Source organism: Canis lupus, chromosome 6 (genome assembly GCF_048164855.1).
Source record: "Canis lupus baileyi chromosome 6, mCanLup2.hap1, whole genome shotgun sequence".
Lineage (NCBI taxonomy): Eukaryota > Metazoa > Chordata > Mammalia > Carnivora > Canidae > Canis > Canis lupus.
This window is the reverse complement of record NC_132843.1, coordinates 80,700,817-80,977,427: the sequence shown is the minus strand read 5'-3', so window position 1 is coordinate 80,977,427 and position 276,611 is coordinate 80,700,817. Positions and strand designations below refer to the sequence as shown.

The following is a 276,611-nucleotide window of genomic DNA, read 5'->3' as shown; positions in this document are numbered from 1 at the left end:
CAGCCCAAGATCATCTGGATGAAAAACAACATGGACATCCAGGGTGACCCCAAATACCGTGCCCTCTCGGAGCAAGGCGTCTGCACTCTGGAGATCCGTAAGCCCAGCCCCTTTGATTCGGGCGTCTACACCTGCAAGGCCATCAATGTGCTAGGGGAGGCGTCTGTGGACTGCCGGCTGGAGGTCAAAGGTAAAGGTAAGAAGAAAGTCCTTCCCCAGGGGTGGTCCCTTAATAGAGGCCACCTCCTCTCCTGCTGGGCACGACGAGCCTGGGTGCCTGCAATCGAGGCAAGACAATGGGACAGCAAAGACAGAGAGGGCCAGCTGGCAGAAGGATTTCCCAAGCGGGAGGACGGCCCCACGTGGGTGAAGGAGGTAGCTGAGTCTGCCACTTGGGCTGCTTGGAGCCCCTCTCCTCCCATGACCCCCAGCTTGGGCTTGGGTCCCCCACTCTGACTGTGGCATCTCTTCCAGCGTCAGCCACACACTGAGGAGCGACAGGAGGCTGCGATGAGGACGGTAAATGGTTGGACCCTCTGCCTCGGGGTGTGCAGAGCCCAGAACAGGGGTGGGGGGTACAGGGGAAGGTGGTAGTCGCCCATGGAGACAAACCCGCAGTCCCGGGCTGGGTGCGCATAGGACAGGCGTCCAGGCCTGGCTCTGAGTGCCCCCGGCCAGGGCATTCCCTTGGCTCCCCTTGTCAGCAAAGTGGGAACAAGGACCTGAGTCCCCCCCACCCCAAGGTGGTTGGGAGGCTCTGGACCAGTTGGGAGGCCTCCCGGAGCCGCGGTGGCCTTGTGTGCATAGGACAGGGGGCCTGGGAAGGACGGGGGGCTGCGTCCCTCTGCCCCGGCTCATGTCTTCAGCAGGGCGGTGGGGCCCAGGGCTGCCCAGCACCAGGCTCATGCAGCATGTTCTCTGGCAGGTGCTGCAGACTTGGGGAGCCGGGGCCCGCCAGGCTCAGGATCATGCCCCAGAGCCCAGTTTCCATGGTGACGGCTGATGGCTTTGCCCCCAATACCTGCCTAGCCTCTTCCCCCCCAGAGGCTGGAGCCCAGAAGCCAGGGTAGGCCTGGCAGGGCCAAGGCCAGGCTCCCTGGGCGTGAGGGGCCCGGAAGGTGCAAAGACTGGGGTGCCCTGCAGAGTCGCGCTCTGGGTGAGAGCCACTCAAATAAAGGTGTGTGGTGTTACCGTGTGGGGCCTCCGTGACAGTGAGCACCCCGGCGATGGGAGGCGCCGTGTCACCGTGAGCGGGGTGAATGCGTCAGCTGAGGGGGTCTCCACACATGACACCTGGAGGAACGTGCTGGTGGGAGGGACTCCGGATGCCACGGGGCTCTCCAGATGTGAGATTTTTTAGGATCGTGCCTTCATGTTCAGGGTGTGCTCGGCCGAGAGCATAACTATAGGAACAGACGCACTGCTCTGGAACCCTCCTTGTTCTGACGCGTCCCCGCTTCCCCCCGCCCCGACCCCCGCATTGCTCCCCTCAGCCGACGGCGGTGCAGGTGGGGAGTCAAGGGTGAGCGCTCCGTCAAGACCCACAGTCTTTTATTAGAAGGTGGCCCCCCTGGGAGCCAGGGAAGAGCCTACCTCTGAGAAAGGGAAGGGTCTGGAATCCAGGCCTAGAGCTGCTGTTCACACTCCGAACCCCGCCCCCACCCCCTGGACAAGGGCCCCGGGCCCTGAGCTTGGCAGAGGGCGGACCCTTCCCTGGATGCGCTAAAGCCCATCTAGACCGTGCAGAGCCCCAAAGGCCCTGGAAACTGCTAAGTGCCAGGGGTCCTGAGGGTATTTAAATGCCAGCAAGACCTTCCTGCCTCAGCCTCAGGCGGTGCAGCCTGTGCCAAGTCACACCGGGAGCGCCCACGGGCAGCGCTCGCAAGGCCGGAGGCTGCGCCCCCCTGTCCCCGGCCCAGAAGCAGCAGCCAGTGTCACTTAGGAGAGTGCAGGCATCCTCTAGGGCTAATGGGGCGGTAGCCCAGGTGGCCCCTCACAGCCCCGCTGCTCCCGCTCCTGGGGGGCTCGGCTGAGCCGGCGCGGGGCTGCCACCTGGTGGCTGTGTGTGGCAGGCCCTTCGACAGGGGCCAGGGGCTGGTGGAGGATCAAGTAAAGGTTGGGAATGATTTCTGGACCCGCTCTTCCCGCCCATCCCAAGTGCAAACCCGGTTGCCCTGGGGCAAGAGGGGCAGGCCCCCGGCACCCAGCGTGGCTAGGAGCTCAGGGTCCCGGGAGGCAGGGGCTGAGGACCCCTGATTCCTGCCCAGGGGCTCTCCCACCTTCTACAGAACAGGAGAGGAAGCAAGACCTTGATGTCCAGCTTCTCTCCATCCCCTGCATCTCGGAGGGGACCTCCCCCGTCCTCGGGCTCTGTTCCAGGGCTTCAGCAGCAGCACCAGCGACAAGCGGGCTCCCTGACCTCCACGGGAGCCCAAGCTTGCCTTCCGGGCCCACGGGACCCCCGCAGCCCCAGTGTCCCCAGGTCCGTCTGGCCTGAAGCACCGGGCTGCCCGTGGGCCGGTCACACAGCTGGGGAGGCTCGAGCCACTTTCTCCGTCTCCTCAGGGCACCCGGTTCCTTCGCCGTGGGCCGTCCTCCCAAACCTCCTCTAGGACCCAAGGTGCAGGCGCCCACACCCCGCAGCCCAGCCGGGAGGGCTCAGGAGTGGGTCAGTGGGGGGGTGGGCCGGGGCGGAGACGCCCCCGACGTGGGCAGGCGGGAGAAGGTGGCGTCTAGTCGTGGGGCGCCTCCTCTGGGGGGTCCTCGTCGACGGGGGGCGTGGGCTGGCAGCGGAAGTGGTCATTCCAGATCTTAAGGAAGGTGACCCGGAACTTCTGGATGCGGAAGGCGTAGACGATGGGGTTCATGGCCGAGTTGCCGTGCGTGAGGAAGATGGCGATGTACATGAGGATGCTGGGCTTCCGGCAGGAGGGGCAGAAGAGGGTGATGCAGTTGAGGATGTGCAAGGGCAGCCAGCTGAGGGCGAAGAGGAAGAGGATGAGGGCCAGCGACTTGGCGATCTTCAGCTCCTTCCCGTAGTACTTCTGCGGGTCGCCAGAGGAGGCCGACACCTTCTTGCCGAGCTGCCTCCGGATCAGATAGAAGACCTCCAGGTAGATGAGGACCATGAGCAGCAGCGGGGGCAGCACCCACACGAAGAAGTTGAAGTAGACCATGTACTCCATGCTGATGACCTTCTCGAACTCGCATTTGATCACGGGCTCGCCGCCGCTGCCGTTGGCCGCCCAGGCCCGCTGCGCCTCCCCCAGCCTGTTCCAGCCGAACAGCGGGGTCAGGCCCACCACGAAGGACAGGATCCAGCAGCCGGCGATGGCCACCGCCGCCCTCCGCGGAGTCACCACCGTCTTGTACCTGGGGGGAGGGCATAGCGTGAGTCCCCACCCCAGGCTCCACCGGCCCGGGCTCTCCAGGCGGGGCTGTCCCACTGGGGCTGAGAGCGGGACGCAGGGCTCGGGCAGAGGTCGAGGCCAGGAGCTGAGATCTGGGCCAGGCGGGCGGGCGGGAACCTGCTCGGCGGGAACATCGGACGGACTAAAACTCAAGACAGAACCATCACAGAAGGTAGCCCAGGACCGCCCCCGAGGAGCTCCCAGACCAGCGCAGTAAACCCCCGGCGCTCACCCCGACACGCAAGGTCATGTCACGCTGCGGCAGCAGCTCCTGGGACGAGGGGAAGCTTCGGCGATGGCGCCCGCGACAGCACTTGGCTGTGCTTCCTCGTCTACACTGGCAAAGCCAGCCAGTGAGGACTGCGCGCTCTTCCCCGGAGACCAGATGGCCCTGCACGCCTCCCCCCTGCGCTCTGACCCAGGCCCTGCCAGCGCCCCTACTCCCCTTCCCCTTCCAATCACTGCCCAGTGCTCATCTCCAGGGGGGCCGGAGCTCCCCAAGCTAACAGGGTTACCTCGGGAAGGAGAACCGACGTTCACGCAGCATCTGCTACAAGCAGGGCCCTTGCATGGACGCGTGCATGGGTGAGTCCACTCAGCCAAACCCAACGCTGGCGCCCTCCGTGCGGGGCGCTGAGGGAGGGAGGGCCCGGCCCTCTGCGCTCACATTTTGGACAAAGAGAGAGACAACACGGACATAAACACACAAGACGGCTACGGCTGTCATTGTCCCTTGAGGGAATGAACAGGTCAGTCCAGGGGATCCCCCTGCCCAGGCCTCCTCCGGTCATGACACTCAGAAAATGGAACCGCATGGCTGATACAGAAGACAGACAAGGCTGCCCGCGGGCGGCGACTGTGCCCCCCCAGGGCGGAGGGCGCCAACGTCCTGGGGGCTCCCCACTTCCCTTTACAGCAGCAGGCAGCTCGTCCTCCGCCCAGAGGCCGCCTTGGACCGGGGGTTGGGGCCCGGGGCCGCCCACTCTGCGCCCAGGAGGCACCGCGGGCCCAGTCGTTATTTTCCAGGGCAGCTCCTGAGATGGACAGGGAGCCCTCCTGAGCGTGTGAAGAGCCCCCGAGACCCAGGAGGCCTCGCTCCGACTCCTGTGCCTGCAGAATTTGTGGCTTTCCTCTCCACAGGGATGAGATACTTAAGGCCCTTCTCACCTGGACCCTTTCCCCCTGGGAAGGTTTTGCAGGTATGGGCAGGGGAACGGCTTGGGGGATGGGAGAAAGCAGCCCCCTCGCCCCATCTAGGGAGCAAGAACTAGGAGGGACCTTCGGAACCTCTTTTCCAATGTCCTCATCATTCCAGTGGGGACAAGGAGGAACCTAGATGACTCCAGCACCTCAGTGTGGCGCCTCCTCACCCATTCTGCGATCATAGGGTCCTTGTGTCCCCAAAGCACCAGTTCCCTTGTACCTCTTTAACTTTTCTTACACACAATCTTTATTATCTTGTAACTGAAGCCCTTCCTGCCTCTTGGATCCCCAGTGGGATGGAGAGCCTGGTGCACACCCGGGGAGCCAGAGGTTAGAAGGTGCAACTACTACATCAATCAACTCTTGCTCTGTAAAATGAGGCAGTGAATCCCGCTTCAGAAAGTAGGACTAGGGCAGCCCTGGTGGCTCAGCGGTTTAGAGCCACCTTCGGCTCAGGGTGTGATCCTGGGGTCCTAGGATCGAGTCCCACATCGGGCTCCCTGCATGGAGCCTGCTTCTCCCTCTGCCTGTGTCTCTGCCTCTCTCTCTCTCTGTCTCTCATGAATAAATAAATAAAATCTTAAAAAAAAAAAGAAAGTAGGACCAGATGAGACAACCTAAGTGAAAGAGTCTGTAAACACCCCACCCATGTGCTTGTGCCTGAGCTCCTCCCCTCCAAGCCCCTAGTAACACTCACACTTGGAACACCTGCGGTATCTCTAGATGCTCAGCAAACACGGTAACGTCTCTGCAAATATCTGGCTCGGGACTTGTTACTGATCTCAAAGTGCTCCCCACACATTCTGTGGTGAAAGATGCTCTAGGCGCATCTATGGAGCAAGAGCAAAGGAGCAGAGATGATTCTGCGGAGAGAGAAGGCTGAGGGACGCCGTCAGGAGGCTGCGGTCGGGAGGTGGGCTTCCCGGGTGAGCCTCAGCAGCACCTAATAGGGCTGCAGCTGCAGGAGGAAGGATGCAAGCCAGGCACCTGCCCGCACCCCCCCATTGCAGGCCGGGCACCTACCTGCACCCCCCATGGCAGGCCAGGCACCTGCCTGCACCCCCATCATGGCTCATTGCACGTTTGATTTGTATCACGTTTGCCATTGACACAGCCCTTTGTACTCGTGCCTCAGGTCATTGCTGGAACCACCCTGTGACACAGCATACAACGGGATTACCGTTTCACAGATTAGGAACCCCAGGCCCAGAAATGGCCAATAACTTACCCGGGTCTCCTGACTCCACGGACAGCTCTCCTCCCAGGCATCAGGCTCACTGAGGTCACTTAGATATGGGATGATGGGCAGATTGGGAACGTCCCTTTCCTAAGAGCTTTAAAATGGGAACATCTGGACCCTGTTCACAGAGGGTACGCCCAGAGATAGGGGGGTGGACAAGGGGACCTCGCGCTGCCGCCAGCCTGAGGCCTGGGGGTGGGGGAAGCAGTGATGACCCACTGAGAGAAGTGGGTCCCAACGGTGACCCAGGTGCGAGAGAGGGGAGAGGCAGCTTCTCATTAGAGAGGCGCCCCCTCCCCTCCCCCTCCCCCTTCCTGATGGCCTTGGAGCCCCAGGGTTAAAGCTTTCCTGGGGCTCCTCCAGGGCCAGGTCCCAGCAGACCTGCAGCTGAGGGTATCAGTTCTCATCTGTTTTTCTTGCTATTTTCTCCATGGTGGGAAAGGGCTGGACTCAGGACCTTGGCTGAGGTGGGGCAGGCTCCCACAGGAAGGGCAGTGGAGAGGGCCCAGGGCCGAGGAGAAGCTCACCTCTCCCCACACGTGGGAAAGCGAGGCAGAGGCTGCAGGTCCTGGGTGCACACAGGGGAGAGCATGTTGAACGCATCTCCAGTGCTTGGGCTGCCCCTCCCGACTTGGGGTCTGGGGCCTCACCACCCCGGGACTGTGTTGGGAACTAGAGATGGCTGTGCCCGGGAGCGTGCAGTCTCAGGGAGACAAAGGCAGGCGAGCAAAAGAACGGAGACACTGAAGCCCCAATGGGGCCTTGTCCTCAGGCAAGCAGGGCGGGCAGGGCCTTAAGGATGTCATCGAAGGAACCAGCCCCATCACCTCCCATATCTTCCTCACAGTGCTTACAATCCCACCACTGGTGAGACGCTCCTTTGGGTTAAGAATTGGCCCCTCTGTGTGTGTGTGTGCATTTTAAAATATTTTATTTATTTATTCATGAGACACACAGAGAGGCAGAGACACAGGCAGAGGGAGAAGCAGGCTCCCTGCGGGGAGCCTGATGTGGGACTCGATCCTGGGACCCCGGGGTCACGCCCTGAGCCAGAGGCAGATGCTCCACTGCGGAGACACTGGGCGTCCCTCTGTGTTATTTTTAAAAGCCAAGACAGTACTAACTCCAGAGTATGAGTTAGTTTATTAGCCAGCACCACGCTGATGATGGTGACAACATGAAGACTGTCCCTGGAGCAGTGGGGGCGACAGCGAGAGCTTGGAGAAAGGAGTGGAAGGGCGTTCGGGTCACTGAGCACTGGCCTGGCTGAGTGGGAAGGTATCTCCCATCACAGATGCTGCCAGAGTAAGAGTGGTTCAGAGGTGGATACGGTGGGGTTGGGAGGTCTACAAATCCCACACCCAACAGGACACCCAACAGGCAGAGGACACCGTTGCCACACCCTTGCACCCTGGCAGGGCTGCCACACAGAAGAGGGAGGTTCTGAAGGCAAAGGTAGAGGGGACATTGAAAAAAAAACAGCTAACAGGGGCATCTGGGAGGCTCAGTCGGTTGAGTGCCTGACTCTTGGTTTTAGCTCAGGTCATGATCTCAGGGTCGTGAGATCAATCCCTGCATCAGGCTCTGCACTCAGCAGGAAGTCTGCTTGGGATTCTCTCCCTGCGTCCCCTCCCCTTATTCATGTGCTCTCTCTTTCTCTCATATAAATAAATAAATCTTCAAACAAAAAAGAAAAATAAAAGCTAATTGATCACTAATCATGATAACAACAATGCTAATAAGAGCTAACATTTATTAATACTTTCCCCGGGCCCAGCACTGACTATAGAGAGCCCCATGGGTTGGGTATTATTATGATCATTATTTTCATTTTCTAATTACAGTAACTGAGACTCAGATTATGAGACCTCCCCAGTCCCTTCGCCAGAAACAGGCAGAGAAAGAATTTCTAAGCTTCAGATCTTTCCAAGTCCAAAGCCCAAGCTGGACCTAGCTCTGGCCCTGCTGTAGGATGGGTGTAGGGGGTTTGGAGGGTGGAGCCTCAGGCTGGAAGGGAGCCATGGTGAGCTCCAGGCAAGCTCCTGGATCCAGCAGTTCTGAGGACGCCACTAGACCAGCCTGGGAGCCTCCATCCACCCCCCAGTCTGACCTCTTCGTGCCCCAGACCGGTCTGTTCCTGAGCTGCCTAGCTGATTAGTGGTGGGTGTTGGGGCAACTTAGCAAACAAGGTACTTCCCTTTGATTCATTAAGCAGATATTCACCGAACACCTTTAGGTGCCGGGTACCAAGTGGTAAAGGTCAGGCTCAGAAATATGAAGAGGGCAGGCTCTCATGAAAGGAACTTTCTAGAGGCAGGGGAACAGGAAATAGATGTATGAACAAATAAACAGATCATTTCAGAGAGTGGGATCAATGGGACACCCCGAGAGAGTGAGTAGCTGGTGGGCAGGGGGGCCTCCCCAGGGAGGACACGCTGAGCTGGGCCCTAAATGATCACCAAGAGCCACTCAGGCCAAGATGGGGCTGGCGGGTGTGGGGAGGGGGAGAGCCTTCCAGGCAGAGGGGACAGCCAGTGAGGGAGCTGTGGCCAGAGGGCAAGGACGGAGAAGCTGGTGAGGCCGGCAAGGTAGGGCAGTCGGTCACAGCCAGCGTCAGGGACAGCCACCCGGGGCTGGGAGAGCCACAGTCGAGGTTCTGGGGCGCATCCTAACTGCAGGGAAGCCACTGTGAGCAAAGGAGCAAGAGTCTCCAATTTTTGTTCTTAGAAGCCAACTCAGATGACCCTGTGGAGAATGTGTTACAGCAGGGAAGGCAAAGGAGCCTCAGGCAAGGCCCGAGGGGGCGCGCTCTCGCTGGCACTGCAGTGGGGGCACGTGGGACGACGCGGATGGCTTTGAGGCACGTTTGGGGATGAAGCCAACAGGACCTGCTGCTGACTCCGGCTGTCCAGGTGACCCAGAGAATCAGGATGATGCTTGGATTTCGATCCGGGCCACCGCGCAGAAGGAGATGCCATTTCCTGAGTCTCCCCAGCCCGTGTCCCCCTCCCCAACCCAGGGGCCCCTCCCCTTACTCTGAACCCCACTCCCCTTGCCCGTGAGGTCCACACCACAATGCTGGACCCTCACTTGTGTCCACCTGGGGGCCTTTGCACTTCCTGCTCATCTCCCCTCACTCAGATCTCAGATCCGATGTCACCTCCTCTGAGAAGCTTCCCCGACCACCCCGCGAAAACAGCCCCTATCGCTCTGGACCTCTTGCCATGCTTAATTTTCCTGATAGAGCGTCTCACTTCCTGTCTCTCTCATTCTCTCTCCATATATATATGCATTTATCTTCTATTTCTCTCCAGCAGAATGTAAGGTCCATTTAGGACAGGCCCGTACTTCGCAGGTTCACCACGGCAGCCCCAGGCCCTGGAGCCGTGGTCCATCACTATTTGCTGAGCACATGAGTACATACGTGTAAAAATAGGAAGGTGAATCCGTACACCCACTTATTCAATCACTTATAGTTTATTCAGCAATAAATAAAACTGAATCAGAGATAAATAAAAATGTGATTTACGATCGACTGAGAACCTACCATGTGAGTACATCTCGGGGAACCAGAAATAAAGATGAAATGTAGCTGCTCAGTCAGAGAGGTCAGAGGAGAAAGGTACTGCCGTGGCGGAAGCAATTACGGTGTCCTGAATGCGGGAAATCGTTCCCCGTCGCGCTGGGAGCTGTGGGGAGTGCACTGCTGACCTGGGTAACTGCTGGCACCCTGCTTAGGTCCTGCGACACGAGACCACTCTGACGATGGCCGCTTACGAGACGTACGAGCAAGTGGCACCAGGTCGCCAGCCTGTCCCCAACATGTCCACAGCAGCACAGGCCCTGGCGCGGCCCCTGCACACTGTGACCCCACAGAGGCTCCCCGGCCAGAACTGGCTTCCCTGGAGTCTTCGGCCTGCAGCCCAGAGAAGCTGTGTCTGCATCTCAGGTTAAGTCTTGGGGGGGAACCATGAGTGCACGTGGGCTCCCTGTTGGTCCCACGCCTCATAAGCAGGCCCATTTCACAGACACGATCACCTCCAGTCGGAGGCCCTGGCTGTGCGTGGAGAGTGGCCTCTCCCTGCCCACGGCCTCGGAGAGGGGCTCTTCCTGGACACGCCTGGGGGACTGACTTAGGCTGACTCTGGGAACATGAACAGAAAGCTTCCTACGAGCAGGAAAGGCTCAGCACGTCAGCAGGTGATGAACAGACCCTGGGACACAGGCAGGACAGAAGCACTGGACAGAGGAAAGAGGAGGGGAGGGCATAGGGCCCTAGAGAACTCTCTTGGGTGGACAGGGCACTGCCAGGCTGAGGAAGGCAGCCGCTCCATCACTGCACGAACAAGACTGGAGTGTGCTGGTCCTGAAGCCGGATCTCCTCAGCCTCCACCCCCCCACCCCCGCCCACCGCCCACCGCCCTGCTCCTAGCAGCCGAGCTGAGTCCTGCAGGCCCGGTCAGTGGGGCCAGAGGACAGAGAGGAAAGCCAGGCTACTTCCAGCCCTCTCCCTGTGCCTCAGGCAGCGGCCACATCCCCTTGCTGGCTTCATCTCTAGCCGGCAGGGCCCTGGGCTCCAGCCCCGCGCTCCAGGACTGCCTCCCCCCATCACCCAGGCCCAGGGCTACCCTCCGGACCCCTCGCTATCACATCGGCCCCTCAGATCCTTCATCGCCTGCATGACCAGTTCCCCTGCCGTAAGCACCTCAGTGATTTCTGAGTTCGGGTCAGACCCCAACGGCCCGGGAGCAGAACAGTGAGCACAGAGAACCCCTGGCCGGGGCCTGAGAAAACCGACCAGATTCCTAACAAACCCGTGTTGACCCAGAAGGAGAGAGAGGCCACGTGGGTGGTGTGGAAAAGGCTGAACGCGGCTGTCGGAGACGGAGATGAGGTGTCCTGTGAACCACTGCGACCGGCCGGGCCCTCAGGCCTCGCTGGCCCCAGGGCCTGGTCTCGGGCCCTGCAGTTTGCAGAGTCGGGGACGAATTCCCCACCCTCTGTCTCCCCTTCCTGCCTCCCTTTGTATCAAGGATCTTGGCCCCTTGCAGCTGGAAACTTGGATCCGGAGACCAGGGAAGTAAGGCTTTCAGGCTATTAAACTACTTCCTGCAGAGAAATTCTTCCTCCCAAAGGAGAACAGGAAATCAGATACAATCAGAGGCACTGGGCGGGCTCCCGGGGCCAAACATTTAACAGTAACGTTGCCCAGGGGAGTCTGGCTCAGGGGCATGGGGAGGGGCCGGGATGTCTGCATCCTAATCATCCTGCCTTGCGTCTAGCTCATCTCGCCTATGACCCTGTGGCATCAGCCACCACCTCCAGGGCCAGGGTCACTCTCCCTGACACTGGGGTCCCCCAAGGCTGCAGGGAGGAGGCGCAGATGCTCTGAGCTCCTTGAAAGAAAAGAGCCGATAAACTGATTAGGTTATCAGTGTAAATGGGCCCGGGAAACTGCTCCTGGTCACTTGCTGGAGACAAATAACTCCACGGCCTGGTGGGGAGACCAGGGAGTGCCTGCCTGTGACTGTCCCACAATCTCGCCTCCCCTCCCTGCTGCCCATCCAGAGCCTCCTCCCCCGTCCGGCAGTGAGCAGAAAAAGGCAGAGCTCCTGTCCCAAGGGAACCTTCTGTCCGACAGGTGGGCACAGCGCTTGCCCCAAGGGAGCACCGGGCGTGACGAGATGCACGAAGCCCAGACGCACAGGCTGCAGGGGGACCTGGCAGGGCCAGTCTGCCACGGGCCTGCATGCCTTGCGGCCAAGCTCTCTTCTCTCTGGTGTGTCCTATCCTCACAAAGAGGGACCTGGATTTGCTCAGGGCGCACAAGGGGCTGCAGCGGGCAGGGTTCTCAGACATCGGGGAGGCACGTTTTCCAACGATCTGCTTACCGTCCCCCATCCTTCCCCCAGCATGTCCCCACACGGCCACCCAGGGGCTGCCCTGAAACGATGCCCTGGGTGGTTCCGAGATGCAGCCCCTCCCCCTCAATCTGAAGCAACCCTCCGACTCCCAGGGAGGAGGTGTTCCTGGAGGACGAGGGTGTCTGGCCGGATCCCTAAACTGGGGAGACTGGGCCCAGACCTCAATGTCCCTGCTACTTCCTGCCCTGAGACTTGATCCCCTTCTGCTCTCAGGTAAGGCCAAGGCAGCAAAAGCTCCGAGGCCAAAGGGCCCCACCTGCTTGGGCGACTTCCTGACTCATCCAGTGGGTGGGACGGAAAAACCCATCCTGTCTGCGTAGGGATTTAATGACCTGTGAGTGGCTGGCGCAGCGAGGCCTCACCATGATGACCATGGTCGTAAAGGGGCCAAATTCCTTTTCCACTGAAGTGGAAAGAGCTGCCTCTGGGGAAGGGAGCTGATCGGGTTGTTCCCACAGGCCCCTGTGGCCTCTGCAGACAGTGGCCACGTACACGTACAAGAGGCGGCCAAGGAGCCTGCGGTCTCGCTGGCACATCGGCAGGGCCAGGGCGGGAGGGTCCTGGGAACATCTGCGCCTCCCTAGGCCCAAGAGCACAGAGAGGCCCATGCTGCCCGTCGAAGGGTGCCTGCCTGCATGGCAGCAACATCAGGACCCCAGAGACGGAGGGCCGTCCCTCGGAGTACGGCCTCCAAAGCGGCGTGGGTCGGGAGACCCGGGTTCCCGTCTGGGCTCCGCTGGGAGTGAGCTGGTCTGGGTGAGGCCCTTCCCCTTGGGGGCGTCGTGTTCTCATGGAGGTGATGTGGGGCTACACCGGACGACTCCCCAGCCCTGCGGGTCGCGTTCCCCTCTTCTGGAATGTATCTGGCCATTCCATAGGGAGAACTGAGCCTGGCGCTAATGGGAAGGAGGCAGCACCCCCGAGGACCAGTTTGTGGGGGAGGGGCCCAGGGGCTGTGGCTGTGAAGCGCCCACAGTTCCCCCGAAGGAGTCCCTCCCCTAAGGGTTCACTCTCTAGGGAAGACCAGGGTGTCGAGGAGCAGAGGCATGCCATGGGGTCACCGGAGCTCCAGCCGGGCTCTACAGTTAAGAGCTGGTGGCCCTGAGCGAGACACGACCCCCGGGGCCCGGCTCCGTCCTCACGCAGCACAGCGGCTGGAGGCGCGCCCGGCAGGCTCCCCTGGCCCTGGAGCTGGTGCTCGGCGGCACCGACCGCACCCGCGCGGCCTTCCCGGCCTTCCCGCCTCGACGGAGAGCGGGGTGGCTCCCAAAGGGGAACGGAACAGGCTGCAGGCCCGCGGATAAAACAGTTACTTGTCTGACTTTGGAAGACCCGTCACACGGCTCTAGTTTCTATTTTGCAGCCAGCTCTCCCACCTACCTCGACCTGGGTGCCAACTAGCACGTGTTCCCCGGCCAAGGGGCGTGGGAGCGAGCTCAGCCCATACGGGGGCCCCCGGGAAGGCGCCTCCCGGCTGGGTCCAGGGCCTCGCCTGGGGCAAGTGGCCGGTGTGGGGGCTGGAGGCAGGGGACGCTGAGCCAAGCCCCTTCCCCTGCCCTCATGCCCGAAAGAAAGCCTGTTTCCGACAAGCTTTCTTGTCGGATGTGTTTCCCGTGGGGAGAGCCCACGCCAGTGGGGAGCAGCCTGGGAGCCCCAGGAGGCGGTGCCCCTTCCAGCGCTCCCCTGGCGAGGAGGATGGGGAGGACGGGATGCTCTCCCTGCTCTCCCGGGGAGGCAGCCCTTCCCACAGGGCTCGGGTTCTTTCCCCTTTTCTGCTGCCTGGGCCTTTGGGGCTTCCTAAAGTTACACCCTCTCCCTAGAAGATGTGACAGATGGCAGGATATGGAGGACAGACAGGACACGGAGGGTCGCCCACCATGGAAATCTCTCCCCACCCTGCCCTCAGGCCTCCTCTCTGGCTGCTCCTGCTTTGCTGTCTGAGGCTGCCTGGGTCCCCCAGGCTGCCTTACACCCAAGGTGGTGCTGCTCTCGGGACCTGGAAGGGGCTACATGCTGCCCGGCCCTGGCCTCTGTCCACAGGGACCCACAGCAAGGACTGCAGCGCCCCCGGGGCTGCTCCCCATGTCCCCTCTGCTGCTGGTGTGTGTCACTGCGCCCACACATTCACCCAGCCACACGCGGCTGAGTCCCAGGCTGGGCCCCAGTCCTGCCTGGTCAGCCCAGGCGGCAGCACACGGATCCCTGAGCGCGGCTGCTGGGCCCCGGCTGCTGGGCCCCGGCATCGGCCCTGGTCGCCCCCTCCCTCTGCCACAGCCTGGGAATGAGTTGGGGGGCAGGGGGAGGGCCTGACCCGGTGGAAGCCTCGCTGGGCAGGGAAGGGAGGCAGGGAGGGCCCAGATTCCTGTCTCATGGGGCGGGAGGCAGAATGGACCTCCGGGGTCACCGCTGGAGGCCGATGCCCTCCTCCGCCCCATGCAGGACACTAAGTGGAACTCGTCGTTTTGCTCTGGACCATGGAACCCCGAGAACAGGAACCAGCTGTGCCCCCAGCAGCTGCCACAGCACCTGGCGCACAGCCGGCACCCAGTAATATTCGGGGAAGGAAAATGGATGCATGTGAAATGCTCAGTTAGAACCAGGGTGAGGCGTCTGCCTTCAGCTCAGGGCATGATCTCAGGGCCCTGGGGAGAGCCCCACACGGGACGCCCGGACGCCGCTGGGCGAGGACTGAGCCGCTCCCACTCCCCCCACTTACACGCGCGTTCTCTCTCCCTCTGTCATAAATAAAATATTAAAAAAGAAAACCAGAGAAGGCAGAAAAAGAGGGGCAGGAGGAGGGAATAAGGAATAATCCAGGGAACAGAGAGCCGTCGCAAGCACTGTAGACAGCAAGCGGATGACATCAATAATCACTTTAAATGTGGATAAAGTCGGGGCAGGTCAGGGGCCAGCCTGAGCTCCCCACCCTCCCCGCAACCTCTCCGCACCCTCCCTCCTGACGGGCACACGTAGACCAGGTGCCTCAGACAGCAGGACAGCATCCACGGGACCGCAGGTCCACTTAGTCCCCGCGCCCTCGTCTCCCCCCCCCCTCCCCGCGCCTGCATCCCTGCACGGCTGCACCTAAGCCACTTAATGAGGTAGTTCTAGCAAGAGTCCAGCCACACTTCCTCCTGCTGCGAGACCGGTGCCCCCTCCCCCTCTTCCTCCCCCTCCCCTCCTTCCTCCCCCTCCTCCCTGCCCCGGTGGAGGACTGAACAGCCTGTTCTCTCTTCTGCTGGGAGCTGGCCGGCACCATCGTGTGCACCAGGAGGCCAAGGCCCCTGAGCCGCTGGCAGCGCCCCAGTGCCAGGCGGGCGAGGCAGCTTCTGAGGGCTGATCGATCCGCTCATTTTCAGTCATCCCACTTGTGCAAAGCCCTGTAAATCACTCACGTCTGCCGCGACCCTGGAGGGGAACCGCACATTATGATGCGTGTGGGGGAGGAGGAAGCTTATTAAATCAAAGCCTGTTTTTTTCTCCATCTACCATTCACGAAAACTTCAAAGTGCCGAGCTCAGAGCTGGAAAATGAAAATGCAGGGAGCTGGCGGTAATGGGCCTTGGGGACGCAGCCAGGCAAGAAGCCGGCAGAACACGCACTGCAGCCCCTGCAGCCCGGGGCGTGAGGGAGGCGGTTCCCTGACACCCACGCCAACCATCTGGGCCATTCAGAAGGCCGCCTTCACATCTGAGCCTTGCAGAAGCCCAAGCACCCACACCTGTCCCTCCTCTGGCCCCCACGCCACTCCTTACACCTCGGACGGGTCGCACCATGGGCCAGAAGCTCGGGCAGCACAGCACGAACAGGCCCTTGACAGGCATGTGGGGCCGTAGGGGGCCTGGCTTCCAACGGACTCTGACGTGCTGTGTCAGCAACCTGCACGGCCCTGCAGCGTCTGGATTTCCGCGTCTGTAAAATGGAGCTGAGGTCTGCGCAGCCCAGGCCCCAGGGTGTCCCTTGACACCACCTGGCACAGAGTTTGGCACACCCTCTGGTTCCCTCTCTCCTCAGTCATCCCAGGAGAAGAGTGATTTGCCCAAGGTCACAGAGCTGCTGGCCGGAACTTGACTGGCAACGCGGGCTGGCGGCCTCCGAGGGCCGTGTTGCGTGTCTCCCACACTGATGTTCCCAGGACGCCTGAGCACAGGACCACGGGCTTCCAGTCCTCGTGTCCTGTAGTGTCGGAGCTGCTCAGACTAGAGAGTGCGTGTGAGCTGGGGCCAGCGGCACTCGGCACAACATCTGGCACAAAGGTCGCCCTCTTCGCCCTTGTTTGGGAAGGAGGCTGACGGAGGAGCCCAGAAAAAGGCAAGGAGGCATTGTCTCGGATCCTACAGGAAACAGGAACACGAGTCCCCGCCAGTCCATCCATGGCAAATCCACTTGCAGGACATGTTTCTCTTAATGGACGGCTAGGTCCGCCACGCAGAGAGAGAAAAGGCCAGGAGCCAGCCCTGGAGAAGGAGGGGGGAGAGGCTCTGCATCTGGGCAACAGGGTAACGACACAGCCCAGCACAGGCACAAAGCTCTCTGGCCAGCGGCCCACTTGCTGCAAACATCCGCTCGCCAGGCAAACAAAGGGCAGAGTGTTGCCATTTTGCAGACTGGAAAACTGAGGCCCAGGAAGGCTCAGCGAGTGCCCTAAACCACAGCCTGGCTGGTGAGCGTCAGAGCCGGCACTGAACAGGCTCCTCTGACTCCGGCCAGAGGAGTTTGTAGGATGCACTCCTGCGGGTTGGCAGAGAAGGTCCTTTGAGCCCCTCGGTGCCCAGCCCAGGATCCAGCCCAGGCCTCCTGGGGGGGCCTCTCTAGCCCATCTCCGCCACTCTCACCTCCGTGGACCTCGTGGGATCATTTCTGCTACCGTAACGCTGCCAACACCTCCGGATTTAGCTTCCCTGGGCTTGTGCGTGGAGCAGCTGAGCAAATGAGCACAACCTGGGTCCTGAGAGGAAGTAGGCAAGGCCCCGAGGAAACCAGGCGGCAGGCCAGGCCCCGGCCCCCCTGCAGCCGCTGCCCCAGGAATCCCAGCCGTCCTAGCTCTGCCTACATGGATGTATCTCACAGTCTGCAGGATCTTGCTCTGTGTCCCTCTGGGCCTAGAAGCTCCCTGAGGACGGGCTCTGTGTGCGCAGCCTGGAAGCCCAGGGACGCGGCGCAGGGGCGGGGGTTTCCCCAGTGGCATCTGCTTTGCTACCTGGCAGGCACCTCGCTCCAGTCCGAGTGTGGCTACTTGAGCCGGGTGACAGTTTCCCGGTGACTTATCCCCTGGTACCCTGTTGTCCTATGTGTGAAATGACACTGAGCTCAGCCTCACGGAAAACCACATAAGCTGCTGAGGGAGGCACCAGCGTGCAGGCGCCGCGTCCTCCGCCCCCCACACAGGCCCACGGCCTACTGGGGCCCCCAGGGAGCCTGAGCAGGTGGGGGGGGGCAGGCACTGGTGCCAGAACAGAACACTGCTCACCTGGGGCTGCGCCCTCCCAGCCTGCCTCGGCCGCTTCCCCAGGCCCGGCTCTGAGGCCTCCTGGGGAGGACGACTTGTCCTCGACCACAGCAGAGACAAAGACACACGCACACCCCACACCCCGTTATCCACCTGCCTTCCTCCCTCCCAGCAGCGGGCAGGAAAGGGGCCAGACGAGCCCGTGACCAAGCAGGGAGCTGGTGTGCTTACCCGCTCATCCTCAGTACGACGATGGACATACTCGACGGAGATCGGACCAGGGGCACCAGCGTGCCAGCCCAGCTGCCGATGCGCTCGGGGCTCTACGCCCCCAGACCCACGTGCACCCCTCAGGGCGGGTAGGGGACAGGAGTGCTCCCCAGCAAGGAGGACGCGGTCCCGCGGGCGAGGCAGGTGGCTGGGCCCTGAGGGGTCCCTCCCGGTGCCCGGCACCCTCGCCCCGTCGGCACTGGCCAGTGGGGACATCCCGGCTCCGCAGCCTCCCCGGAGGGAGGAGGCCCCTGCCTCCTTCATCCTCACAGGAGCTTCGCCTGAACTGTTTGTCCTTCAGGTGTGGCCTGCGGAGCTCAGGCCGGGCCACGACCTCACAGGCATAGTGAAGCCCGGGGAGGCCCCACCTCGCTGAGTGACCCCGGCAGGGCCTGGAGGCCCCGGGCCCCCCCGCTCCCCCTGCCCACCTACCCACAGGTGGCTGCCGGTTCCTTCCCCACGGCCCTGACGGTGCTGGCAGGTGGTGGCACCGCAACACGCCCCGGAGCCAAGTGGCTTCCTCCCTGACTGTCAGCCCCGAAGGCAGCTGGCTCCTCTGCCGGCGCAGCAGGGTCCCCCGAGAGCGGGTGCGGAGCTGCGGCCCCAGGGTGGAGGGGCTCAGCTCTCTCGGATGCCAGCCCCCCGCCACCGGAACAGGAGTGTGCAGCTCGGAGGGAGCCAGGCCAGGGTCCAGACACCGGAATCTCCCCCGCCGCTGACCTCCCGGGAATGTTTTCACGAAATAACCCTCACGCTTCAGTGCCTGCCATCCCTATGGGGTGAGTGCGACAGATCCCACGGACTCCTGACTGGGCTCAGCAGTTTAGCGCTGCCTTCAGCCCAGGGTGTGACCCCAGAGTCCTGGGATCGAGTCCCACGTCGGGCTCCCTGCGTGGAGCCTGCTTCTCCCTCTGCCTGTGTCTCTGCCTCTCTTTCTCTCTCTGTGTCTCTCATGAATAAATAAAAAAAATCTTAAAAAAAAAAAAAAGTCTGAGGTAGAGGAGCTTTTTTTGCAGACAGATCTTACCCCTCGTGCCCCCGAGAGAACCATTGCCCGGTGAGTTCCCACTCCAGCCGGCGGGTGTGCATCAAAGCTCCTGGTTCTGCTGGGACAGGAAAAGGAGGGCCCGAAGCAGCGCTCACCATGCTGTGGTCAGGGCCGCCCCCGCGGTGGAGACGGGAGGATCGGAAACCAGTGACCTCCGAGGTCAGGCTGCACGGTGACCGCCGTGAGGCCTGGCCACTGGCGTCTGTGCCGAGCCTGCAAACTGCCCTGCGGAGCGTTCTCTGCCGCACGAGGCTAAAGGAGCCGGCCTCTTTGTGGAAGGACAGACAGGGCTTCTGGGCCCAGGCGCCGGAGGCCCAGGTGGGGCTCCCCATGCTGCCTGCCCTGCCCATCAGGGCGGGGCCACAGCTGGCACCTGCTAACCTCATGCCCGGCCATCCTCTCTGCTGCCTCGGCTGAACCTGCGCGGCTCAGTGCCCCACAGTGGCTCGGGGGAGGGGAGGTGGGGAGGCTGTTGTTGGGGGGACAGCCGCTCTGGAGGGGTGATGGGATCCAGGCGGCTCCGGAGGCCCACGGAGAGTCCCGGGGCAGAGCCGCCCGAGGGACCCTGAGGATGCACAGATGCGGGGGCCCAGCTGTCCCAGAAGCCACTGTGTCTCGTTCTGGATGGAGCCTGGCAGGAAGGAAGAACCCCTCTGCTGCTCCTTCTGGAAGCTTTAGGAGGCCCAAGCCGCCTGTCCTTCCTGCTGTGCTTCCAGCCCAAGAGACCCAACAAGGGCCTCCCAAGGAGTGAGGCGAGAAGACAGTCGGCGGTGGAGCCAGAGGCACCGGGAGGCTCGCTGGACATTTGAGCGGCCCCATCCTGGGCTACGGGGGGCGGGAAGGGGCCCACCTGCCGACCTCATGAAGGCACGGAGGAGGGGAGCCAGCAAGAGACAGAAACCCGGAGGGCTCGCTGTCGCACCAGCCCCACTCGGGCCTCTGAGCCTTGCTCCACTTTCTCCCTTCCCCACCACCAGCTACCCAGTGGCGCCAACCAACCTGACCCCTTCCCCTACTCTGCACCCCCAGCCTCTACTGGGGGTCTAACCCTAACTCCCTCCAGGTCTCTCCATCTCCACCGCCTCCCAAGCCCCCGGCCGCCCCCAGCCCCGCGGACAGCCGTGACCTCCTACAGTCTCCTGCGCCCCCCAGGCAGGGCGACCTTGTACATCAATGTTGCCGAGTACGTGGAGTTCTTCCGACAAACCACCCTTGCACACGTGCAGTGACCCTATTTGGTGGTGGTGTATTAATTTTTTTATCTACCACCGGGTTTGATTTGCTAATATTTCATTGACAAATTCTGACCTTTGAAAAATGTGATTTAGATGATGTCACCCCCTGCTTAAAGCGCTCAGAGGCCTCAAAGCACACTTGGAATACAATCCAAACTCTTGACCGTGGACCACAAGGCCTACAAGGCCCCACCTAAGTCTTCAGGTGCCTTCAGGTCTGCATGGACACTGACTCAGGGTGTGGAGAAGAGCGGGGCGGCTTCCCCCCTTGAATTCTCCTCCAGGTGACCGTGGCTACCTGCTCGCTTACCTGTGTGCCGGCTCTCTCCCTCCACCTGTCCCTGAGCTCCGGGAACGGGCCCCCCCTTTGGCCGTGGCCGTGACGAGAGACACCGAGTGACAGGCACGGAATCCGGAACTTGTGGATGAATCCAGAATGACCCCTCCACGGTCGGCACGCCTGCACGGGCGCAGCTGAGCACGGCTGCTTGGAGCTCATCACCATGAACCCCAGGCGAGCCGGTAGCGCTGCCCCCAGAGACGCTGGACCTCCCGAGCATGACTGCACCCTCGCCACCCTCGCCACCCTCGCCATCCTCCCTCCCCGGGGGTGACCTCGCTCCCCACCTCCCTGAGAAAGCTGAGACACTCGGAGGACAATTCCACCTGCCGGAGGACAATTCCACCTGCCCGCACCCACGCACTCACCCCTCCTGCCTGAAAGCCGCGCGCCAGGCCAGGCCCTCTGAGTGTGGCCGACCCGGCGGGCCCTGGGGCTCCAGCGCAGGTCTGGCACTCACTCTGGGACCATTAGCTGTGGGCACACAAACATGCTAACATCCCTCCACAACGCAAAACAAAATCTCTTGTTCCCGCTTCTGACAGCTTCTGCCCCATCGCTCTGTCCCCTTCATAACAAAATTCTTCAAAGAGTAGCCCATGCCCACTGGCGTCAAGTCCTTCCTCTCTTCTCCAGAGCTTTCTCAGTCAGGCTCCCTGCTCCACCCCACTGGCACTGTTCCTGCTAAATCCTGGTCTTTCTCAGTTCTCAGCCCTCCCCCGCCTCGCTCCACCCCTCCTTCCCCTCCACACCTTGCAAAGCTCTGCTGCCTGGAGCCACACTTACTTGGGGCTCCAGGTGTTCCTCCTACATCCACGCTGTCTCTTCCCCTCTGACCTTTCAGTGCTCTGTGTCCTCTTTAGCTGTATTTTTTGCTCTTGGAGACCTCATCAAGGCTCCTCAGTGATTTAGACCTGATCAGCACACAATGGCTCTCCCTAACCCTATTCCCAGTCCACATGTCTCCTGAAATCCATCCCTGCGTATCCATCCAACCGCCCGCTCAACATCACAGAGGTATTGGACAGATACCCCAAACTCAACGTGTCTAAATCTGAACTCCATTGCTCACAAAACCTGTACCACCCGCAGTCTTTCCCACCTCGGATAATGCCAGCTCCACCCCGCCAGTTGCTTCGGACTGAAATTCTGGTCACGCTTGACTCTTCTTTCTCTCACATCCCACATCCAATCCATAAGCAAATTCCTTGGCTCTTTCTTCAAAATTCACCCGGAATTTTAACAAATCATCGTACATTCATGCGATGGAATTCTAGCAATGAGGGAAAAAAAACCACAAGCCAACCAACAAACAAAAAAATCCTACCGTTTCCCTCAATAAGAGGGATGAGTCTCAGACATAACTTTAAGCTTCAAAAGACAGATACAAAAAAAAAACTTACACTTGATTCCCTTTACAAAAGTTCAAGAACAGGCAAAAATCAGTCTATGCGGATGAAGGTCAGAGAGTAATGGTGACCTTTCAGAGGGCAAGGGAGGGACACAAGGGAACCTTCGAGAGAGCTGAACAAGTTCCAAATACTGATCTGGGAGATGGTTGCATGTAAGAATTTATGGAGCAATATGCTTAAATTCATGCATTTCACTATATAAGCATTTTACCTCAATAAAAAGTAAAATTTGAAAATACACGCCCAGAATTAGCCACTTCTCCCCACCAGCTCTGTGCCATTCTGACTCTGGCCACCGCCCTCTTCCCTCCCTCATGTGGTGGCCGCAGTAGCGAACTGTCCCTGCCTGCCCCTCAGTGCCCTCTCAATACAGCAGCGGAGTGAGCCTTTAAAGTCTAAGCCATATTGAACACCAATAAAAAATAAATTTATTAATAAATAAATAAATAAATAAATAAATAAATAAATAAAGTCTAAGCCAAATCATGCAGCTTCTGTGCTGTAAACCCTGCAAGGGCTCCCCATTTACCTCAGGGTAAAGCTGTCCTTGCAGCAGCCTCCAAGCCAGCAGGTCACTGTGTTTCCGCTCCAGGTCTCTCCGGGTCTCCGACCAGTCTCCAGCTTGATCACTCCACCCCCGCGGCACAGACCCCAACCCTTTAAGGTACACTCCTTCCTCCGGACCTTTACTCTCCCTATTTCCTCTGTGTGAAAGTTGTAATATCTGCCCGGCGTAGTCCCTCTCCTCTAAGGTTTTGCTCAAATGGCACCTCCCCAGGGGGCCTCAGCGATACCCCATTTACAGCTGCAGCCCTCTGCCCCCACCGGGCACCTCAGTTCCGCTGAGCCTGCTCCTTACCTTCTCCCGAGGGCACGTGCTACCTCCTAGCACTCCGCATCCTAGGTATTGTGCTAATTTATTATTTAGCATCTGTCCTCCAAACCGGTCAGCATGCAGACTCCGGGGGGTCTTTGTTCTGTTAACGAGCGTACCCCAGGTATGATAACAGATAACAATGCCTGGCGGTAGGAAGCATTCCGCAGTATAGATCTATCCATATCAGGGCCCTGGGTGAGAATGAGAAAGGGTAACAGTTGTGCTCTCTGGAAGGACAGAAGTTCTGGCCGGAAGAGTGTCCCGAAGGACCTCTCCCACGTGAGCTGGGCAGCAAGGAGCGGGTGTGGAATAGGGTCCAGCTTCCCCCCAAGCACTGCAAGGTGTCAGGGGCCAGTCTCCTGACACCCCCGCTCCCACCCCAGGCAGGTTGGGAGTTTGTGCTTGGCCACCTGGGTCTGTAGGAATCCACCATCTCAACAGGTGCTAAGGGAGAGAGCAGAGCAGCCTGCTCACCTTTGTATCTGCAGGTGTAAGCCGTGCAAAGTGCCTGCGAAGTGGCAGGTGCAGAAGTCAGTTTATGAAATACATCTACGGAAGCCCCCATGTCCCTGACCTTATTATGCCTCTACCCCCGCCAGGGATAAAACTCCCAGGGCAAGGAGCTATGCAGGGGAAGGTGTCTCATCTCTTCTTTTGGGGCAGGGAAGGCCTTTGCCAGCTGCCTCCACCTCCTTGCCTGCCCCCAAGCCAGCATTTCCAAGGGGATGTGGGTGCCAACTTGCACCACCCACCTGCCTCCTCCTCCTCTCCCATCCCACCATGACCCACCAGCCTTTTCTTTGTTCTACAGCAGCTGGCAGCCTCCTCTGGGCTTGAGTTTGGGAGGCTGAGGCTCAAGAGGCAATTCACGTGGCCCATGGAACCATGTGCTTGTCCTGCCAAGTGGGGCCAACTAGAAAGTGCTGCACTCCAAGCCTCCTCCCACCCCCCACCCCGGGACTGCTCTCCTCACCAAGAGGCAAAGAAACAGAACTTCCAGGCCTCCGGAAATAGAGACTAGGCCATGAGGGGGAGTCTCAGGCAGGCAGTCCTGCCCTGCCTGGCCCCGAAGGGCAAAGGGGCAGAGGAGTACCAGGCGCGCCTCCGGGGACCTGCAGTGTCATCAAGCTGGGCAGGAGGAGTGGGCAGAGCTGGAGTAGAGAGAGACGGGAAATATTTAACCTCATTTAAAAATCCTGACGGGCGGAAGCTGTGCTGTATACCAGGACACGCACCCAGGGGTCCAGGCCGGGCCCCGACCCCACAAACAACGTGAATTGTGCGTATCACTGTCGTGTTCATCGTAATCATACCAAATTGGTAACAATCCAAACAGCCGAAAATATAAGAATGAATACGTGAAACATGAAATTCATTTATTCAAGAAATGTTTCCAGCAGGCCTACTCGGTGCCAGGCACAGGGGATACGTGGGTACGTACACGGATGTTCCTGCCCCTGATCATGTTTAGCAAAGCTCAGAAAAACAGTGGCACCATGAGGGGTTGCGAAGAAGTAGATGCCACCTGAGTACCTAACAGAGGTTAGCCTGGTCCAGGGGGAGGGGGTCAGAGGAGTCCTCCCGGGCCAGAGGCTGTTTTAGCTCAGACCCAGAAATGAACAAAAAGGCAATCCAACATTTTACCCTCATAAAATTCTTACAAAATCATCCTTATTGACATAGGGAAATACTTATGATACGGTAAGTAAATAAAGTGGGCTATAAAGCCACACTTGCTCTCCGCCACGTAAAAATCATATTGATGTCTCTGTATATTTAGAGATACGGATATATATAGAGACACACGTGGGAAAAGTCTCTGGAACACCAGAATGTGAACACCAGTCATCTGTAGGCGGGAGATTTACTGGGGACTTTATCGTCTTTATTCTTCCCTGTGTTTCTCAACATTTTCACCACGAGCACCGATTGCTTCCACGCTCAGAAATAAATACCACCTGCCGGGGCACGGCCTCCAGGCTTCGGGCCCATGAGCCTCGGTGGGGTTTCTCCAGAGCTTGCACCCGGGCACCTGGGCGGCTTGCTCCTGAAGACGACACAGCCTCCTGGAGGCCGGCAGGGAGCTTTCTTTCACCCTTGAAACGCATCCAGGTTTCTCTGGGCTAGAATCTAGGCCCCCTCCCTCAGCGGCTCCGAGCATAAGCCACCTGGAGGCTAGCCCCAAGTCAAAGACATTTCCCTTTTCATCTCAAAGTGACGTGTCTTCACTGTCTGCCTTGAGGCCGCAGCTGGTCTGCTGACTTACCTGGCTCGCTGCACACTCTGTGCTGCTCCCCGAGGACCCGAAGGCCCAGGGCTCCTCGCGCCCAAGCCTTTTACATCAGAGGTTGCGGGCGAGAGTCAGGATTGGGCAGAGGGAAGAGCTCGTAGCCGAGCCCTGGGCCCCGGTTTCCCCCTCTGCAAGAGTGAGGAAGTCAAGCTTCAGGGCTCCTCTCCCCGCAGCTGCTCTGGGCCTGTGACTCACCCACCCCTAGGGGAGCTGCAGACAGACGACCACCCCTGAGAGCAGATGGCATCACAGAGGACAAGGTTCTGGGGCCCCGGAGGCCACAGCCGGTCACCTGGTCAACTGCTGGGGTACAAGCCCAGGAGACACTCGGGTAATCAAAAAGGATCCCGGCTCACCAGGGTGGGAAGAGCTCATCTGACTTCCAACAGCAAGCACGTCCTCATCTACCAGGTTTGTCCCCTGGCCCAGCATGCTGGCCTCCGACACTCCCCGCTGTGCTCCAGTCCGAAGCCCCGCTGGGCAGGCGTCCAGCTGAGCACAGAGGCAGGGCTGCCAGGCGCTCCCCTGCCCACTGGCGCGAAGGTGAGTGGGTCTAAGAGGGAGGCGCCCGGCGCAGCGAGCAAAATACCAAAGCCATTGGCAAAGATCAGAGGAGAAAAGTCACCCCACTGACAGCCTTGAGGAAACTCCTCCATAAATCCCACAGCTTCTTGGGGGCAGATTCCAACACATATGGGCTCCCTGGTGCAAGACATCTGTTAGGCCTGGATCCAAGGCCTCTCTCTGCTCCTGACACGATGTTTGTCTGGGCAAATCACTGAACCTCCCTGGCCCCCAGACTTCAGCTTACCTACACAAGTGTCCACGGAATGGGTCTAGCAAAACCGTCCACTAGTGAGAGGTGAGGAACAGTAAATGCATTGAAGCACGTAAAACAACGAAAACCAAAAACCAAAAAAGCATGTAGCATCATGCCAAGCTCAGAATGACTAGGAGCTAGAAAACACACCCCAGCACAACCTTCCCAGGGTCTCAACACCACGTCAGCAGGAGCCACGATGCGAAGAACCACAGTGTTAGAGCCGAAGGGAAGCTCGGGGCCTCAGCTCGAGTCCCTTCATCTAACTGGTGAAGTGGGGGTGGAGCTCAGAGAAGGTGCCCAGTTTTGCCAAGGATGCACAGCTAGGTAGTAACGGAGCAAGGCCCCAACTCGAGGTTTCTGGCTCCCAGATGCCCACCACCCCGTCACAGCACCCCAACCTCCCCGGCCGCAGAGAGCCCTTGCTCGGCTTCCCCTCCCGCAGAGAGGGCTTTGGCCAGGGACCCCCTGCTGGCACCTTGCCCCATAACCAGCCCCCTGGAGCCACCCGGGAACTCAGGGTGCGGGGTGGTGGGTGAACGGAGACTCTAGGAGATTCCCTAGAAGTAAGAGCTCAGGGGAACAGGGTATGGATTACCAGGCCTGCGGCGCGATGCAAATAAGATGCAAAACACATGGAAATGGCCACAGGTTATGGATGAATCAACAATTTGAGTTCTTTCTGTCTTTTTTTCTTTCTCTTTCTTGTAACTGGATCATACTATGTGATGTGAACCATTTTTCTCTCTTGGCTTTCTGCCAAATGGAATGAAATACGATTTGTGGTGGACTGAGCACTGCATGCTTTGCTTAGTGAGGGGCCCGAGCCCGCTCCTGTCACCCTGCTGCCCCACACATGCCTCACCCCCTCCCTGAGTGCAGCGCATCTGCATCCGGTTGGCCTGTCAGGGCAGTAAGCCAAGGGCAGGGGGACCTCGGCTGAGAGATACTCCCCCAGACCCAGCAGCTCGCTGACCAGGGCTGCGGCTCCCCCTGCAAGGGGACGTGGCAGAGACGGGCCAGGGCCCGGAGTGGCCATCACGGCAGACCAGCCTCCAGGACCCTGGCTTTGGAGACAGGCCCCAGCCCCATTTCTACTGCGGAGAAGACTTCTCCACGGGGCAGGACACCCCCAGGTGCTGTTGGGGTGCGGCTCCCAAGGAATCGTGCGAGCTGCTGGGGCAGCTGTGGTCAGATCCCTGAAGGAGAATGCAGAGGAGGTCTAGTTCCCAGCAAGAAGGTTAGAGGTCAGACACCCGGAAGGCCTGCCGGAGGCTCAACCCTGTGAGCTCTGCAGACGCATCCAACACAATGGACGTTTACTGACTATCCGCCGTGTGCCAGACACTGAGCTAGGCATTCTGGAGAGACTTGGCAGAAAGGGGCCGCGTGCAGTCGCTGCCTGGGTCACTGCCTTGAACACGCTGACAATCCACCAGGGAAGGAAAAACATGTATAAATATAACCCGACAGTATTTTGAAACCTCCCTGGGGATGCAGCGTGTGTTCGTGGGGCGGGGGGGGGGGGGGGGGGGGGGGCGGCATGTGTGTGGGTGTGTGAGAGCACGAGCGTGCACTGGGTGGGGTGCCAGGGCTTGCTCATTCAGACCCACTTTGAGCCATACGGTAATACTGCTGATAAAGCTACGGACACAAACATACCACGTACGGCCTGCAGGTGATACTACGTGCATTTTGTAGCCCTAAGGGTTTTCTATATAGGAGTTCATTGTATTTCTCCATTCATTTGAGGAGGAAGGTCCTATTATTAATTTTCCCTTTTATAGATGAGGAAATTGAAGGTTCACAAGATGAAGAAGTGACTTTCCCAAGGTCACACAGCTAGGACTTCACAGTTAGGATTCGAACCCAGGCCTGGACTCTATGCATTCGCCTGCCCCGGCCCGCAGAAGGCAGCTGGTCGGGGCGCCTGGTGCCTCAGTCAGTTAAGCGTCTGCTTTCGGCCCAGGTCATGATCCTGGGGGCCTGGGGTGGAGCCCGGCATCGGCTCCCTGCTCAGCGGGGGTTCGCTTCTCGCTCTGCCCCTCGCCCACTCGTGCTCTCTCTCTCTCAAATAAACAAAATCTTAAAAAAAAAATAGAGATAATAATATTAAAAGGAGAAGAAGGAGGAAGAGAAGGAGAAGAGAGGAAAGCTCCTCAAGACCCCAGCTCCTGGAGGCTGGAGCCAGGAGCAGCCACAGCTGCCCCGGGGGAGGTGGAGCCTGCGGTTCCTGCCCGCACAGCCCCCGCCCGTCCCCATGGGGCGAGTGGAGCACATTCTGAGGCCCGCAACCTCTGTCACTTAGGACCAGGCCTCTGGCTCACCTTGGCACCCGCTGAGCCACACAATTTCTGGAGCGGCCCTCCTACCTCTGCAGACCTGCGGGAGTTTCCTAACGTGGCAACACTTGGTTCTAATGGACAGGCTTGGAGGCCCAGCCCGCTCTAATGGGCTGAGACCAGCTTCCTCCGCCCCAGCCGCCTGCGACTAATGGTGGCAGCGAGGCCCCTCCTCCACCTCCACCCCCACCCCGTCCCCGCAGCACTCTTCACCCACCTGCCCTGGGAAGCTGGCGTTGCTGTGGGAGGCCGGGCACGGGCACAGGCATGACGGTGCCCGGGCAGGGGGCTCGGGAAGGAAGGGAGGTGGGCAGTGGAATCTAGGCTGCGCTCCCACCTGCTTCGGGAGACCCTCTGGATCTTTCCCAACTTTCTCCTTTAGCAGCTCCTACTCCACCTCCCTCAGAGGATCATGGAGGACACAGGGAAGACGTGCTGCACGAAGAAAAGCTTGGAAAAGGTAAACGTGCACAAATGTACTGCAAACGGGAGAGCCGTGGGCGCCGCAGCCTTCCCCGGGCAAGCTGCCAAGCGAGGCCAGAGGCCCCGTGTCCCAGATCTGGAAGCTGCTCTGGAAGGCGGGTGCCAGACAAGGCCAGAGCTCCCTGGTAGAAGGGGAATCTGCTGGTGACAGGACTTGGAGGGGGCAAGCACGCCTCACAAGAGCAAGAGCGTCCCAGCAGGACCAGCGCTGGCAGCGCGCCCAGGCATTCACTGGCACTCGGTGGCCCAGGCACTGCCTGGTGACGACATTACGGCCTGGCAGGCCCCGGCGTGGACCGGACACCCGCATGAGGACCGCCACCCTGGTGCTGCCTGGACCCGGCGTAAGCACCTCTGCTGGGACCGGCATAGACGCACACAGTTTAGCCAGAGAACAGGGCCTGCGTCGCCCCCCCGCCCCCCCCCCCGGCCTGGTGCAGAGATCCCGTAAGTGGACGCTGGGCAGAGGTAATCAGACGCCGGGGCTCAAGGGGACAGCCCCGGAGGGTGGAGCTGGCGGCCAGGGCCACAGAGAACAGGAGCCACCAGTGCGTTCAGGACGCCTGCTGGGATCTGCCGGAGAAGCAGCGCTGGGCGTCGTGGGCCACCTAGGTCATCCTCACCCCTCAGGCAGTCGGCTCCGCCCCTTCCACCTCCCTGGGGCCAGTGGGGCTCCGTTTACCCCTTTCTGCGCAAACCCTCCAGGCAGCCTGGCCTTCCCCGGCTGTATCGGAACAGCCACAGCTCCAGCTCTGGGGGCCCGGGCACCACCAGGTTCACGTTCCTCCAGCCGCCCAGCCCCCCGCAGCTTCAACTGCCGCTCAGCTCAGCTCACTGCTCCCGGGGAGAGCGGGGGACAGAGGGCAGAGCCAGGGCTGGGGCACAATCTGGCTTTCGCGGGGTCTGTTGCTCTACCTGTCATCCTCTCTAGGTGCACCCCGGCCGGGGGTGCAGGGTGGGGCGCAGCGGGTATCTTGGGCTGCTCTGGACTCACCGGAGTGGGATCTTGACGCGGAGGTAGCGGTCCACGGCAATCGCCAGCAGGGCCAGGATGGAGCTCTGGGTGAGGATGAGGACAGGGCAGGCGACCATGAGGCAGGTGTGGAAGTAGGTCCTTGGCCCGATATTGATGAGGATGGCCAGCGGGATGACCAGGGCGCCCACCGCCACGTCAGCCACCGCCAGCGACACGATGAAGCAGAAGGTGGCATCCCGCAGCGCCTGGTTCACCTTCACTGCCCAGATCACCAGCACGTTCCCGGGCACAGAGACCAGGGCGATGAGCACCTCGATGCCAATGTAGGCGGCCTGGAAGGCCGAGATGGCGGGCGGCATGGCAGGCGCGGGCCGGGCACATCAGCAGGTGGGCGCGGAGGGTTCGGGGACAGGTACCTGTGGTGGGAAGCCCGGGGTGGGGAGGCCTGCCTGGGGGGAGTCCAGGCCGCTCCGAGATCCCGCGCGCCCTGCAGCTGCACCCCACTGCGCCCTAGAGCCTGCCGGGGCTGGCGGGTACCCTGGCCCTTCCTCCGCCTAATCTTTGTCCCCTCCCCTTATCATCCCCGGAGGTTCCATTCAACAACTTAAAATAGCAGTGCTCGCTGCTCCGCCTTATCAGGTGCGCAGCGCCCCAGGCCACACCCCGCCAGGGGTCCCCGGGCCGGCTCCGCCCTCTCCCTCACCGGCCGCAGGGCGCTCACCCTCGGCCGCTGGACACCGGGGTCCGCGGGCGCCGCCCCAGTTCCGGCACCTGGATGCGCACGGGGCTGCGGGGGGCGGGGGCCGGCCGGGCAGGGCTGCGGGGGGCGGGGGCCGGCAGGGCAGGGCAGGGCACCGGCGCTCACCGGCCCCGGCTCCCGCCGCAGCTCCCGGCCTTCGAGCCGTCACATGGTCGCGGAGGCTCAGCCCCGGGCGCCTTTAAAGACGTAGCGCCCGGGTCACCCGGGCCGGGCAGGCGGCCGGCGGCGGGCTCCCCCGACCCTCCCCGCATCCCGCGCCCGCCGCCCCGCACCCCTGCGCCCCCGCCCCACAGCCCTGCGGCCCCCGCCCCACAGCCCTGCGCCCCCGGCCCCTGCGCCCTGAGGCCCCCAACCCTGCGGCCCCCCGCAGCCCTGCGCCCTGCGGCCCCCAACCCTGCGCCCCCGCCCCACAGCCCTGCGCCCCCCGCCCCTGTGCCCTGCGCCGCCCGTTCCTGTGCCCCCTGCCCCGCAGCCCTGCGCCCCCCGCCCCGCAGCCCCGCGCCCCCGCCCCGCAGCCCTGCAACCCCCGCCCCGCAACCTTGCGCCCCCCAACCCTGCGCCCCCCGCAGCCCTGCGCCCCCCGCCCCGCAGCCCCCTACGGTCCCGCCGCAGGGACCCTCTCGGCCCGGGCTCTCCCCGCCCCCGCCCGCCCCGAGGGGCACTCCGGTGCCCCCTCCACCCTCCCCTGCTCCCCCCACCGGCGGCAGCCGCGGCGACCCGAGGCACAGACTTACCCAAGGTCACGCGGGCGGGCAGGGCTCCGAGCACCTGCGCCGTGGCCCAGCGCCCTCCCGGCCCGACGCCTCCGCGCCGCCCTCCGGGGATGCCCGCCGCGCGCCGCCGCCTGTCGGGCCCCGGGACGAGCCGAGCCGCGGGCCTGGCCTCCGGCGCCTCCGTCGCCCCCGCGGGAGCCGAGTGACGAGCGGTTGCGCGCCCCGGTAGGGCGGGGGGAGGCGGGGGCGGCGGCACCGCGGCCCCTCCCTCCTCGCCGCGCCTCCTCCCCCACCCCCTCCTCCAGACAAAGGAAGTGATTCTGGGGAGAAGCGCCGGCCCCGAGCTCCGGGCGGGGTGGTGGATGCCCCCGGGGAGGACGGGAACCTCCCGCGCCCCCAGCCCCGGCCCGGCCCCCGCGCCCCCAGGCGACCCCGGCCCGGAGCCCCCAGCCCCCAGCACAGGGCTGCAGGCTCCAGGCTCCGGCCTAAGCCACCACATCCCTCCCGCGTCCCCGCCGTCCTTCGTCCTTCGGGGCTGCTCGCTGGCCCCCAGCAAGGTCCGCTGCACGGATGGGCCTCGGGGAAGTGACCGATCTTCCCAAGAGGATCTCAGCCGCTGTCACCCCCTCCCGTGCCCCCTTCCTGCCTCCCCGCCCTCTCCATGGCCCAGCACCTAAGCCCAGGGGAACCCAGCCCAAGACTCGGGACGGAGGGGGCTTCCAAGACATCACAGAGCAGGTCTTAAGGGGACCAGAGGAAGAAAGCAGGCTCCTGACTCCCGACACAGTGCTCTCCACACTGCCCCATCCTGGCCTCTCTTGGCTGCCTCCTGCTGCAGGTGCCATCTAGGTGGCCCACTGGTGCCTCACCCAGAACCTGGTGCCTTGCAGAGACCCTGGCCTGAGAAACCCTTGTTGGTGGATATTGGAAATGGGTCTGGGAGGGCAAAGAGAACCAGTGTCACCGGACCACACCCAGGCCCCAGAGGGCACTGCCCCCTTGCTGGGTCTTGGGAGGAGGGTGAGCGAGCGTGTAGCTTCGGCTGGCGGGAAGGGGGGCACCGAAGCACAGGAGTGATGGGCTGGGGCAGGACGCCCAGCAGCGGGAGGAGAAGGTCAGATGGGGTTGATCCTGGGGGAGGAGGAGGAAGAAACCCAGGACAGGGCAAGATAGCTTCCTAAAATTGCAGTGTCCTTGGAGTCCAGCTGGAGAAATGGGGAGGGGGGCACTCTCCTTGACCGCTGTCCCTCCACACCCCTGCGTGGACTGCGTGGAGGTTAAGACTTCCCTAACACCCCCAGTGATGCTTGCCCCCCAAGCCCCACGCCAACCTGTGGGTCTATCCCCACCTGCCTTGGACCCTGGCCTTGACCCAAGTTCTTCTGGGGTCAAGGTTTTCTTCTGATTTCTCACTCAGCCCCCCGATTTTCACTCATGTAGCTGATGACAGAAAGAGCCAGGAAGCCCCCGGCAGGTCTAGCTTGGGGCGGAGGCAGGTGGTGGTGGTGGAGGCAGAGGGGTGGTGACTGCATCACCCTATGTCACCTTCCAGCATCTTCAGCTGCAGAGGACACCTGAGCCCACCCCCAACTCCTCTAACTGTGGGTGGTTGACGTTTAGTGGATACGTTTGCGCAATACCTGTACATCATTTGTTTTTCCTCGGTTCTGGGTAAAATGAACTAAAACCCTCTTCCCTCTCTCCCTTCCTCCCTCAACCTCTGCTTGTTCCCAGGGCCAGGCCTCCTGGGGGATTAGACTGGCCTGTCTGAAAACAGAGCTGGCCCAGTCAGGGTCCCTCCCAGAGTATCCTGGAAAACACACCATCTCCTCAAGTCTTTGGCAGGTCAGTGGTGAACACAATGCTCCTGGGTGACAGAGCCATTCGGTGCAGTGAGAAGAGCACTTGATCAAGAGTTGGAAGAGCTGGAAGCTGACTCACTGGATGGGGGTCCAAGCAAATCTCTTCTCCTCCCTGGGTGCCCGTTTACCCATCGGTCAGCTTAGCCGATTGACATCTTTCGTCCTCTCCTGCTCCAACAGCTGGTAAGTCCGTTCCAAGGTAGGAAACATGGAGACCACGGGTTCTGGGTCTTCCTACCTGGAAACCTTCTGAGTCCTGGCTGCCCCACGTAGGACAGACTCCAGGACGGAGTGGAGGAGAGCTCTGTGGTGGGGGAAGGGGGACGTCGGGTCTATAGTGGGAAGAAGACAACATGGGAAGGTGTGGGCAGAGCAGAGGGAACAAGATACGGAGAGTTTGCACCGAGCCAAAAACTCTGGCTTTCGAAGTCTGTCCGGGACCCCTAACTAGAGGACCCCCAAGGGTCCACTCCTGCTCTGCAGACCATGAGCCTCCATGCTTTCCCCCGCCTGGAACAGCCGAGTCTTGGTTTCCTCATCCATAAATGGGTGTGGGAACTGCACCTCGCCTCGTCGTTGTGAGGCCTTGAGCCGACTTGCGGGGTGTGGGTGGGATTTTATCCACAAGGCAAGTGGGCGGCACCAGGCAGGTGGACTCGGCTCCACGCGGCCAGTCATGCTGATCCCACAGGTTCCAGAGCTGGGGACACTCACGGAGTCCTTACCCAGCGAAAGCTTCTCTCTGGCCTGTGGCTCTGGGGGCAGGAGAATAAGATCTCAGTCCCCCTAGGGCTTTGCCCCTTCACCTCTGGTCCCACTTCTTTGCTTCTGGAGCCCCACCCTGGGCTGCTCGGGGCCTCCCACTCCTGCAGTCTCTGTGCTGCCAGCAGGGGTGTAGGGGGAAGAGAGGGGGCTGAAGTGGGAGCACCACTGAGGGCAACCCTGCATGCCCTCCTTGCTAGAGTCCTCCCAGCAAGAGAAGCCACTGCTGAGCACGCCTTCCTCCGGGTACCGGTGGGGAGGGTGTAGCCAGGCCAGGCCAGCTAGCGGCCCCACCCAAGAGCCTGCGGGAGTGGACAAGGTTATGAGCTTGGCCTCTTTCCCTTTCCAGCGGGCGGGAGGCTATCTGGTCCCTGGGTGTCTTTCGGCGTTGTTCTGGGCGGTGTGTGTCCAAGGAGGGGGAGGAGGGCTGCGCCAGGGCCTCAGGTGGGAGGAGAAGCCCCGCTCCCCCTGCCCCCGCTCCGGGGAGCGCACCTCCAGGCCCCTGCAGTGACTTCCTCCGCCTTCAGGTCTGGACTCCAGGTCTCTCTGCCTCCTCGTCCCCTATCCCCTCTCCGGCACCCAGGTCAGAGGCTCCTGAGGAGGAGACGCCAGGGAAGGAGCGCAGAGTGGCCTGTGTGCTCCCCGCGTGTCCTCCCACCGCTGAGGGCAGGGGAGGCATGGGCCGGGCCGGGCAGCCAGTGCGAGTTCCCGAAGGAGGCCGCCCCTCGGCTTCTGTCCCAGCCCCGGTGCCCCTGCGTGCATCCACTCCTCCTTCTGTCCTGTTCAACAAGCATTTATCAGATCCCTTTTTGGATCAGACAGTGAGCCGAGCACCGGGGACAGAGAGAGAAGAAAACCAGTCTCCCCCCATAGTTTCAGAAAGCGCTCCAGTCAGGCAGAGGAGTGGGAGGTCTTTCCAGCCTCAGTCTACCCCACCTTCCTCTTGCTGAATTTCAGGAGGGATGAAGAAGCCTGATGCCAGAGCTGCAGGCTGGCCAAGCCCTCTCACCAGTGGGCAGGCAGGGCGCGGGCTGTGGGCGAGGCTTTCGGGGCTTGAGCTCTGGGACCCCCGGGGTGGGAAGGAGCCACCCCGCGTCAGCTAGAGCGCTGACCTCCCGTGTGGGTTCCTGGTGTGAGGCTTTATGTCAAGGTAAGAGTTTATTAGTTCTGTGCCTTTAAATACTAGAAAATCTGAACGTCAACCCAACCTCATCATTGTGTACAAAGGAAACCGAGACCCAGAGGAGCAGTGAACTTGGTCAGACCCACCCACGAGATGGGGGAGAGCCCGGTACCACGGGGGAGATGGCCACAAGTGAGCCACACTCTGGCCTGGGTCCGCGGACCCCTTTGAGCACCAGCCCTTTAAACCCGCCGGGCTCTCAGCCTCACCTGCTCATCGGGAGGGAGGAGGCCCAGACGCAGCCGAGCGGCATCCGGTGGACCACGACGCCACGCCACGGTGATAGAGGTGTGGCAGCGGCACGGCAAGTTAACATCTGTGAACACGCACATTATGTTCCACGCGGAGCGGCCCCTCTAATACTCACCGCACGCCCGGCAGAGAGCAACGCCACAGTCAGCGGCACCCGGGAGGTCAGAGGGAACCGCCTGGCAGGGCCGGTACTGACCCAGATGCGGAGCCCTGTGCTCATGCAGGGGCACGGGAGGGTCAGGGTGATGGGAGTCGCTGCACCCGTTGATCTGGAAGCGGTTCTTGGAGGAGAGAATCCCCAGCAGCCTCATGGATGCATTTGCTGGCTCTACCGGTATGTGTCGGAGACTTACCATGAGACGGCGCCAGTCCGAGGTGCCCTCCGAGTGCTTGCAGCGTGGGACCCAGAGGCCTGGGTCAGGCCTGCTTAGAATCAGCTGAAGCTCCAAGGGATATGTTCCGGGACCTCCCTGGGCCTGCCCGGCCCGGGTTGGGTCTTGGAGGAGGAGCAGGGTGCTCTGTGTTTGTGGAGAAGTTCTGGTGGCATGGAGGAGGGGTTTCTGGGCAAGAGCGGGGCCTTGGCCAGGGCACCGACCTCAGGCTGGGCAGCAGGGTGACGGCTGGGGGCCATGCTGCTGGTGGCCTCCCGGGGGAGGCTGAGAAGACTCGAGTGGGCCATGCATCTAGTTAAACCCAGAAGGCCTCAGCCTCAGCCCCGGCTCCACCCCGTAGCACCAGGTGAACCCAAGCACTCACCACATCTCTCCAAGCCTCAGTCTTTTTTTCCATAAAAGAGGAATAATTACATTGCCTGTTTTTTGTTTGTTTGTTTGTTTGTTTGTTTGTAAGTGCTTTTCAGGTTGTAAATCACTGGGCGAATATCATGATCTCCTCTATGGGAGACGGGAAGCCTCTGGGCCTTTTTGAGCAGGAGGCCGAAGAATCTGAAAGATGCTTTGGAAAGATCATTCTGTGACCCTGTGCAGAGCGGGCTGGAGGAGCGAGAGGTAAAACAGGAAGACCTGTCCTGGCCACAGAAGATTAGAAGCCACCATAAGAGGAAATGGTGGGAACAGAGAAAATAGACAAGAGAGATGTCACATGGGACCCCCCAGGGCTCCTTGGCCAGTCACGCAGAGCAGCCAGGGAGAATGGAGAGGCGCTGACTCGGATCCCCAACTTGGGCTCCTGGGGGGTCCTGGCCACTGTCAGGCGGACACGACACAGGAGAGGCAAGTTTCGGGGACTGAGCAAGGAGGACAGGTTGGGTGGGATGTGCGTAAGGGGACATCCAGGAGCAAGGGCCAGCAGGCTTGTGCAAGTGGCCAAGGAGGCAGTCACAGCTCCAGCTGGGTCATCTCATGAGGCAGAGGTCAAAGCCCTGGGAGAGATGAGGTCGCTCGGGGAAGCATGCAGAAGGAAAAATGGAGGGGAACAGCCAGAGGGGGAGCGGGCTAGCAGGTGTTTCAGGAAGAAGGGTGCTGAGTGCCTCAGGATCCCAGGGGGGAAGTGGTAGGATGCGGTGACAGAAGGGGAGGAGCGGGAGTAGAGGCCCCATCTGTCTCCAGGGTTAACGCTGGCGGGGGGGGGCCTCAGGGAAGGGAATAAAAGCTGGACAGTTGGCGGCGGGAGACTGGGGTCGAGAAGAGGCTGGTTTCAGGCGGGGAGATCTGAGCATGCTCACAGCCGAGGGAGCGAAGCAGGGGCAAGGAGAGGTGAATCAGAGGGAAGAGCAACTGAGAACAGACCCTGCTTGTCAAGGACCCTAAGTGGTTGATGACAGCCGGCTGGGCACGGCGGGTGCTCACAGCCCTGGGAGTGCTAGTTCTCCAGCATCTCCCCCGGAGCACCCCCCTGCCCGGCGCTGCCCCACCCCCACCGCGCCCAGCAGACACGTGCCAGCAGTTTGCCCGCCACATTGCACACCAATTAAAGAATCAGCCTTGTCCAGGCACCAGCATCTCCTCATCTGGCAGCGGGTGGCCCAGCCCCGCCCCTGACCCTAGCCCACAGGGCGCCAGCCACGGACTGCTTGGCTTCTCCGGCCCGATTGCAGCCAGAGTGGTACCTCTGGGCAGCCCACCTGCCCCCCTACACCACCTGGAGACGCCGAGTGGGCTCCATCACTTAACAGACTCAATAGAGCTCCCTGCCCAGCCACCCCATCCTGACCAAGACAGGCTCCCCACCTTCCCGGACTCCCCAGACACCATCTGCAGGATGCAAGGGCCGGGATCCCCTGCTTCCTCTCCCTGCAGTGGGCAGAAGGGTAAATCAAGGCAGGGGAGCTCCCGTGGCTGTCGGAGGTCAGGCAGGGTGGCATCCGGACTCCCTAGAGCTTCCCTATTCCTTCCCACACATCAAACAGTGCCCTCGCACCTCAGGAAGGAGAAGGAGGCCCGTTACCTCTGTATGTTCTCAGAGGGAGAAGAAGGCCCTGAAGATCGGGGGAGAGAGGGAAGGAGGAGCACAAGTAGCATTTCTAGATTAAACTCAGGACACCCAGAGACATTTTTAAAGAGCTTTATTGGTGTGTAGTTTACACATCATGAAGTTCACCCATTTGAAGTGTAACACTCCATGATTTTTCAGCATAATTAACAGAATTGTGCGGCCATCCCCATAATTTAATTTTGGAACATTTTCATCACCCTCACTCCCTGAGCCCTCTCCAGTCCTACGCAGACCCAGCAGCCACTCCTCTGCTTGCCGTCCCTGTGGATGCTCCTGCCCTGGACCTTCCACGTGGATGGAACCATGCCCTGGGGGCCCGGGCACTGGCTTCTTCCACTTGGTGTGACGTTTTCCAAGTCCCTCTCTATCGGACGTGTCCGTACCTCATTCTTTTTCAGGACTGAGTAATATTCCATCTCGTGCCTGTACCACGTTGTATTTACCCATTCGTCAGTTGATGGACGTTCGGGTGGTTTCCACTTTCAGGCTCCTATAAATAATGCTGCTATGAAATTGGTGTATGAGTTTTTGTGTGAACATATGTTTTCACTTGTTCTGGGTAGATACGGACAGAAGGAGGGGCAGGACCACAGGCCTGGGCCTTTGTCACGTCCATCCCAGGTATTGTCACGCTGCCTGGTGCAGAAGCTCTTCTGATCCTGTTCAACAGGTTAAATCACAGGCGAGAGAGGCCTGGAACCACCACGAGTTGGAACTGGGGCAGGAGCTCAGGCCTCCTATTCCCAGTCCAGGGTTCTTCATGATGAGCTGTGGTCCACGCGGGGGAACAAAACATCTGGCATTTGAAAAGCCGCATAACCCTCGTCACGCTGAAGTCCTCATTGGGTGCTTCGGGGACCGTGTCCTGGGTGAGGAGCAGACTGAAGCTGAGGCTTCGTGGAGGGGGCGAGGTGGAAAGGCCTCTCTCCTGCACCCCAGTGACCCCTGGGAGCTGTCGCCAAGCCTGGCCCAGGCTCCCACTGCGACCGGCTGACAGCAGCGGGCCTGGCGGGGACGGAGCCAGGAGCCCGCCCGAGGCACGACTCGGTCACACGGCAGCATCCGGGCTGCTCCGCGCTCTTGGGGAAAGAACAGACAGAGCCCTCTGAAAACCTCAGGCTCGGCCACGGATTCGGGGTTCAGCTCCTTCTCTGGGCCGCAGTCTTACCCTGATGTTAGGCGGGACTGAATGCTCGGCGGGTTATTCCACTCATGGCTGCCCTGAACCCGAGGTCCTGTCACCAGAGAGCCCTGGGTGTGAGGTCGCAGGCTTTGCACAGTGCATGTTCCTCGAGTCAGGGTGGGAAGGGGCTGTGGCCTGGGCGCCTTGCCCCCGCGGCCTCACCCCAAAGTCCCGAGTTCCAGGCGGGAGGACCTAGCGGGACCTGCAGCAGGTGCCCACTGACCCCAGGAGCTGCCCGCTGTGGCTCCCCCTTATCCCCCCTGTGTCCTGTCGTGTGTCCCCACCGTGTCCCCCCCGTGTCCCCCCGTGTCCCCCCGTGTCACCCCCGTGTGTCCCCCCGCGTCCTCCTGTGTCCCCCCCGTGTCCCCCCGTCTCCCCCCGAGTGGGCGGCACAGGGTCCCCGCGGCCCACGCCTCCACCCCAACCGCTTGGGTGCTGCCCCAGGGCAGGGGTGCGGCCCGGCGGAGGCCGCGGGGGGCTGCGGGGCTCAGGGACCTCAGGGCGGGGCGCCCGGCGCTGCTGGAAGTCGCTTGGCCCCAGGGCTCCGCGGACGCGGGAGGGGCCGGCATTTCCGTGACTGGGCCCGGCTGGGGGTGCGGGGGACCCGCCGGGAGCTCCGCCGCTGCCCAGGCCTCGGGCTCCCCCTGCTGGCGGGACGGCGGCCGGGGCGCGGGGTGGGGGGAGGGGGGAGGGGGAGGGGGCGGGGAGCGCGGGGAGTGGGGGAAGAGGGGTGGGGAGAGGGGCGGGGGGTGCGGGGCGGAACCCCCTCCCCAGACGCCCCTCCCCGGCTCGGCCCCCCAACTTCCGGGTCCCCTCCCCGGATGCCCTGACCAGCTCGCCGCCTAACACCGGATCGACCCCCTTCCCTCGGGCGCCCCCCCACCCAGTCCTCCCCCCTCCCCCCCTCCCCTGCTCCGGGCTGGGTTCCCGAGGGAGGAGGAGCCGTATGTGGGCGCAGGGTCGGGGGCCTGGCAGGTGCACTGCGCCAGGCGGCAGGTGAGCCGATCCCCCGCCCCAGCGCACCAGGGAGCCCGGGGGTGGGGGCTGCGGAGGCCGTGGACCCGCCTCGCGATGCGCGACCCAAGGCGCTCGGTGCCCTTCGGTGCCCTTCGTTCCAGCCCGAGTCTCCTAAACCAGCCCAAAGGGATAGGGGTGGGCGCCCCTGGGCGCTCCTATTCGGAAAAACCCCTCCAGAGAAAAAGATTTTTGGCTTCCTTGACTTGCCCCCGACTTCCCCGACCTCCTCTAACTGCTGGCAGTTCTGCTAATACAGGCGCATGGGCCTCTCCTGCTCCTGGAAGTGGGGGCAGCGGGCCTCAGCGGCGCTCGTGGCCCATCCAGTCCTCCTCAAAGGTTATGACAGCCTGGTCACTTGTGTCAAACAAATTTGACATCCTTAGTGTCTGGCTTTGAGCCCATTACTTAACCAAGAAGCCTCACTTTTCTCACCTGTAAAATGGAAGTTACAGGGCTTTCCGAGTGGGCTGCTGGAAGGGCACCGTGATAAATCATAAAGTCAATAGCAGGGGGCACCTGGGTGGCTCAGGGTGTGATCCCGGGGTCCTGGGATCGAGTCCCACCTCCACTCCCCACAGGGAGAATCAGCGGCACTGTGCATACAGTAGGTATTCCGTAAATGTTGCGAGCAGTTATCACTACCTCCACAGTTCTCTTAACCTCTCCCAGTCTCTCACTTAACTAAAGAGAAACGGGGAGGCTGCAGCAGGCAGGTGGGAGTTCTGGGCGGAACAGTGAGGACTGTACTGTCCTGCGTCAGTGACTTCCCAACTGGTCACCTTCTCGTGCTCCGACCCCCTGTCTGAGGGGAGGGGTGGCAGCTGCTTCCCTCCCCTGCCAGGCCTGACCCAGCCGAAGGCCTGGCACAGCTGCTGGAATGGCCCAAATGCCTCGGGTTTAGGGCTAGGTAGAGGACAGCTGGGGGGGGGCAGGAAAGGAGCAGCACATCCCCCCCCTTGCTGTGTCCACTCAGTCTGCTGCTGCCTAAGACTTTCAGGTCAGCCTGGGACCTCTGACCTCCCTCCGGGGCCATCTCCCAATGGACAGCGGGGGTGGGGGGCAGGCGGGAGGAAGTCTCCCTCTTCCCCGCCTCCCCTCTGCCCTGAAGCCACCCGCTGCCCACCCCCAGGCCCCTGCTCCCCTCCCGCCCACGTGCTGCCCAGCTGTCCCTGGCCGTGAGCTGGACACCCCGCCTGCCTGCGCCACTCATGAATCGCCAGCATTCACACTCTGGCCCCAGAGCCTCCACCTGTTCCCCTCGGTCTGAGCAGCAAGGCTGTGCGGCCCCATCTGTTGTCCTCCATCCAGGGTTCAGTGCAAGAGACTAAACTTCAAAACCCTTAGCTTCCACCTGCCAGGCTGGGGGTGGGGAGGCCTGGCTGACGGCGGGGACGATTCGGGGCCATGCCCACGTCCTGGGAGAGCGGCCCTGCTCCCCCTACCCCCGGGCCAGGCAGCACCGCCTGAAACAACAACCCACGTACCTGGGGAAACGGCAAAAGCCCACTCTTCCCAACAGGACATTTGCAGGTTTAGCAGCCTTGTCTTACTAGTTTCATTTCTTCCCCGACAGCGCCCGGGTCGGGGCCAGTCTGCGTTCAATGCAAACATACAGACACAGCAGTGGCAACCTTCGTTTGATTAATTTTTTGTTATACAAGCAATGGGTGAATACATTTTCCTTGATTCAAATAAAAAATGAAACCACTACCACTCAGATTCCAATTCCCTTTGACGGGTCCCCAGATCCACAGCCTACCTCCTAAACAGAGAGGTGACCACGGTTCCCGGCCAGTCTGTACATATGCCTAATAAGATAACGGGTACTATCATGTGGGTTCAGGTTTTGCTGTTATTTTTTATGTAAATTGTAACTACAAGTATCCTGCAACTAAATTCACTAAAAAACACAGAAAGTGTCTCCCCTTCCTAAGCAGATACCTACCGAGATCCACGGCAGCCTCCTTCAGGGGTACGTAGTGTTCTGAGCGTGGACATATCGTGCTTTTCTTAGCTGTTTCCCTATCGACTGACACTTAGATCGCCTCTATTCTTCTTCCATTACAAACATGGGGACGAGCCTTCTTTCATAAACTGCTTAATTCTTTCTTCCTACCCCTTGTGGGCATGAAGGGTTACTATTTCCACTGTTTTGGGGGCACAAAAATACCAGAAGTGACCTTAGGAGCATTTTAAAACCAAACCAATCTGTAATAATTTTTTTCTTCCAAAATCCTGGGTCCCCTAAGATGATTTCCATACCCGCTTGGGGGCAAATTACTGTTCTAGGAGACGGCTGTGGTCCAGGAGAGAGAAGGAGACATCAGAGAGAGCAAAGAGACGAGCAGTGAGGACAAGGGACCAGGGGGGAACAAGAAACAGAAGGGAAAGGGTCTGCGGATTACAGCCATCTCTGCAGCCGGGAAGCCTGGGACCGTCCAGCAGGAAGGAAACAGTTAAGTAAAACTGGGCATATCTAGTCTGCGGAATATTATGCAACCATTAAAATGATAATTATGGAGATGATGCAGGAGCATGGAAAATGCTTCTGATATTAAGTTAAAAAGCAGACTACAAAATTAAAGCTGCATTATGATTACAACTCTACAAAATGATACAAAGATGGGGAGGGAAGCTAGACGAATGAAAACAATCAGATTGGTTGTGGTAGCAGAATTGTGGGTGCACTGTTATTACCACTTATTGCCACTACCATTGTGGTAATATTGTTTTGTGCAATATATGATTGATTAACGCTAGATAGCAGCAAGAAGAAGGAAGGCAAGGAAAACGAATAAGAGAGGAGACGAAGAAGAAGAAGAAGAAGAAGAAGAAGAAGAAGAAGAAGAAGAAGAAGAAGAAGGAGGAGGAGGAGGAGGAGGAGGAGGAGGAGGAGGAGGAGGAGGAGGAGGAGGAGGAGGGGGAGGAGGGAGGGAGGAGGGGGGAGGAGGAGGGGGAGGAGGAGGGGGGAGGGGGAGAAGGAGGAGGGAGCACAGCACAGATGGAGAGATGACAGGAGGCTGGAAGAGAAGCCCATGGACCACCGTTAGCAGCCGTGTCGGCCACAGAACTGACTCAGGCTCTTCCTCCAGGGTCTTTGGACTGAAAACAGGTGGTGATTATTTTGTTTTGTTTTTAAGATTTTATTTATTTATTTGAATGAGAGAGAGAGAGAGGATGGGTGGGGGAGGAGCAGAGGGAGAGGCAGGCTCCCCGCTGAGCAGGGAGCCCCATGCGGGGCTCAATCCCAGGACCCCGGGATCATGACCCAAGCCTAAGGCAGACGCTGAGCGGACTGAGCCACCCAGGGGTCCCTGAATGCCATTTCCACCGTACATAGCAGATACCCACCTTCCTCCCGCTGCCTGCCAGTATCTTTTAAAGCTTCCCCAGGAGTTAGAGATACCAAGCTCCAAAGTTTAAGGGACTCAGAGTCTAGCAGGTAGGGAGAGAGCAGGCATGGATATGTGAGCAACGACAATCAACAAATGTTCGACCAGAGGTCTAATCCTCTGAAGCTGGAGGTTCCAAGGTCCCAGAAATCCTCATGAGCTGGGCATCTCAAAGGATGGGCAGGAGGTTGGCAGGTGGAGAAAAGGGGGAGCATCCTAGGTAGAAGGCACTTGTGCCAAGGCACCGGCGCCCACATTACAGTGTTTAATCAAAACAATAGCACGCTCTAAATTGTGTGTTGGAGAGATGACCCTTGAGACGATGGGGAAAGTGGTGAGAGTAAGTGGAGAGGAGGAACATCAGTTGGGAGGTTACCTGAAGAGTTCTGATGGGAAAGAGCAGGACCCTCCGTGGGGGCAGTTAATGGGGTGAGGACAGAGGGATTAAGTCAATAAATCCTTATGTAGAAATGATAGAACATTGTTCGTTCGTGCAGTGAACATCTTTTGAGGGTCTGCCATGGCACCGAGCCTTCAGCGATGGAAGACGGTCTCTGTCCTAAGAGGGGAAGACGGAGAGGGAGACAGATGGTTCCAGATGGATGTGAAAAGTGCTGCAATAGAGAGAAGCCAGTGAGGGAGAGAGCATGAGGGGCGGGGAGCAGATGGGAGGTGGGAAGGCAGGGAGGTCCTTCTAGGTCCCCGCCTCGGAGGTTGGGTGGACAGTGGAGCCGCCGCCTGTGTCCGGAAGCGCAGGGCAAGGGTGGGTCTGCAGGCAGATGATGGCTGTGACTTGGGCCTCTCGCTCTTGCTTTGCTCCTACCCATCATGAAGAGCCAAATGTGGCTTATGCTGCCTGTTGCCTCCCCAGTTGAATGAATCACATGGAAAGCACCTAGAATAGTTCCTGGCACAGAGTTGAGCACCCAATGCACGCTCACTTAAAGAAAACAAGCAAGAAGTGCAGAGACTTAAAGCAAGATTCACACTTACCAGACTAGGCTCTCTCCAGGGGGCCAGGAAAGGACTTGAGGCCCCTGGTCCCGCAGAGCAGTGCTCCAGAGACTTCTGATGAGACCAGCCCTCAACCTCCCAAGAGGAGTGTGACGGTAAACATGCAAAAGCAGAGTTCACTGCGGGTGGACGAGGCTCACAAACGAAGGAAGATGGGGGCAGGAGGGTGTCGGCAGCCTATCCCAGTGAAAGGACTGTGCATGGCCTCGTTCCTTTGAGGAATATGGATCGTGCACTTTGCAAATCGCATTCGTGGCATGATTCCATGGAGCAAGTCACCAAAAATGTGAATTTTCTTTCTTTATGGGCTTCTGTTGGTTTATTGGAAGTTTGGAAGAAGATGAAGCAGAGTATGGAGACACAGTTTATGTTGATGCTGTTGGGTGATGACGTCATGGAAACTTGTCGAGAAGTTTACTGAACTGCTTTCTCACCACAGGGAATTAAAAGGCTTTGAAGGACCCAACTCCTCAGACCTCGGGCGGCTCACGTCTTAGTAATGTGACAAGACGTATAAACACTCATCTTGAAAGTAAAACACTGCTGATGCATTGGGTGGAGGACGTGCTCACACTGAACTTGAGCTGGACCCACGGACAAAGTGGGGAATCTGTTGGAATCTGCCCGATACAGTGAAACCACCAGTGGTGAAGAAATGCGGGGCCATCGGGGCGCCTGGGGGCTCAGCAGTGTCGGCCTTCGGCTCAGGTCCTCATCCTGGGTCCCGGGGTGGAGCCCTGTGTCGGGCTCCCTGCCCGGTGGGGCATCTGCGTCTCCCCCTGCTTGTGCGCCCTCTCTCTCTCTCTCTCAAATAAATAAAATAAGATCTTTTGGGGGAAAAAAAGGGCAGCCTGGGTGGCTCACGGTTTAGCGCCACCTTCAGCCCAGGGCCTGATCCTGGAGCCCCGGGATCGAGTTCCGTGTCGGGCTCCCTGCATGGAGCCTGCTTCTTCCTCTGCCTGTGTCTCTGCCTCTCTCTCTCTCTCTCTCTGTGTCTCTCATGAATAAATAAATAAAATCTTAAGAAGAAGAAATGCAATGCTATCTGATGGGCAAGAAATCCCATTTTAGGAGAAATTCTTGGATTTTGATAAGAATGAATTTTGCTTTAAGTTTCAGCATTTTTACCTTTTTAAAGCTAACGTCTTTTGAGTGCTTAATATGTTCTGGGTGCTATTCTTGGCATCTTCTGTGCACTTATTCATATAGGCTGCAAAACACAGCTGTGGGGGTAGTTCCTAGTGGTATTCTCATTTCACAATAATGAAACAGAGACTCAGGGTAAGAAGCAAAATCCACTTAAAAGTGGAGGAGCCTGGACTCTGACCCTGGCAGTCTGACCTCAGCGTTCTTGACCGCTTTTCATAAACTTGAGGATGGATCCTAATCATAGAGCATCAGCCATATCAATGGGGCTTCATCTCCAGGGAACTTTTATGATGGAAGTGAATTATGCTCACCAAGAAGACTTACTTTTCCTAGGATTTTAGAATGCACTAGGTAAGGTGCCTATTGTGTGGCCTAACTCTAGGCGATGTTTGGGTCTATTTCCTTCTTTTCATAGAACAACTGAGACTAACACTGAGGACTGCCACTAGGGATGTACATCCGGGGGCTGTGTTGACACCTGCCTCACCAAAGGACACTCCACTGCTCCCTTTGTTAAACACTTGTCCTCATGGACTTCACTGATATTCTCAAAACTGACCCACATCTAGGGTAGGTACCCAGGAGGGCACTGCTGGGTAAACCATGTTAATTCGATTTGTACTGCTTTTGTGCTGCTGTTAAAAATCCATACATTTGTTCAACTAGCTTCACGATTGTTATTAATTTCTAAAAGTGGTGGATTTCAGGTTCTTGAGTATAGATAGCAGAGGAGCTTACTGATTGATCCCCTCACTAAAGACAACTAAAAATACTGGACAAAATAATTGAAATCTTTTTACTCTTTGCCTCATCTGCTGTGAGAATGAAGACCATTCTCAGCAATCAGACTGTTGACATTCCAGGAAATGTTGACGTGACCCTAAAGGGACAAGCTGTTACTGTGAAGGACCCCAGGGGAACCCTGCAAGGGGACTACAATCACATCGATGTAGAACTCAGTATCCTTGGAAAGAAAAAGAAGAGGCTCCGAGCTGACGAATGGTGGGATCTAGAAAAGAAATTCAACTCTCTGTAGTCACGCACAGGATGTGATCAAGGGTGTCACACTGGACTTCCATTGCAGGATGAGGTCCGGGTATGCTCACTTCCCCAACAAGATTGTTATTCAGGAGAATGGTTCCCTGGTTGAAATCTGAAATTTTGTGGGTGAAAAATATATTCACAGAGTTTGGATTAGGCCAGGTGTTGCTTGTTCAGTATCTCAAGCCTAGAAAGATGAGTTAATTCTTGTAGGAATGACGTTGAACTTGTATCAAACTCAGCTATTTTGATTCAGCAAGCAACGACAGTTAAAAGCAAGGATATCAGAACATTTTTGGGTGATATCTATGTTTCTGAGCAGGTTGATGAATAAGATGTAAGTTGTCCGGCTACAGAAACAGCAAAATGCCAGGTGACTTTTCAGACTTACCTGTGGTATTTTAAAGGTGCAATAAAAGCCATATTGACTTGGGGCTTTTTCTTAAACCAAACCAAACCACCCAACCAAATAGACAAGCAAAAACACCTCTTTTTAAATGCATCAATTGACTGGAAAAGAATGAAATTTGGAGGCCAAAAGTCGTGAAAACAGGAGCCAGAGAGAATCCTCACACTGATGTCAACATGTACAATGAGATTTAACTTTCACAAACCTCACAAGGCATTGGAAGGCTTGCTAAAGGTGAGGAGTCTAATAGGAGGCTGCAGTCCCAGCATAAACTTGTGAACCTGGAACCCAAAAGCTACAATTTATTATTAGGGTGAATTCAAAATAAATCCATGCTCTACCTACTTGCACTAAACAGAAGGGAGAAAAGCATCTCTCAAGAATGAATAACTACCTGCTAGCCATTGTGCAGAGTTGCTGCCCAAATTCACACTACCTAGGTGGCCCAAATAGTCAAAACCAAGAATTTTCTTTTTTGCAATCCCGAGCTGCCAGTGCCCTCAGGAGCCTAGCAGTAACAAAGGAAAAACAGTCCTGGAAGAAAACACCTTCAACCCAGGTGTCGGAGAATTTCCACGGGCATAGTTCTAAGAAACATGAGCTGACAGTAAAAACAAATCACAAAACACAAGGAAACAAGACCCCATGAGTGAGGTTACACAAGAGAAAAAAAAAAAAAAACACAGTGGTTCACAGTCCAGGGCAATTTTGCCCTGCAGGGGTATTTTTGTTTGTCATAACTGGAAAGGGAGAAACGTGTGCTACTGGATCTAGTGTGTAGAGACACCAGGGATGCTATTAAACATCCTAAAATGCACAGGACAGCTTCCTACAATAAAGATTCATCTATCCCATAATGTCAATAGGGTCAAAGTTGAGAAGACCTGAGACAGCAGAATCAAACCTGCAAAGCTTCTGTTTTGGAATGATCAGAAATAGTACATGCAATAAATAAAGGTGCAGTCTTGAAGAAATTTAACATATGAGTAAAGAGCAATGGGTTGTATTGTCAAGCAGATTTGAAGAAAAACCAAAAAAAAAAAAAAAAAAAGAATTAAGCAAAACAACTGAAATTTAGAAATTAGTAGGACAACCATCTTTGGAAAATAGCTTTGAATTATCTAGCAGAATTGAAGATATACATAGTCTGTGACCCAACAGGTTTATTCCTTTTGTTTTGTTTTGTTTTGTTTTAACAAGTTTATTCCTAATGCACAGCCTGGAGACACCCATGCCCATGTGCTCCAACATACATATACACTGATGTATGCATATACATGTACAAATATATTTACAGTGTTCATAGCAGCATTGTTCAAAGTGGTTCCTCCTCAGAAAGGGAAAAAGCTAAAGCAACAAAATATAATGAAAATGTATAATATACTCATACAAAAGACTATCTCACAGCAGTGAAAGTAAACGAATCATTGGTACAAACATGGGTTAGCTTTCAAACAGCATGTTGAAGGAAAGAAGCAAAACTCCCAATATATACAGATTATCAGGTTAGAAGAGAACAGACAAAAATGGACAGAGCTAATGGAACTATAAAGAGAAGCAAAGACATTAATTACATCGAGGTCAGAGTGGTAGTTATCTCTGGTGGAGGAAGGAGTTAGAGATCATGAAAGGACACATGAGGGTTTCGGGACTATTGGTAATGTTATACTTCTAGGGTGATTACTTGGAATTTGTTTTATAATTAATTGTTAAGATACGTGTTTAATTTGTTCACACTTTTCTGAATTGTGTTGTATTTTCCCAATTAAAAAAAAAGTTTTAAAAATGAAATGGCAGGTTTAATAGCAAATTAGACAAAGCTGAAGTGAGAATAATTGTACTGGAAGACAGATCTGAAGAAATTATCCAGATTGCAGTTCAGAGAACAAAGAGATGGAAAGTATGACAGAAAAATTAAACTGGAATTGTGGAAGACATGAGAGAGAGAAGGAACAGACAATATTTGAAGAGTTAATGGTTGACATCTTCTTAAAGAATAGATAACTGATGACTGTCCACTATATTGGAAAGCCCAGCTAATCACAAGCAATAGAAATAGAAGGTAATCCACATCTAGGCCACATCACAGTGAAATTATCAGAATCTCTCAATTTTTTTAATTCAAAAGAAAGAGAAGATATTAAAAGCAATCAGAAAGAAAAGATACATAATCTGCAAGTAAAGGACAATTAGACTGACTGCTTTTTCATCAATAGTGAAAGCCAGAGGACAGTAGAGTTATATCCTTAATACGCTTTTTAAATTTTTCATCCTAAAATTATTATTCTTAATGAAAATACCATCTGTGAAAGAAATATAAAAATATTTAATAATTTATGGATTAAATAATGAATTATAATGGAAATTTAAAATATTTAGAAAAGTTTTAAAACAAAAACACTACATGTCAAATTTGTTAAATATAATTAAAGTGGTACTTTAGAAGGAAATAATAATCTCAAACACTTTCATTAGAAAATAAAAAGATTGAAAACTGGGGGTACCTGGGTAACGCAGTCAATTAAACATCCAACTTGGTGTTGGCTCAGGTGGTGATCTCAGGGTGGTGCTCAGGGCAGAGTCTGCTTAAGTTTCTCTCTCCCTCTGCCTCTCCACCCCCTGCTATCTCATCCTTTCCCTCTCTAAAATAAATAAATATATCTTTAAAGAAAAAGATTAAAAATTAATGTATTAGCTATTTAACTTCAGAAATTTAATAAATAACAATAGATTAAACTCAAAGAAAGTAGAAGGAAGAAAATAATAAAGATAAGAACCAGAATTAATAAAATAGAAAACAGAGAGGATCAATAATGCCAAAAGTTAGCTTTTTGGAAAAGCCTAATACAATTGATAAAACTCTGGCAAGAATGAATGAGTAAAAAAGAAAAGACATGACACAAAAAAATGAAGAATGAAAAGGGAGACAAAATTACATTGCTACAAGGATTTTAAAAAGAGAGTAAGATGATATTAAGAAAACTTCTATGTGTAAAATTTTAGAACTTTAGATGAAATGGAAAAATTTCTAGGAAAATATAATTTACCAAAACTAACTGAAGAAAAAAATCTGAAGTCTTGTAACCAATAAGAAAATTGAATCAGTAGTTCTACCAAAAATTCAAGAAATAATTCCATCTTACAAAAACTTTTCTAGAAATATAAAAAAGGGGGAAATCCCCATATCATTTTACTTAACATAACCTTAACACCAAAACCAGATCAAAAAAAGTATGAGGACAAAATTTTATAGGCCATTTTTCTCATGAATATCTAGGCAAAATCTAAACAAAATATTAGCAAATCAAGTCAGGTATGCCAACATATAGAAATATACTACATCTTGAACAAGGGTTTATTCTGGGGATGAAAGGTGTTCTATCATTTAAAAAAAAACATTTAATGTAATTAAACACATTAACAGATTAAAGGCGATAAGTCATCTCACTTGCTACTACAAATTTTTGATTAAATATCTGTTCATCATGAAAACTTAGCAAACTAGAAGCAGAAGGAAATTGATAAAAGAGAGCCTTTAAAAACTCCCAGCAGGGCAGCCTGGGGGGCTCAGCGGTTTAGCGCTGCCTTCAGCCCAGGGTGTGATCCTGGAGACCTGGGATCGAGTCCCACGTCGGGTTCCTTGCATGGAGCCTGCTTCTCCCTCCGCCTGTGTCTCTGCCCGCCCCCTCTCTCTGTGTCTCTCATGAATAAATAAATAAAATCTTAAAAAAAAAACTCACAGCAAACACTATACATAATGGCGAATCCTTGAAATATTTCCTACAAGATCTGAACAAGAAGAGAATATACATTATCATCTGGAAGTTCTAAGCAAGACACAGAAAGTGGGAAAGGAGAAAAAGAAAGGAGGGGGAAAGTTATAAGAACTGCTAAGGGAGAATCAAAATTGTTATTTTTCACAGATGATAAGATTATCCAAATCCTAAAGAATCCACAAATAAGTAATTAGAACAAACTGAAGCATTTTGCAAGGTCACTGACCAAAAATATCAATATACAAAAATCAATTTCACTTAATTTTATTTCCAAGAACCAGCAAAAACAGATAGAGGACACAGCTTTTAGAACTGTGGTCATTCAAAATAACAGCAAAATATAAAGTCACTGGGAATATATCTAAGAGAAGATTGCAAGTTTTTTATGAAGAAACATTTAAAACTTTATTTAAAAACATTAAACGGGAATTGTTATTTCATGTAACAGTTGTGCAAAACACACTACATATCAAGTGCTTCTAATGATTTACAATTGTTAACCTACTAATTTCTCAAAACGATCCCCATGAGAGAGACGTCATTATGATAATCATTGCATTTACAGGTGAGGAAACTAGAAACTACCACAAAATGGCAAATCGTGAGCGAGAGAGCTGGGATTTGGACCCAGGCAGTTTAGCCATAGAATGCATGCTCTGAACCTATTACTTTGCCTTTCTTGATGAATTAAATAAATGGACAGAGGCATCTTATTTATAGTTTGGAATACACAAAATTATAAAGACGTCAGTTCTCTCCAAAGTTATAAAGATGCCAATTCTCTGTGAAATTAATTGATCGTTTCAATGCAATTCCAATTAAAATCCCAAGAGATGCCACAGTGGTCCAGGGGTGGTATCTGTCAGGATTTTGAGGTCCACTTGCAATTCCTGAGGCAAATCACAGCTCTAATGTGACCCATGTAGACGGCAAGACTGGGCTGCCCCATTTATTAAACACCTACGATGTTCTAGTCACTGCTCTAGAAACTGGGATTAGGGGAGAACAAGATAGACATGGTCCCTGCTCTTGTTGAGTTTTTAATCTAGGGGGGATTTTTGCTTCTACCTATAAAAACATGACTGGTATCAGATTATCCCTCGCACCGAGAACTTTAAAAGCTTTGTAAAACTGTTTGAAGGCATGATGGGCGGCAGCCATCCTGGGTGAAGGGCCGCAGTCCAAAGCGAAGGGAAATGTGCTCAGCTGATCCCAACATTTTAAAGATAATCTTCCATCAAGTAATTTGTCTCAATTGTTCATATGTAAGGCAGTGCCTCGAGGAACCAAGTAGAAATTTTGGCAAGGCAATGCTATGGCTCAGAAGAGACAAATTAGAGTTTGGGGCTCCAGGCTTTCAATTTAGCCGCTGGAAGAACTTATATCCTAGAAGTAAGGGGAACATGGAAACAGACAAGCCTCAATTGAATCACGTTAATTTGATCATAATCTATCTGCCTGCCAGAAGAAAATTGAATCCTTATTTGGAGGAAGTTAACATCATCTAGAGCTTCTACATTTTATCAGAAACAATATCTAGCAATCAATCAAAAATTGTCAACACCAGAGATTGAAAGCCAAGGGGGGGGGGGGGAAGGCCCTTATCTCCAAGAAGAAAACCCAGCCCCGTAGGTGATTCAGATTAGTTATTTACCAGATTTAGGTTAACATATTCAAGAAAATACAGTAAAAGATAGTATATTTCAGCAGAGGACTAGAATCTTGAAAGATTCTCTTCTCTTGAAGAGAGCCTAGGACTGAAAAATAGGATAACATAATTAACAACAAACAATTATTTGCTGGGCCTAACAACAGAATAGACTAAGCAAAAGAAAGGATCGGTAAACTGGAAGATGGATCAATAGAAACAAATCAGATTAAAGTCAAAAATCACTCTCCCAGGAAGGTGGAAAATGTGTAAGACACACAATATATGGTTAAAACCCCAACATATATGTAACTGGTGTGCCAGAGAAGAGAGAAGAAAGGTAAGATAGACGCAGTATTTGAAAAGATACTTCAAATATAAGTGTTCTGGGGCGCATGGGTGGCTCAGCGGTTGAGCATCTGCCTTCAGCTCAGGTCATGATCTCAGAGTCCTGGGATGGAGCCCCACATCGGGGTCCCTGCTCAGTGGGGAGCCTATTACTCCCTCTCCCTCTGCTCCTCCCCCTGCTCATTCTCTCTCTATGTCTCTGCCCTCCCCCTCTCAAATAAATTTAAAAAATCTTAAAAACAAACAAACAAACAAACAAACATAAGCATTCCAAATCCTAGAATATTCCAAAATAGTAGAGGAGGTGTGGGGGGGTATGGGTGAAACTGGTGAAGGGGATTAAGAGCATACTTACTGGGACACCTGGGAGGCTCAGGGCATGACTCGGGTCCTGGGATCGAGTCCTGCATTGGGGTCCCCACAGGGAGCCTGCTTCTCCCTCTGCCTGTGTCTCTGCCTCTCTCTCTCTCTATGTCTATCCTGAATAAATAATAAATAAAATCTTTTAAAAAAAAAGCACTCTTACTGTGATGAGCACAGGATAATACATAGAATTGTCGAATCACTGTATTGTACACATAAAATTAATATAACACTGCACGTTAACTCTACCTGAATAAGATACACATACACACACAGGGGGAAAAAAGAAATGAAGAAAAAAACAAAGCAGTAACAACAACAACGGAAGTGGAGCCATAGACTCAAGAATATCCATCCCCTTCCCCTGCAACAAGAAACCCATAAATACACCATAGTACAAAACAAAGAGAAAATCTTAAAAGCAGACAGAGTAAAAAGATTCTTTGTTGCCAAGGAGGTAATACAATCAGCAAACGCTTCAACAGAAACAGTGAAAGCCAGGAAACAATGGAGCAAACTTCTAAAGTGCTAAAAACAACTGCAGGTTTAGGATTTATAAAGAGCAAAAGGAACTTGGGAGTGACATCAGCAAGACGGCAGAGTAGGGGACAGCAGGCTTTGTTCCCCACAAAAAAACGACACACAGCTATCCTCAAGCAGAAACAGCCCTGGGAGGGCTCAGAGGTCCAATAAGAACCTACAGAAACGCCATGGAGCAAACATGGAAAATACCCACGGAGAAAGACGGCTGGGGACACTGGCTTGGCTACGACGTCTGAGGTGGCTGGGAACAGACACCAAGTGGGGTCTATGAGTGTCGGCCACGTGGCCGTGCCATCAGGGTCCCCAAGGGCTGCCCTGTGGGGACAGCAACAGCCTCACACCACGTACCAGACTCAGTTCTGACATGGAGGCCTAAGTGTGGAAGGTCAAGCAAAGCCACTTCTGGAGGAAAACAGGGAAAAGTATTTTCATGACCTTGTAATAGATTTCTTAAACAGGAACAAAAATTCTTTTTTTTTTTTAAGACTTTATTTATTTATTCATGGGAGACCCAGAGAGAGGCAGAGACACAGGCAGGAGGAGAAGCAGGCTCCCTGCAGGGAGCCCGACGTGGGACTCGATCCCGGGACCCCGGGGTCACGCCCTGGGCCAGAGGCAGACGCTCAACCGCTGAGCCCCCCAGGGATCCCAGGAACAAAAATTCTTAAGTCTAAAGGAAAAGAGGCAAAATGACATCTTAAGAGTGAAAAGGAAACCAGAGCGGGAGAGGATACCTGTCATTTTCCTCTCTGGCAAACAACTGCTATCAAGAAACGAGGGGCACTGGGGTGCCTCATTCGGTTAAGTGTCTGAGTCTTGCTCCGGTATTGATCTCAGGGCTTACGAGGTCACGCCCATGTTGGGCTCTGTGCTGGGCAGGGAGCCTATTCATTAAAAAATATAATATATATGAGAAAAGTCCTACAATCAGTAAGAAAATAATAAACAACCTAATAGAAAAATGGACAAGGCACTTGATCTGGAATTTCACAAAAGAAGAAATACGAATGATCAATAGATACCTGAAAAAATGTTCAACTTTATTAGTCATTAAGGATGTGCAAACTTTATTTTTAAAGATTTTATTTTATTATTACTATTTTTTAAAATTTATTTATGACTGACACAATGAGAGAGAGAGACAGAGAGAGAGAGAGAGAGAGAGGCAGAGACACAGGCAAAGGGAGAAGCAGGCTCCATGCAGGGAACCCGACGTGGGACTCGATCCCGGGACCCCGGGGTCACACCCTGGGCTGAAGGCGGCGCTAAACTGCTGAGCCACCCAGGGATCCCCCAGATTTTATTTATTTATTTGACAGAGAGAGAGAGAGAGAGAGAGAGAGAGACCCAGAGGGCATGGCGGGGTGGGGGTAGCCACAGGCCCCCTTGGAGCCCAGATGCCTGCCGCGGCCTCCGTCCCAGGCCCGGGGTCATGCCCCGAGCCGAGGCAGCTGCTTTGCCCCCTGGGCCTCCAGGTGCCCGAGAGATGCCATCATCGTCCCTCCCGAGAAACAAACCAAATTGTTAAGTCTGACACGATCAGGCCTCGGGGCGGGTAGATCGGTGCAGTCACCTTCAGCGACAGGCTTGACGTCAGGGAACCAAGTGAAGATGCCGGGGCCGCGGGGCAGCAGGTGCACCTGCGTGTGCACCCCCGGGCCGCGGGGCAGGGATGACCCTCCAGCCCGAGGACCCTCCCCACCAGCAGTCGGACCAGGACGCGAAGGACCCCACGGCCCCCAGGGATGGGCCTCAGACGCCACGGGCCAGACGTTCAGAGACACGGGGACGAAGCCTCGGGTCACTTCGGGAGAGAAGCGTGACGCAGCCTGAAGGAAGGCAAGGAAATCAGAGGCGCAGGCTTCATGACCAGGGTCACCTGAGCTCAGGGGTGGAAGGCTGAGGCCGGGGGTCAGCTGGGGGCAGCTGAGGGTCAGCCGGGGGCACTGTGGCCCGCAGCCCACAGAGGCCCTGAGCGCCTGCTGCACTTCATGGTCGCACCCTATGACTTGCAAACACCACTTTCTATTCAGTAAAATCTGACACATTTAAACCTCTCGTGTGTCACAGGCTCGGGGACTTCTGGGGGCCGCCCCAGCCCAAGGATCGAGGAGAGGCCACTGAGGGGCTCCCTACCCCCAGCCACAGCCCAACGGCGGCGGCGGCGGCGAGGGTCCCCCAGCACAGCTGCATTCCCGGCCCGGACGCCCACGGCCACCCCCTGCAGAGGACCTCCTCCTCACAGTCCCCGAGGACACCCACCCTCCTACTCTGCTCCCGCGGGCAGACGGCAGGCTGTCAGGTGTCCTTTCCGAGGAGGCGCCGCCCTCAGGAACTCACCCAACCCAATGGCCCCCCAGGGACTCCGTCTCCAGAGACCGTCCCTCGGGTTTTAGGGCCTCAACATCCCAGTCCGGGGGCGCACGACGGTCCCGTCTGTAGCAGAGCCGGCCGGACCGGCTGGCAGCCGCCTTCAGCTCATTGTCATCACTCCCGGCTCGGCCCGGCAGGTGGGGCGGCGCCGGCCCACAGGACTCACGCGCTGTGGGGGGGCAGCAGGGAGAAGGCAGGAAGGGCCCAGGTCCTCCCCTCAGTTCCCCCAATGGGACTGCGGGCTCTTAGCCCTGGGGGCTCCGAGGGCCACCGCGTCTGAGCCCCGGGGCTGCTGGCGGGCACCTGCTCCAAGGCCCAGCCGGTTCCAGCGCCCGCGCCGTCGCCCAGTCGCCCGGCCCTGCCCAGCCACGGCGTACGGGGGACACGGTGCTTCTGTGCCATTGCTTTCGGGGGGCATTTCCTGCCAAAAGAACCGCTCCCCGAGACCCCCTCGGCATGTGCGGGGATGCGGCGTCCGCACACGGGCTTGGGAAGAGCTGCACGTTCTAAAGCAGAGAAAATAGAAATCCTGCCAGAAGCAGCTGAAGACAGGTAGGGATGGAGACGGGGACCTAGGAAGCTTCTGCTCTCGGCCTCAGAATCGGGGTTTCGTAGGACAGATGGCCGGGGCTTATTCACAACCCGCAACGGGCAGAGCCGACCCGGGGAAGCCAGGGCCATGGCTGAAATGCACGGGGCAGGTAAGGATCGGAACCTCCCGAGGGCTCCCAGGACGCTGGTTGTTGTCCGTGCGTCCGTGTGTCCCGGGAGGCCGTGGAACCCCAGCCCCAGCCCCCAGCAGGCGGGACATGCCCCAGAGAAGCGCTGCTCTCAGGAATCCTGATAGTCCCACTAGCAACAGTAGTAAGTAGTAACCAACTCATATGCAGCCGACTGCAGGTGGGTTCTAAGCGCATTATTCTGCCCATTTTCCAGGTGAGAAGGCCGAGGCTTGGTGAGGATAAGTGACCAACCGAAGGCCTCAGGACTGCAAGTGTTGAAGCTCTCCGCCGGGCGCCCCTGCTGCGTGCGAGGGAGGGGAGGTCGGGGTCTAGACACCTTCCACGGTCACATGGGTCCTAACCCACCCGAAGAGGCAAGATCAGCAGCGGTGGAAATGTGGACCAGGACCTCCGATGGGCTGGAGGGGAGAGTGGCCGGCAGAGCCGGGGGGAGGCCCTGGAGGACGTGTGCTCCCATGCGTGTACATGACGCACGTGCGCCCACGTGCACCCAGGTGATCCCCAGCGGCAGGCGGCAAAGTCACAGGGAGCACGAGCGTGCAGGTGGCTCTGGGGGCAAGGCCGGCAGGCTGCTGGAGTCCCGCGCTGCCCACTCCCGGGGCTACGGGCGCCGGGCCGGGCGTGTCACGTGGGGTGGGATGCTCCTAAATTCAGGACTCTGGGAGCGAGGCTGTCCCTCTCCGAACAAGCAAAGCCCCAGGCAGCTCAGAGCAGCTCGCCGCTTCCTAACAGCCCTTTTGAAAAGGTCCCGGGGTCTAGAGTCCTTGACAGTCCCAGGCCCGTCTCCATGACATCCTCGCTCGCCCCGCTGGGTCCCACCAGCATCCAAAGGGCCTGGAATTCTCCCCGGTCACAGAGTGGAGGCCGTGAAGCTCAGGTGAGCCCAGAGAAGGAAAAATGGCCCAAACCCTCCTTCTGTGCCACAGAGGGGACAGGCTTTGATGACATGGGCTCCCTTGCTCAGCTCAGGTAACCAGGAAGTGTGTAGTGGGCATGTGCACATGCACTTGCTAAGTACCTGCTATATACCCACTGCAGACTTGCTCAGCAGGGCTAGGCCCTGAGACGAGGGAGTAGACATCAGTGAAGGACCCTGGCACCCACTTCGGGGTCGGCCAGCCTCGGCTCTAATCCTGCCTCCACCTTCCAGTTGTGCTGGTAACAAATTCCGTGACCATGGCTCCCACCCAGTCTGAAAACTGCAGAAATACCACTTACTTCATGGAATTATCGTAGGGACCAAAGAGTTTGTGTGTATGAAGCACTTTTCGCCGTGCCTGGTGGACAGGAAAGCCCTAGCTGACGACGGCCCAGGAATGGTCGCCACATCACCCCGAGCCGCTCCTGCTCTGGAGCCGGGGTGCTTGCCCTGGTCAGCCCGTGCCTAGCAGGTGACGTGAGACGGAGAAGGCAGCTGCCCCTGGGTTGGGGAATCCCAGGGAACGGGGCTGCCTACCCCTGGCCCCGGACGCCTGAGAGCTCACTGGCCAACAAAGGGAACAGGCTCTTTCAAAACCTGGTTATGGCGAAAATAGATGGGGACCAGCTGCTGGAGCCTGGGGAAGCCAGAGCCAGCGTTGGGAAGGCAGTGCTCCTGAAGACGGGGTGGGGGCCCGGCCCGCCCACCCCCCCCAGGGCCTCAACCTCCCCATCTATAAATGCAGAAGAGCAAACCATAGGCTGACAGGAGCCAAGGCTGAAAATCTGAGGTCAGGGCCCTGAGGCCACGGAGGCGGAGCCAAGGTGGAGAGAGGGTGCGGGGCAGGCGAGTTAGTGACCCCTCCATGTGCGCAGCTGCGAGGCTTGGCACGTTAGGAATGAAAACGGCCCCCGGAGGAAAAGGCCCTGGGCCTTGGAGGCAAGTCCACCGCCCCCCCCCCCCCACCCCTAGGCAGCCGTCCCCACGGGGTGGGGAAGCAGGGCCAGCACGCAGGCCCCGGGGCCCCAGGCGGAAGGCCGAGTTCCCACAGCCCGCTATTCGGGGAACGCGGCAGATGGACCTGCCCCAACTCCAGGGAAACATTTGGTTCCTCGTTTCACACCAACTCACTGGAGAAGGATGGTGAGGGGGGCCCAGGGAGAGACTAAGCAGGAGAGGAGGGCAGGGAGGGGCTGGGGAGCCGAGCCAGGGCACCCAGCCCGGACTTCCTGAGCTCCTTTCAGAGGCCTTGAGCAGCAGGTGACAAAATGCCACGGCTGGAGGGGACCCTCTGGAAGCCTGAGTCGGATCTCCCTGTTTTACTGAGGGGGAAACTGAGGCCCCTGGAGAAGTCAGCATAGCACAGTGGAAAGGAACTATGGAGTCAGAGACAGGGACTCATCATTTAAAAGCTGTGTAATGAATAAAATCTGTAAAAAAAAAAAAAAGTGGGGGCCCCAGCGGGCTCAGCGGTTGAGCGTCTGCCTCTGACTCAGGGTGTGACCCCAGGGTCCTAGGATCGAGTCCCGCATCGGGCTCCCTGCATGGAGCCTGCTTCTCCCTCTGCCTGGGTCTCTGCCTCTCTCTGTGTGTGTCTCTCAGGAATAAATAAATAAATAAAGTCTTTTTTTTTATTTTAAAAAGAAAAAATAAATAAAAACAAGCTGTGTCGTGATTCGATGAAGGCTCCTTAATTTCTCTGAGCTTCACGTTTCCCCTTTGTGAAACGGGGACCCTGCCTTCACCCCACGTACTTGTGAGAGAAGCGTGGGGCAATGCTCTCGGTAGAGACTCTGCGAAGATCGGCTTCGGCTCTCGGGGCCACACGGGAGTCCGGAGCGGAACTAGGAGCAGGACACAGTCGTGCCGGCTGCCGGCCCAGTGAGGTGCCGCGCGTTCCTCACCCCGGCGCGGAGACTCAAAGACGAGACAAGCCCATGATGCGCCATTAAGGGTGGGGAAGGGACGTCAGAAGGGATCTTCTCATGGCCAAAGCATGGGAATGTATCACCACGGGTTCCATTCTGGGAGCTTATTTAAGTGTGTGCCTGGAATGGATTAAAGGCTGGGAGGGAACCAAATGTCATCCCAATGACCCGTTCAGCCCGCGGATGCTGGGATCCAACTGGCCAGACGCATGGCTGCTTGTACCAACCCCTGACCCTCGCCCCCAAAAGAAACAAATATTCATTCATTCAGCAAACACTGAGCATGTGATCCGCCGGGAGAAACAGGTTTTCTAATTAGCCTTGTGTCGTGAAAAAACAGCTTCGGAGATATTAAATGAGTTAAAGGTCACACAACTAGCAAGTGGCAGAGCCGGACTCAGTGTCACCTCATGTGTTTACTCCGTGCCGTCTGCACCTCCCGATGGAGAGAAAGGGGTAAGGCTGGGCAGCAGGCGATGTCCCCCGTGGTGGACAGAGACAGAGGGCTTGGGACAAGGTTGGGCTGGCCCCTTCCTGAGGAAAGAAGTAGCCCTCGGAGGCCGTCTTGAGACCTCATTCCTGGAGCCACCGAGCTCTCTCTGGGTGCCGCCTCGCCCTGGGCAGGAATCTGTCTACATGGGTCCCTTAATGGGGCCTCTCCCTGCAACATCCTCAACCTCCGGGAGCTCGCCTGGGCTGCCACACTCATGTCCCCATCCTGAGTCCAGAGGGACAGGCAGAGAAGGAAATTCAGAGCCTGAGGACGCAGACACAGTCCCCGGCTAATGGGAGCCCTCGGGGAGCCCCTCACTTGTTAGGGAAGATGCACCTCTCTCCCCAGCGAGCTCCCAGGATGACAGAGTGATGGAAAACGACGACAACGACAACGGCACTACTGCTGCTCTCAGGGAGTTCCCAGTCCGATGGAGGAGACAAGGACAGAAGGCCAATTCAATAATGATAACGGAGCCAAGTTTGTTGAGTAGATACTAAATACGAACCCATTTAATCTATACAACAGTTCCACGAAACAGGTCCTACTTTTTACCCTTTTAAAGAATTAAAGGTCACACAGCTCGAAAGTGACAATGCCAGGATTGAAATCCAGGCAGTCTGGCTCAAGGGTCTTTCAAGTAAAAGACCAAGAAAAAGCAAGCCACTGAGCAGTGCTCGGCAGGCTGGGAAACGTTGACAACTGTGGATTCCAGGTGCCGGGCGCCCATGGGTCTGGCCTGAGAAGGCTGTCTAAGGGGCATGGTGTCTTGGGTCTTGCTTGGAACTAAGGGCCCAGGGACAAGGTTCCAGAAAGGCCTGAAGCAGAGAGCAGGATGGAGGAGCCAGGATGGGGGCAAGAGAAGAGGAAGCCCTGGAGGAGGGAGACCAGGAGCACCCGCAGACGGCCAGCGGACCCGCCGTGAAGAGAGCTGGCCGCGGGCAGAGGAGCCCCAGAGCGGAGGGAGATCTGGGCAGAGAGCACAGGAGACATCCAACCTGAAGCCTTCCAAGGGAAGGTTCTGCAGCACCAAACGGGGGGGTGGGGGGGGGGTGGAGCCTGGGCAGGGGCGCTGGGGAGGAGACCAGGAGCCCAGCCACACTCTCCCCCACCCCAGGCCCAGCGGGGCTCTCCTCGGCTGCGGAATAACTGATCATGAGCTGGGCTTTGGCCCGAGCCGGCTCCAAGCTCCTGGTCCTGGCATTACGACTTCCCAGCTGCCTACCCTCTCCGGGCTCTGCATCCTCATCTGAAAAATGGTGATAACAGTGATTATCATGTGGGGATTACTGTGAGGATTCAGTGGGATACAGTTTATCTAGAAAGGGCTCGATAGGTAATGATCCAGGGGTTATTTAAAAGTTTAATTTCCAAACATTGGGGGATTTTCTAGAAATTTCTGTCATTGGCTTCCAACGTAATGCCATTGTGGCCAGAGCACATGCTCTTTGTTATCAGTACTTGTAATCTATTGAGACTTTCAGCGGCTCAGCACATGGTCTGCCTCACTCGGGGCTCCGCGTGCTGCTTATTGTTACAAACGTCAGCTGGAAAATCGATAGAATGAGCAAAGTCTTCTGTTTCCATATTGATTTTCCCTACTTGTTCTCTGAATTACTGACGGAGGATTGTTGAGATCTCTAACTAGGGCACCTGGGTGGCCCAGCCCGTTAACCATCCAGCTCTTGATTTCGGCTCAGCTCTTGATCTCAGGGTTGTGAGTTTTGGCCTCACATTGTGCTCCATGCTGGGCATGGAGTCTGCTTAAAAAACAAAAATTTCTGAAAAACTGAAATCTCTAACTAAAATTTTGGATTTATCTGGTTTTCCTTTCAGTTTTGTCATTTTTTTCCTTCATCTATTTTGAAGGTCTATTATTCGGTGCATAGATATTCAAAAATTAATATCTTCTTGATGAATTGATCCCTTGATGTAGGGTGTCTCTTTATCCCGAGTTATATTTCTTGTTCTGAAATCTTCTTTTTCTTATGATACTAATACAGCCACTCCACACTTCTTTTCTTTTTTGTTAAGATGTTTAAGTAATCTCTACACCCAACATGGGGCTCAAACTCACCCCAACTGGCTGAGCCACCCAGGCACTCCGACATTTCTTGTGATTACTGTCTGCATGGGATGTATTTTTCCAACATTTTACTCTCAACCTAACTATCTTTACACATTAAGTTCATTTCCTGAACTTAATAGCCTATAGTTGGATATCACTGTTTATCCAGTCATACTACTTACATGTAATGCAGTTATAGTTGGGAGTAAATCTACCATCTTGCAAACTGCTTTCAATTTGTCCCATCAGTTATCCGTTTTTTTGTCTCCTTTCTTGTCTTCTTCTAGATTAACTGAGTATTTTTCAATATTCCCATTTATCTCTGGTATTGACTTATTAGCTGTAGGTCTACATTTTATTTTTTAGAAGTTCCTCTAGTGTTAACAATATGCATCTTTAACTTCTCAGTCTACCCTCAAATAATTTAAACTACTCCACATATAATGTAGAAACCTTATAACGGTATAATTCTACTTCCCACCTCCCATTCTCTGTGCTGTTGTTCTCGTACATTCTACTCTTATATACCCTACGACACATGGTCACTATTTTTGCCTTAAATAGGCAACTATCATTTAAAGAAATTTTTAAATGAGGGGGTGGAGTGGAATCCTTTTCGTACCCGCATGTTCAGCACCCCTGATGCCCTTTGTTCTTTTATGGAGATTCAAGTTTCCATCCTGTATCATTTTCCTTCACCTAAAGTACTTCCTTTAACATTTATTATAGTGACTCTTTCCCGGTGATAAATTCTGCCGGCTGTTCTCTGTCTGAAAAAGTGTTTACTTCACTTTCATTCTTGAAAGATATTTTTATTAGGTATAGAAGACTTGGTTTATAGTTTTTCTTTTAGCACTTTAAAGATGCTACTCTTTTTTTAAAAGATTTTATTCATTTGGCACAGAGAGAGAGAGAGCACACACGAGAGAGAGACTGCGCGAGAGAGCACGAGCAGAGGGAGGGGCAGAGGCAGAGGGAAAAGCAGACCCCCCCTCTGAGCAGGGAGCCCAATGCAAGGCTCGACCCCAGGACCCTGGGATCATGACCTGAGCCGAAGGCAGACGCTTACCCAACGGAGCCCCCCAGGCACCCCTAAAGATGCTGTTCTATTGTCTCCTGGACTTCATAGTATCTGATGATAAATCAGTATTTTTTTTTTTTTAGCTTGATTCTCTTTTTCTCTGTCTGCTTCTAAAATTTTCTCTTTACCACTGGTTTTTGGAAATTTGATCATGATGTGTCTTGGTGTGGTTTTCCTTGTTTATGCTTTTAACGATAAATGATTTGGATCTATGAGTTTATAGTTTTCATCAAATTTGGAAAACTTAGGACCATTATTTCTTCCAACATTTTTTCTGCCCCATTTCTCGGACTTTAATTATAGGTATGTAAATCCACTTAATATTGTCCCATGAGTCAATGAAACTTTTTTATATATTATTTTCTCTATGTTTCATTTTGAATATTTCTATTGCTTTGTATTCAGATTTGGTGAATTTTTTTTGGCAATGTCTAATTTGCTGTTAATATGTAATATACTGAATATTTGTGTTCCCCCCAAATTCATATTTGAAGCCCTTGCCCCCAATGTGATGGTATTTGGAGATGAGGCCTTGGGGAGGTAATTAGGGCATGAAGGTGAGAGCCTTGTCTGATGGAATTAGTGACCCTTTTAAGAAGACACACCAGAGAGCTTGCTATCTCTCTCTGTACACGCGCACTGAAGAAAGGCTGTGTGAGTACACAGCAAGAAGGCAGCCGTTTGCAAACCAGGAAGAGAGCTCTCACCAGGACCCAACCTGTTGGCATCCTGATCTCAGACTTCCAGCTTCCAGAACTGTGAGAAAATAAATTTCTGCTGTTTAAGACATCCTGTCTGTAGTATTTTGTTGTGGGCAACAAAAGCAGACTAATACATAATCCTATTCAATGAAATTGTAATTCCTTTTTGTATCTTCTAATGCTCTCTTCATTATGTTCATGTTTTCCTTTAAATCCTTAAACATATTGAGCATATTTATAATAGCTCTTTCAATGGCCCTGCCTGCTAATTCTATCTTCTCTATCACTTATTCATGAGAGAGAGAGAAAGAGAGAGAGAAAACATGTGCACACAGGGGAGGGGCAGAGAAAGATAATCTTCAAGCAGACCCCGGTTGAGCAAGGAGACCAACCCAGGGCTCGATCTCACAAAATCTGAGATCATGACCTGAGCCAAAATCAAGAGTCATACATTCAACTGACTGAGCCACCCAGGCGCCCCTCTATCTTCCCTACCATTTCTGAATCCATTTCAATAGACTGATTTTTCTCTGTTTGTGGGTCACAGTGAAATAAAGTCTTTAGAGAAGACGAGAGTAATGGGGGCAATAGCACAGGGAGAGTTCCCAAGTTCCTACAGTTAACAGGTGGCAAAACTACTTGCTGTTGGCAGGGAAGACATTATTCATCACTCCCATCTAAAAGATAGAAAAATAAAGCCCAGGACAAGGAAGAGATTTGCCTGAAACCACACATCTTGGGACTTGGCGGAAGAGATCCTAACCCTATGCCCAACCACCTGACTTTCTATCTCAGGAGGCTCCCTTTGTATCAGTCTAGAGCCTGGGCCACTCCTATAGAAACATAGGAAAAGCTGGATGTCTGAGTTCCGAGAGGGGAATGCAGGGAGGGTCTTCCAGCACATTCTGGGAAAGGGTGGCTGCTGGGAGAGGTATTGGGGAGGAGAAGACAGAGCCAGGAGAAAAGCAAAGGCATCTCCACCCAGGCAGCAGCTGCTCCCAAATATGTCACAACTTGTCAAAGAGGCAGAAATAGAAGCTGTCCATGGAGTGGAAGGGGGTGGGGCAGCTTCTGAACCCACAGGGAGGGCCGAAGGCTTCTGAACCCACATGGAGGGCAGGATGGGGGGTGCTAGAGGGTAGGGGCTAGGAGGGGGGTAAGTCTGAGGGCAAGTGTGACAAATACATGCCAGGTAGTTCTAGAGAAACTGAAATGAGTCCAGAGGACCATGTGGTCACCTTTCAGTGAGATGAAGTCTGGGAGCAGCCGTGGATATGGGAAAAGGACAGACAGATTCCAGGAAACCTGCCCTTTCTAATCCTACAAGTCCATTCTTTAGGACCGGGCCTGGTCCAAAAACAACTCTCCGAACAGTCCTACTCTGACCCTATGAGCACTTCCTCCAGACCCACATGCTGAGTCAGAAAAGGAATGTTACCCCTCAAAGGGCCATTTGGATCATTCAGATCAGCATCTTGATTTGCAAACGGGGAAACTGAGACACGACAGCCACATGCCCCGACTCCTCATCCAGGGTTCCTTCTTCCACTTGCCCTTAACTTCCTCACAGTATTTGTTTTAATCCACAGCTGAGGGCACAGCTCACACAGGAATATGGATTACTCATAACAAATCTTCACCCATATTTCCAAAGGCCCCCGGGTTCACACGGCCACACACTCTGCTGAAACCTGGTCTGGTTATTTTTAAACTGAGCTCCAAGCTTTGCGTCCACCAATCGCCTCCCCGTGACCCCCCACCCCCTGGGGACCCACTCCCTTCCGCCTCCAGGCCCACACCTTCCCCCACCCCAAAGCCAGAGATTCTTGATGAATGAGCCTGGCTCTGAGCTCCAGATTCCAGGCAGGGACGGATTTCCCAGTGGTTATCTGATGCTCAGTCCTCAGTGGAAACAATGTGTGGCCTCCGGAGGCCTAGGCCCCCTGCACCTCACCTCTCAGCTGGGGCTCCCATCTGCCTCGAGATCTCTCCTCCTGTCTCAAACCCCTAGACTTCCTCGTCTCCTTGGCCCAGTGACTCCACGTCTCCATGACTCTCCGCTCAAAGCCTAGAGCACCTCCAGTCCCCCCACAGCCTCCCGCCTGGAAAGCACGTGCTCCCATGAAGCGTGTTCCTCATGTGTCAGCCTCACGGAGGGAGAGGAGACACCTGGATTCGGCCCCAAGGCTTAAAGTCAGGCAGTGCAAGAGCCAACCCCCTTCCCACCTCTGACACCAGTGCTCCGTGCCCCTGGGGTAAATCGCATGCTCGGACTCTGGGCCGCAGTCTCCCGGTGTGTAGAGGGAAGGTGGACCAGTAACCCTTGGGCTGCCCCCCAGCTCTGACATCCTCCGGTCCTGTGATGGGCCCTCACCCTGCTGCCAGGCTACTGCTCCCCAAATCCTCAAATAAGCTGATTTGTTCGCCACATGCACATGCGTCTAGGTCCTTGACACGTGCACACATTGCTGCCACCCAAGCCCCACCTAGTTCTCATCTACAACACCCAGAGACCCAGGATAAGAAAACAAAAGGTGGGGCCTGTGTGGAGAACCCAGAGGCCCGCACCCTTTCCAGACTGTTCTTTTTGCTTCTCCATTGCCAGACACTTGAGACTCCAGACGGGGAAACTTGCTTTGATGTTGGCCAAGTGACGTGGTGGCCCGGGTCAGCCCACCTGTGAGGTGGCAGAACAGGAAAAGACTAGGAGTCAGGGAGGAGGGCTGGGTGTGTAGCCAAGGTGGAAGGAAGGGCAGACCAGGCAGCGAAGGGGGTTTGGGGCATTTTGAAACCCAAGGACCGCCATGCAAATGAGCTCAGCCCAGCATGCGAATGGACCAAATGGAGTGGAGACGGAGCAGCCAGCGGGGCTGGAGCACAACCGGGCAAGGGCTTCCTCTGGAGGGAGCAGGACGGCTAGGGGAGGCTCAGGTCCGGCAGGGGCCCCGTGTGCCCAAGCCGGCAGGGGTGGGGATTAGGGCCCGACGCCCCGCTGTCAGGTTAGAGCTGATGGATCACGGCTGGTGGCGGAGCACAAAGGCTGTTCTGTGCTTGGCACCAATGTGTTCCCATCCATCAGAGGGCAGCCTGCGTGGGGCGGACGACTGTGCAGGGGAGGGAGGCCAAAGCCCTAGGCGCCCTGCGCTGCGCTGCGCTTCAGCCAGGAAAGAGGAACACGGCCGGTGGAGGAGCAAGCCCCCCACGAGGGCTTCGAGGTCAGGGATGCCCTCCCTCCTGGGAGGCTCCATGCCCCACAGCTGCGCCCGGATGCAGGCCTCGGGCCACTCACTCGGACAGAGATACACAAACACATGGACGGACGGGGATTTCATGAAACCCAGACACGTGAGATGGCCCCAGCCTCCCAGCCCTGCCCTCAGCTTTCTTTCGAAGCGAACATTACACACGCACGAGGCCACACTCACAGCCCGGCCTGATGGCAGGAGGACTGGACCCAACCCCAGGGACTGGCAGGGAGGGGCTCCTGGGAAACTGGGTCTACCCGGGAAGGAGGAGGCCGACAAATGCTTTCTCAGGGTTACGTCTGGGTTACGGTAGGGTGCCCTCGCATTACCGCGATGACAGTGAGTGTCTTCCCATCACGCTCCGCCGCTCGCCGCGCCACACCCCTGCCAGCTGACGTGCACCCTCCTGGCGGCGCCCAGCCTCCCGCTGACCGGGCTGCTCCGACCCTCGCCCCGGGATGAGGGCAGCGAGCTCTCTGTGCAGCGTCAAGCCCCGCCGAGCCCGGTGGGCCCCCTCCCACCTTCACAGACCCGTCGGGACCCCGGGCCGTCCAAACCCTCTCCCTGAGCCCCCGCCCCTCCGCTCCCTCCCCCGAAATCCCACCTGCTGTCCAGCCTGGCTGCCCGCTCCCCTGCAAGCCTCCGCCTTCCACAGAGACCCCGACTTCGGCAGTTATGACTTTCTCGACTGAAGCGCCCGGTTGGCGAGCCCACTCGTTTGTCATCGATCCCGGCCCCCATGCTTCCTGCTGCGTTAAAACAGCTCCCTCTTACACTGCGATTCACCATCCGCGTGTCGGAGTCCACGCTCGCCAACTAGAGAGTAAAGATCCTAGAAATCACAAGCCCAGCTTCCCTGCTTCCTTTTTTAGAGGGTGCGAACGCACCGCCGAGGGGCAAGGCAGATTGTATCCCAGAAGCACGAAACGATGCAATGTGTCCGTTTCCATAGTAACTTCAACATCCCTTCTTCTCTCGGGGCTCATAGGGATGGAGTGTAAACTGAGGCAAGGTTTTTCTTTTTCCCTTGCTTGGCGGGATGCGTGTTAGAAACAGCAATCCTCCTTCAGCCCAGCTGGCCAAAGTGTGGTTGGAACCCAGAGCCCCCGAGCGGCCGCCCTGGGAAGGCCAAGAACCCAGTGAAGACCTCCCCGATCCCCCTTCAACATGCATGGGGGTTTGCAGTGCCCAGTGGCAGCCCCGCCTCATCTCTGTTCCCTGCCCCAGACAGACGCCAGCCTTTTCCTGGCTCCTCACCATGGACCGTGAGCGGCAGGGAAGCCGGGTCCCTCGGGCTCCACTGGGTCCCACCTCCCCCGGGGGGTCGTCTCTGAGTCCCCAGCGCCATTCCTCCTCCCCGTACTGTCCTTACCCTGGTTGGAACTTCTAGCCTCAATCTCAGATGTCAAGTGGAGGGGGGATCAGACTTAGTTCAAGAGTTTCTAGGGAAAAGAGTGGGACCAAAGAATGAAGAAGGGGGCACATTGCCGCCCAAAACCCAAAAGGCCGCCCTGTGCCAGAGGGACAGACGGGGAAGACAGGGTTCACTCGGTGGGGAGGGGGCGGGGTAGCCTGTAAGTCCTGATGTTGCTTTGCCCCCCACCAGCCGCGTGGAAGGGAAGCCCCTAAGGTCCCCGCCCAAACACCGGGGAGTCCTTCCTGCCTCCACTTCCGCCCTCGCCGGAGACCTGAGGTTGTTAGATGTCCAGGCCGCTTTGGAAACCCACTTGCGTCTGCGGGTTCCCTCTAATCCCTGGACACCGAGCCCCCCGAGCCCCAAATCTGAAGCCCTCTCCTGCTGCTGACTGCTGGGGCCTGGGCCAGGGCTGTGCCCGCTGACTCCTCAGGCCCCCTCCAGCCGACCCCGTGCCCCTTGTGCCCTCCCCTTGCCCCCACCCCACTTCTCTGGGGCTGGCAGGGACGGGGCAGGCGGGCCGCCCAGCCCCGAGTAATTGAAAGGAGCAGATGAGAGGGGAGCGTGTGTCCTCCCCCACCTCCCCTGCCTCCTGGGGGCCGCAGAGAAATGAAAACTAATCGAATTACAGCAACGGCCTCCCTCCCGGTGCACAGGAGCCGCCCGGGCCGGGGCAGGCGGGCTGGCCGGGCGGGGGCTGGGGAGAGGGCAGGGGAATCACATCTAATCCACTGTAAACGTCTTGATGTGCAGCAACAGCTTAGGGGGGGCTCAGGTTTCTGCGGCATCGGCTATATTTATCTCTGGTTCCATGCCAGCGGGGAGGGTTTAAATGGCACCCAGCAGTTGGCGTGAGGGGCTGTAGGAGCTTGGGGGCCGGTGGCAGGAGCAGGTCCTTTCCGACCCCATGGAGCTCTATGAGACGTCCCCCTACTTCTACCAGGAGCCCCACTTCTATGACGGGGAGAGCTACCTGCCAGTCCACCTGCAGGCCTTCGAGCCGCCGGGCTACGAGCGGACTGAGCTCAGCCTGAGCCCCGAGGCCCGGGGGCCCCTCGAAGACAAGGGGTTGGGGACCCCCGAGCACTGCCTGGGCCAGTGCCTGCCGTGGGCGTGCAAGGTGTGTAAGAGGAAGTCGGTGTCGGTGGACCGGCGGCGCGCGGCCACGCTGAGGGAAAAGCGCAGGCTCAAGAAAGTGAACGAGGCCTTCGAGGCCCTGAAGAGGAGCACCCTGCTCAACCCCAACCAGCGGCTGCCCAAGGTGGAGATCCTGCGCAGCGCCATCCAGTACATCGAGCGCCTGCAGGCCCTGCTCAGCTCCCTCAACCAGGAGGAGCGGGACCTCCGCTACCGGGGCGGGGGCGGGCCCCAGCCGGGGGTGAGTGGCTGCTGGTCCCTCGCAGCTGCCCCGGGGGGGTGGGAGGCCGGTGCCCGCGCGGGGCCGGGGGGGGGGGGCGATGCTGCAGCAGGCGCCGGGGGGGCCTAGACACGGCGGGGGCCCCTCGGCAGAGCCGGGCTGCCCAGCTAACCCGTGTCCCTTTGTCCTTCAGGCCAAGCTGGGGGCGGCGGGGGGACCTGGAGGCGGGGGGGGGGGGCGGGCGTCAGGAGGGAGGCGAGGGTGAGTCCGGAGCCGGCCTGGGTGGGGGCGAGGGTGAAGGGGGCGTGTGGCCCAGCGCCCCGCTTGCTGCAGCCGCGTCCCTCACCTCTGAGGCTCCGGAAAACCAGGGACCCCTTCGGCTGGGTGGCCTGGGAGGACAGGGCCACGGCCAGAGACGGGGGGCAGGAAAGGCCCGGAGGCAGGGGGCGTGTGGCCAGCGGGGGCACAGTCTCCGACGAGGCCCTGGGGCCCACCCCCCACCCCGCGGCGGCGACAGAGGGACGGAGGGACGCCAGCAGTGGCCGCGCTCTGACCTCGGGCTTCGCGTCCTGCAGGTGCCCAGTGACTGCAGCTCCCACAGTGCCTCCTGCAGCCCCGAGTGGGGCAGCACCCTGGAGTTCGGCCCCAGCCCCGGGGGTGAGTGAGCCCCGCACCCCTCAGCCCAGGCCTCTCCCTGCCGAGGCTGCCTCCCGAGGCCCAGGAGCCGGGGAGCCGGGGAGCAGGCCAGGCCTCCTGCCCCTCCGCGCCCGGCGGTCCCCAGGGTGCACAGGCGGCTCCACTCACACCAGCGGGGAGGTCACGGGCGGGGGAGGGGGGTTGGGTGCTCAGCAGGCACACGGACGTACACGCACACCCGCACCCCCTCCCTGCAGGCCCGGGAAAGGCAGGGCCTGGGGAGCAGGAGCCCCGGCTCCCACCCAGCCACCATCCTGGAGCACCCATGCCACTCCGAGGGCCCCGTCACCCCCGGGTAACACCCTCCCGTCTCCCCGCAGACCACTTGCTCGCCACCGACCCCTCGGACGCCCACAACCTGCACTCTCTCACGTCCATCGTGGACAGCATCACGGTGGAAGACGTCTCTGCGGCCTTTCCGGATGAAGCCATGCCCAACTGAGGGTGCCCGTGAGCGTCCCCCCCTACCCCCCGCTGGCCGCAGACGCCTTCCTAAGCCGGGCTGTCCTGATGCCAGAGAGCCAGCCCGGGGCTGCCAAGCGCCAGTCTCCCCCCCCCATCCATATAAGGCCAAGTCACCGTCCCCCCAGAGGGGTGGCCGCTCTCCCAGCTGACTCCTGAGGGCAAGGAGCAGCCTGTCTCCAGGGAGATAAGCAGGGACCAGAGGGCCCCTCGTGTGCCCCGTGTGTGCCCCAGGTCAGGGGCCAGACTCAGGAGCTCCCCTTTGTTCCTGATGCTCCACCTCCTCCCTCGATAGAGACTGCGAGAGGCGAGCTGGTCCTGACCAGGACGAGCTGTGCGCCTCCCGCGCTTGTCCCTCCCGATGCCAGCGGCTGGGCTGGGCCTGCCCTGCACTGGGAGACAAGGGAGGGGGACGATCCTGCTCCTGGGTCCCGGGGGGGTGGGGTGGGGCAAGCTTTGCAGTGAATCCTGGGAAACTTCCAGTGGTTTCATGTCTTGTGTTTGCGATGCTGCCATCTGACCAAGGTCTCCTGCGTACGAGTTGCCAGGGACAGGCAGGGAGGGGGGCAGGGGTCTTGGGTGATTTCCTTTCTTAACTAAGCATCGTGTGGTTTTGACATTGTTTTGTAATTTTTTTTGCTAACTTATTTGGATTTCTTTTTTAAAAAATGAATAAAGACTGGGTGCTAGGAGAGCGTCCTGTGTTGATGTCGGGGGGTGGTGCCCGCCAGCCCGGCCGTTCCCCTCGATGGTGTAGACACAGCCCCAGGGTGGGGAACTCCCAGGGCCTGCACCTGGTGGGGCTCTGAGAGCAGCTGAGGCAGCACTTTGCTGGTCCCACCAGCTGCTGGGAGCCCGGCTCCTTACAAAGGCCACTGGGTGTGGCCCACGGGGTGGGTGAAGGCCAGACCCATGGACGCCTCGAGACCTGGAGAAGGGCCCGGCCGGCACTGGGGGCCCCCCTGGTTCGTGGACACTAGACCGTAGACCGTGCACCGGGTATATGAGCTCCACCTTAAACCCCAGGACCCGTTCCCTTCCACCCATGGGCATGCCCTGTGCCCAGCTCTCATCCCACAGCCAGCTTGCAGAGTGATGGATGGGAATTTGTGGGTCTCCCGTCCCTCACCCCTGCCTCTCCTCTGGCCTGAGGGTCCAGGAGCCCTGCAGGGGGGAGGTGAATAGGTCGGTGTGATTGATTGGGGTCAGACGCCGTCACGTCCGTGCAGGCCACCCAGTCTTTCCTCTCTGCATCCTGCCAGGCCCCTGCCCACGGCTGGAGGATGGACGCGGTCATGGGTGCAGGGGCAGGGCCCCAAAGGACAGTCAAAGGGAGGGAGGCTGGGCTTGTGTTCATGCGCCGCTTCCTTCCAATGACTGGCCGAAGGGAGGAGGTGGGGGAGGGCGGGGAGTGAGAATACAAGCTGAGGCTGAATGGACTGCGCACGTCTATGAAAGTCTTACTAACTCCAACTGCTTTAGGCTGAATTTGTCTGATTTATTGCAAATTATAAGTTTGAGAATCATTAAGGAGTCTGGGGATCCAGAGCGTGACACGGTCCGGCCCCCACTCAATTCTTCGGGGCCCCCGATGGTGGACGGGAGCCAGTTTTACCTCCCGCCGGGCCCCCGAACCCGGGCCTCTGTGCGTCCATCAACCAGCCGGGCCCTGTGCGTCCATCTGCCCCATGGTGGGAGCTTCTCCTTGAGCTTGTGTCATTGGGTTTACAGTCCCCCGTCTTCTTGGAAGGACAGGAGGACACCCGCGTCCTGTGCACGATGGAGCACCCTGGCTCGCTGCCCTCGGAGCCGAGCAGAGCCGCGAGCTGGTGCAGATCACATTCACCCCCCAATGGCTGCTGCCAACACTGCATGTGCCACGGGCCCGGCTCCCCTCAAGCTCCCCTCCGCTGCCCTGGCATCTGCCCAGCTCCTGGGGGGATACGATCCCTCCGCCTGCCGTGCCCTGGTTCTCACCGGAGGGCTCGGGGGAGCCCAGGACCCGCGTGTCCTCTCCACCACGCAGCTGATAGGCTCGGGAGCCTGGGCCTGCTTCTCCCGTTGATGGTTCTTGTTGCGTCAAGTGGAAACGAGGGCTCATACTCCTCCTCGGTAAGCGCGGGCCGTCCTCAGCGTGGCCCTCAGGTCCACGGTCCCCGACCATTGGCGGGGGAGGGAGGCGACTGTCTACCCATTTCTTCTTATTTCTCCTTTGGCCTTTAAGTCTGTAAGCGGCAAAATAAATAGATAAATAAATAAATTAATTAATTAATTAATTAATTAATTAATTTTTTAAAAAGTCTGTAAGCCGCCCACCAGAGCGACAAGTTGCTGGCACCTCACAGGTGTGACCGGCAAATTGGCCACACGGAAGCCTACCCTCATTCATTGTTTGCACAGAATAAATTGTCACCAACGCCCTGGGCCTTTCCTAAAATGAACGCTTTAGGCTTCACAATTAAATTACAGGTACTAAGACTCCAATTAATGAATAATGAGCAGTTGTTCTTCAGGGAAATTAGCTTCAATCCGGTCTCCAAGGGAAGCGCCGGCGATTAAATCGAGCCAGGTTAACCCGGTGTTACCTGGTGCGGGACTTCAGGGAATCCGCTAGAACGAAAAGCGAGGAAGTCCAGTGTCGCGCGTGAACAGGACGCTCGTCCCGAGTGACGGCAGCGCACCTCCCAGGCCATTTTTTTCTTCGGCTTCTATTCGTTGCTTGTTTTTTTTTTTTTTTTATAAATTATTTTTTATCGGTGTTCAATTTGCCAACATATCGCATAACACCCAGTGCTCATCCCATCAAGTGCCTCCCGTCAGTGCCCGTCACCCAGTCACCTCCACCCCACCCCCGCCCACCTCCCCTTCCACCCCCCGCCCACCTCCCCTTCCACCCCCCCTAGTTCGATTCCCAGAGTTAGGGGTCTCTCATGTCCTGTCTCCTGACTTCTAAGCTCATCTATTGGACAAACGGGAAAATCTTTTCAGTGCGGCTAGTGCAGCGGTAGCTGGACCACCGATGGGGCGGTGAGGGGACAATGGAGGGCGAGGAGAGGCCCCCCCCTCAAATCGGGTATCTGTGCAGGGATGAGACCCCATCACCAACGTCCCATCCCTTGGACTTGCCCGATGTCCAGCTGCTGGGCTCCAGGCTCAAGCTGAGGCACCGGAGCCCCTGAAGGACCGAAGGCTCTGGGGTCAGCTGGGGTCTCGGCTGAGGACTCACAGTCCAGGCCCGGGTGGGAACCCCAGGTCTCCGCCCCATGGCACGTCTGGCCGGGCCTCACCCCTCAGCCTCAGACAACGGCCAGACAAGACCCTTTGCCTCTCGTTCTGCTCAGAACATCCCTAAGGGAGGCAAAGGGAAGCGATCTAGGAGAGAAACCTAGGATCTGTCTTTCCTACAAATGTGGATGGAGCATGATGTTGGGGGTCTCCCCTAAAGTTCAGCGACTCCCATTTGTACATAAGCTTATCCCTTCCCCATTCCCCATCCCAGTGGATGGCAACACTGGGAAACGGTTTTCAATCCCAAAAAAAAGTTTTTCTGGATCCTTCCGGATCCCGTCTTGTAGCTCATCACCGAGCCTGGTCACTTCCACCTTTGGTCACCGGGCGGGTGGGAGCCCCCCAGAGGCTCGGAGGCACTAGGCTGCACCTTCCCGCTCGGTGCCCTTCCAGGCTCGCAGGTGCCTGTGTGGCCGCCGCCAGCACCAGAGCTGTGGACCCCACATCCTGTACCTCCAGTGTTGGGGGCACTGGTCGCCTTGGAAAGGATACGGTTTGTTAAGCTGCCCTCCAGGAGGCCGCGGTTTAAGTGAGCAGAGGAAACCGAGTCCGAGGATCACAGGAGCCAAGTACCACGGGAGTGTGGGTCCGGGGGGGCAGCTGGGGGCTCGCGCTCACTCGGGAGAGGAGCAGCCGCCCCCGCAGGCAGTCCTGGCGTCAGGGAGGACAAGCCTCGCAGTCGCAGCCGAAGACCTGGCTCTGGAACCTGCATGTCTCCAACCAGCCGTGTACACTTGGCCTCACGACTCGCGTCCCGCAAGCTAAGGGGAGAACACGTCAAGGGCCGCGAGTGTTGCCCAAGCCGACGCGTCGAGCGCTTCAAGCGTGCCCGGTGCCCAGTAGTTCCTTGTGACTTCTGCTTTACAAAATAATAACCCTCGTGACACTCGTGAGATAAGGCTCATTCGTTTGCTCACTCACGTGTGTCCACCCAGGGACCTGGAGACCAACACGACAGACCCAAGGGGCTTCCTCACAAGCAGAAAGGGCACCTGGCACGGGAGGGTGCAGGTCCCAGGGAGCAGTCGCCGCTTATCTACTTCTGCGGGGAGGCTGGGCATGCCTCCCAGGTGATGCTCCAGATGGGTCTGGAAGGTTCGCGGCTGCAAAGGCAAGAGGTACCCTTCTGCCTCCTGGGGATGGGACTAGCCACCTCATTGAGCCCAGGGGACTGAGACGGGCGAGGGGCACCGGGGCCAAGTCTCGGGGGAGGAGGGCCTGTGTTCGCGGGCGCCGGGGCTGCTACAGTGAGAGCGAGGGGCCATCTGAGCCGATGCCCAGGGAGCCTCGGGGAGGCCATGGGGAGGGCGGAGCTGGGCCAGGCCCCAGAAAGGAAGAAGGGAATACAGGAAGCCCGGCTCCGGGGCTCCTCCTCCTTTTCCTTGACTCCCTTGGCACAAGCAACCCGAACACCAATCCTCCTCCATCCCCTGGTCCTGTAAGTAAACCGGCTGCTGTGCTCCTTCTGAACCCTAAACCCGGGTGTTTGCTTCCCAGAGGAGAGCAGCCCTTCCCACCGTGGAAGAGGCTGGACTCTAAAGTTAAAAAAAAAAGAAAGAAAGAAAGAAAGAAAAAAAGGCCCAGAGCCGTGTGTAGGTTGTTTTAAAACCAGGTTGTTTATTGGTACGTACACAGCCACGCTCACACTCACACCCCACACCCCAGCCCTGGCGCGCGGAGCCAGTACAGTACTGAGAAGGGGACCAGCATGACACGGGGCTGGCGATGGGGGTTCGGGTCACTGGCGAGTCTCCAAGTAAAAACTACGTGGACTGTGGGGTGAGGGGCACACCAAGCTGCAGCCTCCCATCGCAGCACACATGGGTTCTCCCGACCGCCACCGCCCTGCGGCCCCTCCCAAGGCGCCCTGAAAGGACCCAGGCACGTGGCCGACCATGATGGGGCCGGGGCCAAGGCCAAGCGTGCCAGAGAAGCTGGGACTGGATCTCCCACTCGGCCCATCAAGTGTCCCTGCTGCAGCTAGGCGTCCCTGTGGCCCCCACCCCCACAGTCTCAGGAGCCTCACATCCACCACCCAGGGAGGGGCCTTCTCTCTCCATCCACCACGTTCTCTGCTCGAGAATGAGCAGCTGCACTTGCAACAGCCTGAGGGGCAGGGAGGGCGAGGACGGGGAGGGTAGCCCGCTCTGCCCCACCCCGGGGCCACCCCTCCTCTACTGAGAAGGAGCAGGGGGCTCTGCGCCCTGGCACTGCCCCGGCTCTGCACGCCTCTGGCCAGGGGGCTCTGGCCCACCCTCCCACCTGCTAGCCAAGCCCCTGCTCGAACCCAAGTCGATCGGGTTGCACACCAGCTGCTCGGCCGCCTGGAAGACGGCGCGGCCCTGGCACCTCCCCAGGAAGCACGCTCCAGCCCCTTTCCTCTCCTCTCGCTCGGATGAAGCCCTGGGTCCCATCAGCTCCCCCCAAACCTGGGTCCCAAACACTTCCAGGCATTCTAGCAAGATGAGGAGGTGGGGAAGGAAGAGGGGTTTCTTGGGCGTGACGTTCCGAGCACGCTGGGACCTGGACCCCCAGCCCTGGACACTACCGTGCTGCTGGGGAAAGCAATGAAAAGGACGGGAGTTGGGGGGGGGTCTCAGGAATTTCTGGAGGAGGCAGTCCCTGCCCCCAAAGAGCCCTGAATGAGGGGTGGGTGATTTAGGGCCAGGTGGGAGAGCGACGGCCTGGAGCAACTGGGCTTCCTGGACCTGGGCTAGGGCTCGCTGAATGGGACGCCTGGCCTCCTCCCGAGAGACCAGGGGAACAGAGCCTCAGGCCACCTCTCCCAGGCCTGGTTCAAGGTCAACGTAGATTTTTAGGGTCTGGGTTACTAAAGGGGCGGACAGTAGGGGCGGGAACTGGGAGCAAAGTAGGCTCTGTGGGGTAGCTCTCTTGCCCCAGAGCCAAGCCCCCACGCAAGCCCAAGCCCCAGCCCCACCCCAAGCGGCAGCTCCACCTGCCGGTCCCCTGGCATCTGGGCCTGAGGCGGACACAGGCCACCGGCTCGCCCTCCAGCGGGCGGGCGGCACCTCTCACTGGGCGGCAGGCCTCACGGGTTTCCCATCCTTAACCCTGGCTCAGAACTCAGGGCCCCATTTCTCTCCGGTTCGTCCCCAGGTCACGTTGGGGATGGATCCTGGGCATGCGCCTGGAGTCCCCGCTTAGCCTTCCTGCCCCAGCCTCACCGTCCTTCCGCAGCCCCTCCCAGCCGGGCCCCAGGGAGGTCCTGGAGCCAGGAGCTGTCCTGTGGACAGACGGGGAAGGCCGGGAGCGCCAGAACCGGGGGTCCCGCAGCTGTGACGTGCCTGGGACCCGAAGGCCCCAGAGCCTGAGCAAGGCAGCGCCTGGAGGGCCGTCCCCGGGCCTGCCACAGGTCCCGGTCTCCGGTGGGGTCGCAGTTCAGGCCAGCCTAGGCCCAGAGGGAGGGTGAGGTCACGCCCGCCCCAGGCCGCTGCGTCCTGCGCCTTTTGCAGAAATCCCCAGCAGGGACGAGCCGGACGCCAGCCACGGACACCAGCCACGGCCACGAGAGACTTACGGAGGGCCCACGGGGGGACTCGGGGTGGGAGGCCAAGGGGGTCCAGGGTGTTCTGAGATCCAGGGCCGCTGGAGTCACGGAGACTGGGGGCCGCGGCAGGGCTGGAACGGTGGGAGGGCCGGGCCAGCTGGGCCTGGGGACCCCAGCGGGGACAGGCCGAGACCATGGCTAGTCCCGGAAGGCGGAGAGCATGTGACCGTAGAGATAGTGGGAGCGAGCTGAGAGAAAGAGAGAGAGAGATAGAGAGAGAGGCATTGCGTGGTGAGCGGAGCCTCCTCCCAGGCGCAGGTGCACGTGCCCAGCTTGCAAGCAGGTGCCAGGCGGGGGCGGCGACAGCGAGTGGGGACGTGAGGGGGGCAGGCTGCACGTGGTGGGGAGATTGCGGGGGAAGCAGCAGCGAGCAGGGGCCGGCGGGGAAGGGGGCGGCGGCGTGTGGCCCGGGCTGCCCACTTACCCCACGCCTCGGGCACACCCCGCGGGGGCTGGGGCGGGAGGGGGGGGTCAGCAGGAGTAGGTCCGGACCGTGGAGGCCTCCAGCCTTGGCGCCCCCACCGTCCCGGCTGGGAGAACACAGAGCGGCGGTTAGTGGGCGCACTCGGGGTCGGGGTGGGGTCCGGGGTGGGGTTGAGGTCGGGGTAGGGGTCAAGGTTGGGGTGGGTGTCGGGTCAGGGTCAGGTGGGGGTCGGGGGCGTGGTGGGGTTCAGGATGGGGGTCGGGTTGGGGTCCGGGGTGGGGTCGGGGTGGGGTTCAGGGTGGGGTCAGGGTCCGGGGTGGGGTTGCAGTCGGGGTGGGGGCCGGGGTGGGGGGTCAGGGTCGGGTGGGGCCCACCCGCCGGCCCGGGGGCAGCGTTAGTGCAGTGGCGCCCGCAGGCCCCAAGGCCCATCACTCACCCTCGGGCGTGACCTTGGGAGGCGGCGCGGCGGGGGGCTGCAGGGGCCCCAGGGTGGCCACGCGGAAAGCGGCGGGGAGCGTCTCTGCCGAGGCGCCGAGCAGGCCATGCGGCTCTCGCGGCCTGAAGCGCTTCCTCCAGGACGGTGCTCGGCGGAACACCTTGTCGTCGCCCTATCGGGACACGGGGGCTCAGTCCCCGCCCACGCCCCTGCAGGGTCTGTAGGATGAAGTCGTGGCCCAGGTGGGGGTCCCCGCCGCCCGGGGATGCCCCCCCCCCACTGCAGCTGCCCTGCTGCCCCGCGACCCCAGGCCCAGGCCCCGGGCGCCCACCGCTGTCTGACCAGCCAGCTCGGGTGAGTTAAGGGGCCGCTCTGAGCCTCCCCATGAAGTGGCTTTTCTCTACCGCTTCCCCCGCCCCTTCCCGGGCTGCCCGGCCTCAGAGGACCAGGTGAGAGCACCTGTGAGGGGTCAGGTGCGAGGCCGTGGGACCAGGCTCGTCCAGAGGGAGAAGAGGTGTGCAGCCCTCTGCCGCCTGCCAGCGCCTCTGAACCATCTGCCAAAGGGCACCCAGAGCCCTGGCCTGCGGGATGGCCCTGTGCACGGCCCCCTCCCGCCCTGCAGAGCCCTGTGCATGGCCCCCTCCCCACCCTGCAGAGCCCTATGCACAGCCCCTTCCCCCCCCTTTTGCATGGCCACCTCCCCACCCTCTGCACGGCTCCCTCCCGCCCTGCAGAGCCCACTCCCACCCTGCTTGGCAGCCGTGCCTCATCTCCCCATGCCCCGACCCCAATGGAGACCCACCCGTGTTCTCAGAACCGGCGCAGGCAGAGAGCTGCCAGAGGTGCAAGGGCCCCGCAGCCCGGCCCAGTCCCAAGGCCAAAGGCCCCTATGACTCCTGGCACCAGGTACGGCACGCACCGCACCGTAGCGTCGTGTTTTCCTGTGCTTAGGTTATTTCCCTGAGCTTTCTCTCCACGTCCCTCCACCCCACTCCCTCAACTCTCCCGCTGACTTTCAAATTCTGTGCTCCACAGGACCGAGACCAGGATCTTTTTTGTTCCGACCGACATATCCCCAGCCCCCAAGGTAGTGCTTAAGGACACTGTAGGGCTCAATAAATGGCCGTTGAAGGAATGGATGTCAGCTGGTTTCCCCCGCAGGCTTCCCATCCATGAGTTCATCAGGAACTTTCCTCGTTTCTTTTGCTCCAGGATCCTGCCCTCAACCCAAACCAGACTGTTGTCCCTTCCTCTCTCCCTCCCTGCTCCCCCCCATTTCCACCTTCAGCCGACCCTATCACTTGTCCCCTACCACACGTTCATTCTGTTCCCCTCCTCTTCTCCCTCAAGTCCTACTGTGCAAGCCTTCGGGGCCTTGAAGCCGGAGAGGGGAAACTGAGAACCAGGACTGAAAGAGGAGGCAGCTGGAGTCAGCTCACAGTTGCTGATGCTGTGCTAGACGGCCAGACAGGAAGCATCTCCCCGGAGCTCTGACCCGCACTGTGCCCACCATCACCAAACCCCACCTCGTTCCCAGAACCTGGCCTTTCCACTGTGAGCTTCCTGCAAGAACCAGTCCTCTGCAGCCCGCACCTCGCTGTATCCCGGAAGTCCGCTGTGCTGCCAAGATGACATCATCGATGACATCATCACCTCAGTAACCCCACCCCAGGGTCCAAAGCCTGAGAGGCTGGCTAGCCCTGTGCACTCCGAGGGGACAGCAGGGTGTCGAGGAGAGAACAGGAACCAGAGGCGGTTCTGTTCCGTCCCTGCTCTGCCGCACATCAGCCTGTGGTACATGCAAGTCCCCTGTGGGCTTAGTCCCTCATCAGCCCGTCAGGTGGGATCATGACCTGGTCCACGTGATGTGTAAAGGGACGTCGGCCACCACTCTACCCCATGCCTGGGCCAATGCCTGGCCCTGAGAGGGCCTTCGAAGAATATTTTTGTAAGGATTGAAGAGATACGTAGATTTCTAATTAGAAAGCACCACGCTAAGATCCATGGGAGTCATTTTTCTAAGCAGCATCAAGAAAACCAAGCTCCTAGGTGTGGGGGCGAGTGAGAGGAGGGTCCACATGGCAGGGGCCCTGGGGAAATCCAGACCTCTGAGAGCGGGGGCAGCCGGTACGGCCACGCTCATGCACGCACGTATATCGCATGTGTGTGTGAAGATCACAGTCTAAATTTCAAGGTACCTCTGAAGAAAACACCCCTCCACGAATTCTGTGTGTTCCCGCGTGTGTCTGGTCTGCTGAAGCAGAACGGCCGGTGCACGGAGGGGCACGTTAGCCCTGTTAAGCCTGGCTAAGAAAGACTAACAGGTCGGTAGCACTGACGGTGTCCCCCAAGCAGGCCCCAAAGTCCAAACAGCGGCGCTGGGCGGGGCAGGGTGTGCAGAAAGGGAAGCTACATAGACCACGGAGATCAGAAGAAACAGACCTGATTGAAGCTGGAGATGCTAAAAATAAATAATCTGGGCTCTTTTTTGACTTGTTTGGAGCCCAGGCGGCCAGCGCTGACCTGATACGCAAAGGTAGACGAGGCTGGTGATGGGAAAGTGAGAAGGGAGCGGAGGGAGGGAGCAGAGGGAGGAGGGCCGAGGAAAGGGCTGCATCCTCGGGCGACAGGCCCAGGGCCTCCCGGGTCCTCCTGGACACAGAGCAGCCTAAACTCAGGGAAAGGCCCCCGAAACCCAGGGGGAAAGGCTGGTTTTTCGTTGACCAGGGGGTCAGGAGAGGAGAACCTTAACGTGGCTTGAAGCTAACTCAAGAGTAGAACCAGGGAGGAAGCCGCGCGCTGCTCATGCATCTGAGCCACGTGCCCCGGTGCGAGCAGGCAGGCCGGTCACTGCAGGGCCTCGGCCAGATGCCACCCCGTGAGCCAGCACGCTCCCACAGCATGGGCATCCTGATAAGCAGGCTGGAGCTGTGCAGTGCCAAGAGCACTGAGACATGGGGTCGGAAATTAAGAAAAAGGCGTGATCTCAAAGCGGTGGCCTCTGTGGGGCACCCGTGACCCTGCGTGCCTAGGAGGGCGGCGGGGCACAGAGTTGGAAGACGCCAGACGCGTGACCCACAGGAGCCTTTGGTTTTTGTGCGAGCAGTTTCATGAGACGTCCCTAGGCCTATTGCCAGGCCTGCCCCTGCGCCTCCCCACCATCATCCCAATTCCCCCCAGCTTCCTCCCTTCGGCCACCGATCTTTGGCCCAAGGAAAGCACAGCTCAGGAATTTCAACCCAACGAACCACCAATGCCCAAACCCCAAGGGCCCCTAATTCACAGCCAAGGACTCACATCATCCAGCTTCCGGTCTGTGCCCAAGGCCAACAGGTTGTTGAACTCTCGTTCCATCACCTGGCGTGCCTGGAGTCCATGGATGCAGAGACGGAGAGATGAGAGGGGTAGAGTTAGTGACCTCTCTGCCAGGCTGCTCCTGTTTCCTCGAGGCCCAAGGGCAGAGATGGAGCTTTCGGTGCATTTAACCCGCAAGCCCCAACGCTGCTCCTTCAGGCAAACCTCAGTGTCCTCTTAGAAGTGGACCTGTCAGCCTTAGGACTCTTTCCTGTGGGGCCCATTAGAAAACTGTAACTTTGCACAAAGTCAGACCACAGAATACGTTTGCACAGGTCACTTACGGGGGGAAAACCCTACATTCTGTGTATATGGGAAAAATCATGCGTCACTACCCTTCTGGAGGGTAAGTGAGCATGGAGACCATGGAAAATAAGGACTTAGTGTATTTAGATGAAAGAAACCTATTTCATAAGGCTCCACATCACAAATTTAAATCAGGAGGATGGCGCAGTCCTACGGCCTGTGGCTCCTGGGCGGACTCGTGCCTATAGGCCTTGACCAAACCTTCCAGGAGCCTAAGTCAGCAGGAGATTTGGGAAACGTCAGAAACAACAAAGTTTTGTAAACGGCCACCAGATACTCTCAACCACAGTTGGTGAAGAATTCCACACCGGGTCGGCTCCCGCCGCCCCTAACAGCTGCGCTAAATGGACCAGGCAGGAAAACCGGAAGGTTCGCAAGCGCCGGAGGGGCCTCCTGCTGCTCTGCAGAGGCGCGGACACGTGTGGACAGGAGACCGACGCTGGAGAAGAACAAGCCCATTTCTGGGTGGAAAACGTTAACCACGGAGCCTCGCAGGAACTGTCAGCATCGAGAAGGTGATTCTCATGAGTGATGCAAGAGGAGGAGCATCGTCCACTTCCAGGCATCCAGATGACACTGCTCCTCCGGTGACCGTCCCCCAAAGCTGTGGGGCGGGCGAGCACGTGCGGGGGAACTGGGGGATCTCAGCTTTGCTTAGGGAATTGAGGATCCATGTTCACTCTGCAGGTCAGCGGGGGGCCCACCGGGCCCGTGTGCCGCCCCGCACCCCCAAAGTACCAGCACGCCCCCAGGTTATGGGCCGACACAGCCTACCCTCACGCAGGCCGAGACACATCTGCTCTCGGAATAGCTTTTGTGGCTCTAGCGGCTGAATTTCAAGAGACCTGACAGCTGCAAACAGTCCAGACGAGGGCGGCTAAACCGATCAGGGCAGGAGGCGCGTCTATATGAGGAAAGCCTAAAAGAATTAGGACCACTCCGTCTGGAGCCCCAAAGGCCTGGGCTCCGCGCAACACAATCAGAGGCGGTGAAATGACAAGAGGTGAGGCCGGGTCAACCCCAATCAGTGTGGAGGAGGCCTGGACGGCGGGAGCCGGCACGACAGGAGGGGCTCCGGGCAACAGGTAGCACTTCCAGCGTCCGCCACCCACAGGAAGTTCAAGAGGCCAAATGTGTAAATTAGCCCAAGGGAGCTCAGGTAGTCCTGGACGACAGCTCCGCAGTGATTATGAAATGGGATTCAAGGAGACATCTCGTCTTCTCAGCTGTGGCAGGGACACAAAGCCCTGGCCCGGGGAGGCTCTGGGCTGTGGCATCTGGTGCAGTGAGCTCTCTCCACCCGCGGGGCCCAGAGGCCTGTCCTTCAGGCGGGGACAGAGGAGACGGCGGGCTCTCGGGTCCCCTCGGGCCCCAGGGCTAGTCCTCCTCTAAGAGCAGTCAGGTCAGAAAAGCAGAGCAAGGAAAGGTCGCCGCAGCGGTCAAAGGTGAAGGTGGGGCTTGTAGAGGGTGAGGGTGCCCACGGCAGCGTGGTCTGGGTGCCTGCCCGTCACGTGTGAAGGACACTTGCTTCCTAGGCGGCTTGGGGGTTCGAGGACATCGTGTCCCCCCGACACAGGCTCTAGCACAGTCCCCCCAACAAATCCCTAGCCTGTGTGTGTGAGCGGGAGGGGGAGAGGGCGGGAGAGTGGGGCGGGGGGACGGGACAGGGCTGCCCACCTGGGTGTTCTGCGTGGGGATCTGCAGGACCAGGGCCAGCGTGTTGTGGTCGAAGTTCTCGTCCAGGGCCAGCAGGGCTCCGTGCACGCCGCTCTCCTGCAGGTTTCCTGCGTAATCCCGGAGCCCAATGGACTGCACCCAGTGCACCACCTGGTCGTTGGTCCAGACGAGCACGTCTGCAGGGCACGGCAAGCAAGGGGCAGGAAGAGGCAACAGGTTCGGCCTGCAGAAGCGGGGCTCCCCGCGCCCAGTGCTCCAGTCCACCCGCTTCCCGTGTCCTCTCCCTCCTCCCCGGCACCCGGGCTCCTGAAGAAGCAGCCCCAGCACCCTCCACCCCTGCCAGCCTCCAGGACTCCAGGCCAGGTGGCTCTCGGCTTCCCCCGGAGCCCCTGCGGGGGCCGCCTCCTGCCCCTAGGCTGGCACCATCCCCTTCTTTCTCCACCTCCAAAGAGTCTTCTCAGACTTGTCTCCTTACTGCTCAGTGCCGCCCACATCACCAAGCCGCACGACCACCTTCCCACACCCGTCTACAGGACCGGCCTGGGGGTTCACTGTGCTGGTCCAGCCGGTGGCCACTGGCGGGCGGGGTGGGGGGTGCAGCTGACTGGGCAGGAACTGTTTCTTCTCCACCAGATGGCAACACCCTTCGGGCACAGACCATGTCCCTAGGTCTGGAGCTTCCCTGAGACACGGAATGCCTCCCCCGCCCGCCACTCACGCGGGGCAGGGGACGGTGAGGCAGGGGCCTGCCCCCCAAGGCTGCCCCCATGCTGGGCTGGACAAGCTTACCCTTGATCTCATGCTGGCTTTCCTCCCGTCGTCTCTCTAGCTCCTTCCGGTCGTAATTGAGCCTCTTCAGACACATGATGCCGTACTGAAGACTGGTCCTGCAGGCACACAGCCCTGAGCAGAGCCTCAGTGGGGCCACGTCCCTGTCCTCTGCCCCACGTCCAGCGCCAGCCACAACATGTCCAGGCCCATGTCTCCCGGCACACGCTGCACCCCAGCCCACCCCTGCGCCTCCTCCTCCAGGGGCATGCATGGGATTTGGTCCAAGGCTCCTTCCCCTCCACTGCCCACCCCATGTCCTCCCTCTAGGCCGGGTATGGGTCTGATTGTTGGAAGGACAGTTCTCTGAATGAAGCAACATCCCCCCCACTCTTTAGGCACTAGAATGATGCTACAGGTATCTGACTCATAACGATATGATGCTACAGAAAGAGCCCCACAGATATTTCTTTGATTCCCCATTTCACTCAGAGTCCTCACAATGACCTATGTAGGCTACATGATTTGCCTTTGTACACTGACTCCTGTCTGCCTGCAGCACTCCTTCCCCAATCCGTTGCATGACTCACCCCTGTCTCCTTTATGTCTCTCCTTAAATGTCATCTTCTCAATTCATTGGTCACCTTGTCCACCTGATTTAAAGCTGCAATGTCACCCTCATCACCGCAGCCCATATGGCTCATCCCCTTTACCTTGGTCTCATTTTTTCCCCTGGCACTTTTTATCTATTAATATATTAATAGATACATTAATATATCTATTAATATATATATACACACACGATAGATGGATGGGTGGGTGGATGGATGGATGGATAGATCAATAGATAGATGGATGAATGGATGGATGGATGGATCAATAGATGGATGGATGAACGGATGGATGGATGAACAGATGGATGGGTGGATGGAAGGATGGATGGATAGATCAATGGATGGATGGATGGATGCATGGATGCATGGATGGATCAATAGATGGATGGATGAACGGATGGATGGATGGATGGGTGGATGGAAGGATGGATGGATAGATCAATGGATGGATGGATGGATGGATGGATGGACAGATGGATGGATGAACGAATGGATGGATGGATGAACGGATGGATGGATCAATAGATGGATGGATAAATGGGTAGATGGATAGATCGATGGATGGATGGGTGGATGGAAGGATGGATGGATAGATCAATAGATGGATGGATGGATGGATGGATGGATGGATGGATGGATGGATGAATGAATGGATGGATGGATGAACGGATGGATGGATCAATGGATGGATAAATGGGTAGATGGATAGATCGATGGATTGATAGATGAATGGATAGATGGAAGGATGGATGGATAGATGGATGGATGGATGGATGATAGATGAATGGATAGATGGATGGATATATGGATGGATAGATGGAAGGACGGATGGATGGATGGATGGATAGATGAATGGATAGATGGAAGGATGGATGAATGGATAGATGGAAAGACGGATAGATGGAAGGGTAGATGAATGGATGGATGGATGGATGGATGGATAGATGAATGGACAGATGGAAGGATGGATGGATGGATGGATAGATGGAAGGACGGATATATGGATGGATAGATGAATGGATGGATGAATGGATGGATGAATGGATGGATGGATGGATGGATAGATGAATGGATAGATGGAAGGACGGATGGATGGATGGATAGATGGAAGGATGGATGGATGGATGGATAATGGATGGATGGATGGATGATGGATGGATGGATCAACAGATGGATGGATGGATCAATCGATCAATTGATCAATCCCAGTTAGAGTGGAAACTCCATGAGGGCAACTTTGTTTTGTTCACTGATAAATCTCAAACCCCGGGGAGGGTGCCTGGCACATAGTAAATGCTGTGAATGTTTACTGCATGAAATGAGCTGGTTCACAGAAAGTACTAAAAGAACCTAAACAGTACCGGATAGAGTAAGCGCTCAATAAATAACAACTGCGCCAGGCCAAGAACCCCAGAATCTGTAGGTCGAAGGGGCCGCACAGGCCAGCAGTCCAAGCTCCAGTCTCATTCGGGCCTCACCTGGGTCGCGTCCTACTGAGGAGTGTAAACGCCTGTGCCCAGCACCTCAGTGACAGGGAGCCCAGCACCTGTCAGGCAGCTCGCCCACCTCCGCTGCAGTGCTCGTCCCTGCCCTGGACACTGCTGGTCATTCAGCCTCTGGGGTTGTCATCCATCAAGTGGAGGACAGTCATTCCTCCCCAGCTCTATGGTGGAGGCCGCAGCAGCCTCATGAAGTCAAATCGTGCAGCCTGCTCCCCCCACCCCAGCACCGCCCCAGCCTGGCTGCCTAGAACAAGCCCTCGGGGCTCAGAGGCATCACTTCCAGGAACTCTACTGGCTCAAGGCAACCAGTGGTGGCTCGGGCGGGTCCACGCAGGCCCCTGGGGGGGGCAGGATCACGTGCCTCCTGACCGGAAATGCCGTCTGTGTGCCTCCGCTCTCACTTGCTATAATTTTCTGTCCAATTCCTAGGACTTTCAAAGCGTTTGCGTAGCACAGTGAAAACGTAGAGTCAGATCCACTGGGGTCTGAATGGCCTCAGAGCCGGGAGCCGGGCCCTCCCCTCCCGCAGAGCAGCGGTGGGCATGACAGGGGAGCAGCACGGAGCAGCGCGGCCTCGTGCCTGGAGGACGGGGCACCCAGCTGCAGCACCACTTCGGGGGATAGTGCTGATCCCTGTGTGTGCCGGGCCTCCCTCAAAACAGCCAAACTCTCCAAACTCTAGGAGAGCTGCTCCACAGGACGCTGCGGCCTGGGGCGCCCGGGGGCTCAGCGGTCGGGTGTCTGTCTTCGGCTCAGGGCGTGACCCCGGGGTCCCGGGATTGAGTCCTGCATGGGGCTCCCCGCAGGAGCCTGCTTCTCCCTCTGCCTGTGTCTCTGCCTGTGTCTCTGCCTCTCTCTGTGTCTCTCATGAATAAATAAATTTTAAAAATCTTTTTTAAAAAAGAGAACACTATGCTCCAAGGAAAAAAGCTCCAAGAGAGAAGGGTGCGGGCCCCATTCTGCAACCACCTGGCTGAGTGAGCGGGTCACGCTTGATCTCTATTGGGCTTGTTTCCCTCACTAAAAGGAGAGTTCTCAAATATCTTTTTTTTTTTTTTGATCATTAACATTATGACTTAAAAGAATTTTTAAAGACACTAGAGCATGCCTGTGAAACGCTACATGGCATAAGAGCAGGTTATAGGTAGTCGAGGTGAGGAACACGGAGATGCTTCAGGAACCCCGAAGACCTCAAGACGGAGCCGACCTGGAACCGCGCGTGGAGGCTGAGGTGCTCCGGGGGCCTTCCCAGCCCCGCAGGCCAGCGGCCGTGTGTCTGCAGCCCCATCAGCCATTGGGGAGGGGACAGGTGCAGCCTCCAGGGCACAGACGGAACACCCCCCCACCCCCCCGCTACGGCCTCTCAACAGATCTTCTCGTTGTTTTTAAAGAGAAGCCAGACATCCAGAACATCGTGTAAAATGTCCCAGTGTTAAAATACTGGTAAGTGACTTCACGATCTTTAAAATACCGAGTCGGCCAAACGACACGACCTGGGCCCACGTCTGCCCACGGGCGGCCAGCTGGGGAGACCTCGGCAGCGGGGACAGAGCCGGAGGGTAACCCGCCCCCAAGGGCCCCAGACCCGGGCGCAGGCAGGACAAGGGCCCGGAAAGGCCCTTCCCCTCAACTGGGATAGACGGGGAACCCAGGCGGGGCCGCGGCTCCAGGCCGAGAGCGCCCGGGCCCGGAGAAGGTCCGCAGGCCCGAAGGCAGGGAACGACATGGGGCTGGGGGAATCTCCCGGAAAGCGAAGCCGCGGAAGCGACTTCCCGGGCGCGAAGGGCGGGAGGCCAGAGGCCCGGGTCCTCCCGCGGGCGGCAGGACGGGACGCGCGTCCGGCCTCGGCCAGGGGAGACCTGTGGGCCCCCAGAGGCGCCTGCGTCCCCGCAGCCCGACCCTGGCCGCAGCCCCGCTCACCTGTGGAAGCTGTCCACCATCTTCAGGTGGACCCGCAGGTCCTTCTTGGTGAGGTGGTCCAGCATGCGGGCATCCACCAGGCACTCCATGAAGTAGCTGCGGTACTGGGGGAGCCCCAGGCTGGGGAGCCACTCGTTCCCAATCCACTCGTGGTTCATGTCCCCGTAGGCCAGGGTCTGCAGGGACAGGGACGGCCGGATGGGAGAGGCAGCCGGCGCCCGAGTGGGGACAGACCCCACTCCGTCCTCCGTGGCGGCCTACTTCCCACTAAGAAGCTGGGAGTGATGGCAGCTGCGGGTGCCAAGTGGGACTTTCTAAGGTCTCAGAATGATACGGGTCCACCCACGGGTCACTTGTCTGCACTAATGAGCAGAAGCAAGATCCCCTGAAGCCCTTCCTGGCGACTCGGGGCCGCACCTGCGGTGTCGGTGGCACACTGACCCGACCTAAGCCCTGGACCCTGGGTACAGGCTGCGTCCACAGGACCGGCCCCCTGCAGCCCCGAGCGGGACATGCTGACTCGAGAGCCACGGCGACGCCCGGCGCCCGGACTCTAGGGCCGCTGTCCGTCCGGGGCGCCCTGGGTCCCCTGCACGCACCCCACGGCCCGGCCTCCCACTGCCGGCAGCGGGGGCTTCTCTGGCCGCCCAGCTCCAGGAAGGTGGGAGGAGCCCCCCCATCACTGCCTCCTCACCCTTCCTCATTTTGCTTTAGATTGGAAAACCTCTTTTTACTTTTTTGGAATGAAACCATCATACAAATAAAAATGAGCGTAGCCTGTGCTCGTTATCCAGCACAAAAGTGACGTTACCGCCGATGGACAGCGACCACGCCAGGCGTCCCACGGCTGCGCCCACCCGCTGCCCCTCTGGAGGTAACTGCTAGGCTCACTTTGCTATCACGTCCCTGCTGGAGAAAAATGTTCTTACGGTTTCTGTGGTCACTGATGTATGTTCCTCTAAAAACAGATATTAAGGTTCTTGTGTTTGAGCTTTGCTATAAAATCCTATGAATCTTTTGGGCTTGGGTTCTGCACTTGACGTGACATGTCCTGTGCTGCAGGCTTCATGGGGTGAGGATGCGGACTCTCGTGCCCAGGGCCTGGCCAGGTCACCCTGTGAGGACTCCTAGGGCCACGTGTGTGCTCGCATCTAGTGCTCGCCTCTGCCGGACCCAAGGGAGGGCCGCGGTTTGTCACTTCTGCGCCCGGAGACCCAGAGGGCCTGGTCCCCGGAGGTAGCTCAGCAGGCGTCTGCCTGTGAGCAAAGGGGCCTCAGCAGGCTCGGCTGGGGAAGGGGGGTCGGCACCCCCAGGAAGGGGGGGAGGCCAGTGCCCGGGCACGGCCCTCCAGGGACGTAAAGAGACGGGGACACCGGCAGGCCCGCGGGGCAGAGAGCCGGGCACGCGGGGTCTTACCTGAGCCCAGCTGCCTTCCTCACTGTCCTGCAGGGATGAGCGCAGCGTGTCGGGGAAACAGGCAAAGTCAAGACCCCTGGGAGCATCCACCCCGGGCCCAACCCAAGGAGGGAGCAGACACCCAGGGGCCGGGAGGGTGGCACGGGGCAGCTTGTTGGGACACAAGGGAGCAACTGCGCGGGCGCCAGACACACGCTCCCACGTGCCCCGCAGGCTCTTCCGCTCCCCGGCCCCGGGTTCAAGCCCGAGGCAGGGACCCTGTGGCTTCTGGCCGCGACACCTGCCCCCCGCAGCGCAGCAGGGACCGATGCCCTGCACACTCTCCCATCCACCTCTTTCCCAGCCCCCAGCACCTGATGACAGGACCCGACACGCACGAGGCACCAACCTCACGCTAGGCCATCTGCGCCCCCCACCGCCACAACCGTCCCCTCCTCCTTGCGGCCGTCATCAGCCCCAAGCCCAGGCCCAAGGCCCAGGGCCAGACTCACTGTCTTGGTGGGTGTCGCCAGAGTCTCCATCTCTTCGTGGGTGACCCAGACATTCCCAGAAGACTGCAGGCAGAGAGGAAGCCTAGCTGGGCCTGCGTGCGGGTCTCCAGACGCCCTTGGGGCCAGGAAGCCCGAGCACGAGGACAAACGTCCCCCCCCCGGGTGTCCCCCAGGCCCGGCCCTGAGCCCGCACTGTCAGCCTGAGCAGCTCCCGGGATCACCGGGAGATGCTCAGCAAATGTTTTCTGGACGAACATGAATGGAGAGTGTGGGTCTGGAACACGGGCTGGTCCCGGTCAGAGACGGGTGGCACTGCGAGCTGCCACCCCGAGGGTCCGCACCCTGTGGACGGCCTGCACGGCCAGGAGCAAGGTCACAAACGCCCCTGCCTGCCTGCCTCCGATCGACACAGAGCCCCCGGAGCCCTCCCGCCCAGAGCTCTGCAGGCAGCTGGGCCCACGGGCAGTACGTGGAGGAACTAGGCTGCTGAGCCCCCCCGGAAGCCACGTCCTGGGGACAGGGGGTCCTCCGAGGGGCGGGAAGGGCAGGAATCAAGCCTGCCATCGTCCCATCACTGGACGGTCTCCCCGGCGCCCGGGCGTCCTGGTGGGGGGCCACTCACGGTCCGGGAGGTGGGCGGGGCGGACGGGCTGGTCAGCGACACCATCTCCTGGATGGCCAGCCGGAGCTTGAGGCGGTGCAGGGCGTTGCTGATGCCGATCTCACGCTGGATCTCCGTGTCCGACAGGGCCGACATGATGGCGCCACTCTTGACGTTGGCCCGGCAGGCGGCCACGTACCAGGCAGGCATCCCCACCCAGAGCTGCAGGCACAGGCACGGAGCAGGTCCAGCCCCTTCCCCCGACCTGGGCCCCGCCGCCAGGAGCCTGGCGCATCCGTGGCCTCGCGAGCAAGCAGAGCAGAAGAATCAGACACGTGGAGTGACTGTCACCAGATGCGTCTCTTTCCCGTTTTACGGATGGAAAATCTGAGGCCCGAGAACATGCGGGGATCCCAGACCACGCGGTGCCTCACTCCTGGGGCCGCCAGAGGGGGCGCGTGGCTCGGGATGCCGCGTCCCTGACCCACGCCAAGCTCCGGGGGGCATCGGCTCCACCTCCCAAGTGCCCCGTCCCTGCCCCTGCGGAGGAAGGGCGCCCGGCCCCGGAGACACCGGCTGAGAGTGCCCGCCCCCCCACGGGCCCAGGGGACCCCTCAGGCCTACCTCCAGCCAGGAGACCACAGTGGGGCCGTCCCACTGGGCGAAGGGCATTCCCTTCCTGCGAGCATCCTCAAGCAGCTGGTGTCTGGTGGGAAGAGGAACAGACTCACTGCTGTCCCCCTGGCCCAGCCCCGCTGACCACCCCCCCAGCCCCGCGCCACCCCTGCTGCTCGCCTGGAGCACTAGGGTGCCCGTCCTGCCCCCAGCCTCCCCCCGGCTCATCCTGACAACCACCTCACCGTCCCCGCCGGTCCCGTGTGGCCAGCAACCCCCTTCAGAAGGGCTTGGGCCTGACTCCGGCTGCCGAGCTCGGGCCCAGCACTGAGGGACAGGCCACGGGCCCCGGCTGCCCCCCAGCCCCGGCTGCCCTGGCTGCCCCCCTGGCTGCCCCCCAGCCCCGGCTGCCCCGGTGGCCCCGGCCACCCCCAGCTCTTACTTCTTCTTCAGCCGCCGGTCCTTCTCTGCCTGGGTCCCCAGCTTGGCAGGCACCATGGGCTCCTGCAGACCAAGCTCGGAGTCTGTCAGCATGACTGGAAGGGGACAGACGGCATGTGAGCTTGGCCCCCCCACCCCCTTGGCCCGGGCCTGAGCTGGGCAGTGGAGGCTCCTCGGTGCTCGAGAGCCCGGGAGGCCTGACGGGACCACCTGCTGCCCCGGGGCCTGCACTCTGTCCCTACACCCAGCAGCCCCACCACGGCCTCCAAAGGTCCCCGTCCAGCCCCCCACCGCCTCCGGGGTCCTCCTCCTCCTCGGCCTCCTCGGCCCAGAGAGGCTCCCCGGAGCCTCAGCCCTGCAGTTGTGCCCCAGCCAGACGGACCGAGGCGGTGCCCCCACAGCAGCAGAAGCCCACGCAGGGCATGGCCCTGCTCCCAAGCGAGTCCAAGGGAACCCAGAGAGCCCAGTGTGAACGGGCCCCAGGCCGGAGCGGATGACCCGACCTGACCGGGGGAGAAACACGGGCACCCGAGACCACTGCCCCTCAGCCTTCCTCACTTGCAGGCCCGCAAGGGGCAACCCTCCAGGCTCTGTCTCCTCCTATCAAGGGTCGCTGAACAGACGCCAACCCCGCAGTGTTCGCGCAAGGGTCACAGGGGAGAACGCACCAAGTTTCAGTTGCTCCGCACAGCGCACACGGCAGTGGGTGTGGGCGACCCAGACACCACGTGAGATGCCGTCTAAGGGTTGGTGTGGGGAGCGGAGGCCCTCCCACGGCACGGCTGCCCACAGGCCACCCTCCTGGGCTCCCTCCCCACCCCCTGCACCCCTGCGGGCTGGGGCAGGATGCCCTACCTCCTTCCTAGCAGAGGACAGGTGCCTAACCCCCTCTTCCTCTCCTCCTTCCCTCCCCCTCGTCCTCCACTAGTGGCAGGAAGGCCTGATTACACCTTTGGGTTTAAAGGTTCCTCCCTGTAGCTGATTAGCTGCCCCCCCGCCCCCCGTCCGGCAGGCACTTGCCCTGCTCCAGCTGCCCTGGGGGACATGTCGTGGCCCCTCAGACCTGCCCCAGCCAGGGGTCCGCAGCCACCTCTGCCCCCCCAGCCCCCCCTCTCCGTACGAAGCCCCTGCACCCAGCACCTGCCTCCCTGGGGCCTGCAGTCCCTATGCCCGTCCCTATGGGGCGGCCTCCTACATCACCCTCCAGCAGCAGCCCAGCTGCGGCCGAGCAGAGGAAGCCGCCCTGGCTTTCCTAGCACCGCAGGGCTGAGCTCTAGCCAGACGCCCCCCAGCTCCCGGCTCCCAGCGCAAGGTTTTAGGGCCATCGCTTTGCTTGCTGCGAGGCACCACGCTCCCCGAAGGAAGGCCCCGCTCTGACCCCAGTGTGTACAGCAGCTGCTCACTAAGGGTCTGACTGGATAGAGGAGGGAAAGTGGGATGGAGAGGAACATGGGCCTGGGGAAGGCGGGGCAGAGGCCAGTACCTACTGCACGCCGACCCGTGCCAAGTGCACAGAACTTTCTATCCGCACAGGAGTGAGTGCCAGGCCTGCCCGGGTGCTCATGCCGCCCACAGGACGTCTACGGAGCCACGGGCCCAGGACACGTTGCGTCCCGGAGGCCAGTCCTAGTCGGGAGCGGACGGTCCTCGAGGAAGAACCGGGAAGGTCCTCCCCAAGGTCCCGAGCACAGAAAACCTCCACGCAGCCTGGAAGCTCCGAGGCCCCCGCCTGTGGCCCGCCGCCTCCAGGGAGCCCCCCGAGCTGAATCTGCCCGACGGCCGCTGCCACCCGCAGGCCCACGAGCCAGGGTCCCAGGACGCCCTCCCGCCCCAGCCCGCTGCGGGCGCCCGCTGGCTGGGGGAGGACAGACACCGTGGCCCGTGGCTCCGTCCCGGCTCAGCTGGATGAGCCGGCCCTTCTCTTTCTTCCCGAACAGGCGGCCGATGGACGACTTGATGCCCTTGCGCTTGGCGCCCTTGTGCAAGGAGTCCTGGCTGCTGTTGCTGCTGCTGGGGTTGCTGCCCTGATCCTCCAAAGCACTGAGGACGACAGCCACGGGGAGAAACACGCTTTCACTATCACGGGCAGGGGGCCAGGCCTCAGGGAGCCCTCACAGTAAGTGGGGGCAGGGTGGGCGCGAGCAGGCGAGCCAGGACACAGGGCGCGTCCTTCAAATAGAGGCGGGGCGGGGGGTTCAGATGCCTGGACGGGGGAGACTCGGCCCTGCAGAGGCAGGGGAGGGGCGCGGCGACCCTGGGGTCCGCGGACTTGGGCACGTACCTCCTGCCTTCTTCCTGGCTCAGGGCTGGATGGCCAAGTTTCTCTAGCCGCAGCGTCCTGGGTGAGGAAGGAGGAGAAGTCTCACATTTTATGGTGGCTTTATCCTCTCGGTTCTCTTCCCGAGACACTGGCGACTGAACAGACAGTGGAGCCGTCAGGGAATAGAGGGAGAGACCTGGGGCCTGCCTACCCAGCCCAGACGAGGCAGAGGAGCCTGGAGAAGCGCGGCGGGAAAGGGGGGCCTCTCTGAGCCACACCGGACTTGGGGCCCAGGGGAGGGAGGCCAAAGGGGATGGCCTGGGGGGGCGACCCCGTGAGGACCCGGCTCGGCTGGGTGGCACTCACCAGCAGCTTCCTCCTATGTTTTCTTAAGTCACTGGGCTGGAAGAGAGAGGGGAGGGGATGCTCAGACTCACCCTCTGGGTCCCGAGAGCCAACCCAAGGGGGGCCCGGGGTCCTAGGAGGCGAACATAGGGGTCAGTGCCTCCCACAGGCCTGGAGACAACCCCACAGCGGAGAAGAGCTAGCCCGGAGACCGAAGCCAGGGCCACCTCTGGACGAGAGGGGCACGTCTGGGCCGGCCACGAGTCTCGTGAGCACTCTGCACCTACGTGAGACGAGGCTGAGGACGTGTGGCAGGCCCTCCATGACCCTAGGGGGGTCCCCACACACTGGGTCGGCACACATCGCAGGAAGAGGACGCCGGGCCCCCCAAGGACGGAGCCCAGCAGGCCCGAGAGCCCCCGGGCTGCTCACCCACCGCCCCAGGGCGCTCACCAGGGTCATGACCCCCATGCGGTCCAGGTCCTGGGCAGCACTGCGGGAGGCCAGCTTGGGTGTGGAGCGGCCACTGAGTGGAGGGGACGCGCTGGCCAGGGACAGGGCGGTCAGTGAGGTGGGGATGGAGCCACGCTTGCGCAGCTGAGTCAGGTTGAGGGCCTCCACGCTGCCGCTGCTCACTCGAGTCTCAATCTCCTCGGCACGCAACTCCGTGGACTCCTTCTCCTCCTGGATCATCCTGGGAGGAAGGCGAAAGCAGGCCTTGCGTGGGCCCCAGCGAGGCCTGCGCCATGCTCCCCACCTGGGCCCCAGGCGCTGCTCCCCCTGCAGCTCACAACACGTCTCGTCCCTTCCTCCTTAGCTGACCTTGTCGACCACAGCTCCCCAGTCCAACAGACGCCGTCGCCGGGAAAAAGGCCCTGAGCCGGTGGGACACAAACCATCCCGGACGGCAGGACTCGACCTACCAGAGTACACGGGCAGCCCCAAGTTGGCTTAGGGGCCTCAGTTTCCCCCGTACCTGATGTTCCCAAACGCACGTCCTTTAACTGACACCGTCCCCTGATGGAGGTTGTTCCACAGAGAAACGAGAAAACCCACGATAACCCTGCAGGGGCTGGGGTGGGAGGGGACCCGGGAGACACGCGTGCGCACACCCTCACACATGCACACGCGTGTGCGCCGACTGGGAGCGAGACCCGAGGGCGCTAGAAGGCCCTTCCCCTGTGGCCCGGGGGCGTGCAGGGGCCACGAGGGCCCTTGGTGCTTTCCTTTGCAGAACACAAGTCGGCAGCCCTACGTGCGAACTCTCCCGCTGGCGCCCTCGTGTGTGTGTGTGTGTGTGTGTGCGCGCGCGTGTCAGGGAGGGAGGCCTCCTTTCCAGCGGGTCTGAGAGACCCAGAAGTGGGGGAACCATGGAGGCCGTGGCCCTCGGCACCGTAAAGCCTGGTGCGGCCAGGCTCAGGTGTGGCCTGGCGGCAGGTCACACGCATCTAAGCGTCCCCAGGGGCAGCTGCAGCCCAGGTGGGCGTCCCCTTCCCCGCCTGCGAGCCTCGCCAGGATGAGGGACACTGCAGAACGGGAGCCCGGCTCTCTGCCTCCGCCCCGGCCACACCACCCAGCTGCCCGGGTTCTGGTCCCTTCCCCGGGAAGCAGGAGCAGCGCTGCCTCCCCGAGACGTACGGCCGAGCGGAACACCCGCAAAGCCCTCCCGCGACTGGGCCTCGGCGGCGGGGGCAATGGGCTCAGGGCCCCAGTGTCAGGCCCACAGGGTCAGCCGAGGTCGCACCCTCCCGCCCGGCGCCCGGGCCCAGACGGAGCACTCGGAGGTGCGGCTGCGAGACCACGCGTCCTGGGAGCCCGCTTCCAAGGGGCCGCCCCTGCCCCACCTGATCTCTTCGTTGATGGCGTCCAGCTGCTCCTGCAGCATCATGGCCAGGGTCTGCGCATCCGAGTGGCCGCCGGGGGAGGCAACGTCCACGGAGCCCACCAGGCCCCCGGGCTCGTCCTCATCCACGTCGGAGATCTCGGGGTCACTGTCAAAGACCGGGGCGGCGGCAGGCAGTGGGGACGGCTCCCAGTCCTTAGCGAATGAGGGGACAAGAGTCATAATAAGACCCCAGACAGCCCAGAAGCAGGACCGCCCCCATCTCAGCCGCACTGGCCTCTCCCAAGGACCCTCGCCAAGCGCAGGGTCCCGGGCCCGCCTCAGGCCTCAGGCCTCAGAACCTGCACTGTAACAAGTGTCCAGGGGACCTGGTAGCACAGCTCAAGGAGTCGGGTAGCAGAATGGTTAGGGACATGTCCCAGGGAGAGGCGGCCTTGCTGGGAAACCTGACCAGTAGCTGCACCACCGTCGTAAAGTTGCTTGACCTCTCTGTGCCTCAGTTCCCTCATCTGTGGAACGGGGACAGTAATGGTGCCTGCCCATGTCGTAGGTGACGGTGAGAGCAGAGCGGGGACACGCATGGAAGCACCTAGCACGGGGTGTGGCCCACAGTGGGCACTCCGTAAAGGCCACCCCTTCTGTGCATACAGAGTGACTATGGGGCTCCAGGGCCCGAGGGAAGCCGAGTGGTCCTGTCTGTCTGCGTCTCCACCGCAGGACCCCGCGGTCAGCCCTCTGGGGTGGTGGCCGCTCGGAAGGCACCCGACAAACCTCTCCAGCCCACAAAAGCAGGGAAGAGGAGAGAGCACAAATGTGGGCCATGCGCCAGGAGGGCAGGGGGCGGGCCTGGGATAGCGAGGTGCCCTAAGCCATCCTCCGGCTCCCACAGCCCCGAGCCCGGCAGGCACGTCTCCAGCTCCTGGGCTCCTGCTGCATTCTTAGCAACGGAGAGAGCTGAGGGCGAGGGGACAGCGAGATGAAAGGACGCCTCCCCCGGACCCTGCGGGGCCTTAAGGAAGGCGGGGCCTGGCTTCAGGGCAGGGTGTGGGACGCAGGGGCCCTTCCCTGCCTGCATCTCCCCCCGCTGCCCGCGCCCACCCACCCACCCACCCACCCCGGGCCAGTCTCAGCAGGAACACAAGGCTGCTTCTCGGAAAGCTTCAGGTGCCATCCCCAGGGCCTCGTGACCCGCCATCCCTCCCTCCCTCCTCCCCACCCCATAAACCACAGCTTTTGCTCCAGGAAGCTTGCCAAGTCCACCTCAGCCCTGCATCTCCCACCCTGACCACCAGAAACACGCCTGCACGCCGGGCACACGTGCACCGGCCTCAGCAGGGCCGCGGGGACCAGCCGGCCACCAGCCCCGCCACTTGCCCACCAGGAGGCCGAGGTGAGGGGCACAGCTGTTGCAGCTAACAATGGCCCCAACCCCAGGGCTGCAGCTGTTGTCCACACGCGGGGACTGGAGGGGGAGGATTTGTGCCGCACGCCAGCCGTCTGTGAAACCGGAGCCAGGCACGCGGCCGGACTGACCCCAAGCTCCCTGGGGAGAACCCTCCACACTCACCCCCCACCCTCACCTTGGCAGACTCCTCCCGCAGGGCCGAGTAGCGGCGGTGCAGGCCTGAGGGCGCGTGGGGGGCTGTGCCGAGGGAGAAGCGCACATCCGCTGCACTGCCTGAGCGCGACCTGGGGGGGGGAGAGCAGCCCTGAGGCTGAGGCCCCGGGCGCAGCCACCAGGCCCAAGAGTTGAGGGATCTCAGCTTGGCGGAGAGAAGCCTCAGCTGGCAGAGGGCTACTGTGATGGCTTAAGGGCCGCCGTGTGAACAGGAGATGCAATTTAGCCTCTGGTGCCCCAGGGATCAGAACGATCCAGAAAGTTCTAGGGAAGCAGCTTCCATCTAACGTAAGCAGCACCTTCGGATGGCAAGATTTGGCTCAGGATGCAACTGGTGGCTTCAAAAAAAGCTGAGCTCTCCATTAAAGGGGCACTCGGGCCAAGGGCTTGTGGCCCTGAGAGACTAGAAGGGAGGGTCTCTAAAGATCCTTTTTTTTTTTTAGCTCTGAGGGTCTTTGTTTCTTTGTCTTCTCCCCGGCGACCGCCCGTGGGCTCCCCCATAATCCTGGCCAAAATGAACCCAGGCCGCTCCCCATCCCCCGGAGGCTTCAAGAGGCCCTGTTCTATCAGGGATGTGGGCCGGATGCCCCCTGGGGTGAGGTTTCAGAATCCCAGTAATGTCTGGGATGCCTTCCCTCCTGGACTTCTTCCCCATGCCTTCGCCTTCCGAGTTTGGGGTGTGAGGGGGCCTGAGGGGCCCGGGGCCCGGGGACAGGGCAAGCCTATGGTGCATTGCATGAGGTAGCTGCAGGGAAGAGGGGGGCGTTACTGCTCATCCCCCCTTCTGTCCTGCACCTCAGCCCCAACTCCGTGATGGGTCCAGTATTCCTATGGCCAAAGCCAAGAATCCTCAACCACCAAGGAAAGCAAGCAGTGCAAATAGCTTGGTGTTCCTGAGTCATGAGGCTTATTCACTGGGGTGGGTGGGGGGGTCTCTTCTGAGAAACCTACAGGAAGGAAGAAGTCAGAGGAACCCCAACTCCCACTCCCTGCCTCCGTTGCCTGCTTCTCCCCACCGTCTCCCATACAGTAGCTCCTGATGAAGCGGAAGACGGTACTCACGTCTCTACCACCCAGACGCCCACAGGCTGCTCTTCCTCCAGGTCATCGTCCCTTTCCCTAATCCAAGCCCTGCGTCTCCACGTTTCCTTGAACCCCTCCAGGGAAGCTGATCCCTATTGCCCTGACACAGCAAGAGCATCACTCAAGGGACCTCAAAGACGCTCTTCTGTGAGACCGTGGTTTGGAGAGAAAACAGCCAGGAGCCCGGAACCTTGAGTGGCATCTACTAGCAGCATCCTCCATCCTCACCCTGCCACTCTGGGCGGAGAAGTAGCGGCGGGATTGGGGTCTCAGTTCAATGTCAATCGCTTCACAACATGTAGAGAAAAATCCAGAAGTTCCCCAAAACATGGATCTAATTTAAAAAATACCACTCACCATCTCTTAAAATGCTCTCAGAAAAGGGGATGTCACAACCACAACATGGCACCTCAGCGTCCAACAGTAGGGAAGTTCTGGATGCCTCACTTCCGTCCCTCGTGCTGCCCTTTGCCCACTGCCAGCTATCTGAACCTCGGTGGCCTGAACACTCAAACAACAATCCTCCAGAGCCCTAAAGACGGTGTCTCCAAAGAACTAGAATGAGCCACACACTGTCCGTGAGCGGGTCCTACAGGACACAGGTGAGCACGTCCCCCGCAGACCCATCGAGGGCATCTCCCGTGGCACTGGGGCGGGAGCATCCTGCCTCTCCTTGCCTCCCAGCAGCCTCTGCTCAGAGGCCTGGCGCCCCTTCCAGGCTGCCCAAGTGAGCTAGGTGACCTCGACCACGTTCTTGGGGTCTCGGTGTCCCACCCTAGATAGGAGGAGGACCCTGAGGTCCTGGGCGGTCTTTTGGTGGGAGGAAGCCTCCTTCCTCAGGGTCCGGGCAGGACCCCATCCCAGCACGCCCAGCCTCCCGCGCTCCAGTACCTGGAGTGGACGCCATCCACAAACGGCCCCCCTCGACCCTTCAGCTGGTCCACCTCTTGGCGCAGCTTCTCAATCTCTTCAGACAGGCGGCCCTGTGCCAGGCAGACCCGGGGTGGGGGTGGGGCCAGGGAGGGGCGGAGAGGGGAGAGAGGGACAAAAGGACAGCAGAGTTGGGGGGAAGCAGAATGTACTGCGAAGTCCAAAGCCAGGGGCCCCGGCCAGGCCCACAGATGACACCAAGAGAAGAGGTCCGACTGGAAAGCGAGCAGAAGGGTGGGCAGGGGCGGCAGAGGGGCAGGGCCAGGGGAGGGTCTGTCTAGGGCAGGCTTCTAGCGGAGCAGAGCTGCTGAGCCCTGGCCCCCCGATGCGCGGCAGCGGCACAGACGCGGCTGAGGCAGGGCCAGGGACGGTCCTCCCGGCTCAGGGACTCCTGCGTCACCTGGAGCGAGGCCCCACCAGATCCGGGCCCTGCCTCTCCGCCCGCCCTATGCCCTACGCCTAGGGCCTCCGCCGCGTCTTCACCCTGGGTGGCGAGGCGTCCGCCGCGACGGGCTCTAGCGAGGATCCGCGAAATAACGTCTGCGCAGCCCGGCGCCGCCCGCATTCCTTCCTCACCAAGCCCGGCCCGCCCAGGCCGCCCGCAGCGGTACCTTGTGATGGTGCTGCTCCTCGATCTGCCGCTGGGAGCTCTCCAGCTCCTGGATCAGCGTGTTCTGGGGGGACAGCCGGGAGCTGGGGATCCACCGCCGCCCCTCCTGCCCCTCCTGCCCCTGCCTCCCCAGCTCTGCCCACCGGGCCTATGTCCAGGACACGCCCCGCCCCTGACACCCCAACTGCTCCCCTCGGCCCGCCCACCGAGACCTGTGACCCCGACCCCGACCCCATCACACCTTCTCCTCCAGGGCCGCCATTCGCTCCTTGAGGTGCAGCTGCAGCCGCTCGTTGGACTCGCTGAGCAGCCTGTCCACGGTGTCCGACAGCCGCTTGTTGTGGTCCTCGTTCATCTTCTCCCGCTGGCGCACCTGCAGAGCCAGCACCCCTGCTCCCAGGTCACCCCGGGGCCGCCCATCCCCGCGCCTTGCCCGGCGCCAGCCCACTCACCCGACCCCTACTGGTAGGCCCAGAGCCCCTCGCTCCGGCTCCCGGACCACCTCCTCTGGCCCCTCCATGGCTCTGTCCCCACCCAGGCCCCATCCCCCCAGCGCCCACTCTTCTTAGGCCTATCCACATGCCATCTGGGGAGGCTCCCTGGGGAGCCCAGCCCGGTGCCCTCACCCTCGCCAGCTCCTGGTTCTTCTCCTCCAGTTGACCCTCCAGCTGTCGCAGATGCTCCTCAATGTTGCCGTGCCTTTCTTCAGCCTGGAAGCAGGCATGGGTCAGTGCAGCCGTACATGCTCGGCCCTCCTGCTCAGGGCCCGCATCCCACACACCCTCAGCCAGGGTACTCTCCGGGACGGGGCCTCTCACCTGGAAGCACAACTGCCACCACCACTGCCCTTCTTCCCAAGCAATATCCACACCCTGACTGTTGTTTCCCCAACCCTTTCTTCCTGCTCCGAGCCTGCAGCTGGTGGTCCAAACTACCCCACACTTCCAGAAAAAAACTCTACTTCAAAGCATGAGCTACTGTAAATCTCCTTTATGCCTCCAGGTAGATGGATGGACCTGCACTTAAGGGCAGAGATGCAAGCCAGACTTTCTGGGTTCAAATCCTGGCTCCCTCTCTTCTCAGGCACGTGGTGATGGGCAAGTTATTGGACCCCTATGTGACTGAATCTCCTAGACTATAAAGATGGATGATAACAGCACCCATAAAGTGCATTAACCTAACACCAACCCATAACCCTAACTACTAAACCTAACCCTAACCCTAACCCCTAACCAATAACCCATAATCCCAATACGTAACCCTAACCACAACCTGAACCATAACCACTAATTCCTAACCCTAATCCCTAACCTTAAACCTAATCCTAACTCTAATCACTAATCCTAAACCTAACCCCAACCCCTAACCCTAAAAAACCCAACCCTAATTCCAACCCCTAATCCCTAACCCTTAACCACAACCTTAACCCCAACCCTAATCCCACACCCAACCCTAACGTCTAACGCTAACACTAAACTTAACCACAATCCAACCCTAACCCCTAAGCCTAACCCTAACACCAACCCCAACACTAACCACAAACCCCTAATCCTAACCCCTAACCCTAACCCCTAATCCTAACTCTAACCCTAACCCATACCATAACCCCTAACCCTTAACCATAACCATGACCCCAAACCATACCTCCTTCCCTAACCAGAAACCTAAACCCTAACCCTGAATATCTAAACCCTAACCCCTAACTCCAACCCCAACCCTTAATCGTAACCCCTAATACCTAACATCTAACCCTAAGCCCTAACTCTAAATACTAACTTTAACCTTAACCTCAATTCCAACCCTAACCGCTAACTCTACGCCAAATACCTAACCCCTAACCCTAAACCTAAACCCTAACATTAACTCTTACCCCAAAGCCAACCCTAACCAAACCCTAACCCCTAACCTAACCCCAACCTAACCCATAAACCCTAACCCTAACCCTTGGCCCTTAACCCTAACCATAACGCCAACACCAACCCAACCCTAATCCCTAGCTCAACCCTAACCCCTAACCCCAACACCAACCCTAACCTTAACCCCAAACCCAACCTTAACCCTAACCCCTAACCTCAAAACGTAATCCCTAACCCTAGCCCAAACCCTAACCCCTAACCCTAATCCTACCTCAACCCTAACCCCAACCCTAAACTGTAACCTCAAACCTAAACTGTAACTTCAAACCAACCCCAACCCGAACTCTAACCCCAACCCCTAATCCTAACCCCTAACCCCAACCCCAATCCGTAACATCAACCCCAACCCCAACACTAACCCCTAATCCAAACCCCAACCCCAACCCCTAAATACTAATCTAAGCTCCAAACCAAACCCTAACCTCTAATCCCAACCCCAACCCTAACCCCAAACCCCTAAACCTAGCCCCAACCCTAACCCTAACCCCTAATCCCAACCTGAGGCCTAATTCTAACCACTAACCCCAACCCCTAACCCTTACCCCAGCCCCAACCTTAACCCTAACCCCTAATCCCAACCCCAAGCCTAACCCTAATCCCTAACCCCAACCCCTAAATCCTAATCCTAGCTCCAAGCTAAATCCTAACCCCTAATTCCAACCCCAACGCTAACACTAACCCCTAACCCCAACCCTAACCCCTAATCCCAACCCCAAACCCAACCCTAACCCCTAACACTAACTCCTAATACCTAACCCCTAACCCTAATCCCTAACCCTAAACTTGAACCCTAACACTAACCCTTACCCTAACCCAACCCTAACACCTAACCCCTAGCCCCTAACCCTAACCACAACGCCAACCCCAACACTAATCCCTAACCCCAACACTAACCCCAATGCCAACCCTAATCCCTAACCCTAAACACAACCCAAACCCTAACCCCTAACCCCCCAATCCCTAACCTCAACCCCAAACCCAACCCCAACACTAATCCCTAACCTCAAACCAACCCCAACCCCAAAACTAACCCCAACCCGTAATCCCCAACCCCAACCCTAACCCCTAATCCCAACCGCAACTGCAACCCTAACCCCAACCCCTAATCCTAGCCCCAACCCTACCCTAACCCCTAATCCCAACACCAAACCTAACCCTAACATGAACCCCTAACTCTAGCCCCAACCCTAACCGTAAACCCTAATCCCAACACTAAGCATAACCCCTAATCCTAACCCTACCCTAACCCTAACCCCAACCCCTAACCCTAGCCCCTACCCTAACCCCTAACTCCTAACCCCAACCCAAATCCCTAATCTCAACCCCAAACCTAACCCCTAACCCCAATCCTAACCCCCAACCCCTAACCCTAGCTCCAACCCTAACCCCTAATCCCGACCCTAACCTCAACCCAACCCTAACCCTAACCCTAACCCACTGAACACTGTGAGGACTAGTGAGACCATCCACGCCGACAGGTCCGCTGCCACACGCAGCACACGCTAGCCGGGCTGTCACCCCCCAGGTGGGTGGGCTCCCTCCAGGCCTGCGTCCGCTGACGAGACTGTCACACATCCAGCAGTCGGGAAACCCTCCCTAGAGCCGCCCCGCTGTGACTCGTGTGAACCTATTAATCACGTCAGTCCATCCCTTCCTGTCCCTCTGGGGACATGCTAAGCTGCCGTCCCAGCACCCCAACCTGGTCCCCTACGTCCTTAAACCCAGATCCCTAGGAGCTAGCACGCAGGCCAACCCGACGTCACAGAGGTGATGCCACGAGGACGGCCCCAACGCCTCATCAGGAGGGGCACGACTTCCCGGGTGGCGGGGACAGTCGGGGGCCCCCAGGCTCCAGAGGCCCCGGGGCCTGATGCTCACACAACACGGACGTCCTTCTCTCCCTGGCTGGGTGGAGGCGGCCCCGAGCGAGGTCCCCGGAAAGCGTCAACCTGCTGCGAACACCCCTAAGTCCTCTGGAACCCCTGCTGCCGGCCTGCGCCCGTGCGTCGACCCCACTCCTCCAGACCCGAGGGCGGTTCCAGCCCGGACGCCTCCCAGTAACTGTTACACCCCGTCGGGCACAACCCAGGCCCTGCACCGACCCTAAAGCTGCAGGCCTCAAGCGATCGAGCTTGATCCCTAGATCCGGAAGGGCCCAGCTGCAGGACGCCGGCGACGCTCAGCCTATGCCCCCTGCACCCACGCTGCTCACCGCTCCTCTCGGATCTCCTCGTTCCGGGGACGACGTCCTCATCTTCCACCCAGGCCCCCAACAAAGGCAAGCTGACGCAGCGCTCTGCGCCCCCGGGGTCTCACCCATGTCTCCCAGGGTTCCTGGGCCCTTCCCAGGGACGGTCGCTCCCGGGGGTGAGGAGGGCAGGGATCACAGGCGCATCCCGGAGTCACGCAGTGCGAGGCGCCTTCCTGGCTCCCAGCCCGAGTGCCTCCCACGCTCTGCGCCTCCTGCGCGCGCCGGGGGGCTCAGGAGGCGGCCACGGGCGGGCCGGGCCCACTTGCCTTGGTGAGGGCCGCGATCCTCTGCGCCAGCTCGGCCTCCACCTCGGGCAGCGTCTCCGCCTTGCGCATCGTCTGCTGCAGCTTCTGCTCCGCCACCTCCAGCAGCTCCTGCAGGTGCCGGGCCTTCTCCTCACACTAGCACCGTGGGTGGGGGGGGTCAACAGGGAGCGCCCAGGCTCAGGAGAGAGCAGGTGACCGGCCGGAGGAGCCGGGAGGCGGGGGGGAGGGGGGACGAGGACAACCTGGCTCTGGGCTGCTCCCCACGCGAGGACGGCCTCCCCCCTCCCAAGGCGGGGCCCCAGGGGCTCTGGGCCAAAGGGGGGGGGCTACCTGGCGGTGCAGGGACTCCTTGTTGGCCAGCTCATTCTCCAGCTTGTCGTTGAGGTCGTGGATGGACGTGGCCTCACGCTGAGCAGCCAGGTAGCGCTTCTCTAGTGTCGTGATCCTCTCCTCCATGTCGTCCTTCTGGGCCAGGGCCTGGGGTAGGAGCGGAGGGGACGGGCCAGGGGCCATCAGCGTCCCCCGTGCCCCCCGCCAGGGCCTGAGCTCGACCCGGCCCTCTCGCTACTCCTCCCCACAGTGGCCCCAGCAGGCCGCCCCGGCCTGGCCCTCGCTGCACACCCAGGGCACGCAAGCAGCCCCCCCGCCCAGCGCCGGCGCAGCAGATGGGGCCGGGCCGGGGGGCCTCCTCTCACCTCCCGGAGGTCCCGCTGATGCTTGCTGCTCTGCTCCTCTGACCTGATGAGGTCCCGGCGCGCGGTGCCCAGGTCCTCCTCCAGCTCGGCCACCGACGCCGTCAGGCTGACCAGCCGCTCCCGAGCCTGGCTCAGCTCAAAGTTCTGCTTCTCCAGGAGCTCCTGCAGCTCCTCCACCCGGCCCGCGTCGTCCTCCAGGGACGGTGAGCCATCAGTCAGTCGTCGGGCTCCCGGCCCGCCCGGGGCCGGCACCCCCAGAGCACATCCCAGCTGTGCCCCCAGGGGCCCCAGGAGCTCACCCCATACACTGACCAAACACTTTTGCTCCCCTGTGTCTCTTTTGAAAGGACTTTCCGGTTCCACCTGCTGTCTGAGAATCCCGTAACCCAGGAAGGGGCAGCACTAGGGGAACAAAGGCTCAGGCGCAGGAGGGACCTTGCCCGACACCCACACACAGGCAGGTGGCACCTGACCGTCCAAGTGGACAACGTAGAGGTGCCCGGCTGCGTGTCGGGCACACGACAGAAAAACCCACAGATTTGTTCGCAGGCGGCGTGGGGGAAGAAGGAAAGAGCGATGGGAATATTGGAGACAGCCCCAGATGTCATTCCAGCACTTGCTCTCCTGAACCCAGGCCGGCAGGGCCCTGACGTCCCGTCTGGGGGCGGCCCCCCACCCCCACATGGTTCCCCAGGACCCACCTTCCACAGCCGCTTGGGTCCCAGCTCCACGGTCCCCTCCTCTTCTGTCGCTCCATCCCGAACCCCTGCCCCCTGCTGCAGGGCAGACACCTGTAGGGTGCAGCCCCCGGGGCAGTGAGTCACAGAGAAGGCGACTCCCTGCGCCCCCGCCCGTCCCAGCCGCACTGGCCAGCCGGCCCGGCCCCGCCCCCACAGCGGGGAGCCCAACGCACAACAGACGGCAGAGCAGCGGGGACTGCAGCGTCCAGGCGGAGGGGGCGCAGGCCACTTACCTGCTGGTGGGCACCTGCCAGCTGCTCTTCCAAGGTGGTCACACGCTCCAGGGCCGCTCGGAGCCGCTCCCGCACCTGTCCACGGAGGGGGAGACGGAGAGGACACGGGGCCCCAGGGACTCGTGCCCATGGAGCCTGGGCCCCACGCACAGCCTGGGGCAGGAGGCGGCCGAGAGCACCTCCCCGAGGGCCTGGCAGTGAGGCCACTGGGAGGAGAGGGCAGCTGTCCCCTGCACACAGGCCGAGGAACACGCAGAGGGGACCCCCGGAGGGAGGCCCCGGGGAGGCAAGGCTGGCCGGGGCCGGGCCAGCTACCTTCTCGTCCAGGGCCTTGTGGTGCTCGAACAGCGACTTGAGGGCCTTCAGCACCTCCACCTCACTGGAGACCCCTGACGGCGACTGGGCCTGGCGCTTCACCACGGTCATGCGCAGCGACCGCTCGTGGCGTGACACCAGGCACTCCAGATGCTCCAGGAGTAACTGGCAGGGGCAGGGGCAGCGCAAGGGGAGGGCGGTGAGCCGGTGCCCGGGGGCCAGAAGGGGGGCCAAGGACCACTGGGGGGGGACAGCAGGACACCCGTGCCGCCCTGGTCTCCACCCCAGGGCCCCGACCTCCCAGGGCCACCCCCCCAAGACAGGAGGAGGTCAGCAGCGGGCAGGAGATGCCTGGCCCTGGCCTAGCCACCCCCGTGGTCGGCGGGGCTCAGCCCCCACACACAGCAGGTCACCCGCTTACCCTGGTGTTATTCCGCTCTGCCTTCAGCTCTGAGATCTCTTCCTCCCTTTCTAGAAGCTGCTCCCGACACATGCTCAGCTCCCGGGTCAAGGTGGCAAATTCCTGCAAGCCCCCAAGGCCCCTGAGTGCTCAGGGGCTTTCCCCTGAGCTGCCTCCTGCTTGCCCCCATCGCTGATGGGCTCTTCGCACCCACCCCTTGCTTGGGGCAGCTGCCCCCAGGAAAGCCCCCAGGCATCCTCACTGCAGAGCGTCCCGGGGGCGGGGGCCACATCATGGGGGACCGCGGGGTCCCCCACGAACTCCACGTATGTGTTAGGGTGCGAGGGGACGAGGTGGAAACAGGAGCCAGAGAGTCCCCGAATCCGCTCTGCAGCCCCTGCCTCCTCCAGCCGCAGTAGGGCCTGATTACGTCGTCTCCCCGGCATCCCGAGGACCCACCAAGGCCTGGAGACCCAGAGGGGAGTCTCCCCTCCCGTGTGGCTGGGTGAGGTCCCGACAGAGACCCATGGGTGCTGCACAAGGAAGAGAGCGGGCTTCGAGGCGAGGGCCCCGGGGAGCTGCCTTGCACGCCCTCCCCAGGGCTCTACAGCTACGGGGCCAGTGGGCGAGGGAAGGGCCCACGTGTGTGCATGTGCGTGTGCGTAGGTGTGTGAGAGAGAGAGAGCAAGGCGGCCGGGAGACCTGGCCGGAGGCCCCAGGCTCTAGCACACGTCGCAGGGATCCCCGCCACGGTCCAGGGCCCCCGCTCCGGCCTCGCCCAGCGCCACGCTCGGGGTCCCCCCTCCGGGAGCCCTGCTCCCAGCACGTCAGGCCCGCACACGCCGAGGCGCTCTCGCGGCCCAGCTTGTCTGGGTCGGGACACGCATCCTGAGGGGGAGGCTGGCCCCGCGCTCCCAGGCCCCTCGCACCCTCCTGGCTGACGCAGACATCATCCCGCCCCGGAGTTTTCCGAGAGCTGGGCCATGCTCTGCGGGCGCCCAGGGCCTGGAGTGGCCCTACCCTGAGGTCTCCTGCACACGCGGCGACTCGGGACGGGAGGAGGCATCCCCGAGCCACCCACACGGGGCCTCAGCAGGCAGGGCTGTGGGAAGGGCCGCGGGAGCCCGAGGGCAGAGCGGGAGAAGCCTGGCCTGTCAAGGCAATGGCCAGGGGTGGCCAACACCTCACACCCTAGGAACCCAGGCCTGGCCCCACGGCTGTTCCACGCCTCAGTTTACACGCACAGCAAGCTCACACACACACTTACGTCCAGAGACAGGACTCGCAAGCCCCCAGCCCCATGCCACCCCCCAGGGACCCATGTTCTCTCCCTCAACACCCTGGGCTCCCACCCCAGGACACCCGCCTCCTCCGCGACCCCAGCCCATCTGACACCTGCTGCCAGGACCACCTCCTGAGGCGTGACACCGTCTACAACGCCGACTACAAACTTCTTGTCCTGGTTTTCAGATTTCCCTCTCATGGTTTCTTTGCACACACCCTAAGATCCGGGCAGCCCGGTCACCCACTGGGTGCAGCCCTCCACCAGCCTTCCTGGTTCCGCACCTCTCCCGTCCCCCCGGAGGGCCCAGCCCTCGGTCAGCCCCTGATGAGATCACGCCTACGTTTCAAAGCCCGTGTCGGGGGGATGCACGTCCTTGGGGCCTTCGCAGACCCCCGGGGGAAGCCTGCCTCCCCCGCTAACGCCGGCTGGGACGGAGCTGGAGAGCCCCAGCCTAGGAGCCGGTCTGCGGCCACCAACACTGTGAGCGTGGTCATGTCCCAGGCCCCGCGCTGGGCCCTGGGGACACAGTGACAACACAGACACAGCCCCTGCCTTCCTGAGGCTCCCAGGATGGGCCTGCATCAAACCCCAGCCACGTCCCATCAACCCTGCGACCTCGGACAAGCGGCCCAGCCTCCTTGAAGCTCCGTCTCCACCTGGAAGCTACAAGGACAGGCCTCCCAGCAGCGAGCAGCACAGGTTGGGCAGCGACTCTTACCCCGGGGTCGGTCCTCCAGTCCCCCTCCTGCCTCGTCGGTGAGCCCCAGGGCAGGACTGGCTCCTCCAACCCCCGGCCGCCCCGTCCTCCCTCCACCAGGACCCCGTGCCCCCCAGGAGGCATCCCAAGGCCCTGCCACCACCTCGTCTGAGCCCTGCGCCCACCCGGCTCCACCGTCACTCTTGTCCCCACACGTGGGGGAGGGCGTGGAGCTGAGTCTGCAGCGGGGGTTGCTCAGGGGGCCGCCCCAGGCCCCCCACCCCTGCACATGCAGGCCGGGCACCGGGCTCATCTCAAGCTTCACTGTTATCGTGTGTAAAACAGAGAGGACGGACGTAGCAGGCGCTACCCAGGTTGGAGCTGCAAGCACAAGGCGAGGCCGCAGCGCGCTGACCCTGGGGCTCAAGGTCCCCGGCTTGTGGGTCCAGCCCTGCCTAGCATTTGCTACGCGACGCCTCATGTGTTCCACGGGTGCAGTGAGGGGTGGACCAGGTGATCCGTCTGCAGCCGGGCTCTTCCCCGGGGCGCGGCGCCTTCCAGCCTTGGGCGCCACCTGCTGGCCGCGCGGGCTCCCTGCGGCGGGCGGCCGGGCCCGGGGTCCAGGGGAAGCCAAGTCCGGCTGAGGATGGGGTGCCAGGTGCACAGGGACAGGGTTCCGTGGAGGGTCACGCAGGAAAATTACATTTATTGATATGCAAATAGATGCAGATGATGGAAAGCCCAGAGCGGCGGCTCCAGGGCTGGGGGGAGCCAGGTGAGACGGAGGGGCACACCTGGCCTTACCTGGGGGAGGGCGGAGTTGAGGTGGCGCTGCAGCTGGTCCCGCTCGTGCAGGGCGTCCTGCAGCCGGCTCTGCGTGGCAGCCAAGGTCTCCTGACTCTCCCGGAGGGACTCCAGCAACTTCTCCCGCTCATCCAGCATGTTCACCATCAGCTGCTCGAAGTTGGCGTCAGCATCGGCGCCATGGGGGGGACCCAGGGGGTCCCCCTCGTTGATTGTGGGCATGACCTCGCACATGGCGGGCTGGGGGGCCGGGCCTTCTCAGCGTCGGGGGACAGGGGAGGAGTTCACGGGGCTGGCACCTCCAGGGGGACCTGGTGCATGGGTCTCGGAGCGGGCGCCAGGCAAGTGGACGGGTGGGCAGGGGCCTCGCCCATGGCATCAGTCGCTCTGGCTTTGAAAGGGGCCTGGCGCCGGGCGCGCCCCTGTGCACAGGAGCCACAGGGCCTGGCCTAACCTCTCAGGGCTGGGGCTGGGTGCCCGGGGTCCCCAGACGAGCGGGCAGCAGCCGAGCGTGGCCATGACGGGCAGCGAGCACAGGCCTGGGAGAGGGCCCGTCGCTTAGGCGGAGCGTCGGAGCCTGGCAGCGTCCCAGCTGGGCCCAGCGACACCCATGGCTCCCGGAGAGCGGCCTGCGGGAGAAGAGGTGGCCGTGAGGACGGCGTGGGGGCGGGCTGGGGGGCGGGGGGCAGCAGGACACAGGGTGCCTCTTCCCCAGGCTCGCTCACTCAGTGCTCCCAGGGCGCGCCCCGTCCTCTGCCTCAGCTCCCCGCCCCCGCTGTCAGGAGCGGCGCAGTGGACTGGCTCCCCACCCACGTGGCTCCCCGGCCAAATATAGAAATGATTCAGGCAGTGGCAGGGGAACAGGCAGCAGGCTGCCCAGAGTCCTCCCGAGACGACGGGGATGCTGTGCCCCCAGCCATCCTCCCCGCACCAGGCCGGGGGAAGCCAGACGCATGCAGGGTTCCCAGGGACGCACACACGCAGACTCCTGGGCCCCCAGCCTGCCCACTGACACGGCCTGGTCCCTGGGAAGGGCTGGGCGGGCCCTGGGGTGGCAGGAGCCCTGACCGACTCCACACCTGTCATGCAGAGGCTCCCGGCTTCCCCATGCCCGACACCTGGCGGGGAGGGGGGGGCCGGCTTCCACTCGGAATTCACGGCCTGCCTCCCGGTGCTGGAGCAGGAGCCGAGTGACCTGAAGGAACCAGGGCGGGAAGGGCGGGGGGTCACTCTCCTGCTGCGGGCAGGCCCCTCGTCCACCTGGGGAACTGCCAGGGCAGGCCCAGCTGGGCGGGCAGCACGTGCACCTTGACTGCGCACAGGGAAGCCCCGGGGCGGGGACAGGACGGGGTGCGGAGCGTGCAGCTGGGGACTGCTCCCGCTGCCCTGAGCCTCTGACTCCCTGCCCACCCTGGGAGGCCACCACGGTAATCAGGCGTCACAGCTCCTGCTGCCTGAGAGATGGAGTGAGGCAGGGGCACCGCAGCGCACTCCCGGGAGATGCTCCACGAACGGTGCTCTCCGACCTTCTACCACTTGGGAGACACAGGGACAGCGTCTCGTCCACCCCTCGGGCAACAGGCAGACTCCGATGGGCAGGGAGAGGACAGGAGGTGTCAGACCCCACGTGGGAAGCGGGACACCCACCGCTGGGCCCCCTGCACTGTACTCAGGATCTGGACAGAAATGAGGACAGCAGGGGAGGCTGGGGAGGAAGGTGGACCTGGACTGGGCACCTGGCAAGGGAGCCCAGGAGTTGTGGGGTACGTGGGCAGGCCCATACCCGTACAAGCAGACACGGAGACAGGCGGCCTGGGACGTACACAGTGGCCACACACACGCCCCAGACACAGACTGACACAGACACTAACCCAGGGGATCCGTTCTCATGCTAGGCAGCCACCGTGGAGGGTTAGGGCCCCGAGAGTCAGGACTGTCACGGATCCAGTGCTGGGAACAGCAGCCCCTCCCCCTCCCCTTTCCCCCCTCCACGAACTGATGAGAGAGCGGGAGTGAAGGGCAAGCGGAGGAAGGGCCGCTTGGGGGAGAATCTGTCCTTCAAGGAAGAGCCCCGGGAGCTCAGGAGTCCAGGCAGGGGTCAGCGTCGGCCCAAGGGTCCCTAGGTGTCCTGCCGGGTGGTGGAGACCAGGGAGCTGGGACCTGGGACCTCTAGGCCGCCTCCGAGCAGGTAGGTGACCTCGGTCTTGTTGCCACTCCGGGAAGCTCTGCTGTGAGGACCCCCACCCCTTCTGCGGCCTCCAGGGACCGCAGAGAACAGCCTGGAAAGGCAGGCAGCCCCGCGGGCCTGCAGGGGCAGGGTCAGCCCTGGAGGTGGTTGTGGTCATGGTCCTGGTCGTGGTCTCCCCTCCTCGAATCCTCTGGTAGTCCTGGCGGCCGAGAAGCTGGCGGCCACGGGCTCTTTTGCAGCCTCCCCCCAACCGGGTGCCAGGTGAGCCCCGCAACCCCTCGGGAAACGGGCCATGGCGGCAGGTGGAGCCCAGAGGGCGATGCCAGGCAGATGCCCCAAGACCCCGGCCAGTGGTCGGCGCAGCACCGAGAGCACAGGGACCCTCTGGGGCTGCCATGCGGGGACGCCCGGGCCTCTGGCTCCAGGGCCGTGGGAATCGCGTGATTGTCATCGCAGCCCAACAGGAGCATCCTCGACTCCTGCACAATTTCTAAGTGTCACTCACACGTCCTGATTCGGAGGCGCCAGCTACCAGCCCCCAAGTGAGCATGTGAGGGGCTTCACCCGGGAGGAGTGTGGGCAGGCTGTGAAAGGGGGGGGGGCACCCCAGAGCAGGTGCGAGGGTGAGTGTGCGTGTGCGCGTGGCAGGGGGGGCAGACCCGTATCGCTAAACACACAAGGGCAAACCTGCGGCCTCTCTGGCTTCCCAGAAGTCACCCCCATCTCTTCCCAACAGACAAGAGGGCTGTGCACTTGGGTCTGCTGCTCTGGCCACACACGCGCACACGCACACACATGCACACATGCACACCGCGCTACCTGGCTCCCCGCAGCCCCACCAGATGGCAGGCAGGCCCCGCCACGCTGAGGGAGCCTGTCGAGGGCAAAGCTGGCAGCCCTGTGGAGGCCACAGAGCCAGGGCCGAGTCTGCGGGCTGTGCTCAAGTGAGCGGGCGTGGGCGAGGCACACAGGTGCCTCAGGGTGCAAGCCCCCTCTCCCCCGAGCAAAGAGGTGAGAGGGCATGGCCATGCCCCCGGCAGACTGGAGGGCGGGAGGGAGGTGGGCCTCCAGGAAAACGCGCCAGGCCTGAGCACGGCCCTGATTTCCCAGTGTCCACCCCGCGCCAGGCGCCGTGGGTCGATGCTCACAGTTCCCGCGCCGCAGATGGGAGGATGGGGCCCCAGAGTCAGGCCCCGCGTCTACACGGCTGCTCTGGGGAAGAACCAGGATTCCACCCCAGTCTGTCTGGCGCCAAGGAGGCACGGGGGTGGAAGAAGGGGAGGAGAGGAGAGAGCACGGCTCCCCCATGATTTCTCGCCGCATCCCGGGGCACACGAGGGGCCTCCCACACCCGCGCCCGCCGGGAAGCCTCTGCACCGCGGCCGCCACACTCTCCGCTGGGTGACCCACACCCACAGCCCCGTCCACCACCCTCTGAATCTCTCCCACCCCCTCCCCCAGGGGCCCCAAACCGAGCTGTGAGCAACCCCCGGGGCCTGCCCACCCCCCCACATTCCCACTCAGCTCCCTAACCCCGACCATCCCCCAGGGCAGTGAAGTCCAGCTGCCCACCTCTCCTTCCCTCCAGCCCAGAAGCTTCCCCTCCTCTCCCCTCCCTCGCCCTGTTCAGCCCACCATCCCAAAAGCCTTGCCCTCACTCCTCCTCTCCTCCAAGAGCCCGCGGAGCCCCCCCACTCCTGCACACCGTCACGTTCCCAGGCTGACCCACTGCTCACGAGCTTCTAGCATCTCACCCAGCCTGCCTCAGTCTCCCCTTCGTGTCTAAGGAGCCCATCTCGCCCCTGGAGCCTTTTCTGAGCCCTCGTGGATTAGATGGGGCCTTCCACAGGCCCAGCATGGCCCTTTACCTCTCTATGTGACACGTCGTCTCATCCGAAGACTCTGGGCCGAGAACCATCTCCTACTTACCGCTGGACGCGCGCACACGGGCCCTAACATACGTGGAACTGAAGAGACACGTGACGGGATCGCTCTGGGCAGACCCTCCCCGACCAAATTCAAAGAAGAGGAACTCCGAAACAGTACAGACTGGCTCGAGGCCTGGGAATATGTTCATTTATCTGGAACTCTGAATTTTTTTTTTAAGATTTTAACCCACCCATTCACAAGAGCCCCAGAGAGAGAGGCAGAGACACAGGCCGAGGGAGAAGCAGGCTCCCTGCGGGGGGCCCGAAGCGGGACTCAATCCCGGGGCCGAGGGCAGACCTCACCTGCTGAGCCCCGGGCGCCCCGTGCCCTCTGAAAGGTAAAGCTTCTTGAGAGCAAGACGGGGGCCGTGCCCTGCAAGGCCGACTCTGGGGCTGATGGGTCTGAACGCCGGCTCCTCCGCTCACCACTCGGGTGACTCGGCAAAGACTTGATCTCAGAGCCTCAGTTCCTCACCTGTGAAGCGGGGAGGGTAGTGACGCGCACCACAGGCCGCTGGTTTGGGGAGTTAGTGCCCCCAGGGCTGAGATCTTGATGGGCGCCACGGCGACTCCTGGGGCCTAGGCCCCTAAAGCACCCAAGGCCGGGCCCGCTCTAAGCAAAGTGAAAATCCGTATTAGCTACGGGAAGCCATTCCCAGGAAAAACTCTTGGAAAAGCTCTCCGACGGCTTCTTACAGCTGCACAAATCCCCTCAAAAGCACCCAGTCCGGGCCCCTAACAGACCATCCGTGAGACTCTGTCTCTCTGGGCTCCAGGTTCCCAAATCTGGAACATGAAGATGGTCACACACACGCGCGCTGGTGAGCTTGCAGGTTCATGAGGGTCAAAGGGGATGAGACACACCGACCTGGGAAGTAGAAAACGCTACCGGGTACCGGTGGGTGCCACCGCCACCGACCCTCCACCCCTGACGCCAGGTGTGGTCCCGCGGACACGGAGCGGAGGTCTCTAGGCAGCAGGTTCCCCTGGGCGCACTCCTGTGAGGCCCACTGCCCGGCTGCACCCCAAGAAGTTAGGTTGGGGCCACTGCTTCCCGAGACTTGGCATCTCACCGGGGTGAGCCCACATGGTACAGCCCAAGCCAGGCCCTTCTTAAGAATGATGGAGGCGCTGTTAACAACCCCCAGGGCGCAGGGGTAAACTGAGCCACCACCCCCCCACCCCCGCTGCACCCCTGGCCACGGGGTGAGCTCAGTGCTAACATCAAAGGCTAGCGGGGAAAGGGGGGCTAGGAGTCTCTTCTTCTAAATACGTCCTCTTCTAAAATGCCCCAAAGTACAGCCACCACAACTACCTCTTGGAATGAAGACCGGATTTGCAGACTGAGAGGGTCCGTGAGGGGCTGCCTGGGGACAAGGACTCGGCACGGAGGAGAGGACACTGCAGAGGGCTCGAAACTCCCTTTTCTTAATTTAATCCCATCTGTTCCAAATCTTCCTGGGACCCTGGGGGGCTCAGCAGTTGAGCGTCTGCCTCAGGCCCAGGGAGTGACCCCGGGGTCCTGGGATCGAGTCCTGCGTCCTGCATCGGGCTCCCTGCATGGAGCCTGCTTCTCCCTCGGCCTGTGTCTCTGCCTCTCTCTCTGTATCTCACATGAATAAATACATAAAATCTTAAAAAAAGAAGTTCAGAAGTCTCTGCGTGAGGAAACCAGCCCAAAGATCGGGAGCTGTCATGCAGCAAAAGAGAACTGCCCGGGGGGATGAGGAACATGAGAGGGAAGTGCTGTCCGGTGCCTGAGTACTCAGAACTGCATCACCAAGTATGTGTGTGTCCGTGGTCACAAAAGGTGTGTGTGTGGGGGGGAGGGTGATGAAAGAGAGAGAATGTGGGGGCACGTGTGCATCCATGCAACAGCGTGTAAGAGCACAGTCATGGGAGGGTGTGGCGTGATGGACGGCCCTGCGAGGTGCGTGTGTGTAAGAGTGTGGCCATGAGAACAGGTCCTGGGACCGTGTGCACGAGGCAGTGCGTGGTATGTGTAACGGGGGTAAACTACACACAACGCGGAGACAGACTGTGCGTCATCGTCGTATGTCACGAGCTCGGGACATATGACTGGTCGCGACGATGTGTCGTGAGTGTGTGGTCAGGTAAGCATGTGCCCCTAGAGCCAGGAAACCACGTATGCTCAGAAGGGCATGTGGGCTCCTGACCGCTCACGCGTGTGCATGTGTCCTGCAAGCACACACCTGGTCATGAAGCAGTGTGAGCGCGTGCGTGGTCTTGATCCTGTGTGAGGATGTGAGACGGAGACGAGGGAGGGACAGCGATGATAATGAAAGAATGAAAATCCCATTTGTTCCAGGCGCTCTGCCCCAAGCAAGGGGCAGGGCTCTGGGGCACTCGCAGGTGGCCCGGGGTGAGCGGAGGCCGAGGAGCTGCACGTGGCCCACCCTGCTACGCCCTCCACCCATCAGAGCTGCGCTGCACGGCTTCCCACGCCCCGGGCTCCGCGTGCCTTAGAGATGGTGGGGCTCCCCCAGGGTCTCCCAGAAGGTCGCTCCTCCCGAAACAGCCCAGGCCAAGGTCCTTGCCTGGTCGCCCCAAGCGTCCACTCTCAGCATCCTTCTCCAAGCTGGGCAACGGTGAGTCCTGTTCTGTAGCGGCCGCCAGGGTCCCCTACCATCCACGGCCTCCCCCACCCCACCCCTTCCCTAGAACCTCCGAGGTCCCACAAGGCGTGCGACGGCCTTCCACGCCTCCCCCTGACAGCTCAGTCTGTAAGACTGTCCTTCAGGAACAGGAGCTCACCCCAACAGAGGAAGCCCTCATTGTCCCAAGGAAACGTCTTCTTAAACTGAATGGAAGCCTGTCTCCCCTTTGAAATGACAGTTACCAATCTGATGAAAGTGGCCATGGACTCACATGAGCCACATATTTACGAGAATTCAACTATCTCGAGTGAGCAAAATAAGCAGTAACAGCCTCTGACGCAAACCAGCTATTTCACCTGACGCTTAACTACAAAATTACATTGTACAGCACGTATTCTTTTTAAGATCACTGTACACGTTATACGATTAACATAGAGCGTATATAACGTCTACTCTGTACACGAACATTGCTCAGCATTAGAAACCTAAACCCAGGGCAGCCCGGGGGGCCCGGCGGTTTAGTGCCGCCTTCGGTCCAGGGCATGACCCCAGGGTCCCGGGATCGAGTCCCGCGTCGGGCTCCCTGCGTGGAGCCTGCTTCTCTCTCTGCCTGTGTCTCTGCCTCTCTCTGTGTGTCTCTCATGAATAAATAAATAAAATCTTAAAAAAAAAGAAAAGAAAAGAAAAGAAAAGAAAAGAAAAGAAAAGAAAAGAAAAGAAAAGAAAAGAAACCTAAGCCCATACACCATGCTTTATGGGAGATTCGGGGATTTTCACTTCATCTACCACCTGCGGAGACGTAACGCCACTGTGTTGGGTCCCCAGAGGCTTCTCTGCCCCGGGTTGAATATTTCTAGTTGCAAGGAGGCCCTGCTTCACTGAACCCAGGGAATCAAACAGACCTCTTGGATCCAATCCAACAATTACTTATTGAGTAGATTTCCACGAATCCAATGTTGAGCCAGGCGTCGTCATGGATACGAGAGGCACGTAAGACAGCTGTCAGCCCTCAAAGCGTTTCCAGTCTACTTGCCACTCGGAGTGGCACCCCCGACCCACAGCCTCACTGTCCGCGATCTCAGTCCCCCGCGGTCACACTGATGGGAGCACACGGTCCTCCCTCTGATGCGTCATCAGAAGATCACTGGGAGCCGAACGCCGCGTCACAAAGCCCGTGTCATTCGGTCACTTCATCTCATCACGCAGCCATTTTATCATCTTGCATCATGACAAGGGTGAGCACAGTGAGGTGTTTAGAGAGAGCACGTTCCCACAGCCGTCATTACGGTATATTGTTATATTGTCCTATCTTCGCGTCACTGCTGCTAACCTCTTACCATCTAAATCATCACCGGTGTGTGGCCCGGGAAGAAAACAGAACATCCAGGTCCACGGTGTGTGTGGTTCAGGCACCCGCCGAGGGTGGGACTGTGTCCCCCGCGGAAAGGGGGGCCTCTGTACACACAGGGGGTCCGGAAGCAACAGGGAGCAGCACGGGACTAAACATCCTCCCGCACGGCCTGGCAGCGGCTAGGAGCACCACCCGGAGCACCACTGACTGCATGAACGGGCGCGTTTCTCCCCCAGCTCCCAGAACCAGGGAGCCCCAGCCAAGGCCGCGCCCCGCAGGAGGCAGCCGCTGTGTGGGAGCCACTTCCCTGGAGGGGGTGTGCGGCCCCGGGGCCTGAGAACCGAGCAACAAGCTGCGCAGCAAGGGGCGGCCGGCCTGGGGCACCCCCGATGAGAGGTGGGCAGGCGGCCCCGGCCCTGGAGCGGCAGGCCGTGCTAGCCACCGCCACCCCCCACTCGTGGCATTGTCAGGTCCCGCGGGCCGTCCCAGCACAGCGAGGCCCGAGGGTCCCCTGAAAGCCGCCCCCTGCACCACGGCCCGCCCAGTACTTCCTGCCCCACTGGCCACCAAAGCGCCCGGCTCCCGCAAGCCAGCACCGTATGCCCTCCAGAGCTAATTATAGGGCAGAGCTAGCGGGCCAGAGGGGAGACAGATGGCGGCCTGGCAAGCCTGCGGTACACCACCCCACCCCTCCCTTGACCTCCAGCGCCTCTCCTGATCCCATACCTGGGACCTCGACTCTGAGGCTGCTCTCGCTCCGCTCCTGCTCCCTACCTGCGCCTCTCCGGGCCACACGTGCCACGGGCAACTCCGTGCCAGTCCGAAGCCACACCCGGCTTCCACAGCACCCATCCAAGGGCCTAGAGCCCCAGGCGATAGTGTCCCTGGCAGTAAAAGGCCTCAGCTAGTACCTCTGCATCCTAAAGACCCTTGGCCCCCAGCTCCCTGGCCCTACTGAGCCTTCACCGCTGACTCCCCCTCTGCTCCCCAGCTCTCACCCTGCCATTCTCAGAGGCTCAGAAAGGACCCACTGGAATCCCTGATGACTCCTGCCGACTCTAAAATTCCGGCAATCAACTCAGAAGAGGCTCAGGAGCCTGGCTGCCTGCCCTGCCCTGCCCTGCCCCTCCCACCCCTCCCCACCACCCAACTGCCAGGCCTCTTATACTCCACGGTTCTGACATCACGACAGACACGTCCGCACACGCCCAGATACCCCTGGACAAGATTCCCCTCCACACCCCCATCCCCCACAGCCTTCCATCCTCCGGGGAGGGCATCTCCCACCATGCCGGGTGTCCAGTACTGGCCCCCAGTACTCATCGTGCTATTGAGCATCTCATGATTTTGAGATGCTGTTTATCTTGGACAAGATATCTCGGACAAAATCCGAGAAAAGAGCCAAGGGAAAGCATGCAAACTGTTCCTTTAGCTAAGGCAGCTTTTCCTGGGGCTACCTGGCCAGTTAACAGTGGTGGGGGGAGGGAGGACTGGAATCCAGTTCAGGCGGCTGTTTGAAGGCATGGGGACAGGGCTCTGCTTTTTTATGATCTAAGAGCAATGTACCAAATTGGGGGGGGGGGGGGGGGCAGGGGCTGTTAAGGGAATGCCTCCTGTGTGGGCCTTTTCAGCTGCTCCGTGGCCCAGAACTGCCTCCAGAAGACGCAGCACACAGCACAGAGCTGGGCATAGAGTAGGAGCCCAGCACATGTTTCCTGGGTGTTGCACATAGTACTAGGCACCGGCTCCAGCACCCCTGGGAGGATTGCGGGAAGTCCCGGGAACCAGCTCCTGGAGGGGCCCCTGGAGCTCCCAGCAGGAGGGGGTCTCCGCGCTGAGCACACGTCCCTCTCGGGGGTACTTACCAGCGAGCCTCTCCTCCAAGGTGACATCAGCGCCCAGGGGCACCTCGTCCCGCATCCCTCCTCCACCCACACTACATCTCCGGTCCCGCAGCCCGACCTGTCTTCTCAGCCGGCAGCAGCCCCGCAGCGTCCCCGCCGGAGGTCGCCCCGGCTCCCCGCCCCCGGGGCCAGGCTCCGCGCCCGCCCTGCGTTCCGGGGCGCCCACTCTCCCCGCCCCCGGCCGACCTCGGCCCCCCCGCCCCGGGCCCCCGCACAGCCGCGAGCAGGGCGGGCGGCGCCAAGGCCCCGGGAGCGCGGAGCCCCGGCACCTCGGGCGCCCCCGGAGCGCGGCGGGCCCGCAGCGAGAGGTGCCGCTTCCCGACCCGGGCGACACGCGGCCGCGGGCCGTCCACCTGCTCCGGGGGCTCGCGACCCCGGCCGTCCCCCCGGGCTGCTCCGCCCCAGCCTCGCCCCAAGGGCACGGGGCACCGCAAAGGCCGGCGCGGGGCGGCGGGGGCGGCGGGGGCGGCGGGGGCGGCGGCAGCTCCGCCAGCGGGGGCGGCCTCGCGGGGCGCGCGAGACGGACCCTCCCCGACTGGGGCGGGCGGGGCATCGTCGCCCACCGGGCGCGGCCGCTCACCTGCCTGCAGTCCCGGAGGCCGGCGGCGCAGCCCCGAGCGGGAGGAGCCGCCCCCGGCCCGCCGAGCCGCCGCGTCCCGGAGCGAGCCGAGCCGGCGCCGAGGCAGCTGCAGCTCCGCCGGCGCCGAGGCCCCGCCCCGCCCCCAGGGCCTGGCCCCACCCCCGGGGCGGAGCCTGCGCGCTCCCCGAGGCCCCGCCCCGCCCCCAGGGCCTGCCCCACCCCCGGGGCGGAGCCTGCGCGCTCCCCGAGGCCCCGCCCCGCCCCGCCCGGCACGTGACCGCAGCCCCGCGGCGCCCGCGCCATCTTGGCCGCGCCTGGGGAGCCGCCCCGCCCGCCCCGCCCGCCCCGCCCGCGCCGCGCCGCGTCGCGTCGCCGCAGCTGCTCCTTGCGGCGTGGACACCCGCCCTGCGCCCTCGGGGCCCTGGCAGCCGGCGGCACCCGGCGGCACCCGCGCCGCGCTCCTGGAACACGCGCCCCCCGTGGCCGCAGGTCGCCCCGCATCGCGCCGTCCGCGGCCGGAACGCAGGGTCCCCTCAGGCCGCCTCAGGCCGCGACGAGCCGGGGGCGCCGCTCCGACGCCAGGAGCCCGCGCACGCCCCGCGTCCCCCGCGGCCTCCCCCTGCTTCCCCCGCGCGGTCCGCACCTGGCGCGTCTCCGGGAGAAGGCGGGGCGGTCCGAGACGTTGTCATCTAGGAGGAGGTGAGAAATGAGGCTAAATTTGTGTCGTTCCGTCTGTCCGGCCCCGAGAGCAAAATCAAGAGGTGTATTTTCAAAGTGAAAATCACAAAGCAGTTCTCACAAAGGAGCCCAGGAAGTCCCAGCCCTTCTCCGGGGACGTGGGGTCGGGTTCTTCCAGAGGAGACCCTGGGGCCCGCCCCCCGCCCGGTCGCTCACACACCAGCCCTCCGGGGAAGGCCGCGGAGCCGTCGCGCCACCAGCGGTCACCGCTGAGGAGACGCCTGACACTATCTAGAATCATAAAGTTTCAGATAAAAACTTGGAGGCTGAGTCAGAACACAATCATTAAGCCAAATTCGTTTCACTCCCCTTTTAAAGGCCCCTCCCAAGTCGGGGGACACGACGACGACGACGACGACGACGACGACGGTGACGACACACGATCCACCAGGGATTCCCTTCTGCTTCGTGGCACCTTTGGTCAGGGGAGCTAGAACTCCGTCCTCTGCCTCAATGAAGCAACTTGTGATTGAGGCAGGTGCTTCTTTAAGGCGCTCACTGTCCTTGGGTCCGTTTTATCATTTAGGCGCCCAAACTCTGATTTTCACTGACCCAGGCCTTCCGTGAGAAGAGCTTTCAGTACCCCCCCCCCCACCTCAGGATAAGGTAACGTTTCACTGTTAGCAGCAGTATGAAGCAGATGCTTCCTAACAATATTCTTTAAATAGCAGAGGCTAGGGACGACGGTTTAGGAAAAAACCATAATAATTTAACAGTTTGGTTTGTGATCATAACTGCCCCCACAAGATTTTCGTGGTTTAAGAATATTATCGTCATGCCCATCTCATGGCACCATCCAGCTAATTTCCAGCTCACTGGCTAATGCGGAGGGCTGAGAAGGGAAGACAAGTAGCAAGGTTATCTGTTAACAAAAACAAAATCAAACCAAAATCCCACCCCTGATGCTCTTCTCAGAGTACACCAGGGACAGAAAGTCCTCTGACTAATAGGACATTAGCATTTCTGCAGGAATGAAGAGGTCAGGCTTCTGGAGGCACAGAGGATGATGGGCCACACAGGGCAGAGCAGACAAAGGTCACTAAATGTTTATAGTTCAGGAGACTGGTTTCAACACTGGATACATTTTTCTTAAACGACCTTCAGCATATAAATGCCTTTCTAACAACTCAATGAAAATACCATTATCCTTCTTATCCTTCCTGCTTTTCTTGGTTAGTTTTACAATTTATTTAGAAACACGTATTTCAAAGACTCTTTGATCAATCTCCTATACCTTTCAGGCTGATTAGGGACAAGGTACAGACCACAAATTTTTACTTTGTGTACACTCTGCCTTCCCTTTTTGCCACCGTCTACCACAAGGAATGAACCTGAACTTTTTAACTCTGGTACAGCAAGAAGACCTGGCTGCATAGCCTTGGGTAAATCACTCATGCAGTTCTCTCAACCACAGAATGGGAATACTGTCACCTACCTTGCAGGATCACGAGAATTAAAGATACTATGTAAAGTTCCTAGTAAAGTACCAAAGGCACAAAGCCATCAATCACCACCATCAAGCCTCATGCAAAAACTACCTAAAATCAAAACTCGGCAGAAAAATATTTACGCAATAAACATCCAAAAAATATGTTTAAAGAAAGATACACAAGTCAATCTTATAAGATTCTGAAAACCCTGTCACCTGCTTTATTTCTGGAGAAAGGTAAAGGGAGAAGAGAAAATATTCACTTGAATTTGAGGGGCAGCTTAATGGGAAGTAACAATAGCAACAATTTTAGGCCTTGAAGCCTCCTCTCTGATCACAAGGGAATGCTGAAACTTCCCTGTTTGGAGATTGAAGGGTTTAATTTTTCCCTAGAGCAAGATCATCCATTTTTGCTGGGATAAAAGAATAAAGAACAACAAACTCAATAGCACCAAATGGGGTTTTAACACAGAAAATAGGGCCAGGTTTTTCCTTTCAAATGCAAATTTTTACATTACAATATGTTTATAAATCATAGTTGTTTTTCCTCTTGATTCAATCCTTCTCCTTCCCCTAATAGGAGCCCCAGGAACCAGAGGAGCATGTGCATTACTAACCAGATAAACAATCCAGACACCCCTTCCAAACTGGCATCTGATTACTAATGGACTGGCCTAGCTCAGCGCTGCCCTCAGGGACAGGAAGCAGTAACTATGCTCTCAGGGAGAACGGATACTGAGGATGCCACCAGTCAAAGAGCCGAACGCTGTGCACTGGGTCCAGGATGACTTGCACACCCTGTTCACTGCGCAGTTTCCGACCACCATGGACAGGAGAATCTTGGAACACCAGTCTCACTCGATGATGCCGCATGTCCGTGCTCACATTGATAGTAAACTAGGAGGGAAGAGCAAATTCAGCACCCAAATTAAACAACCCTGTTTTCCCATGGTTCATTCTGAAATAAAGACAGTCTAGACAAAATTTAGCTAGGCCCTAGCTAGGCCACAAAATGAAATTCTTCATATTTAAACTATGGTAAAGAAAGCCTCTCAAATGACTGAATAAATTAGGATACATGCACTTAGACTAGCACTGAAACCAATTTTTAAAAACTGTGTTAGAACTATACGAACTGATTTGAAGAGGTTCTGAGGAGATATTGTTGAGCAAGTCAAAAAAGATGCATGACACATACATCTGATCACATTTTTGGTAAAATAAACCACAAAATCTCTAAATCTGTTTATATACACACTAGTTTGAACAGGACTGTATGAGTATCAAGTACACAGAAAATGAATATATAACTAGGTCATTAATGTGACTTAATCTAGAGGGAGGGGACAGGTGCCTCACAACCAATACAGCATATATGATATAATCTCAATTATATACATTTATTTAAGAGATTAGGCGTATACAAATACATAACAGATATGTTAAAAAAAAAAAGTTCCCAAAAGGTTAGTAGTTAGAGAAGAATAAACGTATTTATGTATTATTTTTTACTAATGTATTTATGTATTATTTACATTCTAATGTATTTATGTATTATTTACATTCTTTACATGAAGTATTATTTATTTTACCATTAAAAAAAAGAATAAAACTATTTTCAGTATAGAAGAAGGAATTCCATGTATCTCTGAACATAAGGCTAAAGGACAGAGAAGATAAATTACATGAACTCTCTCAAGTTCTCAATTCAGTTGAGAATTTTAAAAACCTGGAAAATGTGCCAGAGACATATTTGTTATTTACTACTCTAATTCTTAGCTAAAGCTTGAATAGTCACCATCACATAAGGGACAGAGCTGGTGACCCTACATTTCAGTATTCCATTTATGACACTGCAAGCGTGCCTCAATGTCCCGACATACAGTGCTCATTTATAAGCCTCATTGTTATCTCTGAAAGGATAATGTTTCTCAAATATTAGTGATCATGACACAGAAGACATAAAAATATTCCCTTTACTATAAGAAAAAAACAAGTATTCTCGGATATAATTAACTTCTCCATAAATCTGTTCCTAATACACAAGTCTGCTTTCAGACTCTTAAAAAAATTATTCTTCAAGATCTCTTCCTCAATGGTTAAATTACAAATTTCTTTAAAAACCTAGGTATAGGGGATCCCTGGGTGGCTCAGCGGTTTGGCACCTGCCTTCGGCCCAGAGCATAATCCTGGAGTCCCGGATCGAGTCCCGCATCAGGCTCCCTGCATGGAGCCTGCTTCTCCTTCTGCCTGTGTCTCTGCCTCTCTCTGTGTCTCTCATGAATAAATAAATAAATAAAAACTTTAAAGAAAATAAAAATAAAAACCTAGGTATAGGTTTAGGTATAGGTTTTAGGTATAGGTATAGTGAGAGTCTATGAGAGAGAGAAGGATGACATTCCGTCTCCACTTACCAGGGTAAATATCATTCCCATGACAATTGGAATAAAGATGAAGTTGAGGGTGGTGACCTGTAAGAGGCAGCAGTCCTGGTCTGGGTTGGTATGAACATCTTCATACTGAATGGGAGGCTGCAAGCCTCCCATACATTTGCTCTTTAATCTAGGGGACTGAAGCAAACAGAATTACTCTAATGGCTTAGAGGAAATGCTGATGACTCTGGGACTTCAGCGAAAATCCTATGGCTCTCTTTACATACATATTGCATATTGGTTTCTACAGAGATCAAGGAAAACCTGCCCTCTGAAAGAAGAGGAGACACATTTGGATGAGCAACATGGCAGTGGGTATACGCTTCACTTAGACGGTATTTCCTGCCACCTGGCAAGAAATGGAAACTTAAGAGTTCTGTCAGAGGCTCGCCAATGTTTCAAAGATTGCATATTCCTCATGACTCGTCAGACTCCAAAGAACATCTGCTGCACAAAAGGGATAGAAGCAGACGTGGCCATCTAATTCTAGGCACCATAAATAAAGGAACCACAAGTCTCAAACCTAAAGGAAAGCTGAGCATTCACCTTCCTACAGTTAATTCTGGTCTCAGCTTGGACACCGCTGAGACCGCTCTGCAGCCCCTTCCCAGAAAGGTCCTATGGTGGACTTTCCATCAACATCTAATGGGTATCACAGTTTGAACACATCTTATTAATATCAAATGACTGGAAGCCAAAATTCTTCCCTAAAACCATGTTTATGAAAAACCAATGGAAAAATATGATTTACTTTCATTATAAACTTATCTGTAACTCACCAGCCATCAAGTGAGGGATAACTGATCATATTTGTAATGTGTCTCCTCAGTGAGATACTAAGAAGGGGAGACAGAAGAAGACATGAGGCTGCTGAGGAGAAGTAAAGGCAAAGTAGATCCTCACACTGGCCAAGATCTCGGGTACAGTCCAAGCAAGAAGCAGAAAGAGATTACTATCTATTCTTCTTATAAATAGCCTCTTGCAGTTAGTGCCTTTCCTCATGACTTCCCCAAACGGCCTGAAGTGTAAAACCACATAAATTACTGCTGTTTACAAATACATGTGCTTTGAAAAACAAAAAATTACAGGCAAATAACCTCAGTACATGGTTATAACACGTTTTTCCCTTTTTCCCACCTTTAGGTAATCAACTACACAGAAGGTTACTAAAATAATGCAATAAACTCCCATATGCCCTCTACCATTAGATATTTCACCATATTTGCTTCCTCTCCTCTCACCTCTCATGTTATGTATAAAACGGTGGAGGAGGGCAGCCCGAGTGGCTCAGCAGTTTAGCACCTGCCTTCATCCCAGGGCGTGACCCTGGAGACCCCGGATCGAGTCCCACGTCGGGCTCCCTGCATGGAGCCTGCTTCTCCCTCTGCCTGTGCCTCTGCCTCTCTCTCTGTCTCCTCTCTGTGTATTCTCATGAATAAATAATAAAATCTTTTAAAAAATAAAATAAAACAATAAAATAAAACGGTGGAGGGGACAAAGCCATCTGAAAGTAGCACTCACGCAGGACCCTTACTTGGCACGAATAGACACTTATATAGAACCAGAGTATCATCATCACATCTGAGAAATTAATGATAATTTCACATCATCTAACATTTATAGCATACTCAAATCTCTCCAATTGTCCCAAGTGTCTATTAGAGCTGTTTGCTCCCTGATTCAGTACCCACTCGAGGTTTACTCTTTACATTCAGCTATTATACTGCCATGACTTTTTCATTACTTTTTTTTTAATAGTTTATTTACTTATTTGACAGAGAGAGAGAGGGAAAGAGCTCAAGCAGGGGACAGGAGGAGCAGCAAAGGGAAAGGAAAAAGTAGACTCCCCGCGGAGCAGGGAGCCCGATGTGGGGCTCCATCCCAGGACCCTGGGATCATGACCTGAGCTGATGGCAGACGCTCAACCACTGAGCTACCCAGGTGCCCCTGCCATGTCTCTTTCACGTAGAATAGTTCTTCTTCCTTTTCTTTTCACAACATTATTGTAAATTTTGATGGGTACTATTGATTTTAATAAGGCAATTTTATACCTAGTGAAATTTATTAGAACATACCACCTAAAAAACAAAGAGAAGATACAACTACATACCTGTTTTTTGAACTTAAAGTTGAATTCCCACATTGGTTCCTGTCTGTTCCCAACAATCTTTCTGCACCAGAAAAGTAAGCACTGTAAGAAAATAAAAATAAATAATAAATAAATAATAAAAGATAGAAAAGGAAAAAATCCAAATAAAGTATCAAAAAATAATCAGCAAAAACCTGTCTGACAGCTCCAAAGCCAGCCACAGTCCCAATGCTGAGATTTTACTTTGGCACAGAGAACCCCCCGCCCCCCAGTTTGACACTGGTGCAACATGAAAAGAGCCAGTCCCAAGGCCATTCAGTAAAGAGAAGAGGGACCAATATAAGTCAACCTCAGATGCTGTAGAGGGCAACCCCCACTGTTCTCATCTTTAAAGACAGAAACATGGTCTCCAGAGACTGGGACATTCTCTGATTCAGCAAGCTACTCCTCTATATAAAAATATAAGGGCAGCTATTAGCCACCAGGCAAGATGATAACAAAGCCGTAAGGCAGGCAGAGATGGCCGGCCCTGAATAGGAGCAAGCCACTCAGGACCACCTGGGAGCAGAGAGCCGGTGTGAAAATGACAGAGCTGGGCTGAATCCAGTCTAGAGTAAGCCCCTCCAGGAAAGTCAGGCTACAGCTAGGGTTAACACAAGAAGTTAAGTACCTCCCAGGGGACAAGGGGTGGGTCGTCCGCCGTGCCAGCTGTCCTGCCCTTCAGACATGCCCTGTACGTCCTGCTGTTCCATCAAAAATAATGGGCTTGGCTTTAAGGGGCAAACACTTCTGCTGCCATCACAGCGGCTCCAGTGTCCCATACAAGCTATGCTATTGAAAAGAGAGAGAGGGAGAATCAAATACGAAAAGCTGGAGTCCAGGAACGTGGGACAACTTCCTTTAGGTGTGCTGCCAACTCCCTGAATGCCATGCTATTATGGTTATACACGTGGCAAGGCCATGCATGGGACACCTGTCACTGCAGGTCCCAATCTTCTTCAGAGATCTCTAACAACAAGGCACAAAAGCAGCAGCCAGGTGGCCTAGGCTTACTGTTTGGATTAACATCTCAGTTATCACCACCTTGGCTTTTTATAATCTTCTTTCAAAAAATTAATATACAGTGGTAAGAATATTAGACACAGGTATTTTCGATTTAGGCAGTAGCACTTGCATTGCGCACTGGAGCCGCTAGGATGTGTCAAGCATGAGGAGTTTGTCCAACGCTGCTCTACGCCCAGCAACTGATTCACACCTGGCATGGTTAGCTTTGGGATGATCTCCACCTTGTCACAGTTGGTCTGATACTATCAAATGTTTCTGGGGGAGGGAAACTGCAAGTGCGAGATGATACACCGTCCACTCGTGTTACTAGAAGCAGCAGCTGCTGGTGAAATTCTACTCGCCCCGCATTCTCCTCCACCCTAAAGCCACCAGCTAGTGTGATGTTAAATTGAGCTCAGCCTAGGGCCCTGACCATCTCAGTTTGCAACTCTCAAAGGAACCTCGATAATCTTGAAACCAAGAGTACCCTTTCGATCGATATGTGCCAGGTGGAATATTATCACAGTGGAGCTAAACTAGGGGAGAAGCTTCATTACGGAACACACAAAAACAAAATAGGAGAGAACAGAAAGCGGGATCCCTGGGTGGCCTAGCGGTTTGGCGCCTGCCTTCGGCCCAGGGCGCGATCCTGGAGACCCGGGATCGAATCCCACATCGGGCTCCCGGTGCATGGAGCCTGCTTCTCCCTCTGCCTGTGAATCTGCCTCTCTCTCTCTCTGTGACTATCATAAATAAATAAAAGAAAAAAAATATTTAAAAAAAAAAAAAAAAAGGAGAGAACAGAAAGTGCTACAGAACACTAGATTTGGGGTAGGAACAGAGTAATAAAAATTACCCACCAACTTGAAAGATACAAAATTCAGACACTGGTATTAGTTGAAGGAGAAATAGGCTGAGACATCAACTTGCCTAAGTCATCCTATCTGTTGTACTGGTGTAGCTTGGCAAAGGTGGGTTCCCTGGATGTTTCATTATGGAGAAAAAGGGAGAAAGGGCCAAAGGCTAACAGATCTGTTTACAAATCAAAAGAATGCCGAACACCTGAATACAGTGTATGAATATAAACTACTAGGGCCACCCCAAGATATAAGAAATAGCCTAGGACACAGGAAGAATTTTAGAGAGCTAAAGTCTATGGGTAGGAATACCTTATAGTCTCTGAAATGACCTAGCCGAGAGCTTGGCAATAGTGGGCAATTAGCATATGTTAAAAGTCCACACAAAAATCTTTTAAGGAGGTCAATAAGAAGAAAGAATCCCAGATATCAAGGTCACATTAGGAAAAGAAAATACTAAGGTGTTCATGCTATATCTTTGCATCATGATTTACAGCATCTTGTAAGAATTATGGTTTACATCTACCATTCGAGTTGTGCTCTTCCTAACCCAAACCATCAAAATCATCTAAAATGGTCCAATGTACAATGCATGAGAACATATTAAAGAGAATAAAGAATATGCTAAAAGCACAAGAAAGCTATAAAGATAAGAGGAACCAGCCCAGCAGAGCAGGAATGTCTTAGAGAAGTGAAACCTTTGAGTCCTGAAAGTTTGTATTAGACCTCTAACAGCCTGGGACATATAGCCCTAGCCCTCCCCATCAAGGAAGCTGGAGACAAGCCATATTAAGAGGCCCACCATAAGAGTCCCCTAGTTAGCCCCCAACAATAATCCTCACTTACTTTGGAATTCTTTAATGTGCTGGGAGTGCTTTCTGGAATGGCTGGATTCTTGGAGATTCGAGCAGCAAAGGGCTCATACATATGGTATAGAGATCGGATCACACACGCCCGGAGACAGCGCAGCTTCTCCATTGATTCTGGTCGCAGGCGCAAAGGCAGAGAGGCATCCAGCGTGTAGTGCCTGAAACATGACACATTACTCCTACCAATATGCGACCTGTCTCTCCTGCTCTAGGTCAGTCTCCTAGGACTCTCTGTATGAACTTAATTATACTATTCTGCTGCCCAGCAGTTAGCTTGTCCAGTGTTCCCTCATACACACACGCACGCACGCAAGCACACATCACTACCTTCATTTCTTGGCTACTTTTGCTTCTTTGCTATGCAAAACCCAATTCACATATACCTTATAATCCTCCACTCCATCCATGTTAAAATTCTAAATCCTATTTTACTCTAAAAAATGACACCAGTACAATATACTTCAGTTGTTCAAAAGGAATGTATACTGAAGAGCCACCAGGTTGTCCCATCATAGGTCTCAGCAAATTCTGTACACCCTTCTACCCCAACATCCCTTCCCACAACACCCCTACTGACAGTTTATAATCTTCATTACACTTCCACACCCGGTATCAAAAGCCAGTTGTCTTACTAATCCTGTCATTTACTCACTACTACAACTATGCATAGGGAAGCATGAGTGCAAAAACTATGATACTTCCAGATAACCACCCAACTAAGAAACAGCTAATTCAGTTAGAAAGGAAAAAAGATAGGCATCTGCAGCTTTTGAAAATTCTAGCTAAGATAAACTTCTGAAGACAAGTCAAACCATTCTTTTTAAGACTTGATGTAAGACTTTTTGCTGAAAGTGGACACTGAATGAGGGGAGGGGGCAACCAAAGGAAAGACAATTATCTGGAGAAATTAATAATACCAATTTTAAAGTAGAGAGGGGCTCAAGGAATCCAAAGCCAGGCTCATGCCCAGGCATGGAGTAGAGAAAATGAAAAGAGGTCACTGTCCAGGAAGTAGCTCCAAATCACAAACAGCAATGAAATCAGCTACACAGATAATAGAGTAAGTTTCTGAGGTCGCACCTTCGGTACAACCTGGTCCAAAAGGCAGCAGTGCAAGTGACAGTCCAGGCATTCTTACAAATCAGGGAAAAATTCACAATGTCTTCAGGACGGATATAGGAGGCCAGTAATAGCCAAATATCCATAGGATACTCTTCTCCTCCAGCTCCGTCCAGGTCTTCTGAAACAGAAAAAAGAGCTATGACCTCTGACCTTCGATTATGCACATATCTAAAGATCCCCAATCCTTTCAATTCTCCCAGGGCTTGCAGAGTTTAAAATAGGTCCAACGAAGCCTCTCAGACTAATCATTTCCTGCTTATTCTAGCTACTGGAAATGTTTGCTTCCTGTTGCCCAAGTGACTGGGTCTCATTCTTAAGCCCTTTCTTTAACAACTATTCACATACTATGTATTTGCTATTTGAAGTTTTCAAAGTTTTTCAAAGTTTTACACGTTATATCATTCTACTCTAATAATTCGTCAACAGATACAAGGAAAATATTACTGAGCCCATTTTACTAGTCAGAAGACATAATCTTACCACTAGTTACAGTAAACACCCAGGTTTCTATTCCAAATTCTAACTTTGCACTATAAACTCTGCCCCTGATTTCCCCCTCGTGATCCCCTTCCACCAAACATTTTCTTCAGTTCAATCATTTAAAACAACTGATTTTAAAATGATATGAGGAAACCCCAAAGTGCAAGCTCAATAAGTAAGTTACAGTATATTTTCATTACTCAATAAATGCCAGTAGGCATGTTCCTCTCCTTCTAGTTCCTCATTTCATTGCCAGCCACGGTGTTCACTACTCAAAGATGCCCTGTGACAATGCATCCCCACCTCATTCTCCTTCACACTTCGTTAAGTACATTTAGGTGTCTCAGGTCCAAGTAAAAACTCACATTCCATAAGGACACTTGCATTCGGGCAAACCTTACCCCTAACCTGTAATTCAGACCTAGTCACAGAACTAACAAAAAGCCAGCTTTCTTCTTTCTGTTTCTTTCCAAAAAGACCCTACACTACCTCTCCAAAGCTGCCTCTACCTTTTGAGCTAACTGCTTCCTGCGGCAGTATGACTCAATTGCGTTACTGCAGTGGGTTCTTCATACCAGAGACCAGTACCTCTAAAACATCCTCTTCTCTGGTTCCTAATCTTTCCTGTAGATTCCAGTGATCACTGAAGGCTCAGTCCTACCATGTTTAGACCCCATCTTCTCCCACATTAACTCTCTATCACAATTTCTGAGACCCATCAGGATGTTTACTGCTATTTAAAATGCTATTTAAAAATGCTGTCTTTAGGGACAAAGCTCAGTAATTACTGACAAGGAATTGTTAGTGTTTTAAACATCATTATTAAGAAACTTCAAAACGTAGGAAATAGAATTAGTAAAGGAAAAGTTCACAGAGATAAGCCATGAAAGACAGAATAAACTTTGATAGTTACGAGCAAAAGTATTCCAAGTGAAATCTAACATGAAGCCCAGATACTTAGAAAAACAAAACACATGTGACGGCAATAAAGACAAGTCTAACAGGATTTTGATGCTATCAAGAAATTATTGTAAACATTTTTAGACATGATTAATTTCCGTTAGAGTATTTGTCTTTTGGAGGGAACTACCAAAACATTTAGAGATGATAACACAATACCTGGAAATTGTTACAGAATAAAGCACAGTATATGCGTTGGGGTGAGTAATAGTAGTTGAAACAAAAATGGACATGAGTTGGTGTTAATGCTGCATAAGAGCTAGATGGGATTCCTTATACTATCCTCTCTTCTTCTGTATTTGTTTCATTAAAAATAAGCTAAAAGAAAGAAGGAGGGGGGAGGAGGGAGACCAGTCTGACTAGAAGGAACCTAATCAGAGCAAAGCAGAGCAAGCACCTAAAGGATGAATTATAGTTAAAAGTCTGTAAGCCACAAATCATATAGCTGGTAAGTGACTAATATCCTGAATATAAAAAGAATTCTCACAACTCAGTAATAAAAAGACAACCCAACTTAAAAAATGGGCAAAGGATTTGAATAGACATTTCTCTGAAGAAGACATACAAATGGGCAATAAGCACCTACCCATGAAAAGATGGCTCAACATCATTAGCAAAATGCAAATGCAAATCAAAACCATGAGATACCACTTGACATCCACTAAGATGGCTGTGATTTAAAAAGTCAGAAAAAAAAAAAAAAAAAAAGTCAGAAAATAAAAAGTGTTGGTGACAATGTAGAAAAACTGGACCTCTTCCATACACTGCTGGTGGGAATGCAAAATGGAAACCTCAAAAAACACACAGGCGGGGCACCTGGGTTGCTCAGTTAAACAAGTGTGTGCCTTTGGCTCAGGTCATGATCCCAGGGTCCTGGGACTGAGCCTCCTGTTGGAGGCTGAACAGAGAGTCTCTCCCTCTGCCCCTCCCCCTGGCTCATGCTCTCTCACACATGCTCTAATAAATAAATAAAACATTTTTTTGAAAAAACCACACTGGCAATTATTCAAAAAGTTAGTTATCATGTGATTCAGCAATTTCACTCATACCCAACAGAAATGAAAATATATGTCCATGCAAAAACTTGTCCAAGAGTGTTCACAGCAGCATTATCAAAATAGCCAACTGAAAAAACTGAAGGACTGATACATCCTACAAAATGGGTGAACCTGAAAACATGCCAAGTGAAAAAAGCTAGACACAAAAGACTGCATGTTATATGAGTCTAATTATATGCAATGTCCAGAACAGGCAAATCCATAGGGACACAATGTGGTGTCTGCAGGGTGGGCTGTAGGGCAGTGGGAGGGTTGGGAGGGAATGGGGAATAATGCTAATAAGTCTGGGGTGATAAAAATGGTCTAAATTTAGATCACGATGATAGCTGCACAACTATGTAAACCTACTAAAACCACTGAACTGTACACTCTAAAAAAGTGAATTTTGTGTCCATAAACGTGTTTTAGAAGTCTATAAGGTGTTCTATGGAGTGTGCCCCAACACAAAATAGAGCATGTTGAATCTCTAATAGCATGGTGACGATGAGTAGGGATTTCAAGAAAGAATTTAAGGAACAAAGAAGTGTGAGGAACATCAGTATTAATTTTGGTCTTCTGGAAAAGAATGGTATCAATGACAGTAATTGGCATAACTGCAAACTGTTAATTGACTCTTAAGTACAGGTAAAAGTTCTGGTAGAGCTGAAACCAAAAATATACGTATAATTTATTACTTTAGCATCCCCTAAGTCTAGGTGATCACTGGAACCACTTTAGCTTTAAGAATGGCTATTCTGGGGGCACCTCGTGGCTCATTTGGTCCACCTTCACCTCAGGTCATGATCCCAGTGTCTTGAGGTCAAGCCCCAGGTCAGGCTCTCTCCTCAGTGGGGGGCCTGCTTCTCCCTCTGTCTACTGCCCCCTCACTTGTGCTAAGAAAGAAAAGAATAAAAAAGAGAAGAGAAGAGAAGAAAAAAAAGAAAAGGAAAGAAAAGAAAAGAGAAAAAGCTTCTGGTTGCAACCCAAAAAGTCTGATTCACTAAGTATAGAGCAAACCACTGCATGAACGTTTGGCACGTTATATACTATCAGCTTATTTTTGTTTCACTGTGTGAGTTTTATTGCCCCTAAAATATAAAATCACATACTTTTCTATTTCCTACAGTAGCTATTAGACATAAAGCAGACATTAAAAATTGCAGGCCACTTTAAAGTCCATAGTTGATACCTAACTTCAGCTGAAATGCAACCGGTTATATATAATCCACATATCTGAGAAAACATTTTTTTGTCCTATCTTTGTGTCCTTACCTGCTCGGAAATCCAGAAATGCAAAGGCTTTTTGTATTCATGTTACCATAGGAATCTTACCTAATGATGACATGTTCTCAGGGAATGGCTAATATAGTCGAGTTTACTGCTCAGAAATCTACTGATTCTTACCAATCTCTTCTCAAATTTGGACAAACGTAGAATGCCCTGGTATATTAAATCTGTCCCACTACTAAGATCCAGACCCTGGTTCTCCACCAGTATCACCTCTTGTGCTACTGAGAAAATGAACAGGTATCACCAGGACTAATCCAAGCGAACCCATACCTTTGTGCCTCTTGCTCTTCTTCTTTCTGGAGATGGTTCTCTCATGGACACTCTCTTCCTGGGCATCCATCTCGTCACTGCTGTCAATGACGTCACAGGGCTCACCAACCCCAGAGAGCGCTTCCACTGCAGGAACCTGGGAGGCTTCCAAGCCACAGAGAGATTTTACTAGAAGAAGAAAATAAGGGAAGAATGAAATGGCAGAGTCCCATCCAGAAACACAAATGACTCAGACAGGACATCAACACCCATGAGAATAAGGAAGGGGGGAATAGTGTGAGAGGGTCGGCTGAAGGAAGGTGAGAACCAAAGAGAAATGTTAGCATTTTACTTTTTTTTTTTTTTTTTTTAAGATTTTATTTATTTGTTCATGAGAGACACACAGAGAGAGGCAGAGACACAGACAGAGGGAGAAGCAGGTTCCATGCAGGGAGCCCGACGTGGGACTCGATCCCAGGTCTCCAGGGTCACACCCTGGGCCAAAGGTGGCGCTAAACCGCTGGGCCACCTAGTGCCTAAAAACGCATAGCACCTATGTTAGCATTTTAAATACAGAAAACTGGAAAGCAATGGGCAAATTCCAACATATACAAATATCTGTACAATGTTTGTACAAACACAAAACTGACTCCTTAGTAGAGTCATCTTCAGATCTGAAGAAAAAGGGAGGGCGTTATTCTCCGACTACAAACCCTGTAGCATAAAAACAAAAAGTGAATGCTACTCTCATTTGCACAAATTCTGAGGAGCAATGTTGGAGAGAAAGGGGATCCAGCTGGACCCTGCTCCCAGGTGGAGACAGTAGGCGCCCTAAAGGTACAAGCCTCGGGGACCTGTGAGTAACAGGCTTTAAAGTAAGAGAAGCCAGAGAGGAGAAGCATCCTTCAGGGTCATCACACAGAGAAGCAAACACAGAACAACGGGGGAATATAATGTGAACCACAGGGGGAAAGGTGAATAACCGAGAAGCAAGCAGTGGAAACCACAAAAAAAAAAAAAAAAAAAAAAAGTATGCAAAGATTTTTTTTTTAAATGCAGAGACAGAAATAAGGTATTTCTGCTACAGAATAAAATGTCCCTGGTCTTGGCGAATCCTCCGTTTCACCCGCTCCGAATACAGCAGGACCGCGGAAGGTATGCAGGAGCTCTCGCAAGGAAAACACCGAGGCGGAGCCCCACGCCGCCGGGCCTACCTTCCTGCTGCACCGCATTGGCGACGGCCTTCTTGACCCGTCCAGACCTCACGACCGCCGGGTCCGAGTTGGCATAATCCGCCACGGTCACTGAAAGACAGCAGCCACCTCAGGGGCGGCCTGGGCCCGTGCTCCCCGCCACCCCGCAGCCCGAGCTCCCGCCCCGCCGCCCGTGCTCCTAGTCCCGCAGGCCCGCAGCCCGAGCTCCCCGCCGCCCGAGCTCCCCGCCCCGCAGCCCGCAGCCCGCAGCCCGAGCTCCCACCCCGCAGCCCGAGATCCCCGCCGCCCGCAGCCCGAGCTCCCCGCCCCACCGCTCCCGCCCGCCGCCCCAGCGCCTCCCGTTACGCGCCGCCCGGCGCTCGCCCCGCCCCCGCCCGCTCGCCCACCTCGTCCGGAGCAGGCATCGTGGGCCCGGAACTTGAGTCGCTTCCCCCTCTTGGGCATGGCGACCGAGTCGGGGTGAGGCCGGCCTAGCGGGCCGGGCCCCCGGGCCATGTCTTGGGCCGGAGAGCCGGCTCCAGGAGCCGCGCGCCAGCTCCGCCCGGCTCAGCGGCCATCCCGCCCCGGAGTCCGCGGCTCTCGCGAGGCTGAGGCCCGGGCTCCGCGTCGCGTGGGCGGCCGACGCCCCAGGTGGGAGCCAATCCGCGCCTGGCTTCGGAGTACGTCATCATCCGGCACCCGCGGGTCCACGCCTGGCTGCCGAGGACGTCATCACCCTGCGCCTGCGTGCCTCCGCCCGCGGCCCTTGCGGGGCGTCGCCGGTCGGGGACCGGCTCGCACCGCGGCCTCCGGGGTCGCCCGGGCGTCCGCACGCCGGGCCCTCGCGCCGGCGGCCCCGCGGGGCTCCGCGAGCATCCCCGTTTCTCCCGCGGAGGTCGCGGCGGCCCGACGCGCCTGCGAGCGAGGTACTGGGAGCCTCGACGGGGAAAGGGGCGGCCTTCCCTTCGTCCGGGGAGCGGAGGGAGGCTGCGCCGTGCTGTGCCGCCGGCGGCCCGCGGCTCGCCCGCGTGGTGGACCCCCCGTGGGGGGGAGGGGCGGGGGCGGGGCAGGGGAGGAGAAGGCCGGGGCAGCCCGGCGGGGCGGCTCCTACCCGCGAGCTGCCCTGGTCTAGCTGAACACAGAGGTCTAGCGGGCTGTCCACTGAGAGAAACTGGGGGATCCCTGGGTGGCTCAGCGGTTTGGCGCCGCCTGCAGCCCAGGGCGTGACCCTGGAGTCCCGGGATCGAGTCCCGCGTCGGGCTCCCTGCGTGGAGCCTGCTTTTCCCTCTGCCCGTGTCTCTGCCTCTCTGTCTTTCTCTCTATGTCTATCATAAATAAATAAAAATAGATCTTTAAAAAAAATAAGAGAAAAAGTGCTTGAAATAATTTTCCCACGTGTACGTAACGCGCGTTTGTTGTCAGGTTCAAAACGCAGCTGCTGAGCACCGAGCCTTTTCCTTTCACGGCGTTGGCCGCAAAAAAATTAACGAAGCCGACGTCCACGTGGATTTCTGCTTAAAACACCCCGGCATCAAGACTCTGAGGAAGTTAAAGGTGCAAAAGATAAAAATCCTATTGAAAACGCCGCCTGGGATCCCTGGGTGGCGCAGCGGTTTGGCGCCTGCCTGTGGCCCAGGGCGCGATCCTGGAGACCCGGGATCGAATCCCACGTCGGGCTCCCGGTGCATGGAGCCTGCTTCTCCCTCTGCCTGTGTCTCTGCCTCATTCTCTCTCTCTCTCTGTGACTATCGTAAATAAAAAAAGAAAAGAAAACGCCGCCTCTGTTGCAAACTTAACGGTTTGAACTGAAATGTTCTCATTTTCAGTGGTATACACTATTTTGGGTTTTTTAAAGATTTTATTTATTCATTCATGAGACACAGGGAGAGAGAGGCAGAGACACAGGCAGAGGGAGAAGCAGGCTCCATGCGGGGAGCCCGACGTGGGACTGAATCCTGGGACCCCAGGGTCACGGCCTGGGCCGGGGCAGGTGCTCACCTGCTGAGCCCCCGAGATGCTCCTATGCTACCAATTTAATGCATTGGAATGAAAGAAGTGCTAATACCAAAACTCTAATTGCCCCCTTTCAAAATTTCAACACTAAGAAGCAAGGGCTCCGAGACTGTTAAGTCCTTTGGTTTATGTATAGCATCTTAGTAGGTGAAAGGAGGAGAAAGGCACTCAGAGGAAAACAAATGACTTTTTGGAAGGATAAGTAGATTTTCAGGAGAACAAACAGGAAATAAAGTCTGTGATGATCATTTTCTGTGTTGGTACAAGTGGTCTTTTCATCTCCTTTAGGGCCATAAAACTTTCCTAAATAAGGGATTTGAGGTAGGTTTTATTCTCATTCTTTTTCATTCCCATTTTCATTCTATTTCATTCTCATGCCTCCTTCCGGGAGTAGATCTGCCCTCGAGAAGAATTTATGGTAGTCTTATTTCCCAGAGGTGTTGCTTTTAGGCAGATACAGGAAGCTCTAAAAAGCTTTTCTTTTCTGCATCTCTTGAATCTCAGATGCCCTTAACTTAAAATAATCTTTATACCAAAGTGGTATATTTGGGGGTGGCATGTTCTGTACCCTCAACCTTGAACAAATTACCTAATCTCACCAAAATTCAGTTTTCTTATCTATAAAATGGGCATAATAATAATGGTACTCAATTAATAGAGTTGTGAAGATTAAAGAAGATAATATATGGAAATCTGAAATATAATAATAACCACTTAATGAACATTAGTTGTCATTATTTGCTACACTTAAACTAGAAGCTTATTGGTTTGAATCTGTAATTCTCCACCTTGGTTGCACACTAGACTCCCTGGTGGGATTTCAAAAAGTACCAGTGACCTAACCCCTCACCCAAAGGTTCTTATTCAGTAAGCTGAGGTAGGACCTGGGCATTCACATTTTTTTAAAAAGATTCCCAAAAAATAAAAAATAAAAAATAAATAAAAAGATTCCCAGATGAATTTAATGTTCAGCTCATGTTGAGGTTTAGATCAGAAGTGAGCAAACCAGTGGTTATAGGACAAATCTGTTCCCTATCTATATTTGAAAATAAAGTTTTAACTACATCATCACACCTATTTGTTTATTTATTATCTGTGGCTACTTTCACTCAAATCTAAAATATTTACCATTTACAAGAAGTTTGCCAACCCCTAGTTTATTGTTTTTTTTTTAACCCCTAGTTTAGAATGAAGCTGCTGGACAGCCTATACCACATGGGGGCAATATAGCTTCATTCAGGATCATGATTTTAGGGACTAATGAAACCTGAAAATTGACTGCTAAACTAAACATATCAGGAATTATAAAAATGAATATAACTATTTTATCTATAAGCTCTTTTCTCTAGTTTCCAGTTATGCACAAGTCTGTTCTGTATTGAAAACATCTATGTCTCAAGTGTCTCAGCCAGTGGAGCATACGACTCTTGATTTCTGCATTGTGAGTTCGAGCCTTGTGTTGGGTGCGGAGATTACTTAAAATCTTAAAAAAAAAAAAAAAAAAAAAAACCTGAGGTGCCTGGGTGGTTCAGTCAGTTAAGCATCTGCCTTCGGCTCGGGTCATGATTCCAGGGTCCTGGGATGGAGCCCCACTCTGGGCTCCCAGCTCAGCGGGGGGCTGCTTCTCCCTCTGTCTCTGATCTCTCTGGCTCTTGCTCTCAAATAAGTAAATAAATTTTTTTTTTAAATGCCAAAAAAAAATTATGCCAAACATTGATCCCTCCTCTATCATTTATGACTAATAAATACAGCTTTACCCAGGGCCTTTGTTGCTTTAGCACCTAGTCATTTCTGGTGTCTTTGAACTCTGGCTTCAAAGCTCATTTGTTCACTGAGGAGTTACTCTCCAGGGTCACCAGTGATCTCCTAATTGTATTTTCTGAGTTCTCCTTCTTGTATTTCTATGGAGATCCCATCCTTCTTGAAACCCTCCACGCCCTGGCATTTCACATCCTTAGTTCTCTTGCTATCTGGTCATCTGCCAGAAGAGCCCAACATATGCTTTGGCTGATGCCAAAGGATGAAAATTCATTAAAATCTAACGTCTATGGAGATGGCCCAGAATGCTGGTGATGTTTGTCTGCCATCCTGTTGAGTGATCCTGTTGAGGCTGTAGCAATCTCCTCACAGTGAAGAAGCTATTTGTTCTTCCTTAACCTGTATTCTCTTCATATGCTCTGTTTAGGGTGAGTATCACTCCAAGTAGGTGCACTGCCTTGCTTCTGTAAATTATTAGCCCTACAAAGTTTAGGAATCAGGTTACTAACTTACAAGTGGCGGCCACAGTATAAAATGGAACTGCATTGCTACCTGTAAACACGATACCTGCAACTTATAATTAGCTCAGAGCTCTGAGAATTACATTTAAAAATTCCTAAAGCCACCTCAACCTATAGCTGCTGCCTAACCACTGTCACCATACCAGAAGGTATTACTACTAGACTCCCACTCAGGAATTCTTTCTTTCCACATCTGATATAGATGGAACACTGTTCCTCACATACAAAAGTATCTTAATAGGTCATATTTTTTTTTGTCTTGTACTTGGCAGGATAAGCGGAGCCAAACAACCAGACTGGTATTTGGTGGCCCCACCCACCATAAATGACTAAGAGTGTCATCCACAGATTGAGGACAAAGGAAGGAGGAAGGGAGGGTTGGTTACTTATTAAGCCAACTAATTGTTTCTTCCTTCCAGTGATAAAGTAAATGACTGTTCTTCTAGGCCCCTGTCCAGGAAAGCTTGCACTAGAACAAAGTCAAAGCTATTGAGAACCACAGGTTTAGATCAGGCTCGGCATAAGTAGATGGGAAATAGAGATTAAAACCACACAAAGCTTAAAATGGCAAGCTCTATCTCTCAGTGAATGCTAAGATAAACGAGGCTACGTGAAAGGGCTTTGAGGACCAAGTCTTGGCCACATGGGAAGAGCTGACAGCTCCAACTGTTGGGAGAAGGTTGAAATGTGGGAAAATGTTGAAACGCTGGCCACATTTCCCCCCGATCCTCAGACTAACTCAAACCGACAACCACATTATTACCTAAAATACTTAAGCCTTCACTTTACCTCACACATCAGTTTCATACTCTGCAAGTCAAAAACAACCTTCCCATCCTGTCGTGTTATCAAAGCTGAGATAAATCAATCACCTACCAGGAGATGATTCTTAACTTGAAGTAAATGAAGCTGATCCAGACATCTTACATATGACTGACGGGATACACCTGGTTCTAAGGGACTGCTTTCCCGTCAAGTGGATTAGGTTTGTATCTATCCACTTATCTGGCAAAGAATGAAGCAAACTCCCCCAGAAACAGCACAGGAGATGAAGATGGTATTTCTTAGATTTCTGACTCAAAGTAGGTTTTCTGTGTTCTTATTACAATTACTTGTGAGATCCAGGTGCATTCCTTTCCTTGTTTTCATGAGACATGTCTGAGATCTTAAGCAACTTTGAGTTGTTTTTCTCTGTTTGTAACTGAAGAATCCTGATTGCTTTGCTCCCTAACCTATCTGTACCAACTTGCAGTGCAGATTCAGCAAGCCACTGGTTCCCCCTGGGGGAAGGAGGGCAGCACATTGTGTGAACAGGAAAAACACCTCAGTTTTAAGATTGCTACAGCCTCAACAGGATCACTCAACAGGATGGCAGACAAACATCACCAGCATTCTGGGCCATCTCCATAGATGTTAGATTTTAATGAATTTTCATCCTTTGGCATCAGCCAAAGCATATGTTGGGCTCTTCTGGCAGATGACCTTGTATTCTTCCTAGGACTAATGAATGGATTTCTCATAATCTTATAAAATAGTCGTCATCTGTTCAGATGACATCTTGACTTACATGCCCATTTTTAAAGATTTTATGTATTTATTCATGAGAGGCAGAGGGAGAAGCAGGCTCCATGCAGGGAGCCCGATGCAGGACTTGACCCCAGGATCCCAGGGTCATGCCCTGAGCCAGAGGTAGCTCAACCACTGAATCACCCGGGCATCCCTCATATGCTCCTTTAACCTTTCATGATTCCCTGCTCTTGGCCACAACACCTCTGAGATAACCTTGAGAAATTTATAGTTGAAAGTCCAAAGGGAGAGGTCTTGAACAACATTCTGTCCTCCCAAGATGTCTATATGAAGCCAGATGAGTTATCAGAGCTCCTGGAGTAGCAAGCCTCTGGATAATCGAGGCTATCTAATAATCTCCAGAGAATATTGGATAAGAACATCAGTTCAGCACCTGTTCTTTGCTTACAGAACCCAAAGACCAATGGACAAGAAGGAAAGGATTTATCTGGTATTTGGCTGTAGCAAGCACTGTCTCACTTCTTTGCTCCAATCTTGATCTAATTTGACCTAGCTTAGCCCCCACAAAATAGCTCCAACACCAGGTAGAGTCCTAAAATATCTCTGGGGGTGGTTTAGTCAATTGGGCATCTTCCTTCAGCTTGGGTCATGATCCCAGCGTCCTAGGATCAAGCCCCACATTGGGCTCCCTGCTCAACAAGGACCCTGCCTCTCCCCCTCCCTCAGCCTCTGCCCCTGCTTGTGCCCTCTCACTCGCTCAAATAAAATCTATAAAAAAGAAAAATGAAATGATTTCTGGTCCTGCTTCAGTATATTTGTGCCCAAGGCCAGAACCATGGGCCTTATCTCAGAAGGTAGAATACAAGAAGCCATCAGAAGTAACCCCACTAAAAAATAACCCTGTCTGTTGCTTATTTTTGTATATTTTGGTGAATATTATTTTTAGTTTTAATTTATAATTAGTTCTCTTTCATAGCTACTCAATCCTAATTAATATCTGCCTCTTTTGTTTTATAACCTTTTATTCTAGCTTTCAGGATAGCATTCTTTTATTTATCTCTTTAAGGATCTTAAATATAGGGCAGCCCCGGTGGTGTAGCGGTTTAGCGCAGCCTGTAGCCCAGGGCGTGATCCTGGAGACTCTGGATCAAGTCCCACGTCAGGCTCTCCGTATGATGCCTGCTTCTCCCTCTGCCTGCATCTGCCCCACCCCCTCTGTCTCTATGAATAAATCAATAAATAATCCTAAATTTAAAAAAAGAAAGGATCTTAAATATACTCAAAAAGCCCTCTTTTGAGGGGATTCCTGGGTGGCTCTGCCTGCGGTTTAGCGACTGCCTTCAGCCCAGGGCATGATCCTGGAGTCCCTGGATGGAGACCCATATCGGGCTTCCTGCATGGAGCCTGCTTCGCCCTCTTCCTGTGTCTCAACCCCTCTCTCTCTCTCTCTCTCTCTCTCTCTTTCTGTGTGTGTGTCTCTCATGAATAAATAAATAAAATCTTAAAAAAAATAATAAACCCCTCTTTTGATCCACTGCGCAATCGTTTACCTTTTCTCCGGAGTGCTTCTATTCATTGGGTTTGTTGACTATCTTTGATCATATGCTTTGCACTTTGAGTCTGCAAACTCCTCTGAGGTAATTTCCCTTTCTTTCTTTCAAACATTAGTGTTTCTAACTAAATGTCTGGGTACCACAGCCTGGCCAATTTGATATATAAAATTAATCATTACCCCCAATGATAAGACTTAGTACAGAGTTACAGTAATCAAGGTAGCGTGACATTGGCAAAGGAATAGATAGACACAACAATCAATGAAGCTGAAGAGAATGTCCCTAAATAGTCTCACACAAGTGTGGCCAATAGGTTTTTGACACGTGCAAAAGCAATTTCAATGGAAAAAATCTTGTTAACAAAGAAGGTAAAACAACATCAGTATGCAAAAAATAAGCCTTGATCTAAACCATATTTTATATAAAAATTAACTCAAAAAGTATCATATATAAATATAGGATGTAAACTATAAATTACTTGGAAGAAAACATGGGAGGAAGCCTTTGAGACCTGAGGGTAGGCTAAGAGTTCTTAAATATGACACCAAAACCACAATCCACAAAACAAAGATTGATTCATTGGTCTCCAATTTGGTTTTCAAAATGAGAAATTTTGCTCTGCAAAAGGCACTGTTAAAACAATGAAAAGACAGCTATATATAGATTGGGGAGAAATATTTGCAAATCATATCTGATAAAGGACTTGAATGAAGTCCTTTAAAGAATTATGAAGGCATAACAGAAATAATACAAACAACTTAAATTTTTAAATGGGTTAGACACTTCAACAAAAAGGATATACAGATGGCAAGTAAGCACGTGAAAATGTGTTCAAAAGATGCCATTAGAGAAATTTAAAGTTAAATCATAATGAGATACAATTACACAACTTAGAATACTGACAATACCAAGTGCTGACAAGGATGCAGGACAGCTGGAACTTCCATACATTCCTAGTAGGGATGCAAAACAGTACAATTTAGCCTCAATTTAGCAGTTGCTTATAAACCTAATCTACCAGTTTCTTATAAACTTAAATATACACTTACTATATTATTCAGAATTCATACTCCAGGGTATTTACCCAGAAGATACTAAAATATATGTTCACACACAAATGTACACAAATGCTTCTAGCAGCTCTATTCATAATTGCCAAAAGCTGGAAACAATCTAGATGATTTTAAACAGCTGAGTGGATAAACAAACTGTGATAACCCATAAACTAGAATATTAGTGATAAAAAAGGAATAACTTGTTCCACGTGCAAAAACGTGGGTGAATCTCAAAGGCATTACACTGAATGAAAGAAGCAGTCTTGAGAAGTTAAGATAGTATATGATTCCTTTTCTGTGGAATTCTCAAAAAAAAAAAAAAATACAGTGATGGAGAACAAACAGCAAGAGGTTGCCAGGGGTTAGAAGGAGGGGAAGTTATGATGAGGGGACACCACAAAAGAATTTTAGTGGGGTGATAGGACTGTTCTGTATGTTGATTATGGTGGTTGTTACATGAATCTATGCATGTGTTAACATTTCTAAAACTGCACACCAAAAACGTCTCACATAGGTGAGGGTGGAGCTCTTCACTCACTCGATCAAATGCAAATCTCTCCAGAAACATCTTCACAGATAACACTCATATATAATGTTTTACCAGCCATCTGGGCATCCCTTAGCCCAGTCAAGTTGACTGGGTAATTCTGGCTTAATAGAATGAGTCAGCAAGGGCTCCCTTCTCTTCAATCTTTTGAAAGAGTTTGAGAAGGATTGATGTCAGACCTTCTTTAAATATTTGTTAGAATTCACCAGTGAAGGCATCAGATACAGGGCTACTCTTTGTCAGGAGATTTTTTATTACTGATTCAATCTTACTAGTTATACTCTATTCATATTTTCTCTTTCTTTTGACAGGCTCTTCTGTTGGGCCTAATTCAGTCTTGGCAAGTTTTGTGTTTCCGGAAATTTTCCCCCCAATTTCAAAATTCTAAAAGAATAATGAGACTTATTTTACTAGCTATAAATACATCACTAAAATACCTACTGAATAACCATTCTCCTATATGCATAGTAACAGACATAAGGAATTGATATTTGGTATGTAGTATGAGTTAGAGATTATCATTCTTTTCCAAATGGGTATCCAGCAGCATTTGCTCAAAAAGATCATATTTTCCCCCAATGTACTATAGTATCATCTCTGTCGTAAATCAGGTGACTATATATGCATATATCTATTGCTGGACTTTCTACTGTGTTCTATTGATCTACTTATCTTTATGCTGGTACCACACTGACTTAACTACTTTAGCCTTATAACAAATCTTCATGACTAGTAGTGAAGTTATTTAACTTTACTCTTCAGGATTGGCTATTCTTGACACTGCACATTCCTATCACTTTTAGAGTCAGATTGTCAATTTCCACCCCAAAAAAACTGCATTGAGGGATGCCTGGGTGGCTCAGTCAGCTCAGGTCATGATCCCAGGATCCTGGGATAGAGTCCTGTGTTGGCTCCCTGCTGAGTGAGGAGGCTGCTTCTCCCTCTGCCCCTCCCCAACTCATGCTCTTGCCCTCTCCTGCATGCTCTCTCTCTCTCAAATAAATACACGAAATCTTTTTTTAAAATTGCCTGGAATTTTTATTATTGCAAGAATCTATAGATCTATTATACAGAATTTAAATCTTTATAGTATTTAATTTTCTAATCCATGAATATATTATATTCCTCTATTTATTTCTCTTTTAATTTTTTACAATGTTTTATAATCTTCCATTGCCTTTTTTAAGTTTTATTTATTTAAGTAATCTCTATACCCAACATAGGATTTGAACTGACAACCCCAAGATCAAGAGCCCCTGTACTCTTCAATTTAAAGGGCTTTTGTTACAGAGTACCTGGCTAGCTCAGTCATTAGAGCATATGACTCTTGATCTGAGGGTCTTGAGTTCAAGTGCCACATTAGGCATAGAGCTTATATTAAAAATAAAAAAAAAAAGAATGCTCTTTTTAGAGGCATCTGGCTGGCTCAGTTGGAAGAGCATGCAACTCTTGATCATGGGATTATGGGTTCAAGCCTCATGTTGAATGTAGAGATTACAAAAAAACACAAACTTTTAAAATAAATAAATAAAAAGCTTTTGTTAGATTTGCTCCTAGAATTGGCATTTTCTGATGCTATTATAAATACTATCATTTGGAATCTTTATTTTCTAATTATTTGTGTTTAGTAAATAGAAAAATACAATTGGTATTTGTATACTGACCTCGTACTCCATGACCTTGCTAATTGCACATAAGAACTCTAATGGTTTGTAGATTCTTTGTGATTTTCTTTATATACAATCACATTACAGTTTTATCTCTCTTTTCAAGCCAAAAGCCTTTTCTTACTTTTTTCCTTTATTGAGTAGAAGTTGTGACAGTCCATAGACCTGAATTTAGGTCAGAATCTCAGGAAGCTGATATCAGAACTTCCTGACCATTTCCCTAGGGACCCTCACCAAGATACTGGTGTTTGGTGTGAGGTTGAAGGGGTAAACAGGCCCCATTCAGGGAGAACAATGGTTGTTAGGGGGAGTGTCACCTGAAAGCAGTGACCAACTTTGTCTTTCCTCAAAGCATGCATATTCTGGGCCCATCTCAGCTCCCCAAACATTATATTTTCTTGACTTTGGAGAAAGTCTTTAATTCTCAAGAGTTCTGAAGCTGAATTCCTCTGCACCCCCCAAAAGAAGTCTCAGAACTACAACTCCAGTAAAGGTGAGGACTTTCATGTGTTGTGGTTGAAACTTTTATATATATGAATATATAATTATTTACATATATGTATATAAAAATACATATATTTAGTAGAGCTGTAAAGGAGCAGTTTCTATATTATTGAAGTTAAGCCAGTATAAATTCAAATTAAAGAGTCATAAGTTTAGGATGCTAAATGTAACTCCCATGGAAGCCACAAAGAATATAGCTATAAAATACACACAGAAGGAAATGAGATGATAATGAAAACATTTCACTATGAAAAGATCAACTAAACACAAAAGTAGATGGTAATGTAGGAAATAAGGGACAAAAACACCATAAGGCAATTAGAAAACAATGAAATGACATAAGTCCTTAGGAGTAATTACTTTAAATGTAAATTGATCTCCAATCAAGACAGATATTGGCAGAACTGAATTAAAAATCTGATCCTGGCACCTGGGTGGCTCAGTTGGTTGGGTGTCTAACTCTTGATTTTGGCTCAGGTCATGATCTCAGGGTTGTGGGATTGGACCCCCGTCAAGCTCCACTTTCAGCCTGAATCTGTTTGTTCCTCTCCCTCTGCTCCATCCCCAGCAGAGGATGCTTTTCTCTCTTTTTCTCTCATAAATAAATAAATATCTTTTTTAAAATCTGATCCAACTCTCTGCTACATGTGAGAAACTCTATTTTTTTTTTGTCTTTTTCAAAAATTTTATTTTTAAGTATCTCTACACCAACTTATAACCCCAAGATCAAGAGTTACATGCTTGGGGATCCCTGGGTGGTTCAGCGGTTTAGCGCCTGTCTTTGGCCCAGGGTGCGATCCTGGAGTCCCGGGATTGAGTTCCGCGTCAGGCTCCCTGTGTGGAGCCTGCTTCTCCCTCTGCCTGTGTCTCTGCCTCTCTCTATATATCATGAATAAATAAGTAAATCTTTAAAAAAAGAGAAAAAAAAAACCTCCATGCATATACTAAGCAAAAGAGAAGGTGTGGCTGAACTAAAGACAAAATGCACATTAAATAGATATTAAATCAAAAATTTTTACAAGGGACAAAGAAGGACATTAAAAGTGTTCATTAATAAATGTTCAATACAGCAAGAAGATATAACAATTATGAACATTTACATACCTAATAACAGTTTATCAAAATATAATCAGCAAAAATTCACGGTTCAATTGAAGGGAGAAATAGTTACACAATAATAGTTGAAGAGGGCAGCCCCGGTGGCTCAGCGGTTTAGCGCCGCCTGCAGCCCAGGGCGTGATCCTGGAGACTTGGGATCGAGTTCCCCGTCGGGATCCCTGCATGGAGCCTGCTTCTCCCTCTGCCTGTATCTCTGCCTCTCTCTCTCTATCTCTCATGATAAATAAATAAAATCTTAAAAAAAATTAAAAAAAATAATAGTTGAAGAATTCAATAACTGAGTAATGAATAAAACAACTACACAAGATCAACAAAACTGAAAAAAAACTTTAGTTAGATGGACTAAAAAAAAGAGAACAGTAAAATTACTAAAATCAGAAATGAAAGTGGAGACATTACTACCAATTCTACAGAAATAAAAAGAATTATAAGAATACTATGAAAAATTGTATGCCAATTAATTGGATAATCTATATGAAATGTCCAATTCCTAGAAACACAAAACCTACCAAGACTAAACCATGAAGAAATAGAAAATTTGAATAGATCTATACCTAGTAAAGAGATTGAATCAGTAATCAAAAATCTCCCACAGTAGCCAAAAAACACTGGACCTGATGGCTTCACTGATGAATTCTATCAAACATTTAAAGAACTAGTACCAATCCTTCTCAAACTTTTCCCAAATATTGAAGATAAAGAAATACTTCATATATCATTCTATGGGACCAATATTACCCTGATACCAAAGTCAGACAAGGACACCATAAGAAAAGAAAACTATGGCCCAATATCCTTTATGAATATTGGTGCAATAATGTTCAGCAAAATAGTAGCAAACCAAATTCAATATTAGAAGGTAGATGCACCATGACCAAGTAGGATATATTCCTGGAATGCAAGGATGATTCGGCATACAAAATTTGATCAATCTAATATGCCACATCAACAGAATGAAAGAAAAACCCCATGTGATCATCTCACTGGAGAAAAAGCATTTGACAAAATTCAACACATTTTCATGATAAAAAACTCCTACTCAATGGTCAAACACTGAAACATGTTTTCACACTTCTATTCAACATAATATTAGAAGTTCTAGCAAGAGCAAGAAAGAAAGAAAGGCAAGGCAAAGAAGTAAAAGATACCCAAATAAAAGATATCAAACTTGGAAAGGAAGAAGTAAAACTTTCCATTTGCAAATGATATGATCTTATAGGTAGAAAACCCTAAAGATTCCTCACACACACAAAAATCTGTTGGAACGAATAATTGAATTCAGTGAAGAAGGAGGATACAAAGTTAATACAAGAATTGTTGTATTTTTTACACATGAACAATGAGCAACCTGAAAAGGAAGTTATAAAAAACAATTCCATTTACAATAACATAAAAAGAATAAAATACTTAGGAATTAACAAGTAAAAGACTTATACAATGAGACCACAAAGCATTGCTGAAAGAAATGTAGAAAGACATAAATAAATGTAAATACATCCCATGTTCATGGATTAGAAAACAAAACGTTGTTGAATGTCAGTACTGCCCAAAGAAATCTATAGATTCAGTACAATCCCTATCAAAATCCCAATGACATTTTTTGAAGAAAAAGAAAAATCCATCCTAAAATTCATATGGAATACTGTGGGACTCCAGATAGCCAAAATAATCTTGAAAAAGAAAAAATGTAAGAATCACACTGATTTCAAAACTTATTACAAAGCTACAGAAATCATAACAGTGTGGTATTGGCATAAAGACAAATACAGTGCCCCAAAATAAGCCTATGGATATATGAACAAATTATTTTTGAAAAGAGTTCTAAGACCATTTAATAGGGAAAAGAACAGTCTTTTCAATCAATGGTGCCAGGGAAAACGGTTGTCCACATGAAAAAGAATGAAGTTGGACACTTACTTTACCCTATATACAAAAATTAGCTCCAAATGTATCAAGAACCTGAATGTAAGATCTAAAATAATGAAACCGTTAAAAGAAAACACAAGCAAAAAGCTTTACAGCATTGGATTCAGCAATAATTTTCTGGATATGACACCAAAGTCACAAGTAACAAAAGAGAAAATAGACAAATTGGACTCCATGAAAATTTTAAATTTTGTGCACCATAAAGACAGTATCAAAAAAAAAAACATTAACAACCAGAATATATAGAGTAGCTCTAAAACACAAAACAACCTGATTAAGAAATAGACAAAGGACTTGAGTACACTTTTCTCCAAAGAAGATATATAAATGGCCAATAAGCGCATGAAAAGACACTTGACATCATTAGAGGAAAGTAAATCAAAACTACAATGAGATATCATCTGATACCCACTAGGATGGCCACTATCTAAGAAAAGAAGAAAAAAAAAAGAAACAGAGGGCACCTGGGTGGCTCAGTTGGTTAAACATCTGACTCTTGGTTACAGCGCAGGTCATGGTCTCATGGGTTGTGAGATCAAGCCCTACACCAGGCTCTGCATTCAGCAAGGAGCCTCCTTGAAGATTGTCCCCTCTCCCCCTGCCCCTACTTGTGCTTTCTCTCTTTCTCTCTCTCTCAAATAAAATAAATCTGTTAAAAAAAAAAAAAAAAAAAAACAGCGAGTGTTGGTGTGGATATGGAACAATTGAAGCCCTTGTGTACCATTGGTGGGAATGTAAAATGGCACAGCCACCATGGAAAATAGTATGACAGTTCCTCAAAAAATTAAAAATAGTGGGATCCCTGGGTAGCTCAGCAGTTTGGCGCCTGCCTTCAACCCAGGGCATGATCCTGGAGTCCCGGGATCGAGTTCTGCATTGGGCTCACTGCGCGGAGCCTGCTTCTCTCTCTCTCTCGCTCTGTCTCTCATAAATAAAATAAAATCTTTTTTAAAAATTAAAAATAGAATTACCATATGATCCAGAAATTCCACTTACGGGTATATACCTACCCCCCAAGTTGAAAGCAGAATCTTAAAAAGATATTTGTACACCCATGATCATAGCATAATTCACAGTAGCTAAAACAGGGAAGCAACCCAAGTATCTATCAATGGATGGATGGGTAAGCAAATATGGTGTATGTGCACAATGGAATATTATTCAGCCTTAAAAGGAAGGAAACTCATGCACACACACACACATACACACTGGAAGAAAACTGCAATATGCTACAACATATGAACCCTGAGGACATCATGCTAAGTGAACTAAGCCAGTCACAAAAAGACAAATACTGCATGATTCCATTTATGTGAAGTACGTAGAGCAGTCAAAACCATAAAGACAGAAAGTATAATGGTGGTTTCCGGGAGCTGGGGGGGGAGAGGGGGGAATGGGAAGTTGATGTTTAATGAGTATAGAGTTTCAGTTTTACAAGACGGAAAGAACTATGGGGATGGATGCTGGCAATGGTTGTATAACAATATGAATGTATTTAAATATCACTGAAGAGTACACTTAAAAGTGGTAATAATAAATAATAAATAATTTTTAAAAGTGGTTAAAATGGTTTGGGGGGGAGAGAAAAGAAAAAGAAAGGAAGGAAGGAAAGAAAGGGAGAGAGAAAGGGAAGGAAGAGGGAGTAGCCAAATTAATTTCAGACAAAGCAGACTTAAAGCAAGGAAAACTATCAGAGTTTTTTCAGTATATTACATAATGATAATGGAAGTAATTTCTCACAAAGACATAACAGTTCTTAATGTGTATGCACCGAAAAACAGAGCATCAAAGTAAATGAAGCAAAGACTGATAGAACTGCAAGGAGAAAGAGATGAATCTACTATCATAGTTGGAAACCTCAACACCACTCTCAGAAATGGACAGATCCAGCAGGCAGAAAATCAGTAAGGATATGGTTGATCTCAACAACACTATCAATCAGCTAGCCATAATTGACTTCTGCAGACTACTTCATCTAACAATAGCTGAGCACATACTCTTCTCAAGTTTACATGGAGTGTTCACCAAGATTGACCATACTCTGGGCCATAAGATACATCTTAACAAATTTAAAGGAAAAAAAAAAAAACAAATTTAAAGGAACATAAAAAGAACCCAGTAGAATGAAATCATAATTACCTTATATTTTTATTGCCTTTAGTTTCTGTTTTTATTTTCCACTTGCCATCTCATATATTACTATTCTATTCTCAGTGTTTCTTTGACATTCCATTTTACACCAACACATGAACAGGCATATATATAGATTAAAAATTGTTTAGAAGCCCTAGTTTTAATAGTAGCCATTTCCATCAATTATCACTAACAATTATATACGTAGCAACAGACTTCTGGAGAGATCAAAAGCTCAGTCATTTCCCACAACGTATATTACTTAGCCCTGACCATGCTGGCATGAGTCTTAAGAAGGTTTTGAATGTATTTTAAAAGTATCTCATTTTTTTAAAAAAGGATAAAATCAAAAGTTGTAAGAATTTATTAAGCACCCATTGTATTGTCAGCACTATGTTTAAATGCCATGGGGAGCACAAAGAAAAAATAGCTTCTTCCTTCACAGAACTTACTGCTAATAGAGGAGACAAGACTGACAAATATAAGGCAATGGAAGAATGAAAAAACAACTGGCTCTAAGTATTCATATTCATAAACCATAAAAGAAAAAACTTTTTTTGAGAAAAATCTTTCAAATAAAAAGAAACATGTTTATGTTCTACCATCTGAGTTGCCTTCCCTAAAAACTGAAAACTTTATGAATGCTGCACTGAAATAGCAAAATTCAGGGCAGAGGGGCCAGAGAGTGGAAAGATTTTTAAAAACAGAAATTACACAATGTCTGCTCTCGGGCCACAGTGGAATTAAACTAGAAATCAATAACAGAAAGAAGACTGGAAAATCCAAAATACATGGAGCTTAAGCCAAGAAAACACTTCTGAATAACACATGGGTCAGAGAAGAAATCTTAAAATATTTTGAACTAACTGAAAATGAAAATATAACTTATCAAATTTTGTGGGATACAGTGAAAACAGTGCTTAAAGGAAATTTTATAGCATTGAGTGCATATATTAGAAAAGAAGAAAGACTAAAACCAATAATCTTAAGTTTCTATCTTGAGAAATTAGAAAAAGAGCAAATTAAATCCATAGTAAGCAGGAGAAAAGAAATAATAAGAATCATAACAGAAATCAATGAAACGGAAAACAGGAAATCAATAGAGAAAATAAAAACAAAATCTAGTTCTTTGAAAAGATCAATAAAATCAATAAGCCCCTAGCCAGGGTAACTAAGAAAAAAAAGAGAGAGAAAGAACACCAATTACTAATAACAGAAATGAAAGAGGGGACATTACTACAGATTCCATGGGAAGCAAAAGGATAATAAAAAGAATACTAACAATTATCTATGCCCACAAATTTGATAACCTAGATGAAATACGCTAATTCCTTGAAAGACACAATCCACCAAAACTCACAAGAAGGAATAGATGATCTGAATAGGACTATATCTACTAAATTGAGTTAATAATTAATAACCTTACAAAACAAGAGCACCAGGCCCAGGTGGGTTTGCTGGAGAATTCTACCTAACATTTAAGTAATTAAAACAAATTTTACACAACCTCTTCCAGAAAATAGAAGAGGAAACATTTCTCAACTTAGTTTATGAGACTGATATTACTCTAATAACCAAAATCACAGAAAATACACGAAAACAAAATAACTCTTATGAACTTAGATACAAAAATCCTCAACGAAAATATGGCAAATTGAATCCAACAATGTAAAAAAGAGTTACATACCATGACCAGGTAGGATTTATCCCAGGCATGCAAAGCTGGTTTAACATCTAAAATCAGCTAATGTAATCCATCACATCAACAGATTGAAAAAGATTATCAGATGCAGAAAAAGCTTTTTGACAAAATCCACCTCCTTTTCAACACTGTACTGGAAGTATTTACAAATGCAATAAAGAAAAGGAAAGGAGAGTATACAAATTGAGAGGAAAGACAACCAACTATCCTTGTTTGCAAATGACATGATCACTTATTTAACAAATCCAAAATAATTAACCAAAAAAACCCCTCCTGGAACTAATAAGCAATTATAGCAAGGTTGCAGGACACAAGGTTAACATATGAAAGTCAATCACCTTTCTATATACCAGTAATGAACAAATGGAATTTAAAGTTAAAAACATAATATTTACATTAGCTCCCTTCCCAAAATAAAATACTTAGATATAAATCTAACAAAATATGTGAAAGATATATATGAGGAAAACTACAAAATTTTGAACAAAATCAAAAAGAAAAAAAAGTGAAGATTTCATGTTCGTGTATAGGAAGACTCAATGTTGTCAAATATCAGTTCTTCCCAACTTAATATGTAGATTCAGTGCAACCCCAATGCAAAAAGTCAGGAAGTTATTTTATGGATATTGACAAACTGATTCAAAAGTCTATAGGAAGAGGCAAAAGACCCAGAATAGCCAACACAATACTAAAGGAGAAGAACAAAGTTGAAGGACGGAAGGTAACATGAGAGAATACCTAGACAACCTTGGGTATGGTGATGACATTTTGGATATAATACCAAAGGCATGACATATGAAATAATTGATAACTTAGACTTCATTAAAATTTAAATCTTATAAACATAAAATTGTTATAAATTTTATACATCTTCATACACAATATCAAGAGAACTAGAAGGCAAACCATAGATTGGGAGAAAATATTTGCAAAAGATACATCTGATAAAAGACTGTCATCCAAAACATACAAAGAACTCTTAAAATTCAGTACGAAAACAGGAGCGCCTGTGTGACTCAGTAGGTTAAGCATCCAACTCTTGATTTCAGCTAAGGTCATGATCTTAGGGTCGTGGGATAGAGTCCTGAGTAGGTCTCTACACTCAGTAGGGAGTCTCTTGTCCCTCTGCCTATGCTCCTCCCACCCCATCATGTGCTCTCTCTCTTTCTCTCTCATAAATAAATATATATATATTTTTTAATAAAAAATAAAATTCAAAAAAACAGTAGGAAAACAAGCAGCCCAATTAAAATATGAACCAAAGACCTTAGTAGACACCTAACCAAAGAAGATACATAAATGGCAAACAAGCATATGAAAAGATGTTCCACATCATATGCCATCAAGGAAATGAAAATTAAAACAACAATGAGAAATACCACTACAAACCTCTCAGAATGGCCAACATCCAGAACCAAATGCGGTGAGGACGTGGATCAACAGGAACTCTGATATTATCACGGGGATGCAGAATGGTACAGCAACTTTGGAAGACAGTGTGGTGGTTTTATGCAAAACTAAATGTACTCTTAACATACAATTAAGAAATTGAAAAAAAATTAAGAAATTGAGCTCCTTGGTATTTATCCAAAGGAGAAACGTGTCCACACAAAAGTCTGTACATGGATATTTCTGGCAGCTTTGTTCATAAGTGGACAAACTTGGAAGCAACCCAGATGCCCTTTGGTAGGTGAATGGGTAAATAAATCATGGTACAACCAGATGATAGAATATTATTCAGTGCTAAAAATAAGTAAGCTATCAAGTCTTGAAAATTCATCTTGCCAAGTGAAAGAAGCCAATATGAAACGGCTACTCACTAGATGATTCCAACTATATGACATCTGGAAAAGGCAAAACTGTAGAGAAAGTTAAAAACATCAGTGGTTTCCAGGGATTAGGAGAGAGGGAGGGATGCATAGGACTGGGGATTTTTAGGGCAGTGGAAAACACTCTGTAAGATATCATAATAATGGGTACATGTCATTTATACCTTTGTCCAAACCCATAAAATACACCCCAAGACTGAACCATAATGTAAACTATAGGCTTTAAGTGATAGAGCTGCGTTAATGTAGGTTCATCAGTTGTACAAATACACCACTCTGGGGAGTGATGTTGATCATAGGGGAGGCTATGCATATGTAGGGGTGGGAGGTATATCAAAAATCCCTGTACTGTCCTCTGAATTTAGCTGTGAACCTAAAACTACTCTTTTTAAAGTGTTTTTTTTAAAGAGTGCTACTTATACAAGTAAACTGTGTAGTGTTAACTTCCTTGATTCATGAAAAAAATCTTACTGTCAAATGAAAACTTTTTTCAATAATGTATAAATTGCAGACATCTGAACATACATCCAAGGATCACAGATTGAGAAACAACTCTATGAGCTTCCAACCCCAACACCATGAAAGACTTCCTATGGATATTCATCACTGCAACAGTAATGATGTTCTCAATTCTCTTTTTCATCAGAGAAAATCCCTTTGATACTACAAGTTTCCTATCTTTCGTGAGTACCAGAAATGATAGGTGGGACAAAGTTGAAATCCCTTGACTTAAAAAAAAAAAACAGAGATATTATCTAAGTATCTATTTGTGTGAAATTCTCACAAACATTGTAGACATTCAAAGAAAAAAGATAATAAAGCTTGAGGACTCAACGTATCATTTTTCTTTGATGGAGACAATAGGGAATGTGGCACTCTAGAAGAAAGAATTTTGGGCTGGGAAAAAATAACACCTAGTTAATACTTCAGCAAAGTTGGCCCTTTTTAAAGACCAATTGATGAGATATAAATTTTAAAAGGTTTTGTTTAATAAGTTTCTCATTTTAGAAAATTTCCTTCAGATTCAAAGTTATATATCCCCCCCATTTTTTACAATAGAATATTGAATTTCAGAAAAGCTAAGTCATTTATCTAAGCCAAGAAAAAGTCTAAAGAGTTGAGAAAATTGCACAAAAACCCAGAAAAGGGAGAGTGGCAAACAAATGTGGAAGGGTGAAGTGCCCAACAGGAAAGAGCTCAGATTGGGACAATGGGGTGGAATTACCTTGTCTCCTGAGTCTCTCACACTTAATATATGTCCTGCCCCTCGTGGTCCCTATATCAGGCCGTCATCACAGGGATGACTGTGAGTGAAGAATGACATAGACTGACATTGTCTAATTTCCTACATTTAACCCAGGAGAGCTAAAGAAATCCCAATTCCCTTCACCCCAGGACTCTTGTACAACCTGTACAAGAACCCCACGTGTAGAACTTGTTTAGAAAATAAGGAAGAAACTGAATTCAGCTCTGAGCAACCTTCCCTGTCTCCTGGAGATATTTCACTGTGTTATACAAAGGGAATCCATGCAACTATTATCCCCAAAGGGCTTGGATCATAGAGCTAAAATTTGCTTTTTTCTCAGGAGGAAAGGGAGATGGTAGCTTGGCAGAGAGCCCGGATGCAGATCCACCCCGGTAGAACCAACCCCTTGGAAACCTTCAAAAATATGCAGAAAAACTCAGAACTGCTCAAAAATATAAACTCCCATATCTTGATTGGAGCTCCTCCTATGAAAAAAAGTGAGTATGCACAAGGGGTATGGAACGTGCTGGTGGGTCAGACGACAGTAGAGACAGAAGCCAGTAGAAAGGAAATGGACCCATGACAGTATTTGATATGGCAGGTCACTCTTCTCTTAACATTCCCCAGTTGCTTACAGAACCCCAAACTCTTCAGGTTTTCCTCCAGCTTCACTAGTAGATCTTTGGTCTCTTTTGCTGCTTTGTCCTCTCTGTCCAGTGTCTAAAGGTCACTGTCTTGGTGACCTCGGCTAGTCTCAGCCTTAACTGCCATCCATATGCTAATTATTCTCTCAAAATGATAGCTCCAGCTGAGGTCTGTGCGTGGTCCTCACTGACTTCGCAGCAATCGTGTCACTTTTCCCCTGTTGCTGGTAACTGTGCTAGCGTCTGTCATGAAGTCTAAGGCTAGAGGATATATGGCTTTTATCTGTCAGCTCAACCAGGACTCTGATTCTCTTGCTGAATAAGCTTCATTCTGGCATTGTGTGCCCTTCTGAGGTCCAGCTCTGGCACTCATTGATCCCCTTAAGTCGCAAATGGTATTTGATAAGAAAAAAAAATAAACCGTTGGACAGAATAAGCATTAACTGACTTAAACACTTTAAGAATCCAAAGGACAGTGCTAAGCTATTTATTATGTCAATAAAATAAGATTAAGCCCAAGAGGGCTTAAGTTTGTTGGTCTTAAAAATACAAAGAACTCCCAGCAAGGAAGAACTACTTTTTAATTTAAGTTTAAATGCACTTTTTGGAAGATTTTTATTCATTTATTTGAGAGAGAGAGCATGAGTAGGAAGGTGGGGTAGAGGGAGAGGGAAAAGCAGACTCCCCACTGAGCAGGGGGTGGGAGCCTGATGCTGGACTTGATCCCAGGACGCTGGGATCATGACCTGAGCCCAAGGCAGATGCTTAACCTACTGAGCCCCCCAGGTGCCCCAGTTTAAATGCATTTTTGAATTGAATGCATTTGAAATATCAGTCTGAACCCATGATGTGTTTTATCTTTAGAAAATATATTTTTAGCTCTGTCCACTAGGCCCCAGAAATGACGCATTAGCAATGAGTACCCATTATATAAATACCATTTTATGCTAAAAGAACCAGTTCACCTTGTAAAAGATGGCTGATTCCAGGCCCAAGGCAGGAAATGTCATACCAGATATCAAAGAATCTTTCAAAAATAACTAAAGTTGAGGGGTGCCTAAGTGGCCATCAGTTAAGTGTCTCACTCTTGCTTTCAGCTCGGGTCATGATCCCATGAGTATTGAGGTCAAGCCCCACATGTTGCTCTGTGTCCAGCCTGGCATCCAGCCCCTCGGGGAAGACTCCATGCTCAGCGGGGAGTCTGCCTGAGATTCTCTCCCACTCCCCTCTCCCACTCTAAAATAAATAAATAAATCTTTTGAAAAAAAGAAAAATGACTAAAATTGTATTAAATGGGCTCATGATCCAACTTCAAGAGGCTCCTTGCCTAAGATAGGACAATTTGAACATTGATAAGGATAAAATTTGTAACAAAATTCATGAGTTGATTGATTGAATGATTGATTCAATCAATTCAATTCATGAGTTGATTGAATATCAAAGAAATAAAAACAAAAAAACCAAAAGCCAACTAGCCAATTTTGTCATCATTGGAGAATGCTGGGAAACCAATCCATTATTTTGAAAGCTAGTAAACAAAGGGAAATAATAAAATACTTCTCTCACTTTACCACTGGGTAACCAAAGAGGAGATTAGGGAAATTTTTACTTCATAGAAACATTCCCAGATGATGAATGGCGAAGGAATGTTTGACTTAGAGTATCACCATATTACAACCGCTAGAGTATTGATGGATCTAGACACTGAGCACCAAAGGCCGCTAACATCCTAAAAACAGAAACCATTTGCCATTGTGCCCCTTATGATGGAAGAACATATCACCAAACCATGAAATATTATTGCCAGATAAATCTAAGCTGAGCTTGGTCAAATCACCATGTCCGTATTTTCTATAAAATTCTTTTCATACAAGCCTTATTCTTTTACCAAAGAGTATGATTTTTTCTTCGATCCCTCTGAAGATTGATGTAATATATTTGAAATGTTCTTCATTTCACTGTTCCCCGATTATATTTTTGGAGTTTCTTTTTCCAGTTGAGTTGTTGTTTTTCTTCCATTACGTTGGTGATTCTTGTTTCATAAATATATTCAAATGTTTGATGATTCTTGTTTCAGATCTATATCCAAGGATCTAGAATGAACAGTGTAATTCTCTACAAATAACCACCCTTCTTGCCTCTCTGTCGAAGCATGTTGTGATTGTAGAAGCCTCGTTAGGTAACGGAGGGGGGGCAGTAAAGAACGTGGGAAGCAGATCTTCTGGGTGAAGTGTCCTGTTATCTCTCCTAGTATAACCCTAAGTCATCTGGGGGATTTCTCCCATTTACCTGCTTAGACGCTCTGTCACCCTCTACATTTTTGAACGTCTACTTGAGGGAACCTGAAGGTGAATGCCACAGTCAGCCGTGTCACCCTATCTCTTTTCCCCCTTTGTTGCCTAGAATTCTTGGCTGAAGTTCTGATGTTCTCTCCAGCCCCAGGACTCACATCCTGGGCTTTTGCCTGGCAGACCTTCCACTTTATTTAGACAGAAATCCTTAGGACGTTAGCCTGGGGGCAAGTGTTGCTACCATCAGCCCCTTGGTGATCACTGGTCTAGTGGTTTTGGAAACAGTTCTGTAATTATCCAAGTGACCATCCTAGAGCCCATACTTCTGTGTTTGGTGGCTCAAACTTAGAAATTCTCTGAGGCTTTTGATACAGATGCATCTGTGTAGTTGTTTTTTCTGTGTCTTTTGGGCTGTAAATTCTTTTTTTAAATTTTTTATTTATTTATGATAGTCACACAGAGAAAGAGAGAGAGGCAGAGACGTAGGCAGAGGGAGAAGCAGTCTCCATGCACCGGGAGCCCGAGTGGGATTCGATCCCGGGTCTCCAGGATCGCACCCTGGGCCAAAGGCAGGCGCCAAACCGCTGCGCCACCCAGGGATCCCTGGGCTGTAAATTCTACTTAGATTTCTCCACCAATCCTGTTCCTATTCTATCTTCCAGGAATTCTCCAAATATTAATGATTCTCTCGTGGCAATCTTCCTGGTTTCTCAGTGGGATTTTGAGTGGGAAGAGACATAGATGCAGTGTTTTTAGCTTATCTTCTGCATCTATTTCTCCTACAATAGTTATACAGAGATATATTTTTTTTAACTCACAACTTATGGCCAGATATTAACTCCTAATACAGTCCATAGCCAGGCCTGAGGGAGAGAAAATTTAAAGCAATCACAGGAACAAGTAAAGTTAGCATATGGAAAGACCTAAGAAAGTATTATAACCTCACACATAGCAATTGTTTTCCTCACTTCTCTAACTTGTTAAAGGTTCTCTTTTCTCTCCAATCCTAGAACTGCTGACCATAGGGATTTCCTCAGTTCAACATCCCCATGGCAGCTCCCTCTTGGACACCCTGCAATCTCTCTTCTTTGCTTCCTCCTCATCTGAGCGGAAACACTTCATTGTCGTAGTACACCTGGCAGATCCTGACCCCAAGTGGCTTGGTCAAATGATCTCCAACATCTCAACCTTATTTAAACTGTATATCCAGGCAGGACAGCTAGTAGTGATCAATACACCTCTTACAAGCTATCTTCTCTTAAACAACTTAAAGAAAAACTTTAATGACATCCCAGCCCATGTAGCCTTCTACTCCAAGCAGAAAATGGATTATGCCTTCCTCATGAACTTTGCTACCAACCACTCTGACTATTTCCTGATGATCGCAGATGATGTGAAATGTGCTCCAGGATTTGTCACCCAGATAGCTACTATAGTGTCTGCCTGGGAAAACAGACTTTGGATGACTCTGAACTTCTCTCAGCTCGGCTTCATTGGAAAACTCTTTCATACTAGAGACCTTCCCCGTTTAGTTCAATTCCTTCTCCTCTTCTGCCAAGAAATGCCCTGTGACTACCTCCTCTCTAATTTTTATGACCTTCTCATACAACAAACACCAATCCAGTTCTTCCCTTCCCTTTTTCAGCCCATGGGTAATTACTCCTTTGAGGGAAAATTCAAGAGCCTCAAAGATAAAGAGTTTGAGGAAAATGACCCTAGTTCTCCCAGCAACCCTGCTGCTTCCATCTACACTAACCTGAAAGTTGCCAATATCTCTGTTCTCGTGAATGCCTATAGCTTAGATAAGAATTTCTTTTATGCCAAATCGGCTGAGGCTGGCAATCATCTGACTGTGGTTTTGGATGTACCTGCCAGAGTATCCCGAGTTCAAGTGCTGACTGGCTCTCACCTAAAAGGCAAGAATCACCTGGAAGAGGGACAAGTAGAACTGGGCTATGATGCTACTAATAGAGTCCATGACTGTGATGACTATATTCTCCTGGGGCTACTGGAAAATGGCACCCTGAATAAGCAGGTGTTATCTACTGAGTCTGGAAAGAAGGTAAAATGTGTGAGACTGCTTGTGATAGCCACTCCACCCTCTGGAATAATAGTCAGGCACATCAACCTGTGGACTAAGTGAAATGTAATAATAGTGAAGAAGCCATTGGGAGTTCTGGGAGGGATCAGATTGGTGGTTAGAATTTACAGAGATTAAAAAATTTTAAAAATTAAAGTCTTGAAATTGGTCAAGGACATCTCACTCTTGGGTCCTTTCAAGACTTAATACAGAAACACAGCATGTTGAAAGGCAGACTGAAGATTATAAACATCCTCTTGGTCCCAGAGAGACTAGTGGAAGAGGCAGGATTCTTAACCCTCCCCTGGTTTTCTATCCAAAAGGATCTACCATACCAAATTCTTCCCCTGGGGCAAGAACACAGACTTCTAGAGACAACAGGAACAGGTGAGTAACTGACTGAGGCTCATATCCCAAGACTCTAGCAGTGCATAAGAGAAGACAGAGCATCTTTCCAACAGTCAAGAAATAGTCACTAAAGGCTGAACTTCCCATGTGACCAAAAAATATTGGTTGGTCAGGAGAGGAGCGTGATTGTTTTCTCCGTGAGCTCATTATCCAATTACAAGGCAGTCATTCATTCGATACGTATTTACTGGGAAACCTTTGTATTGGGCAGAGTTATCTCCTACATGGTCACCTAATATGTCAGGGTATTCCTTTTTAAATAGCATCAAAATCGCTAAAAAATAATTTTCTCTAATTTTTGGTTGTGCCTATCTCCACAACCTGGGACTATAAGGTAACTGGGATGTTTCTGATAGGAAAAACTTTGGATATTTTACTAACATTTTTTCAGTTCAGCTTTGCTATAATATCTCTGTTCCAGGAAAAATCTGAGCTCTAAGCAGGCCCTGAACTCAACTAATGTGCAGTGTTTGGTTTTCGCTGGCTGGAGAACCATAAATGATCCATGAAGGGGAGAATAAAGGAAAAAGAAAAGGCCACTTTAAGAGGAATATTTGGAAAGAAATGAAATAAAAAAACAGGCAGTATGTGCAAATGAGCTGTAATAAAAATGAATAGAGCTGGAGAATTTGGAAACAGGCTAATGGGATGGAAATAAGGAGAGAGGGCAGCCCGGGTGGCTCAGCGGTTTAGTGCCGCCTTTGGCCCAGGGCATGATCCTGGAGACCCGGGATCAAGTTCCACGTTGGGTTCCCTGCGTGGAGCCTGCTTCTCCCTCTGCCTGTGTCTCTGCCTCTCTCTGTGTGTGTCTCTCAGGAATAAATAAATAAAATCTTTAAAAAAAAAGAAAGAAAGAAGGAGAGAGATGTGGAGGAAGCCAAACAAAGACGAGAGGGAGAAGCTTTGGGAGCATCAAATGCAGGGAAATGGGGCAAGTGTATATGGTAGCCATGAAAAGGTATTGTTGAAATCTCCTGCTACAAGCATCATGACTAACTGATGCTCCACTGCTATTCTCTGGGTCCACCACAGTGTTGGTGCCAAAGCCATACTTCCCACAGAATGCTCCCAGCCAGTGAGTGACTACAGCAAGGGTACTAGCAAGGCCCATCCTGGTAAGATGGGGGACTCCTCTAACAGGTGACACTAGCTCAAGGACTCTCCGTCAGTCTGTTTGAAGCTTTCTTGGAACAATGCTGCAGCCCCAGACATTCGTAGCAATTTCTTCCCTCTCTGTCACCTTCCACAGTTTTCAGACCTTCACTACAATCTGAAGCCTCTTCGTGCCTTCTCCCCCAATAATAAAACTCTTGGATGACTAATCCTATTTTCATGTCAGCTTCTTGGCAGGTGTGAACTAATACAAAGGGTACTGAGAGTATTCTGAGGAACTGATAGTAAGGTGAGGATTTGGGACTGGCTACTCAGGACGTTGTGGAAATAGAGGTTGAAAGAGATTAATAGAACCTGTCATCACTATTGACAAAATAGGCAGATAAGAAGACTGCTACTTAATATCTACAAGCAAGAAAAGGCAAAAATGGAGGAACAGGAGGTAGAGGGCAGTCACTCCAGTGAAAAGTCACAATCTCTTGCTTAGTTCTTAAACTCAAACCAATTTTTAGGCTTACATACATAGTCAGAATGTGTGGCCGAGTCCCTAGAGGGAAGGACTCTGTAACAATACATCCTGTACTGATTTCCCCAGTTTTTTTCCCCCCACGGGGACCTGCCACCATTTATTTGGATAATTCTACAATTGGGGAAGGAGAAATATCCAGACATTTTCACAACCATCACACACAAGATCTAGGTTGATATTGATATCCAGATATTCAAAGCATAATCACAGCCTCCTGTTAGAATGGGAACTTAAGCGGGCCCCATTAAAATGGTGTCCTTGACAAAGTCATGCTTACAGGGGGACCCCCGTGTCTACAGGCCCACCCAATGGTCATTTTTCCAGTCCCTAAGTGTACTATTGAAATTGAGGTACGTGGTGATTGGAGTAACCCCAAATTGGTCTATGGGGTAAGAGCTACCATAGAGGGGAAGACCAAGAGGAAACCTCTGAAACTGCCCCAACCCCTGGCTAAGATAGTCAATCTAAAACTATTCTATGCCAAGTGGGGAAGGATGGCAGAGATTAATGTCACTAATAGAGACCTAAAGTATAATTGTGGAGGTCCCTAGAGTATCTATTTGATTCACTAGTCTGGCCCATGCAGAAACTGGATGGCTCCTAAAAAATGACCATAGACTACCACAAGCTCATCCATTTAGTAGCCCTGACTGCAGCTGCTGTGTCAGATACACCATCGTTGCCGATGCAGATTAATATGCCCTTGAGTACACACCATGCAGCCATTGACTTAGAAAATGCATTCTTTTCTTATTAGAAAAGAAAATCAGAAAGACTTCACATTCACATAAACTGACAACATTCATTCACATTTTTGCCCTAGAACTATGTAAACTCTCCTGCCCTCTGTCGTAATATAGTCCAGAGAGATCTGGACTGCCTGGACATCCCACAGATCATCATACTGATGAGATGGGACAAGTAAGTGGCTGGAGGCTGGAGGTCTTGGTAAGAGGGTGAAATGCAGGAATTTGCCACTTGAGTGAAGTATTTTGGAGCCCAGTGGTCAAGGGAGTACCAGAATATTCCCTCCACAGTAAAGGACAAATTACTGCATTTGCATCCTCTACTGCAAAAAAAAAACAAAGCTTGGTGCCTAGGCCTCTTTGGGTTCTGAGGGCAACAGTTCCAGATCTAGAACTGCTACTCTAGCTCATTTACTGGATGATACTGAACGCTACCAGCTCTGAATGGGTCTTGGGTCAAGAAGGAGCTTTGCAGCAGGTCCAGGTTGGAAGACAAGGAGTTTTGCCACTTAGATCATACAATCCAGCAGACTCATTGGTATCAGAGGTTGTGCTGATGGGAAAAGATGCAGTGTGAAGTTTACGAAAAGCCCCCATAGGAGAATCACAATGCAGTCCCCTAGGATTCTGGAGCCAAATCAAGCCATTTGCAACAGAAAATTATACACCTTTTGAAGAATAGCTCTTGGCATGTAATTGAACCCTGATAGATACAAAATGCTTGAGGACGGAGGACCTGGTGACCATGTATCAGCAACTTCCCATTATGAGAGGAATTCAGTTAGACCCACCAAGTCATAAAGTCAGACAGCCCTAGCAGCAGTCCATCAAAAGATGAAAATGGGCAGAAATAAGCTGCATTAGTAGATAACTCATACCACCCGAAATAATTACACCATACCCTCCCCCAGCTCATACCTATGGAGGGTTCCATAGTGCTAGCTGGAGGAAAGGGGAAAGGCCGAGCTGGATTTACATATACGTGTGCTCTACATGTGTGTATAAGCTGGAAACAGATAGCGGCTGCATATGGACACATTTAGGGGTGACTTTGAAAGACAGTAGAGGAAAATCTTCCTGGTGGGCAGAGCTCTAAACAGGTGTCTGGTCATTCATGATTTCTGGACAGTGACCAAAGGTCTGGCCATCTTATCAGAGACCTAGAAGAGAGAGGATGAGAAGCCTGAAGATACAAAGGACTGGGATAGAGGAACGTGGAAGGGACACATGGGTAAGGGCATGAGGTGTGAATATCCCCATGGAAGACACTCTGAACAACTAAGTAGACAAATGACTCACCCAGTTGACATTAGGCAACGTGGAAGTGGCACAATAGGTACATGAATAGAGTGGCCATGGTGGCAGATACGGAGGCCACGTATGGGCTCAAGAGCATAGACTCCCAGTTGCCAAGACTGAACTGGCTATTGCTACCTCTGAATACTTAACCCGTCAACAACAGAGACCAATGGAAGTCCCCATTATGGTCCCATTCCTTGAGAAGACCAGCCAGATACTTGGTGGCAAGTTCCATCTTAGAAAAGCCAGTAGTTTATCCTCATAGGAAGAGGGATCTGTTTGGGGTACGGGTTGTTCTTTCCTGCCCCCAGAGTCTCAGACAGGACCACTGTCAAGGTGCTTATGAAATGCCTGATTCATCAGTCATGGAATCCCACACAAATGGCATCCAATCAGGGGACCCATTTCACAACAAAAGAGGTACATAAGTGGGCCCCTGATTTTGGAAGCCATTGGTCATATCACATGGAACCCTCCAGAAGCAGCTGACCTCATAGAGCACTGGAATGCCTTCCTAAAGCTACAGCTGAAGTACTGGCTCAGAGACACCCTGAAAGTATGTGACGGCACCCTTCAGGACGCGGTATATACATGGAATCAGAGGATCCACACGACTCTCAAAAGAAAGAATATATGGGTCTGGGAACCTAAAGGCGGAATCAGAGTGGGCCCCATTTACCATCACTCCTCCTGACCTACCAAGTGATTTTGTGCTTCCCATCTGGGCAACTCTCCACTCTCCAGGGTTGAAAGTGCTGGTTCCCAAAGAGGTTGAAGGCACAGCAAGGGCCCTATTGAACTGTAGGTCCTGGCTGCCATCAGAGCACTTGACATGCTTTGTGTCAGAGACCAGAAGACAAGTAGTCACCATTGTGTGAAGAGTAACTGTCCTTGATCCCCAAGAAGAGGTAGGGTTACTTTCACACAACGAGAGCAGAGAGTAATGCGTGTGGAACCCAGGTGACCCACTTGGGCACCTGCAAGTACTCCCCGCCCTACTGACACCATGAACAGACATTGCAGCAACCCTAGGACAAGAAGGTTTGTGGTTGACAAGAACTCAGACCTCCTAGGAACGAAGGATAGGGTCACACCACGGGGAAAGGACGCCGCCAAGCTCTGCCAAAGTCAGCCCTGCGGTGAGAATTTAGGCTCTGTGGCAGAGGACACTGAAGAGGAGGAGAAGCCGTGGCTCTGACGCCGACCACAGCAGTGAGTGCTGTAGCTCTCTGTGGGGTGTCCCCTCAGGAAGACACCAGGGGGAACTAGGGAGGAGCTGCTCCCTAACCCGAATGGAGAAGCAGGTCTGTGCCTCACAAGGACAGCAATAGCCTCGGCGACAATACCACGAAAATGTGGCAGTTGGTCTCCTGCCAAGAGGAGCATAAGCCACTGGTCAGATAGCTGCTGCCTCCAGGGTTCAAGCTCCAGCAATGATGAAGACACACTTCCCACCCTCTGTGCCGCCCACTACCACATTGACTTAGCACACCAGGGTCACTAAATTGGGCCAATCTGAACGTGATCAGGGCTCTTCCCAAGGCGAACGTGCCTTGAAGCCTCTGCAGCAGCCTGTCTGAGGTTTCCTGAAACTGCGATAACCCTACCCTAACCCAACCCTAACCCGAACCCGAACCCTAACCCAACCCTAACCCTAACCTAACCCTAACCCTAACCCTAACCCCTAACCCTAACCCAACCCTAACCCAACCCTAACCCCTAACCCTACCCTAACCCTAACCCAGCCCTACTGCTCTCTTGCACAGATTGGAAACGGGCCCCCTCCTCAGGGGCCGGCGCCCAGGCGGGAAAGGCCAGGTGGGGGTTCAGGGGGTGGACTTTGGCTCCCTCCCACCCAGGGTCCACAAGCACTGACGCGGAAGCTGGGCGTAGATGTTCAGGTCCTGGACGGTGCCCACACCTGGAACAGACCTGGGTCGTCCCCGGGTGCCCGGGCAGCTCAGTCGGTTCGGTCTGACTCATGATTTCGGCTCAGGTCCTGGTGTCGGGGTGTAGACGGAGGCCCGCAGGGCTGTGCTGGCTGCGGAGCGGAGCCGCCGGCGACCGCCTCCCACCCCTGCCTTTGCCCTGCCCTCGCTGCTCACTGCTCGCTCTCTGCTTCTTTTCCGTAACGACTTCCTTTTTGTTTCTCTTACTGTTGGTCCCAACCACTTTATATGAATCTCGACATCGGGCTATCTTTATGTCCATTTTAAAAGCAATTTGTTGTGTGCTAATCAGAAAACACAGTTGGGGGGACACCTGGTGGCTCAGCAGGTGAGCATCCGCCTTCGGCCCAGGGCGTGACCCCGGGGTCCCGGGATCGAGTCCCACGTCGGGGTCCCTGCATGAAGCCTGCTTCTCCCTCTGCCTGGGTCTCTGCCTCTCTCTCTCTCTCTCTCTCTCTCTGTGATGACTATCATAAATAAATAAATAAATAAATAAATAAATAAATAAATAAATAAATAATGAGGGCATGTGAGGAGGTGACAATAGTGTTCTCTATTCTAGAATGTGGAGGTGACTACATGACAGTAGGTGCACGCCCAAACTCAGAACCCTGCTACAAAAGGTGATTTTACCGTATAAAACTTATATCTGAGTTTACAAAAGAAAAAGAAACACAATAAGATACCAGTACACACCTACTAGAAGCCGGCAGTACAGTTGCCAGGGCTGGGGGCAGGGAAATGGGAGCACTTGGTCCAAGAGAACAGTTTCAGTTACGCAAGATTAATAAGCTCCTGGGACCTCATGTAGAGCAATGTGACGATAGTTAACAATACTAGTTAACGATACTGTATACGTGAAACTTGCTATGAGGGTAGATATTAGGGGCTTTCATCAAAAGAAAGGAGGAGATAGAAAAAAAGGCAGAAAAGAAAGAAAATGGTCACTATGTGAGGTGATGGATATGTTATTTAGCTTGATTGTGGTCATTATTTCACAATGTAAACATGTATCAAAACACCAAGTCATACACCTCAAATACATATGATTTTTGTCAATTACCATATACCTTGATAAAACTGGCAGGACATTAACACTACAAAGCTTCTAGAAGGAAACATAAGAGACAATCTCTGCAACCTCATAATGTGATATTTGTTAAACAGGACCAAAAAAAAATCACTGACATAAAAGAAAAAAATACTACATTGAACATCAAAATCATACATAATTTTTAAAAAGATTTTATTTATTTATTAGAGACAGAGGCAGAGCGAGAGAGAGAGAGCGAAGCAGAGACACAGGCAGAGGGAGAAGCAGGCCCCATGCAGAGCCTGATGTGGGACTCGATCCCAGGCCTCCAGGATCACGCCCTGGGCTGAAGGTGGTGCTAAACTGCTGAGCCACTCGGGCTGCCCACATAATTTTTTTAATAGTTTATTTTTTTAATTATTATTTATTTATTTATTTATGATAGACATAGAGAGAGAGAGAGAGAGGCAGAGATACAGGCGGAGAAGCAGGCTCCACGCCAGGAGCCCGATGCGGTACTCGATCCCAGGACTCCAGGATCACACCCTGGGCCAAAGGCAGGCACCAAACCGCTGAGCCACCCACGGATCCCCTGCCCACATAAATTTTAATGCAATAAAAGTTCTAGATTTTCTTTAACCATCTTAACTTTGATATAATCATTTCTTGTTTATTTGTTTGCTCGTTTGCTTTTTGGCTCCTAGAAGAAAAGGGAGGAGAGAGGAAACATTGGAAGAAGAGGATTCAAAGAGGTGAAAAGAGTAGGAGGAAAAAAGAGTTTGAGTTCAAAGACGTTAGGTCCTGTTAGAAGACCATAGTCTTTAAACGCATGGCCTTCTCAAAACAGCATTATTATGGGTAAAGAAAAGTGTGTGTGTGTGTGTGTGTCTGTGTGTGTGTCTGTGTGTGTCTGTGTGTGTAATACTATTCAGCCATCAAAAAAGAAGGAAATCCTGCCACTTGTTACACCTGGATGGACCTAGGGGGCATTATGCCAAATGAAATAAGTCAGAGATAGACAAATCCTATACAATGTCTTTTATATGTGGAATCTAGAAAACAAACACATTCACAGGAAAAAAAAAAAAAAAAGATTGAATTTGCAGCTACCAGAAGTGGGGAGCTGAGGGGAAAAGGAAGTAGAGGAAGGTGGTCAAAAGGTACAAACTTCCAGTTGTGAAAGAAGTAAATTCCGAAGATAGAAGGTACAACGTGACGACTAAGGTTGACTGCATCGTATGGTGTATTTGAAAGCTGCTAAGAGAGGGATCCCTGGGTGGTGCAGTGGTTTAGCGCCTGCCTTTGGCCCAGGGCGCGATCCTAAAGACCTGGGATCGAATCCCGTGTCGGGCTCCTGGTGCATGGAGCCTGCTTCTCTCTCTGCCTCTCCCTCTCTCTGTCTCTGTGTGACTATCATAAATAAATAAAAATTAAAAAAAAAAGAAAGCTGCTAAGAGAGTAAATACTCAAAATTCTCATCACAAAGAAAAAAATGTGTTTTTCCTGTGTGTGTGTGTCTATACATGAGATGATGGGTGTTAACTAAACTTACGTCCACATCATTTCTCAACATGCGTAAGTAAAGGCAGCACGCTGTCGCCTTAAGCTTACATAGACAGTTCTGGACGTTAACGTCATCTCAATAAAACCAAAAGGGGGATCCCTGGGTGGCGCAGTGGTTTAGCGCCTGCCTTTGACCCAGGGCGCGATCCTGGAGACCCGGGATCAAATCCCACGTCAGGCTCCCGGTGCATGGAGCCTGCTTCTCTCTCTGCCTGTGTCTCTGCCTCTCTCTCTCTGTGTCTATCATGAATAAATAAATAAAATCTTTAAAAAAAAAAAAAAAAAAAAAAGAATATCTTTAAAACCAAAAGGAAATAAAATACTATTGTGAGTAGAATCTTACCCTAAATGCGGGTTCTGGTTTCCATAACTAGAAAGCCGACCTGGTCAGAGACGGGGTCATTCGGTTCTGTGCTTCTCTTCGCAGAGGCCGCACCTGCCTCTTGCCTGATGCCAAGGCCGGTGGGGGGCGGCGCGGGGAGAGCCAGGACGAACCCCAAGTGCCATCCGGGTCCTGAGCCGAGTGGAGGAAGAGAAGAGGAGCAAGGTTCAGAGGCCCCTGGGCCGCTCTGGGAAGTGGGCAGCCGACGTAAGAAGTTGAGGACCAACCTGCGGTGACGGCCACCCCCTGGCTGGCTGCGCAGGGGCCGAATGGGAGCCCCAACCCCTGCGGGGACCGTCTGCGGCAGCCCTGGGGTGGGGGGATGACCCGTCGTATTCACTATCACATTCAGACTGACCATTAACTTCCACACTTCCAAGTTTGAGATAAAAGACTGGAAGCCAGCTTTAAGATGTTAGGCCCCGGCCCCTGGGGGGCTCAGCTGGTCAAGTCTGCCTTGGGTCAGGATCCCAGGACCCTGGGTGGGGCTCCCTGCTTCTGCCTCTCCCTTTGCCCCGCCCCTCCCTCGTGCTCACTCGCTCTCAAAAAAAAAATCTTAAAAAAATAAAAATAAAATAAAATAAAACTTTAGCTTCACCTTACCCAGAAACAGGTGCTGGATGTGAGGCCGGAGGGGTAACCAGTGCCCATTCAGGGGGGACAATGGTTGTCAAGCAGGGTCTCCCGGGAGAGGTGACCAGTTTCTGCTACCTCAGAGGAGCCACTCTAGGACCCCCATCCTGCAGACACAGAAATATTAAGGTATTTTCTCCTTGATTTCAGAGAAATTCCACTCCCTGACAGACCCCCGAGCCATACCTTCTGTTAGACAAAAAGCCCACATGGCTGCAGCGCTCCAAACGTGGCAAAGACTTGCACAGGATTAGAAATTTCTGGTCACTTTTTAGGTTTGCATCCTGCTTACCCGTTCAGGATGGGGGGAGATAGACTAGCAAGGGCTTCCCTTGGTCCCTCTGACTTGACTCAAACATCGTCATCTACGTAACATCACCGGGGGGCGGGGGGGTGGGGTTCGGGACAGAGGTAAACGGGCAACTAAGAGACAGGACTCGGAGTATTCACCCGCGGCATCCAAGCAGAGACTGTGACTTGGATTTGGGGTTTAGGGAGAATATGGTTAAGGCTTAACCCCTCATTTCCTCATCTTGACAACACAGCCTCTCTGGTCGGGTCTCTAAGGGCTGATAAACTGAAGGCACTACTCCAATTTCGCCTGGAAACCCAAACAGGAGGTGAAGAAAGTAGGAGTGGGGTAGAATCAGACTCCTTGGCCTTTGTGTCTCCTTGGACGGCTGCGGGGCGGGGGAGGGGAGGGCTGAAGTGGGGGAGTGAAGGTAACTGAGATGATTGGGCCTCGGGTCTGGGAGGAGGGAAGAGGGGAAAGGAAGTGGGGGGCTAGAGGCCAGGGGAGGCCGGGGCGCTCGGGAGTCCTGTCCTGCTCGCATTTGTTGGCAGAGCTGCTCCAGGCCCCGCAGCATGCGCGGCCGCCCGTGGGGATGTGTCATAGCTGCTGTGCCCCTCGTCGTCCTGAGCTTCCTCCTCCAAGAGAACGAGGAAGAGCATCTCACGGAGAACCCATCGTTGGTGAGGACCGGACACGGGCGTCGGACTGTTCGGGGATCCCTCGGGGGAGCGGGGTTTTCCACTCACACCAACACTCGTTCTCGGAGGTTCTAAGAGGGCACATGGATGGTCAGGAGTGTATCCGAGGAAAGATAAATATTGAGCCAGCCTTGAAAGATGTGTAAAATGTGAATAAAGGCAAAAGGAGGAAGAGAGGGCGGTTGAAGTGTGGCAAGGGCAACGCGTAGACACGTCTGGGAAAGCAGGCCGACTGGCGGGACCACGGGCCCCGGGCCGCACCGCAGCCTGGCGTCCAGGATGTCACTCATCCCGCTTCTTGTATGAAGGGCCTGAGACGCCCTGAAGTGCCCTCCCCCATGCGGGCCACCTGTGCAAGGGCAGGACCACGTTCACCACCGGGCGCGCCAGGTTCTGGGCGTCCGCGTTCTCCTTAATGCCTCAGGGCGGCTGGGGCCCGGCCTGGGCGGAGGTGGGCAGGGGTGCAGGGATGCCGCGTGTCGGGGCGACAAGGGCCAGCTCTGGGGTGCAGGCGCTGTGGGGTCTCAGCCCTGCCGGGGCACTCGCGGCCTAAGCCCGGCTGGGCGCCCTTCGCCAGCCCGCCAACGCGGGAAGACCTAGATGTGAGGCGCGGCGGGCAGGCAGTTCCCCCAGAGGGCTCTAGAACCCCGACAGGTACCCCTGCTTCCAGCCTGATTGCAGGGCCCGCGCCCCTACTGGAGAGTCCCCTGTGTCCTCACGTAGAGGTGGGGCTAGCGGCCAGCTGAGCCCTGACACTCCACTCGGGCTTTCCCCGCTGTCCTAAAGGAGGGGTGTGCCCCTGAGGGTCCCGGGGCGTCAGGGTGGCGTCGGGGCTGATAGTCATCTCATCCTCAGCAGGAGGAAAAGAAGAAAATGCTGTGGCGGCTCAATCAGGAGCAACTCGGCTCTGAGAGCAGGGACCACCTGGCGGCCTTCAAGGACATGCGGGAAGCCGCCCCTGTCCTCCAGCAGGCCACCTACCGGCTCCTGGCTGGATCCCCTCCGCAGGGAAGGAGTGAGTGTGGGGCGCCTGGGGGGCCCCGGGGCACCCCGACAAGAGGGAAGCGGGCTGGCAACCGGTGAGGAAAGCAGGCTGTGCCGGGGGCGGCCACGCCCCGCGAGCAAGGCGTGGAGGGGTGCAGGCTGGCCCGTGGAGGCCGGAGGCCGCGGGAGAGGCAGCGCCGAGGGGGCGCCAGGTGCGGGAAGACAAGGGCGGTGCACCGAGCAGCTGCTCCCCGGCCAAGCTCCCGAGACCCCCTAGTCCGCCCGTGACCGCCACGGCCAGGGAGCTCTGGGGCCAAAGCCTGGCTAGCCGGCCTCTGGCACACGGCAGCCTCCGCCATCAAACAGGCCTGTCCTAGTTCCCGCCACCAGCCTTTGAAAGTCGTGACCAAGTGAGGCCCCTCCGCAACCTGTAACCACAGATGGGCACCAGGTGCGGACACGCTGTCCCTGGGAAAGGGTGTCAACCTGCCTTGGGCGTGGCATTTAGGGGGGCGAGAGGAGAGGCCCTAAGGCCCCCGTCCCGCCCAGGGCTGCTGGTGGCCGGCATCGCCTCGGAGTGGGGCCCGCGCGGGACCTACCTGCTGGACACCCTGCGGTCCCTTTTCCAGGCCTCGTCAGAAGCCGAGCTGGACAACGTGCTGGTGCTGGTGCACCTGTCAGGGGGTGACCCCGCGTGGCTCGGCCAGACGACTGCCAACATCTCGGGGCTCTTCGGGCGCCACATTGAAGCCGGGAGGCTGCTGGTGATCGGCGGTGGCCTCGGGGGGGCCCCGGGCCCGGGACACCCGGGCTCCCCGAGTCGCGGCTCGGCCTGCGGGGCGCGGTGGGCCGGGCACAGGGCCAGCTACGCGCTCCTCATGAACTTCGCTCACAACCTGTCCGAATACTTTCTGGTGATGGGAGATCGCGTTCGCTGCAGCCCCGAATTCATTTCCAGCGTCTCCCGGGTCCTGTGGGCCTGGAGAGCGCTTCCCTGGGCCGTCCTGGAGTTCTCGGGCCTGCGCCTCTCGGGGAAGGTCGTGCACGCCGGGGACCTGGGCCGCCTGGCCTCCCTTCTCCTGTTCCCCGCCGACCTTCCCATCCCCTCGCTCCTCTCTGAGTTCCGTCTTCTCCTGGCCCAGGACGCCCCGATCCGCTTCAACCCGGCGGTCTTCCACGGCTCGGGCCGGGGCTCGGCGGCTGGGGACCCATGCGCGCCCCCAGGGGAGGAGGAGGAAGAGGAGGAGGAGGCGTCCGGGGAGCCGGACAACCCAGCCGCCACTGTCCTCAGCGACATGATGGCCGCGGGGAGCGCCCCGCCCCAGGTGGCCTACGTCCTGAACAAGGAGTGCTACTCCGTGCTCAGCCCCGTGCGGGGCAACTACCTGGCCGTGGCCTGGGACAGGCCGCAGAGGGTAGCCCGCGTGGCAGTGCTGACAGGCTCCGAGCCGCACGGGCTGCACCTACTGCACCAGGGTCGCGTGGAGCTGGGCCTCGGGCCGTGGGTTGCGGGCCACTGTGGCCGCCACTCCCTGCTGGGCCCGCTGGTGGCCGGGCGCCTGGACCAGGCCGTGTTCTCCGAGGCGCGCCTGAGCTGCCTGCGGCTGCTCGTGCTGATGCCCCAGGAGCCCTGGCTGCTGGTCAGGCAGATCAGGGTCTGGACGCGGCCCGAGGAGGCGGACACCGAGCCCGCGGCCTCCGGGGAGGACGCCGGGCCCGCCCCAACCCGCTCGGCCGCCCGCCAATAAAGCTGAGCTCCAGGCCTACTCCTTCTGAGCAGCCGCCGTGTGCTTATTATCCCGGGCACTTCGGGGAACGGAAGGGCTCCTGAGACTCACGCTAGAACCGCAGATGGGAACCCACACGGCCGACAGGCGAGATGTGCGATCACCCTGGTGTGACTTCTTGGGGTACTCAAGGGAGGTGGCGCGGTGGGAGTGGGGCAGAGACGAGACCGCGTCCTCGGGGTTCAGAGGCCACAGAGGGGGAAGGGGCCACCTTGGGGCACTATCAGCGGGAGAGCATCACACTGCGAGCTCTCTCCTTGAGGGAGGTCTCGCCTGCGTAGGGTGACAGCAGCCCTCTGCGCTGGGACCTTGACCGTGCTGGAACCGCGGGGCCAGATCCAGACCCCGGGCCTAGCGTCTGGGCTGCAGTAATGGAATCCATAGATTGAGTGGCTGGTAAACAACAGGAATCTAGTTCTCACCGTTTTGGAGGCTGCGAAGTCCAAGGCGGAGGTGCTGGCGGAGGTGCTGGCGGAGGTGCTGGCGGTCGCGCTGTCTGGCGAGGGCCTGCTTCTCCGGTTCCCCATGACCGGCTGCATCTCTGCTGCATCCTCATAGGGCAGAGGTGGGTTAGGAGCCCTCAGGCTTCTAAGGGCGCTGATCCTACTCATAAAGCCCCCCCCCCCTCAGTGCTCAATCACCTCCCACAAGCTCCATCTTCTATTACCCTCACCCCGGGGGTTAGGGCTCCAACGTATGAATTTGGAGGGACGTATTCAAGCCATAGCAAGACCGAAACTTCCAAGGTGCTGAGGCTGAGACTTTGCTGAAGCAAAGTTTGCTTAGTTGGGATTCAGGAACAAACATTTAAAATAGCCACGAATCCCCTAGACCTGTGTACAAAATTTGGTAGGAATCCACATGTGCATTTTTCTGAGAAGAAAATACTTTCATCACAGCATTAAAATACCATATCTGCCTCTAAAAAGTTAATAGTATAACAGCAGCATAACCTTCTTGAGGGAAGGAGCCATGTTATTTACATCAGGAATCTATTTCCACTGAAAAATAAGGAGTTAGGGTTATATATTCTTTCATGTATCTATTCAGCAAATATTACTTACTTAAGGTTAAGTGCTGTTAAAGACAGTATGAATAATAAGGTGAACTAACCATGGATGATACCACAAGGAACTTAACAAAATCAGTAATTAAGTTGTGTGACATAGAAAACTTGATCGATATAGGTATCAATTCTCTCTAAATCGATGAATAAATAACATCATGGGAGACCATGTATGCATCTAAAAATGAACAAAATTCCCATGTTCCTTGCAATTTCACTGACCAATAAAATGAAAGCAAATCTTTCGGTGAGATTTCCATTAAAAAATTCCAACAGAGCTTTAGTCAGCTGGCAGAAACCTTTTTTTCTCATGGGCCTAATAATTCTTCTTTATCTTGTTCCATAAGAGCCGTTCTCAGTGTCACTGGTATTTTCTAGAGAGGCCGTGTCTTTTGTAGATGACACTGAGCTTAAAAATGAGGATTTAAAAGCAGGGTATATGAATTCGAAACACAGCTCTGCCTCTTGGACAAGTTATTCTGACCCCCTCTGGGCCTTAATATTCTCATTTCTAACGTGGGAATAAAAATCGCTCATTCTTGGGGTGCCTGGACGGCTCAGTTGGTTAAGCGTCCAACTCTTGGGATCCCTGGGTGGCGCAGCGGTTTGGCGCCTGCCTTTGGCCCAGGGCGTGATCCTGGAGACCCGGGATCGAATCCCACATCGGGCTCCCGGTGCATGGAGCCTGCTTCTCCTTCTGCCTATGTCTCTCTCTCTCTCTCTCTCTCTCTGTGACTATCATAAATAAATAAAAAATTAAAAAAAAAAAAAGCGTCCAACTCTTGATCTCAGCTCAGGTCTCAATGTCAAAGTTGTGAGTTCAAGGACTGGGCTCCATGCTGGCTGTTCAGCCTACCTAAAAAAACAAAAATCAGGGCACCTGGGTGACTCAGTCAGTTGAGCATCTGCCTTCGGCTCAGGTCATGATCCCGGGGTCCTGGGGTCGATTCCTGCTTCAGGCGCCCTGCAGCATGTTTGGTGGGGAGCCTGCTTCTCTCTCTCCTTCTCCTTCTGCCACACCCTGCTCGCTTGCTTGCTCTCTCTGTCTCTCTCCCTACCAAATAAAATCTTTTTAAAAAAATTGTATTCACGGGGTTGTGAAGATTAAATTAATTAACTCATAACACTTAAAATAGTATTAAGCATGTACTAAGGGTTTGTTAATCCTAGTTATGACTATTATCTTTATTATTTAAATGATTTTAGTATTATTATTATTTTTTTAAAGATTATTTATTGAGAGAGAGAGGGGGGGGGGGAGGAGGGGCAGAGGGAGAGAAAGAAAAACTCTGGGCAGGCTCCACACAGGGTATGGAGCCCAACGTAGGGCTCAATCTCATGACCCTGGGATCACGACCTGAGCCAAAATCAAGAGTCAGGGGCTTAACTGGCTGAGCCACCCAGGTGCCCTAATTTTAGTATTATTATATAGAGGAAATCCTAATTCTTTTGCAAAAATACAGTCTAACCATTACCTACATCTGCCGGCTCCTTTGCTACTTCTCCTTCTACCGGCCATCCTACACTATACTTACTCTCCAAAATTCTATTTCTGCCTTTCTTCTTTGACAAATTACCATGTTCACGGAGCACGAAGAACTCAGACTTGATTCACACAACTGTCCTTCACAAAGACTGATCTAGGCACAGTAGCACTCATGGCGAGGAGCAGTGGGCAGGAAAACAAAGGTTGCAGAAACAATTGGAAGGGGGAGGAAAGAAAGAGAAAAAGGGAGAAAGAGAGAAAGAAAGAAAAAAAGAAAGAAAGAAAAGAAAGAAAGACAAGAAAAAAGAAAAAGAAAAAAGAAAGAAGAAAGAGAAAGAAAGAAAAAGAAAGAAGAAAGGAAGAAAGAAAGAAAAAAAAAGAAAGAAAAAAGAAAGGAGAAAAACCACCTCAGCCATTTCTAGAGCTCTTCTGTGCCCAGGGAAGCATTGTCTATGACTGTCGGCCTCTCATCCCCGACCTGTGCCATCCCAAGAAAGACACACCGTAAGCAGAGCAGATATGGGAACGCAGACACAGCATCTCCAGGGGACGGCGGACTGTGTTCAACAACAAAGAATGGCAAAGACCAGAACTAAGACAAAGACCAACTAGGATAACAAGTTTTGGGTCTTGCTTCCATTCCACCCTCGCTGTGTAAGCACCTTCCTCCCAGCCCCCCTGCGCTCCATAGTTCCCTGACCCTCTTTTCAGCCGTGGTTCTCAACCGTGGGTTGATTTTGCCCCCAACCCCCACCGGGGAACATTTGGCAACGTCTGGAGATATTTCTGGTTGTCACAACCAGGGGATGCTAGTGACATGTAGTGCAAAGAGGCGGGGGGGGGGTGCTGCTAAAAAATCTGCAACATCTGGAACAGCCCTGACAACCAAGAATGATCCCACCCAAAATGTCAATAGTGTCATGTTGAAAACCCAGCATTCCAATGGATCAGCAGCAGCAGCACACCTGACAGGATGATACCACTTTTTTTTTTTTAAGATTTATTTATTTATTTTAGAGAGAGAGAGAGAGGGAGCACAAGAGGGAGGGGCAGAGGGAAAGGGAGAGAGAATCTGAAGCCGACACGGGGCTCAATCTCACCTGAGATCATGACCCTGAGACCCTGAGATAATGGCCTGAGCCAAAAGCAAGAGTTAGACGCTTCGCCAACTGTACCACCCAGGCACCTCAGAATGACACTACTTTTAAACAATTTTTCAAAAGCAGGAAGTGTCAAAGTGATGTAAGGAGGGGATTCCTGGGTGGCTCAGCGGTTTCGCGCCTGCCTTTGGCCCAGGGCGCGATCCTGGAGTCCCAGGATTGAGTCCCACTTTGGGCTCCCTGCATGGAGCCTGCTTCTCCCTCTGCCTGTGTCTCTGCCTCTCTCTCTCCCTCTATGTCTATCATAAATAAATAAATAAATCTTTTTAAAAAATGATGTAAGGAGAAAATGGAATTATCACATAATACCATAATTATCACATAATTTTTTGACAGATCAAAAAATTATTCTAGCCACAAAACATAAAACCACTAGCTCAGTAAGTCATGGCATGCATAAAATATGTATCTAGAAAAAGTCTATAAAGAACAGAATTTGTGAGTGTGAAGTTTTGAGGAATTTCTACTAGGATTTCTTTTAACCGTATGCTTCTTTACATTTGAATTATGGTGTTTCCTCACATAAAAGGTTTTACTTGGGATTTGTGATAAGATGATCTGATTCCTCATGGAGGTATATCCATACTTTATAAATCTATGAATTTCTTCAACCCTCTGCACTCAGGGTTTTGCCCCTGCCACTCAACCAAAACTGCCCTTGTCAAGATTTCTAATGACGTCCTGGTTGCAAATTTTGAAATTTGTCAGCATATAAAGCCATGAGGTTTTCAGAGGCCGAGCCTCTGGGCATGATTTCAACGGTAAGAGGCTGAGCAGATGAACTCGAGGAAGCGTCGACACAGGGACAGGAGGGAGAGCAAGTGAGCGTGACCTCGCATAGCCACCTCGAGTTCTTCTAACTGTTCCTTCCGGTGTTTGTTTGCACCCATATTTCCACATAATGTGCTTACACTACCATTGTTCGGTTATTTCATATACATTTCATGTACGTAACTGTCATACATGACAGAGCGTGGGCCCTTCTATGCTGCCCCACAATAGGCGCTGATCCCTCCGGTCTTCCGATGATATTTTCCCGGTGGTCACGTTCTCTCGTGAAGTAGTCACCGCTGAACCAACCACGGGCCGGCGATTCTCAGGCCTTTCTCCAGGGCTTGGGCCCCCTCTCAAGGACGTTTGCAGAGCCGTCTTAGAAGCCACAGGCGGCGGCGCCACACCACAGGGCAGATTTGCTCTAAGACAGTAACTGTCTCTGGAGAGATGTAGCCCTCCTGAGGCTCCTCAGAGAAGGTGTTTCCTCCGTCAGGATAATAAGACGATGTCTCCCTGAGGGGTGAAGTTTGGGCTTGGCTGCAGTCCCCCTATAAGACTAGGAGCCTCCAAAGTTTAGCAGTTTTCAGCTGCGACACAGATCCACAGATCCACAGATCCAGGTTCCCCAGGGGGACCTCGGGGAAGGGAGCGAAGGGAACTATTGCATCACGAAGCCCGCGCTACCTGCTGTGTCATGGGTAATAACGGTTTCTTTGTTTCCTTAGCAACCGGATTTGTGGCATGTGGCGAGGCAACCTAGCAGCTACACTGTGCTTAGGGACTGCTTGATTGTTTGATCTCACAGCAGCAATCTGTGATTATATTTTCTTTCATGTGTAATTTCTCCTTGGAGCTAGTAGTTCTCTCTTTTATTGTTTGCACTGTCGTAGGCTCTCAGGATGCATCAGCAAGCAGACCGAGACGGCTACCCGTGTGGTGCGCACATATGGAAGTGGGAGAGGCAAGGCGCAGGAGAGCTGTGAGGCGAGAGACTGCAGGGGTTTGAATAAAGAAGTGACGTGATCTGACTGAAATTATGAAAGGATTATTCCAGCTTCTGGGTAGTGAACAGACTGGGTTGGAAACAGGGTTAATTAGGGTGCTTCCACAGGCATCCAAGTGAGAGAAGATGGTTTATTTATTTTTATTTTTTTAAATTTTTTTTATTTTTTATTTTTTTATTTTTTTGAGAAAATGGTTTAGACCAGAGTTGTGGTGGTGGAGGTGTAAGAAGTGGTTAGATTTTTAAAAATACATTTTGAAAATCAATCCAAGAGAATTTCCTGAATGATTGGTTGTAGGGTTTGAGGAAACAGTAAGAATAACTCCACAAGGTTTTTGACCAAATCACTGGAAAGATGGAGCTGCATCCCACCACCACCACTGAAATGGGAAAGAGTGTTTTATATGTCTTTTAAGGGAATTTGGTAGATTTCTCAGCAGGGCCTTGTACCTCCTTCATTTTTTTTCAAAGATTTTATTTATTCATGAGAGACACACACACAGAGAGAGAGAGAGAGAGAGAGAGAGAGAGAGAGAGGCAGAGACACAGGCAAACGGAGAAGCAGGCTCCATGATCCCGGGTCTCCAGGATCAGGCCCTGGGCCAAAGGCAGCGCTAAACCACTGAGCCACCCAGGCTGCCCTACCTCCTTCATTATATTTATTCCTACATAGTTTATACTTTCTGTTGATATTAATATATTAAACTATTCTATAATATTTATAGGTATAGTTATCAATTATAATAAACTTTTTAAAAGGTTTGCTTATTTATTTGAGAAAGAGAGCACGAGTAAAGGGAGAGGCAGAGGAAGGAAGAGAGAATCTCAAGCAGACTCTCCGCTGAGCATGGAGCCCAATGTAGGACTCGATTTCATGACCCCTGAGATCATGACCTGAGCTGAAATCAAGAGTCTGATGCTTAACCAACTGAACCATCCAGGTGCCCTTGAACATTTTAGTATTTTAGTTTGATCTCATATCCAGAAATCACCGTGAATTTTCTTATTACTAATGATAGTGAGCTCATTGATTCTCTTGAACTCTCTAAGCAGATGCATACTATGTGTCACTAATGACTGTTTTGTCACTTTCAGTTCTAATTCCTCATTTATTTTTCTTATCTTATTGCACTGGCTGGAACAGAGATTGGCAAACTATGGCCTGTATGCCCAATATTTCCTACTACCTGTTTTTGTAAATAAAGTCTTAACGGGACACATTACTTTCATTCATTCATGTATCACCTGTATTTCATACAATAACAGCACAGTAGAATAATTGCAACACAGACTGTATGTCCTAAAATATTTGTTATTTAACCCAAACAGAAAAAGTTTGCCAACTCTTGGGCTAGGATTTCCAGTACCATATTAAATAATGGCATGATTACAGATATTCTAGTTTTCTTCCTGATTAATGGAAATGTATCTAAAATATGATATTTGCAGTAAAACATTGATATACAATCAAGTTAAAGAAGCTCTCATCTATTCCTAGCTTCCTAAGAATTATGGGGTTGAATTTTATTAAGTGTTTTTTTCAGCAACTAATGAGATGACCATATGATCATTCTCCATGAATCTGTTAGTGCAGGGGATCCCTGGGTGGCTCAGCGGTTTAGCGCCTGCCTCCAGCCCAGTGTGTGATCCTGGAGTCCTGGGATCGAGTCCCGCATCAGGCTCCCTGTGTGGAGCCTGCTTCTCCCTCTGCCTGTGTTTCTGCCTCTCTCTCTCTCTCTCTCTGTCTCTCTCTCTGTATTTCTCATGAGTAAATGAATAAAATAGTTTTGAAAAATCTGTTAGTGCAGAGAATTTTATGTAAAGATTTCCTATCTTCATATTCCTGAGATAAAACCAACATGATTATGGTTTATTGTTTTTTTTTTTTAAATAATTGTTGGGGCTCCTGGGTGGCTCAGTGGGTTGAGTCTGACTTCAGCCTGGGTCATGATCTCACAGTCCTGGGATCAGGCCTCACGTTGGGCTTCCTGCTCAGCGGGGAGTCTGCTTGTCCCTCTTCCTCTGCCCTCCCCCCAGCTTGTACTCTCTGTTTCTCTCTCAAATAAATAAATAAATAAATATTTAAAAAATAATAATTGTTGGAGGGGTACATGGGTGGCTGAGTCAGTTAAGTGTCAGCCTCTTGGTCTTGGCTCGGGTCATGATCTCAGGGTCATGAGATTGGGCTCTGCTGCGCTCAGCATGGAGCCTGCTTGAGATTCACTCTCCCTCTGCCTCTGCCCCTCCCATTTATGCTCTTTCAAATAAATGAATAAATCTTTAAAATAAAAAAAAATAATGATTGTTGGGGCACCTGGGTGTCTCCGTGTGTTGATGGTCTGACTCTTAGTTTTAGCTCAGGTTCTCATGGTTGTGGGATTGAGTCTCACACTGGGCTCCCCATGTTGGGCTTCATGCTCAGTGCTGAGTCTGCTTGAGATTCTGTCCCTCTGTACCTCCCCACTTATTCTCTCTCTCTCTCTCTCTCAAATAAATAAATAAATGTTGTATATAATTTGCTAATATTTCATTTATGAATTTTACACTTGTGTTCATAGAAATTGAATGACAATTTCCCTTTCTTGTGCTGTAATACTAAAACAGCATATATGCCCCAAATACTTACTGAACCACTAATGTAAGAAAGCACTTTGTAAGGTACAGGAAATGTGTCAGTCCCTACCTCATGGAGATGAAATTTTAGGCAGGAAACAGAAAATAACTGACTACAAAATGGATCAGACATAACCATGTCTAGGAAAAAGTAGGACAGAGTCAAGATGTCTAAGGAGATCAGGTTATTGAGGATAGGAGTGGCTGAAAAAAAGCTTCCTCTGAAGAATAGCTGCTTTAGTTCAGCTCTATACAAGTTTTCTATTGCTGTATGATAAATCGCCACAAACAGTAGCTAAAAATAATGCAAAGTTATAATCACATAGTTTCTATGGGTCAAGGGCCCAAGCACGGGTTACCTGGGTCTTATGGTCAGGATAAAAACAAGGTGTCAGCCAGGGCTACAATCTCACCTGAGGCTTAGAATCTTCTTCCAGCCCATTCAGATTGTTGGCAGAATTGAGTCCATTGTGATTATAAGATTGAAGTCCTAGTTTTCTTGCTGGCTGTCAACCGGGGGCTCATTCTCAGCATCTCAAGGCAGCCCTCAGGGAGCAGCTCCAAGGCGCTCGTACAACATGGCAGTCGTCTCCTTCAAATGCAGTGGGGAATCTCTCCGTGGTCTACTAAGACAAGTCATATGTAAGGTGTCCTACTCTTGGGGTGCTTGGGTGGCTCAGTCAGTTAAGGATCTGCCTTTGGCTCAAGTCACGATCCCAGGGTCCTGGCATTGAGCCCTGTGTCGGGTTCCCTGCTCAGAGAGGAGTCTGCTTCTCCCTCTCCCTCTGCTGCTCCCCCTGTTTGTGCTCTATCTCTGTCAAAATAAATAAACCAAATCTTTTTTAAAAGTTAAGTGACCTAATCAAGAGAGGGACTGTCCCATCATAGACAAAAGTCCTACCGACATTCAAAGGCAGGAAAGTATTCAGGTCATGTCTGACAGAGGGTAGGAATCCTGGGAGCCATCTTAAATTTGTGCCTACAACAATCTCTGAATAAGTTAGAAAAACCTGGGTGAAGGGTGGGTGGAAGGATGGAAGATGAATGTTTTAGGCAAAAGGAATGGTACTTGTGAAGACTAGTAAGAAAATAGAAAAAGTGTGGTGTTGCTAAAGGAGAGAAAGCAGATGGAGTCTGTAAGGAAAGGAACTTCTTTTAGGAAGTTTGGAGTCTACGCCTGATGTTTATTCTAAGAACAACAGGGAGCCAAGAATGGGGTTTTGGTTTTGCTTCTTTTTTAAGGATTGGAGCCCCCAGATTTTTACTTCCTTTAAGGAGGGTCTGTGTCTTGTTGAACTCTATATCCCCTAATGCCTAAAATAGTGCCTGAAACAGGATAGGCCTTAGCAAGTGTGGCAAGTGTGTTCTATGATGATTTTTGCCATTTGTCAACTTTCTATTTCTTGGATTCCCCCAGGTTTCATAATCCAGCTGCTCCTGCCTGCCTCTGATCCTTTCATTCGCATCCCTGTTGAAATCCATTCTCTGACCCTCTAGCCTCAGCCCCACACTAAATGCTCATATTTGCTTCTTTGATCTACCCTCTAAAAGTAAGAGATGCACTACCATCCTGGACTATAGATTTGCACCCAGACAGATCTCCCTATCTGAGAAGGAGAAACATAGCTCCCTGATTACAACTATCTGCCTTCCTGCTAGTCAGTAGGGCCCCTGGGAATTGCTATGATTCACCCAGGAATATTTATAAACTTAGAGATTGCTGTGCTTTTCGAACGCTGGACCTCAAATACCTTCCACAAGCACCTTATTAGTGGTTAAGTCTATAGCCTTCTTGTTTTTTTTTTTTTTTTTCAGTGAATAAACTTGTGAGAGGGAAAAAAGCAGTGAGAGACGAAGGGAAAATCTATACCTTTAAAAATACCTGAGAGACAAACAAATCTCGTGTATGGACCTTATTCGGATTCTGATCCAAACAATACATTTTAGAAATGTAAACCAGACAGAGACAGTATGGGATGTAGAAAACTACAGAGCAATACCTCTCATGAATGTGGCTGTAAAAACTATCAACAAAATATTAATCGAGCACAATAATGTACAAAAAGAACAATACACAAGAACCGAGTGGGGCTTATCCCAGGAAAGCAACAGTGGCTCAATATTAACAACAAAAAAACCAACATAATCCACTATGTTATAATGTAAAGATGATCATATCAATTGATATAGAATAAAACATTTGGCAAAGTTCAGCATCCATGCAAGAAAAAAAAAAAACTCTTAGAAAACTAGGAATTAAGGGAGCTTCCTCAACCTGATAAAGGGCAGCTACCAAACACCTACAGCTAACATCACACTTAATGGTAAAACACCGAATGCTTTCTTCCAAAGATGGGGAACTAGGCAGTAGTACTAGTCTGTGCAATAAGGCAAGCAAAAGAAAAGGCATATAGACTGGAAAGGAAGAAACAAAACTATATTCACAGATGACATGATATAGTAAATTCCAAGAAATCGATCAAAAGCAAAACAAAACAAAACCTTCTTAGAACTAATGAATGAGCCTAGCAAGATCACAAAATACAGGATCAACACATAGAAATCGGGCTATTTCTATCTAATAATGTATAACTAGAAATCAAAATTTTAAGAAGCAGTGGCATTTAAAATAGGACCCCTCTACTATGGCCTGGATTGTGTCACCTGCCCCCTCAAAATTCATATATTGAAGTCCTAGCCTCTAGCCTCAGAATGGATCTCTCTTTGGAGACAGTCTTTAAAGAGGTCGTTAGAGTGGGGCCTAATCCAATAAGACCAGTGACCTTCTAAGGAGAGGAGAATAGGACACACACACAGACGACACCCTGTGAAAATCAAGGTGTGTATCTATGAGCCAAGGCAAGAGATCGCAGAAGAAATCAAGGACACACGTGAATCTGGTTGGGAAACTGTGAACGAGACGGAATGGCCATCTTGGCAAATGTGCCGCGCCGGTGACTCTCAGCATCTATTTCTGACTCCTCTTGTCCCATTTTGCTGCCAGCAGAGCTCAGTGCTGAGACACTGTCAGTGCAATCGTCTGAGCCGTCAGGGTAGCTGACATCTGGCGAGTGCTTTGCTCTAACAGCTAGTGCGTTAGGAACACTACGGGTCTCATTTAAGCCTCACTACAGGGCCGCGGACTAGGCTCCATACGGTCCCGGGTCTCTGACCCCGAGGTCGGGGAACCCAGGGCAGGACAGGAAGGCACCTGTCCCAAGGGAAGCTACCGAGGGGCCCCGGCGGTCCGGCGCTGCTCAGCCGGGCCAGTGTGGTGAGACCAGGAGACGAAGCTGCCCCGCCGCACCGTCCACCCCCGGAGGAGCCCCGCGCCTCCCTCCTGCCGCACACGCTCTCCCGGCAGCGCCCGCGGACCCGGGGTCCAGCCCCCAGCGCGGTGTGGCTCTGCACGTAACCGACTCCCGTGTAGCTCGGGTGAGCGGACCGGACCGAAGCGGCAGGAGCGGAAGGCTAGACGGGGAGGGGGCTGGAGCGGCGCTCCCAAGGGGTCCTGGACTGATCCGGGGGCTCCCGGCCCCCCACCGGGCCACCGAGTCTGGGAGCAAGCGGGTGCGGCTCAGATCCCGCCAGGCCCCGCCCCGTTAGGGCCCCGGCCATGGCAGGCCACGCCCCAGGCCCCGCCCCCATCGGCCCCGCCCCGTTAGAGCCCGCCAGGCCCCGCCCCGTTAGGGCCCCGGCCATGGCAGGCCACGCCCCAGGCCACGCCCCCATCGGCCCCGCCCTGTCAGGGCCCGGCCCGGCCATGTCAGACCACGCCCTAGGCCACGCCCCCATCGGGCCCCGCCCCGTTAGGGCCTGCTAGGCCCCGGCCACGCCCCCGTCAGGCCACGCCCCGTTGGGCCCGGCCCCGCCCCGCCCGCCCCGCCAGGCCCCCGCCCGCCCCGCGGCGCATTGTGGGATCTGGCGGCGGACCCCGCGGCGGACGACGAGGTGCTCGGTCATGGGCTTCCAGCCGGTAAGACCCTCGCCCTGCCCCGCGTCGGTGGCCCCGGCCCAGTCCCGGAGGGCTGTGCACCCAACTCCGAGCCGGGGTTCCGGCCCCGGCCCGCCCCGGAGGGCTGTGCACCCGCCCTGGACGCCCAGTCGGTGACCCCCGGCCCTGGAAGGCTCCGGCGCTGCAGCTGGCGGGCGCCCGCGGGGGCGGCTGGTCGTCGGGAGCCGGACAGCCAGCCCCCGGCCAGCCCCCGGCCAGCGTGACGGCCACGCGGCCTCTCTACACGCAGGGCCCCGCGCTGCTGGCCTCCCTGGGCGTGGGGCTGCTGACTGTGCTCGGCCTGGCCCTGGGCTCCTACCTGGCCCGGAGGTCCCGCCGGCCGAAGGTCACTCTGCTGGACCCCGATGAGAAGTACCTGCTGCGACTGCTGGACAGGACGGTGAGTCGTCCGGGAGGGCGGCGGGGTCGGGCCGTCCCAGGGGTCGGGCGCCCTCGGGGGTTTGGCCGCAGGACCTGCCGGTGAACCGCGTCGTGCCTCCCCCAGACCGTGAGCCACAACACCAAGAGGTTCCGCTTCGCCCTGCCCAGCGCCCACCACGTCCTGGGGCTGCCCGTGGGTAAGGACGCGCGGGCGGCCCCTGTCCCTGGCGATTCCCACTCCCTCCCCAGCTCTGGACCCGTGAGCTGCAGGGTGCCCCGGACATCCCTCGCCCTCCCCCTTCTTCCTCCTCCCTGCAGGGCTTGTTTCCACCTCCCCTGGAGCAAACGCTCGCTGCCCAGACCTCACTCCCCCGCTGCTGCTAAGGCCCTGGCAGTAACTGAGGAGTGTCTCCAGTGACGGGGGCTTATGAGTGATCAACTGGGGGCCCAAAGGGTCCTCGCTGCTGAGTAGCTCACTGGAACCATGCCAGGAAGCAAGACATCCCAGTCCTCCCAAACCCCCTTGAGTGTTTTGAAAGCTGACAGGAAGCCAGCGGCCTCGTGTAGCTCTCCACATGCCCCCAGGCAAACACGTCTACCTGTCTGCCCGGATCGACGGCAGCCTGGTCATCAGGCCGTACACGCCTGTCACGAGTGACGAGGACCTAGGCTACGTGGACCTTGTCATCAAGGTAAGGGAGCACAAAGGAGCCCTCGGGAGCTCCCTGTCCTTCTCCTGCTGGAGTTGGTAAACTTCCGAGATTTGCTGATACGGGAGGCACGTGTGCGCTTGGGGCACATGAAGACGGTACGTGGACTGGGGAGGCCAGTGCGGGCGCCATTCCTGCCCCAGCTTCAGGGAGGATCGCCCGGCAGGAGCTCAGAAGGCAGCGACGTTCCACGTAAAGTGCTTTCCGCTCTGTGTCACCAGGTCTACATGAAGGGCGTACACCCCAAATTTCCTGACGGAGGGAAGATGTCTCAGTACCTGAACAGCCTGAAGATTGGGGACGTGGTGGAGTTCCGAGGGCCCAGCGGGCTGCTCACTTACACGGGGAGAGGTAACGCCTCTCCCCTCCTTGAGCCGGACTTGCACTTCCCCGGCGCCCCCGTCCTGGCACAGGGCGGCTGTGCGTGTGCGTGCACGTGCGTGTGCTCACTGGCAAGGGCCAGAGCTGCGCCTCCCTCAGACTAGCATCAGTGTGACGGAAGGCATATTTCTCAGCTCCGCTAGCCCCAGGGATCGGTTCTCTATCCACCAGAAGTCCCAGCCGTGAGGGCTGTGGAGGTGTCTGCGGCAAACCGGTGCCTCCCTTTCCCTCCCTCAGGGATTCGCTTCTCAGACAGAGAGTGTCAGGTGGCCAGAGACCGCTCCTCTAGCCCCTGCCCCTGGGAACAGCTGCGGGCATTAGCAAGCCCCTGGAGCTGCTCTGGGCCACTCGGGAACACAGCCACATTTGGCCCCTTGCCTGGCGCCCTCCCCAGGAAGTGACCCCCTGCCAGAGGCAGCTGATGACTCACCGGGCGGCGGCCCCAAGCTGACTGGTACTTAGCCACATGGGACAGATAGTCCTGGCCCCATTGTCCCTCAAGTGTACTGTTGTCAGGGCTGCTCAACTCAAGCCTCCATCGAAGCTCCAGGATCTGATTTCAGAGCAGCTGAAATTTCAGAGCAGCCTGGGACATATTTTCAGTTTTGTATTTGTTTTCTTATTTCCCTATATTGACTTTTTTCTTCCACCCCTCTCTTCTCTGGACTTTTCAGGGAATTTTAACATTCAGCCCAACAAAAAATCTCCGCCAGAACCCCAAGTGGCGAAGAAACTGGGAATGATTGCCGGCGGAACAGGTGTATGTCCCTTGAGGGGCCGTTCTCTCCCACCATTGTTGATTGTTGCCATGAAAACACCCAAGTGACCCTCAGAAGGTTCGGTAATCACAGCCAAGCTATTAATCAGGGGATTCCTGGCAATGCCTAGACCTCCCAGTATCTGAAAAACAAAATCATAATCAGGTAGAAACAAAAAAAATTTTTTTCTTTTTTTAAAAAATTTTTTTTAACTAATAGAATGAGAGAAATAAACCAGGTGGCCGCTCCCAAGACCTCCAATTGAATGACTCTAATAATCTTTAGGTGAGAATAGAGAAGCAGCTAGAAATAGAGGAGTCGAAAAGGAAGAAAATGAACAAACACTGGATGTTTCTAAATATCAGACGCTATTCCACTCACTTTATATCCGTATCTATGAAGCAGATGTTAGTTTTTCCCTTTTACAGATGAAAACAGTGGAGGTTCAGAGAGGCGGAATGGTTTCCACAGGGTTAAATAATAACATCCGGAGGCAGGATTAGTATCTAGCTCTGTCCAGTTCCAAAGCCCATGCACTGAACCCATAAGCCCAGTGTTCCAGAACCTTCATTGTTGAATCAGTAGGTAGTCATGTGAGTCCTAGCCTCCAATAGACGTTCAGAGGAAGAGTCTGATATTGGTTCCTTAGAGGGATCTCAACGGCATGATCTTAGGTGAATAGTGAGCATGACCACAGTTCGCCTATGAAGGTGAGTGTGGGGTCAAGCAATGTCAGTGCTGCAGGACGCACAGGAGGACAGGATTAGGGTGCTAAGGGAAGACGGAGCAGAACGAAGATGAGAGGTTGGTCAGCTAAGGAGCAGGAGCTGGGCAGGGGCTGGGGCCATCCTAGCTCACTGTGGGCTGTCTTTTTGCAGGAATCACCCCGATGCTACAGCTGATCCAGGCCATCCTGAAAGACCCTGAAGATCCAACCCAGTGCTCTCTGCTTTTTGCCAACCAGGTTGGTTTACTTACGTCAGGCCTCAGTCTTCAGAGTGGTGGCGGAGGCAGGCGGAGCGATGTGGCCCCAGCAGGCAGAGCTGCTCCAGTGCCTGTTGCGGCCTCTGCCCGAGGTCCCCCTGCACGGCACAGGACCCTTTTCTGCCGCAAGGAAGACAGAGCATTGAGCAAAATCCTTCCCTGGCCCCTAAGGGAAAATGAAAAGAGAACAGTTAAGGAACCTAGTTCTAGCTGTCGAAGGTTGCTCCTTGGATTTCCCCTGTTAAATAGTCCATCTTTCTTCTTCAGAGTGTGTAGATAAAGCCTCTTCCCCTGTCCTTCCCCTCATGCTACCTCTCTAAAAGTCTTGCTTATTCCTAGAACTTTCTATTTCTCTCCGGGTTGGAAGCTCATTACAGCAGAGAGCCTTTTCTTCTGTGGGCCTGAGGAGGTTCCTAAGACTTTGCTCCCCCCCACCTTTTTTTAAAGATAGATTGATTTATTGATTTATTGATTTATTTATTTATTTATTTATTTATTTATTTATTTATTTATGATAGACATAGAGAGAAAGAGAGGCAGAGATACAGGAGGAGGGAGAAGCAGACTCCATGCTGGGAGCCTGACGCGGGGCTCAATCCCTGGACTCCAGGATCACGCCCTGGGCCAAAGGCAGGCGCCAAACCGCTGAGCCACCCAGGGATCCCCTGCTTCCCCCTTTCAGACCGAAAAGGACATAATCTTGCGGGAGGACCTGGAGGAGCTGCAGGCCCGATATCCCAATCGATTCAAGCTCTGGTTCACTCTGGATCACCCCCCAGAAGGTACCCTCCCCATTTCGGGATGTCCCCAAATCAGGGCCTCCCCCCCGCCCCTGGGGGTTCTGACTTCAGTGAAACCGATCACCAGTGCCACTGCCAAACTCCCAAGTGTGAGTGCACAGACCTAGTGCTCTCCTGGCCCCTTCCTTCTGGTCCCTGTTTTCCGGGGCTGGTGGGGACGGCTGTGCAGCTGGAGCTGACCAGGCATTCCCACCTAGCTGCTGCTACCATTTGATGCCTTCTCAGGGGGCTTTACCCAGGATTCACCCCTCCCCACTTTCTCGTATCCTGCCCCCTTGCCAGCGAGAGTCTGGAGTATCTGCCCTCTCCTCTCTTCTCTACTTCAGACTGGGCCTACAGTAAGGGCTTCGTGACTGCTGACATGATCCGGGAGCACCTGCCCGCCCCAGGGGACGACGTGCTGCTGCTGCTCTGTGGGCCACCCCCAATGGTGCAGCTGGCCTGCCATCCTAACTTGGACAAACTGGGCTACTCACAAAAGATGCGATTCACCTACTGAGCATCCTGCTTGGGGTCCTGTTTCCCTGCAGTTATCCTCAGACAGTACTCACGCTATAAGCCCTAGATTCCTTTCCTGACAGTATCAGCCTTTTTGTCTTAACTCTGGAGCCCAAATCTGGATGACACCCGCAGGAACAAAACCCATGTAGCCATGGAAGAGGGCGGAGGCTGAATTGCTCTCTGGAAGCCCCACCCCCACAGCCCTAATCTCCCTGTGATTGAAGGTCCAGCTCAGGCCCATGGAGCAATTTCTTCCATGGATCAGAAAGAAGGAAGCATGTACATTCGTTCCGTGGTAGCATCACAGTGTGTGTGTGTGACGAAAGGAACAATCTGCGTAATGGGTTTTCCTTAATATTTGGTGCTTAACCCAAGCAGATTCTGCACGTGCGAGTGCACGTGCAGCAGCCTTACAGACACCGTCTCATAGAGATTGAGGAAGGGAGAAAATGATTTCTTTAGACCCCAGAGAAGGGAATCTGAAATATGTTTGTGTGTGTGTCTCTCCCTGCCCCTGCCCAGGCTGGAAGGAGACGACTACCCACAGTCTAAGAACATGCCTGTGGCAGAAACCTCTGGCTATGCAAATAAATGGGGCTCAGGCCCCTGTGTTGTACCTAAGGGGTTGCTGTGTTTGGGGTCCTTATTTCTAAGGCATTTCATGCCTGGGGATCTTGGGAGGAAGCATTTTCCAGCACAGAATTTCTCCCAGGCCTTCCGGAGAACCTTTGAGCAGTAGTGCCATGTGCTGAAATATGACCTGCCACTGAACTCAGGGATCACCTAACAGCTGCCTCTGCAGAGCCAGAAGCTCAGCTTCTCCCTGGAGGCTTTTAAGGGTGGGGGAGGAGAACACAAGTTAGAGCAGATGCTTTTGGAACCCAGGTAAGATCACAGTGGTCGCTTGGTTTGGCTGGCCTTTCCCTTCTTCCTCCTGGTCCTTCCTTCACCGTACTTGGACTTCAGGTCACCTGGCAAACTAAAGTCTTGTCTTGCTGTTTGGGAGGGAAGCTTTCTCCTTTAACTAGTAACCTGATCTCACCAGCCCCAGCCAGACTTGGTGCCCGGATAGAGTTGGCCTCCCCCGGGCCCATCCGTCCTGACTGCCCTTGGCCTCTGCTGTGATAATCCGCCCCTTCTCCCAGGGTTGGACTAGGGCAGCTTCCTCAGGTCTTTGTTAGTCCAACTGGGACAGAACAGGAAATCAGTCTCAGGAGGAAGGTTGACATTGCTTCTCTGTATGCAACTATGTCTTGTTTTCCCTGGGCCCCAAAAGAAAGGCTTGTGGGACCCACAGAATTTACCCCTCTGCATAGCAGAGTCCTCAGTAAATTCTGTCACTAGTATTCCATCAAACATTTCTTGATCAGCCAGTGTGTGTGCCGCCGTGCTCTGTGAGGCACACGTGGCCACCTCGCCTCCAAAAAGAAAGATCTTGCATAGGATCATTAGGCTCAAATGGTGAAGCAACCTGACGCACAATTTCCCACCCAAAAGCTTGTCTTACATTCCTTGTCTTACATGGGTTTCACTCATTCACTCAACAAACATTCAAGAGGACTTGCCACCTGCCAAGCACTGTGCTGGTTCCTGAGGATACAGTTCTGACCAAGGTAGGTCTTAGCCCTCCCCCGCCACAAAGAACTCAATCTACAGCAAAGATGGACAAGCGATAAACAATTATAACACAGCATGCGGTGTGATTAATAGTATGGTAGACACACGAGGTACAAACGGGAAGGGTTTGGAAAAGAACCCTTCAGGAGGAAGAGAAGAAAAAGAACATTTTTGAGTTAGCCGGGTAACAGGTGCTGTGCTAAGTACTCTTCTGTATAATTTGATCCTGATGATAATCGTGCGAGTCAAAGATTAAGGATTTGCAGGTCATACAGTTGGACGGTGGCCGGCGGAGCAGAATGGGAGCCGAGGATTGGCTCAGGCCACAGCCAAACCCAGAACTGGGCATTGCGATTCCTCGGCTCTTTTAAGCAGAGGATGGCAGGAAGGGCAACCCAGCAGAAGGACCGGCGTTTGCCAAAGCCTGGAGGGAATGAAGGAGAAGTTCATATTCGGGGAACTAGGGGAAGGTCGTTGGGGTCCAAATGCCAGAAGGAAAGTAAAGCGCGAGGAGTCCTGAGAGTGGGTAAGAGCCAGCTGATAAAGGCCTTCGCGATGTCGCGTTAAAGGGACTTGAAAATCCTGTGGACGGTGGACGTTCCCGAGGGCTTGACGCAGTGGCGACTCGTAACGGCCAACTTGACGAAGCATCATCCGCTCGCCGGGCATCACGCGAAGAGCCTGCAGAAATTATCTCATTTAATCCCGGCCAAGGTCCAGTGAAATAGAACGATTCTTTTTTTAAGGAATGTCTTTTAAGCCGGCCCTGAGACGCCACCGGTTTATTCCCGTCTTCCGGAGATCACTGCCCCGAGGCCTCCAGGCGGGCTCCCAGCAGGTCACCGGCTCGTGCCCGCGGGCCCCGGGACACCCGCTTCCCTCAGGTCTCCGGGCTGCGAGGTGGCGCCGGGGCGGGGACGAGCAGCGGGAGGCGGCCTGGGCCTGGGCCTGGGCGCGACGTCTCGGCGGCCCCGCGGCCCCGCTGGCGGCATCACGCGTCGCAGCCCCCGCGCCACCGGCGTGGGTCACAGGCGAAGCGCAGGCGGCCTCCCCGTTCGGGGGAGAGGCGGCCTGGCCGGGGCTCGGCGGGCCTGCGCTGGGCTCCGCCTCGTTCCCCGAAATTCCTTCCCGGTCACGCGCTCCCTCGGGGGCTTGGGGTGTGGCCGTGGCGGGCCTGAGGGGCGGGGTTGGCGGCCGCAGCCGGCGCGGGGCGGGGCCTGAATTGGGGGCGGGGCCTGCGGCGGGGCGGGGCCTGGGAAGGGACCGGGCCTGTCGTGGGGGCGGGGCCTGTCGTGGGGGCGGGGCCTGCGGCGGGGTGGGACGGGGCCTGTGGCGTGGGACGAGGCCTGGGAAGGGACGGGTCGGGGGCGGGGCCTGCCGTGACGCGACGCGACGCAACGCGGGGGGCGGGGCCTGCGGGGCGGGGCCTGCGGCGGCTTGTGATTGGGGCTGCGGGAGCGACGCGGGGCGGCGGGGAGCGCCCGAGAGGCGTGACGCGGCCGCGGAGGTGACGCCGTGCGGTCGCGCGCCCCTTCCGGCGCGGGGAGGGCGCTGAAGATCCGGGGCCGCTCGGCCGCAGGCCGCCTCCAGCGCCGCGGGATGTAGCGCCGGGGACCGCGGCCCCACAGAGCCCGCCCGCCGGCTGTAAGTTCCCGGGCGGCCGCGGGGGTGGGGGGGTCCGGACGCCCCGAGGGTCTCGAGCCCCCGCGGGGCCCTGGGAGCCGGCCGCGCCCCGGGGCTGCTCGGGGACCGGGCGGTAGCACTTCCGGCCCCTCCCGCCGCCTCCGGGCGGGCTCGGCGCGGCTCCGGGGCTGCGGGTCCTGGCGTCGCCGCCCGCCCGTCCCCGCCGCGGGGGTGGAGCCCGGAGCCGGGGCACAGCCGGTCCCAGGGCCGCGCCGAGGCTCCCGACCCCGAGGCTCCGGCGGATCCGGCCGCGACCGCCTCCCGCCCTCGGAGGCGCGGGGATTAGTGGGCCACCCGCCGCGTTTGGAAGCTAATCCCGAAGCTGGAATGTGAGCAAAATCGGAACTGGGGCGGGGAGGGCGGGATTGCCTCCCGTCGGCAGCCGCACGCCCGGCGTCCCCGTCCCGTTGGGAGACTCGTGGTCTCCGGGGCTTTGGTCTCCAAGAAGATGAAACAGGGGCGCGCCCCCCCCCCCCCCCCGAGCCTGCCGTCGGGCTCCGGGGAGCGGCGAGGCGGTCGCGAGCCCACGGGCCCACGCGCGTCCGGGCGCCACCGCGACGGGAGGGAGGCCTGCGTGCCGCCTGCTGCCCTCGCCTCCCGCTTCCCCCGGGTGCTCCGCGGGTGGGCTGACAACACGGGGGGGGGGCACAGGGGCTGCTGGGCCAGGTCAGGCCAGGTCGTGCAAGGGCTCACCTGCTGGGCGGCCGCCTCTGTAGCCTCGCAGCCCCCAAATTGATCACCAGGGTGACATCTACGCCCCCACGTAGTACTTGGCACTTGGGGATCGGTGTTAAGACCGCGGGTGTGTTACCCCGAAGGCCTCCAGAAAACCCTACACCTACTCGGAGACGAGAATTTGAAGCCCTTCCGTTCTCAGTGGCCAAGAAATTACGAGATTCCCAAGGGACTTAGAAATAAACGGCCACTCTGCAAGTAGGAAAGAATCACTAGGCTCACCATTGCTGATGCACAAAGGATACCACCCTAAGTAGGCTTTTAGGCTACCTTCAGTTTCTTAAAGTCTGGCCTCCTTTTATCTGTGAAAGATTCCCTTATGGAAAAGTGGATTATTCACTGTCCTGGGGACTGTTCTTTGGAGCCTGCCTTGCACACTGGATTCGCTTCTGGAAGGGCCACCGCTCCCAGTTTCCCTATCAAGATGCTCCCAAAGTCTTCCACAGAACCCTTCTTAGTCATTCCAACTAAAACTGAGCTTTTCTTCTGAATTCCTCCAGCACTTCGTGGCATCTAGTCTTGTAATGATGTTAGTAAAAACAAAAGTCATCGTCCCCTCTTAAAATAGAGGCCAGCGGGCAGCCCGGGTGGCTCAGCGGTTTAGCGCCTGCCTTCAGCCCAGAGCGTGATCCTGGAGACCTGGGATCGAGTCCCATGTCGGGCTCCCTGCATGGAGCCTGCTTCTCCCTCTGCCTGTGTCTCTGCCTCTCCCTCTCTCTCTTTGTGTCTCTCATGAATAAATGAATAAAATCTTTTAAAAACAATAAAATAAAATAGAGGCCAGCAACCATGTCGTGCCTCTGATTCTCCTTTGCCTTATCTCTGTAGCTACAATGCCATGTACACTGTAAATAATCAGTAGGTATTGTCAGATGGATAAAGAACAGAATTTGTGCTGCTTTCTAGGCCAGTTAAGTTTGTCTTCTAATTCCCTAGGAAATTTCCTTTGGCTCCTATAATATCAAGCCACACTGAACTCTTTAACACTCTTGCTGTATTATCCTGTCTCATCTACTTGTGATCACACTGGTGAACTAAAGTCATGTTTTAACCCAGAAGCTTTATTAATTATGGTGTTGCTGTTGTTTTTTTCTGGTACTGATACTCATCAAAGTCATTACATTTTGTCTTTTTTTTTTTTTTTTAAGATTTATTTATTTATTCATGAGAGACCCAGAGAGAGGCAGAGACACAGGCAGAGGGAGAAGCAGGCTCCCTGCGGGGAGCCCTGGGCAAGACTTGATCCCAGGACCGTGGGGTCATGCCCTGGGCTGAAAGCAGATGCTCAGTCACCAAGCCATCCAGGTGTCCCCTACATTTTGTTCTTAATTGTCCATTTTTCTCTGATATCACCCACCAGTTAATTCCCTTTTCCTGCTCAGAAATGTTGGGGGTGTGATTAATGTTTATAAAGTTTGTATCTTGGATTGAAAGGATCCTTAAGTGCCCTGTAGGCAAACCAATTCCAACTGATTGGCTTTCAGGCATGTACCTAGGTTGGGGCTTCCAAGGCATGCAGTGTAAAGTGCTATAACATATAACTGGGCTGCCATCTAGTTGAAAGCCAAATATAAAACAGGGACTGGTGTGAAACTCCATCATCAGCCTGTGTAGTTTTGTTTTGTTTTGTTTTGTCCTGGCACTTGAAACGCTTATCTATCTCTGTTTGGAATCAAAAAGTCTTCTGTTGGGATGGCTGGAGAAGAGCTACAAGGGAAGTTAGATTGTGATTTTTCACTTCAGACGCTAAGCCGATGACACCTAGCATCAAGTGAGAAAGCTAACGCCCCGTTGCTGCAATTTGGTAATCTTCAAACGTAGGTCTTTGCCTTGACTCGTTTTTTCCCCAGCAGTGCTATGGAACCACGTCCCCTAACAGAGCACATATAGAAGAGAACTAATCTATTAGTTTACTGCTAAACTAATTTTTCTTTAGAGCGAGTCAGGCAGTAATAGGTCGAGCCTGCCTATGCCTATCCACAGAATCTCTAAGGGTCCGGAGACTCTAGATTAAAAATTCCCAGAAGCAGCTTTGTGACTTTGACTCCAAGGAAGGAGTGTGCTTGGAAAACTTGGGAACTGGTTCTCAGAATAGATGTCTTCAGAAACTACGAGGGAAATAAACTCTCGGGCCAACTGGCCGGTGATTAAGAATCAGTTCTTTCCTAAGTGTGGCACAGGATTATCTTATTTATAAGAGCACAAACACCTCCTTGCCTCCACAGCTTTATTCTTTAATATCATAGGTTTATCCAGTTGGAAAGCTTAGTGGTAAAGATTTTATTAGCTTGAATTGAAGAAATCCCATCAAAAATGCACTCAGTGAAGTTTGGCCCAGTTATAATTTGGGTGTGGTGAGTTTGAGGGGAAATGTGTTTCCTCTAAAATACTAAGGATATAGAAAGCTGGCAGAAAGTTGAAGTAATTTGGCTCTTCTGAGTGCTCCCAGAATCAGTCTTAACACCATAGGCATTTATGCTGCTTTTATATAATAGAGACAAAAACACTTGCTTATAATAACTCCCAGTTGTTGGTGAGTGGCTGCCCTGCCCGCAGTTACCTTTCCAGGTCCTAGTATTATTTGCTCTTCTGTCTTGCCAGACCGCCGATCCGTATCTCTCCCTTTCCTGTCTCTGTGTTGCTACAGTTTAGAAGACCAAACTGGACAATGGACTTTGCTCATATGATGACATGATCTCCATTGACCTCCGTTGTATGTACTTTACATGATGCATGATGAGTTGTAGCTGATGTCTGGCTTGTGAGTTAACTGGGATGTCTGTTAGGTTCAGTGACTCTGGGCCTAGAAGACGATGCTGAGGGGAGGAGTAGGAGCTGCTGGTACAGGAGCTAGGGGGAATCAGAAGAACTAAGAGGGATTTGGACTGAAAGGGAAAAGACATGATGGTGAAGAGACAAAGATCATCTAGGAGAACGGTAGGCTTGAAGGCATAAAAACTTTGCAGATCAAATGAGGAAATTAGAATACCGAGCTGGATTCTGCATTTGATCTCTGACCCCAACTGCCCAACTGAAAGTTTGTCTATGTTATTCTCATTGCCTCTAGTAAAATAGTTACACAGCATTCAAAATATCTGAATTTAGTACGTGGCCACTCTAGGGTATGTGTTCTCTCCCTCCACTGCCCTCCTGGAACAGTGAAATCGCATCACTAACTGTACATGTCGCAAATGGCCTCACGCCATCTGATCGTAGGCTCCTTTGAAGACACTTACTTAAAAAAAAAAAAAAAGACACTTACTTGTTCAACTGTGTATTTTGCACAGTACCTTGGGATGCCTTAGGGTGCTAGTGCTGAATATATTTGTGAAATATTCAGTGACTTTATTGGCTTACTCTGGGGAAAAGGAGAAAGCCACACAAACACAAGAAAAAGTGCATAAACCCTTAGCTAGTGACAAGAAGCTTGCTGACTAGAATGCTGCCCTCTTCATTCATTCATTTTGAAATATGGGTTCTGACCAAAATCAAGGGTCCATATGGCAGAACCTGAGTTTGGGGTTTTCTTTTGTTTTTTGTTTTGCCCCCGCAGCGGTGTTCTAAGCTATGTGTATGTCCCTCTTCAGAATTGTCCAAAGTGCCCAAAGCCTTTTCTTTTTCTTTGCTCTAATATAGATTATTTCTTAGTAAAGCTTTTTATTCAGTAGCACCTCACCCTAAGGAAATACGTTTTGCGGTCAACGCATTGAAAAAGATTTCCCAGTGTTTCTTATGTGGATTCCCTATTTCCTGAGGGTTTCAGGGGCCCCCGTTTCCTGTTCTCCTTAGGCTCAGTTGTTGGCTATGGCTGCGGGCTGGCATCTGTCTTGCCAGAATCTTGCACATTTGAAGGAAGAAGAACTGTCGATGTGTTGACACTGTATAAAGGTCTGCTGTGCAGTGAGTCACTGTTTGCTTTCTTGAACTAGATTTGCCTATTCCTTTCAGCCGTGCTTGTGAGTGTAGCATAGCATGACTTTTGAAACTTAAGGACTGCACTCATCTGACTGCATATATCCAATTATAATCCCCAGGAAGGAATCGTAACTAGTCTTACATAAAAAGAGAACTGGTGTAAGATATCAAAGGTATGTGTGTAGGGAGCAGCGGTGGGAGGTAGACAGTGTCTCTCTCATGAGCAGTCCTGATTACTGCCTATTATAAGAGGTTTGGGTTCCCTAAGATTAAATTTCCTCTTTGGTAATGCAGCCCACTCCCTGTGCAGGCGTTGCTTGACCCTCTCTGCATTGCCTGATGGTCACTGGGTTCAGATAACCAGTGGATAAAAATGCTAATATTCTGGTCATTACTGTTGTTATGACTAATAAACTCCTTTGTTGTTGGTTGGGGGGGTAGTAGTAGTGTCCAAGATGGTGAACATCTTTGGGCACCTTTCCTCTTTTCAGTATCATTTTTCTTGATTGAAAGACCACTGCCTGTAGTCCAACTCAGGAAAACCTCAAGCATTTGAAGTTTTTCCTTGAAAACGGAGTTCTATGTTTCTCTGATTTTCCTAAAGGATTTGTATACCTGTCTCTAGTTTCTGAAAAACTAATTTGAGTGGGACTTAGGTTATGAGTTATGGTGGTTGGAACAAGCTCTTGCTGAGCTGGTTGTTTGGTATGTGTGTGGCAACAGGCAAGGCTGGGGCTGCCTCCTTGTCTTCAACTTCCTGCTCTGAGGTAAGTTATTGCTTACTTTCCGGAGGGATTATGATGAAAGCTTGCTATCCAAGTGGAACCCAGGCTATAATCCTACAATAGAATTAGTAGACATTGCAGAGGAATTAACCACTGCCCATCTAGCTCACAACCAAGTTCCTCCTGCATGCAAGTCACACATGTCAGAGCATTTGTAGAAAATGCCCGACTGAGTTCAGTTGGCATTTAATTTATTTCAAGCTTGGGTGGTCTTGAAGTACAGTTGGCCCTTGAACAACACAGATGTTAGGGGCACTGGCAGGGGCACAGTTGAAGATCCACATATAACTTTGGACTTCCCAGAGGCTAACGACTAGCCTACTGTTGACCAGAAGTCTTACCAATAACATTAAGTACCTTAATTTAGCAATTACCTGGCCTTTGGGATTGGAGACAGGGTGCGAGTTGACTATCTGTGTCTTATTCAGTGTTGACTCATGAAAATGAAACTGTGAGCGGAGTCAGTTGTCAATACCCTCCATGTTTCTGTTCGCTTTTAGTGTTTACCATCACAGGGAGCTCTCTGCCCCCTGGGGCTGAGAGACCCCAACCTTTCCCCAAGCTGAAGCTGCAGGGTATTGAGGTACCAGCCAGATGTCTTCTCACAAAGGATCTGTGGTGGCACAGGGCAATGGGGCTCCTGCCAGTAACAGGGAAACAGACACGGTGGAGCTGGCTGAACTCGGACCCCTGCTGGAAGAGAAGGGGAAACGGATAATTGCCAACCCAACCAAAGTAAGTTGTCTTCTTAGGAGTCATTGCCTTGAACCTCTCATTAGGCCTCTGTCAGTGTCCATTTTTTAATCTCACCTCTCTCCCCAAAGGAGGAACCACCATCGCACCCTGGGAATATCACTATCCCAGTCCTTATCATACTGGATTATATGTATCTTATTTATTTGTATCCTTTTCCCACTGTAAGCTTTTGCAAGTTCACTAGTCTTTATAACCCCAGGACTTAACACAAGGCCTGAAGTCCAGTAAGTAATTAGTAAATACTTGTGAAGGGATGAAGGAAGCATCCGTTAGGATTAGGTTTGGCTTCATATAACACAAATCCCTATAGTCTGAATAAGTCTGTGTCTTATGTAGAAGAATTCTAGAAGTAACCAATGCAGAGGCTCCACCACTGTCAGCCCCCTGTCTTGCTCCTCCTCCATTCTGAATGTTACCCATCACACACCCCCATAGCAGCCCCCACAAAAGAGGAAGGATAAAGAGGGGAAGAGCCCACCCTTTTTGGAAGTCCCTCACAAGGTCAGAACTTCATCCCCTGGGCCAGAACTTAGTAACATAGTTATGTTCGGCTGCAGTGGAGTTTAGTCAATACAGCCTCTTCATTGGGCCTGAGTAACATTACAGTAACATTGCCACCCCTGAATAAAAACAAGGACTTTGTTACTGAGGAAGAGAGAATGGACATTGGGTAGGCAAGCAGGGATCTCTACCACAGAATTTAAGAGGGACCATTTGTTTCCCAGGGACCATCAACAGGAGAGAGAAAGAGAAGAACTTGAACTGCCTGGCTCTCCATCTCCATGGTTAGGAGCCTTGGGACTGAGAAAAAAGTCTCTCTCCTTGATGGGGAAGTGTGCTCCCATGTGCACACTTTGTGTCCAGGCTCCTGGGGTCTAGGACTCAGAGCTGCTGCTTTCTACAGAACCAGTGTGGCATCCCTGATACTCTTGGGAGCTGCTAGGAATACAAAGTTTCAGTCATGATATAATCCCCAGAGTCGAACAGAGAACCATGAACAGATTGAAATTGTTATGGGAATCTCTGAGACTCTGCCTTTTCCACCGTTTCGAGAATTTAGTGGTCTAGAATAGAGAGATATTTGGGAAATTGGGGACAGTTGAGAACCACTGTCTGAGAGGTAAGGAGGGGCTATCCAAACTTAAAGAATATTTAGGACTGGCAGTCCCGTGTCCCTTTCACGTCAGCCCCCATCCACTACCTCCTGTGTGCTGAATTGAGCTTTCACTCCAGCATTTGCAAAGTATTAATAAAGCTTGAACTACAGTGTTAGAAACTCACCGTCATGCTTTTAGAGAAAAAGCCACAAGTCTTACATGTAGGAGAGAGGCCAGGCAGAAAGTGTTGAGTTTGGGTTTCTCTGGATCTGTCTGACCTGGACTAGCGCAGTGTGTGAGATGGCTCTTAGGATTAGTTTCTGTGTATTTTTTATGCCTGTAGGCTGAAGAAGAGCAAACATGCCCAGTGCCCCAGGAAGAGGAGGAGGAGGTGCGGGTACTGACGCTTCCCCTGCAAGCCCACCATGCCATGGAGAAGATGGAGGAGTTTGTGTATAAGGTATAGCACAGTAGCTTCTGTCCTGGGTGCTCCCGCTGGCAAACACTCATTGAAGAACTTTTACTCTGATGCGTGTGTTTGTTTTTGCTTAAGATGCAGTAAATTAGGGAGAAGACTAGCTACATTTTTACTACCTACCGTGTTGGGCATTGTTCAAAATATTTTCTAAAACATAAGTTTTTAGCTTTTCTTTACTATGGATCCCTTTGGCAGTCATCAGAATTTTTTAATTTTTAAAATTTTGAAAATTTTAATGTGGGCTCCTTTATTTAACACATTAAATATGCACTAATGACAAATGATAATGTATTTTTTTTTAAGATTTTATTTATTTATTCATGAGACACACACACACACAGAGAGAGACACAGGCAGAGACACAGGCAGAGGGAGAAGCAGGTTCCCTGCGCGGAGCCCAACGTGGGACTCGATCCCGGGTCTCCAGGATCACACTCTGGGCTGAAGGCAGGTGCTAACCCACTGAGCCACCTAGGCTGCCCAGAATGATAATGTATTTTATTAAAATTTATTATTTCTAAGCAGTGAAGAGTAACAATATTTTGATATCTGCAAAACTAATGATTGAAAACATCTCTGATTTCTATTCATGACCATCACAGGTTCTAGCACTAGTGTGCTTTGTTGGTCACATTTATCATTGAGGAGAGTGTTAGATGTCAGGTAGAGGTGAGTGAAAATAAAAGATAATTTTTTTCCCATTCACATTTTCATCCCTCCCTGGATTCTATCCATTCACTGTCTGTGTGTCCTGGGTTAAGAACCCCTGCTCTAAAAAGACATAGCCTCAGCCTAGGAAGGCCTTAGAATCTACTAGGGGAAAGGATTGAGCAGGGATCAACTGGAGTCTCCTGGATTTGAGGGGCAAAGGAGGGATAAGATGTATGTTTTCAAAACCATAAAATATAATTTCTGTTTCTTTGTTTTCATTCACTCTATATTACATAATTGTGAAATTTCAAGTAGGTTAAAGACAGTCCTGACATATTTTTTCCAAGATTGAGGTGCACTTATCTAAAGCATATCTAGATAAACTAACATGATGCAAGAACAAAGAAAGGCCTTAGCAAAAATTGGTCAAGATACATAGTAGCAATGGCCTTGCTCATGCTGTGTCTCAGATATCTGTAAGTCCAGGTTGAGTCCCTATTACCTGTCACCCAAAGCCTGGTTGACATTTTCCTAGACTGGCTCTCCTTCACTCCTTGCCCTTGGGGAAACTAGCATTCTTTAGGGCCCTTCTTAGAGTGTATTTAATATTCCAGGTCTGGGAGGGACGTTGGAGGGTCATCCCATATGACGTACTCCCTGACTGGCTGAAGGACAATGACTACTTGCTACATGGCCATAGACCACCTATGCCCTCCTTCCGGGCTTGCTTCAAGAGCATTTTCCGCATCCATACAGAAACTGGCAACATCTGGACCCATCTGCTTGGTGAGTGATTTGGGAAGAAACCAAATTTTTCTGTCTCCTTAAATGCCAAGGGATTATGCCCTTTGTCCATGGGAAGGAAAAGAGCAAAGTTATTCTGACTGATTGACTAATCCTTGATCATTGATCTTTGAGGCTAGAGGAGGAAGACTTAGAACCAGGAGAAGAAATTGCAACTAGATGTTCTCTTACGATCCTTGGCAGAACTGTCCTCAATGGAGGCGATTCCTTCTATTCTTTCTATGAATTCCCACTGTCCAAACAAAATGTGAACCCTTCAAAAAGTGCTCTTCTTGTCTGGGTTTTTATGACTGATGCCATTTTCTTTTCTTTTAAGATTTTATCTATCTATTCATGAAACACAGAGAGAGGCAGAGACACAGGCAGAGGGAGAAGGGAGCAGGGAGCAGGGAGCCCGATGTGGGACTCGATCCCGGGACCCCGAGGCCACGCCCTGAGCCAGGGGCAGATGCTCAACTACTGAGCCACCCAGGCGCCTCTTTCTCCTAAAATTTTAGACTACAGTTCCCACAGCTGAACCCTATTGTTTTAGTGCTGATTTAACACCATCAACTGTGAAAGTGCATGTATTTTTTTTCCTTAGACTTTTTTTCTTTTCTTTTCCCTTCTATAGGTTTTGTGCTGTTTCTCTTTTTGGGAATCTTGACCATGCTCAGACCAAATATGTACTTCATGGCCCCTTTACAGGAGAAGGTGGTTTTTGGGATGTTCTTTTTGGGTGCAGTGCTCTGCCTCAGCTTCTCCTGGCTCTTTCACACCGTCTATTGTCATTCAGAGAAAGTCTCCCGGACTTTTTCCAAGTGAGTTGAAAGAACATCAGGAAAGACCACACATGACTCTCATATCTTGTGATTGATGGCTGACTGGATACTGGAAACTCCTGTAACTCCTAAAAGGTTCCCTGATGTCCCAGAGGAAGGGCTTTCTATTTTGTGGGTTTAATAGGGCGGTGAAGCTTTTATCTTAAATCCTTCATGAAAAATGCACTGCAGCCTCCTCAACAGAATGGATTTTACCGGAATGGTACTATCTGTTGTGAGACCTGGGGTGCTAGCGGGCTGCTGTTTGAGCCCTAGGACCCAGTACCGTTTGACTTTCCCGTTGGCCTGAGCCACAGCAGGGCATGGTAGAGTACTCCCTGCTTCGTTCTGCTAACTTCATTCTATCTACCCATGCAGTTAAGCTTATCTTTGCTGCCCATGAACTGCTGGAAGCCCCAGATGTCCATAATCTAATGCTTTTCAGATTCCCCAACTGTGTGCAGAGTTCTGTCTATTTGCTTCTTGTTGTTGTTGGTTTTGGTGGTGGTGGCGGCAGGTTATTTTGCTTTTCCCATAACACCAATAACAGAAATACATTTTTATCATTTAAAAAGGCAGCTAAATCAGAACAGTACTTCTAAAGAATACTCCCAACTCAAGGGTTTTGTTTTGGGAACTCAAGTTATCAGAACTGAAGAACATTCAGAGCCCTTCCTGCATGGGAAGCTGGGAATCAGCCGGACTTGACAGAACTCCGGGGTCGCAGATTCCGCTAGGGGAAGACATGGCTGCCCACAGCTCAGGGAAGGGATGAAGTCCTGTGAGGAGGGATTCTTAGAAACTTTGCCACTGCAAAATAGATGTGCTTGATCTGGTTGGTTTTTGGTCCAGGATGTAGGATAGATTGAATGGGAAACGAAGGGAGACTGGGTGGAGATGATCAAGTCTGGGAGCATGTGAACAGAAGGAACAAGTTCAGCAAGCCATAGGAGTTCTTCATTTCTCCCACTGATTCATTTCATTTTTGTGGCTCTTTTTTAGACTGGATTATTCAGGGATTGCTCTACTGATTATGGGGAGCTTTGTCCCCTGGCTCTATTACTCCTTCTACTGCTCCCCACAGCCACGGCTCATCTACCTCTCCATCGTCTGTGTCCTGGGCATTTCTGCCATCATTGTGGCACAGTGGGACCGGTTTGCCACTCCTAAGCACCGGCAGACAAGAGCAGGTGGGTAGGAAGACATATTCATGTTTGGGCCTTGAGCCTAATAGATTGAACCCTGGGCCCTAAGGTTTGTAGTTTGGGGACCCCATCCAAATCCTGATTTGTGTTGAGAATTTAGAAAACACCATGAATTTTCAAAGTTCAGTTCTCCCCCATGTTTCATAGTATCTCAGTGGAGTGCTAGCAGGACATATTACTACCAAGCTGGTCAGTTCGCTGCAAGTATCAAAACGACTGTTCTTAAATTTGGTTTGAGAAAGTTAAAAAATGTACAGAGCACTGTCAGTTTAGTGACCCTACATTCTAGGCATTCAAACCAAGAGGTTAAAATTAGAACACCTGGAGTTCTCTTTCCTTGAGCATAAACACTGGTCACAACTATTGTAATAGCAACAAGCATAAACATCTTTGTGTTGTCTCGTCTAGACTCTCCTTTTATGCTTTATTTTTGCAGCAGCACACTAGTTGCCACTCATTTTCAGGCCCTTGGGACTTCTTAATATGTGCTGTGTTTTAAACCTTCAGTTAAAAGAATTAAATATTCATCAAGCACCAACCATTGTGCTCTAACAAGGGCATCTACAAAAATCCGGAAGGTCATCCCTGCTCTCCAGTTATGTGTAGTGGAGTGATGTTGAGACAAATACCCATTCTTCCCTTCCTCTTAACCTTTCTTGTGTGTCCCTGTCACCTTGACAACTTCTGTTCTGGGTGTACCTGTCTACTCAGGAGGTCAGAGTCCTGTTCCTTAAGTCTTTTATGATCTTATTGGAAAACCTGCCTAGCTCCTCTCGGACTTGGAAGCCACCTGCCTGCAGCCCTGCCATTTAGGACCTGTATCCAAATCAGCCTGGGGAGGTTTTGACATAGACTTTTGGCCAAGGCTGCACATTTCTTAACAAATAATAAAGAATGTTGGATGTTGGTTCTTGTCCTCCTTAAAAGGTAATAGCTGTATCAGCACTGACACGGCCTTCTTCCTATTCTGGATGTTGCAGAAACGTCTGCTGACTGTTATCCATCTTGTGGTTCAATTTCCTAAATATGTCCTGTTCACCGGAAAATAACTAATTGTCATAATAAACATCTGAATTCTGGAGGGAGACAACAGTGCCTTCCACGTGGTGGCTGTTTCCTTCCTTGACCATCTTATGTCTGCTTTGTTCAGGAGTGTTCCTGGGACTTGGCTTGAGCGGTGTTGTGCCCACCATGCACTTTACTATCGCTGAGGGCTTTGTCAAGGCCACCACAGTGGGCCAGATGGGCTGGTTCTTCCTCATGGCTGTGATGTACATCACCGGAGCTGGCCTTTATGCTGCTCGAATTCCTGAGCGCTTCTTTCCTGGAAAATTTGACATATGGGTAAGAAATGACTCTTCCAGCAGGGCCTGTGATGGTGAGAGACCAGCCAAAGTTAAAGGTCTGAGTACAAGGTGGTAAGAGACGTGGGGATCACATAGTGTTCCAGGGTACCTATATGTGCAAAAGGAGAAATGGCAGGGGGATAGCCAATATTAGCATTTTGGTGTATCCTTGACAAGATTTAAAAAAAAATTTTCTACCACTAGTATATTGCTTTTATGATGTAAAAAAAATTTTTTTAAGGAGAACCTAGAAGAGGCAAATGCTTGATGCTTACTTCTGATCTCTCCTGGCCCCTGTCCTAAAGGCCCTTCTCTTGTTATTCCTCCAGTTCCAGTCTCATCAGATTTTCCATGTCCTGGTGGTGGCCGCAGCCTTTGTCCACTTCTACGGGGTCTCCAACCTTCAAGAATTCCGTTACGGCCTCGAGGGTGGCTGTACTGACGATTCCCTTCTCTGAGCCTCCCCACCTGAGGGGTGGAGGAGGAACTTCCCAAGTGCTTTTAAAAATAACTTCTTTGTTGACGTGAGAGGAAGTCTGAGTTGTCTGTTTCTAGAAGAAACCTCTTAGAGAATTCAGTACCAACCGAGCTTCAGCCCACTTTCACACCCACTGGGCAATAAACTTTCCATTTCCCTAGCTGAGGAGGGTGGGGATGGTCCAGCTTAGCCCTGCTCCTCCTCAGCACCCCTCCCTCGTTGGCAAGGCAACTACCGTCCCCTCACAGAGACAGTACGTCAAAGCTCATGTTGAGATTTTACCCCTCCTCCAACCATTTTGGGAAAAAATGATGGACTGGGACTCTTCAGAAATTCTGTTTCTGGAGAAAAATATCCCTCCCTTACCCCCATCCTTACTTTGTAACCTGGCTTATAACAGGCCATCCATTTTTGTAGCACACTTTTCAAAAACAATTAGAACCTGGTCCCATCTTTCTTGGGCCCGGATCTGCTTTTACAGCAGGAAGAACAAAGCCACCAACTTTTACATAGCCCGGCTAATCATGGAAGTGTGTCCAGGCTTCAAGTAACTTGACTTTTAATTTTTTTTTCTTGGCAGAGTAATGTAAAATTAAAATGGGGAAAGATATTTAATATTTAATACTAAGCTTTAAAAAGAAACCTGCTATCGTTGCTATGTATCTTGATGCAAAGACTATGATGATAATAAAAGAAAGTACAGAAGACACTTGGCATTCAAAGATTTGACATGTGTGGTCTCAACTATTTGTACACAACTCCAAAGGATTAAAACCAGTAAAATAGTTTCAGATTCTGCTGAGATACAGGTTTGAATCAGAGGCATTAATTGACGGGCTAATGAGGCCAATGAATGAGCCTAATTGAATTTCCAGCATCTGCTCCTCAATACAGCTTTATTTTTCTCTACTTATCACACAGACATCGTGCTAGAAAGTTTGGTTTGCCACAGTAGAGTTAAATAATTAGAAGATTCTTGAAGGTGCTGGGAATATATCCCTGTGTTCAAAGCTCTACTACATATTACTTTAGAGTTTAGTTCTTTTAAAAGTGCCTTGCTTAAGGTTGCCTCATCAAGAAGTTATTCTATGCTTTTCGGTCTCTCTTCGAATCGCACTCAGCATGACGTGTGCTGTATTCATAAGATGGCATATGGTCTGCAGTAATCCCTAACTGTAGGCAGTTCTTGAGTTACAAAGTTGGGTTCACTTCAAAGGTCAAGTTTGTACAACTGGGAGAACAAATGGTTCTTTTAAAAAATAATCCAATTAGGCCAACACAAAGGAAAAGTTTCTTAACCTCAAGTAGTAATCAAGGAAATGTAAATTAAAATCAAAGTGATAAACCATCTCAGTCCCATCAGGTTGGCACAAATTAAAGATCATATTGAGTGTTGGTATAGATGTGGAGCAGACCAGATGCTGCTGGTGGAACTGCACATTGGTAGGATGACTGTGTGTGGACACGCATAGAGTGTACACACATTACAATATTCAAACATTTTGTGAAACAGCACTCTACAATATAAAATGCATATGATGTCTCTCCTAGATCACTTCATTTTTCAAAATGCTCTTTCTGGGGCACCTGGATGGTTGAGTTGGTGAAGTGTCTGACTTGGGCTCAGGTCGTGATCCCAGGTCATGATCTAGCCCCCTGTCTGGTTCCTTGTTCAGTGGGGATCCTGCTTCTCTTTCTCCCTCTGCCTGCTGCTCCCCACTGCTTATGCTGTCAAGATCTTTCTTTTTTTTAAGGATTTTATTTATTCATGAGACACAGAGAGGGAGAGGCAGAGACACAGGCAGAGGGAGAAGCAGGCTCCTCACAGGGAGCCCTATATGAGACTCGATTCCGGGACTCCGGGGTCACGCCCTGGGCCAGAAGGCAGACACTCAACCACTGAGCCACCCAGGCATCCCTGTCAAGATCTTTTTTAAAAAATATTTATTTTCGAGAGAGTACCTGCACACAACAGGAGTGAAGGGGGAACAGCAGCAGACTCCTTACTGAGCAGGGAGCCCAAGGTGGAGTTCAGTCTCACGACCGTGAGATCACTACCTGAGCGGAAACCAAGAGTCCGTGTCTCAACCAACTGAGCCACCCAGGTGCCCCAATCAGGGATGCTGTAGGATCAGAGAGGTATGATATGAAACATGGAAACACTATGTAAAATTAGATTGCTACCCACTTGGCTATCATTTTTTAAAAAAATTTTTTTTTGGCTATCATTTTATTATCCATAAATCAAAGGCTCTGCAAAGGAAAACAGTACCATGGTTCTCCCTTCTGCACATCTGTTACCAGTAGCCACTGCCGTCTGGAAGCAGATGATCTGCGGACATGTTGCCGGGTCAGTGGGTATCCTAACCTCTGTCACGGTGTCTACATCATACCCCTCCGTTCATCTCACGTAGGCATTTGATCATCTCCACACCATGAGAAGAGTGGGCATGATACAACATCTTTAGAAACCACTTTCATGCAACTTGTTTTGTTATTAGCTAATGTTAATTTCGTACTGTGCCTAGCTTATCGATTAAACTTCATTTGCAGGTATAAGAAAAAACAGCATAAATAGTATTCAGTGTTCTGCATGGTTTCAGGCATCCCCTGGGGGCCTAGTGAAGGGGCAACTGCTGTATAATTAAGCATAATTAGTTTGGACATTGACAGAAGTTGAATCGAGGAGCCCCATTGCCCTTTGAAGCACTAAGGTAACTGCCAGAGTGGATTCGAAGCAAAATTCCTGAAGTGGACACTCCGCACCCAGGAGCTGGTGAAAAGTCGCCAGAAGACAAAGGGGAAATGATGGATGACTCCTGGGATCCTCGGCGCTCCCCCTCACGGCGCCCAACACTGGGGACCCTAAACTCCCTCCACTTGGTCGTCCAGGTGCGGGTGGTGCAGGTGGCGGAGAACCACCTCAAGGGGATGACAGGCCCACTGTGATGCCGAGAACGCCGAGGTCCGTGGGTCGCAGGGCTCGGGATTCTCGCCGCTGCCGTGGCCCACGGGGCAAGGCCGCTGTGGTGAAGCACCTGGAGGCGCCCGCGGGTTTCCTCGAGGTGCGAGGGCTCCGGGACACCGGGCAGGTAACAGTCCCTGCAGCAACCTGCGCCTCCGCAGCGGGATGCTCCCGCGGCCCCGCCCCCGGGCGCCCGGAGGTCACGTGGCGCCGTCTGCTCACGTGACGCGGCCGGGGCGGGGCCTCGCGCTGCATTGCGTCATCACGCCGCGCGGCCGCGGAGCGCCGAGCCCGGGCGACCACGGTGACGGCTCCGGAGCCTGCGGGTGGGGGCGGCGGCGGCGCCTGGGCTCCTCCTGAGCCGCCTGCTGGCCCCGCGCCCCTCGGGGTCCCCGCGGGCGGGGGACGGGCCCGGCGAGCCCGCGTGGCTGGAGCCGAGGTGAGTCGGCGCGGCTGTGCCCCACCCCCCCGCCCGGCCGTCCTCTCCCCCGGGGTGGGACGCGCGGGCGCCGGCGGCGGAGGGAGGCCTGCGGCCGGGTTCCTCCCCTTCTCCGCCTGGGCGCCTCCCCCGGACCTTCCGTGGAGCCCCTGCCGGATGTTAGGGTGAGGGTGACCGGCGAGGCCGGGGCGCGAGGGGCGGGAACCGCAGCAGGAAGCCTGCCCTGCGCCCCGGTGACCGCGGTGGGACGCCCAAGCCGTGGACCCCGGGCCCGGCCGAGCCCAGGAGCCTGCCCAGGTGCGTGCCCTGGTGCCTGCCCAGGTGCGTGCCCAGGTGCCTGCCCTGGTTCCTGCCCAGGAGCCTGCCCAGGTGCCTCCCCAGGAGCCTGCCCTGGTGCCTGCCCACGAGCCTGCCCTGGTGCCTGCCCACGAGCCTGCCCAGGTGAGCTTTCCCGCAATCGGGCGTCCGTGCAGGCTCCTGTCCCATCTCCGGGGCCACGAGTAAGTAGGCTCCAGGACAGTCTCTTCGGAAACTGCCACAGGCTTCGGTGGATCAGCTCTTACCCTGCGACATGGATGTTGCAGGCTGTCGGGGAGGCCATGCAGGGCGCTCGTGGGATGCTGTGCTGACATAGGGTTAGGGGAGGGGAGCACTCAGGACCTTGTGTGTGCTACTCCGAAATGATGGGTGCGAGTCGTGGACCCGTGAAGATCATACTCTGATTTTTTTTTTCTTGGATTATTTCAGAAAGTTTTAGATTCCGGATGAGACTCTCTTAATAACCATCCCATTTTATTCCCCCAGAAATTGTTCCTTGAAACAAAAAAAAAAAAAAGTGTCACTAAAAGCCTGTCAACAAAGTAAAAAGTACATTGGTGTTTTTTTTTTTAATATATGTTACTGAGTTTATTTAATTGATGCATACAAGTGAACTTTGCAAGCGACTGGGTATGGCAGTAAAATTAGTAATGGAGTTTTAATAAGTTTCTGTCCTAGTAGTTAGGCTCTTAGTTTCAGTATAGGAGAATTCCTACCGCACGTTTACTAGTAACATATTGGGGGAAGGCCCTTCCGCAGAAAAGCTTCGAGAACTTAATCACGTGAAAGTCCATAGGTAAGCTTGCAGTGTCTCCATTATTCAGCGTATCATTTTAAGAAGAAATCCAGGTATATTTGGAAGTTATAATTTTGCATACTTCTTTCGAAAAAAAGTACACTTTCACTGACTCTGGCCTTTATCGCTCTAAGTCAAACAATTTTTCTTTTCTTGCATTTGATTTCTAAGTAATAACTCCTGTGGTAGGAAAAAATATATAAAACAAGGCTATTTTCTAAATACTTGTCTACTTAATCTACTCAAGGATATTAAATAATAGTGATAATCACACCTTTAGGAAATTTTGGGGTTTTTAAAAATATTTTATTTATTCATGAAAGACACAGAGAGAGGGGGGAGCAAAGAGACACAAGCAGAGGGAGAAGCAGGCATGCAGGAGCCCGAGTGGGACTCAATCCCAGGTCTCCAGGATCAGGCCCTGGGCTGAAGTTGGCGCTAAACCACTGAGCCACCCGGGCTGCCCAAGTTTTATGTTTTCATTTTATCATTTGACATGACAGCATTGTGAAGCTATGCAAGATATGTGTGGTTTCTATTTACAATAGTTGAGTGTTGATCGTAATAAATGTCAAGTGTTAGGGGCGCTCCATATTAGAATTCAGAGGAAGAGGTTGTGTTTACTTGGGATAGTTAGTGGCTGGATTGTTGCGAGAAGACCAGTAATAGGCGTACCCTCTACTTGCATTTGGGTCTGAGGAAGCGTCCTTAATTATGTAGCTTAATTGTGTGGAATATGTTTAGTTCTCCTAGTCCTTCAAGCGAGCTCTGGGTTTTTTCCTCTTGTACTTGCAGAATCCAAGGACCCCTTTCATTCTTTCTCCATATTGCTTGATGGGAGGCATTATGGCCCCCAAAGACATAATGACAAATACTCATGCTAAATCCATCCTCAATTCAATGAACTCTCTCCGGAAGAGCAATACCCTCTGCGATGTGACTTTGAGAGTAGAGCAGAAAGACTTCCCCGCACATCGAATTGTGCTAGCTGCCTGTAGTGATTACTTCTGCGCCATGTTCACTAGTGAGGTAAGTGGTAAGTTACCAGCTCGCAAATGGAACTCACACTTGTAACCTTATAGTTGTCTCATTTCACTGAATGAAATAGTAGAAATTTGATGTAGTAGTGAATTCCTATGGTATATGGTGGGTTAGTGGGCGGAGTCTGGTCCAAATCTGCCTTTTGACTGTGTCTTATTTTCCCCATCTCTAAGTCAAGGGTGATAGCAGTATGCGATCACACACGGTTATTGTGACAGTTCTTTGAGAAAACCACATCTGAAGTATTTAGAACAGTGTCTGGCATGTGGTAAAACACAAACGTCAGCTACTAGATTTTACTTATTTCTAAAAATTGTTTTGCTGTTTTTTTTTTCTCCTTCTAAAATCAAATATTTTTAAGTGAATACTAGGGGGATAAAGGGAAGGGGAGGAGAGAAGATGCAGTCCTCATCCAACTCCACCGAACAGTAGATGAAGAAAATCAACATTTGTTCTACCCATGTAGATTTCAGATGGGAGGAGGACTTAATGACTTCATGACTGTGTAGGCGTGTGAAGTACAACTTGGAAAAAGATGCTGACTATGGAGTATAAGCAGTTAAAGGGAATAAAGAAAAGGTTGACAAGATAAAAGGTTGTGCTTATAGGTATTAAAGACTGTGGGGTGTCTGGGTGGTGACTCTGTGGGTTAGGTGTCTGCCTTCTGCTCAGGTCTTGATTCTGGGCTCCTCCTCCACGGGGTCTCTGCTGCCCTCTCCTCCCCCCAGCACCCGAGTATTTGTGCTCCCTCCCTCCGTGTGTGTGTCTCAAATAAATAAATGAAGTCTTGAAAGGCTTTAGGGGCTCCCGAGTGGCTCAGTCAGTTAAGCATCCAGCTCTTGGTTCCGGCTCAGGTTGTGATCTCAGGATCCTGGGATTAAGCCCCTCCTCCCCTCTGGCTCCCCTTCAGCTCCCTACTCACCACGGAGTCTGAAGATTCTCTCCCTCTGCCCTGCTCCACAAATAAATAAATACATCTTTTTAAAAAAAGATTGGTTTAGTAATTGACAGAGCACTGTAGAGTGAGGCTGTTGAATATATTGTGAAGTACTGTTAGAAAGCCAAACAGCAGAGAACACTGCACTTTTCTATTTTTTCAAAATCTCAAGTCTGATTTTTAAATTTTAAGTCAATTATCTTGAATTTTTGTTAAAGATTTATTTTAGAGAGAGAGACCACACAAGAGCAGAGGGAGAGACAGAGGCAGAGGAAGAAGGGAAACAGACTGCTGAGCATGGAGCCCGTCACAGGGCTCGATCTCAGGACCCTGAGGTCATAACCTGAGCCCAAATCAAGAGTCAGGAGTTGGATGCTTAACCAACAAGGGTCCCTTGTCTTGAATTTTTTAAGCTTGAGTGAGAATACACCAGTGTGTATTATATCATGTACATATACTTATATATATGCCTAAAATATCACATTACGTTAATGTAATTTAAAAAAAAATTTTAAGAGAGCACACAAAAGTGGGGGGTGGTTAGGAAGGGTGGGTGGGGAGGGGACAGAGGGAAGGAGAGAGAGAATTTTAAGCAGGCTCCATGCCCAGCAGGGAGCCTGACACAAGGCTCAGTCTCTCAACCCTGAGATCTTGACCTGATCTGAAATCAAGAAGAGTCCAAGGCTTAACTGACTGAGCCACCCAGGAGCCTTTTTACAAATCTTGTTACAAATCTTGTTAACCACCAGTGTTTTCTTTAGTTAATCTCATCTCCTTAGTGAAGATGTTGCTGTTGGATCTGAATAGGAGAGGTGGTAACATAAAAATGACAATAACTTCTTTTTATGGGCCAGGTACTGTGTTAAGTGACTGCTGTATTTCTTTCATGCTAGGATTAGATGTTACCATTTCATTTTACAAAAGAAGAAACAAGGGCTCAGATATTAAATGACTTGCCTAAGGTCACATGGCTTATAAATGGTAGAGATGGGGTTTATTCCTAAATTTTCTGACTCTAAACCCAAACAATATATGCCATATTTGAAAAGCTACGAATATATGCCATATTGCTTCATACAAATCTTACTTGCCTTATAGAAATTTTGACTTCTTTGCTTCCTCAGCCTCTGATATGTGGATTTTTATATTCTATAATTTCAAAGAAAAAATAGTTTATGATGCTCTGAGCCAATGCTCGGTCACATGGCTGGTAGAAAAAAACATGGAAACCTGACAGATATTCCAGCTAATTCAGGCTAATTTTAAAATGCTCTTGTGTAATACATCATCACACATCCCTGTCCCATATTGTGCTCCAGAAGGAATATCTGCCCAAGAGCATCAGAAGGACTTGGCATTTAACTGGGTAAGGAAGGTTCTCTCAGCAGCTGCTGAGCATGAAGTACTAATGGATCAGGACTGCTGACTACTAATTATATGTTGTGCATACTGTTCTTTGTCAGCTTGAGGAAAATTAGTCTGTCTTTACTCTCTCTGCACGTTGAAATCTGGAGTTCTATAAAAGAATTCCTTTTTCTCATCAGTGATTATTTTATAGTCTTTCTTTAAAAACTGGTATTAGGCAAGAAAATACCAGATGGTTTTGTCTTTTATTTTTAGGAGCAGTTGATTTAAAGGAGAGGGTTCAGAGACCTGGGTCTTAGGCTCAATTCTCTTAGCTGAACTCTGTGAATCCTGGCAACCATTTAACTTCACTGGGTTGATCTTTAAAATAAAGTAGTTGAACTAGATGGTTTCATTGTTCCCCCCTAGTCCTGAAATGCTCCTCAAATGTGGTCCAACTGAAAGATCATTTGAGTGAAGCAAGAGGGACCTCTGAGTTTTATCTGTCTCTTACTAGTTAAGAGAGCTTGCTTAAGTCACGTAACTTCTTTGAACCTTAGGTCGTTTATGTCTTAAGTGTGAATAATATCAGAACTCTAAGTCCTTATCAGGTTGCCATGAGAATTGGGTGAAATGATAGTAAATAAGTAAATAAGATAGTAAATAACTCTCAGAAAAATTATAAAGCAGATGTAAATGTAAAATACTATAAATTGCTCTGAATTAATAGTGAAATATTTTCATATTTAAGTTATTTGAGAATGGTTTATTGAATAAGAAATTTCTGGAATAAATGTACTTACATATTTTTGTTTGTAAATATTTTTTATTATGTGCAATGCTAATAAAATTTTAGTTTTTCCAAAATAATATACTAGTGACATTTTTAATGTCAGGGATTGATTTTGTTAATGGCTTTGGTAGAGAACACTTTTTGATTATTATTTTGGGTTGATGGAGGAATCAAAGATGATAAAGACATTTAGTTCAGAATTAAAGTACACTGGAGTTTTGTAATTTGAATTTCTAATTAAGGTTAATATGTAATAAAATTTTCATAAGGTTATCGATTTTCAGATAGCTTCCTGTCCTATAAAACTGAAGATTTCCACCCTTATTCAAACAATTTTCTATGATTATCTGGCATCTTCGATATTCATAACTCCAAGAGTATATTCTAGACTAAACATGCCACTAACAATAGAGTCAATAGAGTCAATCCAATATTTTGAGAAAGTATCAAACAAGTTCCTTATATTCAGACAGTGTCACAGTAGAAGGGCCCCTTAAGATGAGCTGCATCTTCTGTCATTACCAAATGTAGTCTAAAGACAAATAGAACAATACTGAGTAGTTTTAGAGAGTCTGGAGCTGTAAGCCACAGGGTCCTCTACAAGCATGAAACTTTATTGAAATTTTGTGTTTTATCTTAAAAGCTCCTGGACACTGATAGTATTTCGTGGAACTTTTGCATTCTATTCTGTAAAAGCTCTAGGCTTGTTTTATTATGAAGGCAGCATTTTAAATTATTCACTGGCAAAATTGATATTCCACAGTGTCACCTCGTCGTGTGCTCTTGGGTTGCATACAGCTGCCCCCAGTTTGAAAAGCTACCAGATACATGGCATACTTGCTTTCTACAAATCCAACAAATTAGACCATAACTTATTAAAGCTGTGTATTCAATTAATGTCCCTTCAAGCTCTTAGATATGAGATTCGGCCTTTCTTTTGTGGGATCATAACCACCATTATTTCACACCCTTTGAATTTTCAGCTTTCAGAGAAGGGGAAACCTTATGTTGATATTCAAGGTTTAACTGCTTCTACCATGGAAATTCTGTTGGACTTCGTGTACACTGAAACAGTACATGTGACAGTGGAGAATGTACAAGAACTGCTCCCTGCAGCCTGTCTGCTCCAGCTGAAAGGTACGGATGCTAACATTGCTGACCTGCCAAGGCAGCCTTGGAGATGTTTAAAAATAACGATATGAACTTAATTATGGACGTTATGGAGACAGACTGTGGGTGCTCACGTTTACTGCCTGTGGCACAGAAGATCAGATTTCAGTCATAATATAAAAGAACGTCTCCACATACGAATATTTGGCTCTTTAGAAGAGAGCATTTACATCTTTTCCATTTTTTAAAAAATAGAAGAGGGAATGCTAACCACATTTTCTTACATATATGTACACAAGAACTCTGCAAGGAAACACAGAAAACTGATACTATTCACGGCCTTCATGAAAGGGAACTAGAGGGCCAGGTGGGTAGGGAGGGTGGGGAGATTATTCACAGCAAACCCTTTTGTACTTTTAATTTTTGAATCATGTAAATTATCTATTGAAAATTTAAGTGGACACATAAAAATGAAAGTACATAATGTTTTTACAGGGCTAGACATTCCTGTTCCCAGTCCATCTTTCTTGCACTAATATTTCTGCGATTTTCAGTTTTTCTAAACACGTGGTTGAAAATTTTCTTTTTTTAATACGTAATTGAAAACTTAGGTTTGTACTTTGAACTTTCCAATTAGAGAAATAAAAGATTGGTGTTAGTATCTCTAACTTTTCCTTCATAGGAGTCTTTCAGTAAGTTTGCATATAGAGTAAACTTAGGTACATTATATCAAATTATGATTGGTTTTATAAAAGCTTGATTCCCAAGAGTTGTATGGGCATTTTGGATTAATTGTGCCAGTGTCCATAGAAACAATTTGTCTTACCATACTTATTTTAAAGCTGAATCAGACACAGTTATAAAGGCCTTGCTTGAGGGTCACATAGCGCAGGAGACAGAAATTGCATTTGAATTCCTTAAGCGTAAAATTTCTAACCTGATCATTCAGTATTGAACCAGGATTCCTCTGTTACCATGAAGAGAAGGGGTTTCGATCCAAGAATGTAGACCAGTTCACACCTGGTCAAGTATCCTGAAGTGTTCATTGTCTGTGTTTGTCCTAGGTGTGAAGCAAGCCTGCTGTGAGTTCTTAGAAAGTCAGTTGGACCCCTCTAATTGCCTGGGTATCAGGGATTTTGCTGAAACTCACAATTGTGTTGACCTGATGCAAGCTGCTGAGGTTTTTAGCCAGAAGCATTTTCCTGAAGTGGTACAGCATGAAGAATTCATTCTTCTGAGTCAAGGAGAGGTGGAAAAGCTAATCAAGTGTGATGAAATTCAGGTACAAATTTGGCTTGGTATTAGGGTTTCTTCAAGACTGGGCCATTACAGAACTTGGAAAAAGCAAGGTGGAATTACTGTGCTTCTATAGCAGGGCATCTGAAGTATCAATATTGGCGGGCAGCCCCGGTGGTGCAACGGTTTAGTGCCGTCCGCAGCCCAGGGCGTGATCCTGGAGACCTGGGATCAAGTCCCACGTCAGGCTCTCTGCATGGAGCCTGCTTCTCCCTCTGCCTGTGTCTCTGCCTCTCTCTGTGTGTCTCTATGAATAAATAAAAAATAAAAAATCTTTAAAAAAAAAGTATCAATATTGATATATATCAATATTCACTCAGAGCCCCTGAAAGTATATGCCAAATTTATTTGCACTTTTATGGGAGGGAGTTAGCCACCTTCCTCAATATATGATCCCAGTGGTGAAGAGTCACTATTAAAGAGAGTAGAATAAGATATTGGAAGGAAAGTAGAGTTCTGTCGAACACTTCTCTATTACCCATTCACTCATTTTACAAACGTTGAGAATACTATACAGCAGTAGATAATCTCAAACTCTATGTGCCAGATGCTATGGATCCAAAAGTGAGTAAAATGCAGTTCTCGTTTTCAGTAATTCAGTGTAGTGGTAGAGACAGATAAAAAGACAAAACTTAGAGAGTCTAATGAGAATAATGAACTTATTCAAAGTGAAGAAATTAGAAGAAGAATTAAACCTTCCAAGTTAAAATTAGAGCAAAAAGGAAGTGAAAATAGGTTGGCAATCATAAGCAGGCAGCAGATTCTAAGTGCCTAATGAGGGTATGAGGGGGTGGGAAGAAGGGACATGTGAACTAGGCCTGGAAGGAGTCATGTTTCACCGAGCAGAATAGAAACCACCTGTGGGTGGGCAACGGTTCAGGGATGTACCCCAGCAAGAAAGATCTTTGTCAGTCCTGACGCTAAGTCATAGTGCCAATAGTTCAGCAGAGTTTTTATTGCATAGAGGTGTGTAGTTTGGCTAACAGTTGGAGTGAGAAGTCCATTATAGAGCTATAGAGGTCTTTGAAGCTCAAGGCATTAATCTCTAGTGATCAGATTCTCTAGTTAGTAGCTCCTAGAAAATGCCTAGCAGAGCCAAGTGATAGGAAAGAAGTCCATCTGTAAGGTTTTGTTTCCTCCAGTCAGGAGAAATACAATTCTCTAGGAACGCCAAGAGTTCATTGGTTTTCCTCTCATTCTCCTTTGAATTAGTGGATTCCCAGAAGTTAGTGGCACTTCAGTTGAAACAAGAGATATATTGAAAAGAATCAAAGTCTGATAAATAGTCAAAGTGTTATAGAAGGAATTTGCTAAAAAAAATCCTACAATATACTTCCATAAACCAAATGATAACCTATTTTGTTAAAACTAGGATTCTCATGTAATATAATAAAGAGTCTTAATATTTTTTATCAAATTTTAGCCAACTTTTTCTTTTTTTGCTTTCCCTACTTTTTTTTTTTTTTTTTTTTTTTAAATTTTATTTATCCATGAGAGAGGCAGAGACCCAGGTGGAGGGGGAAGCAAGCTCCCTGTGGGGAGCCTGATATGGGACTCAGTCCCAAGACCCTGAAGTCGCACCCTGAACCAAAGGCAGATGCTCAACCACTGAGCCACCCAGGTGCCCCCGCCCCCCACTGACTTTTCTTTTCTTTCTTTTTTTTTTTTTTTTTTAAGATTTGATCCATTTATTCCTGAGAGACACAGAGAGAGAGAGAGGCAGGGACACAGGCAGAGAGGGAAGCAGGCTCCATGCAGGGAGCCTGATGCGGGACTCGATCCCGGGTCTCCAGGATCACGCCCTGGGCGGAAGGCAGAGGCTCAACCGCTGAGCCACCCAGGTGTCCCCCTACTGACTTTTCTGAGGGAAAATTGGTTAAGGCACACTGGTGACATTGTTTCCAGCTAATGAGGAATCATTTTCCAATTTGACATGGTGTCATATTAGTCCAGAGAAACTGCTGTTACAAATGTTACTGAGCCAAATATTTGCTAAAGTTTTGTTCTCACTCTTGCTATGGCAGGACATTGTGTCCATGCACTGAAATTTCACGTATAGACAAATGGCACATTCTTCTGACTTGGAAAACTGATAACTTGCTAGGATATCTTGATTCGTCTTGATTTATCCATACATTAGAAAATAATAGTGAATAGAATGAGCACTAAAGACTTGGAAGTTCACTGCACATAATAACAAAAGAGATAAACTTACTAAACATTTACTGTTGGTTCCTTTATTTAATTTTTACTGGGCACTTACTGTGTGTCCAGAACAGTTCCAGGTGCCAGCAATCTGACTGTGGCCAAAGCAGATAAAAATCCCTATACCCTGGACTTTCCTTTCAATGGGTACCATTCGTGGAATATCACATCTTATGTAGTTCTCAGAACTGTCTCTGTTTTTCAGAGGCAGAAACTGAGGCTTCAAAGGTACCCACCATACTAGAGCCAGTGAGTGGTAGAGCTAGGCCTCCTATCCGGGCAGTCTGGCTCTGGACTGAGAAACTATGAGCAGATTGCCTAGTTACTTTCTAATTGACCAAATCAGCAAGCAGTTACAGCAATCACTTATTTTAGAACTATATAGACTTTGGAATAAAATTAAATGGAGAGCAGGAAGAGCAAAAGACTAACATTTTTGTTCAGAAACTAAGGCGAAAAGAGTTTGAGAACTCTTTTATATAATCTTTTTTCAGCATCTGTCAGGACTGTTTTTTTGTTTATGTTTTTGTTTTCTGGAAAGACAGCAAATGGCACTTTTTTTTCCATGTACCAGTCAGAAAGAGGAACCAGACATATTACTTCCCAACTAATACTTCCTCTAATTGTATAAAACGATAGTACTTAACCCAATGGGAAACAGTATAATGTACTAGTGAAAACAGCATGGTCTTTAGAATCAGGCTGGGGTTTATTTTGGCTGTGTGACATGTGTTAACCTAACCACTGATCTTCAGTTTCCTTTTCTGTAGATAATAGTCATGCTTCGTGCATACGGCCATTCTGATCATTAAATACAAGTATCCGTGCCTGATACATAAAATAGTTCTCTGTGAAATCTATTATTAGGAAATTTTTCTTCGCAGTGAGGCATTGATGCAGGGGTGTTTTCCTCCTAATTTAGCTATTTCTCTGCAATTCTAGTTTATTCTGTTTTCAGTAAGATCAAGGATCTCTGTTCATGATTGAAAAACAACATCATAAGTTGATATATCTAATTTAACCTAGAATATGTCAGAGCTAGCATGTAGCTGTTTATGACTATTAGCTTGTCATTCTTGTCTTTAAAAATTTTTGGGGGGGGATCCCTGGGTGGCACAGCGGTTTAGGGCCTGCCTTTGGCCCAGGGCGCGATCCTGGAGACCCGGGATCGAATCCCACGTCGGGCTCCCAGTGCATGGAGCCTGCTTCTCCCTCTGCCTATGTCTCTGCTTCTCTCTCTCTATCTCTCTCTGTGTAACTATCATAAATAAATAAAAATTAAAAAAAAAAAAACTTAAAAAAAATTAAAAATTTTTTTTTTTTTTTTTTTTTAGTTGTGGACAGCCTTCTGCACACTCCTCTGCATCTAATCCATCAGTAGGCTGGTCAGTTTGACCTCTCATAAATTCAGTGCATAAATTTCTGTCACCACTGCCATAGTCTAAGCACCCACCACCTTTTGCCTAATGTGCTAGAGGAGGCTCTAACTGATGTCCCAGCCCTTGGCCTTCCACACTGTTCTGCCCACAGTAGTCAGGGTAATCTTTACAGACCTCAGTATGCTCAGATCACAAGCTTGGGTGAAACCTCTTAGTGGGTTTCCCATTGCTGTTAGAGCGAACTCCAGTCTTCTAATGCTCTCTCTGAGCTGGCCCTCGGTCACCTCTCCAGCTCAATCTTTTACCATTCTTCTCTGCCTCATTCACTCTGCCCCACCAGCCTTCTGTCATTTCTCACACGGTCAGTTCGTTTCTGCTCTAGGACAGTGCTATCCAGTAAAACATCATGCGAAGATGGAGAGGATCAATAGTTGTGCTGTCTGGTTTGCTAATCACGAGCCACATGTGACTGTTGAGCACTTGAAATGTGACTAATGGGACTGAGAAGCTGAGTTTTTATTTAATTGTAATCAATGTAAATATAAATAGCCATACATGGCTAATGGCTGTCGTATTGGACAGTACGGCGCTAGGGTTTTTGCTTGTGTTCTTCTGTTTGCCTTGGAGTACTCTCTTACTCTTCCTGGCTCACTGCTACTCATCCATCAGATTGAAATCTGTTTCTTCTGCAGGGAGGCCTTTTCTGACCCATCAGTCTAAATTAGGAAATCTCATGTTGTCTGTCTGTCTCTCTTTTTTTTTTTAAGATTTTATTATTTATTCATGAGACACACAGAGAGGCAGAGACACAGGCAGAGGGAGAAGCAGGCTCTATGCAGGGAGCCTGATGCAGGACTCGATCCTGGGACCCCGGGGTCACGCCCTGAGCCCAAGGCAGGTGCTAAACTGCTGAGCCACTCAGGGATCCCATCATGTTGTCTGTCTCATAGCCCCTGTACTTTTCCTGCATGGTATTTAATGACATTGGGATTGTTCATTTTACTGTTATCTCCCCATGTAAAAGCAAAGTTCATGTCTAATTTGTTACCGATGTAAAACCAGCTTCCAGCATTGTGCCTGGCACTTAGTAGATGTTTGGTAAATCCAGTGAAGGAACATTCTGAAATATTTTCTCTATTTTTAGTTCTTGGGAAAAGTTCACAGAGTGATGTCTTAATCTAGGCACTGTCATGTTCTGAAAGGTATCTCAAAACAGATACGCTCCCCAGGTGATTAATTACATATATCATCTCAAAGCCCAGCGCCTGCCAACTGGTAATTGTTCAGATACGAACTGACGATTCTTTGGAAACTGCAGTGCTATAGCATAATGATGTGAGAAGTTCCTGCCTTACAGGCTTGATGGAGGAGTTGGGGAGCAATTCTGGAGGTCACTAGACTACACTTAACATAAGTTGTTTTCAAGAGCCGATTTTGGAGGTGCCTGGCTGGTTCAGTCAGTAGAGCGTGCAGGTCTTGGTCTCAGGGTCGTGAGTTCATGGCCCACATTGAGCACTAAACATACTTTAAAAAAAATAAAGCCAGTTTTGAATAGGGCAACAGATTCCTCCTCCCCCTGTAAAGTCTCAAAAACGACCAGAAAAAATATTTAGGAATGGAAAAACCTCTGAAGTCAAAGCCGACTGGTGACTGATGGTTTATTTGGCGCTGTCTCAGATTCTTTACCCCATTCGACTGCAGCTCTTTTGTTGGTCTTAGTTGTGTCAGACAAGAATGGTTTCCCAAGAGCTTAGCTATCTGGAAGAGAAGAAATGATGGTGGTAGGGAATAGGGAACAGGAAGGAGACAGGCACCAATAAGGCACCATTACTTTCTGAGATTGTGAGATAATTGGAAAAGCAGAGTTCCATGAGGTGTAATTATACATTTATAGGTAGATTCGGAAGAGCCCGTCTTTGAAGCAGTCATCAACTGGGTGAAGCATGCCAAGAAGGAGCGTGAAGAATCCTTGCCTGACCTGCTACAGTATGTCCGGATGCCCCTGCTGACCCCCAGGTACATCACGGATGTGATAGATGCTGAGGTAAGACCTGCAAAACACATAGGATCCAAAACCTTGAATATCTCTTGCAGCTTAGTATTGTGTACTCAGGCCTCCCAGTTAGCCTATCTAGGAATGCCGGAGACGGTGGTTGCGAGGTCGTCTCCCCACAATTGCATGGCAAGTCAGCCTTCTGGAAATGGAAATCTATGGTTTAATTTTCTGTTTTCTTGTCTTTTTGTTTTATATATTCTTATGTGTTTTACATAAGCAACATCAGATGATAACGTCCCCTTCATCAAACATAAGTTGTTCCAAACTACTCTAAAAAAGATGCTTTATCAAGTCTCTGTTTTTGACCTCTCGTGAAACCAACACAAAAGTAGTTTAATGGATTTTAATATCAATTTGGGTTATACTGTGTTTTTTTTTTTATACTGTGTTTTTTTAATAAAAGTGTTTCTCTAGCCCAAGTTCTTGGTGTGTGCTGTGTTTTCATAATGTTTACCATATATATCACCGATTGACCTAGACCAAACAAGTACTGCTGTTTAACATACAGGTGAAGCCCAGGTCAGTGAATGCATTCCTTCTGGCCCAGCCCCAGACCTCTTGGGGACTTAACTACATATATAGTTTTCCAGGTCACATTAGAAAAATTGCAGGCTGGTTAGTGCCATGTGTCAAACTCTTCTCATATTTGTAATTTCTTTCTAGCAACTCCTGTAGCCATCATGTCTATTTCTTTATATAGTGATCCATAGCTCAGACTCTCGAGTCAGACTCAGGACTGAAATCCCAGATTGACCACTCGTCCTGCCCTGAGGGAGCCCGGCCTCACTCCCCTTCTCTCTCTGAGCTCCTCTACAGCTCCTCACTGGCTGAGCCCAGCCAGAACCCAGAGGGCCTGGGGACCACATGACCTACTTCATGTAGGCCAATCTCCTAAACCAGCAAGCAGAGTGGAGAAGGATGCAGAGTGAATCTAGGAATGTGAAGAGCTGCCCATTACAGAGCGCCGTCAGGTGGAGACAGAGGCATTGTGACGGTGCTATGAACCTTGGGGAAATTATTTCAGATAAGATTTACTATTTCTTATCATCCCAGGAATTAACAGAAGCCTTTTGGTTGTCCCTTAAAATTTTTATTAACTATTACGCACTTAAGTTTGTGTAATCACTGGAAGGATATACAAACAAACAAATAAAAGTAGTTAATGCCTAGTGCTGAGGTGGATAGGGAATATTCCTCAGGATTTCTTTTTATGTCATTTGATTTTTGAACCATGTAATGATATATTGTCTATTAAAATTTTTTAGTTTAATTTGTGGAGACTACATAATTGCTAGCAGCCCTTCTGGAACCACAGAGCTTTAGAAACTGGTTTTCTCTACCAAGAAGTTATTTCTTATATGTGCCATTTATATTCATATTCAAGATGTGGCCCCTGTGGCTCATTCTACCATCTGCTGTGTTTCAGCCTTTCATCCGCTGTAGTCTGCAGTGCAGGGATCTAGTTGATGAAGCAAAGAAGTTTCATCTGAGGCCTGAACTGCGAAGTCAGATGCAGGGACCCAGAACAAGGGCTCGTCTAGGTAAGCTGGCATCTTGGCAGAAGGAGGGGATATTTTTCAACTCCCCCTTGCCAGGTGGCATGATGTAGTTAAAAAGAACATTCAGGAAGAAATACAAAGACCTGTTTCGGACCTGTTTTTAATCTTTTAGTAATGGCGTCCTCTTGGACAAGTCACTTCACCACTCTGAGCTCTCCTATAAACTAAGGATACCTTCCCTATGTATTTGACATACCTGGAGGATTAAATGGAATAGAGTGTGTAAAAGCACTTTCTAAATTGTCGAGTATTATGCAGCATGAGTTATAATTTTATTTCACTATTTTTGGAGTCCTGTGAATTAGAAATTATTTCAAATGCCAAGTTGTATTTCGCCATTCTGGAATAAAACGAGGAAGAAAAAGCAGCAGGACAGTATAAAGTACAGGGGTGTTGGTAGTGACGTACAAGAGTTCAGAGCCTGGACTCTGGAGCCAGACTGTGTGGGTGCCGATCCCAGCTGACTACTTGGCACGTATATTAGCTTTGGCAGGAAATCTCACCTCTCTGTGCTTCAGTTGCCTCCTCTCTAAAGTGGGATCATAGTTTTACCTCAAAGGTGGTTATGAAGAGTTAAATGAAGTGATTTATGTAAAAGGCTTGGGCTAGTTCTTGGCACCCGACAAGTGCTGTATACATTAGCTGTTATCTTAGCAAAGAGACTTAGGTTCAAATCACAGCTCCACCAGTGACTGGTTGTTTGACCTTGGGTAAGGTATCAATTTATCTGAGCCTGTGCTTCTGCCTGGAAAATGAGGATACTAATGTCTTATTTCCCTGGATGTTTGTGGAGATTAAATGCCTGACATTGAAGCTGACGGGTAGTAAGTACTCAGATATTACCTCGCTTCTGTTTCCTATCCTCCCTATTCCACTATTGTAGGTTATAAATGATCTATGGGGTGGTGTTTTGTTTTTGGTATTGTCTATTTTTTCTCTTACCTAACTGTGGACTCGTGTATATGAGGGTGTTAATTGATAATTAAGCTGTTCACTGATAGTTTGAAGTAGAATGATTCGTGGGCAGCCCCGGTGGCTCAGCGGTTTAGCGCCACCTTCAGTCCAGGGCGTCATCCTGGAGACCTGGGATTGAGTCCCACGTCGGGCTCCCTGTATGGAGCCTGCTTCTCCCTCTGCCTGTGCCTCTGCCTCTCTCTCTCTTTCCTCTCTGTGTATTCTCATGAATAAATAAATGAGCTCTTAAAAAAAAAATAAAGAATGATGATTCATCCCCTGATTTGTTTTAATTGTATAAGTACCATATGTCAGTGTATGTCAGTATGGAAATGTTAGAAATACAGAGAAGATCTTGAGAGATTCGAATGTGATTCTACATGCCCTTAGGGTATTGAGGTTATTTTTCTGAAGTTCCGGAAAACAAATTCTGAAGCTGTCTCCAGCTAGATTCTTTTTTTTTTTTTTTTTAAAGATTTTTCTTTATTGAGACACAGAGAGGCAGAGACACGGGCAGAGGGAGGAGAAGCAGGCTCCCTGCGCGGAGCCCGATACAGAACTCGATCCCAGGACCCCAGGGTCACTCCCTGAGCTGAAGGCAGATGCTGAACCACTGAGCCACCAGGTGTCCTTTCAACTAGATTCTTTTATTAGCATCTCCTTGTCAGTGTCTTAGAAATAAATTGTTCCTACTATCATGTTCTCTACTCATCTCCCTTCATAGCAATTGCTAAACCAGCTACCAGGATAATGACTCTTCTGCATACAGCATAAAGAAATTAAATTTACAGCTACATAAAGATGGCATTCCAAATAATGGGTGGGGATTTTGTCTTAGTTATTTACTTCTTACCCATAACTTTCTCACAGAGAATACAGTGGATATTGCCATTTCTAATTTGTCACAATCTCCTTTTCTGAGCTAAAGAGCAATACATGTGGAAATGTCGTCTCTGAAGCCTGTGATGTTAGCAGTCCTGCAGTCGTATCTACTATAGTCCTCTGACTGCATACCACAGCTTGCACACATTCCTATCTCCCCTCCCCAAATAATGACAAGGGTGCTGTCAAGATGCCTTGGCTTTACTAATGTGCTTTTTCATACTGTTTTTGTCAGGCGTTTTAGACATACTCTCCTCATTCTAAAGACAAAATCTAATTTATCAAGTCCCATCCCCTGCCCCCTCCTCCCCCACCCCATTCATTGGCAAAGAACAAACAGGTTTCCTTTTTTTTTTTTTTTTTAAATATTTTATTTATTTATTCGACAGAGAGAGAGGGGCACAGGCAGAGGGAGAAGCAGGCCCCATGCAGGGAGCCTGACGTGGGACTTGATCCCGGGTCTCCAGGATCACACCCTGGGCTGAAGGCGACGCCAAACCGCTGAGCCACCCAGGGATCCCAAACAGGTTTCCTTCTACTCAGTCCTTTCTCTAGCTCTTTTCATGTTAGTTTGAGTAGTAGTCCCCAACTTAGGGTCTGAAGACATTGAAACACTTAGAAGTTAGAGGAAGACTTAATGAGGCACAGAACCATAGAAGAACTCACAAAGGATAAGGTCAGTGAGTTTGACTAAATAAAAATCATGCACAACATTATAAGACAAATTAGGAAAGTAGATTTGTTACATCGACAGCAGAATCAAGCTCATTTATACATAAAGAGCTCATAACAAAAATACATGAGAGAAACACTAAAGAGTGTACTGGGATGCCTGGGGGGCTCAGGGGTTGAGCATCTGCCTTCGGCTCAGGAAGTGACCCCGGGGTCCCGGGATCGAGTCCCACATCAGGCTCCCTGGAGGAAGCCTGCTTCTCCCTCTGCTGTGTCTCTGCCTCTCTGGGTCTCTCATGAATAAATAAATAAAACCTTTAAAAAAAAAAAAAAAGAAAGAAAAGAAAAGAACTGGAATTTCAAATTCAAGCATACTTATCACAGGGTTATATGTGATTGTTTATAATCTCAAATTACAATAACATCTGAAATGCCTAAGAATAGTACAATTATGTATCAAAAGATTTTATTAATATCTTGGGAAAACTAAATATAAACAGCTGGAAGTGGGGCGCTTGCTGGCTCGGTTGGTGAAGCATGCAACTCTTCATCTCAGGGTTGTGAGTTCAAACCCCACATTGGTTGTGGGTGTAGAGATTACTTTAAAAACATAAAATCATAAAAATAAAAACAGGATATAACTAATATGGTCCCATTTATGTTTATAAATATTTAGAAACAAGCCTGAAAAGGAATAATCTCTTACATTTTGGTGTGTCTTCATATTGTGGAATTATGGATAAACATTTTTCATAATATTTGTCTATATCTTCTAAATTCTTTTAGCAGTGAGAATGTAGTTTATGTATGTTTTATAATCATAAGAAATATAACTTCTAAATCTTTTTAACCAGGGAGTAATAGTAAGTAAGGATGACAATTACATTAATCTTCAAGTTATGTTTTATATTTTCTAAAATAAAATGGCTTTCGTGCTAGAAAGAGCTACACAGACTAAAAAAAGACATCAGAATTGATTAAAATGATGTTCATGGTGAAATCACTGGTGCTCTCATACTTCTCAAAAGTTCTGTTGGCATTTACACGTAACTCCAGCAGCAATGGGGAAGTTAGTTAGATGCAGCTTGGTAGATAATCTTTTTTTTTTAAGATTTTATTTATTCTTGGGGGGGGGGGGTGGGCAGAGACACAGGCAGAAGGAGAAGCAGGCTCCATGCAGGGATCCCGACGCGGGACACGATCCCGGGTCTCCAGGATCATGCCCTGGGCTGAAGGCAGTGCTAAACTGCTGAGCCACCCGGGATGCCCAGTAGTCTTTTAAAACACAAGATCTAGGGACCCCTGGATGGCTCAACGGTTAAGCGCCTGCCTTCGGCCCAGGGTGTGATCCTGGAGTCCCAGGATCAAGTCCCACATCGTGCTCCCTACATGGAGCCTGCTTCTCCCTCTGCCTGTGTCTCTGCCTCTCTCTCTCTCCTTCTATGTCTTTCATGAATAAATAAATAAAAATCTTAAAAAAAAAAAAAAAGATCTAGGGAAAATAATGAAAAGAGTCCTTCATGGCAAAGAAGTTTAGGAACCAATGGTTTAGGGCCCCAGGCATTTAGAACCATAAAATCCCTGGGAGATTCACACTGACACCTCTGTCCACGTTGCACTATAGACATATGACCAGAATGTTTACTGAGAAACTTTGAACTAAGAACAAGTGCTGTTATTTCTCTGGGTTTTGTGACCTAATCTAAATATTTCTTAATCTGTTTCTATGTCTCCATCCTTCATAAGCTGCCTGAGTGAAACCATATTATCAAGAAAGAGTGGATTTTTTCTAGGTTTTTTTTTTTTTTTTTTTTTTTTTTTTGCTGTTGTCATTTTTCATTTCTGGGAATTACATAAAGCAGCAAGAATTACAGCTGGAAACAGTGGACATTTTTTTAAATGTGCAAAACATAGAAAATACCTCTCAACTGTGGAGTATTTTCATTCTCTTAGCCATACAGATATCATTGACTAGCATCACTTTTTTTATTATTATTTTTTTATTTTTTTTTATTATTTATTTATGATAGTCACACACACACACAGAGAGAGGCAGAGACATAGGCAGAGGGAGAAGCAGGCTCCATGCACCGGGAGCCCGACGTAGGACTCGATCCCAGGTCTCCAGGATCGCGCCCTGGGCCAAAGGCAGGCGCTAAACCACTGCGCCACCCAGGGATCCCCACTTTTTTTTTTTTTTAGAGAGTTTTATTTTTTTATTTTTTAGTGGTGAGGAGGGGCAGGAGAGAAAGAATCCTAAGCATGCTCCACACATATCATGGAGCCTGACAGAGGGCTCCATCTCAGGACCCTGAGACCATGACGTGAGCCAAAATCAAGAGTTGGACACTTAACCAACTGAACCATCTAGGCGCCCCCTGGCATCCTAATTTATCTATAAAGGGAAATGTGTGTGGATAGAAGGACTGTTTGTATCTTCTCTATTCAAGTCAAAGGGAGAAAAGAGGTGCCGTAAGAAAGGGGAAAATAAGAGAATGATGCTTCCAAGGAAGAAATAAATACTTTGTGGTCCTGGCCTCTCCTAGGTTGAAGGAATTTTATGCACAAATAAGCTTAAATGAAAGGATCCTTTGTTCAAATGCTTTACTTTTCTAAAAGAAACTGACTGCTGAGACCTACTTACTGGCTCACCTTGGAAAAGGGTTCATTTACTTTATTTGGCAAGTACACAAGAGAGATGCCCTCTTTAATGAGGTTAAACTTCAGGGTTTATTTGTGGGTTATTAAGATAAATTTTAAATATATACAGAAACAGAAAAACAGATTCCCCATACCCATCACCCCATTTCAACAATTATCAATGCATGGCCTATTTTGAAGCAAATCTCAGGATGTAATTCCATCCATATATATTACGCTTTCAAGTGTATTTTTGAAAGATATTGCTTTATAAAAATATATCTAAAATGCTATTTAGATTTATTAAAAATATATCTAAAATGCCTCACTCTTCAGAGGAAACCCACAAGCAGTTCTATATTTTCATCAGATATCAATTACTTGTTCATATTTCCCCAGTTTCTGTTTGAACACTTAAGTTGCCCCAGTCATCATGATCCAGACAGAGAAGGTCCACATGTTGCATTGAGTTCCTATCTCTCTTCAGTCTCTTTTAATCCATGGGTTTTTCCCTCCTACTTTGGTATTTCCTTGCAATTTATATGTTGAAGAAACCAGGCTGTTTGACTTGTAGAATTTCCCACATTCTGGATTTTGCTGATTGCATTCATGCAGTGTCATTTAGTATGTTCTTCTGTCCCTGTATTGTCTATAAACTGTATAAACTGGTGATTAGACTAGAGGCTTGGTAAATTTTAAGATTCAGGTTAATTTTTTATCAAAAATACTACATAGGTGATGGTGGTGTACTTCCTATTTGAGCTAAGATTCTACTATAAAGTAGTTTCTTTGCTTTTCCCTAATGATTATAGTAGCCATTGATGATAATTGTCAGGGCCATTTACTTCATTAGGGATGTATCTGTGTTTTTGTCCGTTTATAGGTACTCCATTTGCTCTTTCAAGTTCAGTCACTTTTAAGATCGCCTTGGTCTCCAAAATGCCCTCCTAGAGGGGATCCCTGGGTGGCTCAGCGGTTTGGCGCCTGCCTTTGGCCCAGGTCACGGTCCTGGAGCCCCGGGATCGAGTCCCACGTCGGGCTCCCCGCAGGGAGCCTGCTTCTCCCTCTGCCTGTGTCTCTGCCCCTCTCTCTCTCGCTCTCTCTCTCTCTCTCTCTGTGTCTATCATGAATAAACAAATAATTTTTTTAAAAAAAGCCCTCCTAGTAATTGAATTGTACGAAATGCTCCATTCTCTCCATGAGCTCTAGTAGAGCACATGTACAGAAGATCTTCTCAAAAGACTTTGCTCTTTGAAAAAGGGCAAAAGAGAATTATTTTATCATGAGAAGGCCTTATGGGAGAGGGGAAAATATAAAGGTAATCAAAATACCTACTTTGGAAAAATAGTAGAGAAAAAGACTCTATTTAAAAGACTGCTGTTATGATTACCTGGCAGTTGTGATGACTTGGCAGGGAACATGGTCATAAAGTTGGCTAAATTGGAAAAATTCTTGGAAAGAGATTTTTTAAAATCTATTACTTGGTTTCTTAAACTATAACTTCCAACTTCCTTGAGACAAGGTTAGAATATTCTTTCCCCATTACAAAACACTCCCATTTTGGGGACGCCTGGGTGGCTCAGTGGTTGTGTGTCTGCCTTCAGCTCAGGGCATGATCCCAGAGTCCCAGGCTTGAGTCCCACATCGGGCTCCCCACAGGGAGCCTGCTTCTCCCTCTGCCTGTGTCTCTGCCCCTCTCTGTGTGTGTCTCATGAATAAATAAATAAAATCTTAAAAAAAAAAAAAAACTCCCATTTTTAGTTTTACAGGCTGAGAAGATAAGGGAGCTCCTTTAGCCCCCTACCTGCACTGAGAAACTCACTTATATCAACTAGAGTCCTCTAGATAGGTTGGAATGGTATGATGTGTTGTTCAAGTTTGCCTTCTGGAGTTTTATGTTGTCCTGAAATTTTAATTTCAGAGATCCAAGTCCTCAAGAGCTAGAGCCTCATTAAAAATAAAATATCCTGTTAGGCAGCCTTATGATGACTGTCCTATTTTAGATTCCTTCTCTGGGCCACATAAAATCCTACAACAATTTCTCCTTATGTTTCACCTCAGACGGTGAAGTAACCTATGTATCTTCTCCTTTGTCCTCAGGAGCCAATGAGGTGCTTCTAGTGGTTGGGGGCTTCGGAAGCCAGCAATCTCCCATTGACGTGGTAGAGAAATATGACCCCAAGACGCAGGAGTGGAGCTTTTTGCCAGTAAGTAATGGTGGAACTAGTCATGGGGAAAGAATTTAAATGTCCTGAGTCCCTGACTCTAGATCTTAAGTAACCCAACCCTAAAAATAGCAAAGCCTAGTAACAGCATGATGGTCCTTATAACAGTGTCATGCATGCACATGGTAGGTTCTAAATCAATCAGTCGTTATTGACCTTTTAGATAGAAGATCAGACTTCAGAAATATCAAAGGCCCTGTGTCACATTAAACTTACCTGGCCCACCACTATTTGGGCACCTCCCTGAGCTATCTGTGTAACTCCCAGCTTGCTCTGTTAAACTGCACTCAGTGCCAAGTTATTTTAAATTGACCTACTGTTCATTTGAAGTCTAAAGTTTGTATCTTTCTCCCTTCATATGTCTCTTTTTAGTGCTGGATGAACAATAATAATCTTGAGAAAACATGAACATCTCTTTTTATTTATTTTTTATTTTTTAAATGATTGATTTGAGAAAAGGATCCAGTAGGGGTGGGCAGAGGGAAAGGTAGAAGGAGAGAAGCATAATTCTCACTGAGCATGGAGCCCAACACGAGGCTCAGTCCCACAATCCTGAGATCATGGCCCGAGCTGAGATCAGATGCTCAATTGACTGAGCCACCCAGGCACCCCCAGAAAACATGGAAATCTTTTAACCTATCCTACTAACTTTTAGGACCCCAGGCCCTTTGATTAACAGTTTGGGGATACTTTTCTACTTTATAGAAAGATACTATATATTCCAGTTCTTTAGCCCTGGAATAGACAGTGGAATAGAAAGGAATCAGATACTGGATAATGGAAAGACACTAAACTTTTTGGAAGCCTTGGAAAGAGACACCTGTCCAGAAGGGTTACATCTTTAAAAGCATCACAACAAGCAAGAGGGTATTCATTCAGCAGGCAATTGGAGACCACTTGAGGGTGAACCACTGTCTCAGGAAGGGTTCGTGGTGACAAGTGAAGAAGGAGAGGGATGTAGATAAAAACGGGAAGGTCAGCAAAAGGTGGTAGGGTCTAAGACTTACATGACTGAAATGATTTGCACCTCTTCTCTCCTGAATCCATAGAGCATCACTCGTAAGAGACGTTATGTGGCCTCAGTGTCCCTACATGACCGGATCTATGTAATTGGTGGCTATGATGGCCGTTCCCGCCTCAGTTCAGTGGAATGTCTAGACTATACGGCAGATGAGGATGGGGTCTGGTATTCTGTTGCCCCTATGAACGTCCGACGAGGCCTTGCTGGAGCCACAACCCTAGGAGGTATGCTTGGTGTGCAGGGCACTATTTCCATTTTGTTGGGCCAGATCAGGGTTCATACCATTCCTGTTGTCTGGCAGGAGCATGAAATGTGGAGGATACTGGAAGGTTAAATATTTCTTTTTGCTTTTGGAAATATTGTTACCAAAGCTTTTCAGTATTAATGGATATTTCAACACCGATGACAGAGTTGGTAAATCAAGTTCCAGTGTGCTCAGTGGAGAATTGGTGCTAGTTATATTTTTGCAAACTCCAGCTGGTCTTTGAATGCTTTTGAGGATTCCATCTGACCCCATTCTTTTTACATGTCTTTTCTTTTTTTTATGATTTATTTATTTACTTGAGAGAGAGACAAGAGACAAAAAGACAGTGCATGAGCAGAGGGAGGGACAGAGAGAAAAGTAGACTCCCTGCTGAGCTCAGGGCTCAGTCCCAAGACGGGGATCCATGAGATCATGACCCGAGCCAAAGTCAAACATTTAACCGACTGAGCCACCCAGGCACCTCTCTGTGTTTTTGTTTTTTGTTTTTTTGTTTTGTTTTGTTTTTAAGATTTATTATTTGAGAGACAGTGTGAGCATGTGCTAGTGGGAATTGGGTGGGGAGGGCCAGAGGGAGAGGATCTCCAGCAGACTGCCTGCTGAGCACGAAGCCTGACATGGGGCCTGATCCCAGGATCCTCCCAAGATCATGACCTGAGCCAAAATCAAGAAGGACGCCCAGCCGAGGCACGTAGGCCCCCCCCCCCCCATCTTTTTAGGTGTCTTAACCGTGATGTCTTCCTTACCTATAAAACTTAATTGGCTTACCCAAGAAAAACACTTTGGTTTTGCTCCCAAACATTTGAAAGACTTGTGGGGAATTTGCAAAGAGAGGAGTCCTTAGAAATCTCTCATCCTCTAATAGTCTGTGATTCATTCATTCTGAGCAGATATGATCTATGTGTCTGGAGGCTTTGACGGAAGCAGGCGTCATACCAGTATGGAGCGGTATGACCCAAACATTGACCAATGGAGCATGTTGGGAGATATGCAGACAGCCCGGGAGGGTGCCGGGCTAGTTGTGGCCAGCGGAGTGATCTACTGCCTAGGTATTCCATCTGGGAGGGAGAGATGGGCGGGAACTACATGGGTGGCAACCTTTGGGTGGGGATCTCTTTTTATCAAGATGAAGTTCATAGACTTGTTTCAACTAAAATCCTAGTCTGTCATCCTATTTTTTCTGTTAGCTGGGATTCTTTTTCGTGGAAGCAGGAAACCGGGTACTGTCAGATTTCTCTTTGGATTATTGGAACTCTTAAGAACTAAAACTGAAAGAATTAGTTGAAACACTGAGAGAAAGACAGATTGGGAATGGACGTGAGGATTTCCCAATATTTCTGAATGGTCTGTACTTTGTTTTTCAGGAGGATATGATGGCTTGAATATCTTAAATTCTGTTGAGAAATATGATCCCCACACAGGACACTGGACTAATGTTACACCAATGGCCACCAAGCGCTCTGGTAAGCCCAGTCATACCTAAGGGAGAGGACAATAGACCGTGCTGACAAATCTTTGTATATGCAGTGGTGGCCCAAAGATACGGTATCAGCAAATCAGTTGTAGTTCTTTCTTCACTTACGCTTAGAGTAAATGAGGTTCCACATTCTCTCCTTTGCTTGTCTTTACATATAGTGAGAATAAAGACAACTAGATTATTCTAGGCCTGTCTGGCCTTTGTCCACACCCTCAGCTGCTGTAGAATTCAGCTAGCTTTCAGTGATCGTGTTTTGTTTTTAGAATTCTGATCCTGAGCTTAGTAGTGTTCACTTGCTATACCTTTTTTTTTCCCCCAGGTGCAGGTGTAGCCCTGCTAAATGACCATATTTATGTGGTGGGGGGATTTGATGGGACAGCCCACCTTTCTTCTGTTGAAGCATACAACATTCGCACCGATTCCTGGACAACTGTCACTAGTATGACCACTCCGCGATGTTATGTCGGGGCCACAGTGCTTCGAGGGAGACTTTATGCTATTGCAGGGTAAGGATTTGGAAGCCAGACCAGAGTCCTCAGGGATCGAGGACCACATGATCCAATCTGAATTTTTGGATCAAGACTGGCTTTGGGTTGGGGGAGACATCTCCAGTGGCCGCCTTTAATGTAGGACTGTATGGAAAGGATTAGAAAGTTCATTTTCTTCTTTTGCTTCTTCCCCATTCAGATATGATGGGAATTCCCTGCTGAGTAGCATTGAGTGCTATGACCCTATCATCGACAGCTGGGAAGTAGTGACATCCATGGGAACCCAGCGCTGTGATGCTGGGGTTTGTGTTCTTCGGGAGAAGTGACCATTGTTGGAGCGCCATCCAGAGCTAGTGACCAGTCCAAGGGACAGTTTACGGGAGAGTCAAGGATCCTTTCCAGAATATCTATTTCTCACTGTGTGCACAGGGTAATTACAAGCACCAGTGCAGTGATGATTGTACTTATTTAACACACACTCCACCTTACGCTGGTAGTTGTCCCTGAGGAGGGTGGGTAACAGACACTCAAGGGAAGACAGTGCATACTGAATGGATCTGAGAGGCCAGGTCACCTCTTCTGGTCTAGACAGCACTCTCATGTGCTCAGGAGAATCTCTGTATCTGTTGTGCCTCGTGTATTGCAGACACTTAAGAATCAGTGTGACCTACGGAATGTGGGCAGTATCCAGCGTAGATGATCGGAAGGATACCAACTTGAGGAAGCTGGGTAAAATCCAAGTCTTGTTTTCCAGGAAGATCTTTCCTAGTCTACAGTAGCTAGGGGCAGCAGTTCCATTCTGGAGGATAACAAAGGGGAGAGCCCCCTGTCCCACTTTGGGGGCTTGGAGAGAGTCCTGCCACTCCCTTCAGGGACAGGGTTGGTATATCAGAACCAGGTTTAGAGTAGGGACATCAGAAGAATTTGATGGAAGGTGAGTGAACTGAGAACACCACTAAAGTATAACCTGGAAGACTTAAGAGAGGGTGGTCATACTGAAGGATCTTTTTATTTCCCCATGGACTTTCTGAACCAGAATGGTGCGCGTCTTGGCACCAGAGACTGACAGAGTAAGAGTGAACGAGTGTCGGGATGGGCAGAGATGGAATGAACGTGGGAGTTCAGTATGCCTGGGAACAAACTAGAAGTACCTGTGATTTTACAATCGTCTTATTTCCTGCCAGGGCTCATCTACCCGTGGCATGGTTTGCCTTGAGTAGGTGAGACACTATCTCTCTGTGTTGAATCAAATACTACTACACTATTATACTTCATTACTATTTATTTGGGGTGGGGTGGGGGTGGCAGCAGCCAAAAAGTTCAGCTACCTGATTACTGCCCCATTCTTTTAAGGGCACCCTTCTGCTGAGAAGTGGTTTTTCTGCTGTGTTTGGTACAGTTCATCCTTTTCCTACTATAAGGCCCTCGCCTGTCCTTAGGGTGGATTTTATTTATCCCAGGACAGAATAATCAAGAACAACCAAAATCCTTTTGTTAGTTCCAGTACTTGCTATCGCCATTTCTGAGCCACCATTCAAGGCTCCCCCTGTGTTTTGGAGTGAAAGTCTTAGTTTTGTGGGTATTGTAAGTGTGGGGATGTGATAACCTAAAGAAGGATGCACTTTCCCTTTATTCTGAAATTCCATTTTTTTCTCTTTCCGAGTTGTATTGACCTCAAGAGTTCATTTCCTTTGTATTTTTTTAATAAAATATTAAAAATCAATGGTCTCAAATGCCTATAGGAGAGTTTGTGGCTAACCAGCATGGTCTTGCAGATACTGGGGGTGGGGTGGGGAGGGGGGAGCAGGCACAGTGATCAGCTGTATGTCTTCTCTCTCCTCCCTGTTACCCTGTGTGTTTGCCAACTAGCTCCACTATGTTTCTCTGACATGGGTAAGAGGTAGCTACCCCTTTACCCTTGCCAAGATTCTCATCAGTAAAGTATTTATATGAAATTGCATGTTTATTGACTCCTCTCACACCTGGAGTTTACTTGAAAACCAAACAGAATAAAGGGGAATCCATCTTGAGCTAATTTAGTACCCACTTGACTTTTAGGGTGTTAAGTCACTCCGGTCCTTTTTTTATTTGCTTAGATTTATGGCACGTGATATAAATAGCTATGGAGAAGGCCTGCAAAACTGCAAAAAATCCTGGTATTTCCAGAGCAAAGGAAAGAGGGAGCCAAAAAGGAAGTTATTTTCTCTAAAGAAGCCTGCCAACCTTTCTTCAGCAGATGGTTTGTGCCTGCTGATCAAACCACAGCTATGAAACATGTGACTCATCCTATCTCAGGAAAAGATCCAGGGGAGGCAGAGAAATGGGGGTAAAGAACTGAGGGCTCCTGGACTATCTTTACTGGTTGCTTTTCTGAGTTTCAGACCAAATTCCTAAATAGTTCTTCTATGGCAGCCACAGCTGAGTATTCTACAGAAAACATCTAAAACTTTGCTCTCTTCCCACTCTTCCCAATCCTACACACTTTGTTTATGCACATACACAGATGTACCCCTAATTTGGGGGTTCCTCTTGTTTTTCTAGGTCTCTTGGATGGCAACCAGCCAAATAGGTCTCCAGTCTCAGAGATTTATCATTTATTGTGTCACCCCTATTACAATACAGACATCCAATTTATTTCTTGGTCCTTAATGACTTTATTTCCAATAGTTCCTCGTACATTCCTATATTTGTATTCCCTCTGCTACCACATAGTTCGGGCCTGTATCCCTTGCCCAGACTCATGGAGTGATAGCCTCTCTTCTCCTTCTTCCAGTCTAGCTCCTCCATTTTGTCATCAGTGTCATCACAGCACCTAATACACAGCAAATTTTCAGTGAATATCAAAGTTCTTTCTGGCCTTTATTCCATAGATACCCATTGCCCATATTATGAAGTTCAAAATTCCTTCCCATGACTTTAGACCCATGGTGCTGGGCCCACTCTGCCCCTCTGATCCTCCCTTCCTCTGCTCTGCTCTCCCCTTAGGTAAAACGTGTTCAGTGGCCTCCTGCACGTCCTTAAACTTGCTCTCCTCTTTGCTCAGGTATTCTACTGTTCTATCTGAAATCCCCTTTTCAGACAAAATCCTGGCCACACTCTGATGCCTAATTAAAATGTCACGTAGCGGGATCCCTGGGGGGGGGCGCGGCGGTTTAGCGCCGCCTTCCGCCCAGGGCTTGACCCCGGGTCTGGGGATCGAGGGGTCGATAAAAGATCGATAAATAATCTTTTTTTTTTTTTAAGATTTTTACTTATTTATTCATGAGAGACACAGAGAGAGAGGGAGGCAGAGACCCAGGCAGAGGGAGAAGCAGGCTCCATGCACGGAGCCCGACGCGGGACTCGACCCGGGTCTACAGGGTCACGCCCTGGGCTGCAGGCGGCGCCAAACCGCTGCGCCCCCCGGGCTGCCCAATAAATAATCTCTAAAAAAAAAAAAAAAAAAAAAGGAAAAATGTCGCGTAGGGAGACCCTTTTCTAACTCCCCAAATGGGGATTACTCCCGAGCCGTGGCCTCCGTCTACTTCATCCCGTGCCGGTCGTCGTCGCAGGCCGCGGGGTCCGGGCGCCTCCCGGTGCCGCCCGCCTGAGGGCCGGTGCCGGTGACCCTGCGCCGTGCGGGCCCCGTCGCGCGCACACGGGGTCCCGCACGGGGAGCTCCTGAGGCGCTGGGCGGAGGAGACGCCGCCGGACGAGGTCGCGGCGGGCCAGCGGCGGCGCGAGGGCTCCTCGGGGCGGCGGGGATCGGGGCCCGCGAGCGCCGGGCGAGGCGGCTCTGAGGCGGCTCTGAGGCGGGCTCCGAGGCGTGTCCACGCGGCCTTCCGCCTGCTCACGACCCGCCGCCGAGCGCAGCGGCGACGCGGCTTCCCCCCCGCGCGGGGCACCGCCGACGAGCTCTCCTCCAGAGGCGGCCGCACTCCGGGGAAGTCCCGAGGCCGCGCCCCGAGGCCACTCCAGTCTCCGCCAACGGGAGGCGCGGCCCGCGTCTACCGCCGGGCGAGGGCGACGGCGACGGCGACGGCGAGGGGGGCCGCGGAGCGTGGAGACCGCGTCACGGCCCCGCGGGCCCCGGGTCACAAAGCCGGCGAGTCCCGGCCGGGCGCTGAGCGCGGCGCTTGCGCAAGAGGCGGCGGAGCAGGACGCGGACGCCTGCGCAGGGGGGTGGCCCCGCCCCGCCCCGCCCCGCCCCGGAGGCCGCGCCTGCGCAGAGGCCGCGGAGACAGCGCCTGCGCGGTCGGGCCCCGGACGCGACGGCGGCGGCGGAGGCGGCGATGGAACCGGCCGAGCCGCTCAGCGACCTGGTGTCCGCCGAGGGCCGAAACCGGAAGGCGGTGCTGTGCCAGCGCTGCGGCTCCCGGGTGCTGCAGCCCGGGGCCGCGCTCTTCTCCCGCCGGCAGGTAGGGCGCCCCGAGGCCGCGACCCGGTGACCCCCGTGCCCTGCGCCTCAGCCGGGCTTCCGGGGTCCGCCGGCGGGTGGGGGCCGCGCCTCAGGCCCGGAGTCGCCCCGACGGACGCTTCCCCTCGCGCTTGCATCTCCCTCATGGCTGCCGCCTCCCCGGAGCGGACAGTGGGAAACGGCTCTTTATCTTGGTGAGGCGTGACCGAGGTGTGACCCCGCCGCGTGCGCCCCGCCGCTCGGCCTTCGCGGGGAGGCCTCGGGGGAGGGGCCGGGGGAGGGCCTCGGGGGCGCGCTCAGGCCCCGGCACCTGCGAAGGCGACGCCAGCCCGCGAGGCCCCTCGGCCCGCAAGTCTCCCTCCCGGCGTCAGCAGCACGAGGCTCGGGCAGCAGGGCCTGACGGCGCAGAGCTCACTCCCGCCCACAATCCCAGCCCCTCTCACGACGCCTTTAGTGTTGTTTTTAGACTTTACTTATTCATGAGAGAGGCAGAGACCCAGGTGGAGGGGGAAGCGGCTCCCCGCGGGGAGCCGGTGCGGACTCGATCCCGGGACCGCGGGGTCACGCCTGGGCCCGAGGCCGACGCCCCACCCCGAGCGCCCGCGCCCAGGATGCGCTGTTACACCACTAGCCTGTGAGATCGTGTATCCTGCCCGCCCCTCTATCCTACCTTGAGACTGTGCACATAAGTAAGAACTTAATAGATATTTAGATTTAAATAAATCAGTGAACCGGAGCCCAGTGTAGAGAATGGGTCAGCATGGATGGAACGGATTAGTGTGTCACCGTGCTGCAGCACGTGTTCTTCGTGAATCCTGTAACCGGCCTCTCATACCCTTGAACTCGGAACTTCTTGAAATCTAAGGTTTGTGACAGGAAATTATGACGAAGCTGAATGGAGATGGAGGGAACGGCGGTGTGATATTTCATAGTTAGCAGGTGAAGGAGAAGTATGGCCTATCTTTCTTTCAGTTCAGAACTGAAAAGTTCAACGTGGCCAGAAAGCCAGGATGTAATAAAACTGGCAAGTAATGCAGCCAGGTGGAGTTAAGGTGATTGCAGTAGAGGAGGCCAGGGAGCTCTGGGGAGGACCCACCCCCTTGGAGGGTAGAAGCCCACGCATGGGGCTAGGACACGGGACCAGTAAGGACGCTGAGCCAGGTGCCCATCGGCGGTGGACAGGGCAGTGACCAGGCCACCTCACATGATCACAAGGGGTCAGTCACCACATGCCAGGATCCGTAGAGGAGCCAACATGCATGTGAGGGTGTAGGAGTAATTGGGAGCAAGGAGAGCACCAGTTCCCACTCCCCATCCTGAAGATCCCAAAGTAGGCGGAGTGTCAGACAATGGGCAGCACCAAGGAGCCATATTTCCATGAAGACAAAGAGAAAAGGGAAACACTCACCAAAGGTTGAGAATGTAGGAAAGACAGATGAGGTTAGAAAAGAGTAATTTGTTTTTTACAGTTTTTGGAGGGGGGAGAAGCGTGGCAGGAGTGGGCAGTGGAAGATGAACTCAGAAGAGAGCAGTGTTTGGTGAGACAGGGCAGCAGAGGCCCCGAGGGCACACCCAACAGCAGTGTCTCCCCAGGCGGAGCATGTACTTCTCTGCATCCCAGCCAGTGCACCTCAGGACCTTTGCCCCAGGGGAGTGAAAACAGGTTTACACAAAACCTTGTACATCAATGTTCATTGCACCGATTTTCATATTGGCCCAAACTGGAAACTGCTGGGTGTCCTTTAGCAGGGGATGTCAAACAAACTGCTGTAGCCATTTGGTTGGATGAACGGCAATGGAATGAACCACTGACATATTATACAGCTTGGGTGACTCTCCAGAGAATTGTGCCGCGTGAAAAAAGCCAGGCCCAGGGATCCCTGGGTGGCGCAGTGGTTTAGCGCCTGCCTTTGGCCCAGGGCGCGATCCTGGAGGTGGGATTGAATCCCACATCGGGCTCCCGGTGCATGGAGCCTGCTTCTCCCTCTGCCTGTGTCTCTGCCTCTCTCTCTCTCTCTCTCTGTGACTATCATAAATAAATAAATTTAAAAAAAAAAGCCAGGCCCAAAATAATACATACTGTATGATTCCATTTCTGTGACATTTTTGAGTTCTAGAAATGGAGAGTCGATGAGTGACTGCCAGGGTTGGGAACTGGGGGCTGAGGGTTCTGGGAAGTGTGGTTTTAAAAGTGACAGGAGGAAAAAAATAAAAATTAAATAAAAATTAAAAATAAATAAATAAAAGTGACAGGAGGGGCTCTCCTGGTGGTGGAGCTGCTCAGGGTCTTGACTGTGGTGGTGGATACATGAACTTCCTTGGGGTAAAACTGACCGAAGTGTGTACGCATCACACAGAAACAGGGCACTCTGAATAAAATCAGTGTCGATGTCCTGGTTATGAGATTATGCTCCGGTTTTGCAGAATAATACCATCAGGGAAAACTGTGTCACCAAACACAGGGTATGTGGCATCTCTGTATTGTGTCTTGATATAGAAATAATTAGTACATATGTCTTTATATTCTTCACTGCACGTGAACCCACAGTTACCTCCATAAAATGTTAAGACTGATTAAACAATTTAAAAATCAGGACATTATGCTAAGTAAAATAAGCTAGTCACAAAAAAGACAAATATTGTATGATCCCACTCATGAGGTACCGAGGGTAGTCAAATTCCAAAGTCATAGGGACAGAGCAGAATGGTGGTTTGCATGGACTGGAAAATGAGGAGTTAGTATTTAATGGGTACAGAGTGCCATTTTGGGAAGATGAAGAAATTCTAGCGATGCGTGGTGGTGGTAGTTGCTTAACAGAGTATATGTATTTAATGCCACTAAACTGCACACTTAAAAATGACTTAAATGGTAAGTTTTAGGGGCACCTCGGTGGCTCAGTTGCTTGAGCATCCCACTCTTGATTTGGGCAGCGAACCTGCTTAGGGATTCTCTCTCTCCCTCTGCCCCACCCCCTGCTCTTTCTCTCTCTCTGAAGTAAATCGATCTTTTTGAAGAACGGTTTTATGCTATGTATATATGGTTGGTCACAAAAAACCACCACGAATACTCACAGAAGGGAGAAAATTACAAAAAAAAAGATACCAAAAATTTACTCTGTACTGTAACAGTTTTTATTTTCATCTATATTGTAGCCTGCTTGCCAAGTTTTCTACCATAAGAATGGATTTTTACAAAGAAAATTTTTAAAGATTTTATTTATTTATTTGACAACAAGAGCATGCAAACAAGCAGGGGGAGCAGGACAAGGAGAAGCACCCCCTCCCCAGCAGGGAGCCCGACACGGGGCTCCATCCCAGCCACCCAGATGCCCCAAGAGAAAATATTTTTAAAAGGACAGTTAACAGTTTTTTTTTTTTTTTCCGTTTCAAATATTTTATTTATTTGAGAGCATACAAGCAGGGGCAGAGAGGGACAAGCAGACTGCCTACTGAGCAAGGAGCCAGATGCGGGGCTCCATCCCGGGACCCCAGGATCATGACCCGAGCTGAAGGCAGGTGCTCAACCAACTGAGCTACTAAGCTGCCTCTTTCTTGAGAGAGCAAAAGGAGTTCCCCTGACCATCTCCCGGAGTTGGAGTATTCTACGTCTCTCTGAGGAGATGGTCCAGGATTAGAGTAGTGGCTGAGGTCCTAAGCATTTAGCCCACCCAGTCAGGGATGTAACTGGCAACTCTGGCCCCTGGCCCTCTGAGTTAGCAGCCCCCAATGAGGTAGTAATTTCTTGGTTTCCACCCCAGTGGTCTATCTAGAAAGCCTAATTGTATTCCAAATGTTACATCCCCAAAGCTGACCCTGCAATAGCCCTGGGCACTGCAGAGACAGGGTTGAGATGCATACAAATACACACACACACACACAATGTGCCTAAATGTAGGTCTAGTCTTATGGATCTGATAGGATTTAAATAAAAATGAGAATGTTGAGAACCCTTGAATGATCAGTTAATAGTATTTCTCTCAAATCACTACTCAAAAGAGACTGCAGAGGTGGTGTTTTGCATCATTAAAAAAACAAGCAAACTAACTGTGGGAGGGAAGCTGGGGCTCCTTTGTTGGACATTTAAAGGCTAATGTTTAAAAAGTCTTTGGTTTTTCTCCCCTTAATGTTTCACTCACCTTACCTGTAGTAAAGATGTTGATTTCACACCTACAGACTAGGCCAGAAACACCTTCGGGGGAATTTAGGCCCACAGAGAGATACAGCTAAGGCTGGAACCTAGGTCTCCCCGGTCCCTGTTTTTTGGTTCCTCTTTGCCTCTGCCTGTTCCCATTTTCACGTAGGGTAAAACAAAGCACTGGGGACTCCTTAAAAACATTAGATGAGGTTAAAAAAAAAAAAGAAAAGGGTGACTGGAATGACCATATAACAGGAGGAGGGACTGTCCTATTTTTTGATGTCCTCAGGTGATCTTACAGTGTAGAGTGGTACACAGATACCTGTTTTAGCAGGCCACGTGGTTGGAAGATGGGAAGCAGAGATGTTCTGGATCAGTGCTCCCTCCTCTATCAGGGATAGCCACACGACGGCCCAGCGTGTTTAATGCACACTAGCAGCTTTGTGATACCCTAACTGTAGCATTCAGGAAGAGGCTTGCTCATCTCTATCAAAGCATTTGCCTCTTTTGAACTAATTAACGTCCAGTGGTTTTTTTGTTTGTTTGTGTTTTAATTAAAAAGAAAGTTTTTTTGCTTTTATTCTGCTTGCTAATGCCAGACAACCACACTGGGGGCATCCTATTGTATTAGAGTTTGGGGATGCAGTAGAGATGTACTATGGGGTGGAAAATAAATTTATTGGCAGCAGCCATAATGACAAGGAGCAGAGGGGTAATGAGCTTTGCTGGCATTGTATCCTCTCATACTCTGGGGCAGCGGAAGGTGTGTAAACTAACCATAGGGAAGAAATGGCTTTCTCCTAATGATCAGGAAGTCATGTTGATTAGTGGGTAGGAGGATCCTTGGGATGATATTCCAAATTCTAGAACTAGATTTTCCTTTTCAATGCTCTTTTTTTTTTATTTTAATTTTTTATTTTTTTTTTAATTTTTATTTATGATAGTCACACAGAGAGAGAGAGGCAGAGACATAGGCAGAGGGAGAAGCAGGCTCCATGCACCAGGAGCCCGACATGGGACTCGATGCTGGGTCTCCAGGATCACGCCCTGGACCAAAGGCAGGCGCCAAACCGCTGCGCCACCCAGGGATCCCTCAATACTCTTTTTGTAAGATAAGTCCAGCATATACACAACACTGATAGAATAGAACAAAGCCAGATCTCCTCTGTTTATTCTTTTTATAAGTATTTGAGTTCTTGCTCCATGTCAGTTATTATTCTAGGCACTGGGGTTATAGTAATGAACAGGAAAGGTAAGCTCCTTGCTTTCCTGCGGCTTGCGTTCTAGTGGAGGGAGACCCATGGTAAATAGCTAAGCCAATAAATAATTTCAGAGAATAAGTAAGAAATAAAAGAGGTAGTGGCATAAGGAAATTTTGGGGGTAATGAATGTGTTATCTTGCTGGTAATGATTTATCAGTATTTACATGGGCCAAAGTATATCACATTGTACACTTTAAATATGTACAGTATATGTGTCAATTACACCCCAGTAAAGCCATTTCAAAAAATAAAATACGGGCACCTGGGTGGCTCAGTCAGTTGAGCCCCTTCGGTTCAGGTCATGAACCTGGGGTCCTGGGATCGAGTCCCACATCAGGCTCTCTGCTCAGAGCCTGCTTCTCCCTCTGCCTCTGCCTGCCACTCCGCCTACTTGTTCTCTCTCTCAAATAAACAAATATTCTTTTTAAAAATAAATAATAAAAATAAAAAATACAATGGACAGTATAGGAAGCTAATTCAGATTGTTTGGTCAGAGAAGACCTCCTGAAGAGGTTATATTTGAGCAGAATATCATGAAGGAGCCAGTCTTGCCACGATCTGAGGGCGCAGAGCACACTCACCCTGTGTGGCTATAGCAGAATGACCTCCAGGGAGATCAGGATCAGGCGTTGGAGCCACATGACCAGAGCATGTCACTTATGTCTCTTAAGGATCAGGGCGCAGACCAGAGGCAACAGAAGAGCCGCCCAGCATCCTCGTCTCTAACGTGATGACAGGGCTCCTCATTTGGTTTTCAGTCCAGGAAACTGCCAGGGAATGTGAAGTGTAGGCAGGATGGGGACGATGATGCAAGTGGGCCAGTCAGCGTCTGTATTCTTCGTATTCTCTTCCACTGCAGCTTTTCCTTCCCTCCATGAGAAAGAAGCCAGCTCTGGCTGACGGCAGCAATCCTGATGGCGATCTCCTCCAGGAACACTGGCTGGTTGACGACATGTTCATCTTCGAGAATGTGGGCTTCACCAAGGACGTGGGCAACATCAAGTTTCTGGTGTGCGCAGACTGTGAAATCGGACCGATTGGCTGGCATTGCCTGGATGACAAGAACAGTTTCTATGTGGCCTTGGAACGGGTTTCCCATGAGTAACTGAGGGGAGGGGGACTCGGCTCCACCGCCAGCTATAAAAGCTGCTCCCCTCAAGAACTGGCATTTAACCTGGTGTAACTGTGCTGCTGCCCCTTCTCTGTACTAATGTAAATGATGAGTATCAGCACGTCCGGTTGAACATGCATAGGGCTGATCCCGTGTCCCTAAAGCCTCAAGCGGGTGCCTCTTTCCCAGCTCACGTTGCATCCCAGCATCTCCTCCTCTCCCTTTTCTCCCAGTGGCAGGACACTGGAACACTTTCACAAATCTGCCCCCATCCCTGACATCCTGCCTGGGCTCTCCGACCCTGGACTCCCTTGTTTCTTGCTCTGTGAGAGCAGTGTTCAGTCTCAGCCACGATGACACAGAGCAGATGATGCTCATGCTCACAGTTCAAACCCCACCTTCTCTCATTCAAGAAAGCATACAAGTGACTTTGTTGGATGGCTAGCTTTATCTACAGTAGTTTATTCTTTTTAAAAGTATAGCATTTACAGACTTCAGTATTTAAACTGCTAATAGGAAACACATTACTTTGGACACGTCTGTAACGTCACATTTGAGAGCCGACCCTCTGGGTTGATAGTGACTTTTTATGGTGAAGATGACTGTATCCCCTCCTCCCTTCAAATCTTGATGTGGTTTCTCTTTACATTATAGCCTATACATTGAGAATCAGATTTTCAACCCTGTCTGGCAGCCACGCCAAGGAAAACTCAGCCCTGGCTTCAAATCAGGGTGGAGGATGCCCACATTATCCTTTGCCACATTATCCATGACTTTGCAGGTTTGTCGTATCTGGGCAAGTAACTCTTCCTCTTCCTAGGAAAGACTTCTCTGCTGGATAGCGTCACTATTTACTGAGCCCACTAAGAATGGTCCTCAGAGTTTTGGTTCAGCTAGAATCCCTGGACCAATCCAGAACACAAATTTCTGCCCAAATGCCACTATCTTCTGTAGCTGTGGGGTTACTCAGTTTGATGTTAGCAAATTTGTCAGCCCTTCAATATGATTATCACTTGTTCTGTCATTTTTCTTCTGAAGTGACTCAGTGTCTTAAAAGGAATCTCTATGGCTAGGTGTTGAGTGTCCTCCCAGAAGTCCTACCTCTAAGAATGAGGAGAACATAGAATTGATATAAGGACTAAACAGAACCCTTACAAGCTACAGCCCATCCTTCTGTGTCTGTTTTCTGCTTGCTCCTGCCTTCTTTCTCTCCAGAACTTTTCTGAGGACTCCCCAGGTAAATTGTGGGCCTTGGGCTTTGCAATCAACCTACCAAGGAAGGTGGCTTCCTTCCGCAGTCATCGCTTCAGTGAGCTGTAGTTGAAAATGAGAGAACTGTTCCCTAGACAAAGTCAAATGTCTATGATTATGGCATTTGTAGTAAAACAACTGTGAGAATTATCCACTCAGGTCAGAAGGAACAAAACCAAGTAGATGCCTCTGGGGCATGTAGCCCCTTCTATCACAAGCCAAAACCTACGGAAAGCATTTTTTTTAGATTAGACTTTTTGACTTTTCTTTCCTTTTTTAATCACAAAAATAATCACTCATTTCCACCATCCGGAGATTGCCTATGGTAGTGTGGTATATACCCTTCTTAGTGTTTTTTCTATATGTATATAGAAAAATGTATGGTTTTTAAAAACAGATAAGAGATCAGATTGTGCTCTTTTATAACTTGCTTTTTCCATTTGACAAAATCCTGACTTCCCATGTTAACAGATAACCATCTATGGACACCCTTGTATTTCTGTACTATAATTTACTTAAACAATCTACTATTAGATTGTCTCCAGTCTCTTATAAACGATGTGATGTAACGTGCAACTTTATAGTTAAATCTGGATACGAATTCTTAACTATTTTCTACATTACTAGAAGTAGAATTGTAGGGTATGCACGTTTTCATGGATTTGCTCTCTTGACACATACTCTTCAGAAACAGCTGTGCTAATTCACCGTCCTTCAGCAGTATAAAAGAGCACTGATTTCTCTGAAACCTTCCTAACACTGGGTATTTATTATCATTAAAATATTTTGCCACTTTATAGAAAAAGTATCTCATTGTTTTAATTTGCATTTATTTTATGTTTAATGAAATTTTTATATACTTGTTGGTCATTTGTATTTTTGGTTTTTTTACAGAATTGCCAAACATTGTTGCCCCAGTAGCCAAAAATACCAAGTTGTTATTCTTGCCTTTGCAGTTTAATTTGAAAGAAATAAAGGCGTGTAAACAGTAGAAATTAGATTCCTCTATGTCCTTGGGAAGAATATGCAATCAAAAAAAGCAGAGGAGAATGGAGACCCAACCCTCCTGTCAACTCGTAAGTTAATCACTCAGTGTTTGCTATAAAATGAGAATGTCACCTCTTTGTTCCCCTTATGCATAATGGGCTCTCTGCTCTCAGCAGAGACTTGTGAAACCATTATCTGCTTTGTCACAGGTAGGCGGACGCAGCCCATAAGTAGAGGAACTTGCGGGTCCTGTTAGGGAGAGCAATTGATTTTTCCTAGGCCTAATTTTTCCTACAAAATTCTTTTTTTAACACAAAGACAGTGGTGTACTGACATTTTACATATTGTTACTACGCCACGTGTGAGCCTACTCCAGTAACTGTGATGTGTAACCACTGAGAACTTCTATTCCTGACGATGGTGGAGAGGTCGTTCGGACTGACCATCCCACTGAAAGCAGCCAGAAAGGCCGGACAGGCATTGGTGAGCTAACGTGTGTTTGAAGTGCTCCTGGACCAGGAGCACTGAGAAGACAGAGGCCCCAAAAAGTGGGCTTTGTGTTACGGGCTGCTCTTCTATTGGGGGCATTTGCCAGATGTCAAAGGGGGCAGTGCAGGGGCTGGCGGGTGATTGGGACAGCCTTCCAGAAGTAGGGGTCTGGGCCTGTCAAAGAGTGGTAGACCAGGTAAATGCTTCTCACATGGGGGTGAGGCCCTCAGTCCCCTGCACCCCAAGAATAGGGGTGAGCCAGAAGTAGGAAATAGGCTGAGGGGACTGCAGCTTGTCTTCCAACAATGTGAGTCCTTGAAATTAGATTAAGTCGATCCCAAAGTGGTAGTTTCCCAAACCCTTGGCATAAGCAAGTAAGAATGCTCTCTGGAGGAAAATTTAATTTTGACTTGTTTCTACAATAATTTTGCTAATACCATATTCTGAATGTGACAAAATGAAATCAGGCATATGAGACAGGATATTAAAACCAGTGAGGACCCCCTGGGTGGCTCAGTGGCTGAGGGTTTGCCTCTGGCCAGGGCATGACCCTGGGGTCCTGGGATTGAGTCCCACGTCGGGTTCCCTGCATGGAGCCTGCTTCTCCTCTGCCTGTGTCTCTGCCTCTCTCTGTGTGTCTCATGAATAAATAAAGTCTTAAAAAAAAAAGAAAGAAAAAAAAAAAAAAAAAGAAAACCAGTGAAACGAGGCCATGGAAAGAGGCCCGTAGAAGCCACAGATAGTGGAGCAATCAAATACAGACTATAAGATAATTCCTTACTCTGTTCAAGGAAATAAGCAAGTTTTGGGAATTTGAACAGATACCTGGACATGTGAAAAAAATATGAATCCTAGAGTTAAAAAAAAATATCCAATAACCAAAATTAAGAATTCAGTGGAAGTTTTTGACAGCAGATGATGCATAGCTGAAGAGAGAACTAGAGAACTGGGAGCTAGGAATAATTCTCACTTATTTGCAAGACTAAAACACAAAACCTTATACATTCCTGAGAGCAATTCAAAGGAAACACATTTATAGGGCCAGAAAACTACAGCCCAGAGGCCAAATCCACTCAGGCTAGCATCTGATTTATTGAGATTCAGGAGCCTGTGACCTAAGAATGGTTTCTACCTTTTGAAATGGTTACAGAAGTTCTTATGTAGTATCTCCCAATTTTACCTCTTACCCTGCAAAGCCTAAAATATTGATTAACTGGTCCTTTAAGAAAAAAAAGGTTGCCAAATCCTGACTAATTTTGTAAAGAGTCGACTTTTCTCCACAAACTGATGTATAAATTTAATAAAATCCTGGTGAAAAAAAAACATTTCATGAAATTCATCAAACTGATTGTATGAGTTCTATGGGAGTGCAGAGGACCGGGCTAGCCAGGACAGCCATGGAGGAACACAAGAGGCAGAGTTTCTCTGTTGGACGGACATTGTCACAAGAATGGACAAACAGACCCACGCATGTCACACCTTGATTTATGACAAAAGCGGGGGTGATGATTTGGAGGGAGCACAAGGAGGGTTCCTGCAATGCTGGAACTGCTGTTTTCTTATCTGGATAGTGGCTCTGTAACATATTATTAAGCTGTATGTCTTTTGTGCACTTTTCTGCATATATGCTGTATTTTCATAACAAGATTTTGAGAGAATGTAACTAATGATCCTACACAACTCCCATTTTCCTTTTTTAAGACTTTTTAGGGGCAGCCCTGGTGGTTCAGCGGTTTAGTGCTGCCTTCAGCCCAGGGCGTGATCCTGGAGACCCGGGATCGAGTCCCACATCGGGCTCCCTGCATGGAGCCTGCTTCTTCTTCTCTCTCTCTCTCTCTCATGAATAAATAAAATCTTTAAAAAAAAAAAAAAAGACTTTTTATTTTGGGGACACCTGGGTGGCTCAGTAGGTTAAGCGCCTGTCTTCAGTTCCCGTGATGATCCCAGGGGGTCCCTGCTCATTAAGGAGTCGACTTCTCCCTCTCCCTAGGCCCCTCCCCACTCTTGTGCGTTCTCCCTCTCTCGCTCTCCTTGTCTCAAATCAATTTTTTAGATCTTTTAAGATTTTATTCATGAGAGACAGGGAGAGAGGCAGAGACACAGGCAGATGGAGAAGCAGGCTCCCAGTGGGGAAACCCATGTGGGACTCGATCCCAGGACCCCGGGGTCACTCCTTGAGCCAAAGGCAGATAGATACTCAACTGCTGAGCCACCCAGGTGCCTCTCAATTTTTTAAATCTTTAAAAAAAAAAAAAAAAAAAAAGATTTTTTTTTTTTTTTAACTTTTAAGTAATCTCTACACCCAACATGGGGCTTGAACTTACAACCCCAAGATCAGGAGTTGACTCAATCAACTGAGCCAGCCAAGCGCCTCCACACCCACTTTCCTAAACATTAGTTCTTCCCTTCAGAATTGGATGGCACTTCTTTTCTATTACCTCCTACATCTATACACATTTAATAATTAAACCTTGTCTCTGCTTCCCTCTAAGGAAGATAAATTCCATAAGGGTAGGGACCAAGAATATATGTTATATGTTAATTAGTCAAATTTAAATAAAATTTTCAAAAAAATTAGGTACTACACTTTTTTTCCCCAATACTTCTTGATAAAGACAATGAAAGCAGATGTGGTACAAGATCGCACGGCACATCTGTGTGGTCATGACCCTGTCTAAGTCCATAGGGTAAGAAAATAAAGGTGTTAGCTTCAGTAGTGCCAACCTTTCAATTGTGACCAAGGTGTTCTTGTGTTTGAAGAATTAAATTCCCAGAATATGTCTAAATATGTCTAAATGTTAGAATTTAAGGTCAGGTGAGGGAAATGTCCACCAAATTCACTTCAAATCTATTGAAACTAAAAAAAAAAAAAACAAACAAACAAAACTATTGAAACTTTGAATTCATGTAGCCTTGTATGGAAACAATGTTACGTATGATGTGTAATTTGTAGCCTGTGACACAAAACTGTGTGTACCCACAGCAAAGTATTACAATAATGGTTCTAATTTTGGATGTCAAAAACAAGTCCTGGGGCATCCAGGGGGCTCAGCGGGGGAGCGTCTGCCTTTGGCTCAGGGTATGACCCCGGGGTCCTGGGATCGAGTCCTGCACTGGGCTCCCTGCATGGAGCTTGCTTCTCCCTCTGCCTGTGTCTCTGCCTCTCTCTCTCTCTGTGTCTCTCATGAATAAATAAATAAAATATTTGAAAATAAATCAGTCATTTGAAAACCCGGTGGTCCCTCTCCAGTACTGGCACTGGCTCAAGAACGAGTAGCCCAGGCACGGCCCTGTGTCTCCCTGTCTCCCTTGACGCTCACTGCTGGATGAACAGGATATTCTTGTTCCCACAAAGTCTCCATCTTCTTTGCTCCTCCCTCCCCGAGTCGGAGTGTGGTTGTCCTATGAATTCCGGGTCATCTGGTTCCACGTGGCAGGCACGATAGGGAGAGAGTGCCTGTAGGGAAAGGATGCAGAAACCTAGAGGCCTTTGCCTCCGAACTTTGTAACACCTTAAACTCCTGAAGAACCGTGGGAAACGGCATGTCTACAGTGGCACTACGGTCGGGGTTGGTGGAGTGACGCAGAGAAAAAACCGGTGGAGAGTAGAAAAAGAATGTAAACGCTGCAGCCACCTAGGTAATAGGAATCCAAACACCTTATAAGAGAACTGTAATGTGTGCGCTGTGAAGAAGCACACTGTCGAGAGGTTGGTGTGTGTCACTTCCACAGACAACACTGAGGGTCACTGTCGCAAACACAGGTCTACTTGGGTAGGGCCCACTCACTCTGTCCAATAAAGAGACCGAAGGACATTTTTAGCTGCCAGACACCAATAGCCGGTGCTGAAACGCCGGACAGGACCTGGCAAGGAGGAGAGGATGGTGTTGAGTTTACGGCCAGATGGCTTCGTTTTAATCAGACTTGCCCATGTTCAGGAGGATGTAACATTTGGGAAGTTTTGCTTGGGGCAGTGACAGACCAGGAACAACCAGGTCTCCGCGTTGTACTCAGTTTTTAAAGTACTTATTTGGATGTTCACACGCACGCTCACCTTATCCCTTGCCTGGAGAGCACCGCTTCACAGCTGCAGCCTCATAAAACACAAGGTTTGAGATCAAAGGACACTCTCCAGAGTTTGAAGTTAACCTTTGCACCCTGGATTCACACCACCAAGCCACCTAGACCACGACGCAGTCTGAAAAATATTTCAGGATACTTTTGAACGACACGTCTAGAGTCTTGTGGAAAAACAGGTGCAGGTGACACGAACTTTGAGTCTTCCTGGGTTGTGGCAACAGGAAGTCATTACAGCTGCAGATTTTCCTAAAGCAACGATTCAAATCTCCAGGCCAGGCTGGCATAATTAGGGTTCAGGCACCTTCCCAGTGGGACGTGAGAGCAGGAGATTACAGATGCTTTGGATTCCTCTGGAATGTGCTGAAGGAATAAGGTCATCACTGTGGGGTGTCCAGTCATTTGATAGAACCAAAGGCCAATTAACCCTCCCAAACCAGGAAACTGGCCCATTTGTTTCGCTTACGTATTTATAAGTAAAACCACAGATAGCTCAGAAACTGTGGAGGAGGGACAGTGCGCGTGCCCTTTGGCTCGGAAACGCACGAAACCACCGCTGGGAAAACCAACCAACCAACCAACCAACCAACCATCCAACCAACCAACCAAATAAATAAAAAATAAAAACAAAACAAAACAAACAACCAAGTAACATCTATGACCTCCCTGAAATACCGCTCATGGGTCACGCCTCTGTCGGTCACCCTCGAGGGCCCCACAGCCCGTGGACTCCTGTGAGACTCTCCAGAATAACATCCATGTTCGCCCTCCAAGTCTTCTCCAGTGGGCTCCGGGCACCTGGGCCCGCGCCTCGGCAATTACCTGACCTCACCTGACCGGGAGGTTGCCTCAGTCAAGGGAGGTCAACTCCAATTACTTGCCCATCATTGCCCTCCGCCACCCACACCTGCCGGCCCGCCGACCCCCAGCCGAGCAGCAGCTGTGCCGCCCCAGAAGCTCTCGGTACCTGGTTCTCGCCGCGGCACCTCTTCCCCGTGCGACGGCTGCAGGGCTCCGGGCTGCGCCCCCGCCCGAGGTTTCTGCGCTTTTCCAGCCACGTCCGCCACGTTACGCGGGGAAGACCTGGGCACGGGACGCGGCGGCCTCCGCGGAGCTCCCACCCGGGCAGGAGCGCAGAGCGACCTCCGAGGACCGCAGCTCGAGCTTTTCCCTCCCTTCGGCTTTACAAACCGGCCAATCACCGGTCGCGGCGGCGTCGCTCCCGAGCGCCCGGCCAATGGCGGGGAGGGGGGGCGGGCCTCGGGGGAACGCGGCCCAATGGGGGCGCGCAGGGGGCGGGCCCCGGACGGCCGCCGCCCAATGGGAGCCCGGCTGGAGCCCGGCCGCGGCTGGGCGCGGACTTATAAGCGGCGCCCGGGGGGCGCTCGGGGCTTCGTGATGAGGCTGGAGACTCGGGGCGCGTCTGCCGTCGGCGACCCTCGGCGACCCTCCGCAGACCTCGCCCGGAGCCGCCATGGTGAGGGGGCGCCTGGGGCGGGCCCGGGAGTCCCCGCGGGGGCCGGCGCGGGAGAGCGTCTGGGGCGCAGGGGGAGGGGGAGGGAAGGGAAGGGGCGCCCGGAGTAGGGGCTGCGCGGGAGAGCGCCCCGGGGGGGACGGGCCAGGGGGCGGGAGGGGGGCTGCGGGAGGGCGCCCGGGGGGACGGGGGCCAGGGGGCGGGAGGGGGGCTGCGGGAGGCTGCGGGAGAGCGCCCGGGGGGACGGGCCAGGGGGCGGGAGGGGGGCTGCGGGAGGGCGCCCGGGGGGACGGGCCAGGGGGCGGGAGGGGGGCTGCGGGAGGGCGCCCGGGGGGACGGGCCAGGGGGCGGGAGGGGGGCTGCGGGAGGGCGCCCGGGGGGACGGGGGCCAGGGGGCGGGAGGGGGGCTGCGGGAGAGCGCCCGGGGGGACGGGCCAGGGGGCGGGAGGGGGGCTGCGGGAGGGCGCCCGGGGGGACGGGCCAGGGGGCGGGAGGGGGGCTGCGGGAGGGCGCCCGGGGGGACGGGCCAGGGGGCGGGAGGGGGGCTGCGGGAGGGCGCCCGGGGGGACGGGGGCCAGGGGGCGGGAGGGGGGCTGCGGGAGGGCGCCCGGGGGGACGGGCCAGGGGGCGGGAGGGGGGCTGCGGGAGGGCGCCCGGGGGGACGGGGGCCAGGGGGCGGGAGGGGGGCTGCGGGAGGGCGCCCGGGGGGACGGGCCAGGGGGCGGGAGGGGGGCTGCGGGAGGGCGCCCGGGGGGACGGGGGCCAGGGGGCGGGAGGGGGGCTGCGGGAGGGCGTCCGGGGGGACGCGGACCAGGGGGCGGGAGGGGGGCTGCGGGAGGCTGCAGGAGAGCGCCCGGGGGGACGGGCCAGGGGGCGGGAGGGGGGCTGCGGGAGGGCGCCGGGGGGGATGGGCCAGGAGGCGGGAGGGGGGCTGCGGGAGAGCGCCCGGGGGGACGGGGGCCAGGGGGCGGGAGGGGGGCTGCGGGAGAGCGCCCGGGGGGGATGGGCCAGGAGGCGGGAGGGGGGCTGCGGGAGAGCGCCCGGGGGGACGGGGGCCAGGGGGCGGGAGGGGGGCTGCGGGAGAGCGCCCCGGGGGGACGGGGGGCGCGGGTGCTGCGCGGGGGGCGGGGGGCGGAGGGCGGCCTGCTGGGGCGCTGCAGCCTTGGAGAGCCGGCCCCGTGGGCCGCGGGCGGGGCGGGGGCGCCGAAGCCGAGTGGGGGGAGCGGCCCAGGACAGCCCACCCCGGCCGTGCGGACCCACGTCCTGACCACCGAGCCGAGCTTCCACCCTGCGCGGGGCAAGGGCGACCCCGCCGGGCCCTCCCGCCAGCAGGATGCTCTGGGTGAGCCTTCGCACTGGCTCCGACTCGCAGCCGCTGCCTCCGTCGGCCCCCAGACCTGCCCCTGGCCTTCTCCCCCGGGGTTGTGGGGGACACAGCGCCCCCGTTGGCACCGCGGCTCCCGGGGCCCTGCAGGAGCCCTGGCCGGCCTGTCCTGGGGCACAGGGCTCCGAGTCCCCCTCCTTCCCTGGCCAGCTCACAGGCACCAGGCGGCTTCCCCGGGTTCCTGCCCCTGAACACCTAGGCTTTAGGCGGTGAATGAAGACAGCGGGAACCACCGTTTGGCCTAGAGCACGGGCCGGCCTGGAAAGGGAGCCCAGGCTTCTGGGTTTCAGACCCTGTAACTCACTGCTAGGCCTCAGGCCTTGGAGAGGAAAGATAAAAGGATGCATCCGGGGCCTTTCCTGGCCCCACCTGGCTCCCTCCTGCATTCACACCGCCTCACGGCTCGGCTTCCCCCAACAGCACGAGTGTATCTCCATCCACGTGGGCCAGGCGGGCGTGCAGATGGGCAATACCTGCTGGGAGCTCTACTGCCTGGAGCACAGCATCCAGCCCAACGGCACCATGCCCAGTGACAAGGCACTGGGCAGCGGCAATGACTCCTTCAACACCTTCTTCAGCGAGACAGGGGCTGGCAAGCACGTGCCCCGGGCCATCTTTGTGGACCTAGAGCCCACGGTCATAGGTCAGTGGCCGGGAGGGTATTTGTTGCCAGCCCCATAGTCTGCGGGGAGCCCTGCTCAGGGAGGAAGCTCTTGGGACACAGGCAAGGCCCTGCCAGGAGCAGCACTGAAGCCTGCCGCTCTGGTCTGGACTCTGACTCCCGGGGGTTCCCCGGGGTTTCGTGTGCGGAGAGGATGGTAGGTCACGGCAGCCCAGACCCGGCTGGACGTGGGAGTGAGGGGCCCGGCCCAGGATGAAGGCCGCAGCAAAGAGTGGGCGTAAACACAGACACTTTAAGCTGCCTCTTTCCTCCCCCCAGACCCTTGAGGATCACATTGCCTACGGAACTGAGCGCAGAGACCTGGCTGTCGCTGGCTCCCAGGCGGTTCTCTGCTTCCTCCTTTCTGCATCTGGATCTCCTCAGTTTCCTGTCCCTGAAAACTTTACCCCTCTCCTCATCTATCTTTCTTTTCTTTTTTAAGTTTTTACTCATTTGAGAGAAAGCGAGCACGTGCGCACAAGCAGGGGGAGCCCCAGAGGGAGACGGAGAAGCAGACTCCCCACGGAGCAGGGAGCCCCACGAGGGGCTCAGCCCCAGGACCCCGGGATTGTGACCTAAGCCAAAGTCAGACACTTAACCGACCGAGTCCCCCAGACGCCTCGCTCCGTCCTCATCTTTCCAGAGACCGTTTTGTGGACATTACACTGTGGGCTGGGCTTTCTGCATCAGTGTGTGTTCTTGTCCTGCCAAAAGTCAAGTGAGACTCCCCTGGACGCGCTCTGGTTCCTCCCCAGGTAGACGGGGCTGTGAGGGAAGGCACAGTTAAAGCCCCTGACCCGGGTCCAGGAAGGACTAACTATACTTTGGAAGTGGGCGTTGCAAGGCCGTCGCCCCCGCTCCCTCCTGCAGGTGCACCAGGGCAGCTTGGCAGCATGGGTCCTGGCGCCCGTGGCCTGTGGGGATGAGACCCCTCTTACCTTTGCCCTCTCTCTTCCCCCCCAAGATGGGGTGAGAACTGGCACGTACAGGCAGCTCTTCCACCCTGAGCTGCTGATCTCTGGCAAGGAAGATGCTGCCAACAACTACGCCCGAGGCCACTACATGGTGGGGAAGGAGATCATCGATCTTGTGCTGGAGCGAATCCGAAAACTGGTGAGTGCACCCAGTGCCCTCGACACCTGCAGGATCCCATGTGTGTGGTGTTCCTGCCTGGCCGGGAGGCCGGACACATGTGGAAGAAAGGGAAACCGCAGGCCTGGGCTGTGACCCACGCCCCCCGGGCCCTGGTGGCTCCTCTGCTTTGCGGGAGGCAGGCGGGGGGTGCTGGGGCCTGGGTGTGCGGCCTGGCCGAGGAGCCTGAGGGACCTGTTCGCCGTGAGTGTGGACCCAGGCCCCCGCCCTGCTGGCTCCCAGCTTTGGCAGGTCCCTCTGTCCAATCCAAGCCGCCTCTGAGCCCCAGCAAGTAGGTGGGGGCAGCCTGTGCTTCGGCTCCCAGGCAGAGCCCCGGAGAGGCTCCTGCTTACTGGTTAGCGTAACCACTTCCCACTTGACCCCACCCCTCGCCGGAGGCACGGAGCGCGGGCATGAGGCCAACTAGCAGCCAGTTCCTTGGCACTGGTCCCTAGAGAGATCGCCCAGACAGACGCTCTGCTGCTCATGCACCAGCGGAGGCTGAGGACTTGCCATCGACTTGGGGACTGGGATTCGATGCTTGCTGAACAACATACCCCCGGCTTAGGGTTTTCTTAAAAGGTTTATCGAAGGGTTGGAGTGTGTTAGTTTGCTTGGGGGGATGTTTCTGTTGTCACCAATTTGCAGAAAGTTTGTTTTTCATTTAAGTGATTTTTATTGAGATAGACTTGTCACAGTGCTAGTTTCAAGCGGACGGTGTAGGGATCCAATAAATGGATGTATCGCAAGTCAATGGAGAATTTTTATATCCTCCCTCCCGGGGCGTCCGGTGTAGACCGATGCTCTTGTAGCCCAAGGACCAGCTACGTCAGAAGTGAGCGAGGGCGCTTGTTAACCCCGCGGGTCCCTGTGTTCCAGTCCTGGGAATCTCTGCTCGACAAGATGCCACCCCTGCCTCCCCCGCCTCCCCTGCCTCCCACTGTCCTGCAGCCAGGTGGCCAGGCTACCGAGTGGAGAGGGCCCAGCTCTGACATCCAGTTGTCCGCCCTGTCTGACCCTCCTCTGCCCTCCCCTCCCACTGCCCCTCATGCCCCTTCACACACCCAGCAGGGCCCCTGGAGGTCATCTGTCCCCTAGACCTCCAAACCCCTGCAGGTGTTCTCTTCTCACCTCTACCGAGGCGAAGCACAGGAGCATAAGAGAACTTTCTGGAATGGTGGGAGTTTCTGTATCGAGAAGTTTGGTAATATAGGTAACACCCTGCCACACCGTCCGTCGTACGTGCGATGAAACGTATACCCCTAAGTACCAATTGTGCTGCAAAGCATTTTCCTAAGTGCAGAAGGGAATACCATTAGCCTAGGGCCCCCGTAGTTTTGCAGACAGAAGAGGGCCGGGGCCGGGGCCGGGGTCGTCCCCTCCATCCTAACGGTGTCCCCTCCTGCCCCAGACAGACCAGTGCACTGGGCTCCAGGGCTTCCTCATCTTCCACAGCTTCGGGGGTGGCACCGGTTCAGGCTTCACCTCCCTGCTGATGGAGCGGCTCTCCATGGACTACGGCAAGAAGTCCAAGCTGGAGTTTGCCATCTACCCCGCTCTGCAAATGTCCACCGCGGTCGTAGAGCCCTACAACTCCATCCTGACCACCCACACCACCCTGGAGCACTCGGACTGCACCTTCATGGTGGACAACGAGGCCATCTACGACATCTGCCGCAACCTGGACATCGAGCGCCCCACCTACACCAACGTCAACCAGCTCATCGGTCAGATCGTGTCCTCCATCACCGCCTCCCTGCGCTTCAACGGGGCCCTCAACGTGGACCTCACGGAGTTCCAGACCAACCTGGTGCCATACCCCCGCATCCACTTCCCCCTGGTGACCTACTCCCCCATTGTGTCAGCCGAGAAGGCCTACCACGAGCAACTGTCAGTGGCAGAGATCACCAACGCCTGCTTTGAATCCTCCAACCACATGGTCAAGTGCGACCCTCGCCATGGCAAATACATGGCCTGCTGCATGCTCTACCAGGGAGAGGTGGTGCCCAAGGACGTGAACGCCGCCATCGCCACCATCAAGACCAAGCACTCCATCCAGTTTGTGGACTGGTGTCCCACGGGCTTCAAGGCAAGTTGGGAGTGAGGTGGGGTTGGGAGGTGCGGGGCTGTGTGCCCGCCCAGGGGAGCGTCCCAGGAGCTGCAGGCAGGGCAGGGGTGCTGGTAATGGGGAGAACCAGGCAGCCAGCAGCTTTGTTCTCAACAAGCTCGGCTCGTACAAGGCAGAGCGGGTCTCCTGTCCCTTCGCCCGGCAGATAGGCGCTCCCCGGGGCGGCTGCTCCGGCGGGGGCCAGGTGTCAGCCTGTGCGGGGGGCGCAGCCGCCTAACACGGCCCCTGCTCCCAGGGGAGGGCTTTTGGGGACACGGAAGGGCCTACCATTCAGTGACGGGACAGGACACGGGTCGGAGGATCTGTGACCCCGGCCCATTCCTTGAAGACTCGTGGGGAAGGCTTGCTCGACGCCCCTCTCGCTTCTGTCTCCACATCCTCAAGGCTGCTGGGCATGTGGCCTACTTGAAGTTTTATGGGTTGTTCCAGGGTGAGCTTAGAAAGATTAAAGGTGGCAGCTGTGACGTTTAGGAAAACGCGGCTTCCCTGCCCGGTGACGCTGGTGCAGCTGTGAGCGCGATGGGAGGGGACGCAGGGTCGTGAAGCGGCGAGCCGTCACCTGCTAGGACTCGGGAGCTGCCCCGTAGCTCAACCAGAGACAGGTGCTGGGAGGTCTGGAGGCGGATCCTCCAGCTCCGAATTAGGAAAGCGTGGCACCTGCATTCCGTAGGCCCGCAGCCCTTAGGGGCAGTGAGCGGAGGCGACCTTCTGTTTTTCAGTGCTGAGTGTGAGGGTCTCCCTGTGTCCGGGGCAGAGCAGTGCTTAAGGAGACGGGGCTTGGATCCCGTTGGGGATCTTCACAAGGTTTCATAGTCCCTAGACTGTTTTCTAAACTACAGGAAAGTGGGGAGATTGAGCACAGCTGACACCCGAGTGCCTACTGCCTGGATTCAGCACCTGGGTTTCCTTTACGTTTGCTTTGCTGACCCACTTAGACTGGCCTACGGCTTTTCATGACACATAAGTTCGTTTTTGTGCCTAACAAGATTCATAATAGTTCTCCAAATTAAAAATACCCAGGCAGCATCCGAACTTTCCCAATTTCTACAGATGCCTTTCACGTCAGGTTTTCAAAGTCAGGATTTAATCCAAGCCTCGGCATTATATGTGCCTCTTAAGCCTTTTTTATTTATTTATTTTTATTTTTAAAATTTGGGATCCCTGGGTGGCGCAGCGGTTTGGCGCCTGCCTTTGGCCCAGGGCGCGATCCTGGAGACCCCGGATCGAATCCCACATCGGGCTCCCGGTGCATGGAGCCTGCTTCTCCCTCTGCCTGTGTCTCTGCCTCTCTCTCTCTCTCTGTGACTATCATAAATAAATAAAAATTAAAAAAAAAAATTAAAAAAAAAAATAAAAAAAAAAATAAAATAAAATTTTATTTATTTATGATAGTCACAGAGAGAGAGAGAGAGAGAGAGAGAGGCAGAGACACAGGCGGAGGGAGAAGCAGGCTCCATGCAGGGAGCCCGACGTGGGACTCGATCCCGGGACCCCGGGTCACACCCTGAGCTGAAGGCAGACGCTGCACCGCTGAGCCTCCCAGGGGTCCTCATTTCTTAAATCTTTTAACATATAACATCCGCCCTTTTTCTTGACGGTGACTTGAAGGCACTAGTCTAGTCGCCCTGAAAGTCCCACCTTCTGGACTTGTCTGTTCCTTGGGTGCTGCACCCATGTCTGTCACCCCCACGCCTCTTACCGACTGGTGGACGCCCCACCCGGGGCCCGGCCGTGTCTCGGGTGTGGGACTCCTACAGACCCCCTCCCAGCAACGCGGAACCAGGGTCTTACGCCACCCGCTATTTCCTCTCAGGTTGGCATCAACTACCAGCCGCCCACCGTGGTGCCCGGGGGCAACCTGGCCAAGGTGCAGCAGGCAGTCTGCATGCTGAGCAACACCACCGCCATCGCCGAGGCCTGGGCCCGCCTTAACCACAAGTTTGACCTGATGTACGCCAAGCGGGCGTTTGTGCACTGGTACGTGGGCGAGGGCATGGAGGAAGGAGAGTTCCTGGAGGCCCGAGAGGACCTGGCTGCCCTGGAGAAGGATTATGAAGAAATGGGAGCGGAGTCGGTGGACAGTGAGGACGAGAACAAGGAGTTCTAGGGCTCCTGGCACCTGCCCGTTGGTCGGGCTCCCTGTTCTGTTTCGCTAAGCCCCACAAATACAGTCAATGTCTAGATGACGCGGGGCTCTCGTGACATGCGGTGTGGCCGGGCGCAGGCCTCGGAGCGGCGACTTCCGTGTCCCCCTAGTCGTAGGGCAGGGCGGCTGCCGGCAGGGGTCGGCGGCGCTGTCCCCGCCATCAAGGCCCCTGACTGCCGGCCGGGGCTCGGGCTGCGTGGCGTGTCCCCCAGTCCCCAGGTCCCCAGCCGGCCGGGGAAGACCAGGGAAGGGCCAGCCCTGGGAGGGGTCGTACCATTGGCTGCCCCTGGGCAGGCAGAGGTCTGTGCGCCAGGCCCATCGGGGTGGGGCCGCCCGCTGCCGCGTGGACGCCCAGCTCCTGGGACACGGGTCTTCGGCGGGGCTGTGAACGTCTGAGATAATGTTGAAAGTGCCTGTGAACCTTTGAGGCAAAAGAAAAGTTTGTTTTTTTATTTTTAATGGGTCCCTGATGAGAAAGGCCCCGTGGGTCTGGGAGCCGGCTGCTTGTGGCCTCGGGGCAGCTGAGGAGCCTGCGCGGCCCAGGTGCAGGGGTGACAGGAGAAGCCCCTGGGCCCGAGGAAGGCCACGCCCCGTGGGACCCCCGACCCGGAGGGCAGCCTGTGCTCCGGGCCTCACTCCACCTGCCTCGGTTGCTCGGTTCTACCTGTAGCTCGGGACTACCTGTAGCTCGGGACGTGTGCCTGCTTCGTCCTCAGGCCCGGCGAGCCCTGGGCCCTCCTGGATGCGTCGCCAGCGTGGCCTTGCTCTGGGTCCGGGGCCGGGCTTCTGGGTGTTGACCTAGGAACCGGTTCCCAATCCATGAGCCTTGCCGGGTGGACCCGGGAGGCGTTTCCATCCGAGCGCTGCATCCACAGACCTCGGCCCCTTCGGGGAAGCTTCGGGGACTGCGCCCCTGCACGAGTGGCCCGTCCCGGCTGCGAACGGGTGTCTCCCTGCGGGTCCTCCGGACGTCAGGGCTCGGGGCAGAGGTGGGCTGAAGGCACAGTAGGAAGGGGAAGGAGCCAGAAAAGCCCAGCGCCGTCTGGAGACCTGGGCCACGTGCGTCCGGCCTGCGCGCTGCTTGTCTTCATGCCGACCCGGGAGCGGGCCTTCCCTTCCCTCCCCCTTACCCTTCCCTCCCCCTTACCCTTCCTTCCCCCCCTTCCCCCCTTCCCCCCCTTCCCCCCCCTTCCCCCCTTCCCCCCCTGCTCCTGCCCTTGCCTGCTGCAGCCGTTGACACAGTAGCAGTTCTGCCTCTGAGGGCTCGGCCCTCGAGGTAGGGACCCTCCTTCCGGGCCACCACACACCCAACCCCGAGCCTGTCCCGTGCCGGGGTACCTGAGGGCTGAGGGGGGGCGGAGCAGGCCAGGTGAGGCGTTGGGGTGAACCTGCCACTGCGTTCTCTCCTGGCCCCAACCGCACCAGGGGTGAGGCATGTCCTCTTTTCTCACTTCCTGTCCCTTTTTTGTGCGTATTTTCGAAAGAATCTTTTTGTTAAGCCTGTGTCTGGACTCCACTCCCCTCCCAACAGCCACCACCGAGCTCTAGTCGAGCTGCGTCCCTGGGTCCCCAGGGAGAGTCCAGCCTGGGTTCCTTCCAAACTGGGGTCCTCGGTGGGGAAATGATGGAGAAGCAGAGAGGTGGTTGCCTTGGGAGTTGAGGTCTGCAAGTAAAGCGCGTCCCCGAGCATGTCCCCGAGCACGCTCTTGGACGGTGGACCCTAAGGAGGCATTACCTGTGGGCACCACCCCCTGCCGTTCCTAAGTGACCCAGGCGCCCGCTGGGAAGTGGGCTCTGCGGGGCCCCTGGAGAGGAGGGAGGTTATCCTGCTGGGGGCCCAGGACATTAAGGGGCAGGACCCAAGGACAGGGAGGGTTAGAGCGTCTCCACGGTGCCAGCCCATCTTAGAAATCCTCCCTGCCCCCAGGCTTCAGTGTGGAGGCCTCACCCCCCCCCCCCCCCGCCCGGGCACTTCTTGAGCAAGGCCTAGTTCACGCTGCTCCCCACGTCTCCCAGAGCTGCGATGAGCCTCCTGCTGCGGAGCCCAGGCCGTGATGGTTTCCTTGGGACGCGTTCGTGCGGTTCCTGCGAGTTCAGAGGCGAGAGGCAGGTCCTGGGGGCGACTGCTGACCCGACCCCTCACTGCAACCGCAGCTCCCAGCCCCACGGCGGCGTCCGGGTCCTCGGCCTTGGGGGTCCATGATGGAGCCTCCCGCGGGACCCGCCTGCTGCCCGCCCGTCTTCCCTCTTCTCTGAAGCTCACGGGCGACAAGTGTGCGTGGTGCCCCCGGGGGACACAGGCTCCCGGCTGCTCCGTCCCGGAGGCCTTGGTGCAGGAGCCCGGGGGGGGCGGGGTGGGTGCGTGGGGAGAGGGCCAGGCTGCCCGGCGCGACGGCGAGCGGAGGCCCCAGAGGCACGGGTGGGCCCGCCAGGTGGCCGAGGACCCGCAGCCCAGGCCTGAGATGGAGGCGGCGGCGCCAGGAACGGCTCTGAGCTGCGAGCCCGGCTGCGCCCTCGGTTCGCGAGGAATTCCCGCGGCCTGCTGTGTGCCACGGTCCGAGGGGGCCGCGGCCTCCCGTGTCAGGCCTTCGGTGGCCGGCAGCCGGGGAAGCCTGTGGAAGCGACGATTCCCAACATGGGGTCCTGTCGCAGGACGGTTGGGGGTGTCTGCCGCAGGGGGTGCCCCGGCTGGTGGGAGCAGCCCGGACAGACCCCGTCCGCCCGCAACTGCGGCCCCAAGACACGAGGGGCTGCTCAGATCCCAACCGGTTCCCTAGAGGTCGCGGCAGCTGCGAGCAGGGCCCGGGCGGGGTGGGGGGCTGGAGCCACTGCGCCCCGTGGCCCGTCCACGGGCAGCGCTCGGACCAAGTGCCTGAGCCTGGAGTCGGCGGGGAGGCTGGGATCCGGCTTCTGGGTTTTACTTTATTTTTTAGTTTCTTAAAAGATTATTTATTTGAGAGCCGCGCTAGCATTGGGAGAACCGGGGTCCCGGCTGCCAGCGCCCCTTCCTCTAAAGCAGCAGAACCCACTTCGCTCCCGTGGCCAGAGAGGACGAGGCTTGGTGTCGGGGAGCAGCGGGTGTGTGGGGGTTCCCGGGGTCCCCCCAAGCCCCAGCAGCCACAGGTCCTGGCATGTGGGGCGGCCACCCGGGTCTGCGGGCAGGAGGGGGCCTGGGGAGGGGCGGGGGCGGGTCGCGCCGAGCACCTGTCGCCCCCGCCCCTTACTTGCCGTGTTGGGGGGCTTGTTCCTCCCGGGCGGGGGAAGACCCGGGGGCGCAGACCTGGCCACGGAGCCCTGGGCCCTGCCTCCCAGGAGCAGCAGGGGGCGTGGGGACCCACTGCCGGCTGGGAAGAGGCGCCCCCCACAGACCCCTCAGGTGCGACACCCCTCGTGGGTGAGCCGGCAGACCCAGCCACGTGCCTCCGTGGACAAGGCCACAGAAGGGAGGCAGAGAGGAGGGAACGTGGGGTGAGGTGTCCACAGGGTCACACACTCACACGCAGGGTGGGATGTCCGTGGGGTCACACATGCGGTGGGGTGTCCACGGGTCCCCCACCTCCACACCTGCTTTCCCATGACCTCAGTGGCCTCCTGCGTGGAGTGTGAGCAGCCGCAGCCTCTGCCTCTGGGAGGCCTGCGGTGGGGACCATGGCGGGAGGTGGGCACCAGGTCCTCTCGGCCCCCGGCCCGCAGGGTGACCTGTCCCGTTCTGGGCGTCTGTCCCCTCGCCCACCAGCCAGCCGGCAAAGGCTGACCTACCCCCGGGCCGGGCCGGGGCAGCGTCCACCGTGTGGACAGCGGGGCCGCGGTCAGCGTCACCCCGTGGGTGGAAGGGGCCCCGCACCCTGCTCTGGGTGCCCCGTCGCGGTCCCCGGCTCCTCCTGCCATAACCAGCTGTGTCCTCCTCGATGCCCTCCCTTCCCCCCAACCAAGGCCTTCGGAGGACACTCTGTCCCCGCTGCTCAGTCCAGGCTTCCTGTCGCCCTGGCACCGCCGCCCAGAGCGCCCCTGGACCCCGCTCCGCCCCTGCCCGCTCACAGCCGGGCTCCCAGAAGCTTCTAGGTGGGTCAGAGGGGCCACTCATGGGGGCCCGGCCCAATGTGTCCCACCTCCCAGCCACCCAGGCAGCAGCCAGACCCAAATCTACGTGAGCGACAGGCGGCGGCTCCTCCAGGGCTTCTCCTGGGAGTGCAGCCCGCCCGCCCTCCCCTCCAGGCCCCTGCGGGACACGGCGGTGGCTCACCCTTGCATCGTGGGCCTGGCCGGGGACCGAGGGCCAAGAGTGCACGACAGGCCCTCCAGCTGGACGGTGCCCCCTCCACGACCCTCCGCTGCAGTCCCGACCTTCGAATGTGGCCTTACCTGGGAGGGCCCCACCGCTACTCCAGTGTGACCTGCGTCCTCCTGCAAAGAAGGAACTCGGGAACACCCGGGGGCTCAGTGGTGGAGCATCTGTCTCCGGCCCAGGGTGTGACCCCAGGTCCTGGGATCGAGTCCCGCGTCGGGCTCCCCGCATGGAGCCTGCTTCTCCCTCTGCCTGGGTCTCTGCCTCTCTCTCTGCGTCTTTTTTTTTTTTTTTTTTTAAGAAAAGGGGGGGACATTTGGACACGTCCACAGAGAGAAAGCCGTGTGCAGGACAGCATGGCCAGATCCTGGAAGGAGCCCCAGAAGAGAGCCGGCCCCAGTGCTCCCACCCGCGGGTTCGTGGCCATGACCCCCCCCCCCCCCCGCCGTGACCGCGGCCTTCCAGCCTCCGGAGCCGGGAGACAACACATTTCCCTGGTCTCAAGCACCCGGTCTGTGGAGCTTTGTTACAACGGCCCAGAGACTCGCCGGAGGGACACGAAGTGTGCCCCCCCACCCCCCGTGGGTAGGTGCACCCCCAGGGGCCCGGGGGTGGGGCATGGCGGCTGCTTTGCAGGCTGTCTCGGAGCTAAGACCGCTCAAGCGTGGACAGGACAACGGCCAGGCCAGGGACGCCCAGGTTCTAGGCCTGCCTCTGCCCCCAACCTCTGGGCAGCCCTGGGAGGCCGACGGCCCTCCCGCCCTTTCCGGGTCCTGGGGTCAAGCTTGGGGAACATGGCCTCTTTGGCTGTTGCTGGCCTCCAGACTCCGGGCCATGCTGCTCGCTCCTGACTGGACCAGGGTCCCCCGAGGGGTCAACCCTGGGGCCGGTCACCACCCCCACTCCGTTCCTGCTTCAGCGGGCCCAGGTCGGGCCTGAGAACTTGCATTCCTGAGAAGCTCCCAGGGGATGGCGCTTTGAGCCCGCCCTGTGAGGGGGACGGGCCCAGGGCGGTCTGCACCTCGGAGCACTGGGGGCCAGGGTCTGCCCTGGAGCTCCCGTCCGCCTGCCCTTGGACCCAAGCTCTGCTGTTTTTCTAAAAGTCTTCGGTGAAGCCAGTGTGCGGCCAGAGTTGAGGGCCGCCGCTCAAGGGCCCCAGACGTTGGCAGGTGCGCAATAAAGCCACCGGTGCTGCGTACTTTCTGGAAAACTTGTTTGCCGGGCGCCTGGGTGGCTCGGTCAGTTACGTGTCCACCTTCAGCTCAGGCCGTGATCCTGGGGCCCTGGGGTCGAGCCTCATGATGGCTCCCAGCTCGGTGGGGAGCCTGCTTCTCCCCCTGCCCCCTGCCTGTGCTCCCAATCTCTCTCAAATAAATCAATGAAATCTTAAAAAAAAAAAGGAAGAAAAATTGTTTGTCAATCTGACGTGCTCGGCCCAAACAAAATATAGCTGAAAACGAAAAAAAAAGCGTTCCCTCACTTCTTGCGGTTAAAGTTAACTTTTCAGTTCCCGTCATCCCTTGTGAGCCTGTAACTGCTCCTCGGCCCACCAGGCCTCATTACCGACCTGGTGACACCGGCCAAGAGGGGCTTCAGCCCCCAGGGAGGGAGAAGTTTCTCCGCCCCTGTCTCGGACATCAGCACAGACCTTATGCGAGCGGAGAGACTCCCCAGCGTACACCTCAAGGTCAATGACTTGTTGAACTCGAGTCAAAATGCCCTAAGCCGAGGATCCCTGGGTGGCTCAGCGGTTTAGCTCCTGCCTTCGGCCCAGGGTGTGATCCTGGAGTCCCGGGATCGAGTCCCGTGTCGGACTCCCTGCATGGAGCCTGCTTGTCTCTCTGCCTGGGTCTCTGCCTCTCTCTCTCTCTATGACTATCATGAATAAATAAACAAAAATCTTTAAAAAAAACAAAATAAAATAAAATGCCCTAAACCTCTGGACACTCACTGTGGCCCTGGCGTGACGGAGTGAGCACGCGGGCAAGGACAGGGCTTCCAGACCAGCGGTGGGAGCGCGCTGGCCGCTCAGCTTCTGTGCAACAGTGACCTCAGGCACGAGGGAGTGTCGCATGGTGGCCTCGCTGCACCGGTGCGGACCCAGTGTGGTGAACCCCCACCCCCAGCCGTCTCTGGAGGTGGCCACCCTGCTCTGCAGATGAGGAAACTGGTCCCGAGGCAGGTTCGCCCAAGGCCCGGCAGCTGGGACAGGACTCGGCTGGGACCGGCCCCGCACCCGCTCCTCAGCGGGGAGATACGGGAGCAGCCGGAAGGTTGGCTGACGGGGGAGCCCAGTGCCCAGCACAGACCCGGACCTGAAGCCGAGGTGGTGGTGGACAGGCGAGTTCCGCTGGGGTCGGGAGGGGAGTGGAGCCGGGAGGCCCGAATCTCCAGTTATGCAGTAAGGAGTGAGGAGGGAAAAGTCAGACCCGCCTTCCCACCTCCCCGCTGCTCCTTTCTGCCGGCCCATGGGGCTGCTGAGGGAGAGCCGGAGCGGGTGCCAAGCTGCCCCAGACCCCGGGATTCCTCCACATTCTCTTTCAGTAGGTAATAAAATGCCAAGTTCGTCCTGTGAAGCCCTGGGAGAGAGGCCTGAAGGGGCCTGCGGGGCCCTTGGGGGTGCGTCCTAGGGGCAGGACAGGGAGCAGCAGGACGCCTTGGCCTCGCTCGGTGGGCACCGGAGGTCCTCGGGGAGCCCTCGCTGGACAGGTGTCTGGGCCCGGAAACAGGCCGAGCAATGGCCCCGGAGCCAGCATGAGGTGGGGGGGGCTGCTGCAGGGACGACGGCCCCGCCCCGCCCCACCCCACCCCTGCAAGGCCCAGGCCACTGGCGGCTCGGAGCCTACCGTGTGCTTCGGAAATTAAGGCAGACGAGGGCTTCCCTCCAGGAGCTTCACGGAACTCGAGTGACTGAAAAGCAGAGGAATTGTCCAGTCGTTCAACAAACACCCCAGCATTTGGGTGCCGGATTTGGAGGGAAGCAGGAACCCACTGTGCAGACCAATCTGGGTGCATTTGCCCCGGGAGCTCTTTGAAAGGAGGGGAGCCTGCAGGGGTGGGGGGTAGCCACGCAGAAAAGGAGGGGGACTGGCTGCTGGGGGGTATGCTGGGTGGCGGCAACACAGCAATGCGATCCTCTGTCCTGTAGCGACGCCAACCCTGAGCCTGTGCTTACTAAGCACCTGCGATGCTCTGGGGGCTCCGTGTACTCGTCCCCCTACTCAGCGCTGGGCTGCGGTGACCTGACTTCCCGAGTGTGTCCTCGCTGCTGGAAGTCGCTGCTGAGCTCCATGCCCTGTTGGGCCTCCCAGAGCTGCAGTGGTAACCACTCAGCGTAGACCCCCCCTTTTTGTTTTAATCTTATTTATTCATGAGACATAGAGACACAAGCAGAGACACAGGCTCCCTGCGGGGAGCCTGATGCAGGACCCCAGGGTCACGCCCTGGGCCGAAGGTGGCGCTTAACCACTGAGCCCCCCAGGTGTCCCAAGACCTCCTTTAAAGATTTTTTTTTTTAATTTATTTATGAGAGACACAGAGAGAGGCAGAGACACAGGTTGAGGGAGAAGCAGGCTCCATGCAGGGAGCCCGATATAGGACTCAATCCCCAGACTCCATCCTGGGACTCCAGGATCAGGCCCTGGGCCAAAGGCAGGCGCGAAACCACTGAGCCCCCGCGGGCATCCCCAACCTCCTTAAAAAAACAAAACAAAACAAAAAAAAAACCTTACTTTTTCAACCCTCTAAAACATCGTCTTAAAGCAACATTTCCTGGGGATCCCTGGGTGGCTCAACGGTTTGGTGCCTGCCTTTGGCCCGGGGCATGGTCCTTGGGTCCCGCGTCGGGCTCCCAGCATGGAGCCTGCTTCTCCCTCCTCCTGTGTCTCTGCCTTTCTCTCTATGTGTGTATCATAAACAAATAAATAAATAAATCTTAAAAAAAAAAGCAATATTTCCTTTCCTTGAGGATGTCGCCCCTGAGGGTGCCTGGTGGCCCAGGGTAGAGCACGGGACGCCTGATCTTGGGGTTGTGAGTTCGAGCCCCATGATGAGTATAGAGATTACTTAAAATTTCTTTTTGATATCACCCCTCATCTTCCTCTCAAGCAAAATCCGACTCCTTTAGCTTTCGTTTTTTTTTTTTTTTTTAAGATTTTATTTATTTATTCATTAGAGACACAGAAAGAGAGGCAGAGGGAGGAGAAGCAGGCTCCATGCAAGGAGCCCAATGTGGGACTCAATCCCAGGACTCCAGGATCACATCCTGAACCAAAGGCAGGCGCTCAACCTCTGAGCCACCCAGGCATCCCATCCTTTAGCTTTTTGTTGGAGGCCTTTGGCTTGCGGGGCCCAGGACAAGGCGGCAGGACGCGGGGGGAGGACACGGATCTGCGCTGAAGCTCTGCGCTCACTGCCGCCCACAGCCGCCCACCCGGGTCCCTGTCTGCCCTCCCTGCGACCCCAGGGCTGGGCGCGTCCCCAGGAGCTGGTGCCCTGGTAAGACCTTAGTCCCTCCCTTGAACTGCTCACCTCCACTTCCACCCGGGCCACCCTTCCCTCCACTTCCCACCTGGGAGCTGCTCCGGGTCACTGCCCACCTCAGGCACCAGGCGCAGGACCCGGAATTCTGTGTCACTTGTCCCCACGCTGGACCAGGCCAGAATGGACAGCCCGTCACCTCTCCCCGGTGCCCGGGACACAGCCGGCGCCTGGCTCCTGGAGGCCGCTCTGTGGGGAGCCTGCCCGAGCTGCGGTAGGTCTACCCCGAGCGGCTACGAAAATAGAAAATCAGAGGTTGAAGCTCCATGCGTGGAGAATGGGCAAGATTCGGTAAAATAATTTTAAACCAGCAATTCCAGGGGCGTCTGGGTGGCTCAGAGGTTTAGCTCAGAGGACGTGCCTGCCTTTGGCTCAGGTCCTGGCCCCAGGGTCTTGGGATCGAGCCCTGCATCGGGCTCCCTGCTCCCCGGGACTCAGCCTCTCTCTCCCTCTGCCCTTCCCCCTGCTCGTTCTCTCTCATAAATAAAAGCTTTAAATAAAATAAACAAGCAATTGCAGCTGATTCTGATGCAGGTAGTTTGTAGACCACTTTTTGAAGACACTGTTGGGCAGCCTGGGTGGCTCAGCGGTTTAGCGCCACCTTCGGCCCAGGGTGTAACCCCAGGGTCCCAGGATCGAGTCCCACATCGGGCTCCCTGCGTGGAGCCTGCTGCTCCCTCTGCCTCTGTCTCTGCCTCTCTCCGTGTCTCTCATGAATAAATTAAATATATTTTTTTAAAAAGACACTGTTTTAAAATTGAGTCTCTGTATGTAAGGTAACCGTGGCCAGAAGTAGAAAGGTCTGGAAGGTACGGACTGGCTTTTGGAGCAAGCTGAGGAATTTGGTTTTAGACATGGTGACTGGAGGTGACAGTGGGAGAGCCAAGGGGAGGGCGCCTGTCATCAGCTGGAAAGAAGACACCAAGGCTCAGAGGGACTGGGGAGCACCCGGCAGCTCCTTCGGATGACTGAGCACAGTGTCACAGAAATTGAAGAAGGAAGGTATAGATGACAAGGCGTGAAGGGCCCTGGAACATTCCCGTGTTTGGGGGGGCAGAGGGAGCAGCGTCAGTGGCAGGCATCCGCAGCAAGAGAGGCGGGTGGAAATCCAGAGTGCCGCAGGACCGCTGAGCCAAGGTGGGGGGAGGGGGTGGGAAGCGTCGTTATGAAGAGCCCATCGTGTGCTGCGGGCCGAGACAGACCCCTGCCTGTGTTCCCCCGTGGACTTCTTTTTTTTTTTTTTTAAGATTTTATTTATTTATTCATGAGAGACAGAGAGAGGCAGAGACACAGGCAGAGGGAGAAGCAGGCTCCATGCAGGGAGCCCGACAGGGGACTCGATCCCGGGGTCGCAGGCGGCGCCAAACCGCTGAGCCATCCCGGGATCTCTCCCCCGTGGACTTCTGCTTGGGTCCCGCGTCTTGACCCTCTTCAGCGCCATCTGCATAGGATATCCGCAGTGACCTTTCCAGAGCACGGCACGGGTCACGTTCGCTCTCCTGCTTAAAACTGTTGAGGCATTCCCTGCTGCCAGCAGAGTAGTCAGAACCCCTTTATGTGCTTCTACAGGGTTTTTATTATTATTATTAAGATATATTCATGTACCATAAAATTATTTTTTTTCTTTTTAAGAGCGATCACCAGCAGGCATTAGGACAAAACTAAAGGGAGAGAGAGACTCTCAAGCAGGCTCCACGCTCAGCGTGCAGCCCGATGCAGGGCTCAATCCCGCGACCCTGAGATCATGACTTGAGCCGAAATCAAGAGCTGGACACTTAACCAGCTGAGCCACCCGGGGGCTCCTGGGGGTCATTCTGCTCCTCCCTTTTCCCAGGCCCTGGCCACTAACCCACTTCTATTTCTGTAGATTTGCTTAGTCTGGACATTTCCTGTAGATGGAATCCGACAGCACGTGGCCTCCGGCTCTCATGCCGCTGGTGGCTCGTCAGGACTCCTTTCCTCTAATGGCCAACTCCTACTTCACTGTCCGGGCGTGTACTTCAGCGTGCGTACCCTTTCATCACGTGGACGTGTAGGTGGTTTTTACTTGTGGGTTATTACAATACTGCTATGAACACACGCGTATCAGTCTTGGTGTGGATGCAGGCTTCGTGTTCCCGTATAGACTGGGGGAGGGATTGCTGGGTCACGTGGTGATCCGCTGGCCGTTCTGAGGAGCTGCTAAACACCTTCCCAAAGTGACTGTCCCATTTTACAACCCCACCAGCAATGGATGCGGGGCCCGAGTTCTCTAAATCCTCACCAACACTTATTTTGCTTGTTTTTTAATTAGAGCCTTCCTAGCAGGGGGCGAAGTGGTATTTCACTGTGGCTTGGATTTGCGGTTCCCTAGTGACTAACGAGGAGCATCCTCTCACCTGCCCATTGGCCATTCGTGTGTCTTCTTTGGAGAAATCTCTATTCAAATCCCTTGCCCGTCTTAATGGGTGATGACGAAGAAGCGTAAGACTACTTTGTAATACTCTGGACACCAGTCTCTCATCAGGCGTATGATTTACAAATATTTTCTTCCATTCTCTGTATTACTGTTTCACTGCCTTGACAGCGTCCTGTGAAGCATGTAAGGTTTCGATTTTGATGAAGTCCAATTCATCTATTCTTTGATCGCTGATACTTTTGGTGTCATATCTTAATATATACTTATTGCCTAATCCAAGGTCACAATGATTTACACCCTATATTTTCCCCTAAGGGTTTTATAGCTTTTACCCTACATTTAGGTCTATGATCCATTTTGAGTCAATCTTTTATATGGTGTGAGGCAGGGGTCTAACCTCGTTCTTTTACATGTGGATATTCAGTTGTTTCAACACCATTTGTTGAAAAGACTATCCCTCTACCCATTGAGTTGTCCGTGGCCCTATGTCAGCTGGTCTTCTCTCAGTCCTGGGGCTTCAGTTTCTGCTCCACCCCTTCTCCAGTTTGCCCTCCATCTCCTGTCCCACTAAATGTGTCTTCCCAAATGAGCCATGTCCCTTCTCACCTCTGGCCTACTTCTCAGCACACTGTTTCTTCTACTGGAAAATCTCCCTGACCTTCTCCCCA

At 52.7% G+C, this 276,611-nt stretch overlaps 12 protein-coding genes, 6 long non-coding RNA genes and 1 pseudogene across 63 annotated transcripts in view; 13 read left to right on the top strand and 6 right to left on the bottom strand.

The window, feature by feature from the left end:
* MYBPH (myosin binding protein H) overlaps nucleotides 1-1,195 on the top strand; it is a 9,157-nt gene extending 7,962 nt beyond the window's left edge. The window contains exons 10-12 of the mRNA XM_072831515.1: nucleotides 4-196; nucleotides 475-519; nucleotides 926-1,195. Of these exons, the coding sequence (XP_072687616.1) occupies nucleotides 4-196; nucleotides 475-491 (210 nt within the window). The 3' untranslated portion in view covers nucleotides 492-519; nucleotides 926-1,195. The remainder of the gene's footprint in view (nucleotides 1-3; nucleotides 197-474; nucleotides 520-925) is intronic.
* Nucleotides 1,196-1,534: 339 nt separating this feature from the next.
* Nucleotides 1,535-30,968, bottom strand: ADORA1 (adenosine A1 receptor). 5 transcript variants are annotated; one of them, XM_072831519.1, is made up of 3 exons: nucleotides 30,814-30,968; nucleotides 29,338-29,735; nucleotides 1,535-3,372 (listed from the first exon to the last, which is right to left on the bottom strand). In XM_072831519.1, the coding sequence occupies exons 2-3, from the start codon at nucleotides 29,676-29,678 to the stop codon at nucleotides 2,733-2,735; spliced, it is 981 nt and encodes a 326-aa protein (XP_072687620.1). In that variant the 5' UTR covers nucleotides 29,679-29,735; nucleotides 30,814-30,968; the 3' UTR covers nucleotides 1,535-2,732. The 5 variants fall into 5 exon arrangements, with proteins under 5 accessions (XP_072687620.1, XP_072687621.1, XP_072687622.1 ...); XM_072831520.1 differs by lacking the exon at nucleotides 30,814-30,968 and adding an exon at nucleotides 30,041-30,119; XM_072831521.1 differs by lacking the exon at nucleotides 30,814-30,968 and having other exon boundaries at nucleotides 29,259-29,939.
* LOC140636040 (uncharacterized) lies at nucleotides 27,657-37,818 on the top strand. Of its 9 annotated transcripts, none has more exons than XR_012033406.1 (3): nucleotides 27,781-29,706; nucleotides 31,683-31,812; nucleotides 32,345-37,818. It is a non-coding gene; the product is annotated as an uncharacterized lncRNA (long non-coding RNA). The 9 variants fall into 9 exon arrangements; XR_012033410.1 differs by lacking the exon at nucleotides 27,781-29,706 and having other exon boundaries at nucleotides 30,965-31,812; nucleotides 32,345-32,463; nucleotides 32,628-37,818; XR_012033408.1 differs by lacking the exon at nucleotides 27,781-29,706 and having other exon boundaries at nucleotides 30,998-31,812; nucleotides 32,345-32,837; nucleotides 33,617-37,818.
* Nucleotides 37,819-45,883: 8,065 nt separating this feature from the next.
* On the top strand, nucleotides 45,884-46,435 carry LOC140636086 (large ribosomal subunit protein uL6 pseudogene; annotated as a pseudogene).
* Nucleotides 46,436-68,997: 22,562 nt separating this feature from the next.
* Nucleotides 68,998-71,347, top strand: MYOG (myogenin). The gene is made up of 3 exons (XM_072828502.1): nucleotides 68,998-69,531; nucleotides 70,086-70,167; nucleotides 70,527-71,347. Exons 1-3 carry the CDS (start codon nucleotides 69,061-69,063, stop codon nucleotides 70,646-70,648), a joined length of 675 nt encoding a protein of 224 aa, XP_072684603.1. The 5' UTR covers nucleotides 68,998-69,060; the 3' UTR covers nucleotides 70,649-71,347.
* A 4,202-nt stretch (nucleotides 71,348-75,549) lies between these two features.
* Nucleotides 75,550-121,634, bottom strand: PPFIA4 (PTPRF interacting protein alpha 4). Of its 13 annotated transcripts, none has more exons than XM_072831499.1 (31): nucleotides 121,593-121,634; nucleotides 110,381-111,009; nucleotides 107,616-107,717; nucleotides 107,195-107,359; nucleotides 106,880-106,954; nucleotides 106,608-106,697; nucleotides 105,907-106,098; nucleotides 105,542-105,688; nucleotides 105,212-105,346; nucleotides 101,405-101,488; nucleotides 101,020-101,151; nucleotides 100,780-100,842; nucleotides 100,130-100,221; nucleotides 98,118-98,226; nucleotides 96,539-96,732; nucleotides 95,148-95,388; nucleotides 94,716-94,751; nucleotides 94,371-94,504; nucleotides 93,963-94,129; nucleotides 92,091-92,184; nucleotides 91,658-91,739; nucleotides 91,055-91,255; nucleotides 90,433-90,495; nucleotides 89,942-89,968; nucleotides 88,526-88,701; nucleotides 84,511-84,608; nucleotides 83,722-83,897; nucleotides 81,682-81,750; nucleotides 78,385-78,556; nucleotides 77,949-78,054; nucleotides 75,550-77,712 (listed from the first exon to the last, which is right to left on the bottom strand). In XM_072831499.1, exons 2-30 carry the CDS (start codon nucleotides 110,612-110,614, stop codon nucleotides 77,996-77,998), a joined length of 3,609 nt encoding a protein of 1,202 aa, XP_072687600.1. In that variant the 5' UTR covers nucleotides 110,615-111,009; nucleotides 121,593-121,634; the 3' UTR covers nucleotides 75,550-77,712; nucleotides 77,949-77,995. The 13 variants fall into 13 exon arrangements, with proteins under 13 accessions (XP_072687600.1, XP_072687599.1, XP_072687604.1 ...); XM_072831498.1 differs by lacking the exon at nucleotides 121,593-121,634 and adding an exon at nucleotides 120,950-121,069; XM_072831503.1 differs by lacking the exon at nucleotides 121,593-121,634 and adding an exon at nucleotides 120,950-121,069 and having other exon boundaries at nucleotides 105,212-105,319.
* Nucleotides 121,339-126,607, top strand: LOC140636035 (uncharacterized). Its single transcript, XR_012033404.1, has 2 exons — nucleotides 121,339-121,648; nucleotides 122,006-126,607. It is a non-coding gene; the product is annotated as an uncharacterized lncRNA (long non-coding RNA).
* TMEM183A (transmembrane protein 183A) lies at nucleotides 123,307-137,354 on the bottom strand. Of its 3 annotated transcripts, none has more exons than XM_072831513.1 (8): nucleotides 137,146-137,353; nucleotides 136,760-136,849; nucleotides 135,567-135,734; nucleotides 131,488-131,644; nucleotides 130,385-130,565; nucleotides 127,659-127,739; nucleotides 125,531-125,686; nucleotides 123,307-124,013 (listed from the first exon to the last, which is right to left on the bottom strand). In XM_072831513.1, the coding sequence occupies exons 1-8, from the start codon at nucleotides 137,252-137,254 to the stop codon at nucleotides 123,828-123,830; spliced, it is 1,128 nt and encodes a 375-aa protein (XP_072687614.1). In that variant the 5' UTR covers nucleotides 137,255-137,353; the 3' UTR covers nucleotides 123,307-123,827. The 3 variants fall into 3 exon arrangements, with proteins under 3 accessions (XP_072687614.1, XP_072687613.1, XP_072687615.1); XM_072831512.1 differs by having other exon boundaries at nucleotides 131,488-131,647; nucleotides 137,146-137,352; XM_072831514.1 differs by lacking the exon at nucleotides 125,531-125,686 and having other exon boundaries at nucleotides 131,488-131,647; nucleotides 137,146-137,354.
* Nucleotides 137,355-137,516: 162 nt separating this feature from the next.
* LOC140636028 (alpha-1,6-mannosyl-glycoprotein 4-beta-N-acetylglucosaminyltransferase-like) lies at nucleotides 137,517-164,583 on the top strand. 7 transcript variants are annotated; one of them, XM_072831494.1, is made up of 6 exons: nucleotides 137,517-137,664; nucleotides 157,104-157,275; nucleotides 158,179-158,335; nucleotides 161,784-162,835; nucleotides 163,177-163,240; nucleotides 164,294-164,583. In XM_072831494.1, the coding sequence occupies exons 2-6, from the start codon at nucleotides 157,171-157,173 to the stop codon at nucleotides 164,338-164,340; spliced, it is 1,425 nt and encodes a 474-aa protein (XP_072687595.1). In that variant the 5' UTR covers nucleotides 137,517-137,664; nucleotides 157,104-157,170; the 3' UTR covers nucleotides 164,341-164,583. The 7 variants fall into 7 exon arrangements, 3 of the variants coding, with proteins under 3 accessions (XP_072687595.1, XP_072687594.1, XP_072687596.1); XM_072831493.1 differs by lacking the exon at nucleotides 137,517-137,664 and adding an exon at nucleotides 147,690-147,872; XM_072831495.1 differs by lacking the exon at nucleotides 137,517-137,664 and adding an exon at nucleotides 147,690-147,872 and having other exon boundaries at nucleotides 163,683-164,583.
* LOC140636030 (uncharacterized) lies at nucleotides 137,802-192,715 on the bottom strand. 6 transcript variants are annotated; one of them, XR_012033400.1, is made up of 5 exons: nucleotides 190,977-192,715; nucleotides 172,695-176,820; nucleotides 172,479-172,615; nucleotides 171,837-172,007; nucleotides 137,802-138,277 (listed from the first exon to the last, which is right to left on the bottom strand). It is a non-coding gene; the product is annotated as an uncharacterized lncRNA (long non-coding RNA). The 6 variants fall into 6 exon arrangements; XR_012033399.1 differs by having other exon boundaries at nucleotides 172,479-173,569; nucleotides 175,082-176,820; XR_012033401.1 differs by having other exon boundaries at nucleotides 172,479-176,820; nucleotides 190,977-191,366; nucleotides 191,574-192,715.
* LOC140636031 (uncharacterized) lies at nucleotides 158,427-160,887 on the bottom strand. The gene is made up of 2 exons (XR_012033402.1): nucleotides 160,371-160,887; nucleotides 158,427-158,862 (listed from the first exon to the last, which is right to left on the bottom strand). It is a non-coding gene; the product is annotated as an uncharacterized lncRNA (long non-coding RNA).
* On the top strand, nucleotides 164,934-171,045 carry LOC140636032 (uncharacterized). The gene is made up of 2 exons (XR_012033403.1): nucleotides 164,934-168,160; nucleotides 170,376-171,045. It is a non-coding gene; the product is annotated as an uncharacterized lncRNA (long non-coding RNA).
* LOC140636027 (alpha-1,6-mannosyl-glycoprotein 4-beta-N-acetylglucosaminyltransferase-like) lies at nucleotides 172,460-176,239 on the top strand. Of its 5 annotated transcripts, none has more exons than XM_072831491.1 (5): nucleotides 172,460-172,637; nucleotides 173,054-173,128; nucleotides 173,352-173,480; nucleotides 174,357-174,513; nucleotides 175,032-176,239. In XM_072831491.1, the coding sequence occupies exons 3-5, from the start codon at nucleotides 173,373-173,375 to the stop codon at nucleotides 176,228-176,230; spliced, it is 1,464 nt and encodes a 487-aa protein (XP_072687592.1). In that variant the 5' UTR covers nucleotides 172,460-172,637; nucleotides 173,054-173,128; nucleotides 173,352-173,372; the 3' UTR covers nucleotides 176,231-176,239. The 5 variants fall into 5 exon arrangements, with proteins under 5 accessions (XP_072687592.1, XP_072687590.1, XP_072687591.1 ...); XM_072831489.1 differs by having other exon boundaries at nucleotides 173,054-173,137; nucleotides 174,354-174,513; XM_072831490.1 differs by having other exon boundaries at nucleotides 172,460-172,783; nucleotides 173,054-173,137; nucleotides 174,354-174,513.
* CYB5R1 (cytochrome b5 reductase 1) lies at nucleotides 188,250-193,501 on the top strand. The gene is made up of 9 exons (XM_072831496.1): nucleotides 188,250-188,347; nucleotides 188,616-188,765; nucleotides 188,871-188,943; nucleotides 189,332-189,438; nucleotides 189,678-189,807; nucleotides 190,512-190,595; nucleotides 191,474-191,559; nucleotides 192,262-192,361; nucleotides 192,706-193,501. The coding sequence occupies exons 1-9, from the start codon at nucleotides 188,333-188,335 to the stop codon at nucleotides 192,876-192,878; spliced, it is 918 nt and encodes a 305-aa protein (XP_072687597.1). The 5' UTR covers nucleotides 188,250-188,332; the 3' UTR covers nucleotides 192,879-193,501.
* Nucleotides 193,502-195,982: 2,481 nt separating this feature from the next.
* ADIPOR1 (adiponectin receptor 1) lies at nucleotides 195,983-209,952 on the top strand. Of its 3 annotated transcripts, XM_072831485.1 has the most exons (9): nucleotides 196,042-196,141; nucleotides 199,563-199,628; nucleotides 202,116-202,350; nucleotides 203,812-203,928; nucleotides 205,212-205,383; nucleotides 206,015-206,201; nucleotides 207,204-207,391; nucleotides 208,557-208,750; nucleotides 209,082-209,952. In XM_072831485.1, exons 3-9 carry the CDS (start codon nucleotides 202,210-202,212, stop codon nucleotides 209,208-209,210), a joined length of 1,128 nt encoding a protein of 375 aa, XP_072687586.1. In that variant the 5' UTR covers nucleotides 196,042-196,141; nucleotides 199,563-199,628; nucleotides 202,116-202,209; the 3' UTR covers nucleotides 209,211-209,952. The 3 variants fall into 3 exon arrangements, with proteins under 3 accessions (XP_072687583.1, XP_072687586.1, XP_072687585.1); XM_072831482.1 differs by lacking the exon at nucleotides 199,563-199,628 and having other exon boundaries at nucleotides 195,983-196,141; XM_072831484.1 differs by lacking the exons at nucleotides 196,042-196,141; nucleotides 199,563-199,628 and adding an exon at nucleotides 196,392-196,509.
* A 2,524-nt stretch (nucleotides 209,953-212,476) lies between these two features.
* Nucleotides 212,477-239,812, top strand: KLHL12 (kelch like family member 12). Of its 2 annotated transcripts, none has more exons than XM_072831478.1 (12): nucleotides 212,477-212,634; nucleotides 214,544-214,777; nucleotides 218,847-219,000; nucleotides 220,038-220,255; nucleotides 225,748-225,897; nucleotides 227,336-227,450; nucleotides 234,717-234,823; nucleotides 235,891-236,086; nucleotides 237,015-237,173; nucleotides 237,489-237,587; nucleotides 237,921-238,107; nucleotides 238,289-239,812. In XM_072831478.1, the coding sequence occupies exons 2-12, from the start codon at nucleotides 214,583-214,585 to the stop codon at nucleotides 238,413-238,415; spliced, it is 1,707 nt and encodes a 568-aa protein (XP_072687579.1). In that variant the 5' UTR covers nucleotides 212,477-212,634; nucleotides 214,544-214,582; the 3' UTR covers nucleotides 238,416-239,812. The 2 variants fall into 2 exon arrangements, with proteins under 2 accessions (XP_072687579.1, XP_072687580.1); XM_072831479.1 differs by lacking the exon at nucleotides 212,477-212,634 and adding an exon at nucleotides 212,958-213,075.
* A 2,476-nt stretch (nucleotides 239,813-242,288) lies between these two features.
* On the top strand, nucleotides 242,289-251,239 carry RABIF (RAB interacting factor). Its single transcript, XM_072831486.1, has 2 exons — nucleotides 242,289-242,486; nucleotides 248,742-251,239. The coding sequence occupies exons 1-2, from the start codon at nucleotides 242,361-242,363 to the stop codon at nucleotides 248,985-248,987; spliced, it is 372 nt and encodes a 123-aa protein (XP_072687587.1). The 5' UTR covers nucleotides 242,289-242,360; the 3' UTR covers nucleotides 248,988-251,239.
* On the bottom strand, nucleotides 248,758-256,967 carry LOC140636026 (uncharacterized). The gene is made up of 2 exons (XR_012033391.1): nucleotides 256,765-256,967; nucleotides 248,758-256,160 (listed from the first exon to the last, which is right to left on the bottom strand). It is a non-coding gene; the product is annotated as an uncharacterized lncRNA (long non-coding RNA).
* Nucleotides 251,182-264,761, top strand: LOC140636023 (tubulin alpha chain-like). Of its 2 annotated transcripts, XM_072831480.1 has the most exons (5): nucleotides 257,133-257,274; nucleotides 259,076-259,298; nucleotides 260,281-260,429; nucleotides 261,859-262,536; nucleotides 264,389-264,761. In XM_072831480.1, exons 1-5 carry the CDS (start codon nucleotides 257,272-257,274, stop codon nucleotides 264,680-264,682), a joined length of 1,347 nt encoding a protein of 448 aa, XP_072687581.1. In that variant the 5' UTR covers nucleotides 257,133-257,271; the 3' UTR covers nucleotides 264,683-264,761. The 2 variants fall into 2 exon arrangements, with proteins under 2 accessions (XP_072687582.1, XP_072687581.1); XM_072831481.1 differs by lacking the exons at nucleotides 257,133-257,274; nucleotides 259,076-259,298 and adding an exon at nucleotides 251,182-251,320.
* Nucleotides 264,762-276,611: the final 11,850 nt, after the last annotated feature.

Coding starts and splice junctions, on each gene's coding strand:
- LOC140636027 (XM_072831489.1), top strand. CDS start 173,373: ATGCGCGGCCGCCCGTGGGGATGTGTCATAGCTGCTGTGCCCCTCGTC. Junction 173,481..174,353: donor TCACGGAGAACCCATCGTTG/GTGAGGACCGGA, acceptor TCTCATCCTCAG/CAGGAGGAAAAGAAGAAAAT. Junction 174,514..175,031: donor ATCCCCTCCGCAGGGAAGGA/GTGAGTGTGGGG, acceptor CGTCCCGCCCAG/GGCTGCTGGTGGCCGGCATC.
- RABIF (XM_072831486.1), top strand. CDS start 242,361: ATGGAACCGGCCGAGCCGCTCAGCGACCTGGTGTCCGCCGAGGGCCGA. Junction 242,487..248,741: donor CGCTCTTCTCCCGCCGGCAG/GTAGGGCGCCCC, acceptor CTTCCACTGCAG/CTTTTCCTTCCCTCCATGAG.
- TMEM183A (XM_072831512.1), bottom strand. CDS start 137,254: ATGGCCCGGGGGCCCGGCCCGCTAGGCCGGCCTCACCCCGACTCGGTC. Junction 131,648..135,566: donor GAAGAGCAAGAGGCACAAAG/GTATGGGTTCGC, acceptor TTTCTGTTTCAG/AAGACCTGGACGGAGCTGGA. Junction 130,566..131,487: donor TGGACCAGGTTGTACCGAAG/GTGCGACCTCAG, acceptor GTCATGTTTCAG/GCACTACACGCTGGATGCCT.
- LOC140636023 (XM_072831480.1), top strand. Junction 260,430..261,858: donor TGGAGCGAATCCGAAAACTG/GTGAGTGCACCC, acceptor CTCCTGCCCCAG/ACAGACCAGTGCACTGGGCT. Junction 262,537..264,388: donor GGTGTCCCACGGGCTTCAAG/GCAAGTTGGGAG, acceptor ATTTCCTCTCAG/GTTGGCATCAACTACCAGCC.
- MYOG (XM_072828502.1), top strand. CDS start 69,061: ATGGAGCTCTATGAGACGTCCCCCTACTTCTACCAGGAGCCCCACTTC. Junction 69,532..70,085: donor GGGGCGGGCCCCAGCCGGGG/GTGAGTGGCTGC, acceptor CGCGTCCTGCAG/GTGCCCAGTGACTGCAGCTC. Junction 70,168..70,526: donor GTTCGGCCCCAGCCCCGGGG/GTGAGTGAGCCC, acceptor GTCTCCCCGCAG/ACCACTTGCTCGCCACCGAC.
- LOC140636028 (XM_072831494.1), top strand. CDS start 157,171: ATGAAAGACTTCCTATGGATATTCATCACTGCAACAGTAATGATGTTC. Junction 158,336..161,783: donor AGCTCCTCCTATGAAAAAAA/GTGAGTATGCAC, acceptor CTCCAATCCTAG/AACTGCTGACCATAGGGATT. Junction 163,241..164,293: donor TCTAGAGACAACAGGAACAG/GTGAGTAACTGA, acceptor GGTCCACCACAG/TGTTGGTGCCAAAGCCATAC.
- ADORA1 (XM_072831519.1), bottom strand. CDS start 29,678: ATGCCGCCCGCCATCTCGGCCTTCCAGGCCGCCTACATTGGCATCGAG. Junction 3,373..29,337: donor CGCGTCAAGATCCCACTCCG/GTGAGTCCAGAG, acceptor CCCTCCCCCCAG/GTACAAGACGGTGGTGACTC.
- PPFIA4 (XM_072831499.1), bottom strand. CDS start 110,614: ATGTGCGAGGTCATGCCCACAATCAACGAGGGGGACCCCCTGGGTCCC. Junction 92,185..93,962: donor GGACGGAGCCACGGGCCACG/GTGTCTGTCCTC, acceptor GTCCCCTTCCAG/TCATGCTGACAGACTCCGAG. Junction 91,256..91,657: donor CTGTGGTCTCCTGGCTGGAG/GTAGGCCTGAGG, acceptor CTGTGCCTGCAG/CTCTGGGTGGGGATGCCTGC.
- KLHL12 (XM_072831478.1), top strand. CDS start 214,583: ATGGGAGGCATTATGGCCCCCAAAGACATAATGACAAATACTCATGCT. Junction 220,256..225,747: donor TCAAGTGTGATGAAATTCAG/GTACAAATTTGG, acceptor ATACATTTATAG/GTAGATTCGGAAGAGCCCGT. Junction 236,087..237,014: donor TGGAGCCACAACCCTAGGAG/GTATGCTTGGTG, acceptor CATTCTGAGCAG/ATATGATCTATGTGTCTGGA.
- ADIPOR1 (XM_072831482.1), top strand. CDS start 202,210: ATGTCTTCTCACAAAGGATCTGTGGTGGCACAGGGCAATGGGGCTCCT. Junction 202,351..203,811: donor TAATTGCCAACCCAACCAAA/GTAAGTTGTCTT, acceptor TTATGCCTGTAG/GCTGAAGAAGAGCAAACATG. Junction 205,384..206,014: donor CATCTGGACCCATCTGCTTG/GTGAGTGATTTG, acceptor TCCCTTCTATAG/GTTTTGTGCTGTTTCTCTTT.
- CYB5R1 (XM_072831496.1), top strand. Junction 188,944..189,331: donor CGTCCTGGGGCTGCCCGTGG/GTAAGGACGCGC, acceptor ACATGCCCCCAG/GCAAACACGTCTACCTGTCT. Junction 189,439..189,677: donor ACGTGGACCTTGTCATCAAG/GTAAGGGAGCAC, acceptor CTGTGTCACCAG/GTCTACATGAAGGGCGTACA.